The 288,358-nt window shown below is 38.0% G+C and overlaps 3 protein-coding genes and 1 pseudogene across 5 annotated transcripts; 2 read left to right on the top strand and 2 right to left on the bottom strand.

Moving 5' to 3' along the window:
• Window positions 1-25,636: 25,636 nt before the first annotated feature.
• LOC119053071 (calcitonin gene-related peptide 1-like) lies at window positions 25,637-27,151 on the bottom strand. Its single transcript, XM_037150513.2, has 4 exons — window positions 27,066-27,151; window positions 26,538-26,666; window positions 26,142-26,326; window positions 25,637-25,726 (listed from the first exon to the last, which is right to left on the bottom strand). The coding sequence occupies exons 1-3, from the start codon at window positions 27,149-27,151 to the stop codon at window positions 26,167-26,169; spliced, it is 375 nt and encodes a 124-aa protein (XP_037006408.2). The 3' UTR covers window positions 25,637-25,726; window positions 26,142-26,166.
• Window positions 27,152-77,426: 50,275 nt separating this feature from the next.
• LOC119053117 (vitamin D 25-hydroxylase) lies at window positions 77,427-99,688 on the top strand. 2 transcript variants are annotated; one of them, XM_037150599.2, is made up of 5 exons: window positions 77,427-77,682; window positions 86,332-86,473; window positions 91,290-91,922; window positions 92,747-93,076; window positions 93,924-99,688. In XM_037150599.2, exons 1-5 carry the CDS (start codon window positions 77,458-77,460, stop codon window positions 94,097-94,099), a joined length of 1,506 nt encoding a protein of 501 aa, XP_037006494.2. In that variant the 5' UTR covers window positions 77,427-77,457; the 3' UTR covers window positions 94,100-99,688. The 2 variants fall into 2 exon arrangements, with proteins under 2 accessions (XP_037006494.2, XP_037006493.2); XM_037150598.2 differs by having other exon boundaries at window positions 91,239-91,922.
• Window positions 99,689-110,797: 11,109 nt separating this feature from the next.
• PDE3B (phosphodiesterase 3B) lies at window positions 110,798-261,189 on the bottom strand. Of its 2 annotated transcripts, none has more exons than XM_037150515.2 (16): window positions 260,108-261,189; window positions 168,436-168,486; window positions 162,537-162,785; window positions 160,026-160,171; window positions 150,641-150,747; window positions 142,228-142,438; window positions 141,354-141,430; window positions 134,918-135,069; window positions 134,011-134,148; window positions 132,986-133,097; window positions 130,800-130,913; window positions 127,718-127,917; window positions 119,883-120,086; window positions 117,297-117,458; window positions 114,077-114,329; window positions 110,798-112,967 (listed from the first exon to the last, which is right to left on the bottom strand). In XM_037150515.2, exons 1-16 carry the CDS (start codon window positions 261,092-261,094, stop codon window positions 112,753-112,755), a joined length of 3,378 nt encoding a protein of 1,125 aa, XP_037006410.2. In that variant the 5' UTR covers window positions 261,095-261,189; the 3' UTR covers window positions 110,798-112,752. The 2 variants fall into 2 exon arrangements, with proteins under 2 accessions (XP_037006410.2, XP_037006411.2); XM_037150516.2 differs by having other exon boundaries at window positions 160,026-160,168.
• LOC119053126 (uncharacterized) lies at window positions 187,061-187,153 on the top strand (annotated as a pseudogene).
• Window positions 261,190-288,358: the final 27,169 nt, after the last annotated feature.

Raw genomic sequence — 288,358 nt, 5'->3', positions numbered from 1 at the left:
AGAAAGTCAATAAAACAATATATGACCATAATGGAAATATGAATAAAGAAATAGAGAACCTAAAAAGAAACTACACAGAAATTCTGGAGTTGAAAAGTGGGTAACTAAAATGAAAAATTCACTAAAAAGATTCAAAGGCAGATTGGACCAGACCAAAAAAAAATTAGTTACATAAACCTATGATAATGGAAATTATAGATTTTGAGGAACAAAAATTTAAAAAAACAACTGAACAAACATGCACACAACCCAATGGTCCCGCAGGAAACCATCAAGCGGGCCAATAAATGCATTGCGGGAGTCACTGAAGGGGTCAGAGAGAATATTTGTAGAAATAATTAGTAAAAACTCCCCAAATTTGAAGAAAAACACTCATCTACACAGCCAATAAGCTAAATGGACTTTAAATAAGATGAATTCAAAGAGATCGCACTGATATACATGATAATTAAATTTCAAAAGCCAAAGACAAAGAGAAAACCTTGCAAATGGCAAGAGAGAAAGAAACAACTAGTCACAAAAGATCTTCAAAAACATTATGATCAGGTATCAGAAACTTCAGGGGCCAGAGGGCAGTGGAACAGTATATAAAAAGCACCAAAAGGAAAAGAACATGTGTCAACATTCTATATTCGGCAAAACTGTTGTTCAATTATGAGGAATAATTAAAACCTTTCCAGATAAACAAAAGCTAAGGGAGTTTGCCCTCCAAGGAGTGTTCAAGAGTGTCCTGTAGGGTGAAATAAAAGGACACTAGACAGTAACTAAATGCCATATGGAAAAATAAAGAGCTCAATGAGTATAATTACATGGGCAGTTATAAAAAGCTAGTATTATTGTAATAATGTTTTACAACTATACTTTTTGTTTTCTGCATGTTTTGTAGACTAATTCATATTAAAAACAATTTTAATATGAATTAGTCTAAAAGCTAGCATTATCGTAACTTTGGTGCTTAACTCCACATTTGGTTTTCTATATAATTTCACAGACAAAATACATTTAAAAGGATTATTAAGTTTATGCTTTGGGACTCACAATGTATAAGAATATAATTTTGCAACATTAATGGCCAAAATGGGAGGTGATGAAGCTATGAAGGACCTGAGCTTTTTATGTTACTGAGGTTGAGCTGGTATAAATTCAAACTAGATTATAACCTTGGGATGTTAAATGTAATTTGCATGGTAACCACAAAGAAAAAAGCTATAGCCCTGGCTGGTGTAGCTCAGTGGATTGAGTGTGGTGGACCTGTGAAGCAAAGGATCGCAGTTCGATTCCCAGTCAGGGCACATGCCTGGGTTGCAGGCCAGTTCCCAGTGGGGGACACATGAGAGGCAGCCACACATTGATGTTTCTCTCCCTCTCTCTTTCCCTTCCCCTCTCTCTGAAAATAAATAAATAAAATATTTTTTAAAAAAGAAAAAAAGCTATAGACTATACACAAAAAGAAGTGAAAAAACAAGAAATGAAACACTTCACTAAAAATATCAGCTAATCACAAAAGAAGACAATAATGCAGGGAGTAACAAAAACATATAAGGCATTTAGTAAACAACAGCAAAATAATAAAAATCAGTCCTTTATTGGTAATTGCTAGAAATGTGAATGAACTAAACTCTCCAATCAAAAGATAAAGATTAGCCAAATGGATTAAAAACACATGGCCCAACAATGTATATTTTTTCTAAAAGAGATTCATTTTAGAGGCAAAAAATACAAACAGGTTAAAAGTGAAAGGATGGAAAAATATAATATATAAATATTAATCAAAAGAAAGCAGAGATGGCTATACTAGTATCATATAAAAAGACTTTAAATTTTACAGGCTTAATAGATACAAAGATATTATCTATTAATAAGAAAACCAATACAGCAAAAAGATATAACAATTACAAATGTTTTCATGCCTAATGACAGACCGATCAAAATATATGAAGCAAAAACTGACAGAACTGATGGCAGAAATTCAGTTTATAATAATAGTCAGAGACTTTATCACCCCACTCTCAATATGGATGAGAACAATCATACAGAAGAAAAGTAAGAAATTAGAAAATGGAATCAACAGAATTAACTAGATCTAAAACCACATCTCCAAAACACTCTACCCATGAACAGCATGAACATTCTTCTCAAGAACACATGGAATATGTTTTAGGATAGACCATATGTTAGGCCACCAATTAAGTGTCAATAGACTTAAAAAGATAGATGTGATACAAAAGTATTATCTCTGGTCACATTGCTATGAAGTTAGAACTCAATAACAGAACAAAAACTGGAAACTTCACAACTGTATTGAAATTAAAAAACACACTCTTAACCAATGTATCAAAATACAAATCAAAATGAAAATAAGAAAGTAGTCGGAGATGAATAAAAACAAAAACATAAGAAACCAATATTTATTGGATGCAGTAAAAGCAGTGCTAAATGTATGGCTGTAAATGCTTTCATTTAAAAACTAGAGAGAGGCCCCGGCTGGTGTGGCTCAGTGGATCAAGTGCTAATCTGTGAACCAAAGGGTTCGATTCCCAGTCAGGGCACATGCCTGGGTTGCAGGCCATGTCTCCAGTAGGGGATGCATGAGAGACAACAGCGCATTGATGTTTCTCTCCCTCCCCCTCTCTCTAAAAATAAATAAATAAATAAAATCTTTAAAAAAAAAAAACTAGAAGAGAACGATGTCAGTACCATGAAGGTATAAGCCATTCTCCCCTTGTCTGTTTTTAAACAACAAATTAGACTTTTATCCACAGAAAAAGTACCTCAGTAAAAGGTGTGGGGCAAGGTTCTACTCCCCAGTGGACTCAGGATGACTCTTTCCCACTGGTGCATCCAAAAATAGGCAGACAGTTCTCAGATCTCAGTAAAGGTTTTAGAGTCGGCAAACCTGTCCCTCCTCTCACTGCGGCCAGGGGAAAAAAACCTAGGGATCACTAAGTTGGGCAGATGATACCCATAGGCAAGAGAGAATTTGCAGAAGTCCAGCTTGCTTGAAGGGAGATCCCAGACCACCACTGGACCAGGAAGGATACAAATTTGGCCAAAGTGGAGAGAGAGAAACTCAGCCAGAACCAACCCTCACCCCCAACCCAGGGTGACACTGCACAGGGCTACACTGTTCATCCACAGTGACTTCTTACTTACATGGAAGAAGTAGAAATAGGTGAGTTTCTGGTTATCTCAGTTTTATGGGTCATGACTGGAGAAATCCATTTCTCTCCAGCAGCACCCAGATTACTGAGGTGGGACCTCCATGACTCAGAAAAAAAAAAAAAAAAAGATCAGATGTGTGGTCACCAGAGGAGGAAGGTGTCAAAAATACCAACTCCCAGTTATAACATAAATAAGTACTAGGGACACAATGTACAACATGATTATAACTAACACAGCTGTACAGCATATTAAAAGTTGTTAAGAGAATAAATCCTAAGAGTTCACAAGGAAATAAAACTTTTTTTTCTTCATATCTAAATGAGATGATGGATGTTACCTAGACTTATTGTGGTAATCATTTTGCAACATATACAGATTATGCTCCACATCTAAACTTGTACCATCTATATGTCAATTGTATCTAATAAAACTGGAAGCAACAGAAAAGTATTATCCTTTGGTTATGTGTAACATTATAAAATAATTGAATATTTTTGTTAGCAAAGTACAATTTATGTGTAATATAATGTATACATCTTGAATGTGAGAGAAGTGGGGTAAAGGACTACAATATCAAATCCTGCTGAGAGTTTCCAGCCTATCAGCCTGCCCTACAGATTTGGGATTTACCAGCCTCCACATTCCATGAGCAAATCCTTGTAATAAATACATACATAAATATATTTGAAATGATATCACTTGCTCAGGAAATCTTTTCCATCTAAATTAGGTTAGAATACAGCTTCCTGTGCTTACCCTAATGGTACCATTTACCGCATTGGGCTCTAATTGCCTCCTTCCTTCATGCCTCAAATACTTATTGAGCACCTACTATACTTGGCACTATGTTAAGTGTTAAAATAGGGAGCAAAATGGACTCAGTCCCTGTGTGAATGGCCCTTTCAATAAATATAGGGAGAGTAAACATTAATCAACTAATCACACTAATCAATATAGATAGATAGATAGATAGATAGATAGATATAAATATATAAATTAAAACTGAAATTGTGAGCTGAAAGTTACAACCACTCTTTGAAGTCAGATAAGAAGGAATACAACCTATGCTTGTGGGTAGTGACCTGGGAAAATCTAAAGGTGAGTAAGAAGAGTTAACTGAGGGTAGAGAATAAGGGGAGAACAGACCAATGGAGAGGCACTGTGGCTGGAAGAACACACAGATTCTGATTGACCGAAAGAATACTGGTGTAACTGGAGTTCAGATTTGGAAGGAGAGCATGGTGAGAAATGAGACTAGAACCAGTCAGTTGCCAAAGCATAAATAGCTGACTGACAGAAACCAAAGAGGAGAGGGGAGGGGATAATGGGGGGAAAAGGGTGAAGGGTTTACAGGAACAACTATAAAGGACACATGGACAAAAACAAAGGGGTGAAAACAGGTGAGGAAGGTAGAGAGGGTTGGGGTGATGGGGAGGGGAGGGTAGAAGGCAGAAAACTGTACTTGAACAATAAAATCCAAAAGTATTTAACAATAAAATAATATAAAATAAATAGCTTTGCTGACTCTATTAAAGATTTTGTACAGGACTTAGCCATTGTTGGCCACATTTAAGTACAGGAGAAACCACTCATCTAACCTTCCTAGATCTGCAGATGAGCCAAGCTCTCCAGGAAGTCTCTAGAGTACCCCTCTTTATAGAAACAATTAATTTTATCATTGTCCTGGCAAGCCTGAGTCAGAAAGATGATGCCCAGATTTATGGTGCTTGGCTCATGGCCCTAACAGAGACAAGGGCAAGACAATTGTTAGCTCTAACAATCAGTGTTATGGAACAGCTGCTACAGGAATACCCAGAAAAGTTTTAATAAGTGCAAAAATATGTGAGGATCCATAATTGAAGAGCCTTTTTCCCTAGCCCAAATACATTATTGTGAATGAATAGATAGTTGTCTAGGATGGAGTAAGCTAATGAGATATATCCTAGAAAATCAAATCCAGCTAGGAACTTCATAGTAAAGAAAATACAATTTGTTTTAAAACACCAACAATTAATACCCAGTTCTGGATTTAGAGGTGTGTCTTAGCCACAGCCAGTTCTTTCCGGAGGGTCTCCCAAAGAATGAATATCTTAAGAACCAAGCAAAGAAGGTGAGAAGAGAAAGTGAATTCTGCTCAGTATTGGAGGACTTTTTTTTGACTGTCAGAATGACCCCAAAGATAGCATGTACTTTCCAAGGAGAGAGTAACATCAAAATTTCAAAAATGAGCTAGAAGACTACTTGGAGGATGTTATAGAGAGATTAAAACATGAGGGTTATGCCCTGGCTGGTGTAGCGCAGTGGATTGAGTGCAGGCCAGTGAAGCAAAGGGTTGCCAGTTTGACTCCCAGTCAGGGCACATGCCTGGGTTGCAGGCCAAGTCCCCAGTGGGGAACACATGAGAGGCAACCACACATTGATGTTTCTCTCCCACTCTTTCTCCTTCCTATTTCCTCTTTCCAAAAATAAATAAATAAAATATTTTTAAAAAACATGAGGGTTAATCTATATAGTCTTAACAATTTCCTCCCAAATGAGAATCTTAGAGGCAGAAAGAACGATGTGAAAGAGTAGTTATTGGATGGAGAGCATTGAAAACACAGAGAGAGAAAGAGATTGCTGGTTTAAAAAAAAACAACAATAATGAGGAAGAAGAGAAGGACTTAATTTTGACTGGAATGGAAGCAGTTTATGGCATTGCACCTAATCTGATCTGGGCTTGCAAACCAAGGTAAAGAGATCTGACAATGCATCTTTCCTGGGAACTGTGGCTTCCAATTTGAACCCAGGTTGTACATCTAGGCAACTGCACTTAATGTGATTTCCAGATTTGCAGGTTGAAGTGGAATAATGTTGGTTTGTATGGATATTAGTTATCTATTACTGTGTAGCAAATTATCTCAAAATTTAGAAGCTTAAAAGAACAAATATTCTCTCACAGAGCCTCTGAGTGTAGGCTGTTTGGGAGATGTTCAGCTGAGTGCTTCAGGCTCAGGGTCTCTCCTGAGGTTGCAGTCCAGGTCTCAACTAGGTCTACAGTCCTATCCAGACTCAGCTGGGGCTGGAAAATACAATTTAAGCTCATTCATTTGGTTGTTGCCAGGCCTCCAGTCTTCACTGGCTCTTAGAGACTGCTATTCCTTGACACATGGACACCGACACTCCCCCCACCCACCAGCCCCATAGCCTGCTTGAATGGCTTCCTGACCTAGCATCTGGCTTCCCACAGAGGAAGTGACCCAAGAGGAAGAGAAATGTTAATGAGTGCATGGAACAGTGCTCCAAAATGAAGCAGGACTGTTTCTAGAATATAAAAGATCTCCTACAATTCAATAAGAAGAAGACAAGATGCCCAGTAAAAAATGGGCAAAGTATTTGAGCAGAAATTCCACAAAAGTAGAACTAATGGCCAACAAATGCAAGATGGTACTCAATTATCACTAGTCATTAGGGAAATAAAAACTAAAACCCACATGAAATACTGTTACGGAGTCACAAGAATGGCTAAAATTTAGAAGACTGAAAATACTGAGCATTGGCAAGGATATGTGGAGCAAGCTGAATGATCACAATACACCTCTGCTGTAGTGTAAAATAGCAGATCTACTTAAAAAATAGGGTAGTAATATGCACACTTGCCATACCATTTCTAGCTGTTTATCTAAGAAAAATGACTTCAGCTTTTCACAGAAAGATTTGTACATGAAAGTTCATGAGCGTCTTTCATAATAGCCAACTCTGGACACAGTGCTCATGTGTCCAACAAATTGTGCATGCAGTGGAATACTAGTTAACTCTTCCTCCCCCCAAATGATTATATATGGATAATTACTTAATTATAAATAAATTTCAAAGTCAATATGTTGAATGAAATATCCTAGAGACAAGATAGTAAATACCATCTATCTATCTATGCATTTTCAGGAAAATGAACCCACAGTGTTAGATCAGGTTAATGACTGTGTGGACTAGAGGTTTTGGTGACAGTGACTTCAGAGTGGCACAAAGAACACCCTGGGGTGAAGAAAATATTTCATATATCTTTTGTGGTGATGGTTACATGAGTTATATAATCTACATTTAATACACTCATGGAAATATAACTTAAAGTACATAATTTTTTATTATGTAATTTACATCTCAGGAAAGGTATAAAAGTAAAAAGGTTGATTTTAAAAAATAAGAAAAGAGGTAAAAATATGTAAACTAAAAATTTTTAGAAATAATTTATAGAAATAAAATAATACTTGGAAACTTTATTGCCCTCTATGCAGGCAAAAATACTATATATAAATAACATAATTGCTTATTTTAATTATTTATATACACACAGATGGATATACAGGTGGGTAAATATAGACATATAATTTTATACCTTGGGGAAATTGCTTTTTCTGATATTTTCTAATCATTTTTGGGAAAGAATCTTATAACAAACCTAATAGAAAAATTCCCAAGAAAAAAAAATTGCACAGATCACTTTATCAAACTTCAGTGCAAAAACCTGAAACAGAGTAATTGAAGTATAATTTTAAAAGCTATTTTTAATTTTAAAATATTATTCTATATAACTTTTGAGTCAAAGTGAAAAAGTATATAATATGTATGAATAAATATATATGAATAAAAATAAGGCCAAATAGGCTAGAGACTGATCAGAGAAGAAATGCTCTTTTGTATATAACGGTCAGGTTAGTCTTCTCTGAGAAGGTGACATTTCAGCAGACTTCTGAAGGAAAGGTAGAAGGTAGTTAGATAGACTTTGAGGGAATAGCATTCTAGGCAAAAAAAAAAAAAATTGTGTAAAGACCCTGAGCAATGAGTACTTGGCTGGAAGGTAGATCAGAGGAATGATACAGGGTCAGATCATACAGTACCTTTTAGGCTATCACAAGGACTTTAACTTTTATTCTGAGCCAATACAGAACCCATGGAAGGTTCGAAGGACAGACACAACATGATTTGTGTTTTAAAAGGGTCACTCCAGGACTGTCTCTAGAGCACAAGGGATAGAAACAGAGGGATCAGTTGGAAGGTTGGTGTGATACTCAGGGTAAAACATGATGAAGATTTGGATCAGGATGTTATCAGTGGAGACAGGGGAGATGTGGTTAGACTCAAGTAATCAAGAAAAAAGAGAATATAAGCAATTTGTTTTAATAATTCAACTCAAGAATCTCAAAGACCAGCTAAACAAACTTTTCAAAAATCATATGGGTGAAGGGAATTAAGTGGCCAGAAAAGACATTAAAAACCAGAAAGATAATGGAATTGTAAAATAAATATTAAAGTTTGTTCTTTGAAAGGTCCAATAAAATGGAAAATTCTGGTAAAACAGGTCATGATAAGGAAAAATACAGATATATCATACCCATTATGAAAATATATGATCTCAAATATGAATATTTTATAATGAGAAAGTACAATTTGCCAATACATGCAGAAAAATTAAAGTTAGAAACTTTTATAAAAATATATGTAAGTCAAGAATAGATACTGGAATTGGTAAATAACATCAATAAGTAATTAATATATTAATTCAGTAATTTAAAACTATTAGAATTAATAAATAAATTCAGAAGTTGCCAAACACCAAATTAATATACAGGTATTTGTCATATTTGTGTACAGTAATAATGACAATCAGAAGAACAACAAATTAAGAAAACAATCCTATTTATACTTACATCAAAAAGAATATAATACCTAGAAATAAACTTAACTAAGTAGGTGAAAGACCTGTACTGTGAAAACTATTAGATGTTGAAGAAAGAAGTTAAAGAGGATATAAATAAATCAAAGGATATACCAAGTTCATAGACTGGAAGGATTTATATTATTAAGATGTTTATACTACCCAAAGCAATATACAGATTCAATGCAATTCCTATTAAAGTATCAATGGCATTTTTCTCAGAATTAAAACAAAAAATTCTAAAATTTATATGGAACCACAAAAGACCCTGAATAGACAAAGCAATCTTGAGAGAAAAGAACAAAGTTGAAGGTATTACACTTCCTGATATCAAACTATATTACAAGTCTATAATAATCAAAACAGTATGGTACTGGAATAAACACAGACACATAGATCAATGGAACAAAATAGAGAGCACAGAAATAAATTCTCACTCATATAGTCTATTAATCTATGACAAAGGAGGCAAGAATATACCCTGGAGATGGACAGTCTCTTCAATAAATGGTGTTAGTGAAACTGAACAGATACATGGAAAAGAAAAGGAAAAGGAAGGAGAAAAGAAACTCAATCACTCTTTTATACCATATACAAAAATAAACTCAAAATTGGATTAAAAACTTAAATGTAGGACCTGAAGCCATGACACTCACAGAAGAAAACATAGATAGTAAACTCTTTGATATCAGTCTTAATATAATCTTTTTGGATATGTCTCCTGGAGCAAGGAAAACAAAAGCAACAAATAAACAAATGGGACTACATCAAACTAAAACAGTTCTGCACAGCAAAGGAAACCTCAACAACAACAACAAAACACACTGTACTGAATGGGAAACAATATTCACAAATGATATACTGGTTAAGGGGTTCATATCCAATAAAATATGTTAAAAATTCATAAAACTCAATATCAAAAAATATCCATTTATGATTTTAAAATATCTTACTGCATGATAAGAAGAAAGATACTTTCTTAAGATGATAAGAAGCTTTGTCTAAATTGATAGCCTTCATCATCAAGGATGCCCATTATCACCATATGGTTCAACATTGTCAAGAAGCTCTAAATGATAAAAAAAGATAAAAATATAAAATAATATTTACTAATACTTATAGATGATACAGTGGTCTGCCTGGAAAATCCAATGACTAACAACACTTTTTAATTGACACTTGTTCTAATATTCTTCTTGAAGTATAAATTTGTGAAAATTGCCAACAGCTTTTTGAAAAAGACAAGTATCAGATGTCTTTTTTATATATTTCTAATTAAACTGTATTACTGGTACATACACATATCCATAGAAAAGAAAAGAAAGGCCAGAAGATCAGCATATAATAAGAATGGTGTTTCAAATAAATGTGGGTCTTGTTGATTAATTAATAAGTGGTTTTGGGAAAAGTAGATATGATCTGATTATTAACAAAATTTATCACCCCTTTGTGGGTACAAACACTGTATATTTTCTGAAATACGTCATTTATTAGGGAGTATTTGTAGAGCCAACTTTGAACCATGCATTTTTTAGGTGATTCCAGAAGCCAATGAATGGCTTATTGAGAAGGGTACACTAATTCTATAATGAGAATTTTTGATATACATATTTCTCTCTACAGTCCTGTCCATTCTTTTTTACATAATTTGAGGCCATGATTTGTGATGCATGTGCATATGTGATAAGTATATCTTCTTTCTATTTGGTTCCTTTCCCACTATATTATACCAGTCCTTTTTCAATTTGATTTTTTTTCTTTTTTTTTTGCCTTGAATTCTATTTTGATCATATATTATGAAGTTACCTCAACTTATTTTGTTCATATTTGTCTTCTACAATACATCTTTTACTACCTATTTATTTTAATCAATTCTGAATTTTTTTTTTTGTTCTAAAGCTTCCTCTTGTAGAAAAAAGCATTTCTGGATCCTTTTAAAAAATGCAACCTGATCATCTTACTCTTTTCATTAGTGACTTTAACTAATTTACAATTATTTTAAAGCTACATAAGTATTTACCTGTCATCTTTCCTCAAGTGCACTGTATATTTTGGAGGTGTTTTTTCTACTTTTCATTAGAACAAATTCTCTTTGGTATTTAAAATTTATGCATTCTTTTTTAATTTTATGGGAGATTCCTGAACATAAAATACCCCTACTTATTCAATTTATTTCTACTAAACATAAATATAATGACAGTCTACATATGGATATATGTACTAATTACTAAGCTTAGAAAATGATACCTAAAGATTTCCCAAATAATTCCAGTCAAGATGGCAGCATAGGTAAATGCTCTACTTGCAACCTTCCATAACTGTCACAATTACAACTAAACCACAAAACAACCATCATTAAGAACCACCTGAAATCATACTGAAAAGAAGTCCTGTAACTAAGGATATAAGGAAATCACATCAAGACTAGTAGGAGAAATGGAGACAAGGAACAGGCTGGACTCATGCCCTCAAGTGGAAGTTAAAAATTGGGACGTATATCTCAGCTTCCAAGGTCCTTCCTGAGGAGCAAGGGATTCCAGCCCCATACCAGGCCTTTCAGCCCAGGTTTCCAGTGTGGAAAGAAAAGTCCCCATAACTTCTGGTTGTGATAAACAGTGGAGATTATGGCTGAGTAAGACTGAGGGCTCCTGGAGTCCAAGGCATTCCTCTTAAAGGGCCCGTGCGTGAACTTACTCAGACTGACACACTCTGAGCTCCAGTGCTGGGGCAGCAGCTCAAAAGGTATCAGGGGTATAAGGGGAGGGACTGAATTGTCTAGTTTCAGGGTGAAGGCTGAAGGGGCAGTTTTCTCCCACACAGAAGTGCTGGTGAGAGGTCATTTTTCTCTCATGGAGCCCTTACCCAACAGAGGCAGTAGGCATGTACCATTTCTGAGTCTCCATCAACCTAGCTATCACTGTTCACCCTGCAGTTGGTGATTCCCTGAGATGCTGCTCCACCCAAATTGCCAGCCCACTCAAGCCATCTCCAGTAGCTTTTCCTTATAAATGGCCTGTTCTGGCTCATGTTGTGGCTTTTTCTAAAAAATTTCAAGCAAGTACCATCTGGCTTTGGCATGCTCATACCTCTTGTTAAGTTGTCCCAGGCCCAGTCCTAGCAGCAACCTGCCTTGGTTCATAGCTTTGCCTCTCACAGCCACCTCCAAACCCAGCACAAGTAATAGGCATCTGCAGATAACTGGGTAGCTCATGCTGGTGGTCTGGCAAAGGCAGAGATGGCAGCTGATCTTGGCCTGGACTCAGAGCCAGTACACCTACTAGACAGCTTCAGACCATACTGAAGCACCACCCAGCCATGACTGACACACTTAATGGGTGGACTTAGCATCAGAACCCTGTTTAAGCTCCTGTTTAAGCCATTCCTATTCTGTAGGTCAACCCCTGAATAGCAGATCCTTCATGATGGCTAGTCAGTCCTTGAAGCCTATCAGCCTGGGAGTACATTAAGTTGCCAGCAGCAATCAGACCTCAACTACAACAGGAGGGTGCACATAGCCCACACAGGGAGCACATGTAAAACATCCAACTCCAGTGATAGGGGAGGATGTGCCACTGGGCCCTGCAGAATAGCTACTATATAAGGCCACTCTGCCAAGACTGGGATATATAGTAGCTCTACCTAATATGTAGAAACAAACAAAGGGAGGTTGCCAAAATGAGGAGACAAAGAAACATGGCCCAAATGAAAGAATAGAACAAAACTTCAAAAAAAGAACTAAGCAAGGAGACTTCCAGCCAAGATGGAGGCATAGGTAGACATACTGTACCTCCTTGCACAACAAAAATAAGGACAACAATTTAGAAACAAAATAACAACCAGAACTGACAGAAAATTGACCTGTATGGAAGTCCGACAACCAAGGAGTTAAAATAGACACATTCATCCAGACCAGTAGGCGAGGCAGAGTCCAACGGGAGAAGGAAAGGGGTCGTGGCACCAAAAGTGGTGGCACTGGGCATGCAAGGCACCTTAGAAGTGCAAGAGGGTGGCAGGCAGACCCTGGGCACACAGGCAGCAGCTGGCAGACCCCAGGCACTGGATGACAACGGGCAGACCCAGCGAGGTGATGGTGATTGTGAAGTGAGGCACCATACGCAAGGTGGCTGGCTTACCAGGCAGTCCCACATTCATGCACAGATAAACCAGGCAAAACTGAGGAGCAAGACGAACTGTGCAACCCAGGGCACCAGAACTGGGAAATAAAACCTCCAAACACTTATTGAAAACACCTGTGGGAGGTGAGGTGCTGGGAGAGACAACCAGCCTCACAGAAGAGTTTGTTGGAGAGGCCCACAAGGTCCTAGAATGTACACAAGCTCACCCACACAGGAATCAGCACCAGAAAGGCCCAGTTTGCTTGGGAGAAGTGGCAGAAGGGACTAAAGTGTGACAGAGAGTGGAGAAAGTGCCATTGTTCCCTCTCAGACTCTGCCCCCACATACAACGTCACAACCCAGCGACGTGGGTTGCCCCACCCTGGTGAATACCTAAGGCTCTGCCCCTCACATGTAACAGGCACAAGAAGACCAAAAAAAAAAAAATGGCCCAAAGGGAAAAACAGATCAAAACTCCACAGCAAATACAACTAAGTAACAAAGAGAGAGACAACTTGTCAGATGCACAGTTCAAAACACTGGTAATCAGGATATTCACAGAGTTAGTTGAATTTGGTCACAAATTAAATGAAAAAATGAAGGCTACAATAAGTGAAATGAAGGAAAATGCACAGGGAACCAATAGTGATGGGAAGAAAATTGGGACTCAAATCAATGGAGTAGATCAGAGGAAGAAAGAAACAACCAAACAGAAAAGAATGAAGAAACAACAATTCAAAAAATGAGAGGCTTAGGAACTTCCAGGACACCTTTAAGCATTCCAACATCTGAATTATAGGGGTACCAGCAGGGGAAGAGGAAGAGCAACAAGTGGAAAATTTATTTGAACAAATCATAAAGGAGAACTTCCCCAATCTGGCAAAGGAAATAGACTTCCAGGAAGTCCAAGAAGCTCACAGAGACCCAAAGAAGGTGGACCCAAGGAGGAGCACACCAAGGCACATCATAATTACATTACCTAAGATAAAAATGAAGGAGACTTCCACCAAGATGGAGGCCTAGGTGGAAGCACTGTGCCTTCTCACACAACCAAGTTTAGAAACAACAAAGTTTTAGCAACAAAAACGCGGCCAAACCACAGAAAATTGAACTATACAGAAGTCTGTCAACAACAAACCCTTCAGCCAAACTGATAAGAGGGGCAGAGCCAGCAGCAGAGGGAGGTTGGGCAGGAAAGATCCACCGGATCGACATGGGTGCGAGACCCAGGTGCGCCGGCAGCCCTGGGCAGATCCCACGTGTGGAGTAGCAGGCAAACCCACTGAGGGCACAAGACGATGGACCCACTGAGGGCACAAGATGATGGAGCCACTGAGGGCTGACCTCGGTTACACATTAGCGCGCAGATAAACCAGTGAAGGAGCGAGCAGTGAGACAGACCATGCAGGCCCCAGCAGCAGGAAGCATCAGAGGGGACCACTATTGTTCCTTTCTGACACCACCCCCACATACAGTGTCACAAACCAGCGACCTGGGTGGCCCCACCCTGGTGAACACCTAAGGCTCCACTCCTCTAATGTAACAGGTACAAACAGATCAAAACATGGCTCAAGAACAACTCAGAGCCTCAGAGCCCCAGAGCCGATAAATCTAAGTGATGAAGAAATAGCCAAACTTTCAGACTCACAGTTCAAAAGTCTAGTGATCAGGATGCTCACAGAACTGGTTGATTTTAGTCACAAATTAGAGGAACATATGAAGGCTAAACTAATTGAAATGAAGGGAAATACACAGGAAACCAATAGTAATGAAAAGGAAACTGAGACTCAAATCAAAGGAGTGGACCAGATGGAGGAAAAAAATGACCAAACAGAAAAGGATGAAAAAAACAAGAATTCAAAAGAAAGGAGGAGAGGCTTAGGAACCTTCAAGACATCTTTAAATGTTCCAACATCCGAATTATAGGGGTACCAGAAGGGGAAGAGGAACAGCCACGGGTGGAAAATTTATTTGAACAAATAATAAAGGAGAACTTCCCCAATTTGGCAAAGGCAATAGACTTCCAGGAAATCCAGGAAGCTCAGAGAGTCCCAAAGAACTTGGACCCAAGAAGAAACACACCAAGGCACATCATAATTACATTAGGCAAGGTGAAAATGAAGCACAGAATCCTAGAAGCAGCAAGAGATAAGGGGACAGTCACCTACAAAGGAGTTCCTGTCAGACTGTCAGTGGATTTCTCAAAAGAGACCTTACAGGCAAGAAGGGGCTGGAAAGAGGTATTCCAAGTCATGAAATCCAAAGACCTACAACCAAAATTGCTCTATCCAGCAAAGCTTTCATTTAGAATGGAAGGACAGATAAAGTGCTTCTCAGATAAGGTCAAGTTAGAGGAGTTCATCATCACCAAGCCCTTACTACATGAAATGTTAAAGGGATTTATCTAAGAACAAGAAGATGAAAAACAAATATAGTAAAATGACAGCAAACTCACAATTATTCACAACCACACCTAAAACAAAAACAAAAGCAAACTAAGCAAACAAGAACAGGAACAGAACCGCAGAAATGGAGATCACATGGAGGGTTAGCAACAGGGGAGTGGGAGGAAGAGAGAAGAGAAGGGGAAAAGGTACAGAAAATAAGTAGCATAGATGGTAGGTAGAAAAGACAGGGGAGGGCAAGAATAGTATGGGAAATGTAGAAGCTAAAGCACTTATGACACATGGACATGAACTAAAAGGGGGGAATGTGGGTAGGAGAGAAGAATGAAGGGGGAACATGGGACAACTGTAATAGCATAATCAATAAAATATATTTTAAAAATTAAAAAAAGAACTAAGCAAAATGGAAATAAGCAATCTACCAAATGCAGATTTAAAACACTGGTTATAAAGATGCTCAATAAACTTAGGGGAAGAGTAAAGGAACTTACTGAGAACTTCAACAGAAAGGAAACATAAAAATGGAGATAGAAAACATTTAAAAAGAACAGTCAGAAATAAAAAATACAATAACTGAAATGAATAATACATTACAGAAAATCAACAGTATAGTAGATGAAGCAAAGGGTAGAATCAGCAATTTGGAAGAAAAGGAAGCAGAAAACATCCAATTAGAACAGTAAAAAGGAAAAAAATTAAAAATAGTAGGATAGTTTAAAGAGCCTCTGGGACAGCTTCAAGCATACCAACATTTATATCTTGAAGGTGCTGGAAGGACAAGAAATAGAGAAATGAATTGACAATCTATTCGAAAAAATAGCCACTGAAAACTTCCCTAACCTGGTTAATGAAATAAACATACAAGTCCAGAAAGCATATAGTCCCAAACAAGATAAACCCAAAGAGGCCCACACCAAGACACATAATTAAAATGCAAAAGGTTAAAGACAAAGAGGGAATCTTAAAAGCAGCAAGAGAAAGGCAATTAGTTACCTACAAAGGAACTTCCCTAATAGTCAACTGATTTCTCAACAGAAACTTTGCAGGCCAGAAGAGATTGGCCAAAAATATCGAAAGTGATGAAAAGCAAGGAACTACAACAAACACTACTCTAATCAGCAAAGCTATCATTTAAAAGCAAAGAACAGATAAAGAGCTTCACAGAAATGTTAAAGAGTTTTCTTTAAGAAAGAGGAAGAAAAGATTAAAAAGATGAGTACTAAAATGGCAATAGATACATATCTATCAATGGCTACTTTAAATGCAAATGGATTAAATGCTTCCATCCTAAGACATATGGTGGCTGAATGGACAACACAAATGAGATCTTTACATTTGCTGTTTAGAAGAGAATCACTTCAGAACAAAGACATACACAAATAAAAGTAAAGGGATGGGAAATATATTTTGTGAAAATGAAAACAAAACAAGAAGCTGGGGTACTACCTGCTTCTTGTTTATACCAGACAAAGTTTGGCTTTAAAACAAAGTCTATGTCAAGAGACAAAGAAGGACTCAGCTATTTCACTTCTGGATATTTATCTGAAGAAACCCAAAACACTAAATCAAAAAGATATCCCTTTGTTCATTGCAGCATTATTTTACAATAGCCAACATATGGAAGCAACTGAAGTGTCCATCAATAGATGAATTGATAAGGAAAAAATGGTATATATATACAATGGAATATGACTCAGCCATAAAAAAATAAAATTTTGTCATCTGCAACAACATGAATGGACCTAGAATGTATTGTGCCAAGTGAAATAAGTTAGACAGAAAAGACAAATGCCAGATGACTTCACTTATATGTGGAATCTAAAAAAAAATCAAAATAAACAAACCAACAGAACAGAAACAGACTCAATGACACAGAGAACATTTGACAGTTGCCAGATTGGTGGGAGATGGAGGTGCTGGGTGAAAAAGGTAAAGGGATTAAGAAGTATAAATTGGTAATTACAGATTGATCACAGGGATGTAAAGTGCAGCATGAAGTCAATGTTGAAGTCAATAATGTTGAAGTGACTATGTCTGGTGTCAAATGGGTATTGGATTTTCAGGGGTGATTGCTTTCTGAGCTATGTGGATGTCTGATCACAAGGTTGTACACCTGAAACTACTGTAATATTAGCTATCAACTGTAATTGAAAAAATGTGGGGGACTTCTGCCAAGATGGAGGCATAGTTGGAAATGCCATGCTTTCTCACACAACCAAGTTTAGAGACATCAAAATATTAGCAACAGAAAACACAGCCAGAACACATAAAATTGAACTTTTCAGAAGTCTGATAACTACAAATTCTTCAGCCTGACCTGTAAGAGGGGAGAAACCAGCAGCTGGTGGAGTGGGGTTGCACAGGAAAACTCCGTCAGACGGACTCAGGTGCGCGGATCCCAGGCATGGGGTTGCAAACGGCCGACCCAGTGAGCGACTGGTGGATCCCGCGAGGGTGAAGGGCAGCAGGTTGACTGTGCTGGCACATTCCTGCGCATATAGACCAGCGAGGGAGTGGGTGGTGAGACGGGACCCAGCAGGTCCCAGCAACAAGAGGCAGCAGAGACAACCGCCATTTCCCGGCTCTGACCCCACCCCGCACATACAGCGTCACAACCCAGCGACACTGCCCTGGAGGCCCCGCCCCTCCCCTAAGGCTCTGCTCCTCATACTTAATGGGCACAAACCAAAAATGGCTCAAGATCTCAAAGCCCCAGAGCCCATAACTCTAAGCCAACAAGAAATTGCCACACTTTCAGATGCACAGTTCAAAACACTGGTGATCAGGATCCTCACAGAACTGGTTGATTTTACTCACAAATTAGAGGAACATATGAAGGCTAAACTAATTGAAATGAATGGCAATGCACAGGAAACCAATAGTAATGAAAAGGAAACTGGGACTCAAATCAAAGGAGTGGACCAGAAGGAGAAAAAAATGACCAACCAGAAAAGAATGAAGAAACAAGAATTCAAAAAAATGAGGAGAGACAGGAACCTCCAGGACATCTTTAAATGCTCCAACATCCAAATTATAGGGCTACCAGAAGGGGGAAAGGAACAGCCACCAGTGGAAAACTTATTTGAAAAAATAATAAAGGAGAACTTCCCCAATCTGGCAAAGGCAATAGACTTCCAGGAAATCCAGGAAGCTCAGAGAGTCCCAAAGAACTTGGACCCAAGGCACATCATCATTACATTAGCCAAGATGAAAATGAAGCAGAGAATCCTAGAAGCAGCAAGAGCTAAGGGGACAGTCACCTATAAAGGAGTTCCCATCAGACTGTCAGCTGATTTCTCAAAAGAGACCTTACAGGCAAGAAGAGGCTGGAAAGAGGTATTCCAAGTCATGAAATCCAAAGACCTACAACCAAGATTGCTCTATGCAGCAAAGCTTTCATTTAGAATGGAAGGGCAGATAAAGTGCTTCTCAGATAAGATCAAATTCAAGAAGTTCATCATCACCAAGCCCTTATTATATGAAATGTTAAAGGGACTTACCTAAGAAAAAGAAGATAAAAAAGATGAACAGTGAAAGGACAGCAAACTCACAGTTATTAACAACCACATCTAAAACAAAAGCAAGCTAAAAGGACAGCTAGATCAGGAGCAGAACCATAGAAATGAAGATCACATGGAGGGTTAGCAATAGGGGAGTGGGAGGAGAAGGGGGGAGAAGGTACAGAAAATAAGTAGCATAGACAGTAGGTAGAAAATAGATAGGGGGAGGACAAGAATAGTATGGGAAATAGAACTTGAGACACATGGTCATAAACTAAAGGGCGGGAATGGTCGGGGTGGGGTGTGCAGGGTGGAGGGGAATGAAGGGGGGAATAGAACAACTGTAATGGCATAATCAATAAAATAAAAATAGAAAAAAATTTAAATTATTTTAAAGAAAAGAAAATGATACCAAAGGCAACAAAATCTTCATAGATGCTGCCTATATACCCTTCCTCATGGAATCTTCTTCCTGCTCCCTAAGTTAATTACACTTTGAGTGTGATGTTTATACTCCCAGCATATGACTGTATTTTTTACTATATATGTATGTATCCCTAAGTTGTGTATAGTAATGTTATGCATGTTTTAAATTTAACACAAATGGCGCCATCTGGTATATATATGTACCCTGCAACTTGCTTTTTTTTTTTTTTATGAATACAGGGGGGTTTTTTTGTTTTGTTTTGTTTTTAATCTTTTTTTTAAAGATTTTATTTATTTATCTTTAGAGGGGAAGGGAAGGAGAGAGGGAAAGAAACGTCAATGTATGGTTGCCTTTCATGCATCCCCTGCTGGGAACTGGCCTGCAGGGAACCTGCCTGCAACCCCAGTATGTGCCCTGACTGGGATCAAACCGCGATTGTCTGGTTCGCAGACCCGCGCTCAATCCACTGAGCTAACCAGCCAGGGCGCAACTTGCTTATTTTTAACTGAACATTATAAGTGAGATTTATCCAGGTTGATATATACATATATTTATAGTCACTGTTGTATAATATATTGTACATATTCACTATAAAAATAAAACACCATTAATTTACCTTAGGTATTTTTACCAGGTTGAACAGCAGAAGATTGGAAGTGAAACAAACTGAACATTCCTTAAGATGATTTTAAGAAGAAAAAATGAAAATGACTTTATAATGAGAAAAAAATGAATTTGATAAATTGGCCATTGAGAAAATTGATTTGGAACCCAAAATCTGAATAAGAGGTAAAACAAGCTCGGGTAGCAAAAATAATTTTATCAGCTAATTCCCCCTGTATTGGTCTACTCTGGATACCATAACAGAATACCACAGGTTGGATGGCTTAAGCAACAGAATTCATTTCCTCTCAGTCCTGGATAATGGAAGATTAAAGTCCCATCAGTGTTAGTGTGTGGGAAGATCTCTCTTCCTGTCTTACTGGCCATCTACTCACTGTGTTCTCACCTGGCCTCTCCTCTCTGTGTGCATGGAAAGAGAAAGAGATCTCTGTATCTCTTCCTCTTTTTATTTATTTATATTTTAATATACTTTGTTGATTATGCTATTAAAATTGTTCCATTTTTCCCCACTTTATTTCCCTCCACCCTTGTACACCCCCTCCTACCCACATTCCCCTCCTCCTTAGTTCATGTCCATGGGTCATGTATGTAAGTTCTTTGGCTTCTGTATTTCCTATACTATTCTTAACTTCCCCCTGTCCATTTTGTACCTACCAATATGCTTCTTATTCCTTGTACCTTTTCCCCCATTTTGCCCCTGTCCTCCCCCTGCTGATAAGCCTCCATGTGATCTCCATTTCTGTGATTTTTGCTCCTGTTCTGGCTGTTTGCTTAGTTTGTTTTTGTTTTCGATTTACTTTTTAGGTTCAGTTGTTAATAGTTGTGAGTTTGTTGTCATTTTAGTGTTCATATTTTTTATCTTCTTCTTCTTCTTAGATAAGTCTCTTTAACATTTCATGTAATAAGGACTTGGTGATGATGAACTCCTTTAACTTTATCTTATCTGGAAAGCACTTTATCTACCCTCCCATTCTAGCTTTGCTGTATATAGTAATCTTGGATGTAGGTCCTTGCCTTTCATGATTTTGAATACTTCTTTCCAGCCCCTCCTTGCCTGTATGGTTTCTTTTGAGAAATCAGCTGATAGCCTTATGGGAACTCCTTGGTAGATAACTGTCTCCCTTTCTCTTGCTGCTTTTAAGATTCTCTCCCTATCTTTAATCATGGGTAATGATGTGCCCTGCTGTGTACTTCTCTGAGTCCAACTTCTTTGGGACTCTCTGAGCTTCCTGGACTTCCTGGAAGTCTATTTCTTTCACCAGATTGGGGAAGTTCATTATGCTTTCAAATAAGTTTTTGATTTCTTGTCCTTCCTCTTCTCCTTCTGGCACCTCTGTGATTCAGATGTTGGAACTTTTAAAGTTGTCCCAGAGATTCCTAAGCCTCTCTTCATTTTCTTGATTTTTTTCTTTCTTAATTCTGTTCTGGTTGAATATTCATTTCTTCCATCTGGTCCAAGCCATTGATGTGAGTCCCAGGTTCCTTCCCATCACCTGTGCATTTTCCTTTATTTCACTTTGCATAGCCTTCACTCTTTCCTCTATTTTGTGACACAAAGTGACACAAATGCTTGTGATACTCAAGCATTTCTGTGAGCATCCTGATTACCAGTGTGTTGAACTCTATATCTGTTAGGTTGGCTATGTCTTCATCACTCAGTTGTATTTTTTCTGGAGCTTTGATTTGTTCTCTCATTTGGGTCATTTTTTGTCTCGGTGCACCTGTTATGTAGTAAGGGGCAGAGCCTTAGGCATTCTCCAGGGTGAGGCAACCCACGTCACTGCAATTGTGGTGCTGTGTGTGGAGGAGGGGTCCAAGAGGGAACAATGCTGCTTGCGAGGCTCTGGGCCAGCTTTCAGTCACTTCCTCTGCTACCCATGAGCAAATTGGGCTCTCTAGTGCTGTTTCCTGGATGGGTAGGTTTGTGTACTTTCTAGAACCCTGTGGGTCTCTCCAAAGAACTCTTCTGTAAGGCTGGGAGTTTCTCCTGCTGCCTCAACCCCCACAGGTTTTTTCAGTCAGAAGTTTTGAGGCTTTATTTCCCTGTGCTGGAACGCTGGGTTGCATGGTCTGTCTCGCTCCACAGTTGTTCCTTCCAGTTTATTTACACACAAATGTGGGGCCACTGGTCCACCAACTGCCACCTTGCCTGCCCCAGTCCTCCAGCCACCACCTTGCCACAAGTCCTCTCCACCTCGGCTGCCCATCTCCACCCCTCCAACCAGCCTGGGTAAATGTTTCTTCTTTAATTCCTTGGTTGTCAGACTTCCATACAGTTCTATTTTCTGGCAGTTCTGGTTGTTTTTTGTTTTTAAATCTGTTGTTGTCCTTTTGGTTGTGCAAGGAGGCATAGTGTAGCTACCTATGCCCCATCTTCTCCAGAAGTAACACTCTCTTCTTCCTCTTTTTATTAGGACACCAGTCCTATCAGATTAGGGCCCCTCCCTTATAGCCTCACTTAACCTTACTTACCCCACCTTAAGGGTCCTATTTCCAAACATAATCAGATCAGGAGTTAATGCTTCAATATATAAATTTGGGGAAGTCACATTCACTTTATAATATTCCAAATTCATATGTATCACTTAGCTATTGCCACAACAATGATACGTAGAAACAACCTCAAAATCTCAAACACAAATATTTATTTTTTTTGCTCACATGTGTGTGGTAAGGATGAGGATGACCTCCAGCTGGTGTTGGTTGCAAGTGCATTCAGACTAAGGTCAGGTTTATTCCACAGGTCTCATTTTGGGGCCCAGGCTAACATATCAACAGATACCTAAGGCATGCTCTTTTCAGGGCAATGAAAGAATTACAAGAACACAAAACCCAACCACATAAGCACATTTCAAGCCTCGTCTGGTACCTCATCTACCAATATCTCATGGGCCAAATCCAGTCACCTGGCAAACCCCATAAACAGAGGAGCAGGGATGTCAATTTCACCACCATGCAGCTATGGCAAGGATATGCATGTAAAATATTGCCATGGCATATTGAAGAATTGGGAGCAATTATTCAATCAGTCACAGCATATATTCTCAAGCTCTGAGTCTTTGGCTTTAACTGACCTTAAAAGACATTCTTTTGCTCTAATGACCCGTGTAGGTAGTGAAGAATAAAGACTGGTCTACAACTACACCAAAAGTTTTGCCTCTCCATGTTGTCTTTCAATGCCTTAATATGATCTTCATCTGTTCTTAGGGTTCTGAGGCACTGCACCCTACTTTGGTTTTGAGGGTTCAAATTAATCACACTCTCTTGAGCTTTGAGTCAGGAACTACCCAGACGTCTAGTGGGACATCAATACAATATGAACTCTATTAATTACTGGAGAAGCTTCCTTGGGTGCCAGACTAAAATGGTCTTTCTGCTTCCTCCCTTCCTGATTTGAACTTACCTGCCTAGTCATAGGTATCACTCCTAGAGAGCACCCTACCAGTCTGCTGTGTTTACAGCATGGGAATAAGGAAAGCTGGTCATATCGATCCAGGGGAGGAGAAATGGAGGGTAAGAAGATTGGTCAAAGTGAAGGAATAGTCCTTGAGGAGGCCTTGATCAAGAAACAGACTCATTAATAACTAGCAGCCATGTCAGAAGTTTTCAGGCATTTGAGGGATCACTCTCTAGGTCATGTAAATGCAGACGATGCAGGCCCTCGGACAGTTTAACCTGAAGAAAATCAGACCAAGAGGGATCCCGAAAGTTGACCAAAAACATTAAAAAGGACTGAATTCCACTCATTCAGTAAATATTTCTCGAGTGCTACCTCTTGCCAGGCATCCTGCTCTGTGTGTAGGGGATTCAGCAATGAACAAAATAGCCATATGCATGTCCATGTGGAGCTTATACAGTTTACAGAATGGGGTATGAGCGATAAGGTGAATAATTAGAAATATATATATGATAGAAGGTAGTACGAGGTAAAGAGAAAACAAAGCAAGGAGGGGAGGGTGAGAATGTGTTAGCAGGGTGGGGTTCCATTTCACAGAGGAGGGCCAGCATGTGTGACATTTCAGTAGAGATCTGGAGGAGACAGGGCCAAGGGTAGGAGCATTCTGCACAGAGTCCGGAACCAGTGAGTGCTAACACCTGGAGGGGCAAAGCCGAGGGGTTGGTGCTGGGGGATAGGCGATGAGGGATAGTAAGAAGGCCAATGTGTGAGGGAGACGTAGAGGATGAGGCCAGGCAGGTGGTGAGAGGAGAGGAAGGGCAGGTCAGCTTGGACCTTGTAGCCAAAGGCTGGGCTATAGTGTGGATGACAGACCAAACAGGAGCAAGGGTCACAATTCTATATGCTCCTGAGGAAATAATAGAGTCAATGGATGAAAGTGGCTGATTTCTGTAACTAAATAATCCCAGTTAATTGACCGTCTATGAGTGAAACTGGCTTCCCAGTCTCCCAAGAGTCACAGTCAGCAGCTTGTCACCAGTAGTCCTAGCAGGTGCCAAGGGTGTCAATGCCGGGATGCTGATCTCTGCCTTGGACAAGGCATTCTACCCTGTGACATCCCAGATTCCTTCCAATGCGGAGTGTCTGATTTCACAGCATGCGTCACCTCGGTCTCCCCCACTTTAGAATGGAGCTCCGTGAATGTAAGGGTTTGTCTCTTCTGTTGATTGCTCTATTCCTGGTGGCTCGAATTGCGTCGAGAATGTAGCAGGTCCTTGATTAGTATTTGTTAAATGTATGGATGTATGTTAGACTCACCACAGGAACTGAAGCAGTGCACCTCTCTGCATGTCAGAGAAGGAAAAAGCCGGGTTGGATGGCCTCTGGTGGCCTTTCTAGGTCTGCCAGTCTGTGATTCCTAATCAAACTCCAAGCTAGTGTGGCTAAAGGGCTTTGCTGGCTATGGGGTGTTTGCAGGGGGAGGTGCTCATGGGGAGGAAAGGCAGGGCTGGGTAACCTGAATTAAGGAGTAGGGAACAGATGTCCTTTGAAGCTGTGGACCAGGGCACTGTCTGAAAATAAATGTGAATTGTCTCTTTGAAATGCAAAGGGTTCTAATTCCAACAAGGAATATTTAAATTTTTATTTATTTTAATTTAATTTATTTATTTATTTATAGAGAGATGGGAAGGGACAGAGAAAGAACAAGAGAGAAACATCGATGCAAGAGAGCAATATTGAATAATTGCCTCTCACGCATGCCCCAAAGGGCAATCAAACCAGGGACCTTTCACTGTGTGGGATGATGCCCAACCAACTGAGCCACACCTTTTGGGCCCTACAAGGGATATTTTACTGAAAACAGAGGGTCTAGGATTTTGAGGACCCATCCCAAGCATGTTGCCTTTGCCTCTTTTGAGTCAACCTGGTCAACTAAGTGTTCACAGGTCCCTGAGATCTGGGGAAAACAGCACAAACTGCAGGTGTATCAAATTACTTCTAAATGTATAAAATTACTTTTTTTTTCTTGGTGAGGTTCTCAAAAGACAAGCTTTCTTTAAAGAAAGATTTCTGTTGAGGCCCAGCATTACTATGTGTCCCCAGACACCCAGGAGGTGGCAATTTCATGTCCCCTGAAGGCTGGGCAGAACTGCCACCTTCACCAGGTTGGCTGCCTGGGCCCAGCCCCGGTTTGCTACCAGGTAAGCCAGTGAGATTTGCCGTCATATGTATTGAATATAGAATAAGATACGAAGAGATGCACACCAGGTAATATGCAGTTATATTTATTTTATTTTAGGTAGGACCGGGTGTTTTAATGTCAAGTAGCATGCAGAAGGGTGTGTTTTCCATGCATTCCTCCAAGCCAATTTAAAGAAGTGGGGTTCAGCTTTGGGATGATCTAGGAGAAAGAGAACAACAGCTAGAATTTAATTATTAATTGTGAAGCTATTGACACCCATTATCTTATTTTTCTCTATGATAATAGTAGCAGGTGGCTGCTATCATTGCTCTCAATTTACAGATGGGGAAACTGAGGCTCAGAGAGAGTGTTTGGCCCAACGTCATATCAGAAGTGGCAGGCAGATGCAGTTCTTGACCCCGAGCGTATGCTGTGCATTCAGATGTACATAACGCTGCAGTGTGTAGTCCAAAAGCATAGGGTCACTGCATTTCAAACTCAAATACTAATCACAATTATAACTGCAGGAAACAGTGTTTTAAGTAAACAAGGTCTATTGGGACTCTTGTCCTTCTCCCAACACCCTCCCATGTGGATTTTTTACCCACCCACCCAACAATACAAAGAAAGTCACCTTCTTCCTAGGGTCTGTCAGGTGCTTAAGCATCCAGCTCCCTGCCTTTCCGGCCAGGGTTGTTGGCAACCATGTCAGGGGGCAGCATTTTGGTGTTTGCCACACTTCCGGATCTGCTCAGCAAGCCTGCCAGCTTTTGGGTCAGGCAGGTGCCAGTGTTGCAGGCTCTCTTTTGGGCAGTGATGCTGATTTACACAATGGAGAAAAAGAGAAGACCTGTCAGGAAGAGGTTGTACTGGGCAGAGCCTGCCCTGTGGGACAATCATTGTAAAATTACTGTTCTGAAAGGTGCCAATGAACCTTCAGTGTTGCTCCTATTGAACACAATTAGCACAGCAGATAATCTCTACAAGGACCATCCTCCATATCCTGTGCTGGGCAGGTGTGAAGCCTTACCTGGAGTCCTCTGCCAGGTGCTCCTTCTCATTGGCCATTTTCATGAACTCCCTCATCAGGAGAGCCAGAAGGAGGTCTCCTTCCTCCTCATTGAGTGAAGCAGGGGGTAGACTGTTCTCCACAGAGGACCTAAAGAAGGTAGCAAACTCAATACAAGTTCTGAGTCTTTCCTGTCCCCTCCCCAGGATAAGCATCTGGGCAATTCATTTCTGAGATCATGGTTGAATTAGAAAAATGGGCTAAAAAAATATAGAAAATTTTGATAAAAGCCAACAAAAAAGACTCTATGACACTAAATGAGCTTTGTAAAATTTACAGTGGAGAATACCATATCACTACAGTTTGTCAATTTGTGCTCACACCTATTTATATCAGAAAAAAAGAAACTCCTTTTTCCTTCCCCCGCCCATCCCTCCCAACCCCGGCCACGGTGAATGCTAAACATTCAACACACTACAATTCAGACCACAGAACTGTTTAACCCCAGGGGCAGTGGGAAGGGAGTGTGTTACTTTCAGGGCATCTTACTTGGATGGTGCTGCCTGGAGCTTGCCCACCTGGTACAGGACAAAGATGCCAAGAGCCAGGAAGAGGGAGAACTTGAAGAAAGCCATGATGCCACTCTGCAAGAGAACAATCAGATCAACATCTGCACCAGGTCAAAGTTTCATGAGCCCACAAACCTGGATTGGTCCTGCTTCTGCAGCTAACTAACTCCCTGGTCAGTGGCCCTCGTCTGGGGCTTCAGGCTGGTCATTTCACCATTGTTTCCATATCAGTGAAGTGGACTTGCTGGAAGATCCGGTGAGCCTGCAGCACGCCCGGTTTAGGGAAGCTGGAGGAACCATTCTAGGAGGACAGCCAGGTGACGACGTCTCAGGCCACAGCGCCCTCCCTGCAACACCACCCCACCCATTCTCACCTGCACCTGTTGGCCAAGACCCGAGGGTGGTCTCTGAACACCCTGTGGCCCCAGCTGCTCTTGTAACCCAACCTAGAGCTGTATTCCCTGTGCGGCGCTTTTGCTCACACCTAGGGGTGTACGTGGAGGTAGGTAGAGAAAGAATGTCGGCAGTTGGAACCTCTGAGAAACTCAAGACCACATTCTACTGCTAGCCGCCCCGCACTTGGGCAAAGTGTCCCCTCCAAGAAGCAAGCTTAGCAGAGTGTTAAATTGTGAGGACTTAAACTGGGAAAAACGCGCCCACAACCCGCAACTGGGATTTTAACGGCTGTCTGCCCTCGGTTGTTGAGTCTATTTGCCCCCCACTAGCGCTGACCCGGGTTCCGAACCGAGTTCCCTGGGACGGACAGGCGGGAGACCAGACCCGTGAGCGCGCAATCTGCTGAAAGTTACTCCTGCATCCTGCTTTGCGCACGGTACCTGGGAACTCCAGCATCAGAGATCGGTCTAAGCAGGCGTGCAGCTCAAGGCAGTGAGCCTGAAGTCCGACTCTGCGCGGGAAGAGTGGAGCAGAAAGTCCCCGGACGGAGATTGTCCAGCGTTAGCCCGGGTAGGAGTATGGGATGAATAGAGGACTAACAGACAGAAGTGGAGAGAGACTTCGAGACAGGCAAGGAGATCGACCAAGAGATAGAGCAGTGGAGAGAGAGGGAAGGGAAGAGAAGAGATAAAGAGAATCACACAGCTAAGCCGAAGTCTCGGGGCTCACCTGCAGCAGGTAGAGGCAGCGGCCGTGGTGGCGTTCGTGTCAGGCGACTGCACTGTGGAAGTGGCAGTGACACTCCAAGTGGAAAGTCGCTCTGATGCCTCTCAGCACCAGCGGCTCCTCTTATTCCCGCTGCTCCGGGTCTGGGATGGTCCAGGAGCTCCGCGCAACCAATGAGAAGGATCCTGTGCCTCCGACGTATTTGTATCACCCACTTGCGTCCAGAACCTGTAGCATCCATCAGGATCATCCCACTTGTATTTGCATTGAGGTCATTGATGGAAAAGAGAGGGGGGAGTGGAGGGGACCAAGAAAAACACCCATGAAGTGAGCAGGATTTTGAAGACAGTTTGACGTCATTGCCAATTTCACCTGTTCGGTTTCATCCGGTTTTGACTGTGGATCCCAACTCCATCCCCAGCTGTGCGGTCATCTAGGGCAGAGTCTGGGATTGCAGGGACTCCTGGCTCCCCCAAGTCTAAACTTCAACCCCCATCCAAGTGAGGGTGAGAGGGTTAATGCATAACAGGGTTTTCTGAGGCCCAGCGAGGCATGTTTAATTCAAGCATCAGAAATCGCCCACAGAGGAGGGAAGCTTGTGGGAACAAGAGGTGGAGATGGGAGCAAGAACTTTGCCAGACTGAACTCAATTCTGGCTGAACAAATTCCAGGCTGTAGAATTATGAACAAGTAATTTCTCAGGGCCTCAGTGCACTCATCTTTAAAATGGGGGCTTCATTTCTTGAAGGGGTATTGTAACTAGCAATCTGCCTCACCCTGCCCTCAGCTAGGTAGGAATCTGGAAGAGCTTCAAGGTCCCTATGTGGGATTCCTTAAGATCTTGATCCATACATTCTGGGCAGCCTGAACTTACCCTGGGTGGTTCTTCAAGTAGGGGACCAATGTCCCACTGGGCCACAGCAGGGAGGTGCAAGGCACAGAGGCTTTTCCAGCTTCCAAAGCAGCCCTATCAGTCTCCTATTTCCCCCGCCATCCATCACCTATTATTGTTCATCTGGCCGCTGGCACCATTTGCCCAGCTGCCCTGCTTTCCGGCACCTGTTTGCCCAGATGTCCCACTGGCGTGTGACTCCGGACCTGCACCCGTATCCCCCGCACTTCAGTTCTCCAACAGAGAGCAGAGCAGGCTTGACGGGAGTCCCTGCAGAGACCATTGCTCCCTGTCATTTCCAGTCATCCGCTTCCACACTCGCAAACTCATTACTGTCTCCAAACACACGCCCACCCCCCACCCCACCCCCAAGGCACAGGCACTCGCAAGCAGACACTGGTGCACAGGGGCATGTGCCGAGTTCACTCAATCTTGTCCCAAGGCCGCCTCTCGGTCTCTTGTGCGGTCATTTCTACATCCTAACTTGACGGTTCGCATCACACCTATCCCAACTCTTAAGAGTAAGGGTGCTCTATAACACCAACTTCGACCCTCCCACACCCAGTACAGCCAGTGCAGGATCCCTTCCCCTTGAGCTTCCTGCTCCAAGCCCTCCTGGAAAGCCCCTGCTGTGACTTGCTGCTCTCAGCCTGTAGAGTGCGGAGAAACAAGCTTTTCTCACTGTCCCCAAGATCTTTGGGTTTGAGCGCGCAGCGCGCGCTCTGAAACAGCTTCTACAGAGTCTCCCAGGATGGGGGAGCACAGCAGAAGTATCGGGGCTGTGGGCGGTAGGTGAGGAGTCCAGCAAGGTGGTTCCCAGGCAGAGAGAATCGAGCCCCGCCTGCGCGGTGAGCGACCTGACCCGCAGGTCAGCACCCCTGTCCTCAGTCTCCAGAAGCCTTAGCATTTCCCAGGACACCTGCCTCGCACCACTTCCAGGACGGTTACCTCCTTTCTCCGGAACACCTAACTTCCAAGATGCCCTTATTAAACTTTACTAATTCTTAGCTAATGGGGCGCCACTGCCACGAGGGAATAAAAGCTTGGAGATGGGAGCTGGGTGCGTGAAACTTGCTCTCCAGGCGCACTGGCAGGGGCTGAAAAAACTGTTCTGTAAAAAGCAAGAGCACCGTCAGGTACAGAGAGGCAGGGAAGGTGAATGAAGCAAAGGATAGGCAAGGATCGCAATACTGGGTCCGGGGCTCAGTGCCTCCTGGAGCCTAGAAGCGGATAGCCGGTGCTGAGACCCAGTCCCAGGCTTTGGAGCTCAGCAGTTTGAGTCCCGAGCCCGGGCCAAGATTTCCATGCAGCGTTGCAGAGCCAGATTGGCAAAGGCGGCAGGCATAGTGGATCCTGTGTGATGTGGAAACTGGACTCTGCCACTTGAGGCTGTTATGAGTCTTTGCTCACAGGTGCCAAATACTTTTGTGAAAATATCTTCCATTCCAAGACCTGAGTTTTCTAACATACGAATCTTTTGAACTCATTTGTAAGTATGTGTGTCTGTGCATTTCATCTTCCTGAGGAGCGAACCACAGCTTTCACCAGCGCAACGGGGAGGGCAAAACAATTAAACAACTCTGGAAGCTGATTTCATGGCCACGTCACTTTCTGGTCTCAGAACCCCACCCCTGACAGCCAGGTGTGCCTTCCATCTTCAAGGCCAGCATTTATTGCCCACTCTGAAATCTTTGGTGGTTACAAACCACAACTAGGGATGTGGAGCATGAGAATCGGTCTGCACCCAGAAGTGCTATTTCAAGCTTTACTTTCTAAATAGGGAGACTGTTAACTCCTTCCTCAAGCGCACTTTGAATTTGTAAGAAGTGACTCCTGCTGAGCTTGGATGGGGACCCAGGTTAAAAGAGAGAGAGAGAGACAGAGTCCTTTTCTTTGGCACTTAGAACTCTTATCTCCCAAACAAGTGACCCCTAACCACTGTTGAATGAATGCAAATGAATTCATTGTAGCAAATCCACCAGTCAGTCTCCCTGCTACTTAAAGGCTCGATTCCTCGCAGGCAGAAAGTCTGGACCTAGTTAGGTAGAGAGAGTAGCATTCTGCACGGATTGAGAAATTTTAAGAGCTGGCATTTATTTCAGTGAGACGACCTCCACCCACCCCGTCCCCTATTTTATTTGTCATTGCAGAGTAGATTTCCTGATAAACGTTTTCAGGAATGAAACAGAGAAATATGGGTTGGTTGGGTTTTTTTCTTCTAAAGACTCAGGTCTCCTAGCATGAAATAAAAAACCATTCTTTTATGAGCCCACCCTAATTTACCGAGGGAACTCAAGGAAGTTTAGACCTTGAAATGTGGGGATTCTTTTACACTTCTTCCAGCTGTCCCTGAAACTTCTCCGAACTTCAGCACTAAACATTGCATAGTCGATCAAAAGTCGCCAAGAAAAATACCAATTCACCTGACTATTTGTCACTTTGGGGGACACTTCGTCACATGTCCTAGGACAGAGGACATGACATCAAAATATTTTAAGGCAGACAAGAAATGAAAAGGACATTTATGGCAGAAGGAAGGAATGGGATTTTGGGACATGGGTTTTCCTGGTCTCTCCTTCTTGGAGAAATGAGAGGACCTGGCTGACCTCCCTGCAGAGCGGAATTGACTGGCCCTGAGGCCTGCTCTTCCCACCCCACAGGCACCTGCTCTGCCGTGGGCACCAGGGGGGATTCCCCCCAAGTCACTATTTAGCCCTTGACTTTACAATCTTATTTCATAAGTTTTAAACCTAGAAACCAAGATCAGTTGGAAACAACCTAGTCTGGAGAAAAAAACTTATAACACCGATGAACTCTATCTGTGATGTTTATTTCCATTCTCTCACATTAGATTCTTGTGCTTTTTGATTTAAAAAAATATTTTAAAGATGATTTAGCAGGGTGTGCCAGAGTCCCATATCTGTATGAAAATTCTTATGTGAGTTTCCACACAATTGAAAGAGTTACACTGGTGGAGATTCAGAACCGGTCATCCCGAGATGCGCTTCTTCGGTCTGCAGATTGTTTTGAGCTAAGGGGAACTTTGCCTGTGGGCTCAAGAGAAACATCTGCCCTTCCCTTCACTTCCTGGAAGGACTTGAATTAGGGCCCTTGCACATTACAAGAGAATTTCTATTTACTAAACATCTGCCCCTGTCATCGTTCTGCGGTGACTCTGCCACCCCCAAGGCACCTTACCCCATCCCTGGCTCAGAATGGCTTATGTACCCACGTTCCCTTCTTGTCTATGAACCTCTTGTGCATGTGGGGTCTCTGACTCTCTCATGCATGTGCAGTTCCATACATATGTATTCAGTTTAGTAATCTTGTCTTGCTACCCTGTGTCATGGCTATTTGGCTATTAGACCAGCCAAAAGAAACTTAAAGGCAGAGGAAAGTATGCTCCTCCACTGCATACCTGAAGGCTTACTTTTAATTCTGTGCAATTTATGTACCAAAGAGGCTCAACAGCAACAACAAAACCACAACAGTAACCACCCTACAGCAACAGTAATGATGACAACACATAGCCACTCTCTCTAGCCTGGGGGAAATTTAGAGCTGTCAGATTAACTGCACAGTCTCAGCTGAAAATTCATTGTGCTAGATTCTCTATTCTGGGTCAGGTGCTCAGAAGTCAGCACTCTGTCCTAACAACTTGTAAAAAGCTGAAGAAACTGAAAAACAAAGCAAGAAAATGCTTATAGGATCAGTCATAAGAGAGGTGAACACAGGGCAAACCTTGGGCCTCAAGACTGGAGAGACAGACAGGCATTTACAGGGAGTGGTGATTTCCTGGAGCAGAGACTCACGTGGGAAACCCTCAGTGGGAACCAGCGCCAGGGTAAGACAACCTACACTGAGACTGAGTGCTCCGTGAGGAAGGTTAAAAACTCCAGGGGTACTCAGTCGTAGAGCGCCCCTCACTCAACTGTGTGAGTTTTTACTCTAGGAACTCAGCCAGGATCTCACAGTATTTTCCAGTGGGAGAATCTCATTGGGGGAAAATCCCCTAGTGGGATTTGACGGCAGGACCTATACCTGCTTTTCACAGTGAATAACAGAAAATCTTCCACGGGAGAGGGAAAAGGAACCATTTTTGAAATACAGCAGAGCACTGCATTCTTTTGAGGTCTCATGAGAAACCAGCTAACCAGAGCCTAACCTACAGGGGCACTGTCATGGCCTAACTGACCAGAGAGGAGAAAAACACACAACCGCAGTCAGCTCTAGCTTTCTAACTGCCATTTAAGCCTAGGACCGAGGACATGACATCAGAGGATTTTAAGGCAGACAAGAAATGAAAAGGACATTTATGGCAGAAGGAAGGAATGGGATTTTGGGACATGGGTTTTCCTGGTCTCTCCTTCTTGGAGAAATTAGAGGATCTGGCAGGATCTGGCTGACCTCCCTGCAGAGTGGAATTGACTGGCCCTGAGGCCTGCTCTTCCCACCCCACAGGCACCTGCTCTGCCGTGGGCACCAGGGGGGATTCGCCCCAAGTCTAGAAGCTATTCCTAGGGTGCCTCCAGCTGCCAGGGAATGAACTAGCCTGGTGGAGGTGGGCCATGCTGGTCACTCGGAGAGGTGGATGGACTTAGCTGGTGACGGCAAGGACGTCCTCTGGGTGGGTTCCTCTTAGATGACTGATGTTCTCCATTGGCTCAGAGCCACAGGACCCAGAATGCCTCTCTCTCCCTGGCTGAGAATAGTGTTCTGTGGAGAAGAGGGAAAGAAATAGGGACCTACTCACTGCACTAGAAAGCTTCTAACAGAAGTAACTCTTTTATAGACACTGTCCAGGAAACATAAGGTACATTTAAAGGGATATCCTCTACAACTGAAATCTGCCTGGGATTGGGAGTAGTATGGACTTGGGGTCTCTTTTTTCAGCTGTACAGCATAGTGGTTAGATATTTATATAATTTATGAGTAATTTCCACCTGGTAAGTCTAGTAACCACCTGGCACAATGCATAGTTGCTACAATATTATCAGCTATATTCAGTACGCTCTTCTTTACATCCCCAAGACTATTCTGCAACTACCAATTTGTACTTCTGAATCTTTACCTTTTTCACCCAGCTTCCCCAACCCCCTCCCATCTGGTCACCATCAGTTTGTTTTATGTATCTAGGAAAGTATTTCTTTGTTTGTTTATTTATTTAGTTTGTTCTTTAGATTCCACACATAAGTGAAATCATGTGCTATTTGTCTTTCTCTATATGATTTACTTCACCCACTGTAATACCCTTTAGGTCCATCCACGTTGTTGCAAATGGTAAGATTTCATTCTTTTTTATGGCCAAGTAATATTCCATTGTATATATGTACCACTTCTTTCCACAATTATCTATTGATGGGCACTTAGGATGCTTTCATATCATGGCTGTTGTAAATAATGCTGCAATGAACATAGGATGCATATATCTTGTCAATTCTTTGAATAAATACTCAGAAGTGGAATTCCCGGGTCATAGGCAGTTCTATCTTTAATTATTTGAGGGACCTCTGTACTGTTTTCCACAGTGGTTGTGCCGATTTTCAATCCCAACAACAGTGCACAAGGGTTCCCTTTTCTCCACATCATTATCAGTGCTTGTTTGTTGATTCATCAGTGACAGCCATTCTGACAAATGTCGGGTGGTAGCTCAGGGTGGTTCTAATTTGCATCTCTTTGGTGATTAGTGATGCTGAGCATCTTTTCATATGTGTATGTCTACTGGACATCCATAAATCCTTTTTGGATAAATGTCTTTTCAGGTCCTCTGCCCATTTTTAATTGAATTCTTTAGGCTTGAGGGTTTTTTTTAACTCTGGTGTTAAGTTGTATGAGTTCTTTATAAATTTTGAATATTAAATCATTATCAGATGTATCATTAAAGAATATCTTTTCCCATTCAGTGGGTTGTCTTTTTGTTTCATTGATGGTTTTCTTTGCTATACAAAACTTTAGTTTGATTAGTCCTATTTGGATTTTGTTTGTTTGTTTCCATTACCTAATGAGATTTATCAGAACAAAATTTTACTAAGAGTAATGTCAGAGAGTTTATGGCCTATGTTTTCTTCTAGGAATTTCATGGTTTCAGGTCTTACATTTAAGTTTAATCTATTTTGAATTTATTCTTTTTGTAAGTTATTTATATTTTATTTATTTTAGTTATATTTTATCGATTATGCTATTACAGTTGTCCCTTTTTTTCTCCTTTTGTCCCCCATCCACCAAGCACCCCCACTCCTTCAGGCAGTCCCCACACCATTGTTCATGTCCATGAGTCATGAATGTAAGTTCTTGGCTACTCCATTTCCTATACTGGAGAAAGCTGTCCCCCAGCTCCTGCCTTTATGCCAGACACTTCAGTTCCTCCCCTGTGCCTTTCAAGTTGCTGCCCCAGCGCTGGAGCTCAGAGGAAGTGAGTCTGATTTAGTCCATATGCGGGTTCTTTAAGAGGAACTGACTGGAACTCCAGAAGTTTCTTCCACCAACTCAGTCCCTGCTGGTATTTGAAACCAGAAGTTATGGGAATTTACCTTCTTTGCATTGGAACCCTGGGCTGGGGGGCCTGGTGTGGAGTTGGGACCCTGAGATATCCCTCCTGAGATATCCCTCCCAAACTTTTATCCACCACACGTGGATGTGGGACCAGCCAGTTCCATATCTCTGCCCCTCCTACGAGTCTGGATGGATGTGGTGTCTTTAATTCCATAATTGTCAGGCTTCTATTCAACTCGATTTCTGACAGTTTCGAGTGATGGATTGAGTTTATTCTTGTGTACAGTGTTAGAAGATGGTCTAGTTTCACTTTTTTGCATGTATCTATCCAGTATTCCCAGAACTGTTTATTTTTTTTTAATTTATTTATCTTTAGAGGCAGAACTGTTTATTAAGTAGACTCTCTTTACCCATTGTATATTCTTGCTTCTGTGGTAATAGATTAATTAACCAGATAGGTGTGGGTTTATCTCAGGGCTCTCTATTCTGTCCCATTAATCTATGTCTCTTTTTATACCTGTACCATGCTGTTTTGATTACGACAAGTGTATAGTACAGTTTAATACAAGTACTTCAATCTTTCTAACTTTGTTCTTCTTTTCTCAAGATTGCTTAGCTATTCAGGGTCTTTTGTGGTTCCATATATATTTTTGGAATATTTTTCCTAGTTCTGTGAAAAATGCCATTGGTATTTTGATAGGGATTGCATTAAACCTATAGAAAGCTTTGGGTGATGTGGACATTTTAACAATATTAATTCTTTCTATCCATAAGCATAGAGTATGCTTTCATTTATCTGTACCTTCCTCAATTTCTTTCTTCAGTGTATTATAATTTTCTGAGTACAGGTCTTCTACCTCCTTAATTAAATTTATTCCAAGGGTTTTTTAAATTATGCAATTGTTAAGGGATTGTTTTCTTAATTTCTTTTTCTGGTAGTTTGTTAGTGGCTTATAAAAATGCAACCTATTTCCAAACATTAATTTAGTTTCCTGCTACTTTACTAAATTCATTTATCCACTCGAATAGTTTTTTGGTGGAATCTTTAGGGTTCTCTATCTATAGTATCATGTCATCTTCAAATAATGTCAGTTTTACTTCCAATTTGGATGCCTTTTATTTCTTCTTCTTGTGTGATTGATGTTGCTAGGACTTCAGATATTATGTTGAGTATAAGTGGTGAAAGTGGATGGCCTTATTCCTCCTTCTTGTCTTGTTCCTTATCTTAAAGAAAATGCTTTTACCTTTTTCCCACTGAGTATGGTGTTAGCTCTGAGTCTGTGATACATAGCCCTTATTATGTTGAGGTATGTTCCCTCTATTTCAACTTTCTGAGAGTTTTTATCATAAAATGGTACTGAATTATGTTAAATGCTTTTTCTATATTTATTGATATAATCATATGATTTTTATCCTTCATTTTGTTTATGTAGTATACCACGTTAATTGATTCAAGGATATTGAACAAACTTTACATCCCATGAATAAATCCCACTTAATCATAGAGTATGATATTTTTAGTGTATTGCTGGATTTGTTTGTTAATATTTTATTGAGGATTTTTACATCTGTATTCATGAAAGATATTGACCTATAATTTTTTTTGTAATGTGTTTGTCAGTTCTTGGAATTAGGGTAAATGTGGCCTTTTAAAATTAGCTTGGGAGACTTGCTTCCTTTTAAATTTTTTAGAATAGTTTAAGAAAGATAAGTGTTGCCCTGGCTGGTGTGGCTCAGTGGACTGAGCACCAGCCTGTGAACCAAAGACTCATTGGTTCCATTCCCAATCAGAGCATATGCCTGGGTTGCAGGTCAGGTTCCCTGGTGCAGGACCAAAGAGAGGCAAGCACACATTGATGTTTCTCTCCCTCTCTTTCTTCCACCCTTGAACTCTGTCTAAAAATAAATAAAATTTTTCTTAAAAACCTTTTTAAAAAAGTAAGATAAGTATTAATTCTTTGAATGTTTGGTAAAATTCAACTGTAAAGCCATCTGGTCTAGGACTTTATTCTGTTGGGAGTTTTTGATTACTGATTTGATTTCATTGATAGTAATTGGTCTGTTCAGATTTTCTGTGTTCTTTTTTGTTTCTACACTTAAATCATTATTATTTTTCACTTATATTTGATATACATTATTATATTAGTTTCAAGTGTACACCCCAGTGATTAGACATTACATAACTTACTTAGTGGGTCATTCTGATAAATCTGGCACTCATCTAACACCATGCATAATTACTAGAATATTATGGACTGTATATCCAGTGCTGAACTTTCCATTTTCATGACTATTCTGTAAAAATTACTTTGGACTTCTTAATCCCTTCAACTTTTTCAACCTCCCCTTCACTGTCCTGCCAACCATCTGGCAATCATCACCAGAATGTTTTCTGTGTCTATGAGTCAATTGTTGTTCTGCTTGTTTGTTTTTTGTTGTTGCTTTTTAGATTCAATCAAGTACTTATTGCCATTTTATGATTCATATTTCTTATTTTTTCTTCTTAAAGAAGATTCTATGACATTTCATGTAATACTAGTCTGATGGGAGTGAATTTCTTTTATCTTTTTCTGGTCTGGGAAGCTCTTTATATGTCCTTTGATTCTAAATGACAACTTTACTGGATAATCTTGTTTGTAGGTTCTTGCTTTTCCCCACTTTGAGTATTTCTTGTTACTCCTTTCTGGCCTGCAAAGTTTCTGTTGAGAAATCAACTGACAGTCTTATCGGAGCTCCCTTGTAAATAACTAACTGCTTTTCTCTTGCTGCTTTTAAGAATCTCTCTTTATCTTTAACCTTTTGCATTTTAATTATCTGGCACTCAACAAAAAACAAACAAGCAGAACAACAATTGACTCATAGATACAGAAAACATTTTGATGATGATTGCCAGATGGTTGGCAGGACAGTGAAGGGGAGGTTGAAAAAGTTGAAAGGATTAAGAAGTCCAAAGTAATTTTTACAGAATAGTCATGAAAATGAAAAGTTCAGCACTGGATATACAGTCCATAATATTCTAGTAATTATGCATGGTGTTAGATGAGTGCCAGATTTATTTTAATTATGTTTCTTATTGTGGTTTTCTTTAGGCTCATCTTGTGTGGGACTCTCTGTGCTTCCTGGAATTATGTGTCTATTTTCTTCACTAGGTTAAGAAAGTTTTTCTGCCTTTGTATTTTTGAATAAGTTTTTAATTCCATATTCTCTCTCTTGTCCTTCCAGCACCCCTAAGATGTCAATGTTGGTACATTTATGTTTGTCCCAGAGCTCCTTACACTATCTTCATTTTTTTGGACTCTTTTTTTTCAGTGCTGATTGGGTGTTTTTTGCTTCATTATATTCTAAATCACTGATTCAGTTCTCAGCTTCATCTATCTCACTATTGATTCTCTACAAATTAGTCTTATTTTCATTAGTGTATTCTTTATTTAGATTGGTTCTTTTTTACAGTGTCCATGTCTTTTTTCATGCTACCGTGCTTCTTACAGGGATCATTGAGCATCCTTATAACCATGTTTTGAACTCTGCATCTAGTAGATTTTCCCCATTGTATTTAGTTCTTTTTCTGGAGTTCTGTTCTGTTCTTTCATTTGGGACATGTTTCTTTGTCTCTTATTTTGGCAGCCTCCCTGTGTTTGTTTCTATAAATTAGGTAGAGCTGCTACACCTCCCAGGCTTGATAGAGTGGCCTAATGTAGTAAGTGTTCTGTAGCATCCAGTGGTATAACTTCCCCTATTACCCAAGCTTGGCACTCCAGATGGGCCTCCCCATGTGGTCAGTGTACAGTCACTTGTTGTAGTTGAGCCTCAATTGCTGTTGGCATCTCAGTGGGAAGGATTTACTTACAATTTGATCAGCTGCAAGGACTAGCTATGGCTACCAATGACCACAGAGGATCAGTTGTAGAGGGGCCTATCCCATAGAACAAGACTTACTTCAGCAGGGCTCTGGTGCCTACTGAGTCTTTCCCCTGATTGTGTTGCTTGTGGAGGTGCTTAGGTGGTACCTGCATGTGGCCTGAAGGTGTCTACCAGGTGTGCTGTCTCTGGGGCATCTCAGGAGGTACAGACCAAGTTCAGCCACTGCCTATGTTATTCCTGGGACCACCCAATATGAGCTACAAAGTGATCTGCAGATGGCTGTTAGTTGTGCTGGACTAGAGGGCACCCAGGCTAAGCCAAGCTGTAAAGCCAGGCTGGCTGCCACTAGTGCCAGACCTGGGACCACTTAGCAAGAGGTACACAGAGGCCAGATGTTGCTTGTTTGAGAGATTTTAGTAAAGCCTGAAGTGTGAGCCAAGACAGGCCATTCATGTGGAAAAACCATTGGAAATAGTTTGGGTAGGCCTGCAAGTTGATCTCAGGGAATCACCAGGATGAGGCAAACAGTGTTAGACTGGTTGATGAAGACTTAGATATGGTACCCACCTGTCAGCTTTGTTGGTGGAGGGCTCAGAAAATGAAAACTGGCTTTAGCTGCTGCTTTTGTCTGGGAGAAAACTGCCCTCCCAGCTCTCATCCTGATTCCAGACAATTCACTTTGTCCCCATATGTCCATGATGCCTTTCAAGCTGCTCTGGAACCCAGAGGAAATGAGTCAAAGTAAGTCCATGTGTGGGCCCTTTAAGAGGAACTCCCTGAAACTCCAGCTGCCCTCTGTCTCATGTGGCCACAATCCCTGTTGGTTTTTAAAGCTAGAAGTTTTAGGTACTTCTCTTCCTGGCACTGGAACCCTGGGCTGGGAGGCCTGGTGTGGGGCTGGGAACCCTTGCTTCTCAGGGGAGACCTCTGCAGCTGAGATACCACTTCTTTTAAAAAAAATTATTTGTTTATTTTTAAAGAGATGGGAAGGGAAGAAAAAAGAAAGGGAGAGAAACATTGATCGGTTGCCTCTCAAATGCCACCAACTAGGGACCTGGTTCACAACCCAGGCATGTGTCCTAACCAGGAATTGAACCAGCCAACTTTTGGTTCACAGGCCAGCACTTGATTCACTGAGCCATACCAGCCTGGGTTGAGATAGCAGTTCTGATATATATATATATATCAGTTCTGATATATATATATATATATATTTAATATCTCCTAATTTTTAATCTACCACCTGTGGGTGTGCAATCAGCCCACTCCATGTCTCTGCCCCTCCTACCAGTCTCAATGTGGCTTCTTTTTTAAATCTCTAATTGTAGGACTTTTATTCAGCTAGTTTCAAGCAGCTTCTAAGTGATGGTTGTTCATTAGTTTAATTTTCATTTTGATGTGGTTGTGGGAGAATGTGAGAACCTATGCTGCCATATTGACTGATATTCTTTTCAGTGTGTTCTTGATTCACTTTTGGAGAGTGTATGTTTCTAAGGACTTCTCCATTTCCTCCAGGTTGTCCAATTTTTTTAGAACATAATTCTTCATAGTATTTTCTTATAATCATTTGTATGTCTGCAGTGTCAGTTGTTATTGTTCCTCTTTTATTTCTGATTTTATTTCTTTAGGTCCTTCCTCTATTCTTCTTGATGAGTTTAGTTAAAGGTTTACCAATTTTTTTTATCTTTTCAAAGAACCAGCTCTTGGTTACATTGATCTTTCATGTTGGTTTTTATAGATTCTATTTTATTTATTTCTACACAGATTTTTATTATTTCATTCCTATTTGTTGATTTGTATAGAGAAAGAGGAAGGAGAGAAGAGAGATCAATTTGTTATTTCACTTATTTATGCATTCATTAGTTGACTCTTGTATGTGCCCTGACCAGGGATCAAACCTGAAACCTTGGTGTATTGGGACAACGCTTTAACCAACTGAGATACCCAGCCAGGTCAAGATTTCTCTTTTCCTTGAGGTAAGCTTATATTGCTCTAAATTTCCCTCTTAGAATTATTTTTTCACAATGTACCATAGATTTGGGATCATTGTGTTTTCATTTTCATTTTTCTCAGGGTACCTTTTGATTTCTTTCTTGATCTCATTGTCAACTAATTCATTGTTTAGTATTATGTTATTTAGTCCCTATTTTTGTGTGTTTTTTAGTTTTTTTCTTGTGTTTGATTTCTAGTTTCATTCCACTGCATCAGAGAAAATCTATCAGATCTAATATGTCATTTAAGGCCATTGTATGAACTGCCACTGATGTCAATGACTGACTATATTACTGTTGATCTCTCCTTTTATGTTCATCAATATTTGTTTTATATATTTAGATGCTTCTATCTTGGGTTCAAATATGTTTACAAAGGTTATATCCCCTTATTGTATTGATCCTTTTATAATTATGAGGTATCCTTTTTGTCCCTTATTATAGCTTATGCTTTAAAGTCTATCTTGTCTGGTATAAATTTTACTACCCCAGATTTATTTTTGTTTCCATTTGCATAAATATCTTTTTCTATCTCTTTACTTTCAGTCTGTGTTTGTCTTTTGATCTGAAATGAGACTCTTATAGACAGCATATATAAGGATCTTTTTTCCTTGCCTACTCAGCTATCCTGTGTATTTTGATTGGATCATTTAATCTATTTACATTTAAAGTGATCTTTGCCCTGACTGGTGTGGCTTAGTGGGCCAGGCATTGTCCTGCAAACCAAGAGGTTGCCAGTTCAATTCCTGGCTAGGGCATGCCTGATTGTGGACCAGGTCCTTGGTTGAAGGGGTATGAGAAGCAACTGATAGATGTTTCTCTCCCTCTTTTTCTCCCTCTCTTCTCCTCTCTCTAAAAATAAATAAATAAAATATTTTTTAAAATAAAGTGATTTTAATGGGCACATACTTATTGTCATTTTATTATTCATATTTATGTTCTTTTCCCCTCTTCTTTTTCTTAAAGAAGTTCCTTTAACATTTCTTGTAATACTGGTTTTGATGATACTGGTTTGGTGATGATGAACTCCTTTAGCTTTTTCTTGTCTGCAAAGCTCTTTATATACTGTTAAATTTTTAAATGACATCCTTGCTGGGTAGAATAACTTGGTCGTAAGTCCTTGCTTTGAATATTTCTAGCCAATCCTTTCTGGCCTTCAAAGTTAATGAGAAATCATTTGACAGTCTTATGGGAGTTTCCTTGTTGGTAACTAACTACCTTTCTCTTGCTGCTTTTAAGATTCTCTCTTTGTGTTTAAGCCCTGACATTTTAATAATCACATATCTTGGTTTGGGACTCTTTGGGTTTATGTTCTTTGGGACACTTTGCACATCCTTGACTTGTATATCTATTTCCCTTACCAAATTAGGGAAGTTTTCAGTCATTATTTCTTCAAATGTGTTCTGAAAACCTGTTGCTTTCTCTTCTCCTTCTGGTACTCCAATGATACAAATGTTGTTAAGCTTGATGGTGTCATGAAAGTTCCTTAAACTAACCTCATTTCTTAAAATTCGTTTTTCCTTTTGACTTTCCAATTGAATGTTTTCTGCTACCTTGTCTTCCAAATCACTGATTTGATCCTTTGCCTCATATAATCTGTTGATTCTTTTTAGTATAGTCTTAGTTTTAGTTATTGTGTTCTTCATTTCTGATTGTTTCTTTTTAAAAATGGTTTCTATATCCTTTTTTATACTTAGTGTCTCTTTGTTGAAGTTCTCACTGTGTTCCCTGAGCATCCTTATACCCAGTGCTTTGAACTCTGTAGCTGGCAGATTGCTTGCCTCTGTTTTGTTTAGTTCATTTTATCTGAGGTCTTGTACAACTGAACTAGTACTGCCTGTACCACCCACTTATTCTCCTTGAGCATATAATGATCTCTTTGAGCCAGTTTGTCAATATGTAAAATGGGAAAAATAAAAACTACCTGGTAGGACTAAAAATAGTTTATGTTATAGAACAGACATACATTTCATGTTAAAGACCAGACAGACACTTTTATATATCTTCTCCTGCTTGGCACGGAACGGATGCGTAAGAGTGGTGGCTATTATTATTATAACAAAAGCTTATCTGACTACATCAGCTCAATATAATAAATTAACATCTTTTATGTTAATCAATCAACATCTTTTATGTTGGTTTTTATAGATTCTATTTCATTTATTTCTACACTGATCTTTATCAAGTGATCTTTATCAGAGGAATTCAATGCATATTCCTCTGCCTTCTGAAGAAGTAGGCAAATCTTTAGCTCTCTGTAAGTCTTTAACTCTCACCATAAAACCAATAGCCAAATCCACAGCAGAATGAGTCTGCCTTCCCAAACCTCTGATATCCATGTATGTCCATGTTGCAACATCATTGCTCAGCAGAATTAATGACAATTTATGTTAGACACTTGGCACATTGCCTGGCATTGAGCTGGCACAAGAGTTGTGGCTATTATCATCATTATAACAAAAGTTTACCTTTTCAAGTGCCAAATTATATCAATTTGTATGAAGAACTACATAAAATGCATTGCATACTTCTCTACCTTCTTGAAAAGAATAAACTAAATGTAAGTTAAATCCTTTTTTGAGGATTTGAAGCTATACCTTAGCTAAAGGGTTAAATTTTAAAGTAAAGTATAGAAATGTAAAAACTTATTTATTAGCTGTAGGTAAGCTTTATAGCTCTCTAAAATGTGCTCTCAGTCAAAAATCTGCTTTTGCAAGCAGCAGACAGTTTCCAAGAATGTAAGAATAGATGACAAAGCTATACTAGAGTGATTTAAAGATAGTGATGCGCTAATGTCAGAGTTATGTCACTTCATTTCTGTTGCACTGATCAGAAGACTGAATCTAAAGAGAATATGGAAGAAAAGCCCACAGGCTCCAAGAAGTCTACACAAATAAGAGAAGACCCCTCAGACACCGTGGCAATTCAGAAGAATTGACATAAGGGTCCTGCAAACACTGCTCTCCACACCAAATCATCAACCTCCTCAATCAGATTTTAGATTGTTTGGTACCTCTCCCTTTGTACATAAAGTTTCCTTTCAAACTCTTGAAAAACATGTCTTTTCCAACTTGGGGAAGGGGTGGGGTTTTCTTCCCATGTTTTCGTTTGGCTGCCTCTTGAAATGAACTCTTTCCTTGTGGCATCCTGGATGCTTTAGTGATTGGTTTCATGGCACATCAGGCATACAAACTTAAGTTTGGTCACAAAATTTGGTGTGTCAGCCAGGAGTTTTTGCCTGTGTCTCACAGGCCCTTGGCCATGAATCTAATGAGGTATCCAAGCAGCTGCCTAGGCCCCTCATCCTAGGGAACATTACCAGGACTCTCCCTCAGCTGGGTGCCCTCACCTTTGGTGCTTCTATTTCTTTGCAACAAGAAAACAGTTCTGCTTTCGGTTTGCACGGATGTTCTTATGAATAAGCACATTGTACAAGTGACCAAATTCTTATTTCTTTCTTCCACCCAGTTGCCTCTTAAAGGACAGCACTTGGTGGACCTTTCTGTGCTCCACCTTTTCTACTTTCAGGGATGACAGAGTCAAAGGCCATTAGTTCTGATTGGTGAAGCCCCACATTGGAAGGGAGAAGTTAGGGACTTTTATTCACAGAGGCACTTCTAGGCTTCATTTGTTTGGACTTTGATGCAGCTTTTGGTTACTTGAACTTGGCCAATTGACTAATTGGCAATAACGGACAATTCTAGTTCAATTCTTGTATGTGGTCCTTTAGGTTGGATACTTCAGAATTGGGCAGTACTTAGTTAAAAGCCCATAGAAAGGAATAAAATGATTTTTCTACTGTAATACTACATAGCCACAATATTCTTTGAGCTCAGAAGAACAGAGGTTTAAGAACAAATATTTAAATTATGAAACTGTTTTTGCAGTTGGATTTACTTTATAAAAGGGAAGGAAAATGTTGTGGAATACCTTATGCACAATGTCCTATGTTGTTATACCAAATTGAGTCAATTCAGAAAAGATGTAAAATTTTGCTTCAATAGACGGAGAACTCTCAAAGACCTCTATTCCTGATTCAGGTCAAAGGAAATAAGATAACTTGTTAATTACAGAATTAAATTTCCCAACAGTACCTCTACCACCTTTGGTGGCATACCTGTCACAAATAGTCCACCAGAGCATCCTTCACAACTCTAGGAGCCTGAGATCCCGCTGAACCCACCAGATCCACAAGGTCCCCAAATGCCTGGGGGAAAAGAGGTAAGAATGGTAGCCCCTTGCCACCCCTGGAAGAGTGCTCAATTTGTCCAAGGAGCCTTCCAAATCCAAGCAGGGCAATTTTCATTAAGGCAAATGCCATTGGAGGCTTAGGGCTGGTGGACAACCAGCAGGCATGATTTAGGTTTTTAATATCAAATTTATTAAATTGGACAAATAATATGCCTACCTATTAGGATGATCCCAAATATGGAAAAATTATTTTCTTCTAAATTTGCTCTTTATAACCCCACTTGGGTTGATGTGCAGATTTTTCTTAACACTCTTCTTCCTTCCAAGGAGCATCAGATGGTGTTGGGAAAAACTCAGAACATACAAAGGCCTTCAGGATTCAGATAAGAGTGGACACTACCTCAGCAGTGTCTACAGTGGGCCCTAATTGGAATGTCAACTACAGAGAGAGAGAGATTGGTTTGAACATCACCAAAATTGCATTTTGGTAGGACTAATAAGAGGGATACCAAAACAGAAGAGTATTCTTAAAGTTCAAGAGGTAAAACAAAAATCTACTGTGGGCCCCACATAGCTCTGTGAACATATACTGATATTGATCAGGAAGCACTAGAAAATTTAAACATTTTATTTTTTCTTTTTTAGAGAGAGGGAAAAGGAGGGGGAGAGAAACATCGATGTGTGAGAGAAACATCAATTAGTTGCCTCTCCCACACCCCCAACTGGGAAGCTGGCCCTCAACACAGGCAATGTGTGGGTTTGCAAGCCGGTGCTCAACCCACTGAACCACACCAGCCAGGCTGGAAGCTCCAGAAAATTTTTTAATATGACACTCACTGGGCTGAGCACAACAGACATACAAAAGAAATTACAGAAGGTGCAGTAGGTATGCCTATGTCACAGTTGGTTGAAATTGCTTTTAAAGTCTTCAATGCCAGGTAACAAGTTCAAAAGAAAAATGAACATGGAAAATGAAGCAGCAGGCTGCTCTACTGGTAGCTGCTTTAAACTGTGGAGATTTGAGACCAAATTCACATCCTCCATGAGGAAAAGATTCCCCCCAGGTAAGACACGCTTGTCTCCTAGGACAAAATAGATGTCCTCTTTTGGAACTTTGCAAGTGCACCTAAGAATCTTGACCAAGGAACTAAAATTTCAGTAACAGAAAGTGTTGGGTCTCAACCTGGAGCTAAGGAATATTTTCAAATGAGTGCCAAAGAGTTTCATTCCTCTAATCTGGAACTTTGCTCCTTTCCAACAAGAAGTAGCTAGAACAATCACCACTCCATGCCCCTCAAGAAAGAGGAATGAACAAAAGACAGTGGGGGCTGAAGCCATAGCTTAGCTTAAGTGTTAAAAATAAAGTTAAGAATAAAAATGCAGTTAGTTATTAGCTGTAGATAAAGTTTATGGTTTGTCCTGCCTCCTGCTTTGGCTGCCTCTGCTCAATGCTTTAGTGATTGGTTTCACAGTGCATCAGGCATCAAAAGTTTGGTTTGATTGCAGATTCATTGACTCTATCATAAAAATGTCATTTGCTGTGTTGCCATATATACAGTGCTGCTCTCAGGAGTATAACACATATAAGCCTAATAGCTCCAAAGTAGATGATATCACCCTGTCAGTTCTTATTGATGTCTAATAGATATATAATTTTATGCTTATTCTATTTCATTTCTTCCCATCAAGTTGTCAACTATCACTTTGTTTTTTTCTTACTTCCTTCTATTTCTTTTTCTTTTTTTAATATATTTTATTGATTATTCTATTACAGTTGTCCCATTTCCCCTCTTCATTCCCCTCCACCCTACATACCCTCTCCCACCCACATTTCCCCCCTTTAGTTCATGTCCATGTGTCATAAGTTCTTTAGCTTCTATACATTTCCCATACTACTCTTGCCCTCCCCATGTCTGTTTTCTACCTATCATCTATGCTACTTATTCTCTGTACCTTCCCCCCTCTCTCCTCCTCCCACTCCCCTGTTGCTAACCCTCCATGTGATCTCCATCTCTGTGGTTCTGTTCCTGTTCTTGTTGTTTGCTTAGTTTGTTTTTGTTTTTGTTTTAGGTGTGGTTGTGAATAATTGTAAGTTTGCTGTCATTTTACTGTACATGTTTTTCATCTTCTTGTTCTTAGATAAATCCCTTTAACATTTCATATAGTAAGGGCTTGGTGATGATGAACTCCTCTAACTTGACCTTATCTGAGAAGCACTTTATCTGCTCTTCCATTCTAAATGAAAGCTTTGCTGGATAGAACAATCTTGGTTGTAGGTCTTTGGATTTCATGACTTGGAATACTTCTTTCCAGCCCCTTCTTGCCTGTAAGGTCTCTTTTGAGAAATCAGCTGACAGTCTGATGGGAACTCCTTTGTAGGTGACTGTCCCCTTATCTCTTGCTGCTTCTAGGATTCTCTCCTTCATTTTAATTTTGGCTAATGTAATGATGATGTGTCTTGGTGTGTTTCTCCTTGGATCCAACTTCTTTGGGACTCTCTGAGCTTCCTTGACTTCCTAGAAGTCTATTTCCTTTTCCAGATTGGGGAAGTTCTCCTTTATTATTTGTTCAAATAACTTTTCCACTTGTCCCTCTTCCTCTTACCCTTATGGTACTCCTATAATTTGGATGTTGGAATGTTTAAAGATGTCCTGGAGATTCCTAAGCCTCTTCCTCATTTCTTTGAATTTTTGTTTCTTCATTCTTTTCTGTTTGGTTGTTTCTTTCTTCCTTCTGGTCCACTTCACTGATTTGAGTCCCAGTTTTCTTCCCATCACTATTGGTTTCCTATGCATTTTCCTTCATTTCACTTAGTGTGGCCTTCATTTTTTCGTCTAATTTGCAACCAAAATCAACCAATTCTGTGAGCATCCTGATCACCAGTGCTTTGAAATGTGCATCTGATAAGTTGGCTATCTCTTTGTCACTTAGCTATATTTGCTCTGGAGCTTTGATCTGCCCTTCTATTTGGGTCTTTTTTTGGGGAGGTGGTCTTGTTGTGCCTATTACATATGAGGGGTGGAGCCTTAGGTGTTCACCAGGGTGGGGCAACTTAGGTTGCTGGGTTGTGACACTATATGTGGGAGCAGGGTCCAAGAGGGAACAATGGCACTTGCTCCACTCTCTGTCAGATTTCAGTCCCCCCCCCGTGCTCCCCCCAAACAAATTGGGCCCTTCTGGTGCTGATTCCCATGTGGGTGGGCTTGTATACATTCTAGGACCCTGTGGGTCTCTCCAACAAACTCTCCTGTGAGGCCGAGAGTCTCTCCCAGCACCTCAACCCCCACAGGTGTTTTCAATCGGTGTTTTGAGGCTTTATTTCCCCACAATGGAGCCCTGGGTTGCATGATCTGTCTCACTCCCCAGTTTTGCCTGGTTTATCTGTGTGTGAATGTGGGACTTCCTGGTCAGCCAGCCACCTTGCGCACTGTGCTCGGCTTCACAATCACCACCACCTTGCTGGGTCTGGCTGTTGCCACATTGCACCCAGGGTTTACCAGCCACCACCTGCTTGCCCAGGGTCAGCACACTGCCAACTCGCATGCCTGGGGTTTGTCAACTGCTGCCTTGCATACCCAGTGCCACTGCTTTTTTTTGTCTCGACCCCTCTCCACCCAGTCCCCCAACTTCACCCCTCCTACCGATCTGGATGAATGTGTTTATTTTAACTCCTTGGTTGTTGGACTTCCATACAGTTTAATTTTCTGTCAGTTCTGGTTGTCATCTTGTTTCAAAATTGTTGTTGTCCTTATTTTGATTGTGCAAGGAGGCATAGTGTGTCTACCTATACTTCCATCTTGGCCAGAAGTCTACTATCACTTCTTGATAGTGTCATTTTTAATTCTATTTAGCAACAATCTATTCACTTGCTATTTTTATTGGGTATACAGTGAAACAAACAACATAACAAAAACAACAAACAACAAACTTAGAATAATGGTATGGAAACAAAGAGCCTATAGGTATTAAATGAGAACTTGTAAATACTGATAAGAAACTATAAAAAGTGTCTTTGTGGTCATCTTCACAATTTAGCTGTTCTCAAGAGAACAACAACAAAACTTGTTATAATTGCCCTGGCTGGTGTAGATCAGTGGATTGAGCGCAGGCCTGTGAACCAAAAGATCGAGGTTCAATTCCCAGTCAGGGCACGTGCCTGGGTTGCAGGCCAGTTCCCAACAGGGAATGCATGAGAAGCAACCATACATTGATATTTCTCTTCCTCTCTCCTTCCTTTCCCCTCTAAAGATAAAATAAATAAAATCTTTAAAAAACTTGTTAGAATGATGTGTAAACACATTAACCCCAGTGCTCCCCACCTCCCTCCCATTTCCACCCCCTTAGTTTTGTCTATGTGTCCTTTATACTTGTTCCTGTAAACCCTTCCCCTTTCCCCCTGAAATTCCCTCCCCTCTTCCCACTGTTCACTGTCAGCCTGTTCTCTAGTTCAGTTTCTTTGGTTATATTTTGCTTGCTTATTTGTTTTGTTGTTTAGGTTCCTGTTAAAAGTAAATGAGAATTCTCATAAATGAGAATTTTTAAGATCTACTCTCTTAAGTGACTTTTAAATATGTAATACAGTATTATTAATTATAGTCACCATGCTTTACAGTCCATCCCCATGATTATTTATTTCATAAAAAAGTTTGTACCTTTCAACCCCCTTTGCCCACTTTGCCTATCTCCACCCCCCCCACACCTCTGTCAACCACCAATCTGTCTTCCACATCTACAACTGCCTGACTTATGCCATTTAGCACAATGCCTTCAAGAATCATCCAGGTTGTCACAAATGAGAAGGTTTCAATTCTTTTTATGGCTGAATAATAATTAATCATATAGATGACATTTTCTTTAGCGATTCATCCATCAGTGGATGCTTAGGTTATTTCCATGTCTTGGTTACTGTAAATAATGGTGCAGTGAACATAAGGGCATAGATATCTTTTTGAGACAGTGCTTTCATTTTTCTTGGATAAACACCCACAAGTTAAATTGATAAGTTTTATAGCAGTTCTATTTTAATTTTTTAAGGAAATTCCATACTCTTTTCCATTGTGGCTGCACCAATTTACATTCCCACCAACAGTAGTAGGGATGTAAATTGTCTTCACATCCTCATCATCCTCATCAACACTTAATATATCTTATCTTTTAGGTAATAGCCATTCTAACAGGCGTGAGGCAATATCTCACTGTGGTTTTAATTTGCATTTCTCTGATGATTAGTGATTTGACTACTTTTTCATGTACCTGTTGGTGCTCTGTACGTATTTTCGAGAAAAAAAATGTTTATTTGGATCTTCTGACCATTTTTAATTGAATTGTTCTTTTTATTTTTGCTGTTGAGCTGTATGAGTTTTATATATATTTGGATATTAACCCCTTATCAAATATATGATGTGCAGATATTTTTTCCCATTCAGTAAGTTCCCTTTACATCTTGGTAATGCTTTCTTTTTCAGTGCAAAATCTTTTCAGTTTGTTGTATTCTCACTTTTTATTTTTCCTCTGGTCACCTATGCGTTGGTGTCAGATCCAAAAAACTATTCCCACAGCTGAAATTAAGAGCTTATGACCTGTGTTATTCTGGGATTTTTATGGTTTGGGGTCTTACATTTAAGTCTTTAATTCATTTTGAGTAAATTATTTGTGTGTGGTATAATATAGTGGTCCAATTTCATTCTTGCTGCTTTTAAAGTTATCTCCTTGCCTTTAACTTTTGACATTTAATCATAATGTGTCTTGTGGGTCTTTTGGGTTTATCATATTTGGAAATCTCTGGGCTTCCTGGAGTGAGTTGTCTGTTTTCTTCTCCAGGTTAGGGAAGTTTTTAGTCATTATTTTTTCAAATAAGTTTTCAGTCAGCATCCAGATTCAAGCTAATTTGAAGCCAAACTCTCAGGTGGTGGCTTTTAAAACAGGCAAACATACAAAGTCCTGTGGGGCCACAAACATAAGCCCTACCGGCCACCAGACTAAGAGATCTGGCAGTGGCCCTGGGCAGCAGGGCCCCACAAAATTGGGGCTGCAAACAAGTGTTTAAGCTCCTTTCCATGCAAGGCAAAGGGGCATCACAAAGATAACGTCCACTGGTTTATATTCTCCAAAAGCACGTAGGTCCCTAGATATATGTCAGACCTGATTCCTGCCCTTCAGGATTTTCTTTATACTGAGGATCAGTCTGAAGTGTGAACTTAGTCTTCTCAGGTCTTTCCTGAGGCTTTCCCTGCACATGTAAGGTACTTCCTAACTGTCCCTGTATATGCAGTTATTTTCTAATGTCCTAGTCGTTAACGTGCTTCGCCCCACCCCCCGCCCCCAGAAAAAAGAGAAAAATGAAAGAGGGAGAAAATGAGCACTGGCCCCAGAAATACCCTGGCAGTCACTTCTTGAAGAGGGAAGGGCTTGCAGCAGTGGGGGATATGTAACAACAGCCATCAGACCCTCCTCCTAGGCTGTGGTAAAAGCAGCCATTAGCAGTCAGGGCACACACATCCCTGATCTTCAGAGGACAGGGTCTTTCGAATCCACCCCAGCTCCCACAAGCTGTTTGCAAGCTGCCCCAGAAGCACATGCACAGCTAATGCACACATGGCTGAGGTGGGGAACTCATAGGGACTGTAGGGCCAGGAGGTAGAATTGGCCAAAACTAGCTGTAATATTCAGTCCAAGTGTTTTCTTGGAAGTTACAGGCCTTCAGTACACTCCAGTTCAAAAATAATTGCATTAGGCAAGCTGATGAGAGCAGTCGTTGGCTAACTGGGGAGAGAGAGATACCTGGTACTCTTTACTCCGCCATCTTCCCAGAATCCTCCTTTGTGCTCTTTTGTAACAACAGCTTGGAAAACAAACAGAAAAGAGCCTGTAGGTTTTGAGTGAGAACTTGGTAATAGTCACAATGGCTGTAATGAATGGTGGTGTAATGAATGGATAATGCCTGTTTCAGTTATCCAAAGGCTATTTTCTTCGTCTTTTCTTCTCAGCCTTGTCTGATTGAAAGGAGGTCTGCAGGCAAGGACACCTGGTGGTTGGGTGTTTCTGTAGCTTCTTTCAAGAGGCACAGTCACGGTGAAGACAAAGTGCATGATGTGGGCAGGGCCCCACCATCCAGGCTCTGTTCTTGTGAAGCATGTGTCCCTGAATAACAGGGCTTTGAGGAGATAAGAAATCACGTGTCTATTTCCAAGCAAATATCCCTGTAGCTTGTGAAAGATTAATCAACTTTCAGATGTCAGATCTTGTATTAATTTCTATATTGCAAAGTCACTGTTTGGTATCAAAGATTCAGATGATCCTAAAGGCCCTTTGGAGACCCCTCAGCCTGGCCCACGGGTCCTCAGCACACCTTTAAGCAGTAGACAAACACATTTAAGTAGCAAACATACTCCAGCGATGAATTCCTAACTTCTCTTCAGCACCAATGAGGACAATCCACAGAAAACCCTCAGTTAAAATGAGAATGTGAACTATTGGGCTCTACAGGGAGCTGGAGAGTTAACTAGACACCACAGTTTAGAGAATGGTTGGTTTCCCCTTTTCCCGCTTTGCCTTGTGGTCAGCCTGGGTTGCCTGGTTCCTTTGGCCTTGGAAGTTTTCACTGGCCAAAATATAAAATCCTTTCTGCTCTCTCTGTAAGAAGTTAGAAATCAGGTCCTGTAGGTGATAAGGCAGGATGGGGAAAGATTGTTTAAAAAATTTATTCCAATTCTGTCATGTATGTTGAGCATTAAATATCTAGTTTAACCCTGCACTATTTATATGTCTTCACTGCAGTTCTGGTAGGGTTGGAATAAATTTAGATTATATGTAGTTGTTAGGTCATGGATGGATGATATTAGGAAAGTAATTCTACTAGTGTGGCCTCTTATATTTCTAGAAAATAGTAACATTTAACTGAAATACCTGTGAGGCCCGTTCCAGTGCCATGCTTTTATTTGATTGAATGGGGAGAGGAGGAGGTGGGTATAGAATAACAAAGATCACATGGAGGAGATTTCCTTGGGGGTTTGATGGAAGACATGATATGATTATTTTATTTTATTTTTGTGGAACAGGCAAGCCTGATTTGATGGTTAGTTCTCTAGAAGAAGCAATTTTCAAGAAGCCGTCTTTCAGACGACTATAAATTGAAACTGGTTTTCTTCTGAGCTTCGTTTTCTCTTCATGTTTTAGATCTCATGCCATGCCCTCATGGGAAAAATTTTTTAAAGATTTTATGTTTTCATTCCTAGAGAGAGAGGAAGGAAAGGAGAAAGAGAGGGAGAAAAACATAAATGTGTAGTTGCCTCTCACACACCCCGCACTGGGGACCCAGCCAGCAACTCAGACATGTGCCCCGACTGGGAACTAAACCGGCAACCCTTTGGTTCACAGGCTGGCATTCAGTCCACTGAGCCACATCAGCCAGGGCAGAAAACTTATTCTTCCACATTGCTTCATACCTTCTCTGCAGTAGGCATGCTGATTTACATCTGTGACAGTCCCTGTTCAGTTTAGAAATAGGAGCTACTCTGGGTTTTTTAAGCAGAATAGAATTTCATACAGTGAACTACATGTTGAAAAATAATATTTGTAGTTCTGGAAGAGACTACATTTATCATCATCACAAAGGTGGGAGACTAAGAATATCCACACACTTGGCAAGTAGGCATCAAGGTAATCCCATGGAGGCTGTGATTCTGCCCCTTGAGCTTCAGCTACTAACCTTCAACACCCACGTGATGCAGGGCCCTGCAATGCTGCAGTAGAATCCCTGGTTTCTTGACTGTGCTCACCAGCAGAAAACAGAAGAGCATAAAGATAGAATTGTCTCACTCTGTCTTCCAATTCTCACATGAGACATCTAATCGGGCAAGATTTATCCCAGACAGTAGGTTTAAGGAAGTATGAGAATGGATAAGCTTTAGTTTCCCAGGTAACTAGGAGGGTTGAAAGGATCCTGAGTGTGCTTCTGCCATTTCCACCACAACAGCCAAGGGCTTTAAACATTTCCAATGTGCCAAGGACAAGGCTTCAACCAAAGGAATGAATGTCTAATAGTGAAACTTCATCCATCACTGAGAGGAACTCTTCTCTTAATGTTGGGAGGTCACTTTAGATCTTAACACATAAATGATTTCTACCAACTTTACCTTTGACCCACTGGTGCCTTAGAGTTATGATTATCCAATAGAAGACAAAGCCTTCACTTAATAGTCTATTTCTTACTGCAATATATTCTCCTGTATAACACTGTCATTGAGATGATGCATAAGGTAGCCTTATCTCAGGTTCTCATTCTGATGAAAACACGCATGAGTGTACCAAATGGCATGTGCAGGAGGAGACAGCTTGGAGCTGGTTGCATTCTTCTGCACTGGGAGAGCTCGGTGGCCGAGCACCCAGGGCCCAGGCCAGGGCTGCAGCTGCCCAAGAACAGAGGAGCCACGAGACGCTCTCACCTACTCAGGATGAATCCTGGATCATGATAGTTTAAAATTTCTAGCTGAAAGAGGCTCTTAAAATTTTTGTATCTGAATATCCATTTCTAATTCTTTTTTTCCCATTATGTTCTAATTATTTTATTAGAATATGCCTTGGTGTCAGGCATTCTGAGTTGATTTTCCAGGGTACACAGTATATTCTTTATATAAGATTTCAAGTTGTATTTTATTTCAGAATAATTTTCTTCAATGGTTATTCAATTTTAGTGTTTGTTATGTTCTGTTGCTTTGGTTTTATTCAGGAATTTACACACACACACACAGAGATGCACTTTGCTGGTATTCTATATCACTTTCTCTTCAATTCTCTTTTCATTTCTTTTACATTAAAATAAAATGTAATTTTATGTCCATTTTTTCCATTTTATGTTTCTGTTTATGCATGACTCATGGTATTTATTAACTAACATATCACTATTAGTTTAATCTCCATTTTTAAAATATTGGTCCTTTTATTTCTAATACTTGTCCTTGGCTTTGTAAGCTAAATTTTCAAATCTTCATGTTATTTTTACCCAAATAATAGTATTTCTGATTTATTTTAGTTCTTTTTTAAGTTTTTTTTTTTAGAATTTCTATGATATCCTTAATTTCTTTCTGCTTGTTTATGGGCATGTCTTTCTGGCTCATTTTCATTGCTTAAAAAAATGATATTCTGCTCCTAATTTTTCTTTTTTTATCTGATTATAACTTTGAATGGGTTTCACTACTTTTTTCCCCACTGTTTATATTTCAGCAAGTTGAATTTGCCTGTATGAGAAAGAACAGCCAAGTAGCTTTCCCAGCTTCAAGGTTCTAGAGCTCCCTCTACTGTCATTTTTTGGAATTGTTAGAAAATTCTGTGCTTTGTAAGATGTGGTCTTCTCTTTCGATTTCTTTCCTTTGCTCCTTTTGTTCCTGCTCAATATGGGAGCTTTGTCCTAGCAGTAGGCTGGAGCCGCCAATCGAGATCACTCCAGCACTCTCTCACTTAACGAGGCTCCTTGCACTCATCAGCAAATCCATAGTCTACAATGTTACTCCCAGTTTGGACTGATCTCTGGAGAATATGTCTGTGATGCACATTAAGACAAAGGATTTCTATTAATATGCAAATCATATATAATCAACAAGAAAGGTAAAACTGCTCAACAGAATAATGTTACAAGCAGGCAGTTATAAAGGAGGAAACCTGAATGTCAAATAAACACATGAAAAAGAGCCATATACGAAAATGTGCATCATCTGACAGGTAATTGAATGCTAATTAAAACTTGAAAATAGAGTTGCATCTGATTCAGCAGAAAGAACATTACAATAAGCAAAATAATAATTACCAAAAACATAAATCAAATCTTGCCTTCTGTAAAAGAACATCCATCACCTTTTTGGTATTCTGAAAAAAGAGAGAGCCCAAAGAAAAATCTGCCATGGCTGGTGTGACTCAGTGGACTGAAACCAAAGGGGTGATTCCCAGTCCAGGGCACATGCCTGGGTTGCAGACCAGGTCAGGTCCAGGGTAGGGGTCACGAGAAGCAACCACACATTGATGTTTCTCTCCCTCTCTATCTTTCTTCCTTCCCCTCTCTCTAAAATAAATAAATAAAATCTTTTTTAAAAAAAGAAAGAAAAATCTGATTAAGAGACAATTACACCTCTAGAGCTTTCTCTGGTCTCTCTGGCTTTGCCTAAACTTGACACATCCCAAAATGTTCTCTATATATCTCTTTATCAAGCTGATTTCTACTCATCTCTCAGCTCTCACCTTATTTGTCACCCTTCAGGAAAACATCTGACTCCCTTTAGTCTAAGATAAATGCCCCTGCTATGTCTGTCGTTGGCATTATATGACTTCTTTCTCTACCATAGCTTTTTACAGTGTGGTGATGGCCGCTTTTATATCACCTTGGCTAGGTTATTCAACCAAACCCCAACTGAGGCATAGCCGTGAAGGTAGTTTATAGATGCCATTAGCATCTACAATCACCTGTCTTTTCTCCATAATCAAGGTGGGCCTGTTCCAAGGGATTTAAAGGGCTTAAGAGCAGAACCAAAGTTTCCCTGAAAATCAGAAATTTCTCTTGTGAAGTGTAGTGTCACCTTCTGCTTGAGAGTTTCCAGCCTTCCTTTCCTGACTGCCTGCCTCAGGAATTTTGGACTTGACTAGCCAGCCCCCACAATTGTGCGAGCCAGTCCCTTGCAATGAATGTCTCATCTCTCTCTCTCTGAATGTTTTATATATCCATACACACTCACACACATTTAGATATATATGTACATTCTAAATGTATATGTGTGTACACATATGTATGTACTTATGTGTATATATGTACGTGTATGTATATATAACCAGTAGTATATATATGTATATGTATATGTATATATAACCTACCAGTTCTGTTCTTTTGTGTAACACTGGCTAATACAATCACTATACCACATTACACAATTATCTCTTTTCTTTGATATCAGACTATAAGCATCATTAAAACAGGAATGGTGTCTGTCTTGTTTGTGCTTGTATTTCTAGTGCCCAGAATGTACTATATGCTCAAAAAAGTATTGACTGAATGAATTTCCTACTGAGACTAAGGAATATAAGAGGCCCAATATAAAAATCATTCATACAATTGTAGGAAACCTCCTGAGTGCACTACAAGCTCAAATAAAGAAGGGACTAAAAGACTTCTAGGTGCTTCTCGGAAGTTTAGACAAATACCAAATAGTAACAGTTCACTCCTTGGAGAAATCATTCTTTTGGTAAGTCACTGGAATTTTCATCCAGTTTTCAAAGTTGTAGCAAACATTGAAATAAAGCTTATCTATGAGTCAGTCATTTCTGTACTGAAAGGAATGTGTAGCCAATAACTACTGGTGTCGTTCAGTGGCGATGTACTACAATATTTAAAGGAAAGTCTGGTGGGAAGGTTTTCATGTTAGTATGGTGTATGTTTCACGGTAGAAAGTTTTTTATTTGAAAATGTGATTAACAACAACTCTGAGAAAACTTTCATAGAAAATAAAACAGCAAGCGCACTGATAAATAATCCCAAATTACACCAACAAAACATACAGGAAAATAAGACACAGTCCTCACTGAGCCTGTATCAAATCCTAAGATCGAATTTTTAGTGCATCCAAACCTCCTGTCCAGTCCTCTGGATTCCCAGAGCACACATCATTTTCTAAGGAGTCTGTGTTGAAGGCACTGTTCCACATATTAAGGACAGGGTGACAAAGGATGCTGTTCTTGCCCTCTGAGAGCCTGGGCTCTTGTCATTAGTATAGTTCATATTACATTATGTTGTGGCTTATTAAAATATATTTTAAGATAGGATCCAGGTCTTACTCATATTTGATTACTGTGCCTTGCACAGTAATCAATTTTGATTGCACCAAAAATGTTTAAAAGGTAATGTTCTACCTAAAGTACGGTCAAGGCAAAAAAGAGAGAAATGAGATTAAATGAAAAATAATTGGTATTGTTGGAGAACAAGACACTAGTATTTCCTCATAGCTTGTCACATGCCAAACACCCCTCCAGGGAATTCACTGTGCTCCCTTGTTTAATCCTTACCCCAGCCCTGTGTGGCATGAAGGACAGTAAGCCTTCCAGAGGTTAAGCCCCTCCTCTTTCTAACCCGCCCTCCCCATTGCACCCAGCCTTCCATGGCTTTCTATTGTCCTTGGACATTAAGGATTTACCAGACCCAGTGCATTCTCATTTCTTTAGCCTCATTTCCTGCCACTCTTTCTCTTGTTCTTTTCTCTCTAGGCATAATCCATTTTATTCACTTACCTGAACACACACTGTTTCATACCTGGTCTTTCCACAGGCTGTTCTCTCCACCTAGAATGTTTTTTCCTTCCTCTTTTCTCAAAAGATGTTGAATGAGTAACTGAGAGGACATGAGGGAGAGTCAGTGCAGGATCCTACACAGGAGAAAGATTAAGAGTGGTAAAGTGATTAGGACATTCATCACAAAACTATGATAATGAATGAGTTCTTTAAGGTTGAAGCTGATCACATCTAGCACCCAGATCTTGGTTTCTTCTCTTCACTACTTCCTTCCAACTTCAACATCAGTGCCACTTCCTCTAGGAAGCTCTTCTGACCCCCAAGGTGGTTAAATGCCCTCACTCTACACCCCATAGCTTTATCCACCTCCCTTCTGCACTGCTCACCACACTCCAGTGCAGGTGTTTGAGGGCAGAGCCATGCCTTTCTGGTTCGTTTCTCCATCCCCATCACATTGTAAATACCACAGAGTGGTTACTTTTTACATGTTTATACACAGCATCCTCCAACAAAACAAAGCAGGAATATTTGAAGAAACAGCCAAGTCTAGGGCTAGGGCAGAGAAAATACAAGATGAATCTGCAGCATGTCATTGTGCTAAAAATTAAGGAAGTCTTGAGTGTCCAAAGTGTGGATGGACTTTGTGACTCTCACCTAACAGACAAAATATGGAAAAAGAAAGATAATAACTTGAGTAACAGGAGGAACCTGGCAGATACCACCTTAACCAAGTGACTGAGGTTAACATCATCAGTAAAACATGCATTATGGACTCCCTGATATGGACTCCCTGCAATAAGAAAGGCAGCCCTCTGCTGGGAAATTCTTCCCCGAGATCCATAACCCCTGTCTAATCATGGGAAAACATCAGATAACCTAAACTGGGGGGAAGTGGAGGACACATCTGACCAGTGTATTAAAAGCATCAGGATCATGAATAAACTTGGAAAGACAGAGAAGCTGTTCAAGAATCAGAAGGAACTACGGAGACCTGACAGCAGCCTGGGAGTGAAGTCAGCAAGACGGTGGCACTAGACATTTCTCCTCTTTATCCCCCTTTTAATCAATGAATGCGTCATCTATATATAAACAAAATTGCCGTGGTTGGTTTTTGGTGCCGCAGGTCCTTAGTCCAAAGAACCCAGGAGGAATCTCACCTGCCAGTGCAGCTGATAAGGGACAGACACACCTCTATACAGGCTGCGGAACAGGCGGAGCCAGGGAAACTGCCCAGAGCCCTGTAGCTGCTGTCAGCTAAATATGCCTACCCGAGAAGGCACTCACACATGAGAGAGAAGTAGGAGTCCAGGCTTCCCAAAGGGAGACACAAGCACACTAGTGGAGGAAAATAAGAAAAATACAATTTGGGGTGCGGCAGAGATAGTAAGATAAGCTTTCCCATTGCTGCCTCTCCCCCAGGAAGCTGAGCAGGACCGATTTCTCCAGCAGTGATTTCCTCCCCATTAAGGCAGAGAAGAATGGTGAGTGATTCCCTGGCTGCCCCAACAAATGGTATGCGACCAGAGAAACTCGTTCGTTTCTGCTAGCATCTGAAGTACTAAGACGAGAGTTCTACAACTAGGGGAAAGGAGGACATTGGGGGAAAGGCAGGTAAGAATTTCAAACAGTATTTAAGGGATTGTGCTGAGCAGGAAGTCCACCCAAAGCCCCTGGGAGTACCACCAAAGGGTTTTTCCTACCAGGTTCTTTGGCACCATCAACACACTGAGTGCTAAACCCTCACTTCTCCCCCACTTGCTGTGGGCTCCCTGTGCATGCATGCACCCTTACGCTGCTTCAGCAAGTTCTGGTAGAAAGAAGGCACCCTCGGAGAACAGACAGTAGTGGGTGGGTGGAGAGGGGGGTGGGGGGGGACGACACACCACAAACTTGAGCTGCAGCACCACCTTCTGAGAAACAAGAGAATTTTCCAGGAGCCAGCCTGGTGAATTGTAAGAAGCAGAGAAAACATAAAAGCTTTAAAATTTGCCCACAAAAGAGTAGGGTACATTCAGTTCCACAACAGAGAAAAAGGGGGATAACAATACCGTAGAAGGTAGCACTGCATCTGCTAAAGACAAATGAACAGAGTTACAAATGTATCTGCTTCTTCAAATGTGAAAGCACCAGCTCATAACTAAAAGGAATATGAAAAATCACAAAAAGAAAATGGCACATCTTCAGCAATCAAACTCAAAGGCACCAGAATATTCCAATCAAATTGATAAAGAGTTCAAAAGAGCAGTTGTGAAGAAATTCGGTGAATTACAAGAAAACTCAGAAAGGCAATTCAGTGAAACCAGGGAAAAAATATATGAACAGAATGAGTTGTTTTTTAAAGAGATTAAAATTACATTAAAAAACAACTGGAAGTAAAAGATCCAATAAATAAGATAAAGATGTATAGAGACCATCTGTAGCAGGGCAAGAGATGGTAAGAAGATAAGGGGGCAGAGGGGATGGTAGGAAGATAAGGGACTTGGGGGTAAGATGTTTGCAAGGACACTTAAGAGATGAAAGAACAGCCATAGTTGGTGTGGCTCAGTGGATTGATTGATGGCCTGTAAACCAAAAGATCACTGGTTTGATTCACAGTCTGGGCATGTGCCTGGGTTTCGGGCCAGGTCTCCAGGTGGGAGCAGGTAAAAGACAACTGATCTCACACATAGATGTTTCTCTCCCTCTCTTTCTCCCTCCCTTCCCCTCTCTCTAAAATTTTTTCTTTAAAGATTTTATTTATTTATTTTTAGAGAGAGGGGATGGGGGAGAAAAAGAGGGAAAGAAATCAATGTGTGGTTGCCTCTCACATGCCCTCCACACTGGGGACCTGGCCCACAACTCAGGCATGTACCCTAACTGGGAATCAAACCAGTGACCCTTCGGTTCGCATGCCCATGCTCAATCTACTAAGCTACACTAACCAGGGCTCTCTCAAAATCTTTTTAGAAAGGAGAGATGAAAGAACAGAAATCTAAAAAGAACAAAGAAAGCTAAATGACCTATTTGGTCAATCAAAAAAGGCAAATATCAAAATAATTAGGGTTTCAGAGGGAAAAGTAAGGGAGAAGGGGGCAGAAAGTTTATTTGAAGAAATAATAGCTGAACTTCCCAAACATGGGGAAAGACTTGGACATACAAGTCCATGAGGCTAATAAATCATTCCGTTATCTCAGTGCTAAAAGGCTCCCCCAAGACATGTTGTAATAAAACAAACATCAATGATGAAGAAAAAATTTTAGAAATTCTTGGAGAATTTCATATACATGATTAAGAAGAGAGAGAGGAAGACTCTACCCAACTAAAGAGAAAATGTGGTGGAGTGGGAACACTTTTGCTGAAACACGCACAACAAAGGCCTGTGGAGGGTTGAGTAGAGAGAGACCTTGAGAAAGATTATAAGAGACCCAGCTTGAATGAGGATGCCTTGCTACAATGTGGTCTCCTTCAGCATTTTAGTCCCCTCACTTTCTTACTTATTATTGATGCTCATCCATCTTGGCCAGCTATAGAAATGACATCACTGGTTTCCAATAATTTGTGGGGGGGGGGTTTGGTTGTTTTGGGGTTTTTTTTTGAGACTCTTCAAGGCAGCCAGGGAAAATAAGAATATGACCTATAAAGGAACCCCATTAGGTTATTGGCGGATTTCTCAACAAAAAGTCTACAGCCTAGAAAGAGAGTGGAATGACATTTTCTAAGTGTTCAAAGATAAAAGTGGCAAGCAAAAATACTTTATCTGGCAGCTATTCATCAGATTTGAAGGCAAAATGAAGACTTTCCCTGAAAAACATAAGCTGAAGGAGTTCATCACTGCTAGACTGGCCTTGCAAGAAATGCTGAAAGGAGTTCTCGAAGCTGAAATGAAAAGGCGATGATCAGTGACTTGAAAACATCTGAAAGTACAGAGTACACTGGTAAAAGTGAAAATATACGGTCAGACTAGGAAGACTGTTTTAACTACTCAACTAGAGCAAAAACGTTTAAAACAAAAGTACTATAAATAACTTATTGCACTATAAATTTTTAACACATAGACAACATAAAAAGAGGTAAATTGTGACATCAATAATTTAAAAAGAAGAAGTAAAAGGACTAAGAAGCTGGAGCTGTTTTAGATAACAAAAGATAAGTTGTTATCAGCCAAAATGAACTGTTTTATTGATAGGACAAATAAACAAAGCTTCGTGTTGTGTAAACCTTGTGGAAACAACAAAACAAAAACCTAGAGCAGAACCACAAAAGGGGAGTGGAACAGGGCATATCATCACTGAAAATATCCAATTTACAAAGGTAAGCAGAAACAGAAAGAAAAAGAAACAATGGAAGTACAAAACAACTGGAAAAAAATTGACAAGATGGCAAGAGTAAGTCCTTAATATCAATAATTACTGTAAATTAAAGACATTGAATTCACCAATCAAAAGGCACAGAGTAGTGAATAGATTTTAAAAGATAAGATCCAGCTGTATGCTGCCTATAAAAGACTCACTTGAACCTTAATGACACACATCAAATCAAAGTGAAGGAATGGAAAAGAATATTTTATGCAATTGGAAACCAAAAGAAAGTGGAGTTAGCTATATTTGTAGCAGCCAAAACAGAATTTAAGCAAAAATGATAACAGGCAACAATTATAATGACTTTCCAGTCATTATATCATGATAAAGGGGTCAGTTCATCAAGAAAATATAACAATCATGAATATGTATGCACCCAACATTGGAGCACAAGATATATTAAGCAAGTACTAATAGATATGAAACGGAAAATAGACTAAAATACAATAATATTAGGGGACTCCAATACCCCAACTTCAACAGTGGATGGATCACCCAGACAGAAAATCAACAAAGAAATGATGGGCTTGAACCAAACGTTAGACCAAAGGGACCTAACAAACGTCAATAGAACATTTTATCCCACAGCATCAGAATACAGAGCCCAGAATTAAACAATAAGGGAGCCAAGAAGATGCAGTAGGGAAATAATAGTCTCTTCAATAAATGGTGATGGAAGCAACTGGATAACCACATATAAAAAATGATATTGGACCTATATTTTACACCATTCACAAAAATTAAATTGGATGAAAGACCTAAATGTAACACCTGAAACAATATAACATAGAAGAAAATAGCACAACATCTCCATGACAATGGATTTGGCAGTTATTTCTTGATGTGACACCAAAGGCACAGATAATAACTATGTCTTCAAAGTTTACGGCCTTTGGGTGAAATTGCCAAAGTGTCTTCAAAAAAACTGCATCAACTAAACACCCATAGGCAGAGTTACAGTTGCATAGAATCAGGGCCATTATTGTGCATTATTTTAAAAAACTTTTGCTCATATTTTTTAAAAATATTTTTAAATTAAATTTTTTGCTTATTTAATAGGCAAAATAGGACTTCTGGGTTTCTTTAGTCAAAAATTTTCTAAGAAAAATGTAAAACCTACAAAAGCATTAAAAGAACTAAACAGTGTATGTTGTATATGTCCATGTACCCAATGGCTTGAGTTTATAAGAAAAATGTTGCTCTATTTGCCTTAAGACATATGTCAGTATCTATCCATCCCTGTTTACCCATCAATACATATTATTTTTAATGCATTTCAAAGTACTGAACTTTGACAAGATGTATTCTTTCCCTCTCAACATTTTAGTCTGCATACCATTAGAGAAAAATATATTTTAACTTGTCTTTTTTTTAGATACAATTTAAATACAGTGAAATGCATAAATCTTAAGTGTACCATTTGATGAGTTTGGGCAAACACATTCATCTGTATGAGACAAAACTCTATCAAGATGCAGGACATCACCATTATGCCAAAAATTGCTTCATGTCTCTTCGTTAAACCCTTCCCCCAACTCCTGCCCTTCTCCAGGAGACAACCACTGTTTCCAGTGTTTTAAATCACAGTTTACTTGAGTCAGTTCCAGAACTTCATGTCAATGAAATTATACACTCTGTATGCTCTGGGATCAGGATTCTTTCACAGGGTACAATGCTTTTGAAATCCATCCCTCTTATTTCACATACCAGCAGGCTTTCTTCTCCCTGGTTATTGCTGAGCTGTATTCCAAGTACCACGGGTATTTATGGAATCTCCTGTGAAGGAATACCTGCACTGTGTCTTGTTTTTGTCTTTTCAGAGTAAAGCCGCTAAGAATTTCAGAAGTGTTTTATTTTGCATTTATTATGATGACTAAGGCCATGTATTTTCATTATTTTTGTTTAACAGTTATAATTAATCTTGAATGAGTTATCTATTCACTTGTGTATTTTAATAATTTCTTATAAGTTCAAACATTTTTAAGAGCTTGTTCTAATAGTAAAGATATTATGTCCATAACTATCTTACCTGCACTTCGGTATTTGACTGTTTTTATAACTTTTTTAAAATTTACCTTTGGAGGGGAAGGGAAGGAGAGAAGGAGAGAAATTTCATTGTATGGTTGCCTCTCGTGGGTCCCCTGCTGAGAACTGGCCTGCAACGCAGGCATGTGCCCTGACTGGGAATTGAACTGCGATCCTTTGGTTCACAGGCCCGCGCTCAATCCACTGAGCTACACCAGCCAGGCGTTTTTATAACTTTTATTTGAACAGTGATGGCCATTTCTCAAAACTTAGTTATAAAGTAGACGTTCAGTTTTATAATATACTCTAAAATAATCTGAGGGGATTAACTATATATATTTTAAATGATTTTTTTTCTCTTTGGAAATTTAATACCACTACCACACAAACATACACACAAACTTTACAGAGACAAAATATGTGGCTTAACTTTGATTTTAAGTTCTTGTGTATGGTCTAAACTATGGGAGCAACTTTCTTGCAAGTCCCCCCAAGTGCCACAGACGAGGATGAACATGGCTGAGACATGCTGTGATCTGCTCGGGGTGGGGAAGTGAGCTGTGGCCAGTTTCTTGGGGGAAAAAGGCCAGCTGCGGCCAGTTTCTCCAAGGAGAAAAAGGCCCCGAGCCCCCTGCTCCATAGCCTTTTATTGGGTTGTAATACACAGGAATACAGGGCAACAAGGATCAAACAGTAGATAACATTTCAAAGAAATCTGAGGGCTTACTATGAGTCTGAGTCTGTCAGGAACAGAGTTTTAGGGTTTCCTGCTTGAACCCTTAACATACGAATGAAAGTGCTCTTGGCAGAGCAGATTTCACAGGTTTATCAGGAAGTCTTTGTGATGCCAGATTTTTCCCCAGGACACGCTCTAGCAAAGCAAGAAGCTGTACCACTCCCCATCAGGTAGTCAGGCTTAAGGGGATTAGAGCCAGGAAGTGCTTCTCCCAGAGAACATGGGGTCTCGGGCTATGTCAAAGCTGGGGGAGGGGGGCAAGAGTCCATTACTCTTTGTTACAGCCCCCCAAGTCCTTCCATGAAGGCCTCCCAAGTGATCGAGTCTGGCTTAGGTTGCACCCCGCTGTGAGGGGTCTTACCTGTCATTGACTTCCAACCAAGCTTTGGGGGCAGGGAGAGGAAACTGAGGCAGTGTTTGCTACCAGAGACACCTGGCTTTGTCTCCTGCAGCTGGCACTCCAAAGGTCATGTCCCAGCCTTAGCCACAAGGGATCGAGATACAATTCCTAAAACCAGGCAGAGTGGTCTACAACACTAAGCGATCACTAGATTCATAGCTATGAGCTTATTATGAAGTTCTAAAATTGAGCAATATATCAAGAAGCCAAAATGCATTTTTTCAAAGTTTCCATTTCCCCTCAGATAATAGTTACTGTAAATTTGTATTTCAGTGCTAAGATTAAAATACTGTTTCTGGATCAATCCAGGTATGAGCAAGACAATATTTTAATAAACCTGGTCCTTCCTCTATCTTGGCAAGATTTGAACATCCCCAATTAACTGGAGTGTTCCAAACTATACAGAGATTATGGTTTTTGAAAGAGAGAGCCAAAAGCTCTCTCAAAGAGAGAGCCAAGGGGCCTTCGAGAGAAAAAGTAGAAAGAAAATAAAATGGTTGCTAGCCTGCTGTATATTCGGCTATTGCCAGAGAAAACTATGACATTTGCTTTTGGGGAGCCAACTAAGCCAGGCAGCAGAACACCCAAATGGAAGTTCTGCTCAGTTATCTGGCAGTTCTTTGTGTCTGCTTTACTCTCACACTACCACCACACCCACAACATTACTAATACCAGATGTGTGGGGTTTCCTCAGCCAAACAGTACTCTGAGACATGGGCTGGGTGTCCTACAATTTAACTCAATTCCAATGCTATTTACCTGGAGACCGCGTCAGATTCCACTGGTTAAGGGCTCAATGCTAGAAGACTGCTCCTACCCTTCTTCAGATGCTGATCACAAAGTACATCCCCAATCCGACTTGGCTACAAATAATTTTCCCATACCCCCCTGCTCAGTTTTAATTAATTGGCTAAAGTGTCTCAAGGAACTGAGGAAAACAAGTTTACCAGTTTATTAAAAGGTATAATAAAAGGCAAACAGCCTGACAAAGAGTTTCATAGGGCAAAGAAATCCTAATGCCCTCCCTGGAGGCAGTTGCAATGCAAGACAAATGCTCATTCTCCTCAGTACCTAACCCCACCCCCCTCCTTTCTTTTAGACCTTTAACTACACTCAAGTCTCAGCATGTCCCTAACGATGAGGTGGAAAGTGTGACCCATGAGGAGGTATGCTACACTCCAAAAGAACTACTTGCATTTTCCAATTTACATAAGCAGAAATCTGAGGACTATGCCTGGAATGGATACTAAAGGTGTGGAATAAAGTTGGAAAAGGCCACATGTATTGATATAAGCTCACTAGGAGAGAGTCTGCATTTAATGTTGCAGTTTAGGTAGTTAGAAAAGGTTCTAATGGTTCATTTAGTTGGCTGAAACATTAACCAAAAGATGGCCCACCATGAGCAAACTGGAAATGCTCCACCTTCCTTTGTTTAATGTAGAGGAAGGGATCCACAGGCTTAAAGCATTTGGAATGTTGAATTTTTCTTTTAACACGTACTCATAGACACTGGGAAAGTCTAGGTAACACACCTCTCACCAACATCATGAGAAAGTTGTGAGAGGAACCCTAGCATTCCTGGAAAACTCTATGATCATCACTCTTTTCTGTAGGCCAGACCTGTTGGTGGGAACTGCAACCACTCACCTGGAAAAGCTAAATGCAATGGAAGTAATTAAATCCCAGGGTGGTGGTAATTACCAAGTGATGGTTATTACTATCAAGAGCAAGGTGGGCATGGTTACTCTAATGGACAGCCACGACAAACCAGCAATCAGAACAGTCTGACTCACACAGACCTGTGGTATTGCTTAGTCAATCATGGGATTCCCAGAAGTGAAATATTAGATAGGAACCCTACTAGATTCTTACTTGACCTGTATAAGCAGAAAAGTTCTATGTCGAGGGAACAAAAATCTGATCTGAACCATAAAAATACTGATCCTCAGTCAATTCCCAGACTTGAGCTCGTTTAGAGACTCAGAACCCTTTGAATAAAGAAGAGGTCCCCTTGATGAAGGGCCATGGTACACTACCCAAAATTTATACTGTTAATCTTTCTCCACACCTTCCCTAAAGGGATCTATGGGCTTTTGCCAGCACAACTGTACACTGGGGAAATGTAAATAATCAGATTTTCCAGGAACCACTGAACCAACACAAATTCCAGGGAACCTAAAACATCACCATGGCCCTCCAATCAGAGTGTGGGCAGATTGAGGTCAGGTGATCTATGGGGTTTTTGCTCAGGTCCATCTCACAGGGGGTCTAGTGGGTCCCTGAACCCATCCTGTGGTTATTTCCCCATTTCCAGAATTTACAACTGAAACAGACATACTTGGCAGCTTATAGAATCCCCACATTGGTTCCTAAACTTTGGAACAAGGGCTGTTATGGTGGGAAAGGCCAAATGAAAGCCATTAGAATGGCCTCTATCTAAAAAAAAAAAAGTAAATCAAAAGCAATACTGTACCCTTGCAGGGACTACAGAGATTAATGCCACCATCAAGAAGAACTTGAACAATGCAGAAATGTGATTCCCACACATCTCTATTCAACCTCCCTATTTGGACAGTGCAGCAGACAAATGGATCTTGGAGAATGACAGTGGATTATGGTAAGCTTTAACCAGTGGTCACTCCAATTGCTGTTGCTGTACCATCTTCTCCAGCACTCCTGGTTCTTGGGACTTTGGACACAGATTTATACTTCTCCTGTTTTTCAGGACTTAGGACTATACTACATCACCAGCTTTCTGGTTACTCCATTTCACAGATAGCAGATCGTAGGTCTTCTCGGTCTCCGTAATTACAAGTCCATTGCTACAATAAACTCCTCTTATGTATCTATATTTATATCCTGTTGGTTATGTTTTTCTGCAGAAACCTGAATAATAAATTTAATAATTTTATATTTGGAAATCAATACCAAGGAAACTACCTCAAACACAGAAAATCCTATACAAAAAAAAAAGATGTTTATTATAACACTTTTTATACAGCTTTAGCCCAAGGAAATTTTGAAAATTTGACTATAAACATATATAAAAGTTTGACTAATTGTAAGATTATATTATATGGATATCAGCATATAAATATGATGTCCCCAAACTAAATCTTGGGACCAAAAATTAGATACAAACTGTTAAACTTAAATTCAGGAATAATATTCCCAATTTTTCTAAATAAAAAAAAAATCAACACTTAGGCAATTCCACCATAGAATTTTTACTAAAATACATTAGTCAACAGACTTCTCTATTGTGTACCATATTTGCCAAGACACCTGGTTCTCTGGGACAATGGTTGTGTTCAAAAGAAAACAGTCATGTCCTTCAGGGCCAAACTGTCTGTGACAAAACATACAATTACATACATTTCCCAAAGATACTAATGTGTGAGAAACTTCCAGTTTTGTAGTGAACATTGTGTATTTACCCACTGATGTCAGAGTAAGTCCTATATTTTTCTAAATAACTAACTAGATCAAAGTAAGAGACAAACATTTCACACCAGCAGAAAATTTTCAACCCAATTTGTTCTGTGTAGATAAATCTGCTTACACAAAACACCCCATTTTGCTCAAACTGGAACTCAAAACATGTGCGAACTGACTTTGCATTGAAGCGCCTCCTCTTATCAAGTCTTAGGTTTAACTCATTCTCACTCAGTTGATGCAAATGAGCCCCAACAACCAGCACATTGTGTTCTTGTTCCTGCCACCAACTCGTGTGTGACCTTGAGAGAGTCATTTGTCCACTCAGAGCTTCAGCTCCCACATCCATAAAATGTAACTTGAATTAGACTGCATTGCTTCCTAATGTTCTTCCCAATTCTGAAATCCTCTAAAGTTACTGTAAACTTTGTGCCACATTAACCCTACCCTACTTTTCTGTAATGCCAGGTCACTTTACACCTTCCCAAAGTGTAGCCAAGAAGTGTAAGAATATGTCATGCAGTGTGAAACTTAATCAAAAATATTCTTGCTCCATCCTCCATGAGTGAGTGATTCCCGGAAGAGACAGGAGGAAGAGGAAGGAGTACTATGCCCTTCACCAGATATCAGCAGGGCTTATCCCTGCTTATTTGAAACAGACCCATATTTGTGTCTGGGCCCATGCTTCTCTCAGTATAAGTTTCCTGCTGCTGGCACAATGCCTTGCTATAGACAAGCTCTCCAACTTATTGCCTGATGAATAAACCTAGAGGCAAAATACATCTTCTTTGGAGCCTGCAGACTGGTATCAAACACTCTCCCCAGAGGGCCCTGAAGGGAGGAGTCCTGACAGAGAAGATTTCCCCAGGTATATCAGGCCAATCAGTCAGGATGGATTTAGGGCCCATGGTGTGACTGACAGTGAATTAAGATGTTAGAATTCAGAAGAAGAATAAAACAGGGAACCTACTCTCCAGAACTCCAGAGTAATTCTTATCAAATCATTAATGAAAAAGAGAAGGTGCTGAAACATAAAAGGTGATCCTAGTGATAAGGAGCGTAAACAGTGGAGCATCTCAAGTATGGAGGCCATTATGGTCCACAGCATTTGCATAAGGCTCCTCAGTGATGGCAGTCAGGAGCAGGTGTGGTGTGAAGTGATCTGGGGGGGTAGGCAGGATGTAGAAAGCCAGGTGTTTCTGTGGGAAGTCTTATTGGCCCTCCATCTCCTGCAGGCCCAGAATATCATCCACTCCCTACCTCACATTCAAAATGCTGGTCTTCAAACCCTCAGAGAAATAAATCTTCTGTGCCACTAGGTACCTACCAATGTCTCTGGAAGGAAAGAAGACATTTTCAAAGTTGGAAGAAAATGAACTGAACGTGACAGCCCAAGATGCAGTGTGATGAACCTCGCTGGTCACTCCAAGAGGTGGACAAGTTCCACAAATGACATCAAAGACTTGCTCAGATTATGAGCAATTTTAACCATGATGGTTAAAATTGTTTTTTGGCTCAGAGGTAAAAGCAGATGACTCTCTTTTTTGTGTCACCTGAGAGTACTACAAAATCAGGAAGAGAGAGGCCGCGCATGCCCATTGCACTAACAAGCTATTGCTATGAGGCTTCCTGTCATTATCATTGTCCTTCATCAACCCCATCAGGGAATTAGAGCTCCTGAAGCACATTTTCTAGATAAATGAAGTTAATCTTTTAAGTTCTGGAAGTCCTCTGTGTGTTATAGAAATTTAGCCATATCTTCCAAAAATATGCTACATACCTTCCCTGCACTCTTAAGTGAAAATGTCCTTAAAATAATTTTAATCTTTGTTGATGGGCATATTCAATTTAATCTATATTTGCTTTGCTTCCACAATGTTATTGCCTTTAAAAGCATAATATAAGAATGTTTATCAAAATCATTTGCAAAGCAGGAGTAAGAATGCTTCTAATTGAGAGTGAAGTGACTCTGTGAGTATTATTCAAAAACTTTAAATGGATTTTTTTACATCTACTTTCCTTTTCCTTCCTCCTTGGCACTCAATGTCCCGTATAAGACCAGTAACTTGAGAAGAATTTCAGTAAAACTCATAATGAACATGACTCTAGGGAGGATAAGTTCCCAGGTATAAACTGGTTCTATGGCCCAGACTGCAAGCTCTTTCTGACCCTCACCCCTGACCAGATACCTGGGTTATACATGCTTATAGAACTGTCCTTTACTTCAGAAAACTAAAATGTTTATGATGATATACCCATTTGTGATTGATTGATGTTTGCCTCCCCCAATAGACTGGAAATCCCAGGAAAATGGGTACCACGACTGGTTTGTTCACCACTATACCCCCAGGACTCAATAATTTTATGATGAATGACTGAAAGAACATATGTGACAAGTCCAGAGCCCAAATATCTGGTTGCACTGATCCTGTCTTGTGTGACCTTGGACAACCTCCTCTGAGTCTCAGATACTATATTTGGAAGAGGGTCTTCAACAAGATGGTCACAAAGTGTTCTTCTGCTTTAGATGTCTAATATTTAAATTCAAAGCAAGGATAAAAGATGTCTTTAGAGGATGGTCCAGAGTGAGTTGGAGGAGAGGCAGTCCCTGGGGTGGTCAGCTGAGCACCCCCAGGAAAGGTCAGGAATGAATCCTAGGAGAAATGTGACCTCTCCAAGGCCATCCAGACTTTGGGAAAATGGAAAGAAAGTAAGTTTCTTATTGAAATTGTCCTTTTCCTTTCTGTATTATTTTCTTGAAACCCCATACCCACCATCATCATCTTCACCACACCACCACTTCCAAAAATTCAAGCATCATGCTTCCCATTCTGTCCTGCTTCCATCTAAGAACATGTTGAAATAAGCTCATTCACATATAAGTGCAGGTTTAGGCACTTCCTATCATTGTACTTTTTGCCATGAGGGTCTGCATTTCTCAACTCAGTCTATTTGGGGGAATGTTTAATTCATATTAGTTAATTGACAAAGATTGAGCATCAGGCAAGTTAAGGACCTCCACAGTGGTCGAAGGAAGACTTTCATAAGGCCAATGAAATTCTACCTAGAGGTCCCCCTGCTCTGCCAGTCCTACCTCACGGTGCCTGGCTCTTAGGAGATGCAAGGAAATCAAAGCATGCCATCCCTGTTCCTGCATACCACTTTGTCATCAAAATCATTATCTTGGTACCCTACCTCCCAGGGATTGGACTAAGGTGAGGCAGGTGAGGCATTCACTTCACCTCAGGAGCAAAATTTAAGGGGGCAATAAAAAGCTCAGTAATGAAGATAATGTGCTAATGTAATACTTTAACATCAAAATTATTGCAAAAATCCATGATATACAAGATATCACATTTTTGATGAGCCAAGATCCATATCATTGATTTTTTTTTCTTTTGCCTCAGAGTTCAGTATGGCTTGGCAGGGCACTTTCTCTGACTCTCACATCCTCTCATTCTGATGAAACACAACCATGAGTGCCCGTAATGGAATGTGCAAAGGAGGCACACTTCTGCTCATTGCATCGTTGTGTGCTGGGGAAGGACTGTCCGGCCAGCATCCAAGGCTCAGGCCAGGCTTTCAGGTCACAGCCATCCATGAACTGGCAGGGAGCCCTGAAGACACTCTCATCTGACACTGGCCCTCAGAATGAACCCTGCAGGGACAGGGTTTTTGATCCCGCCTGCCAACACTATCCTCTGTTGAGACCATTACTACCTGCACGCAGAAATGTCAGAGGCACATACAGGGTTTTCACATTTCTCCAGGGACCCATTCCACCCTGCAGACTGACGACAGGGTCCCTGTCATAAAACAGTGAAATCCTTCCCTTCCTGTTCCATCAAACAAGCCTGTCATGTTAAACTCTATAGACAAACATTAGTTTTCACTCTCACACTAGCAGCAAATGCAGTGAGCTATTTCTCTTTGATGAGCACTGAGAACCATGACAAATGATGACAAGGAAGGATCCATGTTCTGAGAAACTTTTAGTGATTTCTGAGGACCCGCCTCCCATCATCCCCCAAAGGGCATTGGGGAGGGGAGGAGGCCTCTGTCTTCTATGCAGTTAGCCTGCTGCGAGGATTCCTGCTCTCCTCAGCTACTGTTGTGGGGCCAGGGGCGGGGGGAGAATGCCAAAGAAGGAATGGCCCTTAATTTAAATGAATGACGGTATATTTTTGGAAGGGAAATTACTTCTTTGTGAATATAAATGATGTAAGGGGGCCACTCTTGAAGAGAAAACCAGCACTGCATAACAGTCATGACCAGACCAGATACCGCAAGCCTGATGATATTGGGGAAGGCAGGCGGGGCTTCCCATGGTTGATACTCTTCTGCTCCTGGCGCCTCAGGGTCATTGTGTCCCCACCTGCAGTCCAAGTTTCCACCTTTGGTCATCTCCACTGCCCTCTGGTAAGTCACTGAGGACTAAGGTCAGTTCTCACTTTCTCACATTATTTTCCCATTTCACTAGAAGATTCTTGACTAAGAAATGTAAGAGATCATGCAGTACTCACAACCAGTGAGCAGACAAGGGCACCACAGCAGGAGGCCACACCTTTCTCTGATATACAGAAAAGGCTGGGCATTGACTTAGACCCCTGGATGACAATCCGAAGTGCTGAGCAGCCTCACAAGATTCCATCTCGTGCCATGCTTTTGCAAAAGAGTGGATAGAATTTGCACATGGAACTGGTGGTATGTGCAGAGAAAGAGTGCAAGTCAGAATATGCAGATTTTATAGAATGTCTGCTTTGGCAAAAAACAATGGAATGGCTGAGTACCATCATGAGGCAGCAGGATAAGCTAATAAAAGAGGGCAGTGCATGCCTCCACCTCATCACTTGGGCAAGGAGGATCCTCGGCCTGAGCAGAGCAGCTGCCCACAGCTGGAGACTGATGTTCACGTTTGTTCATTTCTATTGGAAAGTTTATGTACTGACAACCTCTTTGTGAAAGTGTCTAAAATAAATTTAAAAAAAGAGAAAGAAATGTAAGGTATCTTTAAAGATAATATGTATCTAGGCAATAGGTGGGTATTTCATGGCTGAAAATCCTGTGAGACATACCCCGTTTCAATCAGTTGATACTCCATACTTGGAGATCCTTTGAAGCATACCTTCAGATTTTGGGGGATGTCCTCATACTAGATAGTGAGCTCAAAGACTATCTCAAACACTAGGAAGCAAAACGCTAAGGTTAACTAAAGGGCTGTCCTCATTTTCAGTGTATTTGTGTCAGAAATATACAAAGAGTGTGGACTAAAACTGGGCCACATACTAAACCTGCCAAGCTTAAGGGAGGCCCTACATGGAGGGTTTACAAACTCAGAGACTGAAAGTAACCACACAGGATGATCAAAATTTCCTAATAAAAAGGGAGTCATGGTAGGTAGTCATCCTAGGCCGGTATCTTTCTTGACACAGCTCGGTGTTCACCTTAACTGAGCCTGTCTATTGTCTTTTTGCATCTTTGATAACATGCCTTTGGAATGTCACAATAATCCCTTTTCCAGACTGATAAACCACAGAACACCTTATTGTTATCTTGCTCCCCAAATACCGTTTCTGTGTGCTGTAAGTATTGTTAACTATCCTATGCCCATCAATGTAAAAGAAGCATGTGTCTTTTACTTTTTATCAAATCCCACAGATTTCTCTACTTCGCTTTCTCCCACCAACCTAATCTACCACCACTGGATTTCATGTAACCCTCTATGTCTTCTCCTTTTATTATAATGAATAAAATAAGGCACAAAACTGCCATTCTCTGGAACATTTTCTCAGTCAGTTAAGATTTTGCTTCCCAGCAAGTGTCATCAGTTTTGCTCAAATAAACTCATAAATCTTCTTACAGGTTGAGACATTTATCAAGTGAGAGGCTGGAAACTCAGAGGAAAGGGCTTGCTTATTTATGGGAGCCTTTGCTCTCTTTGGAATATTACCCTCCAGATCTTCCTCAGGTTTCCCTCCTCCAGCAGGGAGAATAATGCCCTCCTTCAGCCCACATATGCCCAAGTCCTAATACCTAAGACCTGTGAAGATGTTAGGTCTCATGGCATTGGGAAAACAAAGTGTCAGATGGAACTAAGGTGGCTGAACAGCTGACTTTGAGATGGAGAGTGTATCCTGAATTATCCAGGTGGGCCCAATGGAATGATAGGGATGCTTCTAAGTGGAAGAGAGAGGCAGGAGAGTTGGAGCCAATGTGAGAAGACTCTGCCTAACATTGCTGATTCTGAAGGAAGAGGAAAGGAGACCCAAGTCCGGGAACATGGGCAGCCTCGCTGGGAAAGGCACGAAAACTGACGCTCCCCTAGAGCCTCTAGAAGGAACGCAGCCACACCAACACCTCACTTTCGCCCAGGATGATCCACTTTGGGCTTGTGAGCTCAAGAACCATAAGGTAATAGATTTGTGTTGTTTTAAGCCACTATTCATGGTAACTTGTTACAATAGCAATGGAAAACAAACTTCCTAGTTGATCGCTCAAATGTCATCTTCTGTAAGAGATATTTTCTGACATCCCTTACCTGCTAAATTATCTCTCCATGCTCAGGCATTCTGTATAACTCACTTTTATTTTCATTCGCTTGTGATTATTTAAAATTATTTATATACTTATTCCTCTTCCCCTGCACAAGAATGTAAATTTTAGGAGGGTGGGGACTTTGTTCACCTTTGCTCTTTTCACCTATATGCCTCCATTGTTTAGGATGCCACTTGGTAGGAGGCATTCAATAAATACTTGTTACATGAATGAGCTTTAATAAACTCATTATTAAATGAGGACTGTAAGTCTTGCCACTGCTGAATCACATTTGGGGCAGCGGTTAGAAGAGTCACATGCTAATGTCCTCTGTTGCAAGGAACTGCTGAACAGAAAACAGGAATAGCTACAGGAATAGCAAGTAGGCAGTCAGTTGCTTAATTTTAGGTAGTGGAGGTAGAAAGGTTGAATAGTAAGTACTATCCCTGGGCAACTCTGGACGGAGAATCCTCTGTGATTGGCAGGAAGTAACCAGTTTGGGAAGACCAGGAAGGGGTGAAAAAAATGTGTACTTAATTTAGATTATCTAAATATTGCATAATCATAGTGTTCAAGGCATCACACACAAAAATGCCTCGAAATAGGAGGAAAGAACAGATCGGTAGTAAGATTATTTTTTATTGTTTTATCAACTCTCTAATGGAGAGTCTAAAGATTATTAGGTTTCAGCTAAAGATCTCAGTGTTGATAAACTCTCCAGTATTTCTAGTTTGAAATATGCAGACCTGGTTCCTAAAAAGACCCTGTGTAGGCTGTTCCAAAGGAGGCAGGTTCTGCTGAGTAAGGGAGGTTGAACTGACTAGTGGTCAACGCCCTGATGTCAACACCCTGCAAAGGGCCTCCAGACTCAGTGCCACCAGGTCTGGTGCTCGCCCACAGCCACAGCCAGCTGGCCGCACCCACCTCCACGCAGAGGACTCGGAGCCAGGAAAGACAGAGGTAACTGACACGAGAGGCCAAAGGCCCTGAAACTGGGGCGGGACCTCAGAGTCGCGGGCCAATGGGGTGCGGCGGAGTAGGGGGCCATCCCAGCCCCGCCTGGGCGGGGGTTCACAGGCCGTTGGCCGGTACCATGAGGGAATCTCCCGGAGCTGAGTCATACGCGGGGGCTCTGGGCTGCGCGCTCTTCCTGCTGCTCTTCGCGCTGGGGGTCCGCCAGCTGCTGAAACAGAGGCGGCCGTCGGGGTTCCCCCCAGGTCCATCGGGGCTGCCATTCATCGGCAACATCTACTCGCTGGCCACCTCAGCTGAGCTCCCCCATGTCTACATGAAAAAGCAGAGCCAGGTGTACGGCGAGGTACAGCCCGATGGGCCGTGGGCAGGGAGGGCCTGGGCCTTCCTCCCGGGTGGGCCGACAGCCGCTCCCGGCCGGGATCAGTCCGTACCCCTCTGTCCTGGTAACCAGAAAAACCCACTTCCTGCGTCGGGAGGAGAAATCCTCCAAGCCACGCCCCGGCTCGGGGAGCCCCGCCCAGAGCCTGCCACTGGGCGGGCTCTTCCAACCAGTTAAACCGAAGAGCTTGTGCTCCCGGGTTTGCGCAGAGGGCCTACAAGCTCTGCCCTAGTGGAATGAGTTCTGGCCCAGGCTCCATCCCAAGGTTCCCCCTGCAAAGTAGTCACCCAAATTCTAGGACCGAGTGAATAGGTAATAGGAGGCTCTGGGGTGTTTGCTTTTGAGCACAGCTGGTCTAGGCCTTTGCTGTGAGGATTAGCAAGGGTCTGGGAAGGCCCTTGGCAGGGTCTGCCCTTCCTGGGCAGAGAGAGAAGTGGGCTCCGGTAAATAATTGTGAAAGAATGAATAAATGGATAATGACAAATGGTTGCGGAGTCCTACAGCTCAGGGAGAGCGGAGTCGTGCTGACAGGCCAGAGGCATCCTCATAGCAAACCTTAACCCTGCACCTGCTGCGGGCTAGCCTCCATTCCAATGTGGATTCCTTTAAACGCACAGCGCCCGGGAAAACGACCACTGGTCCTCACTGTTACAGAGGAGGAGACTGCTCCCGGAGATGCCCGGTGACCAGCTGACAGCCTCGCCACTGCCGACTAATGGGGGAAAGAGCCGAACACAAGCTTGTTTGGAAGGGCGCAGACCTCAGAAGGAGGCAGCAGTTTCAGAGCGCTGGCCCCGACTGAGCTCACCTGCTGTGTTCTGAGTCCGTTCATTTATGGGAAGCAACACAGCAGAGGCTTGTCGGGTGCTAGGGGTGGAGAGGAGAAGGAGGCCAACACAGCCCGGGTCAGGGAGTTGCAGTCTAGTGCAAGTGAGAAAATCGATCAAATTGTCGGAAAAAAAAAACTGCGGTGGGTGCTTTGAAGGAACAGTAGGGCAGGGTTGTTTGGCAACTGTGTTTCAAGTTGGGGCTTAAATCTTTAAACCAGGTTTTACAAGAATGAGTCTAGTTTTCTGCAGCTCACTAATGTTTTATATCGCTTAAGGGTAACTGACTGTAGGAAAAGCAAACGTAACATTTTTTTCACCCTCAAGTTCTCCGAGATTTGAGTGTGTTTCCATTTGATATAGTTTATCTCTGCTGTGTTAGTAAAAAGCATCATAATATTCTAGAGAAATTATTGGATGTAAGAGTATGAGACTAGAGGTTGATCCTCATTCATCAGAAAAATTTGACCTTTCAATCTTTGCATCTTAATATTTCCTCGTGTATGTAATGAGAATAATAGTAACTGAGAACAGTTAAGTGTTACTCCGATGTTCTTGGTGATTGATTACAGAACAACTTATTAGGTCTACAAATTCAAACATGTTTTTAAACCAATTTTGTGAAATGGTGCCTTGCAGAAGAGGAATGTGTTTTTTATACATAAATATTTGAACTGAAAAGAATTCAGTTTTTACAATGACCATTCTTTTCAGAAGGTGGTAATCTAAGTATCCTATCATAATATTACAAATTAAATTAGAAACATTGCCCTGGCTGGTGTAGCTCAGTGGATTGAACACGGGCGGCAAAACAAAAGGTCGCAGTTTGATTCCCAGTCAGGGCACATGCCTGGGTTGTGGGCCAGGTCCCCAGTAGAGGATGTTCCAGAGGCAGAGACACATGATGTTTCTCTCCCTCTCTTTCTCCTTCCCTTCCCCTCTCCCTAAAAATGAATAAATGAAATCTTTTTTTTAAAGATTTTATTTATTTATCTTTAGAGAGAGGGGAAGGGAAGGGAAGGAGAGAGGGAGAGAAACATCAATGTGTGGTTGCCTTTTGTGCGTCCCCTGCTGGGAACTGGCCTGCAGGGAACCGGCCTGCAACCCAGGCATGTGCCCTGACTGGGAATCGAACCACGATCGTGTGGTTCACAGGCCCGCTCTCAATCCACTGAGCTACACCAGCCAGGAAATAAATAAAATCTTTAAAAAAATAAATAAATACATAAATTAGAAACATGTTGAAAAACTTATCTTGGGATAGATAGGTAGATTTGGTTCAATGGATTTAAGAATTTGGCATCAATGAACCGTGTGTGTGTGTGTTGTTGGTCCAGCTATTTTAGGCTGCCACAGTTCTTTACAAAGAGGGCTGTTTACTGGAAGTGGCAGAATCAAACTTTTTTAATAGACAAGAGTAGTAGAGGAAAAGATGTAGACACTCTAACTCCACCTTAGACTTAAGTTAAATACCACCTAACATTAACTCTGTAAACTATAGCAGCATTTGATCTTTATCTTATTTGTGAAATATCCTTAAAGGTCTCCCATTATCTTAGAGGTGTTTCCCAATTCTGACAAAATCTCAAAGTTAGTGTTAAGTTGTTAATACACTATACTAGTATATTAATACTCCCTTATTTAATTCTCCCTAAACCACAAACATTCACATGCTTTTTTTTCAAAGATTTTATTTATTTTTAGAGAGAAGGGAAGGGTGGGAGAAAGAGGAAACACCTATGCATCAGAGCTACAGCGATCCGTTGCCTCTTGCACACCCCCAAATGGAGACCTGGCCTGCAACCCAGGAAGGTGCCCTGACTAGCGGGCAAGCTAGTATTAATACCTATACTAGGTATAATATTAGTACTATGCCTTTTTTGGAGGTGGGAGAAGTACTACTGGAAGATTGTAGAAAGTTGCTTATAGGGTTTATTTGTAAATGCAATCTTATTTTTTCACTATCTGACTATATAATTTGGGGATGTGGGCTCGTTTAAGAAACCTGGATTTGAAAATAGCTTATGAGAAATGACAGTCACTTCAAGTGACATCTACTTTATGAAGTCTGTGAATTCAGTTCTCCTTTATAATTGAAGACAACCAGTCCTCAGATCTTATGCATTCATTTTAAAGGCAGTCTGAAATAGAAATGTACCCCATCAAGAATTACCATTTCCTTGGAGATTAACTCTGAATGTGTCAGCTTCTACAGTGACTTTAATCTTAATTCAAATTTTGAGAAACATTCCCTAACTAATAAAGTGGTAAACAAATGTTTTTTACAGAGTATTTTCAGGTAGTACACATAGGACCATAAAATAATTACTTTAAGGCAAGTGGAGTTGACAACTTATCATTTACAATATGTAGTAACCATATTGAGACTTTTATGCAAGGCACTGAACAGGATTCTATGGAAGGTTCAAAGATGAAACACTTAGAATCATTTATTCTAGGGCATTTATAACTTAGCAGGCAAACAGAAGACAAGAATATGAATGTTTCTGGCTCTGGCCAATGTGGCACAGTGGATTGAGTGCTTGCCCGCTAGTCAGGGCACCTTCCTGGGTTGCGGGCCAGGTCTCCATTTGGGGGTGTGCAAGAGACAACCAATCGCTGTAGCTCTGATGCATAGGTGCTTCCTCTTTCTCCCATCCTTCCCTTCTCTCTAAAAATAACAAAATCTTTGAAAAAAAAGAATGTGAATGTTTGTGGTTCAGGGAGTATTAAATAAGTGCTCTGGGAGCTTCTAAGCATGTGCTGTGGGGGGTCAGAGGAGAGGGCGAGCGTGCTCCAAGGAAGGCTTCCTGGAGGAGGTCCCTGAGGACTTGGAATGGTTTGGGCAGCACGGCAGTCAGGGAGGCATTCTAAGTGAGGAAACAGCTCAAGTAAAGGTGAAAAGTGTCTGGCAATTACTTATCAGTTTTCATCAACAGCATTTTTCACATTCCTCTGTTATTAGTACTTAACCCATGTACGTAATAATTAGCATGTAATAATCTGGCTTTTTAAAAAAAGATTTTATTTATTTTTAGAGAGAGGGAAAGGGAGGAAGAGAGGGAGAGGAACACCAATGTGTGGTTGCCCTTCGTGCATCCCTGCACTAAGGACCCACTCACAACCCAGGCATGTGCCCTGACTGGGAATCGAACCAACAACTCTTTGGTTGAGTGCAGGCTGGCACTCAGTCTACTGAGCCACACCAGCCAGGGCTAATAATCTGCTTAAATGTATGCCTCCACCACTCTTCACTAATTCAACATATGTTTATCAGTTATCATCTATGTTTTGTACTGTTCTAGGTGTGCAGACATAGAGGTAAACAAAGCAAATCATGTCGCTTATTTTTCTCCCCAGGTGGGGATGGGAGGAAGGAGGTAAGACAGACACTGTAAACATAATAAGTAAATTATACAATATGTTAAAGTTCAGAGTATGAAGTAAGCTAAATTAGGGTAAGAGAGATGGAGAATACTAAGGGGTGAAATTTTAAATGGGCTAGTCCGAGCAGGCCTCGCTGCAAAGAAGGCATCTGAACAGAGACTTAAAGAAAATGAGAGAGCAAGCTATTGGAATATCTAGGGGAAGGGCATTCCTTGCCAAGAGAACAAGTACGAAGGGCATGAAGCCGGAGCATGCCACGCTGAGAACCACCTGGAAAGAGACAAGAAGCTGTGCTAATGGCACAGGGGAGAACGCAGGTGGCTTGGGTTAGAGTGTTGGTGAAAGAAGTGGGAAGAAGTTGTCCTCAGTTTAGGGGTGCCCAACTTTTTGGTATCTCTGGGCCACAGTGGAAGAAACGTTGTCTTGGACCACACATTAAATACATTATGACACATAATCACAAAACATATAATGTTTTTAAGTAAATTTACAGTTTTGTGTTGGGCCGCGTTCACAGCCATCCTGGGCTGCAGGTTGGACACCCCTTGAGTCAAAGTGGTAACAGCACGACTACTGACCGATGATGTGGGTTTGGGAGGAAAAAAATGAGTCAACATGAGCAGCTCATGGGTAGTTTGGGGCCTGAGTAGCTTGAAGGAGAAATGGAGTGGTCATTAACTGAGACAGTGAAGATTGTGGGTAGGGCTGGTTTGAGGGAGGAAAAGAGGCTTGAAGATCATAGACTAACTTTTGGAGAACAAAGAAAGTAATCATGTGCCCCTGTTTTCCATCTCTGCCTGCATCATAACTAGCCCATAATAATACTAAAAATTACTGAATAAATCAGAGAACATACAAACTTCATTTGGATCGTTTTATAGATTAAAGTAGTTTAAGGGTAAGTTTTCAGTTTTATATGCAAACATTTACCAAAACACCTGAAATACAGCAAAATACAGAATAGATGCTAGTTCTAGTAATAGTTTCCCCAGTTTTACCCTCAAGTACAAGGACATTTCAAGTTTTTGAGTAAAAGTGGATTGTAGAACAGTGTTCTCAGGCATGGATCCTCCTTGGTTTTTGTAATTCCTAGTGCCCACAGCCTGACAGTTTATCCTGAAATATGACTCCTATTTGTTCTGCCTTCATATCAACAGTTTTCAATCCCAGGGTCTTTTATCATCCTTGTGAAATCATCAGTCTGTTTCCTACATCAGGACCATTGGCTATTCACTAATGGGACCCTTTTTATTATCTCTGCTGTGATATTGTGATTTATAGTAAGAAATATATATTTTGGTCTTTGTCTATTAATCAGCACATAAAGCCCTTGGAGGCTTTAGTCTTCCTAAGTCTTAAGAGTGATAAAGGATAAAGGTGTCTTTTTTTTTAATTCATAACAATTCCCTTTCAACCACACCAGAGTTTATGTTAATGAGGTAACTTCTAGAAAGCTCAGAGAATGAGAGCTTGTTGTTGGGAGACCCAGTCGGGATTAGAGGGTTGGAACTGTCAGTCTGATCCCTTCCCCTTACCTCTGAAGAGGGTAGAGGGGCTGGAAGTTGAATCAGTCACCAGTAGTCAGTGATTTAATTGATCACTCCTGTGTAATAAACTATCCATAAAAGTCCTCAGGTTACCGGGTTTGCGGAGCTTCCGTGTTGGTGAACACGTGGGGGCGAGCAGAGGGCAGCATGGCTGGAAGGGCATGGACGCTTCCCACACGGCTGTTCCTGAGTTATATCCTTTTATAATAAAGCTAAAATCTAGCAAGTAAAGTATCTTCCTGAGTTCTGTGAGCCACTCTAGCAAATTAATTGAACCTGAGGAGAAGGTCATGCAAACTCGTGATTTATAGCCTGTTAGTCAGAAGCACAGGTAACGACCTGGACTTGTGATTGGCATCTGACGTGGGGGAGAACTCTTGTGGCACTGATCTTTTTTTTTTTTTTGAAGATTTTATTAATTTTTTTCATTAAATTTTTTAGAGAGAGCCGAAGTGGGGGAGAAAAAGAGGGAGAGAAACATCAATGTGAAAGATAAACATTGATAGGTTTCCTCTCACACACCCTCAACCGGGGACCAGGCCCACAACCCAGGCAAGATCCCTGACTGGGAATTGAACCAGCTACTTTTAGTTCGTAGGCTAGTGCTCAATCCACTGAAGCCACACCAACCAGGGTGGCACTGATCTCTTAATATGTGGAACCTGGCACTGTAACTCAGAATTGAGTTACATTGTAGGACACCCAACTATTGTCCCAGAATTGCTTGATGTGTGGAAAACCCACACATATGGTGTCAAAAGTGTAGAAGAGCCCTGGCTTGTGTGGCTCAGTGGATTGTGCACCGGCCTGCAAACCAAAGGGTCATTGGTTCAATTCCCAGTCAGGGCACATGCCTGGGTTGTGGAATATGTCCCCAGTGGGGCAGGTGTGAGAGGCAATCACACACTAATGTTTCTCTTCTTCTCTTTGTCACTCCCTTACCCTCTCTAAAAATAAGTAAAATGCTTAAAAAAAAAAAAAGTGTAGTAGAGCAGCAGTCCCCAGCCCTTTTGGCACCAGGGACCAATTTCATGGAAGACAATTTTCCCATGCACTGGGGTTGGATGGTTTCAGGATGATTCAGGCACTTCACATTCAAACTCACCTCCTGCTGTGCAGCCTTGGTTCCTAGTGAGCTGGGACCCTTACTGGTCTACAGCACAGAGGTTGGGGACCCCTGTAGTAGGGTATTGGGAGTAGAGGAGACACACAGAAGGAGGAGGTTTTCCTTTATATCTGCTAAAATGGCACTTCTGGGTAAATGCTTCCTTTTCAGACCATTTCATTTCTGCTCTGGGAACTGAAAAAGTCCCACCTTTGCTCAGCTGGAACTTTCAACACTGCTTTTGACTGATACCACTGCTCATGGCAGGCAGTCCATGCTCCTTCCCCAAGGTTCTGGGTGTGCCTGCCGCTCAGTTGGCAGGGCCTATTCTTGTGCCAAAGACTCCCTTGCTCAGATGGTTGACTCTGTTCCTACATGGAGTTTTCATCACTATTGCTGCTGCAACTACTGCTGCTGAACTTCTGCTCTCTGCCAAGCCTTTTGTTTTGTTTGAGATGAGGCTTTACTCAGTATTTTGGCTCCAAAAAAGCCCTCAGCCAACTCCTCAGAGGATGGGGATAAGTGTTCTTTGCATCCCACTGATAAGGTAGCACTCTTCTCTCACTGGACTAGTGCCTTAATGGGCCTAGTTAGATTGGGACTATAAGAGGTGTGACATTGTAAGTGAACCTGAGCTAAAGCAGGTGAGAAGCTCCCACAGGCATAGCATGGGTGTTCTGTCTGGACCTTCCCCTTAGATGGGGGGTAGCCACCTGTGCCTATATGGCAAATACTGTTAAAAGGAGACAGCAGGCCCAAAAGGGAGTCACTTCTGCTAAAAAAAAAACATGTCAGCAAACCAGGACATAATACCTAAGTTAACTCAGTTTCAACCTCCGCCAGGAACCTAAACTTTGACTAGTCAATGTGAAATTACCATTTCAGTACTAGTTAGATAAAGTGTTGGGTAGTTCTTTGTTCCACTTAGGAGAGTGACTTTGCCTGAAACAATGATTTCCTTTTCTTACCTCTTCTCTGCCTTTAAAATCCTTTCCTTTTCTACAGGTCTTTGGAGCTCCTTTTGCTTGCTGGATGGGATACTGTTCAATTCATGAATCATCTAATAACGTGAATTAGATCTTCAAATTTACTCAGTTGAATTTTTGTGATTTTTGACAATGCCTTTCTTCCTATGTCATATTCCCTTAGGGCCTGCTTTGTCAACTGCATAGAATTCAGGGACCCAAATACCAATGGGCCTAGTTACAGTATGTTTGTACTTCAAAGTTGTCTCTCATGCCTTTGGCAATCCCCTTCCCTACCTAAGTCTGGAGTAATAAAGACTATGTAGATGGTGCTGTCTCTCCACTCGTCTTGGTAATGCAAACAAATTCCTCAATGTCATTGAATGTTTTGAGTTGGAGTGAATCTTAAAAGCATCTACATCAAGTACCGTATTTTCTGTGACAACCCTGATGCCCCCCAAAATGCTAAGGGTTCTCACAGCATCCTATATCTGTTTAATAGCAAAGCTTAAATTAGAACCCAGGCCTTCTCAGTCTGGTACACCTTCCATTAATACCACTGAAAAGATTGTCTTTGGACATTGAATCCATAATGGAATCATAGTGTTTGATATGCCTTGTTGAGAGAAGGCACTCTAAACATTGTTAGTTGAGTCATAAATGCCTACATTTTCAGGGAAGTAACAAATCTGGGAGAACTGGCTTGGTACATGTTAATTTCTATGGTTATGTTTCTCCATATACTTTGCCATTTAAATGTTGTGTTTCTTTTCTTCTCAAAGATCTTCAGTTTAGATCTTGGAGGTATATCAACTGTGGTTCTAAATGGCTATGATGTAGTAAAGGAGTGCCTTGTTCATCAAAGTGAAATTTTTGCAGACCGACCATGCCTTCCTTTATTTGTGAAGATGACCAAAATGGGAGGTATGTTTATTTTCACCTTTTTAGTGATTGCTAAACTATTTTGAATCACATTTCTTTTTTAAAAAATATATTTTATTGATTATGCCATTACAGTTGTTCTATTTCCCCCTTCATTCCCCTCCACCCTGCACACCCCCTCCCCCACTATTCCCCACCCTTTAGTTTATGGCCACGTGTCTCAAGTTCTTTAGATGCTGTATTTCCCATACTATTCTTGCCCTCCCCCTATCTATTTTCTACCTATCATCTATGCTACTAATTTTCTGTACCTTCTCCCCCCTTCTCCTCCTTCCACTCCCCTGTTGCTAACCCTCCATGTGATCTTCATTTCTATGGTTCGCTCCTGATCTAGCTGTCCTCTTAGTTTGCTTTTGTTTTAGGTGTGGTTCTTAATAACTGTGAGTTTGCTGTCCTTTCCCTGTTCATCTTTTTTATCTTCTTTTTCTTAGATAAGTCCCTTTAACATTTCATATAATAAGGGCTTGGTGATGATGAACTCCTTGAATTTGATCTTATCTGAGAAGCACTTTATCTGCCCTTCCATTCTAAATGAAAGCTTTGCTGGATAGAGCAATCTTGGTTGTAGGTCTTTGGATTTCATGACTTGGAATACCTCTGTCCAGCCCCTTCTTGCCTGTAAGGTCTCTTTTGAGAAATCTGCTGACAGTCTGATGGGGACTCCTTTGTAGGTGACTGTCCCCTTAGCTCTTGCTGCTTCTAGGATTCTCTCCTTCATTTTAATCTTGGCTAATGTAATGATGATGTGCCTTGGTGTGTTCCTTCTCGGGTCCAACTTCTTTGGGACTCTCTGAGCTTCCTGGACTTCCTAGAAGTCTATTTCCTTTGTCAGATAGGGGAAGTTCTTCTTTATTATTTGTTCAAATAAGTTTTCCACTTGTGGCTGTTCCTCTTCCCCTTCTGGTGCCCCTGTAATTCGTATGTTGGAACGTTTAAAGATGTTCTGGAAGTTCCTAAGCCTCTCCTCATTTTTAAAAATTCTTGTTTCTTCATATTTTTCTGTTTGGTCATTTTTTATTTCCTTCTGGTCTACTCCCTTGATTTGAGTCCCAGTTTCCTTTCCATTACTATTGGTTTCCTGTGCATTTCCCTTCATTTCAATTAGTTTAGCCTTCATAGGTTCCTCTAATTTGTGACTAAAATCAACCAGTTCTGTGAGCATCCTGATCACCAGTGTTTTGAACTGTGCATCTGAAAGTGTGGCAATTTCTTGTTCGCTTAGAGTTATGGGCTCTGGGGCTTTGAGTTCTTCTTGAGCCATAATGTTTTGTTTTGTTCGCTCTGTTAGGTACGAGGAGCAGAGCCTTAGATGTTCACCAGGGTGGGGCCACCCAGGTCTCTGGTTTGTGACGCTGTATGTGGGGGCAGGGTTAGAGGGGGACAATAGCAGTCCCCTCTGCCACTTCCCGCTGCTGGGGCCTGTGCAGTCTGTCTCACTGCTTGCTCCTTCGCTTGGTTTATCTGTGTGCGAATGTGTGACCTCAGTCAGCCGGCCACCTTGCGCCCCCAGTGGGTCCGCCTGCTGCTACTCCATACCTGGGATCCACACATGGCTGCCCGTGTGCCTGGGTCGCTCGCCCAGGTCAGTCCGGTGGATCTTTCCTGCCCGACCCTGCTCTGCTGCTGGCTCTGCCCCTCTTACCAGTTTGGCTGAAGGGTTTGTTGTTGTCAGACTTCCATATAGTTCAATTTTCTGTGGTTTGGCTACATTTTTGTTGCTAAAACTTTGTTGTTTTTAAACTTGGTTGTGCAAGGAGGCACAGTGTCTCCACCTACACCTCCATCTTGGCGGAAGTCCCTTGAATTGCATTTCTTATGTAAATTTAGCACATAGAGTTTGGATTATATTGTATGGATTAACAGGAAAGTATTAATCAATTTAAGCTACAGACCCTAGTGTTTGAGGACTTTAAGGCTATATCACAATCATACAGGGGTGGGCAAAAATAGATTTACAGTTGTGAGTATGAAAAACTCTGTTTGTGTATTATTTATTATTTATTAATTACTGTATTGTTTTCCATATGAACAACTGTAAATCTACTTTTGCCCATCCCTATATTTCAGACATGTACCTGCTAATTCTACTGTTGTAATCGAGTTCTAATAAATAGTGTAAATAATGTCTTAAGGAATTAGCACTTACTAATATGTGCAGGTTTTGTGAGACAAGTTAGGAATACACACACTCAAGTGTATGCACACTTGAGTCAAAAGTGCTTTTTGAAGCCAGTCTTGGGTACTTGGTGAGAGTGCTTATACAGTTATAGAACCTGAAGCAGCCCTTCTTTTCTATTTTTTAAATATTTTTATTTAGAGAGAAGGAAAGGGAGGGGGAAAGAGAGGTAGGGAAACATCAATGTGTGGTCGCCTCTCGTGCTCCCCCTACTGGGGACCCTACTGGGGACCTGGCCTGTAACCCAGGCATGTGCCCTGACTAGGAACTGAACTGGCAACCTCTTGTTTTGCAAGCCAGCGTTCAGTCCACTTAGTTGCATTAGCCAGGGCACTTCACGCTTACTTTTAAAGAAGAACTTAATAATACCTTGATTAGATTGACTAAAAAGATATTGATTGAGAAGAAAAACATAAAAATTAACCATATATTACTTCACAAAGCAAATCAACTAATACAAAGAAAACACTAGTTTTTTTAATGCCAAATTCTTAGGACAGAGAATAACGATACTTGAAAGCAATAATATAAATCAAATTCAAATTTCCAGCCTCTGAAATAATTTTCTAAATAATAATTAGGCAAAAGAAGAAATTATACCACAATTGAAACAGAAGACCTTTAAAGAAATTATGAAAATGAAAGGTGATATGATCAGAGTAATATTTGGGGTAAATTATATTTTATCTTTTTCAAAGCTATAAATTTATAGTTTGGTCTATTATAAATAAAGATAAAATAAGCATTGAACTTAAGGTTTTCAAAAACTAGTAAAAGAAAAATAGGTAGAAAACTGTGTGCTATTTTAAGATACATGTGCATTGAACTTGGAACTGAGAAACCAGAGTTACCATTAGCCCACTTCTGGGGGAAGAGTTGGCCAAGAGTACAACTTGGCCAGTGTAGGGTTGTAACAAGGCCCCTCTGTACCTTCTTGTACATGTGTCACTTACACATATATTTCCACAGGGCCTGCTTTCATCTCAGTGCCCTTCCCTTAGGTTAGCTGCCCCCTCTGCCAGCAGTGATCTTTCCCCCCAGAGAGCTGCTGGACTTGCTTTGTCATCCATGTCTTCACTTACGTCACCTTCTCAGTGAGGCTTTCCCTGACTGCCCTGTATCTGCTTCCTTGCCGAATCATTTATTTGTTCACTTGCTTCTCCTCTCTAGTATGCAAGGTCCATGAGAGTAGGGACCTTTTGCTGCTTTTGTTCACTGGGATATCTGTGACATATAAAAAGATGCCTGGAACATAGTAGGTGTGACATAAGTATGTATGGAATGAGTACTTGTTAATCAGCTTAACGATAACCACAACCTTTGGACCAACTTACTATTTGTTGAATGAACAGTTATCTGAGAATGTAGAAAGAGAATGAAATATAGGAATATAAGATTTGTGCACAGCTCCAAATTAAAATATTGTTATACAAACATTATTGGAATATAGATTACAAAGGTACCTCGTATAGAAAAGAGAGCATGATATTTTTCATTATAGGTGCACTTACATACCAGTTATGAATGAAATTTTGAATAAAGTACATGCTACATAAATGTATGTGCTAAAGCTATTTTTTCCCCTTGGTAACTAATTTAAAGGGAAACTATTCCATAGCAGCCACATCAAAACATCACAGTATTTTATGGAGAGTCAGAAATTATAAGGCAAGAAATATGAATGTTAGAAGCTGGAGTTTCATGTTTGCCTTCTGTCTTAGTTCGAGCTACTATAATAAAAATACCGTAGACTGAGTGGCTTAAACAACAGACATTTATTCTCACAGAGCTGGAGGCTGGGAAGTCAAAGTCAAGGTACCTGCAGATCTGATGTCTGAAAAGAGCCTGCTTCCCAGCTTCTCCAGAGCTACCTTCTTCCTGTATCCTCACATGGCCCAGAGCAAGCACCTCTGCTCTGTCCCTGCTGAGAAGGGTGCTTATCCCATTCAGGAGGGCTCTACCCTCATGTCCTAATTACCTCCCAAAGGCCCCCCCTCCTTATTATGTTGGGGGTTAGGCTTCAACATAGGAATTTTGTTGGGATACAAACATTCAGCCATAATATTCTCTTTTTTGCTTGAGTATTTTTACTACATTAACACCTCATTCAGGCCACCCTTGCCTCTGCCAGAGTTATCTTAGGCAACATATGCCTTTAACAAGAGGACATTTGTATGCTCAAATCTAGTCTCTTAAAATTTCTAATTTTAGAAACACAATCACAGGTGTTTATTTAGTCCAAAATATAATTTTGCCCATAGAACATGCAGTCATTTGTTTTTTGTAAATTAGACTTAGAGTAGAAGTTGGATAATAAAGTCACCTGGGCCTAGTTCACCCAGGTTGAATTCCACATGACTGTCCAGCGTCTTGTGGTGGGAGAATTATAGGTCTGTTCTGCCTGCCCCCAGGTGACCGTAGACAAGCTTTTCTACGTGTATAATATTTTATGGCTAACGAGTAGTAGAAAACAGGGCTTATCCACTGGGTCTAGTTTTAGTTGTATGGAAACATAATTTGGAAAGGAATGACTAACCATTTCTTTTTTTTCCCCCTCCATAACCTCTTTAGCTGTTAGATACAGGGATGTAGGAATGATACATTTTTTGAACATTTTTTTAGGCTTACTCAATTCAAAATATGGCCGAGGATGGGTTGATCACAGAAGATTAGCTGTGAACAGCTTCCGCTATTTTGGATATGGTCAAAAGTCTTTTGAATCGAAAATTTTAGAAGAAACCAAATTTTTCATTGATGCTGTTGAAACTTACAAAGGCAGACCTTTTGACTTTAAACAATTAATAACAAATGCTGTTTCAAACATAACCAATCTGATCCTTTTTGGAGACCGATTCACCTATGAAGACACTGATTTTCAGCACATGATCGAGTTATTTAGTGAAAACGTGGAGCTCGCTGCCAGCGCCTCAGTCTTCCTGTATAACGCCTTCCCCTGGATCGGCATCTTACCTTTCGGAAAACACCAGCAGCTGTTCCGAAATGCCGCTGTGGTCTATGATTTTCTCTCCAGGCTTATTGAAAAAGCTACCATCAACAGAAAGCCCCAGTTACCCCAGCATTTTGTTGACGCTTATTTAGATGAGATGGACCAAGGTGAAAATGACCCGTCATCTACTTTCTCCAAAGAGAACCTAATTTTCTCCGTGGGCGAACTCATCATTGCTGGAACCGAAACTACAACCAATGTGTTACGGTGGGCGATTCTTTTCATGGCCCTTTATCCGAACATTCAAGGTGAGGATTCTCTTGATATCAAGGTTTGAACTCACATTTAGGACTCACATGTGCTTTAGAGTCTTTGGGCATCAACAAAGCGTTTTAGATGGGAACTCCTACTGTGTGTGAGCCAAGAAGAAAAATATTTACCGTATTTTTCGGACCATAAGATGCACCTAGGTTTTAGAGGGGGAAAATAGGAAAAAAATTTTTGAAGTAAAAAATGTGGCAAAGTATTGAAGAATAAAAATAACATAATATTTCATCAATGTAAGTGTAAACAGAACTCAACAGCACCATTAACAACCATTATTCCTCCCAAATTGGGTGAGGGGGTGTGTGTCTTACAGTCTGAAAAATATGGGAATACTTCTAAAGAGTTTTCAAATCTACTGTCTCAATTCATGTGAAAACTTCAGAGGTAGGTTCGACTGTGCCCATTTTACAGATGGGGAAAAGCATGAGTGGCTGACGTGTCCAGCCTCATTCACTGGGAGCAGCAGCGCTGGGACCTGAAACCTGGTTGTTTTAATTCAAGTTTCATGCTTCACTGTTTTCCTTGCTGAGACTAAGGTGTTATTCCAATTCTAGACTTAATGATTTTTATTACTTTTAATGTGGTTTTCAGAACAAAGTTACTCAGAGCATTGGTTACTGGTAGTACCAGATACGTGGTATATATATTTAAATAGGACTCCCAGATCATGAAAAATCTGAATCTGGGTGTGCCCACACCCTGCTGACTTATTATAAGTATCCCTTGTCTTATCCCAAAGGGAAATTACTTTAGATATTACTTTTTAAGCATTGCATAATGTGTTGAACACTTTTTTCTCTGACAGGACAAGTTCAGAAAGAGATTGATTTAATTATGGGACCCAGTGGGAAGCCTTCTTGGGACGACAAATGCAAAATGCCTTATACTGAGGCAGTTTTGCACGAAGTTTTAAGATTCTGTAATATAGTGCCACTAGGGATTTTCCATGCAACCTCCGAAGATGCAGTTGTACGTGGTTATTCCATCCCTAAAGGTACAACAGTAATTACAAATCTTTATTCTGTACACTTCGATGAAAAGTACTGGAAAGACCCAGAAATATTCTATCCTGAGCGATTTCTGGACAGCAGTGGATATTTTTCCAAGAAGGAAGCTTTGGTTCCATTTTCTCTAGGTAAGAAAACTTGAACATGGGGCATAACTTTAGTTCAGAGTACAATGATGGTTCATTACTGTAACATCTTAATCTGAAGTATTCTGTTGTAGATTTACGTATTCCAACTCTGAAAACAGCATTGATTCTAAAAGGAGAGAATAGTTTACTTAGAGGTCATTAACAGCTATTTCTACTCAAAATAAACCAGAATTTAGTATTTAGAGAGAAACTGTTGAGAGCTCTGGCTTCTGAAACTTTTTTGCCTGTGGACTTTTGGCTTGTAATCACAACTCCAAGAGCTAGAAAGTCGGTAACGAGTAACTTGAGAAACTGAGACCCTGCGAAGGGAATGACTCATAATTTGAAGTGAAACTGGAATCTAGTACTTTTGGTTCCCGGTTAATTGTACCTCACCTCCAACAGTACTGCTTCTGTGGCCAAGGAGTACGCAGATCACAAGACCTGTGGAAGATGGACTGGAAGCTCTTTAATTTGGGAAGTGCATACCTTTAGTCATTTGAAATGAAATGATCTTCTCTTGAATCTATAGAACAAAACAGCACACTTCTAATTAGAGCTTTCATGGCATATCTTAGGCTCTGTTGCAACATGCAAGGGAAGTGGGGGACAGACCACTAAGTTTCCACAAGTCCACGATTTGACAAAAGAAGGTAAAGAAATGGGTTCCGGGAGATGAAAAGCCAACTTCTATTCTTTGGAGTTTAAGAAAATTCTTTAATAAGAATAACCTCTTCTAACTTTTTTAAATTCCAGATTTCCTGAGTGGCACCCATATATAAGACATAAGTTTGGGTAAATATTGTGGATTTTTAAAGAATTATGATGAGTATTTTTTTCTGTTTAGGAAAAAGACATTGTCTTGGAGAACAGCTGGCTAGGATGGAAATGTTCCTGTTTTTCACAGCCTTGCTTCAGCGGTTTCACTTGCATTTCCCAGACGAACTGGTTCCAGATCTGAAGCCCAGGTTAGGCATGACATTGCAGCCCCAGCCCTACCTCATCTGTGTGGAAAGACGCTGAAAGCGCATGGATGTTGTGTGGAACAAGGCTGGATGTTTGCCTCACCGCTGAACCTCATTTAATCGGCGTGTGTGTTTGGACAAAAGCCATAAAGCCAATTAACGCAGATGCAACTTTAAAAACAATACCAGGCAATAATAAGCATCAGCTCTGATGTTTTTCAAGCTTTTATGACTTCTGAGATAGAATTACCTGTTGAGGAAGACAAAGGTGCACATAACAGGTGTCACATAAGATACCAGGATTTGCGACGGATGCTTTAGGCAGAGCCTGGCTGTTCAGCCTCTTGTTGAGGACCAGGGGCCCTCATCGCTCTTTGACTCCATCTTGCTCCTGTCCTAGGGGATTTGCTGCCAAATGCCAATGACAGCTTCCTTCTGATAGGTATTGTTATTAATAGTTTGTGTAGTGCTACTTCAGTTTAATACAGAACTAAAGAAGAAATTAGAACTCAGGTGAGTTTGGGTTAGAGATATTTTAGACATGGTGGCAGCTGACAGAAGAAATATCTATCTATTTAATGTAGAACCTGCCAATGCTTCCCAATCTTGCTCCCTACTATGTCTTCATAAGAAATGCATCATTCTGCCCTGGCCAGTGAGGCTCGGTTGGTTGGAGCGTTGTCGTAACTGAAAGGTTGTGGCTTCAATTCCCAGTCAGGGCACGTACCTAGGTTGCAGTTTGATCTTGTCCCTGCTTATACGATCCCCCTCTGGATACATACGGGAGGCAACCAATTGATGCTTCTCTCTCACACCAATGTTTCTGTCTCTCCTTCTCTCTCTGAAAGCAGTGAAAAAATGTCCTCTGTTTGAGGCTAAAAAAAACCAAGAATCGCATCCTTCTTCCTACAAATGAGGGGGTCTCTGTAACCCCTGAGTATTCATCCCCAAAGTGGCAGTTCAATAGATAGAGAATTACAATAATGTATTTAAAATGAAAACAACACACAACAATTTTTTAAAAGATTTTATTTATTTATTTATTTATCTTTAGAGTGGAAGGGAAGGAGAGAGGGAGAGAAACATCAATGTATGGTTGCCTTTTGTGGGTCCCCTGCTGGGAACTGGCCTGCAGGGAACCAGCCTGCAAGCCCAGCATGTGCCCTGACTGGGAATCGAACCACAATTGTCTGGTTTGCAGGCCCACACTCAATCCACTGAGCTGCACCAGCCAGGGCTCAACAGTTCTTTGTAGGCACAATTTCCCTAGTTACACTATTTTCCATAACCACTCACAGGGCTTAAAGATTGAATTCTTTTGACTTTTAAAGAGCTTTAGGCATTTCCTCAGATTACTGTCATTTTTCTAAAGATAAAACTATTCAAATCTGAAAAACATGCTTTGGAGCCAGGGTAACTTGAGAGTGAGGGAGTTCTGTTAACAATTATACCAGGTAAATAAGTATAAACTGTGCCTGTGTTGGTCAAACTGGTATGTATATTCCAGTGCTAGCTTTCTTTTTAAAAATATTATTTTTCTGAAGTTGTATAGTAAAAATTTATGCTCTTGTAACTTGGCTCATGAATAGTTGCCGCCTCCAAGCTTGGAAATTAAAATAGTGTAATAATTGCATGAATACATAGAAAAATGGGATAGAAAAGAAAGTCAAATAATAAAATATGTAGAAGAATATCAAGTCAGTGGACTTTTTAACAGATGATATTGGCATTGGGACTACTCTGTAGTTATTTGGAAAACAGTTAAAAATGTGAATGTATCTCTCATAGCATATGCCTTCATCTACTACAAATGGCTCAAAAGTTTATATAAAACAAAGCCATAAAAGTGCCAGAAACATGAGTGAATTACTTTTTTAACTTTGGAATGAGGAAACCTTTCCAACTGTAACTGAAAATCCAGGAGTCATAAAAGAAAATTGGTACACTTTTGGAAGTTGGCTCCACATTCTGTATGTTGGTTTTCCTTTTTTTTTTTTGTTTAATATGATTTATCATGGGATCTCTCCATAACACTACACAGAAAACTTCCTCATTCTTTATATAGCTATATACTACCACAGGATATAACACACAATGAAAAACAACAATATAAACCTTCTGCAAGGCAAACAACACCATAAGTGAAACAAACTGGAAAGAAAGCAGCAAATTTTATCACAAAGGGCTAATCTCCTTAGTATCATAAGAATACAGAAGAAAAAGTCTAACACTGCGTTAGAAAACATTGGCCAATGGACGTGGACAATTCACATACACACATGTCACATTGCAAACATCTAAAAAGATAACTAAACCTTTCTCATAATAAAAGAAATGCAAATGTAAACTTTACCGAGATAAAATATCTCATCTATCATATTGGCAAAAATCTTGGAATTGGCAAGTTTGTGCTAAATAAAACATGAACTTGTATACATGGCTAATGAAAGGGCAGTCAGACATTCCTTTGGAAGGGTAGTTTGGCAATATCTATCAAAAAAATACAATTGATGTATTCATCTTTTGACTGAACAATTTTAATTCTTAGGAATACACCCCACAGATAAACTTGAATACATAATGAAGGAACATAATGAAGTGCCATTATTCACTGATGCACTTATAATAGAACAACAAAACAAAGCTACTGTAAACAACAGAGGAATGGTAAAATAAACTATGGTATATCCTGCAATAGAATATTATACAGCTATGTAAAGAACGAGGAAGTTTTGTAAGTAGAGATATGGAGAGATCTCCAGGATAAATCATGTTAAAACAGAAAAAGAAAAACAAACATCCAGAATGGGGTAGCCAGCCTCCAGAAACACCCACAATGATCTTCACCTGGTATGTAGAACCTTGTGAGTCAGGGCTGGTCTGTGTGACCAGGTGAATGTGATGGAAGTAATGCCGTGAGACTCTAACGGCCTGTCAAAGGCATTGCAGCTTTCACCTTGGTCTCTCTGAGTGAGCATTCTGCGGGAAGCCAGTCACCAGGCCCTGATGACACTCAAGCAGACCTGTGGAGAGGCCCACATGGAGAGAAGCCAAGGCCTCCCACAAATTGCCATGGTCAACTTGCCAACCAGGTAATGAGCCACATTGAAAGTGGCTTTTCCTCAAGCCTTTAGATGACTGCAGACCCAGCTAGCACAGACTGTGATCTCATGAGACATCCTGAGCAAGGACTGCCCAGCCAAACCACTTCTAAATTCTTGAGTGACAAAAACCACAATGAATGATTATTACCAGGATATTTTGGGGTGATTTCTTAACATTAGATAATGAATACAAAGAACAATATATAAAATATCTTTCCTTTTTTGTATGATGGGAGAATAAGAATGTGTGTGTATAAATGCACATTATACACTTGTATTTGAATAAAAAGCACTAACTAGATTAATGGGGAACTAATGAAGATGTGATTTCTAAGAGACAGAAAAGTGTTGAAGAGGATGGGGTGAAAGTGAGATAGCTTACTGTGTTTTTCTTTTATTCATTAAAATTTTGATTACCAGTAATTGTATTTATTATATATAAATAAAAATATATAGTAAATATATAATACATAAACAAATTAAAACCAAAACAATCAACAATATATTCTTTAAAATTAAAAAAAGGCTTTTTTACAAAGTACTAATACCCAGATTAAATTGGAACCTCTGAGGATAGATCCCAAATGATTTTAATGTGCAGCTTCTATAAAATACTGTCTCAAGAGAAGCTCTTCTCCAACTTTCTAAAACTGACACATGCAGTAATAGAAAATCTAAATAGTCCTCTAACTAACAAAGGAATTTAATTTATAATTCTTTTTTAAAATGTCTACAAAGAGCATTCTAGGTCTAAATGAATTCACCAGTGATTTCTACAGAATAGGAAATGAGACCTGCCCAACTGATTGTTTTTATGCTAGGATAATTTTGGTACCTGATGCTTATCTATATAAAGAAAGGAAAATATATGTCAGTCTCATTCATCTACAGAGGCAAAAAGTTATATAACATCCCTACCAAATTGCCTCTTATAAGGACACCAGTCATTCAATTAGGGCCCTTGCAATGGCCCTATTTTAACTTAATTACCACTTTAAAAGGCTCTGTTTTCCAATGTAGTCACAATATGAGGTACTGAGGGTTAGGAATTAAACATACGAATTTGGGGGATAAGTGCATGACAAAGAGGTAAAGAAGAATTACAGGGCCAAGATTTCAACAGAGGAGGAGACCTGCAGAAATGATCTTGGAATGTCGTACTTTCTTCTACAGTGGTAACCTTCTGGGGGAGCTGAAGAGTTGACAAATTTTAGTTTTAGGTAATAGTTAATAAGCTTAGTAGTTAGTGTATGTAAAGAGCTACTGTTTCAGAACTGAAGGTACAGCCCACCCTGACTCCAGGAGACCGCAAGCAAGTCCACCTTTGTGCTCCAGGAGAGACCCTAAGCAATCAAGATGTTATCTGAACTATCGAGTTTCTCAGAGAGACATGTTTCTGGGAGAGACATCCCGTGGCCCCAGGCAGAGATAAAGTCACCCAGGACACAGGACCCAGGTAGAAAATCACCAGTCAAAAGATGAAAGGATGTTAGGGAAATTGCCAGACTGCAGCTTTTATCTGATTAACCTCTTTCCTGAATTCCAAATCCCTTTCCTATACTTCTTTCTCCTTATTAAAAGGTTGGCGTGAAAGGAAATGTAAGATGGTTTCTTAGGCTACACAACCCACTGTCTTCTTGGATCCCAGGCCATCTGAATAAAGCACCCATAAAGATTCAATCCCTGTCTCTGATACAGGGTGCAGCCAAGGGGAGGCCCCCCCAAAAAAATTTGGAATGGTGTCCAGAATTCAAAATGTGTAGGAATATTGGAGAGACATATAAGATGCCCTCCCCCCTCAAGGGACGAATGGAGCAGGGCCATTGAGAGCTGTTTTGCATAGCAACAGTTTTGCAGCTAACCTCTGGAATGGTTACTTAACATATCTATAACCTTTAATTGGTTTCATAGATATGTTAAATAGCAGTGGCCAAGTTTGGAGCCAGGGAGAAGGGAGTGGCTTGGACCCAAGATGTAACTAGGGGCTGTGCCCCTAAGTGAGAAGCACTGGTGTAAGAGCTTGGAAAAGATGGGCTCCAGGACATGAGGGGATAACTGCCCAGGTGAGGAGAGGGCTATGCGGTTTCAGCAGAGTGAGGACTCCCTCTTGGTGAGGTGAAAGAGGGAACCACGTGGTTTTGGCAGAGTGCAGACCCCCCTCTTTCCCAGGTGAAAGGGAAAACCACGCAGCTTTGCCAGAATGGAGATCCCTGCGGCCAGGTGAAGAAGAAAGCCACATGCTTTTGGTGGAGTGCGAACACCTGCAACTTTGGTAGAAGAGGCCCACGCGGCTTTGGGGTGTTCCCTTTGGCCGCGGGGCCTGAAAAAGCAGGAGAGACTTTGGCTGGAACTGGGTACAAAGAACTCTTGCCAGTGGACCATGAGAAGGTGCCACATGACTGGATTAATGAGATATCCTGCACAGGGACACAGCTGATGGTGCTAGCAGCCTGAAAAAGGGGCCTGTGCTCTTTTCCTGATTTACGGTACCCGGAGTTGGGACAGTGGGAGAAGGGAGCGCTGTGTGGGTGTAGGTGTATACCCTAAAGGACTTTGATATTTTAGTGGAGGCATTAGGCCTGAATAGCATTAAATAAACATTTTGTTTCCTTTTCACAAATCTCTGGCATTGAGAGATGTCTTTCCTGCTCCAGCCCGCGGAGCAATCAACTGGGGCTCGACCACCTACCTAGAACAAATGGGTTGGGGGGACAAGAGGCGCGAAGAATGGCAGCAAGACAAAAGATTCTGATCAAGCTGCAAACTTTATTTTTCCAAACTGGGTATATATATGGGGGGGGGGGAGGGAGAGGAAGGAGATTAGGTTGCTTGCTATTGGCTAGCTTGAGACAAAGAAGGGCCCGCTTATTGATTACTTGGGTGCAACTGGTACTCGTGGACACCTCATGTGCCTGTAGCTGATTGGCTTGTGGAGCGCATGCACACCTCAAGTACCTGTAGCCGATTGGCTCGTGGAGCGCACAGGTTCCTGTAATCAATGCAATGTTTTTAGCTAGAAGCCAGGTGTAAGGTTCCCAACACTTTCCAATTGGCAGTGGACAGAAGAGCCCAATAGATATTAGTGTTCTGTCCTCGGAAGGGGCCCCTGTTCTTTAGCAGTTTTTGGCATCCCTAGGTGGGCCGAATATTGTATTGCCCCTCCCTCGGACCTCTTGTTCTGTAACATCTCTGCTTATTGGTTCTGGTAGTGACAGGCAACACGAACACTCACTTTTCTGTTTTCAAACCAATTCACAACGGCCTACCAAGGAACTCTAAAAAGCTATACTCTCAAAGTAAGAGTGAAGGAATGGGCTTCAGTGAAATTGAAGTCCAGCCCTGAATTGCCTCAGTCCCTGACTGGATTAAGGCGATTTAAGAATACTAATACGAATGTTCAGCAGCCTGTTAGAGGCAGTCAGATCCTCTCTGAAGAAATATAAGAATCCTAGGCTTCAAATATTTTGTGATTTTTTTTACATGTAATGTTGGCACTCAACAATAACCAGTATACAAGGAGATGAAATATTGATTGAAACCAAAAGAAACCAGACAACAGAAAGAGACCTTCAGCATATCTGGATATAATCAAGTGCTAACTTTATCATAAACATGCTTAATATGCCGGTAGTGCTCTACCGTAATTCTATTTACTAGGTGAATTCCCTCACTCCAACTCTACCCCAACCCCCATTCGTCAGTGTTAACAGCTCATACCCATTGTTAGGAGAATTGGCTTCAATTGATGGGATCATCTCTCCTGGAATTCCCCAGGAGGTCAGCATGAACCACCCCCACCCCCTCCCTGGAATGCAATAACTGACTAATCCCCGAGTATGTAAGTCACACTGCCCCCCTCTCCCACTGCCTTGCCTCCAGGAGGACAACTGTGTGAGGCTATTGGTGTGCCAGAGCTCCAGCCTGTGGGATCAAGGTAAGGACTTCAGTCACATAAACCTCTTGAGCTTCTTCCCATGCCCCATCCTGCTTTCCTTACAAGTTTCATCTAAGAGCATTTCCTCAATAACACCCATTGGAAAAGAATTCCAAGTCAGGCTCTGCTTTTAGGAAACCTACCATGTTTGAGATTGAGGAAATTGAAAAAAAAAAGAAAAAGAAAATTGTAAAATAAAATGAAAATTCTAAATCTGAACACCAGATTTCAAGAACTCAGTGGATGGATTTTATAGCAGATGAACACAGCTGAAATGTCATGAAGAAACTGCCTAAAATTAAGCTCAGAGACAGAAAAGGATAGGGAAAAAAGTGTAAAAGACATAGGGCATATAATGTTAATATCTAACATTTGTGTACTTGAAAAAGCAGAGCAGGAGAAGAGAAAGAATTGGGTGGAAATAATATTTGAAAATCCAATGGCTGAAAATTTTCCATAACTGATGAAAGGCAGATACATGAAGTCAGATACAAGAAGCCCTATGAATGCCATACAGGGTATATGGGAAGAAAAATCACTTAAAAGCAACAATAATACAAATATCTAACTTACAATAGAGACAGAAGGATGAGCCAGAAGACAGTATATCTTTAAATGCTGAAAAAAATAGTTAATGTAGAATATTACATGCAGGTTTGATAACCTTCACTTCAGGAGGTGAACGACATTTCAGACAAGCAGAAGTCAGGTGAATGGTTGTCTTCAGCAGAGAGGAAAGGGATTGGGATTGGGAAGAGGCATGTGGAGGCTTCTGGGGAGAAAGTAATGTTTTCTCTATAATGGTATTTATAATGTTTTATTTTGCTGTATATATTTTTGTGTATTCTGTATATTTCACAAAGACATTATAATTTTACCTATTGTACTCATTTAGATTTTTTAATTCCTTTTTAGAGAGAGGGAGGGAGGGAGAAAGAGAGGGAAAGAAACATCAATTGGTTGCTTAACGCCTCAAACTGGGGACCTGGCCACAACTGAGGAATGTGCCTTGACGGGGAATTGAAGCAGTGACCTTTCGGGTCGCAGGCTGGTGCTCAATCACTGAGCCACACCAGCCAGGGCAGTACTCATTTTTAATGTAAAAATACCCCACTTACAAATTATCTTCTAAAGCAGATGAATCGCTATACTAAAAAATAGTCATTATTTTTCAAGTATTGCATGTAGTGATGATTAATAAAAGGTTTGCAATATTGTGATTTGTGATAAGTATATATTTGGTCATTGTGATGACCAAATATATGTGACCAACTTATATTTCTCATGTATATTTGGTCTTCACCCACAGTTCCTGACTCACAATACCCATACCCTTGGGATTCTCCTGAATGATTTGAGCAATGGGAACATCTTTTGTTACAATATTTGGTCTCTTGTTCTTAATTCCTGAAAAACAAAACCAAAAACAATCCCCCCCTTCAAAGCCATAAAGTTGAAATGGGTGTCTTGTTATTCAAAACAAGTCCCTTTCCACCACATGGGGTTTATGTTAATGAGATGACTCGGAATGCACCTGAGGATGGGGTTGTCTGAGGAACCAACCAAGAATAGAGGGTTGGAACTTTGAGCCCCATCCCCTTTTCCCAGGACGGGAATGGTCTAGAGGTTGAACCAATCACCCAGAGTCAACAAGTTAATTAGAGATGCCTGAGTAATGAAGTCTCCATAAAAAAACAAAAAGGAGGGAGTTTGGGGAGGTTCCAGGTTGGTGAACTACAGCGCTTCCATGCTCCCTCAAGCCAGGCCTCGAACTCCAGACAGACAGACACACCTTTATTCAGGTCACTGCCCCATGCCTCTTCATCTGGCTATTGGTTCGTACCCTTTAATATCTCTATAATAAACTGGTGACCTAGTAAGTGGATTTTGTGAGTTGCTCTAGCAACTTAATCGAACCCTGGGAAGGGGTTGTGGATATCTCTGGTTTATAGCTAAGTCTTATCTTGGAAGTACTGGTAACAGCTGGGATTTGCAATGGCATCTGAAGTTCAAGGACGGGGTCATGGGAACCTCCAGTCAGTAGCCAGTGGGTCAATGACTGGCCTCTGAAATGCAGGGCAGTCTTGCAGGACTGAACACCTAGCCTGTGGGATCCAATGCTGTCTTTGGTGAATGGTGTCAGATTAGAGCTGCAACGTTGGACACCCAGCTGGTGTCAGAGAAGCTTGCTGCTGGTCTGGGGAAACTGCACACCCTCACAGGGAACTAAAACCTAACATTTTTAAATTGGGAGTTCTTTTAGAAATCTGTATTTTCTTTAATGAAATGTGAAGCTCTATTAATGCTGGGCTGGCGTTTTTGAATGGTAAACAATTGGAACTGAGTTGTGGCTTTTTATGTGGTATACATATATGCACTAGGCCAAGTACACATCATTAATTTACAATTCTATCTGGTCTTGTGGCTATTTAAATATGTACACCCGCCCCACTTTAAACATTAGAAAGAAAAACTTTCACTTGGGTTCCCTTATGAATCTTTGCTTCCACGGGTTAAATTTCCCAGGTCCTTTATGCAATTTGGTTCTTATCACTATTCCCTGGACCTCTGTTAATTTACCAATGTTCCTTTTAAAACAAATCACCTCTTTATTACAAAATGGGGTGGATACAGGCAGGATGTTTTAAGGAATGCAATTTAAGATATGCTTTGCCTTTAAAAAAAACTTGAGAAACCTACTTAATGGTAATGGACAACAGCCCCCAGGGCTTTATCATTAGAAGTCTTATTAAACCAGTCCTTCTCTATTTATCCTTTACTGAAAGCAGTTGTTTGAACTTAAATACAAGGAATCATAATTACTCTTCTTGAATTTCATTTTCTTAATGGTAGATTTATTCATATCTCTGGAGCTTCTGTGTCTTCATTCAGGCTGATAATATTGTAACAGCTGTTAAGAGAAAATACACCAAGACAAAGTTTTAGCTACCAAATCTCCACTTAACCATCTTCCTGATGAAATTAACTGATGATTCTCTTTACAAACTTTCCTTAAACCAGGGAACCCTCAGTGGGGAATTTTGAGTATGTGTGAAGCCTCTTTAAGAGAACTAAAGTGAGCCTAGGACCCTGAACTTGGGGACTATATTCAAAGTAAAACTGATAACAGTAGAATCTGACACTAATAAAAAATGCAGTAGAGATTTGTATACTGATTGTATGTAACAATGCTAAATTTACCATTAATTTAAAAGTATTTAGTGCTTTCAAAATTCTTTGGGATTCTTCTATTAAACAATCATATCATCTACAAATAATGACAGTTTTATTTCCTTTTTACTATTATGGCTTTTTTTTTTTTTTACTGTGGTTGGGACCTCCAATACAGTGTGGATGAAAATCAATGATAGTGAGAATTCTTGTCTCTTTAAAGGAATGACTAACATTTCAACATCAAATATGACATTTACAGTAATTTCCTTTGTTTATACCCCCAAAACTTGAGTTCCTTCTAATCTAGGTTTATCTTTTTTTCCTCACCTCTCTCCTACCTCTTCTCCCTCCCTTTTTTCATTCCTCTTTACTTAACATATCTTAAATGATGAAAGGGTGATTTTAAAATTTTTGTATTTTTAAATTACAGTTGGCATTCTGTATTATTTTATATCAGTTTCAGGTGTGTGCATAGACATTCATGTAGTCCAAAGTGATTCCCCACCTAAGTCTAGTACCCACCTGGTACCAGACATAGTACAATGTTATTCATTGATTAGTCTCTACATTCCCCCTATGCTGTACTCATCGCTGGGACTATTTTGTAACTGCTAATTTGCACTTACTTTTTTCACCTTTTCACCCAGCCCCCAACCCCCCTCCCATCTGGCCGCCATCAGCTTTTCCCATTATCTATGTCTGTTTCTTTGGTTCTTTTTTTGATTCTACATATAAGTGAAATCATATGGTATTTATTTGTTTATCTCTGACTTATTTCACTTGGCATATAATATCTTCCAGGTTCATTCATGCCATCAACAAATGGTGAGATTTCATCTTTAGCCAATTAAGGTTCCATTGTATATATGTACCACATCTTTATCCAATTGTCTATTGATGGGCACTTAGGTGGCTTCCATATCTTGGCTAAATCAAACAACCCTGCAATAAACAAAGGTATGGCATCTCTTTTCAAATTATGTTTTGAATTTCTTTGGATTAATACACAGAAGTGGAATTGCTGGGTCATCAGGTAAGTTCTACTTTTAATTTTTCGAGGAAACTCCATACTCTTTTCCACAGCGGCTGCACTAATTTATAGTCCCAATGACAGTGCACTAGGGTTCTCTTTTCTTCACATCCTTGCCAACGCTTGTTGTTTCTTGGTTTATTGATGAGAGCCCTTCTGACAGGTGTGAAGTGATATCTCAATGTGGTTTTAATTTGCATGTTTCAGATTTGTGATGTTGAGCATCTTCTCATATGTCTATTGGCATCTGGATGTCCTCTTTGGAGACATGTCTAGTCAGGTCCTCTGCCCACTTTTAAACTGGATTGTTTGGGGGGGTTTCGTGTTAAGATGTATGAGTTCTTTATAAATTTTGAATATTAACCCCTTATCAGATGTATTAGTGGCAAATATATTCAACCCATTCAGTCGGTTGTCTTTTCATTTTGTTAATCGTTTCCTTTGCTGTACAAAAGTTCTTAGATAGATATAATCCCATTTGCTTTTTGTTTGTTTGTTTCTTTTGCCCGGAGACATACCAGGAAAAAATATGGCTAAGATAAATACCAGAGTTTACTGCCTATATTTTCTTTTGGGAGTTTTATGCTTTCAAGTCTTATATTTAAGTCTTCAATCCATTTTGAGTTTATTCATGTATGTGGTGTATTAATTCCATCTAAGTTTTTTAAATGTATTTATCCAGTTTTCCAAACATTATTTATTGAATAGATTGTCTTTACCCCATTGTATGTTCTTGCTCCTTTGTCATAGATTAATTGACCACATACACATGGGTTATTTCTTAATTTATTGATTTTAGAGAAAGGGAGAGAAAACATTAATTTGTTGCTCCTCCCATTTATGCATTCATTGGTTGTTTTTTGTATGTGCCCTGACCAGAGACGGAACCTACAACTCGGTATATCAGGACAATGCTCCAGTTAAGTGAGCCACCAGGTCAGGGCATTATTTCTGAGCTTTCTACTCTGTTCTACTGATCTAAGTGTCTGTTTTGATGCCAGTACCATGCTGGATTTTCTTTTAAGATTTTATTTATTTTAGAGAGAGGGCATGGGAGGGAGAAACGGAAGGAGAGAAACATCTGTGTGAGAGAGAAACAGCTTCTCGTTACACCCACAACCCAGGCATGTGCCCTGACCGGAAATCAACTGGTGACCTTTCACTTTGCAGGATGACACCTAGCCAACTGAGCCACACTGGTCAGGGTAATAATAGCCATTCTAACAGTTATGAGGCAATATCTCATGGTTTTGATTTGCATTTCCCTGATTAGTGATGGTGAGCACCATTTAGTGTACCTGTTGGCCACTTGTATATTGTCCTTGGAAGAACATGTTCAGATTCTCTTCCCATTTTAAAATGGATTTTCTTTTTTTGCTATTGAATTGTGTGAGTTTTTTATGCATTTTTGATATTAACCCCTTAGCAGATAGATGACTTGCAGATATTTTATCCCGTTTGGTAGGTTGTTTTTCACTTTGTTAATGTCTTTTGCAGTTCAGAAGCTTTTTATTTGCATGCAATCCCACTATTTTAGTTTTCTTTTGCTGTCTTTGCTTTTGGTGTCAGATCCAAAAAACCATTGCTAAGATATTGATATATCAAGGAGGTTATTGCCTTTTTCTTCTAGGAGGTTTACAGTTTCAGGTCTTACATTCAAGTCTTTAATCTGAGTTAATCTTTGTGTACAGTATAAGATGGGGTCTTTTAGTTTTCTTCTTCATGTGGCTGTTCACTTCTCACTGCACCATTAAGGACGGTCTTTTCCCCATTGTATATTCTTGGTTCCTTTGTCATAGATTAATTGACAATACATGCATAGATTTCTGAGCTTTCTACTCTGTTCCCATTGATCTGTTTTGTCAGTATCATGCTGTTTTGATTACTATAGCTTTGTAATGTAGGTCAAAGTCAGGGGATGTGATGCCTCCAGTTTTGTTCATTGTCAAGATTGCTTTGGCTATTTATATGGTTCCACGAAAAATGTAAGATTGTTTGCTCTAATTTTGTGAGAAATGCCAGTGGAATTTTGATAAGGATTGCATTGAATCTGTAGATTGCTTTAGGTAGTACAAATTTTTTAACAGTATTCTTCCAACCCCTGGGTATGGGATATCTTTGCTTTACTTGTGTCTTCGTCAATTTATTTTATCAATGCCTTACAGTTTACAGGTCTTTGAAATCCTTGGTTAAACACATCAGAAGATAATAAAAATATAAACAAACAGCACGATGAACAGTCTTGATTTATTGGACTGTTTAAAATTTATTTCTATATATTTTATTCTCTTTGATGCAAATGAAAACAGGATTGTTTTCTCAATTTGTCTTTCACTGGTTAATTATTAGTGTGAACAAACAACAGATTTGTGTATACTGATTTATGTCAATGTTAATTAATTTATTATTTGTTTTTGGTGGAGTCTTTTGGGTTTTTATATATGTCATCTGCAAATAGTGACAGTTTTACTGCCTTTTCGATTTGGCTGCCATTTACTTCTTGTCTAGTTGCTCTCACCAGCACTTCTAGTACTATGTTAAATAAAAGTGGTTGCTGTTCGGCTTCGCCCATTGTTTTCCTTCCTTTCCCTCTAAAAAAAATAAATCTTAAAAAAAAAATAAAAGTGGTTCAAGTGGGCATCTGTGTCTTGTTCCTGATATTAGAAAGCTTTCATTTTTTACTATTGAATACAATTTTAGCTATGAACTTGTCATATGGCCCTTGTTCAGGTATGTTCCCTCTATACCCACTTTGTTGATTTTAACCATAAATGGATGTTGAATTTTGCCAAATGCATCTTCTGCATCCGTTGAGATGATCATATAATTTTATCCTTTATTTTGTTAATATGGTATATCTACTTTGTTTTTTTAATTAACAAGCTGGATGCTTAGCTTGTTAATTTGTTAGCCTTCTTTCCCCTAATATAAACATTTAATGCCATAAGTTTCCCTTCAAGTGTCATTTTCACTGCATCTCAAACTTTGGAAGGTAGTACAGATGTTTTCATTATCATTTATTTGTACTTATGTTTAAATTCCTATTATGATTTCTTTTTTAATTCCTATTATGATTTCCTATTTAAGAGCTATTTCTTAAGTCTATGAGGCATACGTTATTTCACTGTTTTCAAGTACGTTTGTTTATTAATTTAAATTGCCTTGTGGTCAGAGAACACGGCCTGCATGACACATATTCTTTGTAATTTGAGACTTGGTTTATAGACAAGTGCTTGGTCAACTTTCATAAACTTGTTCTGTGGATGTTTAAGGAAGAAATATTCTCTAATGGTTGGGCTTCAGTTCTGTATATATTCAATAAATCAGGACTGCTCATTGTACTGTTTACTTATATTTTTATTACCTCTTGGTTTGTTTAACTTACTGTGTTAAATCTCCCACTCAGTTTGTGGAATTTTCAAGTGTTCTCTATAGCTCTACCAACTTTTAATTTATGAATCTTTGAGACCATTAGGTAAGGACATTTACAGACTTCCTCCTCTGTAAACCAGGTAATAAAATATCTACCTTAAAAGGGTTATGATGATAAAATATGAATTAACATATACAAATCACAAATTACTTCTTAAGAACAATGATTAACACGTTTTAAGTATTACATAAGTGTTGGCTTTAAAAAATCTGATAGTTACTTTTTTTGGACTGGCAAATCTACTCTGTACATTTCTTGTGGATGTTGGTATTTTTAAATGTTTTTCCCATTTCTCCTATTGATTTTTTTTCTCATTTATTGCATTTTAATTAGCTTTTTGTTATCCCCTTTATTGGGGAAGAAGTTATATACTTTATTTTTTGTAACTTATAACATTAATTATATATATAAAATGTTATATGTTATAAAATATATATAAAAGTTAACAAATTTTATGTATTGTTTAAGATTTTATTCATTTAGTTTTAGAGAGAGGGCAAAGGAGGGAGAAAAAGAGGGAGCAAAACATCAATGTGTGGTTGCCTCTCACACGCCTCCTACTGGGGACCTGGCCTGCAACTCAGGCTTGTGCCCTGACTGGAAAGCAAACCTGTAACCTTTTGGTCCATAAGATGGCACTCAGTCCACTGAGTCCCACCAGGCAGGGCTAATTCAACAAATTTTAAAGTTAATATCTTAATCTCTTTCCTAAACTAAACTATACAAGACCCTTAAGCAATTTTAATTACTCTTTCTTGATTTATGTACTCTTGTTAATCCAGGATTTTTCTTTTGTCTTTTTTAAGCCCCACAAAGTATTTTCAGTTCATGTAAATAATGATTGTTCAGTTTTACCTATAGTTCATTAACTTCTTTGCTTTTACTTTTCCATCATGCATCTCAGATCTCCCCCCGGGCTCATTTTTCTTCTTCCCAAAGCATTTGTTTTGGAACCTTGCTAAATGTGGTTAACAGACTGGCAATGTCAACATGTATGGAGTCCTACAGTGTATCCTAGTCTAGATCACTGAGATTTCTCCATGTTTAATCTTACTCTTCCATTCAAAACAGTACAAGGGTATGTTATTTAAATGATCCTCACAAAATGTGAGTCTACTGTGATTTTTCCAGATTAAAACTCAATTGTTCCTGATTTCCTTTTAGAGGTTAAAGGACATGCCATGCTTTACAAGGCCCTTCATTAACCACCCTCTCTTTACCACTCCCCCTCTTGTCTTCTGTGTTCCAGCCACCCTCAATCTCTTTTGGCTCCTCCAGTATGGGGATGCTTTCTCTTCTGGCCTCTCCACGTGCTGTTATTCTCTTTCCATAGGCTATCATCTCCAGGATAAATCATAATTCTTCAGTTCTCACATAAAAGTCACTTGCCTCTGGGAAGCTGTTCATCCTTGTTCCACATGCCAATTCCCATTCCGTCACACCTAGCACTGTTCAGGTTAGCCTGGCAACTATAATAAAGACATTCCTCTCTTCTGTAAAGTTTATTTCACTGAGGTGATGCAGTCTAGAGAGAGGGAAATTTCTGACTAAGCAATGACAGAATTTACAGGATTCTTGTAAAAAAAGAAGTAGAAAAACCAAGAGTACCAGCAAAATAAGTAGAATAGCAAGAAACAGCCTTCAAATCATGAAGTAACTTTAAAAAGTAGGTTTTTTGGAAAAAGAAAATGTAAGTATGCACACATATGCTATAGTACTACAAGATTATTCCTAAGAGCAGTGACTTAAAACAACAGCAGATCCATGATGAAAATTATTATAATAAAAATCTGGTTGAGTAGTAACCAAAATAAGATCTACAGTATGGCTTAGAGCAATTTTTCAACATTCCATCTAAGAGCACTGTATATACTTAATAAACTCTTACATCCATTACTTACAATTTGAGTTTAACTTTCACAGCAAGGATACTTTTTAGTGTTTCTTTGGGCTATTTTAATATGTCAATTTATCAAAGGTTAAATAATTTAAAAAGTTAAATTATTTAGAAATGAGTTTCCAGTAATAGCATTTTAGTACAAAAACATGCTTATTTTAAGAAAATACAAATATACACTAAATAACCCCAATACAAAATTTTAATAAAATAATAGGAAGGAACTTTGATTATCTCATTATGCATACATACACATGTGTGAATTTATTCACATATATGTATTTTGCAATAGCAGAAATACGCAAGATGCAAAATGCACTCTAAAGAAATAGAAGCACAAGATATATACATTATAAGTGCAAACTCAATAAATTAGTTAAAATTTTATTACGTAGTAATGGGTGACCAGTTTACAGACGAGGTGGTGATGGTAGCAAGAGTGGCAGGAAGGAACTCGGCACTCACCGTGTCTAATAAATAAAGCTTAGTAATTCATTAAAAATTATACTCTACATCAAAACATTCAACAGTTCCAAAGATGTTTAATTGATAGCTTTTAGATATGCCAACTATTCTATTCTAGGTAGGTAAGAAATTGCCTGCAGACATCAATCCTAAAGGAACTACCTTGGAAAATTAATGTTCCAATGTCTATAAAAGCTGAACGGATCCAAAATATAATATACTTTCCATGAGTAACAATAGTCTACCATCTTGCTATCATTTTGGCTGCTCTATCTTCAAAATTTTTTCACAACCAGGATGTATATCTGTACCCTAACAGAAACTAACAAATTTATAAATTGTAAATATGTTCCACTTTCTTTGCAGTCACCTTAATAATGTGTTTTTGCATGAAACGGTTTACTAACATATTTAGACTTGTTACATAAAATTTAAGTATTCCCGCCATTTACTTTAGCTCAGAAATTATATTGGCATGTGCTCTAGAAGTTTTTGAGTAGTTACAGGTTATTTCTGTCACGTAGTCTTGAGGCAAAAGGACATTCTTACAAAGAGGAACATCAGTTTTGGTCACTAAACACATGACACCTAAGGCAGATCTAAAGGTAAGTACATGTGCCAATTATTTATTGAATGCACGTCTCCTTTAGAGCTCAGACTATGTCTTTTATTCTTTATCTTCAATAGGATTAGTCTCATTTTACTTTTACATTAAGGCAAAAGACACATCTTTTCCTTGGCTTTAATTAGCCTTATATATCTAAGAAAAGAGAAAATAATGCTCCATTTCATAAAAGGTTAATAATAATACTAGGAAAAAGTTTTTTATCTTTTGAAAATCTGTGCTACGATTATATTAATCGAATGTTTAAAAATACTAATCCTGAGCAACAGTAAAAATAAGAACAGTTTTGACTAAAGAATAAAATTCCTTCACTGTTAAACCCAAACAGCTTAAAAATCTGACATGGAATATGAAGTCAAAAAGACTGTCATTCAGACTTCTGACGTCCAGGGCAAATCTGAATAGTCTGAGCAGAAATAAAACACAGTAAATAATAAACAACTGTAAAAAGCATCAGAAATTGATGCACTTGGGTTTTGTTAAATATAACAAAGGTCCTCAGTCCTTTGTGGCTAAATCCAGCTGGGAGAACAGCACTCAGCCGTGTGCTGCACTGAACCGACCCCTTGGAAAGCAGACACTGGGTTCCTTTTTCGATAGGCACAGTTTTGTTTTGTTTTTTCAAAACACTCAAAGATATAAAGGACACATTTGGTACTACAATATGAATCATGTTTTCATGAAAGCAAAAAAATTCTGGCCACTTTAGAAAGTGAAGCAAGTCACTTGAGCTTTTAGTTAAAGCTACCCCTCATGAAAATTAGTGCTTTCTACCCAGCAAAGCAGTATCATGACAAAGTATTTATATACCAGTGAAGGCATTAAGTGAGAGCTTTGTGACGTCAGTCAAGTGAAGCCAAGCTAGGAATAATTTTCTAGTTCTGTGGTGAAAGTGCACAAGAGTGGGAAATGGCCCAGCACAGCGGGATCCTCACAGTATCACGGCCTGTCCACACGAGAATGGTCAGCTGAAAGTCAGCACAGTGAACACTAGGAATTGATTTCTGACACTGGGCACAGCCCTCGGAGCTTCTTCAATGTCTTCTGTTTTATTCAGACTGTCTCTCTTCCTCTTCATCTGCTTCTTCAATGACCTGAATCTCATCAGCTTGAGGTAAGGAAGAATTCTCCACCTGTACTTTATTCCCATCAGTTTTACATTTCTCTTCTTCCTCTATGATTTCCTTCCATATCTTGTGGTTTTCAGTGAGGTGGTGCATTAGCTGACAAAATATTCGTCGTCTGCCTTTCCTTCTCTGTGGTTCTGTGAAATTAAAAAATACGTATATTCTAATCACAGCAATATGATTCATTCATTCAATAAATATCTAAGTGCCTATCATTTCCAGGCACTTGTCTAAGCACTTGTGGTTATAGTGATCAACAATAGGATAAAAATAATCACTGCACTATGGACCCTAGATACACAAGTAAAGAAGCAAAACACAAGCATGTCAGATGGTGTTAGGCATTCAGTATTACCGAGAAAAATAAAGCAGAGAAGGAGATTAGGGAAGTTTGGGGTGGGGGGAGATGGTACTGAAATTTCAAGTGATTAAAGGTAAAACCAACCTTTTTAGAATTTTTATGCATTACGTTAAACATATCAACATTTTGGTGAGTACAAATTTTTAGAAGCCAATCAACTTTCCCAAGATGATACTCAGATAGTAATGGCATAAGATTACTCTTCACTGTGCTAATGGTGACTACAACATGGGGGTCAGGGGGTAGAGGAGTGAGTTCTTTGTAATTATCTGTTCTGATGTGTAGCATGCTTGGAAAACAAAAAAAAACCAAAATATTTAAATTCTATAAAGAGCAAATCATTGATTTCATTTACAGTTATAAAGGTGACAAATGTTTCTTTTTCATTTCCCATTTATACTCATTGCCTTATACAGAAAATTGTGTCCCTAAAGTTACATAATTAAAATCCATAATGCCACAAAATTTGGTTCTCCTTTTACAGTCAGTTTTCCCGACTGTTTTGACCCATTTCCCAAGTCTACAGGAAGGGCAGTTAACCAGTGAGGAAGGGTGGAGCGAGGTGAAGGAGGACCAGCCAGTAGGACCCACCCGCCCCACACATGTTCCGGTGACAGCCCTATCACACATGCACGGTACAGCTGCCGTAGAGCAGCGGCTGGAGGACAACAGCTCCAGAGATGCTCCTTTAACTAAGAATGCAGCACTAGCATCAGTACCAGGCCCACAATATTACTAAAAAAGACTATTCAACCTGAACATTTATGCAATAGTTATTTAAGATAAAATTACTGAATTTGTATCTTAAAAACAAAGATCCGAGTCCAAATTTAATGGACATTTTCAGTTAATAACATTAAATTGAAAGTACTCCTATGTTCTTACTAAGATTTAGATTGTCTTCTATTTCTTCATCGTCTGTATCTAATTCTTCACCATCTTCATCATAACAACTTTCAGTGTCATCATCCTCTTCTGCTTCTATCCACTGACCGGGGAGCAGACCAGCGGCATCATAGGAGTTACACAGGGGACCCACTATGTGGGTGATAAAAGACTCTTGGAGCTTTGCTAGTTGAGGAGAAGAACGATCCATGAAGGGACTGATGGGCAAACCAAGATTTGCTTCTTCATCTCCCTGATCATTTAAAAAAAAAAAAAAGTACATGTTTAACTGCTGACAGAGCAACCACTAAGCTTTCGTGTTAAACTGTCTCAAGGTTTTCTAAAAACAAGCATAATTTGTATTAAAATAATTTTTATAAAAAGCATCAGTGAATCTAATTATAACTCTATTATTCCAACTATCAAATTTCTCTAATATTTGAAAAATCCTAAACAAGACTTTATTCTCACACTCAACCATCCAACTAGTATGGTTGATACTCAGTTAACAAGAAAAAATATACATCTTTAATATTAGCAAATTTACTAACAACCTTTAGAATTCCTTAATGTCAAATATAGATTCTCTTTGTTCTGGGGGGGCGATTGTATAATGGAAATGTTTTTGTTGCAGTGGTACCTCAAATATACAGAGTGAGTTTTGCCAATGATTTTCAACTTCTCCCCTCTTTTGTAACAGCAGAACCATTTCATGAATCTAATTTTTTTTTTAAACTAGTATGTAAGACAGAAATAGAGCTACTGTGCTTGAGGCGCAGATTTGGGCCCAGAGCTCCAAATGCCTGCCCTGAGGTACCCTTGGTCTCTAGGGTTCTGGGGAGAGCAATCTGAGATCAGACAGGTGTGGCTGTAGAACCTGTTTTTGCCACCTTCCACCTATAGGGTGTTGGGTAAGTTATATGCCCAATTCAATGTAAGATTTTAATGAAAATCTACTTTACAGGGTTGCTCTGAGGATAAAAAACAGTATCATATGAAATGTTTAGCAATGCATTGAGCATTCTCCAAATGGTACTATTAATATTTTGGTTCCTGGTGTCTGAACTGGTAGGGAATGAATACTCTCCACAACACACCGATTTTGCAGGGAAGATGAGCCACATACCCCTGAGGAAACCAGCAGACACTGTCCTAGTGATTAATTGTCCCATGATGTAAAATCTTATATGACTTTATCTTCTATGAGGAAGACAAGTATTAAGGGCTTTTGTTGGTTGTTTTTTTCTGTTAAACCAGTTGGGTTTGCACACAGCATTCTTAGCTTCACAGTTTAGTTTCATAGCTTTGGCACTTTTTTTTTTTGGTAGAAGTTTGACTTTTTTAAGCCCATGGCACTTAGCAAGATATAGGAATATAAAGCTGGTATAATTACAAAGATAAAAAGTTGGGCAGGGTGAGGATTTTGTCTCCATATCTGAAAGATGTTTAATAGCATAGCCAGATGGAGAAGAAATGTAATAGTTTTGATGAGGGTTAACTGGACTTTCATATAGATCAGTACATTTAACCTTTATGACAACTCTGTGGTAAGGTATCATTTTTCTCCTTTGACATGTGAATAATGAAACCTAGAAAGATTAAGTGAAACTGTCTGAAAAATTATGACTTTTAGTGATAGATTGGCAATTATAATAGCTAACATTTATGAAGCACTTATGAGCCAGGAACTTTTCTAAGACTTTATGTATTAAGGCTGCTGTGAGGATTAAATAGATTATGTGGTAGGTCCATCAACATTCCTGTTTTATCGATGGGAAACTGAGGCACAGAGAGGTTAAATAACCTACCCAAGGCCTCACTACTGGTAAAGAGGAGGAGCCAGGATTCAACCTCAGGCATGGCTTTGATTTGCTCAGTGAGAATTAATTCTACTTTAAAAATAATTATATGATTATTTTTCATATGATTTTCATACTGGGTCTAAATGAACTTTTCAAATGTTTTTTCACTTAGTTTTCTAAACCTGGCATATTTTAATACTTTTTAATTACTGCTGTACAAATAATATAAAGACAGCATTTTCCTTAGCATAAAATTCTTTTGTGAATACAAATTAAAGCCAGAGGCAGGCTTCGTATCTTTGAGAATGAGGATGGAACTTTACAAACTGATTATTTTGCAATCTACAAATTACATAAATATTTATAACCATATATTACCCCAAACTACAAATAATTTCATTCAAATGCATCAGAGTAGTAAAATATGAATCTTATTTCCATGGAATACCCATTTCCATGATTACACAGTACGGAATTCTGTAACGTACTAACAGCAGAGTATGCATCATTGGGCCAGAACCTTTAGCTGGGGTAACTGGTGGCACTGCATATTCACTGGTCATTTAATACAGTTTGGGTGTGAAAGGTATGATAAGTCAGTGTGCATGATTTATACACCCCACATCATCACTCCTACTGGAGTTGCGAACTCATGGTAAGAAAGCCCTGTCACAGTGGCCTCACATGTACACATCTTGATCTTTTCCGATTATTAGGGTCAATAAAGATTCCCAAGGAATGCAATTCCAAAGTCAAGAAGATATGTTTCATATTCTGGAGATGATGAAATGTTAGGTTTGTAGGGAAATCAGTGTACTTCTACACTGTAGATCCTCAAAAAATGGTAAAGATTCTGAAAAATTGGTAGGATTATTTTCAAAGCATGAGAAAACATATGTTCATATCTTTGAATCCTTGAAAACCAGTAAGTAGCTACTTTGTCCATTTCTAGCCCTCTCAGTTCTTATCCTCTGCAGGACTTTTACTCAGCTGATGTTTCTAAGGCATTCTTTTTATAGCAGAGTTGAAAATGGGTTGATATTCTTTAAATAGAATCTATGTATAACCTGAATTAATTGAAAACACCTTTGTTCAGAAATAAATTATCAGAGGCTATAGGCCATCAGGGTTGAAAGGAACCTTGGAATAATAATGTACTCTAGCCTTACCTCTAGACTCAAGAGTACATTCAACCCACTCCACATTGGCTACAAGCTAAATTTTCTTTTAAATTTTAGCAGCAAAGGCAAAAAGAACAGAGAATATACTAAGACCAGAGCAAATAAAACAATTTCTAAACATTTTTGGTCAAAGCAACTAGTATTTCAAACATTTAATGGGGCTGTCCAAATCCCAAAAGAGTAGTGTTTTCAGATGGCAGCGCTCAAAAATCCCATCAATCTCATGTTTCAACGTACCTGCTCATAAAATTCATTGACAATGCCTTCTGTCCATTTCAAATGCAAGTTCCGAACTTTTGCTGGGCCATTTATATCTGCCAGTTTGATGCACACCTGGCATACCAAGAGGCGATCATTTTCATTACTCCATTCTATACCATTACTATTTACATCATTGGCCTGTTTTGGAAAAACAATTATTTTAGGTTCTGAGGACACAAGAGTTCTGTTTCTATCAAATATCTTAAACTTTCCCATCCAAATGACAAGAAGCAATTTCAATAAATGCCCCCTTTAATCGGTTTAGGGCATAACACGGACCTCTCTAGTTAACTTACCCTTAAATTTGAAATGTTACTATAATTTTGTTTCAACGAAAACAGAGCCTATAAAAACATAACAAACTATGGGTTTCAACATTTTTTATTACCACAGGGAACTGTTTTTTGTGTATGAGGCAGGAGACAGAATAGGGATGAGGAAGCACTGAAACACCACCCTACTGCCAGCCGGCGTCCAGCACCCTGGTTACCAAGAAATGCCTTGTGGCACCCTAGCAGTAGCTGACCGCTGTTTCACCTCACTTCATTATCATGTTATTATAATAAATTAGCATTGCAGTTTGACCCCCCCCTCAATAATCAAGGAGAATTGTGGGAAATCAGGAGCAGAAGCTTAAAGGTAATATTCTGTATTTTGCCATGTAGAATGTGATTCTGTATACAATGCACACCTATGTTTTAGTACCAATCCCCATATATAATCTGCATCCTTCTTTTTCCCTCAAAAATTTTTGGGAAAATACATATTATACATGGCAGAAAAACCACTTGCTCATGTGCTGTAAAGGCCTGCCAAAGAAAACAAAAGAATTAAAAAAAAAACCCAGCTCCCTATCAAGCCTGCACCCTCTCATTCCTGCTAGCAGGGATGGCCATCTCCTGTACATGGGAAATGTACTTTTCTTAGTAAATCTTCCTTGCTTCTCTTAATCCTGTTTGTGTAGTCCATTCAGTTCATTGTTTGTGATCACCAAGAACCTGGGCCCCACCTCCATCTGCAGCACATATATATCATATGCTATTAATATACAATATAATGTATATGTATATATAAAACATCAATAAATCATGTAAGACTACTAACTTTCTATCTCCGAAAGGTAAATACAATAGAGTTGGAAGAACACTAGTTTTGGAAGCTGACCCCTATGGTTTTAAATCCTGACTCAGAATGACTTACTAATTTGTGTAACACTGGAAAAATTGCTTAATCTCCATGAGTCTAAATTTCTTCATCTATTAAGACAGAAAAAGTGATACCAACCTAGCTGTAATGCCCTGAAGATTCACAATGAAAATCCCTAGTTCACAGTAAATGCTAAATAAATGCTAAAATTGTTGTCTACATAAATGGTAATTATTAGGGAAATCACTACACCTTTGTAAAGAACTCAAATTTCTTTTTGTAAAAAATGAAGTGGATGGGCCAGATCAGTCGGTCTTGAACCTTTAGTGTGGTGGTAGTTTTTATGGCACCAAACGTTTTTGTAAAAGGAATGCTTATACAGACCACCACCATAGAAAACACTTAGAAGAGCTCTTTTAATTAAAACTGTGTAGCAGGTCAAGAGCTCCTGAGAGACTGCAGAATAGATGTCTCTGAGAAACACAGATTTAAAAGTACTATTGGGTTAGATAATCTTTTGCCTGTAAAAACCTCTATTATTCTTAATTACGCATTTAAGTTAGAGCTACACATGTACAAAGTAATTTTAAAGGCACAGTGATAACTCACCAAAATTTATAAGTATTTCATTAATATCATATTCATATGTGCATATGGTATTGGGATTTTATATATATATATCTCCTTCCAGGAGGTTAAACCTAGCATACCTTTGTTACCAGCTCCTCCACGCTGAAGGTACACTTTCCTTTATGTTACAAACTCATCAAGAAAACAATAGATTCCTGCCAGCAAAAAAGGGGGGTATCCTTCCTTCAGAAATCTGAAGAATTTTTTTCATGCAAATGTCTGAGGCATAGAGCATACTCTGGTTAGTACCACTCTCACATGAGGACAAGGACTCCTACCTGTTCATCTCTTATTCTTTGTTAGCACACAGTGGGCAAACCCCAAAACAGTTGTTGAAAGAGTGCATATTCTCAAGTGGAAGAGACAGTACATCTCTCCCACACCAGCCAAACACTAATATAAAGAAGAAGCAACAGGGGTGGCAAAGTAAGCATAACTGGTTTCTTCGAAGAATATCTTTATAACTTCATGCCTTCACTGGCACTGACATCTGCCCTTAAAAGCTTTTGACATAATTGACTTGTCACTATGTGCAGGGTACAACAATACAAGTCTATGGCAGAGAGGAAATGTAGCAAGCAATAGTATTTAGGATATGTTATTATAATAAAAATATTATAACAAATATTTAAAAATATTTTTTAAAATATTGGCATATGCATTCCTTACATTAGGCATTTATTATGACTTCATGAGTAGGATTAATTCTAAATATTAAACATTATATTAGTAACACCAGCAATAATTTACTCTTTTTGATACCAGTCATTAATTTGTGTAACAAACCTTGGCATTGAATTCAGCAAGGAAATCAAAATGCTTTTTGAGATCTGTGGCAAGGATTGCTTCAATGACTAAAAAACGGAAACGCTTGAATTCCACATGATCGAGATTAAGAAGGAAGTTGTAATCTGGGTTGGAAAGGTACAGATTCCAAGCCGATGCAGCATGATGGTTTTCCAGAACAGACCTGTCGTTGTATAAAACTGCCTAGAAAGGAAGAAGAAAAATTACATACATGTCTCAACAATATTAAACTTAAAATTTAGGATCGGGTTGTAAGAATACAAACAGTGAGTAACTCCTATATGCCAGGTTTTGTATTTTAATTTTGTGAAGGGTTGTGATAATTTTCAAGCAGACCAAGGTGTAAGCCAAGGTATACCTTTCCAGCCTGACAACTAGTCAATGCAAGGGCATCTTTGCAGACATTTGCTGCCTCCCAGGAGATGAGAAGTTGTTATCTGAGGACTACTTCATTAAATAAACATTCTCAGATTATGTTAATAAAGTCCTCAGGGATACACTTCTTATCTTTAGCTAGCATGGGATAAAGGTGGTGGTGCCTGAAAAGGGGCAGGGGTACAGTCTGGGCTGAGTCAGACCCACGTGTCTGAGGACACATCCTACACTTCCATTTTGCCACAGTGCCCAGGAGTCAGAGGCATGAAACAGGTAAAAGCATAAATCCTCTGGTTCAAGTACCCAATTCCAGTGGGAGATGCCTAGGATTCTAGGACTTGGAGATACAGATTTTGTAAATCACTGGATTACAGAATTTTTAAAGCCTCTCCCACCTCTAAATATTAAGCAATTTTAAAACTAATTAAATATAGCCCTGGCTAGTGTGGCTCAGTGGATTGAGCACCAGACTGTGAACCAAAGGGTCACTGGTTCACGTCCCAGTCAGGGCACATGGCTGGGTTGAGGGCCAGATTCCCCAGTGCAGGGCACATAGGAAGCAACCACACATTGATGTTTCTCTTCCTCTCTTTCTCCCTCCCTTCCCCTCTAAAAATAAATTAATAAAATCTTTTTTTAAGTAATTAAGTACAGTAATTAAAAAAAGATTTTAAAACATTTTATGGTAGCATATAACATGTATGCAAAAAATGATAAAACGAATAGTACATACAGTTTAATAATTACAGAGCAAATACCCATGTAACCAATGGTACTGTCAAAAATACTACATCACTGATTCATTAGAAGCTTTCTTTGTACACCTTTCTGATTACAACCTCCTTCTCAAGAAAGTATGCATCACTAAAGAATATATTCAGCAGTTTAGTTTTGCCTTTTTTTGGACATTACACACAAGGAATTAACTTTTGGGATTGCTTTTTTGGTGAAACATTGTTTCTTCCCATTTTGTTTATTTTTTGATGTGTAATTGGCATATAACATTATGTTAGTTTCAGATGTACAACATTCAACATTTATATATATTGAGAAATGATCACCAGAATAAGTCTAGTTAAACATCTATTTCCTTATATAGTTACAGATGTTTTTTTTCTTGTGATGCAAACTTTTAAGATACACTCTTAAAACTTTCAAATATGCCATATGGTATTATTAACTATAGTCACAATGCTGTACTTCACGCTCCAGGACTTATTTTAGAAGTGGAAGTTGGTACCCTTTGACCCTCCTTCACCCATTCCACCTCGTCATTGCTGTGTATTATTCCGTTTGGTTATGTGGCACAATACTACCCATGATGCTGCCCGTTGATCTAGGTTGTTTTAAATTTACACCTATTATGGATATTTAATCTATTATACTACTATGAATAATCTTGTCTATGTATTTTGGCACACGCATTTGTATAAAAATATAGGATACATGTGTACACAGGAGTAGATTTAGGGAGTTATGGAGCATGCAGATCTTCAACTTGACTAAATAATGTCTAACTCTCCTAAGTAGTGGGAGAGTCTCTTTGCTCCTCATCAACACTTGATATCCTCTGACTTTGAATTTTTACCAAATTGTTGGGTGCATAATGGTATCTCATGTTGGTTTTAATTAGCATTTTCCTCATTACTAATGAAGACAGAATGGTTACTGGTTGTTTGGATTTCCTATGTTGTTTGTACCTGTTCAAGCCTTGTCCATTTTAAAATTGAGTTGTCTTTTTCTAACTGATTTTTATGAATTCGATATACATTCTGGTTTTGAGTATTTTGTTGGTTATGTGTAGTGCATATACTTTTCTCCCTCACTCTATGGCTAGCCTTCTTAACATTTTTTGTTTTTGGTGCGTGTGTGTGTGTATGTTTAATCTACACCTGAGGATATACTTACTGATTTTAGAGAGAGCAGAAGGGAGGTAGAGAAACATCAATTGGCCACTTCTCACACATACCCCAAATGTGGATGGAACCCACAACCCAGGCATATATCCTGACCAGAAATTGAACCCATGACATTTCAGTTTATGGGATGACACTCCAACTGAGCCACACCAGCCAGGGTACCTTCTTAACATTCTTAATAATGAACGTATTTATGGAAGTTCTTAAATTTATTATTATTTTTTATTTCAAAAAACTTTTCCAGATAACTGAAGCCCTAAAATAAAAAAAAATACTAGTTTAGTGAAAGATCTTCCTATAATACATTACTTAATACTGTCTTTTAAATCAGCAGTCCCCAACCTTTTTGCCACCAGGGACCAGTTTTGTGGATGGCTATTGTCCCATGGACCAGAGGTGGGTGGGCTGACATGGTTTCAGAATGATTCAAGAGCATTACATACAAGCTCACCTCCTCCTGTGTGAGCTGGTTCCTAATAGGCTGGACAGGTACCAGTCTGCAGCACAGAGGTTGGGGACACCGGTTTTAAATAATGCACATTAACTGACCCAGGGTTCTAATTATAAAAATGTGCTATTGTGCTATCCTGAAATACAGTGGTATCCTCAGTGGCTGAAGTATTTTTAATATACTTTATTGATTATATATTACAGTTGTCCCAATTTTTTCTCCCTTTTATCCCACCTCTGCCCTGTACCCCTCCACCCTCCAGCATTCAACCCCCCTTAGTTCATGTCCATGGGTTGTACATATAAGTTCTTTGGCTTCTCCATTTCCTGTACTATTCTTAACCTTCCCCTGTCTATTTTCTACCTACCATTTATGCTTCTTATTCCCTGTACTTTTTTCCCCATTCTGACCCTGCCCCTCTGCACTGATAACCCTCCATGTGATCTCCATTTCTGTTCCTGTCCTAGTTGTTTGCTTAGCTTATTTTTGTTTTTGATGTATTTTTTTAGGTTCAGTTGTTGATAGTTGTGTTTGTTGTCATTTTACTGTTGATTTTTTAATAATCTTTTTCTTAGAAAAGTCCTTTTAACATTTCATATAATAAGGGCTTAGTGATGATGAACTCCTTTAAACTTTACTTTATCTGAGAAGCACTTTATCTGCCCATCCATTCTAAATGATAGCTTTGCTGGATAGAATAGTCTTGGATATAGGTCCTAGCCTTTCATCATTCTGAATACTTCTTTCCAGCTCTTCTTGCCTGTAAGATTTCTTTTGAGAAATTAGCTGAGTCTCATGGGAACTCCATTGTAGGTAATTGTCTCTTTTTCTCTTGCTGCTTTTAAGATTCTCTCTTGGCTGATGTAACTATGATGTGCCTTGGTGTGTTCCTCATTGGGTCCAACTTCTTTGGGACTCTCTGAGCCTCTACTCTTTTTTTTTTTTTTGCCAGATTGGGGAAGTTCTCCCTCATTTTGTTTTCAAATAAGTTTTCGATTTCTTGCTCTTCCTCTTCTCCTTCTGGCACACCTATGTTTGCGGTACCAGATGTTGGAATGTTTAAAGTTGTCCTGGAGGTTTCTAAGCCTCTCCTCATATTTCTGAATTCTTATTTCTTCATTCTGTTCTGGTTGAATGTTTATTTCTTCCTTCTGCTCCAAACCATTGATTTGAGTCCTGATTTCCTTCCTTTCACTGTTGGTTCCCTGTACATTTTCTTTTATTTCACTTTGTATAGCTTTCACTTCTTCCTCTACTTTGTGACCATACTTGACCAATTCTGCAAGCATCCTAATTACCAGTGTTTTGAACTGTGCATCTGATAGTTTTGCTAACTCTTCATCATTTAGTTCTGTTTTTGGTATTTTGATCTGTTCTTTCATTTGGGCCATATTTTTTTGTTTCAGCGTGCCTATTATGTAGTAAGGGGTAGAGCCATCAGTATTCAGTTGTAGCCCTATATGTGGGGGAGGGGTCTGAGAGGGAACAATGCCACTTGCTAGGCTCTCAGCTGGCTTTCAGTCACTTCCCTCACTACCTACAACCAAATTGGGTCCTTCTGGTGCTGATTCCAGGGTGGGTGGGTTTGGGTACATTCTAGAACCTTGTGGGTCTCTCAACAAACTCTCCTGTGAGGCTGGAAATTTTTCCTGCCATGGCAACCACACAGGTTTTACTTCCCCAAGCTGGAACCCTGGGTTGCATAGTCTGTCTCTCTTCCCCATTGCTCCTCCCAAATTATCTGCATGCAAATGTGGGACCACCCAGTCCACCAGCCACCGCCTTGCCAGGAGCCCTCTCTGCACCAGCTGCCTATTTCTGTCCTTCCTACCGGTCTGCATAAATGTTTCTTTTTTTAACTCCTTGGTTGTCAGACTTCCACACAGTTCAATTTTCTGACAGTTCTGGTTATTTTTTGTTTTTAAATTTGTTGTTGTCCTACTTTTGGTTGTGCAAGGAGGCAAAGTACATCTATCTACACCTCATCTTGGCCAGGAAGTTCTTAAATTTAATGTAGTGCATTCATCAATAACTTCTTTTATGGTTACTATTTTTCTTTCTTGTTTAAGAAATCCTTGCCTTTGAGATTTTGATTGTTGGTTGCACTGAATTTATAAATCAATTTAAGAGGAATTGACTATCTTAAAATATTGATGCAATCTGCAACTATGGAGTATCTTTTTCATTTATTTATTTTTAGAGAGAGGGGAAGGAAGAGAAATAGACAGGGAAAGAAATATCAGTCAGTTGCCTCTCATATGTGCTCCAACTGGGACAGAACCCACTACCCAAGCATGAGCCCTGACTGGGAATCAAATCAGTGACCCTTCACTTTGTAGGACAATGCCCAACCAACTGAGCCATACCAGTTAGGGCTCTTCATTTATTTTTTTATTTCATTTATTTTTTCATTTATTTTATAATTTCCCTCTAAAATCTTGTACATCTTTATTAGATTTATATCTAGGTATTTTGCTATCTTTTTAAAAAATTTAATTTTCTAATCAGCAGCAGCTGGTATTATAATCACTTTTACATATTGATCCTTATATCTAGCAACCTTGCTAAAATTTCTCATTTTAGCAGTTTACTTGAAGATTTAAAATTTTTTCAACATGTTCAGTCATTATCTGAGAGTAATGATAGTTATCAGTCATTGTTCTTTTTAATTCTTTTCCTTGCCTTACTACAGTGACTATAATCTCTAGCATTGTCTTGAATAGTAGACATACTTGTTTTGTTTTTGATATGCAAGAGAACGTATTCAGTAATTCACTACTAAGCGTATGATGATTTGCTGAAGGATGTTTTTTTAATGTTACCCTTTATCAGATCAAGAAAGTTCTTTAGCCCTGGTCAGGTAGCTCCGTGGGTTAGAGCATCATTCCAATACACCAAGGTTGTGAGTTTGATATTCCACTGAGGAGAGATGTATAATAAATGAACAAAATGCAGAGTATACTAAATGATCACTGCTGTGGAAAAAATAAAGCATGGAAGGAACCCAGTGAGTGCCAGGAAGGGGCTTCTGAAATTTTAGATGGAAGGAGGTGATAAAGTGAGCTACACTGACATCTGGGGATTCTGGGCAGGGAAGACTGAAAACGAAAAGGCTCTCGGGAGTGTGCCTAGGATATAGAGGAAAAGACCAAGGAGGCCGGGGAGGCTAACGCTGAGTAAGAAAAGGAGAATTACTGGGGTCTAATTCATGTAGGATTTTTCTGAGCTACTTGAATGGCTAGAATGTGGTAAATACCATTTGAGGGTTCAGAACAGAAAATGATGTAACTCAGATTTAAACAGTGATACTTGGCTGCTGTGTACTGAAAACAGACTGAAGGGGAGCAGGAAGTAAGCAAGGAGACAAGGTAAAGGCTATACTTTTTCAATAGCTGAACTCTCTAATCAACTTCCTGTCCATTCCAGAGCTTCCCACTCCTTCATCTATTGACAGTTCTTAACCAGGAGAAGTTAAAAATAACATATGATTACTGATATTGTGTCCAGACTTCAATGTTGTATTTTGATTAGAGCAACAGTTTTGAGTATATAACTTGATAAATTCTATTCATGTATCAGTGTTTTTAAATTCTCTGCACATGAGAGTTAACACTAGAATTCACTCACTTTTAATATCCTTGAAGGAAAGGTAATAAACAAGTCTGATTCACCTCTACCCAAAGTTAATAAAAGAATAAAAGCAGAGAGTGGGAAAGAACAGTGAGTAATATCTGTCTATGTGATTATCAATTTCAAGAGGTTCTCAAATACATAAAACGGTAAAAAACTTTCCCTGTGTTACCTCCTTCACCCTTAATCGTATCAGGTACATATTCTGAGGTTCAGAAAGATAAGGGTGATTTGCTTAAGGTCACAGAACTACAAGTAGGTAACCAGAAACCATCAACCCCAAGGCCAGTGCTTTTCCCACTGTGCCACTACTGCCCAGTCCTAGGACTCACAAGAGGATCTGCAAAGGTGATGAAGTATTAGGCTAGAGAGAATGGGCATGATTCTTGCAGAATGGTACTGCAAATGAGGAAATATGTGCTTTTTGGTGGGTAATTTCTCCCAAAGCAATTATTTGAAAGAGAACAAATATTAGTATCTAGGGTGAAATTTATTTTTTATTAGTTACCTGTGGAAATCATGAGTCATTAATAAAGTCTCATGGAGGAAAATGAATCACACAGCACTTTTAACAATCTCCCCACACCTCCACCAACCCTGCTCTTGTTCACGATAAAGAATCTATCCCACAGATTTTAAAGTGAGGATGTGTGAAAGGGATAAAAGTGAGAAAAAGAACATAGAATGGCTACAGATGATGAAAGGATCAGAACATAGGTTTACATATAGAATTATAAAGTGAAAAAGATTAATTCAGTAGTCATTTACTACTCACCCTGTAAGGCACACAGTTAAAAATATAAAAAATATAAAGGAAACACCAGCCTAAACAAACACCCACACTGAATTCTACTTAAAGTAAGTACTTGGTTCCAAGTCCTAATGCTGAAAACTGTTAAAACTGTTGGGAATTCCTACCTCTTATGCAGATTGTGACCATAAAGGAATCTTGCACCTTATTGGTGGTACTAGATTCAAATATAAGGTGATATTAGGAGAATTTTTACACATACTAATCTATTCAGAGTTAAGAGATTTAGAGCCTGGTTACTAACACATGTCTTAGAGAAAAAGGAAGACAACAAAAATAACAGCTGTCCATCACTGCAGTTCTTAGTCAGATAAAGGACCTTGCCATTAGGAGAGTAAGTCTTACATCTAAGTCAGTCTTATCAGTTTGATCAAAGACAAAAATACTGAAAGCAAGAACTCCAGAAATTCACAAAAACAATCACTTTCATGAACATTTTGTTTTCTAACTGGAGATGTTTTCCCTGATTCTTTAGCACAAATTGTATCAATGCCATATGTTAATATCCAATTCAGTGTTGATGGGATGGCCATATGATTCGACTGAAGAATGAGTTACAAAAAGGAATACAGCATGGTTGTAAAATTTCAGAATCACTCTTTAAACTTTCTGAAAAAGTATTTCCTACCTGAGGGGCATTTGTAGCCACCAGAAATGCATTTGTCCGCCCTGGGTGATCATAATCATGCATAGCAGCTGCCACATATAAAGCCATCAATTCCAAAGCAGGAATGTTTGAAGACAGGCATCCATAGCTCTCATCTGGGATTGAGCAGCTCCTCGAAGAAATGTAAGCAATTTGCCCAGGGTTAATTCTACCATCAGACTCTGAGGAACAAACAAAGTAAAACCAGCATTACACATATAACCTCCTCACAATGAGGCTAAGGAGGGGAATCCCCATTGGTAATTCCATTATTTATTTACTTACTAAGAAAATACTTTATATACATGGACTTAAAACAATATATTAACCATCCTAACACATGTTAGGTGATATCTCATTGCAGTTTCCTTTTTTAAAGATTTTATTTCATTTAGTTTTAGAGAGAGGGGAAGGGAGGGAGAAAAAGGGGGAGAGAAACATCAATGTGTGGTTGCCTCTTGTGTGTCCCCTACCTGGGACCTGGTCCACAACCCAGGCACGTGCCCTGACTGGGAATCAAACCAGCGACCCTTTGGTTCACAGGCCGGCACTCAATCCACTGAGCCACACCAGCCAGGTCACTGCAGTTTTGATTTGCATTTCTCTGATGATTAGCAATGTCAGTATCTTTTTGTGTACCTGATGGCAATTTAGATGTCTTCTTCAGAAAAATGTCTATTTAGTTCCTCTGCCCATTTTTAACAGTTTTTTTTGTTATGAATTGTGTGAGTTCTTTATGTATTTTGGATATTATCCAATACATAGTTTGCAAATTCTTTCCCCCATTCCGTATGTTGCCTTTATTTTTCATTGTTTCTTATGATGTACAGAAGCTTTTTAGTTTGATGTAGTCCCACTTAATTGATTTGTTCCTGTTGCTTGGGCTTTTGGTGTCACAATCACTTCTATTGGTCCTCCAGTGCAATGAGAATAAGGCAGCACACCTCCAGTCTTAGTGTAGTCTGTTTTCACTGTAATTTTCCGTTTCATCAGCTACTTGGTTTCCCAAGGCCTTGTCTTCTTCAGACACTAGATTGTATAACATTGCATATAAGGACTTAAAACACTGCCAGTAAGAACTTGGAAGGAAGTAAGGTGCATGGGAGCGAAAACAGATGTTGCACTAGGGAATACTTAAATATTGTGCACAGCTGGTGGGAGAAAACTGCTCTTATGGACACTTCCATGAGGGCTCAGACAGAAATGAGAAACATATTACTAGAAATTGGGAGAAAGGAGATCATTGTTATACTGTAGCAGAAAGCTTATCCAAATTGTATGCTGCAGTTATATGGAACACAAAACTTGAGAACTCATTTAGCTGAGATGTCCAAGCAAAGTGTTGAATGAAAGAATGAATGAATGAATGAATGAATGAATGAATGAATGAATATATATATATATATTATACATCCTGGTTTCTTACTATTTGTAGTGAAATGTAAGAGGACAAAGAGATTGAGGGAGAACTGTTCAGCCAAAAAGAACCAGGACTTGATAATTTGGGAAATTCTCAACCTGTCTAAATTACAAAAGATCCTAGGAGATTAACTGTCACCAAGGTGTACTCTGGATAGAAAGCCAAGGTTGTGGCTGGCCCATGTGTTGCTAATGTCTTGGAAGGATAAAAAGGTAGGGTCAGAGAGAGTCTTGAGAATATTAAGCTGCTGCTGGTTTCTTTCTCAGAAACCACGTGGTTTCTGGCAGATGGAGGAGGCAAAGAAATGAATTCTCCATCAGAGACTCCAGGAGGAAAACAATCTTGTTGCCACTTCGATCTTAGCCCAGCTGGACTTATTTTGGACTTTCACTTCTAAAACTGTAAGACAATAAATTTGTACTGTTTTAAGCTACTAAATAACTCTATAGTGATTTGTTACAGAGTCAATAGGGAAGCTAACACAGATTTTGGTACTGGAAGTGGGGTATTACTGTAACAAATCCCTAAAAATTGGAATTGAGCAATGAATGGGCAGAGACTGCAATTTTAAAGAGCATAATAAACACCAAACCTATTTGGTAAGTTCACTGAACACCAAGCAGGATGAATACAAAGAAAATCACCTGAGTCCATAATGTCAAAATGATAAACATCAATAGCAAAGAGAAAAGGAGCACATTAGTTTTAAGGAGCGGTAAGACTTATGGCTAATATGTCAACAGAACTACAGAAGTCGGAATGGAATGGTATCATCACAGGTACTGAATTATGAAAATATTCATCCAAGATAAAATAAAGACATCTACAAACAAAAAAGTGCTAAAGAAAATGGTCTCTAATGGAAGCACAGAACTACTGGAAGGAATGAAGAGCACTAGGAAAGAGTAAAATATAAATGGCAGGCAAAAATAAACATAAGGCAATTCCATCAAACAAGTAATGGCAGTACTTAGAGTCAAGTGCAAAGAATGTAAAGCAGTGACTGAGTCTGTAACATTTATACTGATTAGTATGGTAATATTTCTTGGGCATTAGTAACTGAGCAAATTCTGTCAGTGTGTGTGTGTCTGTCTCCATATTACTTAAGTATTTCTCCTTTCTTTTATAAATTAGGATGAGAGTCATAAATGTTATAATTCATTACATTTGTACAAATAATTATACTTATTAGGAGGAACAGAACAACTTCTTTGAGAGCAAACTTTGAAAGTTAAAAGTTTTAAAATTCATTTATTTATGTGAGGCTTTTAAACGTGTCCCATTTCAATGGGAATATTACATATTTTAAATTTACATGATCCACCTAAAACAAAAAAACAAAAATTGAAAGAAGGAAGCGAAGAAATAATTATCATAACATTCAGGATAATGATGACCTCAATGGGGGTATCAGCAGGATGGGACACAGAAAAGAGACTTGGTAGATCTAGCGGTGTTCTTAACCCAGCTCTTAAGATGCTAGTAGGTTCCCTAATTTGCATGTCATTTCTATGCATCAAAACTTACATAGCCCTTTGTAGGTACCAAAGGTTACTTAATGAAAAATTTTAAAGGAGAGGTAACAAAATGAGATAACTTGATTTATTATTCCTATTAATTAAAAAGATTTGTAGAAGGAAGTACCTGCTTCATTTCCCGCTCCGTGATTACCGTGGGTGTGCGGTAAGCCGGGAATCGGCCGTGTTGTCAGATACCAAACCGCATGCAGGACATCTGTGGCGTGTATACGATTGTGATCTACAGTCACCAGAAATGGTTACAAAAATGATCATTGTTTTATATTTACCAAAGACATTTTAAGAAGTATAATAATATATAGTCATCCTTATATATGTTATATGGCTTAGAATAATTTCCCACAACTATATTTTTATCTTATTTTTTCTGACAGTAGTATTTATTATTATAAAGTTTTTTGGTTTTTTCTTATGTTCCTTGTATCCAGTTTTTTAATTGTATTTTTTCCATGACCGTTTATCCTCCTTATACTCCTCTCTCCTCCACAATCACCACACTGTTGTCCATGTCCATGTCCCCTTTTTCCTTTTTGCTTGATCCCAATTTCACTCATGTGGAATCTAATGAACAAACTGAACTAAAAAGCAAAATAGAGAAAACTCAGAGAGAGAAGCATGGCTAAGGGGTGGAGGTATCATTTTTTAAAGCCTCTTGATGTGTTAAAAAGTTCTTTTAAAAGCTGATACTATGAAAACTTAATAAAGGGGTCAAAAAGAAGGCAGGATAACCAAGGCTAATTGAGAGGCATTGGAAAATATATTTAAGGTTGTAGCTTTTAAAAATATTTTGTAAATAGTGTCTGGGTTATTAAGACCTATGTTTGAACACAAAATTTTTTGCATGTGGCCACACAGAACAGTTAAACTTCTGGATATTTGACCATCCTCTGACCACCACACACACATGAACAGACAGACAAACAAACAAAATGCTTATTCCTCACATCTACTATAAGGATTAAATGTTCAATGGTATATGAACAGAATCATAACAGTGTCTGATACATAGTACATGATCAATAAAACACTGGTTTACTGAAATGTCACTATGTGAAAAGGCAAGACCTATAAGTAAAATCCAGCTTTGCTATTTATAACTTTATGACTTTGGAAAAGATCCTTCTGAATTTTAACTTCTCAGCTGTGAACAGAAGATAATACAACCCTTTCCACAAAGATTATATGAGATAACCTTTGTTAATCTTATGATTGTAGCCATAGCTGACATTCAATAAAAATTCAATGCTTCAGCCATTACTTTAATAAGTAGCTGCTGTGTAGAATGGGCAGCCGATACAATACTAAGTGTTAAGGCTAGAGAACATGATTCAATGTACTAGGGGCCCAATTATCATAAATAAGTATCATCTTTTATTGACCATGTAAAAGGATTCCAATATATGCTTTACAAAGTTATCTCATCATTACCAACGGGGTAAGTAATATTGTTATTCCCATTTACAAACTTGGAAACTAAAAAAGTTAGACCCAAACACTCTTTTCCAAACCAGTGTGTCCTAATTGGAGCTGGCAATGCGTATTCCCTACCATCTCCTTCTTTCCACTCCCCTTTCCTTAAAGTAGTTCTTGATCCCATTTATAAAATTTATACACTTTTTTTAAATGCAAACTTTGTAAGTAGAAATTACGGTATATATAACTCACATTAAATTACTAAGTATCATCATTATTGGGTTATGCCAATTTAATATTAAATTTCCTCTTTATATAATTGATTTCTCCAAAATATGTCAAATGAAGGGAAAGTGTAGAATGTATCGACACATAAAGAAAACTATCTTTGTACTATGAAATTCAAATGACATATTACCATAAAATCAAAAAGCCATTAAAAATTATTCCTATATTAGAATACCATTAAATACAGAAATTCTATGGGTAAATTTTAAACATTTTAAAGTCCAGTATTTTTGAAACACTTGATTTAATATTATTAAACATTTAAAAAGATTAGCTGTTCAGTTAATATTAACATAGAAAGATGTATATCATGTAATAAATAAAAGATTATAAATAGGTATCTGTATTATGATTTACTTCATTAAAATGTATATGGAAGAAAAAAGGCTTCAAGAATATATATAGAAATGCTAACAGCAGTCAGTTAACTTCAGGTAGTAGGATATAGATTTTCTTCTTAAATCTCCACTTAAAACTGTTCCAAACATGTAAATTAAAAGGGTTTAGGAACTATATAAAGGGAAAAATAATAGAGTTTCAAAACCAGTATTATTTACTTGCACTTAGAGAATAAGGTATGTTAATACTTACAAGGAATATCTCGATAGCCATTTTCTAATGCACGAAAATAGTTCATGAATTGTAGAGTGGGAATTTTAAATACTTCCAATAAACCAGTGTCTTGAAATAAGGTATACATAACCTAAATGTCAATTAAAATAAAGTTCACTTTAAAAATCAGATTTTCTATTTGTAGTTGACTATAATATATTTATGTGATTTGCATTTAGGAATATTTAACCATGTATATTTCTTCAACTTAATAATTTATTAAAAACTTCTCTACAATAAATTCAAAACATGAAAAAGAAAGACATCACCCTAAAGCCCATGAAAATCAAAGAAACATTACCATACCATGTTCTAGTTTAAATTTTTTCCATTCTTCCCTTTAGCTCTTTATTCATAAATTATTGAAGGGCATATGAATTCTAATGTGTTATAGTCCTAGGTGTTAAAAGAAGTCAGAAAAGTATATTTAACACATTTTTGTGCCTAAAGGCTTCAATGAGAATTAGAAGGTATAAATTAGATACCTTCCACATAATTTATCTATACGTTCTTATATTTCATAAATAAGATACTTTGGAGTTAATGAAAGTGATACTTTGGGAAGGTTAATCTGATGCTGTTGTGTAAACCCACTGGGGACAACTGTGAGTCTGGGTTGAAAAATGAAAGTATTTTTCCATGGTTGTAGCAAGAAATGAACTATTTGGTTTTGAGTAAAAGAGAGGGCAGATGAAAAAAGAAGAACCATAAGTTTCAGTGGTTAGAACTAGATCATCTTTTTTCCTTTTCAACCTTAAGATTCAGTATAAAGTAAAACTTTATTACCTTGGTAAAATTAAATCCTATTACTACAGACAATTAAACTTCTTTTCACTTATTATACTTTCAAATTTTCTACTGAAAACTTCATTTGTGAAAACAATAATTCAATTAAAAATGTTGAATTTTTGCCCAAACCAGTATTAGACATTTTTAGATTTTGCTTTTCATAAAGATTTTTTAAAAACCATTTATAGTTTAAAAAGTAGAAATTTGAAACAAACCTGACTAAGGATCTTTCCTGATTTCTCTCCCATCTCTTCTACAAGTTCAAAAATTTGAAAATTCCAGTTGCTCATCTTTTCTATTAATGAATCATAGTCTTCTATTAAAATCAGGTCCTGTGATGCTTCCTGTTCAATCTGTAGATACAAGGGGGGAAATCCACACCAGCTTAACCTTTTCCTGCATAAATATTGTTAAATCCACATCTAAATGAGAACACTTAAAATTGAACATTAAAAGGTGGACAGTGCTATTTTCTACAATGGTTTTCTCAGATATAATCAGTATTTACTATTTCTTTGTAGAATGCTATCTTTTTATAAATATATGTCTTCTAAGCATCAGAAGATTTCTTAATCTTTACATTGCTTTTACATATAAAAATACTTCTAAAATACTATACAAATAGAAAATCCATTTTCATATTAGAAGCTACAGGTATCAAGAATAATAGAAACTCCAATCCTTATATGGCATTTAGTATTAGCTTAACTTCCCAAGAGAAATGGGAGTTTTTCCCTAAAAAACCTCTGAACTTTAAGAATAAGAAATTTTCTAGTTTAAGTAGGTTATTTTCATTGTTTTTAATGACTGTACACATGTTCCTCAGACCTTAACATACAAAGAAACTATCAGCATGAAAAGTAATATATCTACTATAAAAGTAAACAAAATGTGTTCATTGTAAAATGAATGCACTTGTTTTAGGATAATGAATTTAGAAGAATTTAATTATTTTTTACCTAAGGTTTTCTACAGTGTGTTATAGAGACTTCTCAGTAAAAAAAATTTTAAATATCATTATATTAAAAACCCCGTTCTGGCCAAAAATAATGAGACTTAACTAAGCACTAACTAATATTATATTTCACTTTAACATAATCATATTATAAGTTTATCCTTTACATTTGGTTGCTGCTCATTCTGTGCCTCTTCCATGAGGTGATTATCACCTTCCAAAAATAATTTTCTGGAGTCTCTGTTCTCTGTTTCCACTTCTTGTTGCGCTTCTGTAAGGTTGAGTGATTCTTTTAAGAAATTGGTATTGTCTTCATCACCTTTCAAAAAATAGTAATAAACAAATAAGAATAAGACTTGCCCTGTATGGACAGTTTTATAAGAAAAATTATTTGTAAAAATATTCAGATAAAGTAAACCATATTGGCATTCAATCTAAATTACTGACACCCAAAAAATTAATGACACCATTATTTTTATCTTGCTGGACTACATGGCCCATGTACCTTGTGCATGGGCAGTACAGACATTTCACCTGATATCAACTCATGGATGAAAAGAGTAGATATTCTTTATAAAAGTAAGAATAGAAAAAGTCCCTACTTTTCTGTGATAGAAACTTTTTTTTTACCAGTTTAATGTAAACAATTTCCACCATCTGAAATTGTTTGAATATTGGATATGAAAGTGAGATTAAGGCACATCTAAAACTCAAAACACATACCCAGCCCTGGTGAGTGGCTCAGCTGGTTGGAGCCACCAAAAGGCTGTGGATTCAAATCTGGGTCCAGGCACATAGGGGAAGCAACCCATTGATGCTTCTCTCACATTGATGTCTGTCTGTCTGTCTCTTCCTCCCTCCCCGCTCAGTACATATATCCCTAGGTGAGGATTAAAAAAACACTGATTTTAAACTGTAATTGAAAAAATTTTTAAATATGCCATTTGAAGCAAGTTACAAAAGGCTGTAACACCTAGGTAAATAAATAAAAATTAAAATACAGCCTCATGAATATAAATTACTTTTCTACCAATGTGATTAATTAATAATATCCTTTTCCAAAAATTACATGGAAAAGGAAAGCAGCATTGGTGGCTAAATAGTATTCACTCAAATGTAAAAAAAAAAAAAAATTCCTACTCATTCTATTTATAATATCCTGAACAAGAAACTCATCCAAAACTTAACAGCAGAATAAAGAAACTGTTATACTCATACAATTGAACAATACAGAGCAAAGAGAAAGAACTATAATCACATTCAACAATATAACATGTATGATTCTTAAAAATACAATGTTGAGTAAGGAAATCAGCCACAACATATAAACTATGATTCTCTTTATGAAAAGTTCAAAAAATATCAAAGCTGATACAGATGAATGAATACTGAAAGATAGAAACAATACTATCTTTGTGGGATAAACCTGGAAAGGTGCTTGCGGGGAATTCTGAGGTGCCGGTGGTATGTATTGATCTGTGTGCTGATTGCCCAGGTATGTTAAGTGTGTACTCATTGGAGTTGAGTTTCAAAAGAACTAGGTTCAAATCCTGATTTTTGTACTTAACAATGGCAAGTTTTTTCCTTTTTTTTTTCTTTGCTTATTCATTCACTTCTGAGAATTTATTTCAGAGACCAAGTATTGAGTAGGTGCAAAGGTCATAAGACACACCTATGGAAGCTCAGGCTAGGAAGAGGAGAAATATAAACATATTTTTACATGGTGGTAGTAAATACTGTAATAGACACAAACAATGGCCTGTGGGTTCCCAGAGGGAAATAACCAACTCGGTGGAAAGAGAGAGAAGGATGAGAGGGCATACAATTCTCTCTCTTTTTAAAAATTTTTATTTAGTTATTTTTCAAGTACAGTTTTCTGTTTATTTCTCCCATCCCAGCCCACCCCTCCCCCATGAACCCCACTTCCTCCCATTTCTACCCCCCCTTAGTTGTTGTCCATGTGTCCTTTATACTTGTTCCTCTAAATCCCTCCCATTTTTTCCCCTTAAATTCCCTCCCCTCTCCTCTCTGGTTGCTGTCCCCCGTTCTCTATTTAAGTTTTTTCCTTTGTTAAATGTAGATAATAACACCCCTCTTACTAGTTGATCAATAAAGTCAAATCTGAACCTAACACACTAAATATACCAAAATGTCATAAACCGATGATAATTAGAAAATACTATCCTCTGGAAAACATTGTTTCCAAATGAAAGACATTTATTTTAAGAAATGAAATACAGAATATTCAACTCTTCTTAGTTAAGGTAGTAACTATAATAATATTCTAACATAGCCATCAATTTAAAAATTGATATTCAAGGTACTTTTTAATGACCTAAATTTCTAATAACTGTATCTTACAGATAATAAAATCAGTTGAAATAAAGATAGTAATTTCTTTTCCAAAGAAGTCCACAATGCTATCTCTTGTCCCATATGCACTGTTTTAAAATATTTTCTTGTCACTCTTCCATGGAGAGAGCACTTATTTCCCAACACCCTCAAAATGGACAGGCTACATGACTGCTCTGATTAACAGAAATACGGCACAAGGGACACTGCGTGTGTAATGGGTGGAACCACTGAATAAACTGGCGGTTTCCCTTCCTCCTCTCTTGGGATCCAGCCAACAGACACATGACTAATTCACCTCGGAAATTCGGCCCAATCAATCCTTCAGATGACTGTAAATAATAATAGTAAATGCTGATTATATCTTGCCAATATTTGACTAATCACGAGACAGCCCTCAAGCAAGAATCTCCCAGCTGAGAAGAGTCAAGAGTCCATCCAAAATATGAGAATTAATACATTATTTTTAAAAACTTAATTGAGTGTAATTACATGCCACAAATCCCCCCACTATAAATCTATACTTAAATAATTTCAGTATACTTAGTTGTGTGACCATTATGACAATTCAGTTTTCAAATATTCTCATCCCCCTAGAAAGTACCTTCATGTCTATTTACAATTAGTTGCTATTTACCTTTGTTTCTATAAATATGTCTTTCTGACAGTTGTCCCTATAGTAGCATGTATCGGAAGTTCACTTAATTGCTAAATAAAATTCCATTGTAAGGATACACTTCATGATATTTTGCCATTCACATGCTTATGGACTTCTGGAAAATTTCTAGTTTTGCATTATTATGAATAATGATGTCATAAGCATTCACAATCCTGTCTTTGAGGGCTCATGTTTTTCTCTCGGGTAAATTCTTAGCTGTGGTATTGATAATGATAAATTCATGTATACCATTTAAAAATTCAAAGTGGCTATATTTTACATTCCCATCACCAATATACAGGGGTTCCAATCTTTGCCAATACTCGGCATTGTCTGTCTTTTGGATTATAGCTATTCTAGTTTGAGTGTACTAGTATCTCATGGTAGTATTAATTTGCATTCACCTAATGACTAATCATCTTATTATGTGTTTCATATCCATTTGTTTATATCCTTCACCAGATGATTTTCACCAAATTATCTAAAATCTTTTGCCCAATTTTTTTCCCATTTTAAAATTGATTTTATTAGGGTGTCACTGATTAATAAAACCATAGTTTTCAGGTGTACAATTCTGTATCATCTGAATTTGTATTGAGTGTTCACCACCCCAAGTCAAGTCTCCTTCCACCACCATTTCTCCTTCCTTTTTCCCCCAATATTTTGTAATCCTTACCACAGGATATGTTTATTGATGTGTGTGCGTGTGTGTGTGAGAGAGAGAAAGAAAGAGAGAGAGGCAGACATCAATGTGAGAAACATCAATGGTTGCCTCCTGCACGTGTTCCAGCTGGGAATCAAATCTGTAACCTCTTGGTTCATGGGATGATGCTCCAAACAAGCCCCATTTTTAGAGTTGTTTGACTTCTTAATATTGAGTTGTACGAGTTCTTTATGTCTCATGGATATAAGAGATTTGTCTGATATATAATTTGCAAATATTTTCTCCCACCTCAGATTTGTCATCTCATCTTCTTAATGATGTCTTTCAAAGTGCAAAAGATTTTAATTTTGCTAAAATCCAATTTGTCATTTTTTTCTTTCATGGATTGTGCTTTTTGGTATTGTATCTAGGAATGCTTTACTCAACCCAAGGTCACAAAGACTCTGTCCTATATTTTCTTCCAGAGTTACATGATTTTAACTCTTATATTTAGGTCTATAATCTATTTTGCATTAATCTTTGTGTATATGGTAAAGTAAGCATTCAAATTTTTTTTGACAAATGGTTATCCAATTGTCCTGGCCCCATTTGTTGAAATGAAGAGAAATACTCTCCTTTTTCTTTTGAATTGTATTGGGGTCCATGACCAAAATCAATTCACCATAAATGCTAGAATTTATTTTTGAACTCATACTTCTTTGCTCCATTGATCTACATACAGTTTCATTTTTGTGCCAGTACCACACTGTCTTAATTACTGTGACTTTATAATAAATTTTGAATTCAGGTAATGTCAGTCCTGCAAATTTGTTCTTTTTCCAAAGTGACTTGGCACACAGGTCATTTATATTTTCATGTAAATTTATAAATCTCTCACTTTTGTTCAATTCTACTGTATTCTTTTTGATACTACTTGAATAAAAATATTTTAATTTCGATGTATGACTGTTCATTGCTAATATACAGAAATAACAATTATTTTCTACATTGATCTTATGACTTTGCTGAACTTGTTTATTGGTTCTAGTAGTGTATGTATATTTGCAATTTTCTACTTAAGGATTGTGTGATCTGTGGATAGAGAGTCTTTCTCCATTAAGGATGACGTTAGCAGTGTGTTTTTCAAAGAAGCCCTTCATCTTACCGTTATTACTATTTTGAGTGTGTTTTATCATGAAATAGTGCTGATTTCTGTCATGCTTTTTATGCATCTATTGAGATCATATAGTTTTCCCCCTTTATTCTATTAATGTGGTATATTACACTGACTTATTTTCTAATATTCAGCTACCTTGTGTTTTGGGGATAAATACATCACGGTGTGACTGTTTTATATGTTGATGGACTCAGTTTGGTAGTATTCTGTTAAAGATTTTCATGTCTACACATCAGAGATAATGTCTGTAGTTTTCTCAAATGCCTCTGGTTATGGTATCCAGGTATTACTGGTCTTACAGAATGAATTAGCAAATTCTTCTCTTCTATTTTTTTGGAAGACTTTAAAAAATTTTTTTAAAGAATTAGGTTTATTTCCAGTCTAAGTCACCTTTATTTTGTTTTTTCCATTACTCTTTATTTCCCCTATACCCTCTTCCACCTCCACTCACCTCTGTCCCTGCTGCAATCCACCATCCTTAAAGTGTAAAAATCAAAAAATATTAAATTACACATTTTAAAAAAGATTTTATTTATTTAGAGAGAGGGGAAGGGAGGGAGAGACACATCAAAGTGTGGTTGCCTCTCACATGGCCCACACTGAGGACTCAGCCTGCAACTCAGGCATGTGCCCTCCCTGACTGGGAATCAAACTGGCAACCCTTTGGTTCACAGCCCAAGCTCTATCCACTGAGCTACACCAGCCAGGGCAAATTGCATGCTTTAAAAGGATGAACTTTGTAGTATGTAAAGGGATTCCTATGATCTTATAATCCCTGAAAAGCCTACCTATTTCTGCCTTACTTTTATTTTCCTGGGGTGCAGTACTGCAGAATTTGCCAAGTTTTCCCTACCACGGCAAGCCTTCAACTCCAATCTCTGTCTCCCTAGTCCCATGAAGTTACTAAAAGGACTGCTCATGTTGTCAGTCACTGGCCCCTCTGGCAAACACCCTTTTGGTGGCCCCTAATTCCTAACTTTCTTAGATATCTATCTTTTCCAGATCTTCTAGTGGTGTTTCTGAGAAGCCTGTTAGTTTTTTTCATGGCTTCAAGCAGATCTTTTGGTTAATAATTTGTACAGTTTTTCTACCTACCTTCAGGAGGAATGCTGGTGCTAGTTAACCATTTACTAATGGAAGCTTGGTCATCAATTGTTTAAAGTTATAAAACTACTATAATTTTATCACCAACAATATTCTTGTCTGATCATATACAATGTTTCAGAATGATATAATTAAATTTTAAAACAAATTTCTCTGTGCCATAAAAAAATTATGCAAACCTTTTAGCCTTAGATTATATAGTATAAATTTCAACATTAATACATTTAATTTCACTATTTGTGAGCCAAAGCAATAACCTCATATTGTATTCATTTGTATAGCACATTTTTACTTTTCAAAAAAATTTCATGCCCTGGCAGGGTAGCTCAGTTGGTTAGAGCATTGTCCCCATATGCCAAGGTTGCGGGTTGGAACCCCAGTCAGGGCACATACAAGAATCAATGAATGAATGCATATAAGCGGGAAAACAAATTGATGTCTCTGTTTTCTTCCCTCCCTCCCCCTCTCTAAAATAAATCAATAAATACAATTTTAAAAAAGCTTTTACCATCTATTATTTTTTCCTAATAACATTTCCCTGATGTAGATAAAAACACTATAATCTTCCATTTTCAGACAGATAAACTGAAGTTAAACTTATTTATTCATCCTAAAAAATAATTTTAAAAAAATTGCTCTTAAACACAAACAACTACTCCTATAGCTCACCTGATTTTCCATTGTGGCAGTCTGTACCAGGCACTGATTCAGCTGTTGAAACATATTTCAGTATTTGATGTCCACAGCTTATAAAATAAAACAAATATGTATACACACATAAACATGTACATATAATAAATAGGGCAAATTTAAAAAATCTAAATACAATCAGAAAATCTTATTTTTTCCTCACCCAAGGACAGTTTTTTCATTGCTTGTAGAGAGACATGAGAGAGAAACATCAACTGTTTGGCTGCCTCCCATACATGTCTGTACCAGGGATCGAACCCCTGACCTAGTTATGTGCCCTGACTGGGAATGAAACCTGCAACCCATTGGTTACAGGACAACACTCTAACCAACTGAGGCACATCATCTCAGGCAAATCTTAATTTTTAACCAAGGTCCCAAATGCATCACATTCTAATAGTCCAATCTCTCTATGGCTTCTACTGAAGCTTTATTGGCTTTATCCTAGAAAGCATCTGTGTGACCCTGAAGAAAATAACATATTTTGAAAGTGAACACTGATGTCAAAGATAAACACTTAATATCTAAGCAGAAATGAGAGTGAACACCATATGAACTGAGTGTTCTAAAGAGACACTAGAGTAGTATACACTGAAATAATTCTCATACGTTTACTGATAGGATGTGATATGATGAATAGAATACCACTACATTTTATTTCAGATGGATATCATTTAATTGGAAAATGAGTGATAGCACTGAAATGAAAAACAGTTGGGATAAATACTTCTAGATAAATAAGGAAGAAGAGATAGTTTTATTTCATCATCTAGTTACTAAATAGAACTAGAATATTAGTAATACTTTAAGTAATCTATATTGTAAAACAGAAATAAACATTTGGGAAACTTACCTGTTACATAAATTACTATCAGAATTTCTAAGCTGCTGATAAAAATCTGGTGAAGTGGATGCATTGCCCAGAGATCTGTGTAAAATAGCATTTGGTTTAGCAAGAAAATCAGCGGTACCAGGAAATTCTATAGGTGATCGATTGGCTAAAGGGCCAGCAGACACTGATCCATGACCAGGAGAATTCACAGGACTCAGGCTGGGTAAAACACCTTGAAAAGTTAAAAGACAGGAAAGAAATATATAAATAAATTATGTATATTTATTATTTATGTTTATGTATTATAAAGAGCATTTTCATTTAAAGAAAGCAAAGTGTTTACAATTAAGTGACAGAACAGATTTCTAGATGGAGCTATCTTGAAGACATTCTAGGAGTTGAAGCAGAATATAAATCTAAACCATATTTGTCATTGTCTGTGACTGTGAAATAAATACCTTGTAGCAGGATAGCACATTATAGATGAATACTGAATATAACTAAAATGTACATATTATGTGGCACAAATCTTCTCAATTATTTTTTTTAATTTTTAGTATCTTTTATTGATTATACTATTACAGGGTTGTCCCATTTTACCCCCTTTATTCCCCTTCGCCCGGAACATACCCCTTCCACTTGCATTCCCCGCCTTAGTTCATGTCCATGGGTCATACATATAAGTTCTTTGGATTCCGCATTTCCTATGCTATTCTTAACCTCCCCCTGTCTATTTTCTACCTACCATCTATGCTATTTATTCTCTGTACCTTCCCCTCTTTCCCCCTCCCCCACTGATAACCCTCCATGTGATCTCCATTTCTGTGATTCTGTTCCTGTTCTAGTTGTTTGCTTAGTTTGTTTTTGTTTTAGGTTAAGTTGTTAATAACTAAGTTTGTTGTTATTTTACTATTCATATTTTTTACTTTCTTTTTCTTAAATAAGTCCCTTTAACATTTCGTATAATAAGGGCTTGGTGATGATGAACTCCTTTATCTTTTACCTTATCTGGGAAGCACTTTATCTGCCCTTCCATTCTAAATTAAAGCTTTGCTGGATATATCAATCTTGGACGTAGCTCTTTGCCTTTCATGACTTGGAATACTTCTTTCCAGCCCCTTCTTGCCTGTAAGGTTTCTTTTGAGAAATCAGCTGATAGCCTAATGGGAACTCCTTTGTAGGTAACTGTCTACTTATCTCTTGCTGCTTTTAAGATTCTCTCCTTATCTTTAATGTTGGCTAATGTAATTATGATGTGCCTGGTGTGTTCCTCCTCGGGTCCAACTTCTTTGGGACTCTCTGAGCTTCCTGGACTTCCTGAAAGTCTATTTCACTTGCCAGATTGGGGAAATTCTCCTTCATTATGTTTACAAATAAGTTTTCAATTCCTTGCTCTTCCTCTTCTCCTTCTGCCATCCCTATGATTCAGTTATTGAAACATTTTAAAAATGTCCTGGAGGTTTCTAAGCCTCTCACTTTTTTGAATTCTTGTTTCTTCATTCTATTCTGGTTGAATGTTTATTTCTTCCTTTTGGTCCACACTGCTGATTCGAGCCCCAGTTTCCTTCCCTTCACTGTTGGTTCCCTGTATATTTTCCTTTATTTCACTTAGTGTAGCCTTCATTTTTTTATCGAATTTGAGACCATAGTCAAGCAATTCTGTGAGCTTCCTGATTACCAGTGTTTTGAACTGCATCTGATAGGTTGGCTATCTCTTTATCACTGAGTTGTATTTATTCTGGAGCTTTGATCTGTTCTTTCATTTGGGACATTTTTTTTTTTGTACCGACATACCTGTTACATAGTAAGTGGTGGAGCCTTAGGTTTCACCAGGGCAGGGCAACCCACATTGCTGTGGTGTGACGCTGTATGTGGGGGAGGGGTCCGAGAGGGAACAATGCTGCTTGCTCCGCTCTCTGCCAGATTTCAGTCACTTGCCCAGGTACCCACAGTCAAGTTGGGCCTTTCTAGTGCTGATTCCCAGGTGGGTGAGCTTGTGTACATTCTAGGATGCTGTGGGTTTCTCCAGTGAACTCTCCTGTGAGGCTGGGAGTTTCTCCTGCTGCCATCTCAACCCCCATAGGAGTTTCAGTCAGAGGCTTTGAGGCTTTATTTCCCTGTACTAGAACCCTGGGTGGCTCAGTCTACCTCACTTCCCAGTTGTTCCTCCTGGTTTATCTGCATTCAAATGTGGAACCACCCAGTCCAAAATCCGCCACCTCTCTGGGTCTGCCAGCCGCCACCTTGCCACGAGTCCTCTCCACACAGGTGCCCATCTCCACCCCTGCTACTGGTCTGGATGAATGTTTCCTCTTTAACTCCTTAGTTGTCTGACTTCCATACAGTTCGATTTTCTGGCATTTCTAGCTGTTTTTGTTTTTAAATTTGTTGTTGTCCCCACTTTGGTTGTGTGAGGAGGCACAGTGTGTTCACCTATGCCTCCACCTTGGCCAGAAGTCACACATCTTCCTTATTCTTTACTTTCACAGTTTGTGTCCCCACCAGCTTGATTATCTAATCTACGTGAACAGAGTATCTTTACCAAATTTTACTGAATATATTTCAATACAATTAAATTCATTATGTTTGAACAATCCAATTTCTTAATAGCAATCAGCAAGTTGAGCATATAATAAAATTACGTTAATACAACAACATACCCTTTAAAATATGCACATATTTCCATCTTATTTGTTTATTCAGTAAATATTTGAGAGCCTATTATATGTTAGAAAATGTGCTGGGTTTCACAATAGGGAAAAAAGATACCATCTCTGTAATTCAACAAACTAGAATCTAGTGGAAAATATAAATGAGTGCTAAGTGCTAAATAAGGAAAAAACAGTGCTTCAGAAATACATCTCTAATCCTATTAACTTAAGAAACATTTAATGAGGCAAAGTGCCTTGCTAAGGCAGTATAGCTATATCTGAAAAGAAGGAGGCAGACTTAAAACTTTATTTGAAAATAAATATGCAGGTAAAGTATGAATCAGAGAGAAAGCAAATAACAGTTATTAAGGGCCCACAATAATTTCAGGCACAGTGGTAACCACTCAGGAGACTGTGTGACATGGTTAATTTTATGTGTCAACTTGACTAAGCTATGGTGCCCAGCTGTTTTGGTCAAACAGCAGTCTACATGTTGCTGTGAAGTTATTTTTCAGATGCAGTTAACATTTCAAGCAGTAGGCTGAGTACAGCAGATTACCCTTCATAATGTGGGTTGGCCTCAGCCAGTCAGTTGAAGGCCTTCAGAGAAGAGACTGAGGTCTTCCCAAGAGGAAGGAATTTTGCCTCCAGACTGCCTTTGGACCGAAGACTGCAGCATCAACTCTTGTTAGAACTTCCCACTGGCAGCCTACCCTAAAAATTTCAGATCTTCCAGCCCCCATAATCTCATAAAGCAATGTCTTAAAATAAATTCATTGCCCTGCTCCTTTTTCTCTACCTATATGCATGCATGTACATATATATGTTATATTTCCCTACAAAACCTTGATACAGTATGTTATTTAATCTTCACAATAACAATGTGAGTTAAGTAGCATTTTCACTTTACATGTGAAGAAAACACTAATACCACCCCACCCTGTACCCCACCCCAGAAACTTGATTTAGTTAACAGTTATCACTATGAGACCACTCTTTCCAAGGCTGCAAATGCTCTTATATCAGATTAATTTGTTTACAGACTCCTACAAATTTTATACAATATTTTGGCTGAATGGAATTTTACAAACTGGTCAAAAAGTTTAATGTTTCAGAAGAAGAAATCGAGGACTAGAGAGGGAAAGTGTCTTGCTTGTCAAAGTCAGAATCAAAATGGTAAGTTACTAACTGAAGAAAACATTGCAATTTTCGGCATTCTTTTCTCTTATTATTCTAGCAAGTGTCTAAAAATCCAGACAAATAGACTGAGACTAAAGGGTAAATAATATTAGGGCAGAAATTTAATAAAATATAGAAAAGTTTCAAGGAGAGGACAAAACGGTAGTGAAAAACCTAGTAACTCTTCAGAAAGACTTTGTAGCCCTAACTGGTGTGGCTCAGTTAGTTTGACATCCCACATAGTGGAAAGGTCGCTGTCTCGATTACAGGTCAGGGCACATGCCTGGGTTGTGGGACCTCCCTGGTTGGGGTGCATGAGCGAGGCAACTGATAGATGTTTCTCTTACACCTCAATGTTTCTCTCCCTTTCTTGATCCTTCACTTTCCCTCTCTCTAAAAATAAATAAAATCTTTTTTTAAAACTTTCTACAATATAGATCCGTCACTTTTTATTTTAACTTTATTATGAAATAGAATATACATGCAGACATTATAGCAGTAATGCTTATCACTCAAACTAAGACAGAAAGCATGAAAACTCTGTCCTAACTGCCTTCCCTCTCATTAAAGGAAATCATTATTTTGACTTTCACAGTACTGTTTTTCTTGCCTTTCTTTGTATTTAGCTTAACAATGTAGATTATTTGTCTTTTTTGATCTTTGTAAATTGAATCAGACAGTATATAAAAAAATACTTCTATGCCTTGCTTATCTTATTCAACATTTTCAAAAGATATTTCCACATAGTAGCATGTAACTGTAGTTCACTCATTTTCCATAAATATAGCACAACTTTATTTCTTTATTCAAGTATCAAACTGTCAAAATATCTTCCAGAGTGGATACAGCAATGTAGGAATATTCCCACTTCTGAACATTTTTACCAACACTTGATGTTGTTTGTCTTTATAATTAAAGACTTCATAGTGGGCATGAAGTCACAGTTCACTGTGGTTGTGATTTTCATTTCCCTAAATGATTAATGATGCTGAGTATCTTTTTATGTGGTTATGGGCCATTTGTATATTCTTTGGAGAAACATCTATTCAGATCTTTTGCCCATTTTGGTATACCACTATGTATACCTACATAAAATATATACATAAGCACTCAAATTCAAATACATTGTTGCTCTCATTCTAAACAAATCAAACAAGGGTAGGCTTTTGTCATGTTAGATCAAGTAAAAAGTTTTTATTTTGCCTTTTTCTCCAATGCTCTTCTTTTCTCTATAGATCTGAGTTTCTGATCTATATTATTTTCCTTCACTTTAAATAACTTCTTTTACAATAACATTTCTTGTAAATTAGGTCTACTTGGCAATAAGTTCCTTCAATTTTTGTTTGTCTTTAAAAGTTTTTTTCTCCTTCACTTTTTTACTTTTTTTTAAAATCCTCACCTGAGGACATTTTTTTTTCCCCATTGCTTTCAGATTGAGAGGAAAGGAGAGAAACATTGATGCAAGAAAGAAACATTGATGCAAGAAGCATCATTGGTTGCCCTCATTCGCACCCAGACTGGGGATCCTATGTGTGCAGACCAGAGGTTGCACACACTCATGCCTCCACCCAGAACACAGATTGAACCCACGACCTAGGTATGTGCCCTGACCAGGAATCAAATCCACAACCCTTTGGATACAGGACGATGATGCTTCAACCAACTCAGCCATATTGGCCAAGACTCTCCTTCACATTTATAGGATAATTTTGCAGGGGATAGAATTTTAGGTTGGTGCTTGTTTCTCTGGCAATGCTTTAAATATTTCACTCCACTCTGTTCTTGCTTGCCTTGTTTCTGAGGAGAAGTCTTAGTAATTTTCATCTTTGTTCCTTCTAGAGGTCAGAACCTCCCCTTTACATCATGAGTTCTTTAAGGATTTTATTGTGTATCTTTGATTCTTCTATAATTTGCAAATGATATGCCTAGGTATTGTTTATTGGTATTTATCCTGTTTGATACCTGTTTGACTTTTTTGGATCTGTGCTTTAGTGTCTGGCATTAATTTGAGAAAATTCTCAGTCATTATTTTTCCAGTATTTCTTCTGTTCCTTTCTTCTTCTGGCATTCCTTTTGTAGTTGCCTCACAGTCTTCAGATATACCATTCTGTTTTTTTATTCAGTCCTAAGTATTCTTTGTTTTTTAGTTTTGAAGGTTTCTATTGACATTTCCTCTAGTTCAGAAATTCTTTCCTCAGCTCTGTCTTACCGACTCATAAGCCCATCAAAAGCATTCTTCATTTTTTACAGCATTTTGGATCTCTACCATTTATTTATTTTTAGAATTTCCATCTCCTTAAATTGCTAATCTTTTCTTGCATGTTGTCAAATTTGTCCATTAAAACCCTTGGCCTATTAATCATAGTTGTTTTAAATTAATAGCATGATAATTACAAAATCCCTGCTATCTCTGGTTCTGATGGGTTTTTTTCTGTCTCTAAAAATTGTTTTTTGCCTTTTGTAATGCCTTGGAAGTTTTTCTTGATAGCTGAAAATGATGTACTTGGTAAAAGGAACTGCTACAAATAGGCCTTTTGTAATATGGTGGTGAAGTGTGGAGGAAGGGTAAGTGTTCTACAGTCCAATGATTTGTTCTTTTAGTGAGCCTGTGCCTCTAGACCATGAACTCCACAAGAGACTGACTAGGGCTGACTGTAGCCAGTCATGTAGACTGGCTATATGACTGTAGTTGAGTATTTTCCTTCCCCCAGATCAGTTAAGCTCTAATAATACCCCAGCAGATTGGGCCCTGGTTAACTGACTTCTCTAAGGATAGAATGCTCTACTCTGACCAATGTGGCTCAGTTGATTGGGCACAGTCCTGCAAAGCAAAAGGTTGCCGGTTTGATTCCCAGTCAGGATACAAGCCTGGGTTGGGGGTTCATCCCCAGTCTGGCCCGCATGAGAGGTATCCCATCCATGTTTCTCTCCTTCATTTTCTTTCTCCCTTCTCCTCTAAAAAAATGTAAGTGAATAAAATTAAAATAAAGAACAGTGTTCTGGTATATTACAAAAATAACTCCTTTCCCCCTCCCCTGACAGAAGCATTTTCTCTGGTATTTACTGTAGGAAGCTTATAAAAAAGTACAAAATTATGGGGGCCTCCCTATGGCTGAATTCTCCTGAAGTGTTTGGCTCAGAGTTGTCCCCACTCACCCTCCAGCAATTTGGCAGCTACAGATCAGGTTATCCTTTCCCAGCACTGGCTCTCATCATTCCCTGATTTGCCTTCTGTGTCTTCCAGCCTGAGAGTAGCCGTTTGCCCTGTGTCCTAACCTTTACCTCTCTTACAGGTCCTAGTGCAGTTGATGACTTTGCAGTCCGTTCAGCTTTGTACTCATTAGGATGAAGTGATGACTTCCAGCTCCCTACATGTGAAACTGGAAACTGGAAGTCTTATTATTTATATATTTTCCCTTCTCTGTGTTTCAGTTTAAATATTTTCTATTTCTCTGTCTTCAAGTTTACTACTCCTGTTTTCTGCAGTGTCCAAGCTATTATTAAACCATCCTGTAGACTTTAATTTAATCAAATGCATTTCTGAACATCCATTGTTTCTTTTCCAAGTGTTCCAGTTCTCTGTTAAAATTATCCATCCATTTTGTTCACCTTGCCTTCTGTTTTTTTTTAAAACATCACTGTTATTTTCAAGACTTTGTTATATCCAGTATCGATATATGTAGATCACCTACCTAAGTATCTGTTTTTCTTGCTTATGAATGACATTTTTCTGATTCTTCACATTTCAGTTTTTATTGTGTGCCAAACATTCTTATAAAAGAATTTTGTGGTTTTATATATACTACTGCCCCAAACCACACATAATGTGGTTTGATAGCAGAACATCAGTATTGCTCTTTCATTACTCTGTTGTATCTATAAAATACATTTCACCCAAAAAGTTTTAAAGCAAGTGGGAAAGGGGGTCAAAAAGTACAAACTCCCAGTTACAAAACAAGTAAGTCATGGGGTATAATGTACAGCATGGTGACAATGGTAATATTACACTGCATATTTGAAAGTTGCTAAGAGTTCTCATCACCAAGAAAAAACTGTATGAATGGTGATAAGTGTTAATTAGACTTACTGTGGTGATAGTTTTACAGTATACATGAAACATTATGTTGTATACCTAAAACTAATAAAACATTATAGGTCAATTATACCTCAAATAACTAAATAAATAGAAAATCCCTATTAGGATGACTTAAGGTACAGGCAGGGTTTTTTTCCTCTCATACTAAGACTTTTTTTCCTTAATAATTTCCATGCTACTGAATACTAATATCTGGGGATTTTCCCTTGTTCTGGATATGTGGGTATTGGATCTGCAAAAATTCAGGTGAGTTAAATAGTTCCATATTTTTCCCTGAATCCCTAGTGCCTAACAAAGTTCCTTGTACACTAATGTTCAAGAAGTGTTTAGTGAATGAAGAGCAAATTGAATGAAGAGCAAACTAATAGCTGACCCAAATTGCTTAGTCATGTTAACTTACAACACATAAAATAGTATTCAGAATTAGCTGTTAATGTGTAAGGAAAAAACTTTGCACTACCATGTACTTTGAGACCTCCCACATTTAAATCATAAAAAATGATCTTACCAGCTCTTCTCAGACCTATATGATGAGTTAGCGATACAGAAGACGACCTTTGCTTCGGGGTTGTCAGTAGGTTTGTACTAAAAGGCCCATTTAGATAGCATCCTTGACTAAAAGGGAAAGATAAAACAGGTTCAGAATTTTAAAACTGTGAGAAATTTCATCATGTTTCTTCGTCGTCTTCAATTCAATTAGCAAATAACCTGCCTATATACTCAAAGTCCAGACATCTGTCTTAGTGCCTACAACCTAAATCAGGAGTCAGCAAACTTTCCTATAAAGGACCAAATGGTAAATACTTCTTCTGGCTTTGCAGGCCATAAGGTCGCTGTTGCAACTACTCAGCTCTGCCATTACAGCATGAAAGCAGGCATAAACAGTAATAAACAAATAAGCATGAATGTGTTTCAGTGTAATTTTATTTACAAAATAGGTTGTGGTGGACCACAGGTTGAGGTGCATGGGCCACACTGTTTGTTGAACCCTGGCGTAAAGTGCCTGCTTTATCAGTATCACCTGGACAGCTTCTTACAACACTGTAGTCCCACCCCCAGGGTTTCTGCTTCTGTAAACCAGGGTTAGAGCCAGATAATCCGCACTTCTAACGAGTTCTTAGAGGAAATGCTGTTGTTCCTGGGTCCAGGGGCTGAGAATCTTGGGCCTAAAATATGTAGTTTTTCACTGTTTTCTGTACCTTCTCATCAAAAATATTGGTTATCTATTAAATCAGTCATTCTTATCAGTTAAATATTATATATTTGAAACCTCTGGTCCAGTGCCATACATAAAGCCAGTACAACATAAGTGTTACCTTCCTCTCTTAGCTATTCATCAACCTGTTTTATTCTGTTAGTTACCTCCTGATGTGGGTACTTTGCCACAGGCTCAAGCACACACCTAGATTCTCTATTTTTTTCACTCAGCATTTTTTAGTGTAGGCTAGGTTCTTAAGCTCTTCCCCAATTCTTTCATCTTTTCTCCACTTCTACACCCCATTACTTCACCCCAGTGAAGTTATATATTTTTTGTAACCAAAAAGATTTTTTTTGTTTCTATGATAACATTTACCCATAGGGTATTATAATTCCATTGCTTACAGATTATTTTCCCTTGCTAATTTTTAAATTCTTGTAGGGGCCATAAAACACATCTCTATATTCACAGTGGATATTGCACAGTGCCTGATAAAAGGTGTTCAACAGATGTTTGTGGAATAAACAAATGATCTCTTTAGGGTTCTATTTTCACTTTTCTAAAGAACATATCTTTTTTCTGCCCAATTTTGAGTGAACAGACTCTTTGCTAACTCCTGCTTTAAGGATCTCCTTGGGCCTTTTTCTAGAAATCTAGTTTGTTCTATAGCCTAATGATAAAAAAAATTCTGTATTACAAAGAGAAGGTATATAAAATCAGTTGGCAACCAATTCATTAAAACTTTATTAATATTAACAAAATTATAATAAGGTGCTATCTTGAGTACTGCTCATGTATTGTCCATTGCTTCTGGTACTTCACGTACTTTATCTCTGTTATTCTCCTACTTTACATATAAGGAAACCAAGGTTTCAAGAGGATAAGTAATGTCCCTAAATTCAAGCAGCTAAAATACAACTACCAATTGCTTTGACTCCAAAGTATATGCTCTTTCCCCAAAACAATTCTATCTCTGTGTGTGTTTCTCAACATGTAAAATCAGAGATTTAGAATTAAGGACTTCTAAGGTAACATCTAGCCTTTAGATTCTATATTTTTTTCTGAAGCTAATAGTAATAACAATGTGTTGATAGTTTTATAAGAAAAGACAACATGCAAATAATACCATCCAAGAAACTCCTCTCCCTACAAACTGCTCAATCATTCTTTGTATTTGAGTATTCCTTGCCTACAGATGGATTGGGAGAGACTGGGAAAGAAGGGCAATATTCAAACAGAAAAATCTGTATTCTCCTAAAGTCTACTCTCTGGTTAATATCTAAAACAAAGGCAGGGATCTCTCCTTTTCAGAAATAATCCATAGCACTGCTTCATAGTCTCCTTCTTTGATCCAAGGTCTTCTAATAATTGAAATACATCTTAACATTCAGTTAACTATTTAGAATTGAGAGACACAGGTCAAACTACCAGTGTTCATCTGAGTTCCAGAACTGTCTCATTAATTCCTAGCCTAGAACCAGACAAATATACACCCCAGTGAAGTTATATAAAACAAAACTGAACAAAGCAGAGGAAAAGAGAGGCTAGGAGTGCCAATGATTATTCATAGTGGGTAGGAGGGCAATTAAAATCAGACTTGGACATCAGTCTTCAAACCCTAGTGCCATATACATTATAAAAGATATCAAAAGTTATGGTCACAGAGTTAAGCCCTATGCGAAGAGTTGATTTCTAGATAATAAATGCAAATTACCTTGACACAGTTTGTATCACCTTTTTTGGGGAAGCAGTTGTATAAACTTGGCTATATGATTACATTTATAAAACTATTCTCATTAAAAACTGAGTGGAATAACACCATTAGCCCATCTGATCACTATAGTTCAAACAGGGTCCAGGCCTTGGAATGAATCTCTAATAAATTATGCATTACAAAATTGAGAAGCTGATTCCCAATTACATTATTTAGGGGTCATACTCTTGCTAGGCAGCAAGTTATTAGATTTAATTACAGAGCAGTTATAGAGATAATGGAGAATCAGAGTAGGTTGAAACTAACTTAATTATCTTTAGTATAGAAGTGACTATAGTTGATAGCCCACATATTTTTGGGACACAAGTTGCCTATTTTTTCCCACAGATTAAGTTTTAAAAAGAAGTGAGCTGTGAGCTCTGAATATGTGCTCTGAATATTTGTCCACATGCTGGGTTTCAGTCTTCATGGCCAGTCTAAGAACAGCAGTTTAGCCATTCTTTATCCCTAAGTATTAACAATGGAACTCAGAGGTGGGGGGTTCAATTGTCAGGTCACTCAGAAAAGCATTACTCAACCTTTCCTGGAACTTCCTGGCCAAAGAAACATCATCTGAGGTCTAAAACTTAAGTAGAAGGCAATGTCAACTGTCATAACCCGATATGGATACCATACCCCTGCAGGACACTTGGTAAGCAGCTGTCTATCTTCAAAGATCCATTTTAATGCAATCCCAAACTCTTCACAATAACCAAGCAGTCCTCTGAAGAATAGTGATACCTTTTCACATGAGGTAGAATGTGCCATAAAAGAAGCAAGAAAAGGTATTAAGGAGATTCAGAGGTGAAACATTACTTGCTAGAGATCAAGGAGAAAGGATGTTGGGATGTTGCTCTTAACAGGTGACATCTGAACTCATTTTTTAAAAATGACACACAGAAATGAAGGAAGAGAAAACAAAGAGGGTTACAGAAGTGGACAAGTTAAGCTCAATTGGAGTTTCAGACAGAGAAAGCTTTCCAAATCATTTTTGTATTTTCATTCTTTACAAGACTGCTCATGTCTTTTAGTCCCTTTACCTTTTCCAAATAAGGGTTCAGCTTTGTCATAATGGAATAACAGAGTTTTTTATTATCAGGCATTGATAAAGGGTCCAAAAATTTAATGACTACAATACCCATGATGAAAATCTTGTGAGACTTGTGGCCAAGATGGAAGCATAGGTAGACACACTGTGCCTCTTCGAACAACCAAAAGGACAACAAATTTAAAAACAAAGAATACCAGAACTGCCAGAAAACTGAACTGTATGGAAGTCCAACAACCAAGGAGTTAAAGAAGCAACATTCATCCAGATTGGTAGGAGAGGCGGAGACAGGCAGCTGGGGCAGAGAGGACATGCAGCAAGGTGGTAGCTAGAGGACTGGAGTAAGCGAGGTGGTGGCTGGTGGACTGGTCCGGGTAGCTGGCAGAGCACACAGTCCCACGTATGCATGCAGATAAACTGGGAGGAACAACTGGGAAGTGAGAGAGACCATGCAACCCAGGGTTCTAGCACAGGGAAATAAAGCCTCAAAACCTCTGACTGAATAAACCTGTGGGGATTGAGGCACTGGAGGAAAAACTCGCAGCCTCATAGGAGAGAGTTCATTGGAGAAACCCACAGGGTCCTAGAATGTACATAAGCTCACAGCTGGGAATCAGCACCGGAAGGGCCCAATTTGCTTGTGGGAAGCTGGGGAAGTGACTGAAAGCCGCCCAGGAGCTAAGCAAGTTGCATTGTTCCCTCTCTGACGCCTCCCCCACATACAGCACCACAATGAAGTAACAGGGGTTGACCAACCCTGGTGAACACCTAAGGCTCTGCCCCTTAATATGTAGCAGGGGTGACAAGACAGGCCCAAATGAAAGAACAGATGAAAGCTCCAGAAAAAATACAACTAAGCAATAAAGAGATAGCCAACCTACCAGATGCACAGTTCAAAATATTGGTTATCAGGATGCTCACAGAAATGGTTGAGTATGGTTGCAAAATAGAGGAAAAAGTGAAGGCTACAAAAAGCAAAATAAAGGAAAAAGATGTAGGGAACCAAGAGTGAAGGGAAGGAAAACCAGGACTCAAAGGTTTAACTTTTGGGTTTTTTTTTTTTATTGATTATGCCATTACATTTGCTCTATTCCCCCCCTCCATTCCCCTCCACCCTGCATACCCCTTCCCCACCATTTCCCCCTTTAGTTCATGAACATGTGTCTCAAATTCTTTAGATTCTGTATTTCCCCTACTATTCTTACCCTCTCCCTATCTATTTTCTATCTACTGTCTATACTACTTATTTTCTGTAACTCCTCCCCCCTTCCCCTCCTCCCACTCCCCTGTTGCTAACCCTCCATGTGATCTTCATTTCTATGGTTCTGCTCCTGATCTAGCTATCCTCTTAGTTTGCTTTTGTTTTAGGTGTGGTTCTTAATAACTGTGAGTTTGCTGTCCTTTCACTGTTCATCTTTTTTATCTTCTTTTTCTTAGGTAAGTCCCTTTAACATTTCATATAGTAAGGGCTTGGTGATGATGAAATCCTTGAATTTGGTCTTATCTGAGAAGCACTTTATCTGTCCTTCCATTCTAAATGAAAGTTTTGCTGGGTAGAGCAATCTTGGTTGTAGATCTTTGGTTTTCATGACTTGGAATACCTCTGTCCAGCCCCTTCTTGCCTGTAAGGTCTCTTTTGAGAAATCAGCTGACAGTCTGATGGGAACTCCTTTGTAGGTGACTGTCCCCTTAGCTCTTGCTGCTTCTAGGATTCTCTCCTTCATTTTAATCTTGGCTAATGTAATTATGATGTGCCTTGGTGTGTTCCTTCTTGGGTCCAACTTCTTTGGGACTCTCTGAGCTTCCTGGATTTCTCGGAAGTCTATTTCCTTTGCCATCTTGGGGAAATTCTCCTTTATTATTTGTTCAAATAATTTTTCAACTGGTGGTTGTGCCTTTCCCCCTTCTGGTACCCCTATAATTCGGATGTTGGAACGTTTAAAGATGTCCTGGAGGTTCCTAAGCTTCTCCTCATTTTTCTGAATTCTTATTTCTTCATTCCTTTCTGTTTGATCATTTTTTTCTTCCGTCTGGTCCTCTCCCTTGATTTGAGTCCCAATTTTCTTTCCATTACTATTGGTATCTTTTGTATCAGCATTCATTTCAATTAATTTAGCTTCCATATGTTTCTCTAATTTGTGACTAAAATCCACCAGTTCTGTAAGGATCTTTATAACCAGTGTTTTGAACTGTGCATCTGAAAGACTGGCTATTTCTTCATCACTTAGGTCTATCGGTTCTGGGGCTCTGAGTTGTTCTAGAGCCATTTTTGGTTTATTCGTGCTGTTAAGTGAGCGGAGCGAAGCCTTAGTTGTTTACCAGGACGGGGCGACCCAGGTCGCTGGTTTGTGACGCTGTGTGTGGGGGCGGGGTCAGAGAGGGAGCAATGGCGTTCCTCTCCGCTAGCCCAGCGCATCCAGACACTCAAACGCCTCGGGCTTGCTTATCCGATCCTAATTTTGCGAGCCTGCTGCACCGCGCGGGTTTCCCTTCTCACTGGTTTCTCCGCACGTAAATGCGCGCGACCGACCGACCCACCGCGCCACTTCCGTGTGCGCTCCGGCAGCCAGCTCGCTGGCGATCAGCGCCCTCGGTTGCCTGCGCGCTCCCTGCACCGCCCCGGGAATTTTTTCTTGCTAACCTGCTCCGCTGCTGGCCTCGCTCCTCGCACCGGTCCAGCCGAGTATCTAGTTGTCCTTTGGACTCTGTATTGTCGATTTTCCGTGTGGCTTGGTTGTGACTGCTGTTAAAAATAGTTGTTCTTAGATTTGGTTGTGCACAGAGGCGAGGTGGACCCTCCACCTACTTCTCCATCTTGGCGGAAGTCCGGACTCAAAGGTTTAGGGCAAAAGGAAGAAATGAACATTCAACCAGAACAGAATGAAGAAACAAGAATTAAAAAAAGTAAGGGGAGGCTTAGAGACCTCCAGGACATCTTTAAATGTTCCAATAACTGAATCATAGGGGTGCCAGAAGGAGAAGAGGAAGAGCAAGAAATTGAAAACTTATTTGTAAACATAATGAAGGAGAACTTCCCCAATCTGGCAAAGGAAACAGACTTTCAGGAAGTCCAGGAGGCTCAGAGAGTCCCAGAGAAGCTGGACCCAAGAAAGCGCACAAAAAGGCACATCATAATTACATTACCCAAGATTAAAAATAGGGAGAGAATCTTAAAAGCAGCAAGTGAAAAGGAAACAGTTACCTACCAAGAAGTTCCACTAATGAATCAGCTGATGAGACTATCAGCTGATTCTCAAAAGAAACCTTGCAGGTAAGAAAGGGCTGGAAAGAAGTATTCCAGGTCATGAAAGGCAGGGAGCTACATCCAAGATTACTCTATCCAGCAAAGCTATCATTTAAAATGGAAGGGCAGATAAAGTGCTTCCCAGATAAGGTAAAGATAAAGGAGTTCATCATCACCAAGCCATTATTACATGAAATGACAAAGAGATTTATCTAAGAAAAATAAGATAATAAAAAATATGAACCATAAAGTGACAAATTCACAACTAGCAACAACTGAACCTAAACAAACAAACAAACAAAAAACGTAAGCAAACAAGTAGAACTAGAACAGAATCATAGAAATAGAGATTACAGGGAGGGTTAGTAGCAGGGTGTGGGGGAAGGGACAGAATGGGGGAAAAGGTACATGGAATAAAAAGCATAAATGGTAGGTAGAAAATAGGGGAAGGTTAAGAATAGTATAGGAAATGGAGAATCCAAAGAACTTTTATGTATGACCCATGGACATGAACTAAAGAAGGGCAGGGGAGGAATGCGGGTGGGAGGAGAGTGCAGGGAGAAGGGGAATAAAGGGGAGAAAAAAGTGGTAATAACATAGTCAATAAAATGTATTAAAAAATAAACAGGATGCAAACACGAAGTTTTCTAGATAAATCAATTTCATAAGAAACCACTAGAGGGTAGCATTGTACCAGGAAATGAGGCCACAATAAAAGTAACCAAAAAGCTGCTGGAGGGATGATATGCTTGGTTTGAGACAGTTTTAGGAAATGACAAGTCAGTATTGCAACAATGTTTAAAGCATACTCAAGGTTATTTAAGATCATTCAGAGATGCTAAGATCAGAATCTAAAGCTGCATTCAAATCAAAACTGAAAAATGTAGGCTATACCATCCAGTTCCAGGGCATTGTACTGAAGTCAAATGAATGTCTCATGATGCCAGTCACAAATCTGTTACTTTTGTGTCAAACCAAACATCCTCATACATTAAAGATATATAGCTATGCTGTCAAATATGGTTGGTACACATGTCTACATGGTAGTTACATACAGGTCTTTAACTAAATTTAAATAGAATTGTTTAGTCATACTATAACACATTTCGAGTAATCAAATAGCTAGAAACTACCATACTGGACAGTAAAGATATAAAATATTTCAAAAATTTCTGTCGAACAGCACTGGTTGGTGTAGAGACTTGAATTTCAAAAGATGTAACAATTATAAATGCTTCACTTATTCCTATGTTACCTATGTTCAAAGTGCACTTAGAAATTTGTTACTGGTATGGTCATGAGGTTCAGCACACTAGAAAAATTACTTTTAGCCTAATCTCTTTAAAGTAGATTGAGTAGATTGGTGGTTACATAACACTACCAATTTTTCCTCCAAATTTCTAAACCTTTATGAGAGTTAAGGAAGTATATAGAATCTGCCTATATATACTTTTATTTGAACATTTCTCAGAGTTAAAGATTAGTTTTCTTTGGACCATATATTTAACTTTAATATCAATAATTCTTTAATTGCAAATGTACTGCTGTTACATCAGTGTGATAGAAGGAATAAAAAAAATTGAATCATTTTCATCATTCTTTTTTAAACCCAATATTCTCAAGATGATGTTTCCCATAGTTAAAAAATACATCATGTTTTTAGTTTCTAACATCATTTGCTCCCCATATCTTGTTCCCAATTTTAAAAAACCTATCATGTTTAGGTTCTGGGAAAGCTTTGGACCAAAGCTCATTTTCCTAACTGTACTGTTCATACTTCACTCCTGTATTTTATATCATTTTGCACAATTTTTAGTAAGCAAGGAGTCCATCTATTTGAATGTACTGTAGTAGATCAAATTAATAAATCAAAAAAGAGCATGGAAAATTAGTTATCTGGTCATATTTTACACACAATCATTAACATATATTTTAACTAAGAGCTATGATCCAATCCTGCCACCTAGTGTTTGAAGTCTATAAACTAAACAGCTCAAGCTAAAAGTAAAATATGCTCAGTAATAACATTGGTTTAACAGGAAATTTACACTAATTCCAATTTCATTAATATTCTTAAATAATTGACTAAACAGAGGCTTATAACTCATACAAGAGATAATTATCTTTCTGGGTTTTAAGACAAAGCACTGAATATTTTGTTATCAGGGTAAATGGACATAGGTTCTTCTATATTTCAGCTCCTGCATTTTACCAGCTCTTGCTTGTTGTTACTGGTGCCTTTCAAAGATATTTAACATCTGAGATGAACCCTAAGAAAGTGCTCCTCCTCTCACAGTGCAGTAACTGTTGACCTCCCTTGAGTGTTATGCATGTGACTTGGCCACTGCTCCTGTAGTGGCCACCTCTACCAGTTTACAGGTTTTCTCAGTACCCTGTCCTAAATGGATCCTAGCTCCCTTTAAGGCTCCAGCCTGCTTTGTATCCAGCTCACCTAAGTTTTTGGATAAGACGTGTGAGCTTCTTTTTAAGAATCACTTTCACTATTATGTCATATTACTACTTATGCTGTCCTATACCTGAAATACTTCAATTGTTTGTTTCTGCTTTCAGAGCCATATCAAATTTTTTTCACAGAAACAAAGTCAGTGTATCAAATTCAAGTTTCTTTAACAGGCTCTCGGGATTTTACCTTGAAGTGCCAAATTCTTGGTGAGGCCTTTTGCCATTACTGCGTTCCAACCTTGAAGCTGACGTTTCAGCAGGCAGCAGACCTGGAGTTCCTGAGCTCCTCCTCAGCTGTGCAGTTGGTAAACTGGTCCTGCTGTTGAGGCCCTGCTGAAATGTAACAGTGGTTAAAATTGTCACCCTACAATGTGCTGTATGTGTATTCAAATTAGAGATGGCGTGTTAAAATCCAAAGCATTTTTAACATGCCCAGGGGAAACAGAATGTTTTATTCTGAAAGTACATGTCGATTTTACTCCAAATTTCACACACTATGCTGTTGTCTTTCTCCTACTAAAAAATGATTTTTGAACTCCCTACAATTTATTTAACTTTATTTTTTACTTTTGCATATTTTATTCCTAGTATCACGAGAAATAAACAATCGATAATTTAAAAAGTAGATATGGAAAGATTTACCCTAAAAAACAACTTCAGAGGGCAGGGTCAGGATCAGGGGCTGTCAGCTCTGTCTCCTGAACCTTTCTATTTTCAGTGCTATGCTAATAATGTCTACCAAGGTTAATCTGGAGAAACTGCAGGATTCTGAGCTGCTTTTTGAGTTAATCATTAAATTAAATCCAGAACACCTTTAGCATTAACATAATCTTACCCCGATTTTTGAAAATACTGTTTTTTTGCCACTGTGAACAGGTGTCTTGCTGACATGTACAGAAAACAGTTTCTGCTTCTTATGAATTTCCCCTATCAGCAGATACTGAAACTATCTCTGAGAGATAAATATCTTTTATATTTAAATTTTCCCAAGGATGTTGATTTAGTAAAGGCTCACGGTTAGTTAGACAGAGTACAAAGTTCTTTATGTAACATAATCCTTTGTAGCTGTAATTTAGCTCCATATAATAATCTCTCTTGTCTCTTAACATAGTATTTGACATTCACATTAAATTATCTATTCCAACTCCCCTTTCCTTACTAATTGTTTTTTGTTGGTTTTTTTTTCATAAATGCTGCTCTTTTCTGAAGTGACATTAGGCTTCTTACATTCTTTTCCAAAAACAGAGACAAATTAGATATAAAATTCAAGTAAGTTTAAAGAACACTATGAAAAGAAATAAGAATTACTTCTTGGTTCTTCTATGACTTTTACCAGTAAATCCCAGTACCCAAAATAAGCCTGATTACCTAGAATGTTCAAGAAATTATGCACTTAACACATCCTGTTTAATATTATTGTTTAAATGTTTCCAAAATGTACCAGTACACTTTACAGAGTAAACATAGTAAAAATAATAATACCCATATGATTTTTACAAATAAGATTTTTAAGAAGTACTGTTTTTAAAAATTACTATTCTAAACATCAAATGTCAATGGAAAATATGAAGGAAGAGCAATAGGTCAGGTGAAAACTAACTCAAGAATATATTAGCTATTTTATTGATGAATTCCTTGCTATCCCTTTTTGATGCTTATGATTAACCTTTAAGTATCATTGTTAATTGGATTTTGACTAATGTAGGTGATACCATATATACTTTTTTAAAATAGAGGCACCACATAACTACCTATGATCCACATCTGTGATCAATAATTATCAAATTTCTGCCCTAATCAAGGCTTGCTTAGTTTTCCAACATTTCTACCCCCTCATACTAAGAACAAAATGAAATTAACTGATAATCAAAATCCCTCCAAAAACTATATTTGATTTTTCTAAGCTCTATACACACTATTATACATGAACAAAATAAACTGATTTGAATTTTATCTTCTCTTTGGTTAGTTTCTCTACCTGTAAAACAAAGTAGTTGAAATAGATCTCCAAAATGCTCATATTTTTAGTTTAATCATTTTGGTAATTGGTAAAGATATTGATAGTCAAATAAAATAATTAAAAGCACTCTGGACATGCATAATGTATGCCTCTTTAGAACAGTATTATTTTCTAAAGGAAATCATATTTTGAAGCATTGACAGTTAAATTAATCCCACTTCGGATGATGGAAAAATCAATGCCTATTGGGCAGTAACAATCTCCAGTGGGTAAAGAGGAGGGGGCCAGGAAGAGTTTTAAAAATGTGAAAATCAATTTAAAATACGAAATGCTATGTAATGCATAAAATGAACATTATAATCACTACTTGGCTCAACAAGAACCATTCCTCCATTACAAAAAATAAATAGATTACTGACATGATTTGACCACTAGTTTGTTATACAAGCCTGGAATTAAATTTGCTTGTTGCTCTACTACTTAAAATGCAAAAACAAAAACAATACATAGTTGTTACTGATGACTGATGCAGTTACAACTGCAATGTTATTTAGAATAAAAACTGAATACTTGTTTCAAATTATTTGAGATAACTACCTCTAAAGCCCCAAGAACTCAATATACTGGAAAAGAAGCTGATGCTTGACAAAGAAATTGTAGTTCATCTAAGATTTTAAAGAACGATTTGAAAACACAACCACACGTGATAAATAGGACTGCTAATTACTGTATTTTGACCTTGTGAAGTTTTCGATCTCCTCTCTGAGCTGGGTCCTCTATTTCGGAACAGGGGTAAAATCCAGGAAACGGTGTGAGGGGGTTAATCTTTGGCCTGCAGGAACCTGAGAAAGCACCCATCAGACTGCTGATACTCCGCAGGGAAGAAACGACTTGTGGGGGGAGGGCTGGGTCAGTCAGAAGATCTGACACCATATTGCGAGCCTCATTTAGCACTGAAAGATCAACTCCACTTCCACCTCCAGCATTCTAGAAGGAAAAAAAGTAAAATGATGTATTTATTACACAGAAAAGTCAACATTTAAGATAATTCTATTAAATATTAATAATATTAATTAATTTGTACATGACACAAATGACATGACAAATGGTATAATACTAATACTCAGTTTAAAAATTTGGATGTTGATCGCTTCAGGGCCTTTGGGGTAAGCTCAAGGGCCAAATTGGAATGTTGAAGTAATACAGGAGATAATGTGAATTTTAATTTTTTCTGTATTTTTCATGCATATCTCATTTAACAGTATTCATAGCTTCATAAGTAGCATAAAACTGAATTTGTATTAATTTCAAAGTCTACAATTTAAACATTCTATTAATTTATTGATGATTTCCTTCCTTTTTTGTCAAAATTTATTTTACACATGTATAGCATTTCTTTCATTTACCTTACTTAAAAGAGGCAGTGTTGCATGGTGTCAAAGCTTTGTTGCAAAGACAAGTTTGAAATCTAGACTTCAACCTAACTGTGTGACTTTGAGCAAGTCATTTAACATCTGAACTTTTTAGTTTTTTAACTGTAAAATGTGGATAATAGCATCTACCTCATTATGGGCTGATGTGAGAATTAAATCTGTCAACATACATGCAAAGCATGAAGCAATGTGTGGTGCACATATTTAAATCAATGTTATGTAAAATAAAGAAATATACAGAAAAATGGTATCTCAGTTCAGAGTAGATAGTGATAACTTTGAAGTAAATGAATGGTTTACAAAAAATTTGTAAAAAGAACGACATCAGTCTGGGCCCTAAAAATAGGTAGAAAATATATTTTTAAAAATTAAAACAACTATTTCATTAACGTATACATATATGATTTTTACTTTTTGTTCAATTCAATTACCCATAGAAATAAGTACACTGATAATTAGAACAGTAATTAAATGTTACTTCTGTTTGTTTTATTGTACCTTGAACTTGGATCTGAGTGTATTTGGAATTCATAAGTATTTAAGGTATTTAATGATTTCACCATGAAACTTTTTTGTTGGGGGTTTTTTTGGATAATTTTTTTACCAATTTTTAAAAATTTTAATTGTTCAAACCATGAAACTGTTTAAGTAGCCTCAACATATTTTAGAACAGAGAAATTGTTATGAAGTTTGAGCAATAATTAGCTAAGTAACATCTTTGCTCTTTGTGGAATTATTTTTCTTTTACTTATGAAGCATTGTTTTGTATTAATTTTTATATTAAAACATCCCCATTACTGAGGTGTAGCCCAGCTATTTCTAGTCTTATAAAGAAACACCTCTCTATATATCACTATAGATAATTAAGCATACTTCTGACAAATGGCTTTCCCTAATTTGAATTGCTAAGCCAAAATTAATTAACATGAAAAAATTTGATCATTACTATAAACCTGCCCTCACATGTTTTTCAAATCTGTACTTCCACAAATTACATATAACAGCATCTGTTTTCCTTACACCCAAATGAGAAATGTGCTTTTATCTGAGCTGCTGTTCCCCTACAGATAATGTGCCATATCTCTCTGGTGGCTTTCAGAATATTTTTGTGTTTAGTTTTCAAAAGTTTAATTATGATATGTCTTAAAGTTTTGTTTGTTTGTTTGTTTTTGCGACTGACCCTATTTAGTATTTACCTTGCCTCTTGAGTTTGTAGAATAATGCATTTGGCAAAATTTGGGAAGTTTTTAGTCATTATTTCTTCAAATACTCCTTTAAATCCACTCTTTTTCCTCCTCCTTCTCAGATGCTGATGATGAAAATGCTAGATCTTTGGTTTTGTCACTCAGGTCCCTAACACTCTGTTCATTCTGTTTCCATCTATTTTCTCTACATTGTTTAAATTGGGAAAATTCTACTTTTTAAAGATTTTATTTATTTATCTTTAGAGGGGAAGGGAAGGAGAGAGGGAGAGAAATATCAATGTATGGTTGCCTCTCGTGCATCCCCTGCTGGGAACTGGCCTGCAACCCAGGCATGTGCCCTGACTGGGAATCAAACTGCGATTCTTTGGTTTGCAGGCCCTAGCTCAATCCACTGAGTTACACCAGCCGTGGTGGGAAAATTCTATTCTGTCCTTGAGCTTATGGATTCTGTTCTCTGTTGAGCCTATTAAGAGAGTTTTTAATTTCCATTTGTACCTAGTTTAAAACTTGTATCCAGTTTATAACTTCTATTTCTTTGCTGAGATTTTTCTGTTTTATTTGTTTCAAGAGAGTTTGTAATTGCTTGTTAGAACATTTTTATGATGGCTGCCTTAAATTTCCTTAACGGGTAATTCCGAATCTGAATCATCTTGGTGGTAAGCATTGATTGTCTTTTCTCACTCAAGTTGTGATTTTCCTGGTTCTTGGTATGACAAGTGATTTTTTATTTTATCATCAACATTTTGGCTAATAATGCTTAACATACTGTTTGAAGACTGGGTCCTATTTAATTCTTTTATATTAAGTAGTCTTGTTTAAACTTTGTACACAGATCCTGGTCTACTTTTTCAGGCAGTGGTTCTGACAACAACTTAATTTTCAGGCCATTCACAGTAGTGTTTCAGTCTGATCTTTTTTTTTCCTGGTGTCGCTAGGGTTCCCACTGGTCCCTGATGGTGCCTCTGTCTGGGGTGGTTACGGGAAGAGAGAAAAGGGAACCTTTTCACGTTTGGCTGCCTAATATCTCCAGATGGGAGAAGGGAGACTCCAGGCCACAGGGACAAAGAACACTTCCTGGGTTAGGCACTTGTTGTGGCAATATCCCATGTGCCAGGCCCCCTGGCCACCCATGTCTCTCCCTGGGGGAGGGGACCTCATGCCCAGTGGGGAATGAGAGTAACAGTCATATGCCTCATCATGGCATTTTGATCAATAATGCACCGCACATACAATGATGGTACATACCATATAGCCTAGTGTATAGCAGACTGTGCCATATATAGGTTTGTGTAAGTATACTCAATAATGTTTGCACAATGACAAACTTGCCTCATGTGTCAAGTGGTGCATGACTATATTTTCCTTGGCCACTTACTGTCAGGGGGGTTCCTGATCAAGTCCCTCTTGCCAGAGCCACCAGACTCACTTGGTATTGTTGGCAAGACTCTCATTCAGTCTCAGGGAAGAAATGAGCCTCCCTATGTCACATTCTGTTGCTAGGTTGAGAGTCAGGACTGGAGTCACCTTTTGCTTTTGGGTAGGGGTCGTAGGAAACCCTGTCACTATGTGGTTCCTCCATTATGGAGGTCCTTGACCAGTCTGCCCTCCTCTTTCCATTTTTCAGAGTTCTCCTTTGGTTGCCTCACATTATTTCCACACATACAATTATTTTCAGAGTTTATAGTTATAGTAACAGAGAGAAATTGAACCCAGTGACACATGCACAGCACATAATACACTGTATAGAACACATAGAAAAGTACAATATTACTATTATTGTTATGAAAAATGATATAAACAGATATAATAGCATTGTAGTTCAAAGGGTATACAGATAACTTTAATCTGAAGGGTTAACAGATATTTTATGGAAGAGGTAGCATTTGGTAGGATTTCATTTATAAATTGGGGAAATAAAGTTTTACAATAAAACTAAACAAATATGTATTTGGGGAGCTCATTTTTCAAGAAGCATAGATAAATTAAAAAGTGATAAAATAGCAAGGTGCAGAGAACATAAAATTTAAAAAATACAGGCTATATTAAAAATAAAAACAGTAAAAAAAAATAAGGTTGGAAGGCATGCTGGAACCAAATTTTTGAAAACACTAGATTCCCAGCTAAGAAATATGGACAATAGAGAACCATGGGTTTTGGAGCAGAGGATTAAGCCGCAATTTGTTCATTGCAGTGCGACAGTGGTGTGAGAAAAGGGCATTCCAGGCAGAGGCTAGCAAGTGTGAAAATCTAGATGCACAACTGCCTGGCTTATGCTGGAGCAGAGTAAATGAAGGAGAAAGTACTAGAAGATGAAGTCAGAGAAGTAAAAGAGAGAAAAGTAAGGGACTATATTGTATAAGGTCATAGTATTATGTGCAGTAATATGAATTAATCTCAGATAAAATTCTCAAAGGAGCAAAACAGAAGTTACATGATTCCATTTATGTAAACTTCAAAGACAGGAAAAACTAAGTTGTGATGACAAACCAGGAACCCTGGAACACTTGGGAGAAATAGATGACTGAGAAGAAAGCAGAAGAGGGCTTTCAGGTGCTGAATTCTTCATCTATAAGATGGTCACATGTATGAATTCACTTGGAGAAAGTTCATCAAGTTGTACACTTATGACTTGTGTACTTTTATCTATGAATGTTACACTTAAGATTTATTAAAAAGAATTATTAGGGAGATGAAGAATGGGAAAAGAAGAAAAAAGGGACAGAGGGGCATGATATCACAAAATCAGTCTGTCTGACTACAAGTCCATGCTCTGAACTATTAGTTCTTATTTATCTTTAGATTTTACCCATAATTTAGATATTCTAACAAACTGAGAATCTCGATATGACATATGACTGATGAGAAAAATCCACTGTGTAGGTTAAGAAATCAGCATCTTTTAGGGCAGATGTGGTCTTGATTTCATCTGACTATAATAGTTATTTTCTCCCCAAAACCGAGGGAATATTTTATTCCTATGGGTTGTTGTGACTATTCCATTCACACTTTTTAAAAATAAAAACCATTCAAAAGGATATTAATTTTCCAACAATTGATGTTGGGACAAGTAACTAAATAATAACACTCATAAACAGGGGTTAATGTTTTTTATAAACACAAATGACATTTAACATTTATTGATATTCATCTATGTGTGTAAATCATGAGGTTTCAAAAAAGCATGTTAAACTTCATATCATTTTTGTAGAAAAGAATATACAAACACATTTCAATATAATGAAAAAAGACTTGTAAATATAAGCATCAAAGGTTAACATAACAGTTATTGCTTGAGGTTTACAATGGACTTTATCTTATAGTTCTATCTTAAGTTCTTCTGTCGCAAACATGTATTACTTAAGTGATCGACAAAATCTTTACATAGTACATATTAAATGATTATATATATGTATATATATTTCACAAATAAGCAAAACTAACTGTTTGAAGTCAGAATAGGGATTATCTTTGGGGAAATAACTAGAATGGTACATAAGTGAGGCTTCTGGGATGGACGCTGCTAATGTGTTATCTCTTGACATGGATACTGGTCACATGGAATATTTAGTTAAAAATTCATCGAGCTGTGCACTTTTCTGTATGTATAATTCAATAAAAAGTTTACCAAAAAGCAAAAAGATTTTGCTTCCCCAATAAAATATTTTGCCAATTGCCTTGCCTTTTCCCACATATGGCCTTTAATCTATTTTTTCCTGTGTGGATTAATTGCCGGCAATCAGGAAAAAAAATCTCATCCTTAATATATAATTATTAGTTTATTCTGAGTCCAGATTATATTAGCAACATTTAAAAATAGCTATAATGCTTGATTTACCATTTTTCTTTTTCCCTTACAATTAAAATGTAACCTACCTAAATGAAGGTCCCGGTTATTTTAGTTCAGGTAAAGAAAATCTTGTATCATAGCAATCTTGTGAGTGTAACTTTAAATGTCAAAAGTTTCCTTATAGATATTATTGGCAATAATCACATATTTACCTGATAATGAGGTTTATACCACTGCTTTAAGTCCCAATCCCAAAGAATCATCTGGAAAAAAAAATTCACTTAGTTACAAAACAGAATAAACAAATATAAGTAAGACAAAATGGAGCATCTGAATTACACTTCAAATAGGTTATATTTGAAAGGGAAGTGGGGAAGGTGAGAATAAAAACTATCTGTATATAGAATATTTTATTAATTATGCAATCTGTGATTCAGAAATCAAAAGTCAGAATAGTCACAAAAATAAGCTATATTAACCTTCAAAATATCCACTGTCACACAAAGGAACATATGAATCGAAAATCACATCCAGTCACTAAAATGCAAGAAAAATTATAAATCACATAGCCCGCCCTCCCCCTTCCTGCAGATGATCATCACTTATTATTTTAAAACCAGGGTCAATGGCAGTAGTATCTCCTTACCAATAAGGCACTTCTGTGGGAAGCTTGTCGTTGTGGTTAGATTAAATACAAAGGAATGGAGCATAAAAAGCAACACACAACCTTTTTAACATGCACATAATTAGTGGTTTTCCTGTTTGTCTTTTTATACAATGGTAACTTCTTAGTCCCAGACTAGTTTTCTTCTACCCCTCTTTTCCCAGCAGGCTTTCCAGCTGCTTCTTCATTCAAGAGGCACTATGTTCAAGGAGATAAAATTGGCTTTAATTCAGCAAGCTGTAACTGTTAACCTACCATTAATCTTAAATGTGTTTTTAAGTTTACTTAGTTAAAAAAAATAGGTCTCCTTTTGCCTAAATAATTTATCATAAGCCTAATTAACGTGTGATATAATCACACAATTTCCATACACTGATTTGTGTTGTTTCCTGTACTTGGTCTTGAGTCTTCTTGGTTGCAAAAGATCTTAAAGTGTTATCTATTCTATCATCGGTCCAGTATTTTATCAGGAGTTGGCAGACTTCTTTTTTTGTGAAGGACAGATCATAAATATTTAAGGCTTTGCAAGCCACATAAGGTATCTGGCATATTTGGGTTTTTGTTTTTGTTTTACAACCCTTGAAAATGCAAAACTGTCCTTAGCTTTAGGACTATACAAAACAGATTGCCAGAAGGATTTGGTCTGTGGGGGCTGTAGCTTGCCTGAGCTCTATTTTACTATACTGACCCTTAATCATCCCCAAATTTGTCAGTTGTCATTACCACTGTCTCTTTGTCAACACTCTTGCAGAAAGTCATCTCTCGCCAGTGAAGAGAACCTTTTGGGTTCCCCCAAAGAAACCCAGACATGGTATAACCACTTACACAACTCATGGACAAGTACCCCAAAATGGCTATGGTTTAGTAGACTGTAAATTTATGCAGTATTTGATATGGCCCTAAGTGTTATTCTGATAAAATGATCTCAGGTTGTGATTTAACCAACATACATTCTAGATTCTAGAGACATTAATGCAGTTTCAGGTATTGGTAACTTCCTAAAAACACTCACATTAAAATTACAATAACCCAAGACCCCTAAATTTCATCCCTACTTGGCAGTCACTTTCTCTAGGATCAAAAATACATTTGCCAAAAAGCAGCAGTTCTTTGTCTGAAATCCCCTGTGTTATGAGGAACTGAAAACAGATACAGTGAATGCTGCAAATTGCTGGTATACTGCCGTCTGTATAAAAGAAGGTATAAGATAATGGAAATACGTTTTTGAAGGAATTAGAGGAAAGCATTTGTACTAAAGTAAGGATGGTTAGTTCTGAATGAGTAAGAAGGTACAAACCAAGAGGGATTAGAAAAGTTGTAGAAGGTTTGTGAAAACCTGAGAGGAAATTTTGTGTGGTTAAACTGAGTAAGACTGAAAGAAATCTAATCAAGTAAGTGCATTTAAAACATCAAAAGTTAAACTAGTGCAAAAGTAAAGGTTGATTTTTCTCTTTAAAATGACTTGGTTTGTTACTGATGATCCTGGAAAACTGTATGGCTAACTACGTTCCTCGGTGCAGCCCCCTGTATACATCTTACAAAATGGACCATGTTTGGCTATGAACCACACAAGAAAAGAAAATGCTTATTCTCTGTAACCTGACATGGCCACAATATGCTCTAAAGTCTGTAGAACACTGGCCAGCAATTGGGTACTTCCATGTTGCAACGTGAGATATTCTGTAAAAGAGAGGAAAAATGGGATGGAATGCCCTATGTACTAGCATTTATGCTTTTGTATTAGAATAAGCCTATTCAAACAAAAAGCAAAATTATGATATTGCAGGCTGGGAAACCAGACAAGGCTTACAAGAATCCCAGAAGAATGAAGGTGACTTATTATTATTATCCTAACTTAATGTTTCAGCAGCTGTGGCCATTCCCCTGCCATGTGGCAATGACACAGCTGCAGCCCCTGCCCCAGTGCATCTGGCTGCAGAAAGTGCTCTGCCCGGCTCAGGAATGGTTCCCCCGCCACACACACACACCCAGCAGGGTACCCGATTTGGTTAGGAGTCTACTCCAGGCAGGAGTGCTGCCAGTAATTCCCTCTGAGGCAGGGGCCAGTTGGAGGAATTGATGCTAACAGACAAGCAGCAGACATGGTCAGGATGTATACTCCCTTCACAACTTCTGTCCGCTTTCACTGGGAAAACAGTATGTCTACCTATAGGGACAATCCTAGAAAGAAACTCTCTTTTCTTCCATTTTTGAGACTCATAGCCTGACTTTAGCAGATATTCAACATCTACTGAACACACTGCTTACTGCGAAAGAACACTCTTAGAAAGATGAGGAAGCTAGTCCCTGGCATGATGAGACACCCCAAACACCTGTGTGAGCTGAAGCCACAGCTGCTGTCCCTATAACTGAACCACACTGGAATATAAACGATGGAGATCAGCCCATACTTGAACATTACAGGAATTGTATTCTGGCTGGGTTAAGGAAGGGAGTGCCCAAACAAAGAAGGTCCAGCAACCAAAGCAGTGTCCAGATGAAAACCCATCTGAATTCTTAAAATTTATTTTTTAAAAGATTTTATTTATTTTTAAAAAGGGGAAGGAAGAAAGAGAGGGAGAGAAATTTCGATGTGTGAGAAAGAAACACAAACATCATTTGCTTGCCTCTTGTGTGCCCCCCACAACTGGGGACCTGGCTCCCAACCCAGGCATGTGCCCTGACCAGGAATCAAACTGGCAACCTTTTGGTTCACAGACTGGCACTCAACCCATTGAACCACAGCCGCCAGGTACTTAGTAAAATGTATTTTTGAAGCCTGTCACCAAAACACTGGGACCCAGAAGCCCCTGATAAAGGTCAAGAACATGACTATTTTGGGGCAGAATGCCTCTGATATCTGAAGAAAGGTTAGAAAGGTTCAAAAGGTTGAGATCCTTTGGAACGCCTCTGTCAAAGGTGGTGGTAGAGACTGCATTTAAGGTGTTCAATAGCAGAGACAAGGCCTGGGAAAAAGAACAAAGATGAAGGAAGAGGCCGACTTGCTGACTGCTGCTGTGAAATCCAGAGGGTATTAAGAAGATGAAGGTCAAGGTAAGGGCACTGGGAACAGAGAGGGCTGTTCTTCCCTGCCCTAAAGCTAGGCCCTAAACAATGTACTTACTGCAAGCAAGAGGGTCATTGAAGGGAAAATGCCCAAGTTTAAACGAAGAACAGGATGAAGAGGAAGGAGGGGCATAACAGATGATGCAGTTATCCCTGGGTGTCAGGGCCTAGGACCTCCTATAAACACAATTGGCTCCTTCAGCACCACCCACATGGAAGCCCAAGTCACTCTAAAGGTGGGAAAGAAATTAGCTGACTTTTTGATTGACACTGAATCCATATATTTTGTATTAAATACGAGGTTGAATAAACTCTCCTCTAAAACAAGGCACATGACTGAAATGGAAGGAGTGATTATGGAAGCCATTAGATTGCCAAATGGCAAAAACAAAACTGAAGCATAATAGCTTCTTGTATTGATAAATGCCCAGTGCCAACTTTTAGGATGGGATTTATTGACAAAACTAAATGCCAAGATCACCTCTTCCCCCAGCTGGATTGATACTAGGTGCCTCTGGAAGGAGCTTGTGCTTTAAAGGCAGCATGCTGGCTTCAGCCAAGAAAGAAATTCTGGCTGAGTGACCCAAAGAAATCCCACAAGAAATAAGTCTGGAAATATGGGCAAAGGGCAAGACTGTAAAGGTTAAAACAGCCACCCCAATCCAAATACGATTGCAGGAGCAAACGTCTCTTCATCTAAAACAGGATCCTCTAAACTAACACGCAAGGAGGGGTATCCAACCATTCGCAAGGGCCTTCCGAGAACATGAGGTTACTCATTCCCCATATAGTACTACCATTTTATTGATACCAGTATGGAAATCAGGTACTGAGGAATACCACTTTTTCCAGGACTTGAGGGCCATCAACCAAATAGTGGAAGACACTTGGTGGTCCATAATGTTTACACTTTGCTGACTACTTTGGGAAATTTTGATGGTTTAAAGTACTGGACTTAAAAGACACCTTCTTTTATATACCCTTGAGCTCTAAATCTCAGGATATTACATTTGATACATTATTGAACTGTTCTTCCTAGGAGTTCTAAAACTCCCCACTGTTTGAAGATGCTTTTAGCCAGAGATCTAAGGGAACTTCAAATGGACAGTGTAGCACTAGGTAGATGCTATCTTTATTGCAAGCATCAGCAAGGTGGCCTCTGACAAAAATACTCCTTTAAATACTAAACACGCTTCTAACTACTACTCTAAACTTCCTGGCTGAACAGAGATACAAAGTCTCCCAGAACAAATTTCAAATACCCAGGCTTTCTATAAAGTACTTGGGATCTGAATTATTTCAGGGGCAAAGGAACTTGCTCTCCCATAGGAGAGAAGTCTTGGCTAGGGTGGCAGTGCCTACTACCTGCAGACAGTTAACAGGATTTTTAGGAATGGTTATTTTTTTGTAGGATCTGGATTCCAAATTTTGGCTTAATTGCAAAACCACTATATGAGGCATTTAAAGGAAAAGACCATGCCCCTAATTTGGACTGGGGGATGTCAGAAGGCCTTCCAAAATATTAAAGTTATTAATGGTCCCTGCCTTCACCTCTCAGACTTAAGAAAGTCATTTGAGTTGCTTGTGCATGAATAAGGAACAGGACTAAGGACATTACCCTTGAAATATGGAAAATGTTTAGAATTCAGTAGCCTAGTTCTCAAAGCTATTGGACATGGTATCTTAGTGATGGACAGTTCATCTAAGGACCAAGACTGCCACCTGTGACTTTGTACAATAAGCTAAGAAGTTCACTCTGGGACAGCCCAACACAGTACACACTCCACATTATGTGTTGCCCTGACAAGAACAAAAGGGAGGATACAGGCTGACCTCTTGCTGGCTATTTCCACCATGAATCCAGCCATCTTGTTTCCCTCTAAATCAGAGGGATCAAAGTAATTCCAGCTGACCAGACCTAAGTGACCTGCCACTAAAAAAATCCTGATCTCGAGATGTTCACTGATGGAAGCAATATGATAGACATGGGAAACTAAAAGACAGGATATGCTGTGTTAACTCTTCAAGAAACACTGGAAGCTGAGGCATGCCCACAGGTACTTCAACCTGGAAGGCTAAATTACAGACCACGACCTGAGTCTTGCAACTTGGAAAAGGTAAGAGTCAACATCTACACTGACTCCAAATACGTATTTACCTATGGTACATATCTACCGGGCTGCTTGTGGGGAAAAAAAGAGGGTTCTTAATATCAGGAAGCAAAGAAATGTAATGTTAAATCTCCTGAAAGCAGTAATGGAACCTTAGAATATTGCTGTTATTCACGGCCAAGGCCATCAGAAGACAGACAGCTTTTGAAAAAATACAGCACCTATGATAAAAACTCCCAGCAAAGTGGGAATAAGAGGGAACATATGTCAACATGCTACAGCTAACACATAAACAAGAAAAAACTAAAAGAATTTCCCTTACGATCAGGAACAAGACAGGAATGTCCACTTTTACCACTCTTTTTCAATGCAGTACTGGAAGTCCTAGCCACAATGATCAGACAAGAAGAAATAAAAGGCATCCAAATTGGAAAAGAAGAAAACTGTCACATTTGCAGATGACCTGATACTGTACATAAAGAATCCTAAAGATTCCACCAAAAAATACTAAACTGATCAATGAATTTGGTAAAATAGCAGTATACAAAATTACTATTCACAAATTGGTTACACTTTTATATGCCAATAATGAACTATCAGAGATGGAAACTAAGAAAACAATCGCATTTACAACTATATCAAGAAATGAAGTAAAATACATAAATATAGTCAGACTTCTGGCCAAGACAGAGGTGTAGGTAGACACATGCAGCCAGGTGGAGAGGACTCACAGCAATGTGGTGGCTAGAGGACCTGGTGAGGCAGTGGCTTGCGGACCGAGTGGTCCCACATTCGCTCACAGATAAATCAGAGGAACAACTGGGGATTGAGACAGATCATGCAACCCAGGGTTCCAATGCAGGGAAATAAAGCCTCAACCTTCTGACTGAAAACACCTGTGGGGGTTGAGGTGGCAGTGGGAGAGCCTCTCAACCTCGCAGGAGAGTTCGTTGGAGAGACCCAAGAGTCCTAGAACATACATAAGCCCATCCACTGGGAATCAGCACCAGAAGGGCCCAATTTGCTTGTGGGTAGCAGGGGAAGTGACTGAAATCTGGCAGAGTGAGGAGCAAGCACCATTGTTCCCTCTCGGACCCCTCCCCTACAAACACCATCACAATGAAGCAGCGTGGGTTGCCCTGCCCTGGGGAAAACCTAAGGCTCCACCCCTTACTACGTAACAGGCACACCAAGACCAAAAAATGGCCCAAATGAAAGAACGGTTCAAAGCCTCAGAAAAAAATACAACTAAGCAATGAAGAGGTAGCCAACCTATCAGAAGCATAGTTCAAAATACTGATTATCAAGATGCTCCAGGAGCTCACTGGGTACTTCAACGGCATAAAAAAGACCCAGGCAGCAATGAAGGTTGCATTAAGTGAAATAAAAATCTACAGGGAACCAACAGTGCAGCAAAGGAAACCAGGACTCAAATGAACGGTTTAGAACAGAAGGAAGAAAGAAGTATTCAACCAGAACAGAATAAAGAAACATGAATTCAAAAAAAAAAATGAGGAGAGGCTTAGGACATCTAGGACATCTTTAAACATTCCAACATCTGAATCATAGGGGTGCCAGGAGGAGAAGAGGAAGACCAAGAAAGTGAAAACTTATTTGAAAACATAGTGACGGAGAACTTCCCCAATCTGGCAAAAAAAAAAAAATAGATTTCCGGAAAGCCCAGGAAGCTCAGAGAGTCCCAAAGAAGTTGGACCCAAGGAAGCACACATCAAGGCACATCATAATTACATTGCCCAAGAGGGAATCTTAAAAGCAGCAAGAGAAAAGGAGACAGTTACCTACAAAGGAGTTCCCATTAGACTATCAGCTGATTTCTCAAAAGAAACCTTGCAGGCAAGAAGGGGCTGGAAAGAAGTATTCCAGGTCATGAAAGGCAAGGACCTTCATTCAAGATCACTATATCCAACAAAGCTATCATTTATAATAGAAGGGCAGATAAAGTGCTTCTCAGATAAGGTCAAGTTAGAGGAGTTGATCATCACCAAGCCCTTATTATATGAAATGTTATCGGGACTTATCTAAGAAAAAGAAGATAGAAAATATGAACAGTAAAATGACAACAAACTCACAGCTATTAACAACTGAATCTAAAAAAAAACAAAAAGAAACAAACTAAGCAAACAACTAGAACAGGAATAGAATCACAGAAATGGAAGGCTATCAGTGGGGTAGTGGAAGGAGGAAAATGGGAGAAAAGGTACAGAGAATAAGTAGCATAAATGGTAGGTATAAAATAGACAGGTGGAAGTTAAGGGTAGTATAGGAAATGTAGAAGCCAAAGAACTTATATGTATGACCCTTGGACATGAATTAAGGGGGGGAATGCAGGTGAGAGGGAGCATTCAGGGCAGAGGGGAATAAAGGAGGGAAATGGGACAACTGTAATAGCATAATCAATAAAATATATTTTAAAAAAGAAATTCAACAAAGAAGGTAAAAGATCTCTACTCAGAAAACTGTAAGACACTGAAGAAAATACAAATACATGGAAGCCTACACTATGCCTATGTATAGGAAAAATTAGTATCATTAAAATGTTCACAATACTTAAAGCAATCTACAGGTTCAGTGCAATTCCTATAAAAATACCATGATTTTTTTCATAGAACTGGAATAATCCAAAAATGTATATGGAACCACAAAAGACTGCTAGTAGCCACAGCAATCTTTAGAAAAAAGAACAAAGTTGAAGACCTCATACAGGTATTGTGATCCCTAGTACTTTGTTCTTTCTCAAAATTGCTGAGGCTATTAGGGGTTGTTTATGGTTCTATATAAATTTTTGAAATGTTTGTTCTATATCTGTGAAATATGTCATTGGTATTTTAAATAGGGATTACACTGAATCTATAAATTGCTTTTGGTAGTATGGACATTTTGTTCACATTAATTCTTCCACTCCATGAACATGGTATATGCTTCCACTTATTTGTGTCTTAATTTCTTTCTTCACTGTTGTGGAGTTTTCTGAATACAAGTCCTTTATCTCCTTGACTAGGTTTATACCTAGGTACTTTATTTTTCTTGTTACTATAGCAAGAGGGATTTTTTCCCGATTTCTGTTCCTGATATTTTGCTGTTAGTGTACAAAAATGCCTTCAATTTCTGAATATTGACTTTGTATCCCACTGCTTTACCAAATTCACTTATTAGATCAAGTAGTTTTTTGGTGGAGTCTATAGGGTTTTCTATGTAGACTATCATGTCATTTGAAAACAATGACAGTTTTAAGAGTAAGAAGTGAAAACCAGGCTGAAACAGGGAAAAATTAAAACTTGAGAAAAATAGAAAAAGAAAATAGAAGAAAAAGAGACTAATGGGGAAAAAAAGGCAGGACAAAAGAGAAAAAGAAGGAAAAAAGAAAAAAACTGGCTATAAAATGCCAAAATTAAAAATTTGAGACAAAAAAGAGAAGAAGGGACCGGTAAAATTTAAGATTTTAAATACAAAATTAGTGAAGATCTAGAGATAAAATTGAACAAAAATGGAGGAATGAGTACCCAGTCCACAACCAACGAGGAAAGATTGCTAAAGGTGGAGAGAGAACACAGGTATTTTAAGAGCAGGGAAAAAGGATATAACATGACCACTGACAGGAAAATGGGTTTTGAGAGGCTGGGTGAGGGAGAAATATTAAGAGTGCGGAATGGAAACAAGTTGTAGCAAGAGAGAAAACAAAATTTAAAATAAAGGAAAGAAGAAGGTAAAATGTGGTAAAAGGGGAGGGGAAAAATATGTGAATTAAAATAAGCTATAGTATAAAATCTAGTGACTTAATATGGACAAACTTGATGGATAAAAAATGAATGTTAAAAAGCTATTCAGGAAAGAAGATATAACAAACTATCATGGAGAAGATCACAGAGAATTTTATCTTGGTAGCTTCTACTGTTTACCACTGTTTTTTCTTTCTGGATCTGCCTCTGGTGATGTCACATGTTGACCTGGTCTGATCTTGGACAGCCTGTTAGAAACTTTCAGGGATCTGCTGTCTGTGGCTGACTCCTTCAGTGGTTAACCTAGTCATTCTTGCAATAAGCAATCAGGCTGAGGCACCATAGGGCAGGGCAGAATGCCTCCTGGAGTTGGGGCTATTGTTCTCTTCAGGCTGCTGCTACTCAGAGCGGAGTGGTCTGCCTGAGCAAGATTGGCTGCTGCTGTATGGGGGATAACTCAGCACCAGGATCTGGGTGGCTACTCTCTCTCAGTTCTGTCCCCAAAGCCTTATCCCCAGTCTCTCCTTAAGAGTCTCTATTCCTCTCTGCCCCTACTTTGCCAGGAATCTATTATCTGCAGTTGACTCCTTCAGTTGTTAATCTAGTCACTCTGTGTCTCTGATCTTTCAATCTGCTGCCTGGATGCTGGAGCTCAGGGAGTGAGTCAGAACAACTCTGTGCATGGATTGTTTAAGACAAACTAACTGGGCCTCTACCATTTTGTCTATGACAGCCTCAATCCCTGCTGGTTTTTACAGCCAGAAGTTATGGAGACTTATCTTCCTGGCACTGGAACCTTGGGCTGGGAGATCTGTATGGGGCTGGGACCCTTTGCTCCTAAGATATCACTCCCAATTTTTATCTGCCACACATAGGTATAAGACACTGACACTGTTCTGTGTCTCCACTACTATAACCAGTCTTGATGTGGTTTCTTCTTTAATTCTGTAGTTGCAGGACTTCCATTCAGCTGAATTTCTGACAGCTGTTCTACAATTTAGTTGTAATTTTGATGTGGTTGTGCAGGTTTTGCATGTTTACCTGCATTACCATTGTGATTGGATGTCCTTCTATGACTTAACTGCTATTCTTAAGATTGCCTCTAACAAGATGAGGTACTCTACATACATCCCCTTATACCTTTTTATTCCAGGAAATTGAGCATTTTTTAAATCCTGAAAAAATAAATGTCCTGATGACCAGCTTAAACCTACATAGGTGAGAACTGATCAGATTTTACTAACAACTCATTCCTCTGTTAAATTCAAAGGAATCAAGCCATGGGTCCATTACTCCTGAGTTAAGCCAGGTCCAGATTCCTACCCTTTCTCCAGAGTAAGGACACCATTAGAAAGTACCACTCCACCTGAGCATCCTTGAGTACTATAGAATATCTACTAAGAGAAAACCATCTGAAAACACAAGCTGAACCTCACCAAAATAAAGGCCACCCACTAGAGAAATTCAAAGATGACTGTTTCTAATCTCTAACTTTCTCGTTTCAATTTCTTTCTGTTACGAGCAATGCCTTCTTTTGGTGGGCTGTCACTTCCACAGAAGTGTATAACCATCTCACTGCTGGGTCTGTGGGTTGCTGCCCATGTCAAGTATAGAAGTAATGCCTTCAATCATATATCCAGTCAACATCATGGACTGGGAAAGATGGAACAAAGTATCGAAAATCAGGTAGGACCTCTCTTAGTCCACATCCAGGGGAATCCCCATTTGATTGTGATAAAACTAGAACATACATCTATGACTTAGTCCAAAAAAACACTATTGTCCTGTTGTCTCCCTCACATATCATCTCTGGGATGGCCTTGGATGGCTATGGGCAGAATATGACTTCCACACACCATCATGGCCCCTTCCTACATAGGACAAACCAACCAGTCTAATCTGACCCTTCGTCAGGTAGGCTGGGTATCCCTGAATGTCTGTCAGCATGTACATAAAGTTCTGGATGCTGCTGAAAGAGGAAGAGATAAGTCCTTCTTATCTGGGATCTTTTCTGTACCCAAAGAAGGAATTTGGATTTGTAGCACTAATTTTGGCCTTACCTCCCCAATGGCTGGATTTGGCAATGCACTCTGGGGTTCCCATTTTTGCCAGGATGGATCTGTAAGACCCTTCCTGAAAAAGAACAGAATTTGCAAGGACTGAGGTCCACATGCTCAAGGATCATGGCCTGGTAGAAATGGCCAGTCTCCATTTCCTTGCCCTGATATGCAGGCATCTCAACAAAGCTAGACATATAGGCCTTAGCAAAGTTCACAGCCTCAGCTCTTAATAACCCCAAAGCATCCTTTTGAATCAAACAGCCCCAATGGGAAAGGTGGCTACAGAACCTAATAGCAGTAGACATACTAACTACAGCTCAAGAAGGAACATGCACCTTTATTAGACAGGTATGTTGCACTTACATTCCAGCTTATGACTCTAATATTTCTGATTTATTAACTCACATGAACAAAGCCATAGATCAGGTCAACAACCTTTTCTATACAGATGCATTCACCTACTGGCGCACTTTTCTGATTGGCCCTTGGAGAATGTCTGCAATAGTGGTATTGGGACTCTAATCTGTTGCTATTGTCTTTGTAATTGCTGCCTAAGGATAGCCAAGGCTAGTAATCTAATGGTGATTCTAACTAGGGATCTCAGACCTGGACTCTGCAACATTGCCTATTTTACCTCAAAAATGAGGACTGCACAAAAGAAGGGGAACAACCAAGGGCCCTATTTAAAGTATAATTTTGATTTAATATGTGACCCCAGCACTCTATTCAGTTTCTTAACAGCTTGCCCTTTAAGTTTCAGCCCTTCTACTCACTAATCTTTAACCTCCTGAGGCAGCAAGAACTAATGATCAGACTTTGACTAAGTATCACAAGGTATGGGCTCTGTTAAGCTAAAGATAATATGGCCTAAATTGTGTCTTAGCTTGAGGCCCTAGAGCAGAATGACCCCATCATGTCCTCAGGAAACCAGACTAAAGGACACAAAGGTGGCCTCAGGACCTAAAATAATTCATTTATTGCCCTTACCTCACTCAACCAATCCCCAAGACCCACGACCCAAACCCCTTACTTATGATGATTCTTGATTTTTCTATATAAAGCCTGTCTGTAAGCCATGGGGAAGCTGAGTTTTTGGTACATAGCCTCACCCATCAGAATAATTCTTTTCTCCGCTGCAAACTCCTGCTCATACATTTCTTTCCATTTGTGCTTGCTGGTGGTGGATTAACCCCAGTTGAGCTCAGCACCAATTCTTCCCATCATTGTGGTATCTGTAAATCTGATGTTTTCTTAACTAATAAAAGTAAAAAATAGAGCCCTGGCCGGCATAGCTCAGTGGATTGAGCGCGGGCCTGCAAACTACAGGATTGCAGTTCAATTCCCAATCAGGGCACATGCCTGGGTTGCAGGCCAGTTCCCAGCAGGGGACACACGAGAGGCAACCACACATTGATGTTTCTCTCCTTCTCTTCTTCTCTCCTTCTCTCCTTCCCTTCCTCTCTAAAAGATAAATAAATAAATTTTTTTAAAAAATTCCCACTGTTAAAAAAAATAGACAGTAGTAAAGACAGAGCCACATGATAGGTCACTGAAAATTATGAGACAAGCATCAACTCACTAATTTATATTCTGAATCTACAAACTTGCCTGACTGTACTATCATCCAATCCATGTAACTTCACAGGGTACCATCAAAGTGACAAATGCCTATACCTCATTTCCCCAATTAGTGTAAATAGAAGCTAATTTTTCTAATTCAAGTATATTCTCATTTGGATAGATTCTTAACATTGAGTCTTCCTTACCCCTTAAGTTATTATGTTTTCAAATATTTGTACTCTCATGCCAAAAGCTGTATTTGTATTCATAGCATGCATTCTTTTATTTTTGTGATTTATTTTTGGACAGAAGGGAAGGGAGGGAGAAAAAGAAGGAGAGAAATATCAATGTGTGGTTGCTTCTCATGTGCCCCCACTAGGGACCTGGCCTGCAACCCTAACAGGGAATTGTACTGGCAACCCTTTGGTTCATAGGCCAGTACTCAATCCACTGAGCCACACCAGCCAGGGAATAGTATGCATCCTTAACAGAAGTTCTATCACTCCCAAGAAGGTGAAAATTGGTTCTTGGGGGACAAAAAACAATCTTAAAAATATTAAAGTGCTTGTGGCCCTCCAAAATCCATTTACAGTGTATCAACAGATACACTATAAATCTATGGTATTAAAATCTCAGAGAGGTAGGGATGATTAGGAAAAAATGTCTAAAAGGGGCTCCTTTAGTGGGATGATAATAAAAATAAGGTTGAAAACACTGATATAAAGTAGCCCTGCTTCTTGCTTATAAGAACGTTAGTCTGCATTCTGAGAATGTTTCCGTGACGCACTGAGACCATTCTGAGGATGTCTACTCAAGAGCTGCTGCTAACGTGAAGTATTGTACGCTCAATTTTAATTGTGCTCTTAGAGGTTTCTAAAAACCTTACTATGTACAATTCTTTTCTCAATGCTTACTTTTTAGACTTCTCTGTTGTAGAATTTTGTGTTGCAGACCATCTCCCTTCATAAATTCACTCCTCCTTGGCTCTTCAGCCCATTGTCATGATTCTCTCTCACTTGTACTTGCTAGGCTGGCTGTAAGAGAACTGTTAAGCAGTAGCTCATTCCTAATTGCCCTCACTTTCTCTAGGATAAAAAATAATACATTTACCAAAACCCAGCAGGCCTCTGTCTGAAATCTCCTGCATCTTAGGAACTGAAAACAGATATAGAGTAACAGCCACAAATTGTTGCAGAGTGCCTTCTGAGAAATTTCAACTAAAATATTAGTGACTTTGAGGAAACAAAATTTTCTGCATAAGCAGAAGATGTATGATCAGGAATTTTGCAACTAAATACATCTTAACACAGTGTTATTCAAAGTGTTGTCCATAATAAAATAAATACAGAAATTAACAGTAAATATTTAGAAATCTGACGTTGCTGAGACAGTTTTAGTATATTTTACAAAAGCATCAATTCACAACAGATAAAGGGAAAAACCCTAAAACCCGATCCTTTGCTATGTAGTTTGACTAGGAGACAAGAACACAAGTACACATAGCTGTACTCTTTGGAATAGCAAGAAAACTAGATACAACCCAATTGTCCAAAAAACAAAATGGAGAAATTCTGGTATATTCATGCAAAGGAATAGCTCTAGTAAAAATGAATGCAAAGTACAGCTATATACCACGTAAATGAAGAATCCTAGAAACAAAAAACTACATTTAAATGTAATTTTTAGGAATACAGATACATGAGAAACTAAAGAAAGTCATCATGGTGAACATTTTAGGAGAGAAAAGAAGGAAATTGGATCTGAGAATGGCATACAGGGATCTTCAAAGTTATTAGTAATGTTCAAAGTGAATGGTTGTTGTGGGTAGATGGTGTTTGCTATCCTTAGTCTCTGTATTTTATAAGTACTCAGCTTTAATAAAAGATTAAGAATTTATGAAGGTAGAAAAGTAGAGAAAGTGACTAGAGAAAACTTTTGAGAAATTGTGCTGCAAATGGCAACAATGAAATGGAGCAATAATTGGAAAAGAATATGAGGTAATACTTTTTTGTTATTAACAGGATAGGTCCTAGAGCTTGTCTGTACTTAAGAGGAATGATCCAGGACAGTAAGAGATCTAATAATACAGGATAAAGAGAGATATCCCAAGGAGCAAAACCCTTTATGAAAATATAGCCTAATGTCCATAATAATATTAACACAGATAAAAGTTTAAAGTAGGAAACAATAATGGAGTATTAGCCATTATTTATCAAATTATAACCTGTTCCTCAGGAGTCTGGACTATTTAGAGAGGAAAGAAGAAATTGAGTTTGTTTACACATATTTCAAAATTGTGAAAATCTAATTTTTACAGAAATATAATCATCTTAATAAGCTTCATATACTTAAAAGCTGGTGTCCTTAGGATTGCATTTTTTGTAAGAGCACAAATCATCTTAGCTAAAGTATTTGTGTGTAATTTGAATATTATTGTTTATATCTGTTAAGATTGTATTCTTTTCATTCCATTGCATTATATCCCTGATCAAAAAAAATTAAAGCTTAAAGAATTTATTAAAATAGTAACATAAGTAACTCAGAATAAATGCTGAGCCTAAATCAAGAACAAGACTCTAGTGCACACAGAATACAAACAAATCTGTGGATGTGTTAATACTGTACAAATTCATGAAAACAAAAATATGACCAGGACATACAACAGTGACTATCTAAAAGTTGGACTTTTTTAAACTTACAATTCATTCATCTTTATTTTTCTGAATGTTGTCTAGATTGAAAGTTCATCAAATAATATGGGAACCCATGAAAACTTTTATGACATATTCAAACAAAACAGAACCTTTTTGGTAAACCAATAGCATTTCTCTAGACTAAGCACGAAATGCATTCCTGTATGAAACTGAAAATTTTTGTTCCTAAAACAAAACAAAAAAAACCTACCGAGGTACCCCTTAAGATTCTGTACTCCTCACAGCAAAAGCATATAAAAAAGATAAATTTCGCCAAGAGACCAGCAAGAGTAGCCAGACAGGTGATAAACATTATGCTTAGAGAACAGATCAAAATATATTTACCATGCGGCACCTTGAGACAGCACAGAACAAAGGCATGTAATGTAGAAGAGCGCTGTCCCAGAAGATATTTTACTTTACTGCTGGATACATGTGCTGGTATGAGTCCACTCTTGGTGTATGTGCATACATAACTACTGCTGTCCTTCCTGAGAACAGTAGTCAAGTTTTTATGTATCTATCCCTGAGAAACCTTCTACCACAAAAGATGATTTTTCCCTACTTATATGATTATTTTGTAAACTATGAGAGAGACCGGAAAACACATGTTGGAATCAGTTCTGAGAGAATCACTTACCTGTATAGCAAAGAAGACAACTTTCTAACAGAAAAATGAACTGGTGGTTATAACACACACACTCTGCATGACACCATGTTAGAGAAACTCCATAAATGTAAATACACTTAATTTCTGGCACAGAGTATACATCTTTTTAGTGTGCCAAGGAAAAATAGAGCAAATATAGATATAAAAAAGAAAGCATAAAGTATAAACATAAATAGCAAATATAATAGATGTATTTTCTTCCATAAAATGCTTAGAACCTCTCTTTCTCTTTCTCAAGCTTTTAAGTATGACAAGGTCCATTAACCTAGCTATTGACACGGCCCTAAAAATAATCTTCAGTGAGAAATCTCTTTAACATTCCAGGTCCATGTTGAATGTCAGTATTCATTACCAACAGCCAAAAAACATTTGCTGCCTTTTGTCATAAATTCATAATTTTTATTAAGAGAAATAGAAAAAAATTTGGATATACAATGAACCTAGCGTACACAACCTATTTGCACAGTTTAAGAAATACTAGTAGAAGATATTCATTCCCCCATGTAATAGTATCTGACAGCTCTTTTAAAATACTACTTCCAAGTATAATGTGTATACATGGTTCCAAAGTCAACAAAGTTTTAGGCATCTAAACTTTAATCCCAATACTAAAATGCAATCTGTAAATAATTTAAACACAGCTGAATTTTGTAAAAATTCAGTAAATTTTGTAAAACACAGTAAAAATAAAAGTTATAGTGATTGTTATATTCTCAAAACATGGTTCTGTTATACTATAAGATATTAACAAAAATATGAAATTTTAATTTGCTGTTTTTAGGAGCTTCCATTATTTGTTTCCTTGTAATTTCAAATATAATTTTTATAAGATTTTCACATACTGGTTATCTGTTCAAAACTAACTTTAAAAACAGCATTTCCTTTAAGAAACATGAGGTATATACACTATTAAAATATTTTTTAGTTGATTTCATAAAGTGAACCCAAGACTGAGCCTTTATACATAAATTCAGCTTTTCTTTGTGGTTAGAAGTTGAATCCTGATCAAAGTTTCTGTTTGAATGTTTATAAGTCCGACATGCTTTACGGAGCTCTACAAAACCACTGAGACCACAGTGAAACATCAGCAGTACAACCAGGCGATGTTATCAGGTTCAATTACGTCAATGAGGTTTTATTTCATTGTTCCCTATGCAGTCAAAAAGAAAAACATATATGTGTCTTCAAATCGGACTTACAGAGCTGTTCTCATTTCTTGATGACATTTTATTTGAGCTTTGTATACAAATCTTTGCTAATGAAATACTGAATTTCAGTATGTCCAACTTTTTCTATTCCTTTGCTTTCCAACTCAGGCCCAATGAAAAAACCCATTTAACTTTGATTGTGTGTGTGTGTTTTTTTAATATAAACCAAAAGCATAAATCAACAGCCACAAAGTTAAACTAAAAAAGTACTTCCTACTACTGTGAAGTGCAAAAATAGTAATTTTGACCTCTATGGCAAAGGAGAGCTCCAGCCAAAAACTGAGAAACAAACAAACAAACAAAAAACAAAAGTGGTGGGGTGGGGTGGGGTTTGGGGGAGATTGGGAGAGTAGTATTACTCCAAAAGCTGCAGTAGTCCCCCTTTGTCCATGGTTTCAATCATCTGAGAATATTAAATAGAAAATCCCAGAAACAAATAATTCATTAAGTTTTAAACTGCACACTTTTCTAAACAACATGACGAAATCTCATGCTGACCCACTAGGGACATAAAATCATCCCTTTGTCCTGCTTATCCACACTTAACTGTTTCCCACCATTTAGTCACTTAGTAGCCATCCTGTCTGTCACGTCGACTGTCCCAGTATTGCAGTGCTTGTGTTCAAGCAACCCTTATTTCACTTAATGCCACATTCAAATGATTAAAATATATTGTTTAACTTTTCTATTATGTTATTGCTAACTTCAATATGCCTAATTTATAAATTAAACCTTATCACAGGTATGTCTGTATAGAAGAAAACACAGTAAATACAAGGGTTGGCAATATCCACGGCATCCACTGGGATCTTGGAATGTATCCCACATGGATAAGTGAGGATTATTGTAATCATTTACTATTTTTATTAATCAAATAATATGAAGATGCTTGTGACTAGACTGCATGCTATGTATCGACACTGTGGTAGACACTACATATTGTCTCGTTTAATCTTAGGACTCACTGTGACAAGACTTATTTCTGCATTTTACAATGACAAAACTGCAAGTGAGAAAGTTGAAATGATCTGCCCAAAGTCATACGACTAGTAAGAGACAGAGACAAAAATGAAATTTGAAGTGTGATGATTGGATGTTCACAATTTTGTGTGACATATGCCTCCCACAAACTTTGGACATCGGCACATTACCCATCTGACATGAATTCTGAAAAAAAAAAAATCAGATGTGCCTACTTCCAAAGCTTTAAAGATTCCTAACCGTTATGCTACCCCCTCTTAGTCACAATGTACTAGCAATGTGTCAGTTGCTTGACAGCCATGTAAAATCACAGCAACTTTGCAAGTACCCCCTTTTTATATACAGGGAAGTTGAAGCTTAGTGATTAAGTAATTATTCTGCATTTGCCTCCAAGCTCTATTATTTGACCTTCACTCAATCCTAGGGAGGCTGACCCCTATAATCTGCATCCCTAGGCTCTCATCCAGTTGGTTTCTCCTTAGGTTGGAAGCCAACAGCAAGAAATTGGACTTTAAGAAGAGAGAGATGCCCTGGCTGGTGTAGCTCAGTGGACTGAGAGCGGGCCTAGGAACCACAAGATCGCGGTTGGATTCCCAGTCAGTGCACATGCCTGGGTTGCAGGCCAGTTCACAGCAGGGGACTCATGAGAGGCAACCATACATTGTTATTTCTCTCCTTCTCTCCTTCCCTTCCCCTCTAAAAATAAATAAATAAAATCTTAAAAAAAAGAAGAAGAAGAAGAAGGGAGAGATCAAGTTCTCTGCTGCTTCCCTGCCTCTACATCATTGTCTCTGGCAATAGCTGTGCCCCTCCATGACAACAGCTCTTAACAGATGGTCTCCCCTTCACAGCTTCAGCTATGAGTCTGGAAACAGCATTGTGTACTCAGAAAACACCAGTTCCACCCTGTTCCTTCAGCCCCAGGCGCAGTAATAGCTTCCCATAGTTGCCTAATCATTTCATACCTTATTCATCCTCAATTCTGCTTCTCTTCTCAAAGCAGACTTTTCTAGAAAATCTTTTTATTTAATCAACCTGGGGGTGAATTCTGCTTCTTCCTGAGGCCCTAAGTATCACTAGGATGTTATAACAATTTTATTACATGTCAGCTAGTCTATTGCAGAACTAGACTTTAAATCCAGGTTTATCTCCCTCCCATTTTATTCCCTTCTACCTATAATAAAAGGATAATTAGGTATGCAGTTTATAAGACCTTTTCAAAAATGAAAAGTATGTTTTTATTTATCAAATCATCAAATCATACTTTAATACATGATTCCATATTTTCTGCATTTCATTCTGATACTACAGATGAATTTTCTGAGCTCTGAGTCAATGGCCAAATTTCTATAAATGTACTAGATCCAATCTCCCGCTGCCTACCTTAGGATATTTCACTGGCTATTCTCTCCCTCCCTCCTATATCATTTCCTCTCTCTACTAAGTCACTCCCTCTACATTATAATCATGCTGCAATATCCCAAATCTCACAGGTACACCTTTTTGAGATCCAGCCAATTTCATTTCTTTGCTCCCTTTTACAGCAAAATTCCTCAAAAGAGTGGTATTTACTAATTTTCCAACTCCTCTCCTATAATTGTTTTTTAAGGTGACACTAATCTAGCAATGCTCGTTTATTTGGTGGTCCTCGAACATGCCAGGCAAGTCCAATAAACTTCATTTCTCCTTCCTGTCTCTTAATAAATTCAAAAGGAAATAAGCTGCATCAGGTGTGATTTTGTAAGGCTATACGGGTAATTCAGATCTTATAAAGTAACACTTGAAATATACATATAAGTTTAGGTTTCTACTATCAAGAGTTCAAAACCAGAAACAAGATACAGTCAAATCTCAGTTCTCAAACATCTTCTGACTCAAATTTGATTCTCAATCAAGTTGTTCACAGGCAAAAATGTCTCAGTTGTCTTACAAAACTTCAGTTCTCCACACGATAATCTTTCCTATTAATACCTGTATGATCAGTAACGTATGATCACTCAGCCAGCAAAAAAAGGAAATTTGGTTTTCAAACAAATTGCTTCTCAAACAGCCTTCTGGGCAAATTAAGTTCAAGAGCTGAGGTTCCAATGTATTTAAAGGGACAATGTAAAAATGCCCCTTTTTGCTTTTGAAATACTGAATATGAAATATGAAATACTGAAGTCATATACTGTATGAAATAGAGCTTTAACCTGTACAAGTAGCAATTAAATCTTTATATCCTATCAAGGGACTAATATGCATTTAAAATTTTTATGCATTAGAGGACTTCTAGTCAAGATGGTGGCATAGGTAAATGTGGTACTTCAATTCTCCCACAACCACATCAAAAACACAACTGAACTACAGAACAACCATCATTCCAAACCTGAAAGCTAACCGAATGGAAGCCCTACAACTAGGGATTTAAAGAAGCCACACTGAGACTGGTAGGGGGTGCAAGTGCTAAAGAAGCTGGTCCCACACACAAGTGTGGTGGTTTAAAATGACGAGGGCTATCTTGGCTGTAGAGGTGTGCCTTGAAGAGCAAGGAGTCCCAGTCCCACACCAGACAGCCCAGCCTGGCATTTCAGTGCCAAGAAGACAAGACCCCATAACTTCTGACTGTAAAACCCAGTAGGAATTGAGGCTAAGGGAGACAGAGGCTCCTGGAGCCCCAGGCAATTTCTCTTAAAGGGTCTGCACACAGACTTACTCACTCTGAGCTCTGGTGCTGAGACAGCAGCTTGAGAGAAACCAGGGACATATGAGGAGAAACTGGATTACCTGGCAACAGGATAAGAGCTGCGGGGGAAGGCCCTCCCCACATACACACCCAGCGGGCCCATCCATGTCATTTCTAATAGTTTTTCTATATGAATGGTCTGTCTTGCCTCATGCTTTGGAATTTCCAAAATTTCTCAAACTAGCAGCATCTGGACTATGTCTACCGTCTACCTCTTGCTAAGTGGCCCCAGGCTGGGCACAAGCAGTGGCTGACTTTGCACCTCCCAGGAGTCCCCAGAGCCAGTGCATCCGGTAGATAGCTTTAAACCGTGCTGTATTACAATCTTCCTTTCCTACCTCCACAAGTGAAACACTCAAGGGGCACCAAACACTTTGGTGAGCACCAAAGCCTCACTGAATCAAGTCCTGCTTCACAGCATCAACTCCTGCACAGCAGCTCCTCTGCTGTAGTCACAGCTGGTCCTCTGCCAAATGGCCTGGGAGTTCAATCCTTCCCAGTGAAACCAAGAGCAATCAAGGCTCAACTACAATAGGACAGTTCACACAGCCCAGACAGAGGCGCGCCTGGAGTGTCTAGCCATGGTGACTAGGTAGGCTGTGTCACAGGCCTTACACCCTACTACACAAGGCCACTCTACCAAGTCTGGGAAGCATGGCAGCTCTACCTAATACATAAAAACTCACAGGGAAGCAGCCAAAATGTAGACACAAAGAAACATGTCCCACATGAAAGAACAGGAGAAATCCCCAGAAAAAGAACTACCAAAATGGAGGCAAGCAAACTACGAGATATATAGTTCAAAACAATGCTTTAAGGATGCCCAGGGAACTTAGTGAGAACCTCAACAGTATAAAAAAGGAATAGTCAAAAATGAAGGACATACTAACCAAAATAAATTATTTACAGAGAATCAACAACAGAGTAATGATGCCAAGAATCAAATTAGCAATATGGTATATGAGGAAGCAAAAACAAAACAAAACAAAACAAGAAAAAAAAAGGAAAAAAACCCATCAGAACAGAAAAAAATAAAAAACAAAACAAAACTATGAAGACAGAGGAAGGACCCTCTGGGAACACTCACGTGAACCAACATTCACATTATGTGGATGCCAGAAGAGAGAGAGCGAGAAGTTATTACCTACAAGGGAGCTCCCGTAAGACTGTCAGGTGATTTGTCAACAGAAACTTTTCTGGCCAGAAGGGAATGTCAAGAAATATTCAAGATGATGAAAAGCAAAGACTTACGACTACAATTATTCCTCTCAGCAAAGCTATCATTTAGAATCAAAGGAAATATAAAGAGCTTCCCAGACAAGAAAAAGCTACAGGAGTTCATCATCACCAAACCAGGATTACATGAAAACGCTAAAGGGTCTTCTTTAAAAGTATTTTTTAAAAAAACAATCAGAACAGAAACACACTTATAGAACATTTTAATGGTTTCCCAAGGGGAGTTGGGGGAATGGGTGAAAAAAGTGAAGAGATTTAAAGTATAAATTGGTAGTTGCAGAATAGTCATGGGGATGTAAAGTACAGCACAGGGAATATAATCAATAATAACCTAATAACTTTTTATGATGCCAGATGGGTGGGAGATTTATAGGGATTTTCAATTAGCTTTATAATGTTTAATCACTGGAGTCTATAGCTGAAACCAATATAATACTGTATGTCAATTATAATTTTTAAAAAGTATTGAAAAAAATAAAACTTTCATCCATTAGCTCTTACAAGATTTTTATCATTTTATGTTGTGAAATTTCACAAACACCTACCTTTTTTTTTAAGCCTTAATAGGTAAAGAACCATTTAATAGTTGAAGAACCATTTTAAATGGTCTAATTAGTGTGATAAGGGAATTCAAGCACAGAGAACCATTTTCTAAGTATATGAAATTGCCTTCATTTTATCAGTATACTTAATTTCTTGTTATTTTGAGATGTTTTCAAGTTTCTCTTCTAGACCTCCTTTATTTTTCTGCATATCTGTCTTGGCCCAGGCCTCAAACAGTTTCTCTGGCCTATGGATGTGCAGAATTTTACCTCCATCTGTGGCAGACTCTACATTCTCACCAAGAGATATATATTCTCAGATGAGAGTGCCAAAAATAACAAGAAATTGGGATTGTAAACCTTTAAAAATATTTTTCTATTTTCTTCTTACCTCAAATAAATAAAATGCTTTCCTCTTAAATTACAATATAATTTTAGGTATAATTTAAGTAAGTAATAGATTAAATTTATAATAGCTAATATTTAAAACACCTCACTGAAACACTTCAATAATTCAGAATTGCATGAGGAATATCCTGATAAATATTGTACAATTCTAAGCATGACTTATGAATAAGACCAAAAGAGAAAAAAAGCCTTCTCATTTCACTAACAGGAATATGATCCAAACTTGACTCCATGTCTAGAAAGAAAACCAGAAAATCACAAGACAGGGTCCTTTGTGGAGAGATTTGAGATGAACCAAAAATGATAGCCTTACAAACAAAACCTGAGACACCCCATCCATACCTACAATAACTCAGGTAGACGGATGCCAGAGCCCAGGTTTCCAAATGCTAAAGCTCACACAAGTAAAAGATCCACAAATCAGACTGACATTCAAGTAAAACAAAGGAACTGGCTGGTCCTAGGGGCATACCTTCTACCTAACAAAGCCAATACAACATATATTTCTTCTCTGATTGCCCTTTTTAATTTTTTAAAAAAATTTTATTTATCTTTAGAGGGGAAGGAGAGAGGGAGAGAAACATCAATGTATGGTTGCCTCTAGTGTGTTCCCTGCTGGGAACTAGCCTGCAACCCAGGCATGTGCCCTGACTGGGAATCAAACTGCGATCCTCTGGTTCGCAGGCCACACCCTCAATCCACTGAGCTACACCAGCCAGGGGTTAAGTAGAAGGAAACAGAACATAAGAACCAAGGAAAATAAAATAGTGTTGAAACCAGATATGTAAAGTGGTAACCAGCATTATTTTTTTGATAGATGTTCCCTTCTCAAACCACCGCCCACCATTTTTGAGGGGGGATTGATTGAGGAGACAATCAGATGTGAGTTTGGAAAGATGAGTTGTTAGAATTATAAAAGGTATAAACCTTTTATAAGCATCTCAGAGAGAGATGTTTATATTTTCTTTGAAGAGGCTTGTCTCACTTAAAACAGGTAATTCCTTTGTTTCATGTGAATGTCTGCCTACAGGTAGCTTTTTAATTGAGTGGTTAGGTGCAGAGAGAAGAAAGAGCAGGAAAATCATTTAATTACTCAGGTCCTTGTTTTTTTAATCAAATGAGAATATTGGAATTGTGGAGTTCTAAATTCCCTTCAGCTCAAATATAGTCTATTTGTCACAGAATAAGATGATACAAATGGCTCTGAAGATTGACTTTGTTGTATAAGGTGGATATAATTATAAGAGGGGAGAATTTATTGGAGGCTGTTGTTGAAAGTGATTCAGGATTGTTCAGGCTTGGTATGACAAAAATATGAAAATATGATAAGAGAAAGTCAGAATTATCTAGATCGAATTAGACTGATGTAGTGAATAGATAGAAATTTTAAAAAGGAGTCATTTATTCATTTAACAGGTAACCTAAAATTCATTATATATAAAAAGTAATCCTGATTTTACAGGATGACTATGAAGGTTGAGTGTAATAATATTGAGTAAATAATTTTGCCAGAATTAAGGGTGCCTCCCCCTTTTAAAGTAGGTTTTACTTTATTTTTTTACTTATTTTTAAAAATATTTTATTTATTTATCTTTAGAGAAGAAGGGAAGGAGAGAAATATCAATGTATGGTTGCCTCTCCTGTGTCCCCTGCTGGGAACTGGCCTGCAACCCAGGCATGTGCCCTGACTGGGATTCGAACCGCGATCGTGTGGTTCACAGGCCCTCGCTCAAGCCACTGAGCTACACCAGCCAGGGTGTTTTTACTTTATTTTATTTATAGTTGCAATTGAGTCAGCTATTTGAGGACACCAAAAGACAGAGACTTAAAGTTAAGGGATTGCACTCACCATTCCTTGTCTTTGAAATTCATGACCCAAACAATATTTAGATATTATCTACGGGGCTTTCCAGCCTTGTTCATAGATGGATTGGAGATGTTTGAAGACGGGTAACTTCAGCCATTCAGAATAGTCCTGGGCACATCGCTGGCCCTGGTAGTGCTAATAATGATCAAAGGTCAGGTGTGGATCAAAGGTCTCTGCAGGGGTATAGACTGCAGAGAGTTATCAAAGCTAAACCCTCGACCTGAACCCTTCTAGGTGATTTCTAGCTTTTCCTAGAAGAGTATTCTTAACTCTCTTCAAGTACTCCTCTTGGGGCAGAGATTAAAAATTAATAATGAAATATACTTAAAATCTCTGCCCATGGTGAAATACCATTGGCACTCTCCATTATATTATTTAGGAATACAAAGGTCATGTGTTTTTGTAAACACATAAGACAGACATAGAGATAACAAAACACCAGAATTTGTAAACAAAGGGATTTACAACAGAGAATTTTCATGTTTTTTTCACCCTCAATGTACACACCTCTAAAGTTATTACATCAGTAAGTCTGGCTTTGGTTGTGTTATTATTCTTAAATCTAAAGTATAACTTATCTCCCCCCCAATAAATTAAAAAGGGCAATTAGAGAAGAAATATATGTTGTATTTGCTTTGTTAGGTAGAAGGTATGCCCCTAGGACCAGCCAGTTCCTTTGTTTTACTTAATCTCAGTCAATGTATCTGACCTCTTAAAACAGAAGAGAGCCCTGGCTGGTATGGCTCAGGAACCAGTGATTGCTTCTCTCTCACATGTTTCCTTCTCTCTCTCCTTCCCCTCTGCCAAAACAAAACAAAACAACAAAAACAGTAGAAAAAATACTTAAAGGCCACAAAGAAAGTATTATTTAAATAATAAAGTTTTGAAAGTAGGAACTGCAACTTTCTTTGCAGTAGCTGTTACTTTTATAAAAAAGCAGAAATTAGGTTATTCAATAGGAAAAAGCATATTGCTAACATGGTAAAGATTCTTGACCAAAAACAACTCTGATTCTACCAATGACTACATTTCCAAATAATAAAAGACATTTCATACAAAAAGGACTATACAGGAAAGTAGCACTGGCATATTTAAGAATATTTTATCACTTTATGTGAAGTTAAACAACTTTCCATAGATAAAATTTTAAGTATTTAAAAGAGATACAATGGTGCCCTCTTAGCACAGTAGGCAGCGCATCAGCCCCATAATCTGCAGAGAGATACACTTACTAGTCTCTTACCTGCCTTCGTTTTAGAACTGAATATTAAATTTGAGATATTGATATTTAAAAAATTACAAAAGCATCAAGGTACATTTTAATTAACCAAGAAAAAATTATAAAATCAATATACATTTACAAAGTTTTTTTTCTCTATTCCAAATAAAAATTTACCATTTTTTATTCGGGATATTTATTAGACAGGCAAATTCAAGTTGCCAGCAGTATGTGTTTGACACTGCTAGGCAGTAGTGGAGTAAATGAGTTTTGTCATGGTAACCAAGCTTAAAATTAAGCAAACATAGATACTAGCCCCAAAGTGACCTGATTTGAAAATGAAAAAAGGGAACCTCAATTTAAAAAATTCAGATTCCCAGGGATCACCATAGTATTCTAAACTTATGGAGAGGGGGTAAGAGTACTAAAATTTTTACACTTTGCATAAGAAAAATGACTTTTTTCAATAAAATTTAAATATAGAGATGAATTTAACAGTACATTATAAGAAAACCTTTACAATGTCGGTGTTTCCATATATAAAATAGTAAAAATGTAGAAATTTTTTTCAAATAAATTAACTGTTATAATGTGACATGGATTAAGCAAGCCTCAAGTAACCTGTAGAGAGCCTATCTGTAAAAATAAACAGAAATCCCGTTTAAAATGAGATCAGTGAGCCAGCAGGGGGAGCTCTCATGCCCTATATCCACCACAGAGCCCAACAGGAAGAATGTTTAGTTCTCCCAACTTCCTCTTACGAGTTTTCTCTCCTTTGTTTCTAGGAACTTGTGCATTAGGCCACACAACCTGAACTGTGATTCCCTGTTGTTACAAAATAAACCCATTTTTCTGGAGAAATATTTGGTTGTCTGTTTAGAGTCAATATGTCTAAACTAAAAAAAGTTACCTACTGTTCAGTGTGGAATAAGTTATATTCCCAAACAGTACACTTTCTGACATTGCTGCACAGAAAAGTTACCATTAGTAGCTCCAAACGGTATAGAAAAGGAAACCAGATAGTTATACAGAAGTCTGTCAGTGGTCGATATATTGGTAGAATTTAAAAAATACTTCTATTTTTAACTTCAGTCCCGCCCCCCCCCCCCCCGCAATGAATGGCTGCTCATTCATTATGGGACAAATGCACACAATCTAGTGTCTTCCTGAGATCAGTGAGTCTAGCATAGTGATAAGTTGTGCTAATTATCGACTGCACAGCTATTAAAAAATAAACTGACCTAGCCTTTTTTGGTATGGTGATGGTGAATGAGGATAGATAAACAGGCCATTAGGTTGGCAACATGTATGTCGATACAGGCACTATTTACTAATTCAAAAATCATTGATATAAATCAAATGCAAATTATGCACCTTCAGCGTCCAGGAGAACAGGGTCTGATTTGTTCCTTATCATCCCAGCATGAAGCAAAGTGAGTGCCTAGCATACAATGATTGGTCAATAAACACCTGTAGAATGAATTAACTATAACTAGTACTTGTCTTATTTTGTAAATTTGCAATTTTATTCATTGAGTTTACTAATACTATTAAAAATAGCTAATATTTATTGACAGCATACTCTATGCCTTTATCCTACTTAAGACCTGTGGTGGTCCTTACTTTTATAGTTAACTATGGCTAAGATAGACTAAGTATGAATAACTAGCCCAAGTTTACATGGCAAATGAGTGGCAGTCCCAGAATTCAAACTGTGGTCTTTCTAACTACAAAGTCCATTAATTTTAAGGACAATATTGTGAATATTGAAATATTCACATTAATTATTATGCTAAGAATCTACCATATAAGTCTCTTTTATCCTATAGAAAAAGCCAATGTACAAAAATATAAAAATAATGAATTTTCAAATGATAAATAATTGCAATACACAATTTGCCTTCCTAGCTCTAAGTACATGGCCTCCTGCTGACTTTGCGTTCTTAGCCACTTACAACAGGATCTGCTCCTATTAAAGAGTAGAACAACTTGATGCAGTGGAAGAAGTAAGTGGTCTACCAATTTAGAATACCATGGCTGAGCTACGTTTGTTCCAGATGTCAGTTGTAGGAGAGAATGCACCACCATTAAGTTTATCGTAAAGATAAATTAATAATGTACTCGATACAATGTCAAGCACTGTATACAAAAATGCTCTTAAAATTATCTGTGTTGATATGCTATTGTCTAAAATACATTTTCTAGATTGCTCACACTTTGAATGTGTTACCATATATTGCTGGCTTTTGGTGATGGTGTGGGAGATGGGGGCTGGCAATAGGAGGCATCAGCAGGAGATGAGACAGCAGAAGAGAATAAGGTATTTACAGGCGGGGGTATCGACTCCTTCCCAAACAGCACAGGTTGACAGCAGCTGGATTCCTCTACTGAAAAGCTATAGCTTTCCTCTCCTACAGCTTCTTCATATACCCTTTGTCTCTTCAGGCCTCAAGTGGCAATAAGGGTTATTTTTCTTAACTCTCTTCATACTTTTATAAACAGCCCTTTATCAAATGTTTTTCAGTTACTCCATTTTACTGCGCCATTTATTTTATGCTAGAACCCTGACACACTACTCAACTATATTATCATTTCCCTTGACGATATGGACAATTTCTTACATTTCTTTTATCATCTTTAGCATTCAGCCTAACACATGCATATAAATAAAGTTCTATTTTCATTTTTACCAATGACTGGCTTCCACTAAACTGAATTCTTCATTGTAAAATAAGGAATTGGAGTAAGTTGGATTAAATGATCACCTAAAGTCTATCCAAGGAATCATGTAGAATTATTTTTTCTCTGCTAATAATTGAAACTCCACCAAAAAATTTTTACTTCTTTGTGTCTGATAAGGATGGGATCTACAAAAACAAATGAATAATTGTTTAGCTCAGGATTGGCAGACTTTAATAAAGTAAAGGGCCAGGCAGTAAATATTTCAGGTCTTGTAGACCAAGAAGCAAAATCAAGGCTTCTATATATAGGCATTTCTGTAACAATAGACAAATATATTTCTACAGTTCTGTTGACAAAATAAATAGTATAACTATAATAATAGTAAGTATAAATTTTTATAATACAGATCTGCCAGTAAGAAAAACTGAATTATTTCAATTTTCATTGAAAATGAAAGGAGAATAGCATTTCATTTAATTGGGATTCAAAGCTGGTGTTCTCTACCATCAAAATCAACATTCATCTATAATACTCCTCTGTAATGAGATTCCCAAATACTGATACTAGCTCACAAGCATTGATTTTAATGGAGCATATTCACCATTTGAAAGGAATTTATAAAATTATATTAGATTCTTCCCTTGTTATTTGCATATTAGCATGTCATTATATTGCAGATAATCCATTCCAACTGAAGGTTACTTGGAAGTATATTGACAGCACAGTTAAATGAATGTAAAATATGGAAAATTCTTTCCTTGCACTGAGTTCTGAAAAACACTACTAAAACTATTCCTTCATCTAGGTTACATACCTACCACAAATTTGTGTGAGAAAAGATCTGACTTTTTAAAAAAGATGTGATTTATTTACTTTTAGAGAGAGGGGAAAGAAGGGAGAAAGAACGGGAGATAAACATCAATGTGTGAGAGATACAGTGATCGGTTGCCTCTCACATGCCCCCAGCTGGGGACCTGGCTCACAACCCAGGCATGTGCCCTGACTGGGACTCAAACCAGAAACCTTTTAGGTCCACTGGCCAGTGTTCAATCCACTGAGCCACACCAGTCAGGGAAGAGATGCCGCTTCTTGTTTTAACTTTTGACAACATGTGAAGTAAAGCAGCTTGATGTTATTTGTGATTCAAATAACATTCATTGCCATCAAAATGACTTTAGCCACAGTATAAAGTTTGCATTTAAGCATATTATTCCTTGTAATTTTAGGCTGAATTAAGAAATATTATCATTATGAGCTAATTTCCAAAGTCATTCAGTATATAGTAACAATTAAAGGTGGTTCTTCTTATTCAGAAAATTTTTAATCTCAGCCCTGAGCTCAAAGTAATAACAGATAATAGTAGAAATATTACAGAAATTGTCTTTTCTAGACTGCAGTGTCCTGGTTTGTGAGGGTGTAAGGGAGGACAGAAGTACACTGTCAACGATGCCTAGCGAGTTAGAGTCTAAGCAGACACAAAAGATGTTATTAATAAAAATAGTGATTAAGGATGAGGAGATCTAAAATTAGAAAATTGATCACAAATACTGTCATATACAAAAGCCCATATGTACAAAGTATATAAGTTGGGGCTGGTTTCTCCCATTCCAAACACTGTCCATTTTTCCAAAGGACCAACTGCAGAGTTCTTAAAGTAATGTCCTCTATGAAATGGTATTGATAATTGTACTTTGTATTCAGGCTTTTCAGATCAAATGAGATAATATACATGTAAGCATTATTTTTTATTATTGATGTTAATCATGAGTTCCCTTGACTTGTGTTTGTTTTTAAAAAGTTAAGGAACAGTTAACATTAAAACTAAAGTGTCAAAGAAACTAGCCAATAGAATTAGATGATAAAATTATCAAGGAAAAAATAAAATAAAATTTTCATAAATACCCATGCGACTCAGATAAAAACAAATAATTCATGAAAAGTGAACCATCCCTCTATGCCATAAAATGCTTTTTCAAATCTTTGCCTGAGTCACATCCCATCCCACAACCCATATTACTTTGTCTGTCTTTGTTTATAAAAACTGTTGTAAAAAAAAGAAGTTGTATGCTATTTACCACAACATAAATAGGAAGTTACTAAAACACAAGCTTTCACAATCTATCTAGTTCAAAAATAAATAAATCAATAAGATTTTGTGTTGAATAAACTTTTTATAATTTTTATTTTCTAACTTCCAAAAGCAAAACATCATCTACCCAACTAACATCAAATGGAATTTTAAAAATCTCCAGTGCCTGCTTCAGTTTTCCCAGAAAAGTAATGATTTGAGGCTTTATGTACATTTTACCTATTAAATATTTTAACAATTGATTGAACACTGCAGCAAAGAAAAACAATAAAGACCATGAGGAAACTTTAAAATTTATTTCATAGACCATTTCCATATTTATAAACTTCTTTTTTGACTGTATTACAAAAAGTTCAAAAACAGCCCTGGCTGTTGTGGCTCAGTGGGTTGAGCACCCATCTGTGAACCAAAGGCTCACTGGTTGGACTCCCAGTCAGGGCACGTGCCTGGGTTGAGGGCCAGGTCTCCAGTGGGCAACACACCAGAGGCAACCACACATTGATATTTCTCTCCTGTTCTTTCTCCCTCCCTTCCCTCTCTCTAAAAGTAAATAAATAAAATCTTTGAAAAGAAAAGAAACACAAAGGAAAAGAACCATTAGAGGCACAAAGGTACCAGAACAGAAAAGATAAAATGGCTATTACAGGAAACCCTCATACATCAATAATTACCTCAAGTATAAATGGATTGAATTTACCAATAAAAAGGCACATAGTAGTAGACTGCATCAAAAAACAAAACCCAACCATATGCTTCCTTCAGGAAACACATGTAAGCTGCAAAGGTAAAGACAGACTCAAAGTGAAAGGGTGGAAAATGATTCTCCAAACCAATAACATCCACAGGAAAGCAAGTGTAGCCATGCTTATTATCTAACGAAATTGATTTCAAGATAACAAAACTAACAAGAGACAAAGATGAGAACATTTCATAACAATGATAAAAGGGACACTACATCAAGAAGACATAACATTTCTCAATATAAGTTATTACTTTGAGCTCAGGGCTGAGATTAAAAATTTTCTGAATAAGAAGAACCACCTTTAATTGTTACTATATACTGAATGACTTTGGAAATTAGCTCATAATGATAATATTTCTTAATTCAGCCTAAAATTACAAGGAATAATAATACTTAAATGCAAACTGTATACTGTGGCTAAAGTCATTTTGATGGCAATGAATGTTATTTGAATCACAAATAACATCAAGCTGCTTTACTTCACATGTTGTCAAAGTTAAAACAAGAAGTGGCATCTCCTCCCTGACTGGTGTGGCTCAGTGGATTGAACACTGGCCAGTGGACCTAAAAGGATGCTGGTTTGATTCCCAGTCAGGGCACCCAATAAGGGAGCATCAAAATATATAAAGCAACTAATAACCAAAGGGAGAAACTGACAGAAACACAATCATAGTAGGGGACTAAATACTTCTTTGACATCTCAAGAAAAATCATCCAAACAGAAAATCAATAAAGAAATATCAGTCTTAAATAACACATTAGACCAAATGAACATAATTGATATTTTACAGAGCCTTTCATACTAGAACATCAGATTATACATTCTTCTCCAGTGCACACAGAATATTCTCAAGGACAGACCATATGCTGGGTCAAAAAACTAGCCTCAACAAATTAAAGAAGACTGAAATCATACCAAGCATGTTTTCTGACCACATGCTTTGAAATTAGAAATCAACTGCAAAAATGAAGTAAAAAAAACCTCACAAACATGTGGAGACTAAACAACCTCCTACTAAAAAATGACTGGGTCAAAGTATACATAAAAGGTGAGATCAAAAGATATAGGGTGACAAATGAGCATGACAATATGACATATCAAAACTTCTGGGATGCAGTGAAAGTAGTAATACAAGGGAAGTTTATATCATTATAGGCCTATCTCAAGAAACAAGAAACATCTGAAGTAAATAACCTAACATTGCATCTTTTAAAAATGTAATCTTTCTTGTACTTTTTCCATTACCATTTAGCCCCCTTGTACCCTCCACCTGCAGCAATCACCACATTGTTGTCCATGTCTATGTCCCTTTCCCTTTTTCCTCAATCCCTCCACTTTCTAACCTGCTTTGCAGCTGTTACCATCTTAAAAAACTAGAAAACAGCAACAGCAGCCCAAAGTTAGCTGAAGAAAGGAAATAATAAAAATTAGAGCATACATATGCCTTTTTCACTTTTGCAATCATAGGTTAAATAATTCATAAAAGAATGAAAAGAAATTAGATGTAGTAATAGGGAACATAGTATCTGTCCATGTTTGGCCATCCAACATCTGAATCCCTTTCCTACATTGGAGAAATTCACTACCCAACCACTCTTGCAGTTACAACATTAGCATATGGTCTTAGATTAACTACTCAGAAACACCCACCCAGGGCTTTACATAAGGGGATAATGGTGCAACAGAGGGGAACAGAGGAAAACAATCAGAGAATCCTTTCTGGGGACAGGTAAAACTAATGGCAGCACCATCAAGGTTCTGAGGGAACAGTGGCAGCCGTGACACAGGTGGCCTTCATGGCCTACAACAAGAGGCGAGTATTGAGTGTTGGTGGCAGCTATGCATATACTCAACAGACTCATGTTGTGCTGTTATTTTAGCTGTGGTTTTGCCTGCTGCCTAGTTTCTCTTATTTCTGCCTTGTTTGAGACTCACTTTCCAGCCTTCCCAGTGATTTTGTGAGCTTCTTAATATTCTGTCAACTTTTTTTTCCAATTCTGAACACAGCCAGAGTTGATTTCTCTATTATTTGCAACTACGAACTCTAATTTATATATCAGTTTAAAATTTTATTTAAACATTTTAATCATGTATTATGCTTGTGTTATAAAGCATCTGAATACTCCATTAGTGCACAACAAAATGTAAGATTATGATTTTATACTCAAAATTCTGCACTTACATATGGAGATATATTTTATACAATGGTATAATTCTAAAAGAGCCATCAGTTTTTTAATATGAATCATTTATCTCATAGTATGTGATCTTACAAATGTTTCAGCAAAACTTTTTGCTTGTAAGTTAAAATATAAAAAATTACCAAATCTTAGTATTTTATTATGTAACATTTCTACAACCAAGATGGGATCAAATGAAGTAAGAGAAGGTAGCAGTGGAAAATGTGAGACTTATTTTCACTAAAGTGAAATCCCTCATTATAAAAATTTAAGAAACAGCCCTGGCTGGTGTAGCTCAGTGGATTGAGCACGGGCCTGCGAACCAGACAATCGTGGTTCGATTCCCAGTCAGGGCACATACCTGGGTTGCAGGCCGGTTCCCTGCAGGCCAGCTCCCAGCAGGGGACGCATGAAAGGCAACCATACATTGATGTTTCTCTCCCTCTCTCCTTCCCTTCCCCTCTAAAGATAAATAAATAAAAATCTTTAAAAAAAAAAATTTAAGAAACTACAACTAGCCACATTCTACCAAGGACATAACCCTATTGTTTTTGGTCGGAGGTCACTGAGAAAATAAGCACAATATGAGCTTTTGCAATGTTGTAAAATGCAAAAAAGAATAAACATAAAAGTCAGTATATTCAAATTAATTTCAAAAGACTCATCAGATTAATACATTACTATCGTTTTATTTAACATTTCTAAAACAAATGAGCTATGAATCTGATCAATAAAAGGACTGAGATGCTTTCATACTTATCCATATCAGTCAATACTGAATTTACTGCTGGTCATTCTAAGGTAAATACGAGGGAAAATATCTCCAAGAAATGTCTGATCTTGCCTTTATCTGAAAATATCTCTGAGGTATAAGGGACAGTTCTCTAACGCAAAGACTTCCACAAAAGATAAATGAGCTGGGTGAGGGTGAAGATGGGGTTGTTCATGAATATCTTCAATGCGGCAGTGAGCACGATGTAGCACAAAGCTGTAGAAGCTGTCTGAGCTTTGAAAAAACATCAATGATTGTGAGAGTTCTACTTTAATTATTTTATATCATTCTGACAAATGAGTCAGCATATTCGTATTTGAAATGACCAGCAACCTTACACAGAAGTATAGTATATTGATGTATATGATAGCTACGTGAATAAAAATTTAAATATGGAAATTCTGGTATGACAGAATAATTTTCTGCATAAAAAGGCCCAAGAACAACTCCATGAAGCAAATATATAGATTGGGCTTGAGTATCAACTACCTTTAGATTTGAATTCTGGCTCTGAGATCAAGACAACCTCTGCAACATCAGTATCCTCATCTGTAAAAGGAAAATGATAATACCTACCTGGCAAGACTTCCATGAGAATTAAATGAGATAATATAAGTAAAAGCCCTATCGCTGAGTTTTCTAGAATACAATAGGCACTTAAAGAATTATCTTCCTCTTCCTTTTCTCTCATCCTCTCAGCTCCTCCCCATTGCTTCTGGCATTCTTTACAGTTTTGCATAAGACATATCAACTAAATCTAGGCTCTTGCAATTTCTTTATAGTTGTACCAGTAAAAATATTTTCATTAAGGTTTAAGTTTTTTGTTTTTTTTTTTATATTTATTTATTTATCTTTAGATGGGAAGGAGAGAGGGAGAGAAACATCAATGTATGGTTGCCTCTAGTGCATCCCCTGCTGGGGACTGGCCTGCAGGGAACTGGCTTGCAACCCAGGCATGTGCCCTGACTGGGAATTGAACTGCGATCCTCTGGTTCGCAGACCTGCGCTCAATCCACTGAGCTATACCAGCCAGGGCCCAAGGTTTAAGTGTTAATAACTTTCACAGAAGCATAAAAATTTATTTACACAAACTAAAATAGCTCTGAAACTTAAATTCCTAGTACTCTTTTATTTGCTACAAGCATATTACTAATAACTAACCTAAGAAAGACATACTTATATATCATAAACTTCATAGCAAGCAGGTTGATAGACCTTTGTATGTTATATAAATGAAAAATTTGTAGAAACAGTCCTGACATTCCTTTTCAATGAGGCCTATGAGCATGCTTTGTATCACTGTCAAAATGGAATGTCATGAATCCAAGAGTGTATTTAAGTGTAAATTGATCATGCCTTCTCTGTCATTCTGGAAATGGTAACTCTTGAAGATTAATAAAATTACTCACAGAATAAACAGTGCTTATTGTTATAAGCACAAATAAATATGAAACCAAACTTCACAGCCAACAGCAGTAAGCCAAAAAAAGTATGTAAGAAAAAAAATGCAATTTAGGAAACACGTCTATCTGATTCTCAAATTTTACCCCAGTCATTGTTTAATTAAATGTCCAATCTAGCTCTAAAATGTGATTATTATAAAAACTATGGAAATAACCAGCAACCCAGTCCAAAACATACATTCATATAATAGATATAAAACTGCAGAATTCTTAACAACCAAAATGATTCACCAATGGTATATTTATTTAACTCATAACTAAAAGGTGAGACATTTGCTTTGTTCACGCAAAGACAGAATAGCATTTTGGCTAAGACAACCACACTGATGCCCTATTACTATCTGTATAATCTTGAGGAAATTAATTAAAACTCTACCTATTGCCCTGTGTCCTCTGTTAAGAATAATAGTAGTACCTGTCTCCCAGGATTGTTCTGAATATTAACTCAATAAATACATGTAAACCCCAATGTTCACAGCAGCACAATTTACAATAGCCAAGTACTAAAAGCAACCTAAGTGCCCTTCGGTAAATGAATGGATCAAAAAACTATGGTACATTTTACACAATGGAATTCTATGCAGCATAAAGAAAGAAGGAGCTTCTACCCTTCACAATAGCATGGATGGAACCAGAAAGCATTATGCTAAGTGAAATAAGCCAGGTGGTAAAAGACAAATACCCTACGATCTCACCCATAAGTGGAACCTAATCAACAAAATGAACAAGCAAGCAAAACAGAACCAGAGACATTGAAATAAAGAACAAACTGACAGTAACCAGAGGGGCAGGGGAAGGGAGATAACAGGGGAAAGAAGGAGAAGGATCATCAAGGAACATGTATAAAGGACCCATGGACAAAGCCAAAGAGGGGTAGGACTGAGGGTAGGAGGTACAGGGGGGGCTGGGGGAAAGTGGTGGCAGGAAAATGGAGACAACTGTACACAAACAACAATAAAAAAATACATATAAACCTCTTCAAATGGTCCCCTGTACACAGTAAATGTCAACATACTTTAACATCTTATTACAATTATTATCACTATTACTGACACCTGAAACTATCCATGATGGTTATACAACACAATAAAATCATCAAGAGAAGCGAACAGTTGAAAAAGTTCAATTTACCAAAGTTATTATCATTTAAAGAAAAAGGAAGCATTTATGAAGGACTCTAATGAAATAAAGAAAGAGTATCTTGGTAGGTAGAAGGTTTGGGGAGGGAGCCAGGTTTTGCCACTTGCAAAAAGGCCTTATGAACCCGTCCTCTAGTTAAGTGATGACAGCTAGGACCCAATATAAGAGAAGATAACCAAGATGAACAGATCCCAAATTCAGAAAATTCTGGAAAATACTTAAGCCTTCCCTTTACTCTCCAGTTCCTCCTTCAGTAATCACCCAATTCTGTTCCCCTTTACAGCAAAACTTCTCAAAGGATTTTTCTACTTTGCTCTTTCTATTTCTTGACCTGTCATTCACTCCTCTACTAAAATCTGCTTTCCGTCCCAATCACTCCACTGAAATAACTCCTGAAGGCCACAAAACCACCTCCATCTTGCCAAATTTGAATGTTAGTTCACAAACCTCATTTTAGTCATTCTCTCAGCATCACTCAATACAGTTGCATGCTTAGAACATTTCCTCTCTTTTTTCAATGATGTATCTCTTCTGGTATTCTGCCTAATTTGCTGGCTCCTCCTAGTCTAATTTGTAATTGATAAAGAAGAGGAAGGGCTTAAATCTGGGTGTCTTTCTCTGTTATGGCTACACAATGTCCCTTAATAATCTCATCCAATTTTATGGTTTTAAAAATCATCTATCTACCGATGTCTAAATTTACATTTCAACACTGAACTTTCTCCTGAGCTCTAGAGTAATATATTCATTAATAAATATTTATTGAAGACACATATTATGCACCAGTCATTATTCCAGGCTACTTGGATACAAAGATAAATAAAACAAAGTTCTGCATTCTAGAAAGGGAGAAAGATAAACAAGATGATAAGTGAAATGAAGAAAAATTAAGTGGATTAAGAGAATGTAAAATAATAAGTAGGCATAAGAGGGGCTTATTTATATAGAAAAGTCAAGAAAAACCTGTCTTAAACACTCACACCTGAATAGAAATTGGTATACAGTGAGGGAGAAGGCTATGTGGAAAAACCATTTCATTTAAAATGGTTATTTTGAAAGGAACATGAAAATGTATTCATCTTAATGTTTTTCAAATTTGAGGAAATATTTTATATCATATAATGAAACAAGTACATACAGAAAAATATAGGAAATAGCAGCATACTCAAGTCTGTATACATGCTTATGCCTTTCTAAACCTACCAGTATATTTGATTTTGGAACAGTGCTATTCTAGCAGCCAGTCATTACTTTCCCACAACCCACAACTATCCTTTAAGAAGCTTATGGTTATAGTGAAAGGAATGTTGACTTTGAAGTTATATATTTATATTAATGACACTATAAACCAATGGGAATATAACTTATACACAAACTTGCTAAATATTGAGAGACTAAACTGGTAAGTTTATAAATTATATATAGCAGTGTAGCTGTTCTCTCTAGATCTCTAGATGGTGATTCAATGGATTTCTGTTGCAGTGGCTGGGATTGGCAATCTGGCTAAGTATTCTGAAACACATTTTGAATAATATGGTTTAGTGTTAATGGGGAAATAAAATGTTTTCTTCCCTTACTCATTCAAAAAAATGTCTCTGTCATTTATATAACTGCTATGAAACAATGCCCTCCATCATGCTATTCAATACCCCTTACAAAATGCAATAAATTTCTCTTAATGTTTCACTTTGGGGAATGTTTCTCCCTTGACAAAATGGCATTTGTCTTTTTAGTATATTACAAAGGTTTTGCTTTTTAATTGGATTTCTCTTTTTACTCTGATAGTTGGTGCAGATAATCTGCCAAATTAATCTCCACCTACACTCTCCTAGATTCTTCTCCCACCCTTGCCCTTATTTTCACCTCTTGTATTATATGGCTCTTTCCCTTTTATCACTATTTTACATTATTAATACATCATTTCCTAACATTCACATACAATATTTGGTATTATGCAGAGTATAATAATCATTCAATTAATACCTGATTTTACTAGAGAATTGACTATCAAAATTCATTTACTGTGTAACCACCAATAACATATAAATAAATTTAAAATAATATTGATTTAAATATGTGTTTACCATCAGTGAGTGAAAACACTGCTTGGTCAGACCTTCTCAACACCACAGATCTAAAAAGAAATAAAAACTTCTTAAGGTCCAAACTGAGCTGTCCCATACACTAGCCCATACACTATGTAACAATTTAAATTTTAATTTAAATTAATTCAAGTTAAATAAAATGTTAATTCCATTTCTCAGCCACACTAGCCATATTTGAAGGGCTCAATAATAAACATGAATTTCAAAGCTACTTATAAGCCTTTGCCTCTGTAATTTGTATCCACAAATAGAAAAGCAAGCTTTTAAAAAGGCCGAAGGAAGAATGGCATCGTGTTCGCTCTGCAACCCGCTAAGACCAAAACAAATAACAATACACACATGCACACATGCACAGACATTCATATAGTCTCTCTTCCTGAATCTAACAATTCCTTCCCCTGGTCTAGCACACGGCAAAGCAATCAAAAATTACCACAGGTTAGACTAACTAGGATGCTGAGAAAGTAGGCTTCCTCTTTAACCAACTATCAGCCAACCTCCTACAGTCATTTAAAAAGGCACACACACCACTGCCATGTCTTCACCACCCTCACCAGCCAGTACGAGCCAGGTTGTGTTAAAACTGGTGTTCTCCCGCAACTATTTTGAAAGCAAAAGAGCCGTAGAAAACACCCTGAACCCCAGCCAAATTACACTGCTTGTGATTGCAGTCACCATATATGCTATTTCCTCTGCCTGCAGTGGAAGTTTTCTTTTTTTTACCATCTTTACCTAGTAAAATCCTTCTTATACAATAGTTTAGCATGTGGTTTAAATTCCACTTCCTCTATGATACCTTTCTGAGTCACCCTGTATTAGTCTAGGTTCTCTAGAGAAAGAGAATTAATAGAAAATATACAGATATAAAGAGATTTATTACAAGGTATTGGCTCATACTATCATGGCAAGTCCCAAGATCTTCAGGGTGAGTCAGCAAGCTAAAAACCTAAAGAACCAATCGTTTAGTTCTGGCCCGAATACTAGCAAGCTCAAGGCAAAGGAAGAGTCGATTTTTCAGTTTGAGTCCACAGGAAAAAAGCCAACATCCCAGGCTGAAGACACTCAGACAACAAAGAATTCTCTCTTCCTCAGAGAAGGGTAATAATCCTTTTTGTTCTATCCAGGCCTTCAACTGATTGGATGAGACTCACTTTAGGGAGGTAATCTGCTTTATTCAAAGTCACTCTCATCCCAAAACACTTCCATAGAAACACCAAGAATAATATTTGATCAGATATCTAGGCACTCTATGGCCCAAAGGAACACATCAAATTAACCATTACACACCCCTAATGGACTTTGATAATACAAATGGTCTTCTATAACACTCTCAAACCTTAAAACACTTAGCTTACACTCAGCACAAGGTACTTAATAATATACAATCCTTTGAATAACATAGTGGTATAAATATATTGACTCTAAGAATGTAATTGGCCTAAGGCAAAGACTATTTGTTGCATAATTTGCATGTATCAGTGTCTTATGTGTAACTGGAATTATACATAATTGAAATTAGGAAAAACACTAAAGGAAATAACTCTATGTGCCTAACTGTAAAGGATCTCAATTTTGTGCAGCTTTACAAGACATTGAGAAAATCATAAAATAATCTATCATATAACCAAAGTTTGTTATTCAACACATTACATTATATTAAGGCATTAAGTCTGACATTAGTAGAAGGACTTTTGTTTAATTCTTCTTGCAATAAAGCACTTACAAAGAAAATTAGTTCAGTCAATCCACAATATTATTATCTATTTTTAAAACACATCTCTTGTACACCCACATAAATCACTTTTCCAATCTTGGATAAAATTTAAATACTAATGCACATTTAAAAAAAAGGAAAACAGAAGTACAAATGGTAGGAGTTCATGTACCATTCTCTAGATATAGATATCCTCGAATGTGGAAGAATTACTAAATTTTTCTTGGCTCCTCGGCTTATGAAATTCATTTCTACCACAATGAGTATTCAGTGTGCAAGATGATTTTAAAGGAAATATTTTCCTTCCTTAACATGTTCTCAAATCCTAATCAAATTGCAAACTTTCATGTGAATGAGACCATGCTGTGATCCTTGGCCCCTATCCAGACTAACTTTCCCAATTGAGAACACAAATAGCATTTTTACCAGCTGTGAATGCTGACATTGATTCATGATCCTTCCAGTACTCTCAACTTGAATTCTGGGTCACCCCTTAAACGTCAGACCACTTAGGCCCTGTTCACTCTATCTGAAATCCTCAGAAGCTGAGAGAGTAGAGATTCAGTCCACAGATAACTGCAAATGTAATTTTATCATCTTTGCCCATTATATCTTTAATTAGATCTCCTAAATATGGCTAATGATTTCTAATTAAAATTATACTCTGCACATCTCTGTGCGCAATTTATCCTTGCACATCTAAATAATTTACTCTCAATATTCTCCGTATCAATACTAGAAAGAATGGTCACATTAATTGTATTTTAAACTCAGGTATCTTCCTTCCCAAAATAATCACAATTTTTATTTCTTTTCCCTGACATTTATCAACCATTTAAGGCCCTATTTATTACACTCCAGCTTTTGAATGTTTAGTATGGAAGCACTAAAGGCAGTTCTTTGGGCAAGACAAATTCTTTGGGTAAATTATACCACTATCATATCTGTCAGAACTCTGCACTGCAAGTGGTATAAAGCCAATTCTAATTACATTAAGCCAGGGAAAAAAAGCATTTATTTGCTCAGAAAACTGGGCAGGAAACTGGCATAGTTCTGAAAGAAGAGCTATAGGAAAGAGCCTCAAAAAAATGGAAGCGGGTCTCTTTCCGTTGGCATGAGCTTCCTCCACCGGTTACCTCTTATCCCAGATGTTTCTTCTTAGCTGTATTATTTAAGCAGATCTTCTCCACATAAAATTGAAAGGTGGCTGCCAAAAACTTCAGAGTCAAAAATCTCAACTGCATAATATCAATGTAAAGAGAGGTTTTCTTCCTTCAAAGCCTATATCAGTCTCAGGCTGAAAAAAGACTGATGGACTTAGGTCACATGACCACTCAGACTGAAACCTACCATTGTATCTAGAGGATTAGCCTGCATTGGCCAGGGATAAGCAATGCGTCCAAGCCTTTGGTGGTTGGGTAGGAAAAATATATTATTAAAAGAAGAGGGATTAAGTGGAAGGGGACATCCTGGGAAACCATAAACAACAGCTATCATAGTCAACCGAAAAAATTCATCTATTCATCACCACATCTGTGCCAGATGCCACACTAGACCTTTACATATTCTATCTCATTGAAGCCACAATAACATTATCCGAGTTGTGTTATCATATCCATTCTCCTGATGAGGAAACTAAGGTTAGAAAGGTTACAATATCTGCAAAGACAAGTTGCAGGACTGACTTAAAATAGATGAAGGAATACCTAATGTCACCTCATATATCCTCCAAACCATAAACTATGATTTTACATTGCAGCCTCTCACCAAGACAAAGGGTTTAAGGGGGACTGAACTATTTACGTAGGTTGCTATTTAACCTTTAGAAGGACTCCTCTGGGTCAGGCAAGATTAAAGATACTGTGAAACCATGAATAGGAACACTACAGGGGTTGACAAAATGAGGTTTGCAGCTGTGAGTATGGGAAACAGTTTATTCTTGTATTATTGTTTATATAATTATTATAAAGTTAATACAACTGTAATCCCACTTTTGCCTACCCCTGTATAATTAAGAACACATTCCAAATAGCAAGAATGTGAGTTATCCAAGAAAAGGGAAAAAAGGCATTTCATCACCATTATTTTTATGTACAATTAAGAATGAAAAAATTCCCAGTATGTGGAGTCTAACAGGAAACTCCATAACAAAGCTATGCATAAGAAAAATAAATCTATTGTATGCAAAGCAACAGCACAGAGACTTCTCAACCTTGGCACTAGGAGAAGGCAGGTATTGCCTTTCCAAATCTGAGCCACTGCCAGAACTAACTGAGATTTGTAATCTGATTTCATATTAACTAATATGGTCCAAACACTCAAACTAAAAATTTAATTTAAAATTGTCTCAGGTAGCTAGGGCCCCCACATCACTGGCAGAAGCAAAGACCAATCTTTTATGGAAGAACTGACTTCAATTCAAATTGACAATGATTGTCAGATGCCACTAATTCTAAGGCACATCCAGATTTCAGAGGTTTTAAAACATGTGGGGGAAGTGCATGGTAAAATCAGTGAGATTGCATAAGTGTCCTTAGGAAGAAAAAGATTGAAAACCACTGCTCTACAGTGGAACCACCTATATGAGTGACTTCCAAATCCACTTTCTCCAACTATGAATTCCCCTATGGCCAATTCATTCTCCAACCTGCCTCATGGCTGGTACTACCACACTAATTTCTGTTATTTCTTCACAGTCCTAACATCTAGCCCACACTAACCTTTCACAACTCAAGACTCTAAATATATTTAGTTTGTAACCCAATATGTAAAACCTGCTAATTATAGTAGCCTTTATTGTTCTGCATGAGAAACTCCTCTACACAAAATTAGTAGCGTTTCTGACTTTATGAGAGGAGCTAAATTTTGGAATTATTTCTCTCTAGTTAATACACAATCAAATGCCACTGATCAGAAGCTTTGCTTTTATAAACAGCCCTTAAAAGTCATTTTTATGAAAAAATCTTTAATCAATTTTTAAATATTTTATTGGAAAGTAAATTCAAACGTAGAGTTGTAAAAATAAAATTAGTGCATAAAAGCCCTGCAGATCCTATTGTTAATGTTTTGTCCTGTTTGTCATTTACACACTCTTGAGTTCACACTCTCTCTCTTTCTCTCTCTCCCCTCCTCTCTCTCTCTTCCCAGGACTTTTTGGGAGTTGATTATATATACTCATTTTCCCTAAATTCCTAAGAATAGAGATATTCTCTTATAGAAAGAAAAATTAATTGCTAAATACTTTTACAAATCCACTGTCCTATTCCAATTTTGTCAATTGATCCAATAATGTCCTACAGTTTTTAAAAATAGGATCCAGTCTACAATTGGGTATTAATTTAACTATGTCTCCTTTTTATTTTAAGAATTTATTTTATTTTTAGACAGAGGGGAAGGGAAGGAGAAAGAGAGGGAGAGAAACATCAATGTGCTGTTGCCTCCCACACACCCCCAGCTGAGAATCTGGCCCACAACCCAGGCATGTGCCCTGACTGGGAATCAAATCAGGGCAGGGCAGCTATGTCTCCTTTAATTTGAAACATTCCTAAAGCCTTTCTTTGCCTTTTATGACACTGACTTTTTAAAGAATATACTCCCTTATTTTTAATAGTACATGTGTTCCTCATTTGGGGTTTGTCTGATGCTTTCTCATAATTATATTCAGGTTATTCATTCCTGGTTGAAATAATAATGCTGCTTAAAGAATCAAATCTGGAGACATACAATGTCCCCTTACTGCTGATATGAATTCTGATAATCTGATCAAGGTGTGTCTGATTTCTCTTCTGTAGAATTACTATTTTTTTCCTTGCAACTAATAAGCAATCTGCAAGAAGATACTTTAAATATCATGCAAATATCTTGTTCCTCATTAGAAATTCCCCATGGACTTAGCATCCATCTACAGTTCTTGCCTTATCCAATCTGTGCTATGACTGCTGCAAAATTTAAATCCATTTCAATCATTTCTTTTCAATTTATATTAACTATTATTTAATGACAGATAAAATTTATATTATTTGAATATTACAAACTTTAGCTTGGATATAACTAAATAGTAAAATAAATATTATTAATTTTAATTGCTTTAGCTCATTCACGGCCAGCATGAGTTTAAGTTTTCTAACAACCATGATGAGTGCTGTACTGCCATCTGGGATAAAATGGAAATTCAACTTTTGTTAGTTTAGCATTCATATAGATGTAACAAGCTCCTAAAAGAAAATAATAAAAATGATTGGCACTCTTATTATAACCAAAAATACTTTCTATTCATCACTAAAATTTGCCTATTTATTGTCGACTGTTTTATTTTTTGTGCACTAGTCAGAATATAAAGGGAAAGGTATTGAAACACAGTTGTTGGGCATATAAACCATTGCTGTTTTGAAAGACAATTTGGCAATTGTTTTCAAACTCTTAAAGACATATACTGATGGATAAACTTGTATGAAATGCAAGTAAACAATTACAAAAAAACTGAAACAAAGTACATGATTATCAACAGAAATCAGGACAATAACTTACATTTTATTCTAACAATAGACTACTATGCAGCTGCTATAAAGAACAAGAGGGGATCTATAAAAGATATATGTATATGTTTATGTATTAAGTGATAAGAATGTTATAGAACAGCATTTTAGAGTCCACAAGTGTACAATGAGAAAGAAGGGGAGGATATATGATACAGGTAAATTCATATACCATACACACTGACAAACACACCCTACATACGCTTACATACACAGAAAATTTCTAGAGAGAAACACTAGAAACAGTTTATAATTTAAATAAAACTACAGAGGTCAGGAAATTTTATTTTCCATTTCCCATTCAAATATTCTACTGCTAGAATTGCCAAAAACAATAATTATTAACTGTTTGTAATTTTAATAATTGGTGACAATTTTGCCAACTGGTTTGGCTCAGTGGGTTGGCGACCCCTGGGGACTGAGGGGTCACCAGCTGCATTCTGGTAGGGAGACATGCCTGTTGCAGGCCAGACTAGGTCCCCAGATGGGGGTGTGTGGGAGGCAGCTGATGAATGTTTCTCTCCTTCTCTTCCCCTCTCTCTATAAATAAATAAATAAATAAACAAACAAACAAACAAATAAATAAATAAATAAAATCTTTAAAAGAATAACTTGTAAAAAAATTTTAAATACCAGAGTTGGACTAATTACCACAACAAAATTAAAAGAATTCTCGCCTGCTACAAGTAGCATAAACTATATTTTTTCATATTCTAATTATATTCTCCAACCTAAAAAGAGAACCTAACAATTGTTGTACACACATACATAGTAGGCACTTAGCTAATGTTTTTCCATATACTGTCTGTCTACTAATTATCAGTGGCACAAAATTTCCCAGATGGTTGGCTAGGATAAAATGTAGTAGTAGTTGCCTGTGGCCCTGAAATAGAAAGAGAAAAATCACCTACCAACATGACAGAAGTTATTAAACTCATGATGAAGGACTTAGATAAGTCCATCTCACCTTAAAATCCACGATATTTAAGTAATTTATTAAACTGAGTGAAGCAAAAAGTATATACTAGAAGGTATTCAGCCACATAATATGAAAAACAGAGGCATTTACTGAAGATACAAGACCCAAGAAATACTGTACATAGGGCAACGATGCCTTGGTCCCCTTCAAAGTAGGCACTTAGGACCTCACACAGTTCTCCCAATCCCCATCAGATGCCCCATCATATTTTCCGAATCTCATCGATGGTCTGAAATCTCTTCCCTCTCAAAGGTGATTTTAGTTTTGGGAAAAGCAAGAAGTCACAGGGCACCAAATCTGGGCTGTAGGGAGGATGAATCACCTGGGTGATGCATGTTTTGCAAAAAACTCTGCACTAGATGCGATGCATGATCGGGCATATTGTCATGATGAAGCTGCCAATCACCAGCTGCCCATAGCTGTGACCTTCTGAATCATCCAAACAGTTTCCACAAGGAATATTCAAGCTTAATGCAAAATACAATGCAGACTCATTGCTCCACTCACTCAGTCATTTTGAATTGTCCCTATCTAAATTACTACCGTATTTTTCAGACTATAAGACACATTCCCCCCAAATTGGGGTGGGGATGGGTGTGTCTTATAGTCCTAATGTAGTTTATCTGGCTCACTGTTGAGGGGGTGGTGGTGGAGCAGAGTCACAGGTTATTAAATATTGTACCACATTTTTTGCTTCAAATTCTTTTTCCTATTTTCCTCCTCTAAAACCTAGGTGCACCTTATGGTCCATTGCATCTTATAGTCCCAAAAATATAGTAGATGACCCTAATTATTGGCAATAAATACAATTTTTAAAAATTCAATCACATATATGGTCTAAAATTTACAATATACAGCTTTGTTTCTTTGGAATTGGCATATCACTAGTGTTTTGTTTAAAATACATTACATTGTATAGAACACATATTAAAATAGTCATAGTCAGATATGAAAGAAATTTTACTTTGAATATTGTCATGATGATGGTATGCAAACATTTACTGAGTAGCTACTATGTACCAGCACTGGAAATAAATTAGCTAATTTAATTCTTATACCACCACTAAGAGTTGTGGTACTATTTAGCATTGCCATTTTACAAATGAGAAAAATGAGGAAGAGAGAGGTGAAGTAATTTACCCAATGTCACCCACTAAATTGCAAATTTCAATCTACCTAGTCAACTAAATTATAAATGCTAAGAAAAATATAATACCTTAAAAATTAATGTTTATCCTTTTAATTTCATGTATTGTGTGATATTGTTTAACTAAAACTATAGTTTTAATTTTCCTTTATTCAATTCAATTTTTTTAAAAATTATTTTTGTGAGCCTAGCTCCATATAGAAATTCAACTTGCACTGCCTATCAAAAAGAAGGAAGGGAGGGAGGGGCAAGAAGGGAAAAGAGGGAGGAAGGGAGGGAGACAGGTTGGTTATTACTAGCAAGTTTGATGCAGACTGTTTCTAGGGCAGCAGCTAAAGTCCTAGAGCGCCTGATCCAGCAGTTCCTCGTATGTTTGAAATCACTCCAACAGTCTAACATGGTCATTGTATCCTATTTTGTTCAGCGGTTAATTCAACACATACAAAACAGTGTCTAGCCTTTTGGCGGGGGGGGGGGGGCACTTTAATTGGTTCACATTAAAAATTTGGGAATAGCTATTACCTACATTTTAAAAAACTGTGAATATTTTTCCCATGCTAGAAGTTGCATTTTCATTTACTTACAGGTAGCTTTCAAAAAAAGTTTAAAATTTTTATAAAATAAGTTTATTAATTTTTTCTTTTATGGTTTATATTTTTACATTCAGTGTTTCCTTCTAGATGTTTTATATGTTTTTATTTTAAAATTTTGGTTTGTAACCTATTTTTTGAACATGGTATGAGGTAAGAGTTATTCCAGTACATTTACTAAAAAGACTATAACTTCCTCCTTTGAATTACTTTGGCACCTGTGCCAAAAACCAACTGACCTTATATGTGCAAATCTATTTAATATTTCTGGATACTCAACTCTATTCCACCGATCCATAATGTCTATCTGATCATAGCAAATTTAAGTAAAGTTTGAAATCAGGTAGTCTAAATCTAACTATACTCTTAATTTTATTGCTTTGACTATTTGTCTTTCCATATAAATTTTCGAATTAGGTAATCAATTTTTTAAAAAAAGGAACATAAATAGTTGATGGCAGTTGTATTAGAATTTTACTGAACATAAAGATCAATTTGTAATTCAGTGTTTCTTAATTCCTGTCTAGACGTCCAAATTATCTGGGGGCACAAAAGATAATTCAGGCATAGATCCCCATCCCAAACCAATTCAACTGATAGATTTTAATACAAAGTCAAGATTCAGAAATGCTGGTTAAAACTATTGAAAAAATTCTTGTCATTAAAATTAAAGACATGAGATTATAAAGTACTTTTTGTCAAAAACAATGCTGAATGAAAATATCTAATTGAAAACTGAGATGTCCATTTTTTAAATGTTTCCACTTGTTAGCTTTTTAAAAAATATATTTTACTGATTATGCTATTACAGTTGTCCCATTTTCCCCCTTCACTTCCCTCCACCCTGCACACCCCCTCCCAACCACATTCCCCCCCTTTAGTTTATGTCCATGTGTCACAAGTTCTTTAGATTCTATATTTCCCATACTATTCTTACCCTCTCCCTGTCTAATTTCTACCTACCATCTATGCCACTTATTCTCTAATTTTTCCCCTTCTCTCCCCTTTTGATAACACTCCATGTGATCTCCATTTCTATGGTTCTGTTCCTGTTCTAGTTGTTTGCTTAGTTTGTCTTTTTTGTTTGTTTATTTTAGATGTGGTTGTTAATAACTGTGAGTTTGCTGTCCTTTCACTGTTCATCTTTTTTATCTGCTTTTTCTTAAATAAGTCCCTTTAATATTTTATATAATAAGGGCTTGGTGATGATGAACTCCTCTAACTTGATCTTATCTGAGAAGCACTTTATCTGCCCTTTCATTCTAAATGAAAGCTTTACTGGATAGAGCAATCTTAGTTGTAGGTCTTTGGATTTCATGACTTGGAATACTTCTTTCCAGCCCCTTCTTGCCTATAAGGTCTCTTTTGAGAAATCAGCTGACATTCTGATGGGAACTCCTTTGTAGGTAACTGTCTGCTTATCTCTTGCTGCTTCTAGGATACTCTCCTTCATTTCAATCTTGGGTAATATAATTATAATTTGCCTTGGTTGTGTTCCTCCTTGGGTCCACCTTCTTTGGGACTCTCTGAGCTTCCTAGACTTCCTGGAAGTCTATTTCCTTTTCCAGAATGGGGAAGTTCTCCTTATTATTTGTTCAAATAAGTTTTCCACTTGTTGCTCTTCCTCTTCTCCTTCTGGTACCCCGATAATTTAGATGTTGGAACATTTAAAGATGTCCTGGAGGTTCCTAAGCCTCACCTCATTTTTTTGAATTCTTGTCTCTTCATTCTTTTCTGATTGGATGTTTCTTTCTTCCTTCTGGTCCACTCCATTGATTTGAGTCCCAGTTTCCTTCCCATCACAATTGGTTCCCTATACATTTTCCTTTATTTCACTTAGCATAGCCTTCATTTTTTCATCTAATTTGTGACCAAATGCAACCAATTCTGTGAGCATCCTGATTACCAGTGTTTTGAACTGTGCATGTGATAGGTTGGCTATCTCTTCATCACTTAGTTGTATTTTTTCTGAAGCTTTAATCTGTTTCTTTTGTTTAGTCCATTTTATTTGCCTTGACACACCTGCTACATATAAGGGGCAGAGCCTTAGGTGTTCACCAGGGCAGGGCAACCCAGCCACTGGGTTGTGATGCTGTATGTGGAGCAGGAGTCTGGGCAGGAACAATGGCACTTGCTCCACTCTCTGCCAGATTTTAGTCACAACCCCCTCTTCCCACAAGCAAACTAGGCCCTTCTGGTCCTCATTCCCGTGTGGGTGGGTTTGTGTATGTTCTACAACCTTGTCGGTCCCTCCAACAAACTTTCCTGTGAGGCTGGGAGTTTCTCCAGGCACCTCAACCCCCACAAGTGTTTTCAATCAGTGATTTGAGGCTTTATTTCCCTCCGCCGGGACCTGGGTCTGCCAGCCATCTTGTGTGCCACGCCAACTCCACAATCCGCTGCCTTGCTGGGTCCGCCAGCCACCACCTTGCACAACTGGGGTCCACCAGCCACCACTTTGCCACAAGCTCTCTCCACCCTGGTTACCTGACTCTGCCCCTCCTACCAGTCTGGATGAATGTTTCTTTAACTCCTTGGTTGTCAGACTTCTACACAGTTCAATTTTCTGTCATACTGGTTGTTTTTTGTTTTTAAATTGTTGTTGTCCTTCTTTTGGTTGTGCTAGGAGGCACAACGTGTCTACCTACGCCTCCATCTTGGCCGGAAGTCTCCACTTGTTAGCTTTATACACCTAATATTTAAGTACGAGTCAGGCTAAATATCAAGCCATCTAGTTCTTCATGCCAAACTTTAAAAAGGAGAAGTTTGGAAAATTTTCAGATGTGTGCAGGAGAAAAAAAACTCACCCGGAGTCCATGGCTGGGTGGCTCAGTCAGTTGGAGCATCATCCTGTACTCCAAAAGGTTGTGGGTTCAATCCCCAGTCAGGGCACATACACAGGTTGTGGGTTTGATCTCAGGTAGGGGGGTGGAAAGGAGGCAACTGATTGATGCTTCTCTCTCACACTGATGTCTCTGCCTTACTTTCTCTCTCCCTTTCTCCCTCTAAAGTCAATAAACACATCCTGAGGAGAAGATTAAAAAAAAAAAACCCAAGATAAAAAAATTGTCAATCTAGAATTAAACACTTAGCTAAACTATTATTTAAGAGAGTTTAAAAAAAAAACTTTTCGACACACAAGAATAGCTTACCACTAAAAAATCATAGGTGAAAGAACAATTTTTTAAAGTGCACTTTAGGAAGGAAAATATTGTAACATAAAAAAGGAGTGTTTCACATACATTCACACAAAGGTAACTAGGCCCAAACTGGGTAATTCAGCCAAGGATTCGTGGAACAACTAATCCCAATTTTGTACAAATTATTTAAAGTAACAGTAAAAGAAGTAACACTTACTTTTTTTGATAAGTCTAGTATTACTTTGACATCAAAACCAGGTGAGAATGTATGTTACAAAAACATTATAGTCAAGATCTCTTATGCAAATAGATACAAAATTTTCAATAAAATATTACCAAAATGGAAAATAAAAAACCATACAATCTCAATACAGCCTTGATAACTATGAGTGATGGCATGTCTCCCAAAATGCAATCAAATAAGAATCTTGAAATTTTTTCTTAAAAAGACATTAATATCAAGAGCCTAATGGGGTTTATCCCAGCATTACAAGAACAGCCAAGTAGAGTTTTCTTTAGGCTTCTCCATATATCTGAAAACACTATATATTACAATTTTTGTTAAGTTCTATAGGGTGGTAATTGGCAGATCAAAGAAGGTTGAAATCTCCAGACAATCACTGCTAGAGTAGGGGATAAGGAGAAGTCAATTAATTCCACAGAACCCTCCAAAGACTTAGAATGTAAAGATACCAATTGCCAGGGAATGCTGAGGAAAGATTTCCCACTAAAATCTAGGGAGTTTGGTTGGAAAATCCCCATATTTATACTGATAAGGAAACTACCTCCATCACAATCAGGTGACTACTCCCATCAGACTGACACACCACAATTTTGGTCTCTGGAGAACATGAGCTAGAGAAACTCTGCATTTGGTGCCAGCAGGTACCCAGTAGAAAAGTGGTGACACAGCAGACTGACAGAGCCCCTGTAGGAGGCAGGCCAGAAGTGAAGGGAAGTTAACAACTCTGGGAAAAATCTTCAACCGTGTTGGTAGATAAAGAGCTTACCTTTCCCTCACACCTCAGTGGGACAGAAAATCCTGAGGTATGGTCTAACCCAATATGGAAAAGTTCCATATTTGTACTGTCCAGTACAGTGGCCACTTGCCACAAGTGGGTACTGAACACTTAAAATATGGCTAATATGACTGAAAATGGGACTTTAAACTTAATTTAATTTAAACTTAAATTTGAATAACTATATGTTGCTATATAGTTAGTGGTTAGTACTGGAGAGCACAGTTCTATAGTCTCTCAGAGGGTCTCCAGTATATTGAACCTCAACTGCCCACAGTGATAAACCACTCAATCAATACACTATTAGTTTTCTTCTCTTCCTGTCTCTCTTCCCTATTCTCTCATTATAATTCCTAGAATCATCTCCCAAATTAATCAAAGATAGAATATTTAGACTCTGCTTTTGAGAGAACTAAGAAATAGAAAGGAAAATACCAAAGTGAGCCACAAGAAATTAAAATTTGGAGAAAAAGAGATGGTAGAAAACATCAATATACTGTTATTAATAATTTCAAAAAGACAAGAGTAGGTATTACAGCCACAAAACAAAACCATAATATTAAAATAAAAACAGAGCACAAGAAAGCCCTCTGAGAAATTAAAACTATAGTTAACAAAAATGTTACGATTCAGTAGAAGGATAGAAAGATGATGTGAACAACAACTAGAAAAATAAAACAAAAAGCCTAGGATATGGACTTTGGGAGAAAAAAAATTCATTAGGCAATAATCTAGGAGATATTGTACAATGTCCAACTAGAAAAAAATGTATAAAGAAAGAATTGAAAGTAAAAGAGGAAATTACCAAAACCACAGGAAAATTTCCCTAAATTAAAAGATGAATTTCCTAAATAAAATATCAACACATGAGTAAAAGACAGACATATACCAAAGGCAGAACATCACAAAATTTGTGAACACCAGAATAAAGAAAATCCTGAAAGCTTCCAGAGAAAATGGCTTTGGACTTTTTAATAGTAACACTGATGCTTTTTAACAAAGGGGTGGTAGGGTGGTGGGACTACTTAGTTCAACAATAAACAGTGTTTCCATAATCAAAGAATGCAAATACCGAAAATACATTTTAGAACTGTGACATAGCTATACAGCAAGAGAACGGAAGAAGAGTGTGAGGGAACGATTCTAGGAGACCTTAATTCAATTACCATACAAGAATTGCTTAAACCAAGAAACTGGAAGAAGTGTCATAGTATTTTATTTTTTTATTTAATGTTTATTACTTTTTTCCATCACCATTCAGTCCCCTTACACCTCCCTTCCCCCAGCAATCACCTCACTGTTGTCCATGCCCATGAGTCCTTTTTTCCCTGTTTGCTTAATCTGTCCCCCCTTTACCTCCCCGTCACACTGTCATCTGTTCTCTATCTATGAGTCTGTCTCTATTTTGCTTGTTAGTTCAGTTTGTTCATTAGATTCTACATATCAGTGAGATCATATGTTATTTTTCTTTCTCTGACTGGCTTATTTCACTTGGCATAATGTTCTCCAGGTCCAACAATACTGTTGCAAAGGATAAAATGTTTTTTCTTATTTTAAATTGTATAGATAAATACCATAGGAAACAATCAAAAATAATTAAGAGTGATTCTATCTACAGAGCAGGACTGGAAGATGGAGAAGAATTAAAAAGGGAATTACGATTTTTCATTTTAAGTCTTTTGTACTATTTGATCTTTTTTTATTCTTGTTTATTCTATTACAGTTATCCCAATTTTTACCCATTGCCCTGTTCTACCCCGCTTGCCCCCCCTCTCCCACAGTCTATCCCCACACCACTGTCCATGTCCATGGGTCATTCATACATATTCTTTTAGTATTATTTGATTTTTTTACTATGTGCATATATTACCTTCAAAGAAATAAAAACATATTATAAAAATTAAACTCATGCTAAATTTTCTCAAGCTTTTTAACTATTTTTGATTATCAGTTGTAAGGAAATGGTCTAAGTAATTGGAATCCAAAGATAACCAAAATACAGACCATATCTACTATTCATTTTAGCCATCTCAGTCAATAAAACTTAAGAAAAGACTAACGGGAAAAATAGTGAAACCTACTCATTCATGAAGATGGAAGACAGGTAGAATATGGCTAAATCCATTTATTTTTGCCATTAAAACACACAAAATAAAATTTGTGGGGAAGACTAAGTTCTTTATGTGGAAAAGATTAAGCTCTATATGTTTTATCAAATTTATATTAATATTGATTTCTGTCACTTTAGCACAATGAGTTGGATGCTAACAGAAATGTTATATACATAATAGACACTCAGAGCTGTTAACTAAATGACCAGAGTAGACTAAGCAGGGCTTCTAAAAAACAAGAAAAAGCCAGCACGAATTTAAAGTTTACTATGGATAAAAACAGGCAAGTAGTAACTGATAACTAACCAGTGTATATTAACCACTTTTAGTTTCAGTTTCATCTCTTTCCTCTTCCAGCTAACGTTCTGCCCTTTCCCTGTGGCGGGTTCCCATAAAATAACTGAATTCTTGGTAAAATGCAGAAGAGGAAATAATGACGTTAGAACATCTACAATAGGAGTATAAATTCACTCTTACTAGATTTTACCAACAACAGTATCGTTTAAACATCAGAAGTGGGAACTTAGGAAAAAAGGGAAAACTTCATTCGGAATTTTAGTATTTGCTTTTATTTGCAAATATTTTAACAAATAATACCCTAAAAATGGAAAAAACTGGAAAGCCATTTCTAGGACAATTTTTAAAGCACTATACTCGTAAGTAATTCAACATTAAAATATTCTTATGTTTGACAGTTTACCTTTGTATCATTACTTTTCCTCTTTCACAGAAATATGATAAACTCAATCAACTTCCTTGTTTTCTATCTCAGAATTTTAATACAACTTATATAACAAGTGTTACCAATTACCTTAATATAATGAAATTTCAAAACTTAAACTTTATTATTCAGCATAAGTAACTTTCAAGTCCATTCATATTTAGCTTTTTATAAAACCCAAAATAAATTCCTTAATTCTCATACTAATAATTAACCTTGCTAAATATCAGAGACCACATATTAATCAATGAGACTTAAAGATTAGGAAGAGAATAAAGATCTACTATTATTAGCAGAACTACAAAGAAGAAAAAAGGCAAGCAGGCCAGTACTTTAACTCCAACTTTAGGGTGACCAAGGCTAAAAATAATATCTATTCCTTGGAGGCAGCAATAATTAATAAAGAATTTTATAAAGCAATAAATACAATAATTGTCAAGAAAATGACCCAATGGCACAGCAATGTCACAAGCACTTGAAAGATTAAATGATCTCTTAAAAAAGTTTCCACTCTAAAATCCTGATATTTTATGAACACAGAACCTTTTTCCATAAAAAGAACTTACTTTCTTTAATATTCTTTTGTAGGTTTTACTAAATAATGTTTTATGCTTTAAAAATGAGAAGCTGTTTCAAAAAGAGCCAGAACTTCTAATTAAGTTAACTGGAAATGAGACAAACTTATTGGGGCTTTAATATGAAGGAAATAAAATAATATTATTGGCACAATATAAGTTTTAGTAATGAAACAACATTATAACTTGCTCAAAACTCATAAAAGAGTCAGACATTGTGAATACAAACCCAAAACTAAAATGTAAATAGCTACGGAATGAGATGTCATTAGTAAATAATTGTTTGAAAATCTGTACTCTTTAGTAAACAAATAGAGTATACCTTTTCATATATTTTTTTATCACTTAACAGAAGGAAAAGACCCACCCACATGAAATAAAAGTTAAATTTTCTTTTTATAAGAAAGGCTTTCTGATGAGAATTGAACTTGGGGAAAAATAAAGTACTAGACAAGTCTTGAAAATCACCTTCTATTTCCCTAGTATGAAGCTTTTTCCCATATCCTTGGACATTTCAAGATAGGATGAGCTGACTCTTAACCTATCATATGCTTGAAGAAGTCAAAATGTGAAATAGTTTGACTTCTACAAAGCCAAAAAATTTTTGCCAGAACTGTGGATTTGGGGGAAAAAAAAGGAATTCTAATAAATTCCACATGACTGTTTGTTCCCACAGAAAAATGCAACTGAATGATGGACTTTTCATTTGACAGAGCCAACAGAGAATTATAAAGCTTAGCCACTTAAAACTATAATACTCACAAGCAGCTAAGGGGCAGCCATCAAGGCAGACCACTGTCCTACACAGTGAAAGGTCTGGTCAGGGCTCGTGTCTAGACTGCATGTTCGGTCCCCAGTCAGGGCATGTACAATGTTTCTCTCCCTTTCTTTCTTCCTCCCTCCCCTCTCTCTAAAATATAAACAAAATCTTTATTTTAAAGTGTGATTCTTAGACTAGCAGAAAGAAAATTTTCTAAGTTTTTTAAAAAACAACTTCTAGTATTTCCTAAGCCCTACAGAAACCACTTGGTCTTTTCCTTTTGAGTGCATTATGCAGCACGGCAGACTGGTTTTTAATACTAGATCAGTAACTATCCGCTGCCTAATCCTTCTTCACTTCTCTAAACTTCAGTTTTATCAACTGTTAAAAAAAAGACAACTATATCCTATTTTTATGACTACTTCCTAAACTTTGAGGGAAAAAGAGATGATCATACAGATTAAAAGTAACAGAAGTCAATCTTACACAATTTTCTCAACAAATAGTAAAGAAAAAAAACACTAAGTCATCATCTGAGGCCAGCATAACCCTAAAACCAACATCTGACATGGGCATTATGAGAAAATAATTTTACAAACCAACACCTCTCATGAACATAGATGAAAATCCTAAAAATAATTTATCAAGGTAAATCCAACAACATATAATAAAGATAGTATATATAACCAGGTGGGCTTTATTCCAAGAATATAGTGTTGGTTTAACATTTGGAAAATAAATCAAAGTAAGTCACCACACTGACAAAATAGAGAAATCCTAGGATCATCTCAAAAGATGCAGAAAAGTATTTGATAAAATTTAACACTCATTCTAGCCATTATAATGCAATAAAAGGGAAGGAAAGTACAAAGATTATAAGGAAGTAAAATTGTCTTTATCCACAGACAACATAATTATATACACAGAAAATGCAAAGAAATCTACAAACAAGCAATTGTCATCAACTCCTATTGGGTCTGTAAATTAGTACAAGTTTGGAAAATTGCTTGATAGTTTCTACTGAAGTTAAACATATACCTACCCTATGACTCTGTTAACTCACTCTTAGGTATATGGTCAATAATAATTAATATATCAAAAGAAATGTAAGAATGTTCACAATAGCTTTATTCATAACTGCCTGCCAAAGGAAATAAACTCAAATATCCATAAACTGGAGAATGCATAAGTTTTGGTCCACTTAAACTATGGAATACTACACAAAACTATAAAAGAACAAACCAGTGGTACATGTAACAACATGAATGAATTTTGTAGGCATTATTTTTGGCAAATGAAAACAAATACAAAAGTTAACATACCATGTAATTCAATTTGTATGAAACTTAAAACAAGCCAAAAAACTGACGGAGACGAGTTAGAATAGTGGTTAGATATGGAGGAAGTAATGACTCCAAGGATAAACAAGGATTTCTTCTGTATTATGGGAAAATTGTATATTTGAATCTGGGTAGTGCTTGCACAGGCATATACCTACTAAAATATTCATTGAGTAGTATATTTAAGGCTAGTATACTTTACAGTGTGTACATTATACCTCAATTAAAAATTTTGGATCTCTAAATTTAAAAAAACAAGTTTCAGTCTGGAATTTGAAGGTATGAGCAGAAAAAGAAGATACTTATTAATTTATTAAGGTACTTACATAATTTAATTTATGTAAGAAAAGGTTTTCTTACACTTTATCTTGGTTCACATAAATCCATATATAATAAAAAAGAAAAAAGTAATGTAAAAATAAGAGTCAATATTTATTAAGAGTTGATAATATCTCGAGTACTATGCCAAGGCTATACCTACACATATACACACACACAATCTTAATTAAACCCTACTGGGTCAGTACTATTTTTAATTAATAGTTTTAGAAATGAGAAAATTATGGCAAGTAGATATTATTTCTATTACATTTTAAATTATTTGATCTTAAACACATTTGGTTTGCATAAAATAGCTTTTTAAATATACTAATAAAAAAGGATATGTAAATATCCCACCCAGCCTACCTACCATCCTATTTAGATATCTTACTCTGTCATGTTACTCTCCATTATTTTTCTTCATGACACACATTACTATCTGATAATATGTTTCATTATTTGTGTGCTTATTTTCTTATTTTCTACCTTCCTCACTAGAATATATAAGACCTATGGATGCATAGACTGTCCATGTTATTCATTGCTCTATCCCCAGAATCTAGACTCATGCCTGGCATGTAATGAACACCTAATAAATACTGGTGAATGAAATGGAAAAAATAATAATAAATATCTAACCTGATACTCAGTTCTGTATGCTTTTCCATAACATCTATAAAACTAAGAGAACATAACTTTACTTCATATTTTAAAATAATCTATATAACCTTACCTGCAAAAGAACTTGATAGATATTGTAATATTTTTAAACTGATGTTGAACAACCACTTCATACAGTTAAAAAGGAATTTGGAAGAGTGAGTCTAACATGTTAAACCAATGCAGATACTTATCTTCCATTTGTACCATAAAAGACATACCATATTTTTCAGAGTATAAGACATACTCCTCCAAATTTGGGAGGAAAATGGGGGTGCGTCTTGTAGTCAGAATGTAGCTTACTTGGCTCACTGTTGGGGGGGGGAGCAGTAGTGGAGTGAGGTCACAGGTTATTAAATATTTTACCACATTTTTTGCTTTAAAATTTTTTCCCCTCTTTTCCTCCTCTAAAAGCTAGGTGCGTCAGGTCCAGTGTGTCTTATAGTCCTAAAAATATGGTAACCATCCAAATGTAAATCTTTCAAAATTTTATTATTTTTGAGCCAATTAAGCATACAGTATATCACAGTTTTAGGAAGAATGGCTTGGGACCAGCATTATGAAAATCAATTACTATACTCAGGTATTAATACAAGGCTCATACAATGATGGCCAAAGAACTACCGAAACATTTAAAGATGGATGTTTGCCCCTTCAATGAATTCTACTGTTTAGGGTACTCCTATGTCTTGATCCCATCTACTTTTATCTCCCTGTTCTATCTCTGCTCTGCTTTAACCTCTCTTGAGATTATATTTAGTTTCATGTGTGTTATCTTTTAGCAATATGTATCTTTTCCCCACTCTTTAACATCTTTATATGTACACCTGTCTTTGAAATATGCACACACACATAAACACAAACACACACCCCTTTCCTGGTCCTTGCTCTACCCTCAAAATACTGCTCTTTGACTCCAGTACTGCTTCTTCAAAAAGTATACAACTTCCATTTCCCACTCCCAAATTCATATTCATTCCTGAAGATCACTAATAATGACCTCCATCACCAAATCAAATCACTTTCTTAGCTATACCAATGTATCATTTAACACAGAACACATCCTTCCCATCTTTAAATTGTCTCTGTTTGACTCCCACGGTTCCATCTCTCCCAGGTTTTATAGGGCCTGAACTTTATAGAATTAAGGGATCCTTCTTTAAGGAAAAGAAAGTATAATTACTAACATAAAATTAGGTGCAAATAGCCCTGGCTGGTGTAGCTCAGTGGACTGAGTGCGGGCCTGCCAACCAGACATTTGCGGTTCAATTCCCAGTCAGGGCACATGCCTGGGTTGCAGGCCGGTTCCCTGCAGGCCAGCTCCCAGCAGGGGATGCACAAAAGGCAACCATACATTGATATTTCTCTCCCTCTCTCCTTCCCTTCCCCTCTAAAGATAAATAAATAAAATATTTTAAAAAATCATTGTTAAAAAAATTTGGTGCAAATATGCATACTTATTTATAATGAGGGAACAAAATCACAGCATCACAAGCATCATAAAAATCCAGAAAAAAATAAAATAACAATTCTCTCAATGAACTCAATGGCACACTTCTAGAATACTTTTTCTACATTTTGATTGCATATCTTTTGTAATTACCTCTTTATATGATAATTTCATGTAAGACTTTCTATTAAGAGATGAATTTTAAAAACTTTCTTACTACTAAATTATTATTTATATTTTAGAAAAATATTCTTTTAAGTTCACAAACTTTTACTAGTCATGTCGTATAAAACTTTTCTACTGTAAAATTTTAGGATTCTATTTATCTCTTTCCTTTACAAGGTATCAAACTCAGAAGAATTTTCCCCAAATGAGGTTCTAGCTCTGCATATTTTAAATTACCCTGCCCACCCCATACTTTTAGTGTCAAGCAGTGTAGGACATGTTCATATAACCTATGATACCTGGCCTTGCATCTTTGTACCATAACATTCAGTCAGCACCATGGCTAATGTGTATTCTTAGACATCATTCCTATACCAGAACATCTGGGAAAAACTTAAATGTAATCCAAAGTGACCAAAAAAAAAAACCCAACATACATATATGCCACCCAAACTAATGTAATCTCAAATCGACTTTCCCTTAGCTGGATCGTAAAAATGCCTGCAGCTACTCCAATGCTGAATGCCACAAGGTTAAGTCAAGAATGGAAGAAGAGAGCAATCCTAACTTAAAATATCTGACTTTTGGAAATCCCACAGAAACATGGTGCCATGTAAACACCTTCCTTCAAAAGTCTTGGGAGAAATTTGCACCCTAGAGCTTAAATTCAATTAGCTTCAGTGGTAAATCCCCCTCATCCTACCACTCTGACTCAGCTTCCTTCACTGCTCCTGACTCCTCTTCCTTCACTGACTCCTCTGTATCATGCTAACCACTGAAGTTAGGAACTTCCAATAATACTTGCTGGTTTTCCAAAAACCTGAACAATATAGGTACTTCCCAAAGTCACTTTGTCCTTAATTTAATTCTGTTTACACTCCTTTTTTCTCTAATCTCATCCACTCCCAAGCTTCAACTAAGACCTTCGAAGCAAAATGATCCTCCCTCTGGAATTTACTCTCTAGACATTATCAAATCTGAAGCAAGGGGGAGTTGCCAGTTTTATAGTCTATGTGAACTCCAGGGTCTCAATTCCCAGGTATATATAATAGGCCTTCAATGAAATACATTAGGAGACTTCTCGAGTGTGTATCTGGCCTCCTCCTGTCTTTCCAAGGTCCAAACCTGCAATCTTCAATTGCAGGCCTACTGACCTTTTCCACTTAATTTCTGCCTCTCCCCTCTATCCCAGAAAACACACATAAAATCCCATAGCATTTGGAGAATCCTGAACTTAATTTTAACACTCAATGATACATTTTAAACTCTTAGAAAATAATTATCATGGTGCCCTTAAAGAAATTTAAAGCACAATAAAATTATAGACCTTGGCCAAGAAAAATCCAGATTATTCCAATTCTAATAGCTTAAACATCTCTCTTAAAAACAAAACAAGTGGCTCATCAACCATACAGATAGAATTTTAATAACTTATCTGGAAACATACTCAGTGTCTTATACAAAGGCACCATAATCAGAAATGCAAAATCTATTGCTGGTTACAAAACAAGAATAAAACCCTTCTGAAGAAAGTAAGTACAATAAATAAAATTAAATATTAATAACTAAATAAAAATAAATATGCCTATATACATATGTCTTAAAGTTTATATACAGAATGTACTCAGACAATACAGAGTACGTATTCAGTCATTATAGTCTTGCTCCACTGAAAGACCTCATTGTAAACACACTAATAAAACAAAAGAGTTCCCAAGCAAACAGAACAAACTGCTGACATAAGTGTGCTACTGACGTATCTGTCTATTTGCGTTCAGTTGCTAGGATACAGTGTGTCCATTTTTCTCTAAGCTTTAAAACATGTAACTCTTTTATATTATTAAAATTCTATAGTTAAACAAGACTGACAAACTGCTGGATATATATAAAGTATATTTTAAACTCAATTCTCTAAATTCTTGAAAAGATTTGTTTTCCCCTATGGTAAAAAACAGATATAAGTGAAAATTTTCATTTCTTTACCAAAAACAACAAAACTCAATTTCAATAAACCAAAATGAAAAAGCAAACTGCATGCTTGCAATTACTACCAGAGAAATAAAAATTTTGAGTGCAGCTTAATAAGAAAAGTCTCCTATTTCAGAAACTTTTTGAGTCTGTATAATGAAAAAATACATATTTTGCATTATTAAAAAAAAATAAATTAGTTGATGACCTGAGTACATTCCTACAATTGTTCTAATTACTGCCCACTTTGCCCTTAAAATTATAACCTTAAAAATTATTTTAATAAGACACTAAGAAATAAACTGAATTGATCTGTGAGAGAAAAGGCAACAAGAAATCTGTTAGGCAAATAAAACAAAAACAGTGGCAGCCCTAGGATTATTCCTCATTGCTCCACAAACTATCATCCTATCTCAAATTATGAGTCAGTAAGAATGTTTCCCCAGGAACTGGCAACTGCTTTTGGTACAACCCAGGTATGATGATGTCAATGGACTTGAAATACCCCTGGTTAGCAGCTAAACCAAATTTTCAGGGAAACCTTAATTAGTCTGATAGTTACCATAAAATGAACACACCATTTAAAAATGTCACTTTGTAACGGAATAGGTTGGACCACAAATTGCTGGAAAACAGGGGAGACCCCAATCCAGAAATAAGAGGCTGCTCCCTCTCCCACCAGGAGAAACCAGAGGCAAGGAGAGCTAGCCCTATTGCAGAATGAAGCAGCCTGCCTTCTCCAAAGGGAGGAGCCAGAGCAGAAAGACCAGAGGCAAACTGCAACTATCAACTGTAAATAAGCCAGCATCCACTGCCTGAGGCAGCTGAGCAACTTGTGACTCAGCAGAACAGAGCTTGTACAGAGCATGTGTAACTGGAGACTTTGCACCCCTGCTAAACACAGCAAGCCCGAGGAGGAGCAAAGGCAAATGTGAACAATACTGACCCTCATTGGTTGAAAAGTTGGATGTTCCCACTGGGTTACAGAGCCCATGGGATTCTGGGACAGGACTTTCAAACAGAAGGCAGGCAGAAGCTCACTTTGTTGACTCTTGGATTTTTTGCTCTGGACTTCTTGGGCTCTTGCTCTGGACCACATGAAGGGGTGTTGGTGGTACTGGCAGATACTGGGCCCACCTGGGGCTTAGGCACCACACGGTTAGAAGCCAGCTCCCCAGAGGCAGGGTGCCACACTGGAGTGCTGCCACACTGGGCTCCAGCCTTTGGGATGCTACAGCCCAATGCGGCACAGCACATGGGTCCTGGACCGCTTCCTTTCCTTCACCCTGAGAGCAGCTCACAGAGACTAAGAGCAGCACATGGAGGGATGAGCTGGGAAGTTCCTCTTGGTTGGAGCTTCCTAGCCTGACCTTCTGTAGTGATACAGCAGTGTACCCCAGACTCTGAGTGAGAAAGAGGGGGAAAGAGACAGCGCGAGCGCTGCTGCAGCAGCAAAACAATGGCAACTCTGAATCCTACTAGTACATACCTTAGAGATGATGAAAACCTGTTTGCATGGCTGGTTTACGCTCCAAAAGGGCAGATAAGCAATAATGGGGAACTTCTGAGCATGGCTTTGGTCTCAGATCTTTTGGGGAGCAAGGGAAGTTCTATGTCTTGCTGAGGAGAAGGGTTCAGAGCAGAAATGCTCCCAGCCACCCAACATTGAAAACCCTGTTAATAAAACCTATTCCTTCCACAGACGTCCTTGTATTATGTGCATACATAGTGCCAAGCAGCCAGACCCCATGCTGCTCAGTGACGATTTCACATTCCCCACTGACTTTCAAACCAATTAAATATTTTTTGACTTTTATAAACTTTAGGATACAACTTTCACACTATATTTCAAGATTTAAATATTTCAAATCAATTCAACATAACAAATTTACTATAACTTTGTTATTTAAATAAACATTTAGGAAGTCACAAATTAATTTTTCTAGCCATACAAAATTTTACTTTCTTCAGTACCTGACAATTAATATTCTTCACAAATCAGTTTCATTTTAGTAAAAAGCACTCTAAATGGCCATCATCTTAATTTTTTCCCTAGTGTCTGACTTCTTTTTTCTTATATTTATAAATATACAGGGATATGTGGGAGATATTTTCAAGTTTAACAGGATCATTACCAAAAGGAACAAATATAAGCAAATTTACTTCAAATAATAAGCTTACATTCTGGGTAATTTTATTTGTAAAACTATTTTAATTAAAAAATGACACTTTCATAAAACTGACTTATTTTTTAAGAAAAATAAATATTAAGGTATTTTTAAAACAGGAATAAAAGCAATTGAGTCTTTATCTTGTTAAGTTTTAATCCATAATTGTTGAAAAACGTCTAGATAGTTTCCTGTCATTTAAAAGTGAGAACAAGCCCTGGCTGGTATAGCTCAGTGGACTGAGTGCTGGCCTGCGAACCAAAAGGTCACCAGTTCAGGATTCCCAGTCAGAGCACATGCCTGGGTTGCAGGCCAGGATCCCAGCTGGGGGCGTGCAAGAGGCAACCACACATGGATGTTCTTCTCCCTCTCTTCCCTCTCTCTAAAAATAAATAAATAAAATCCTTAAAAAGAAGGATAAAAGTGAGAACAGGTGAGAACAGGCCAGGAAGCTCGGTTGGTTGGAGTGTTGTTCCCACGTACCAACTGCAGGTTGGCTTCCCAGTCACAGCGCATACCTAGGTTGCAGGTAAGACTGCAGGTCCAGGCATGTATGAGAGACAACTAACTGATCAATACTTCTCTCTCTCTAATTCTCCCTTCCTTTCTCTCTAAGATCAATAAGCACATCCTCAGATGAGGATAAAAAATTTTTTTTAAATCAATAAACATGAAAAAAAATCAATAAACATGTCCTTGGGAGAAAATTTTTTTAAAAAGTGAGAATAACGTCTCAATTTAAAAGAAACTATTTCCAAGAAAGATAACCCTCCTTCTATATCTTAAAAAGTGACCACTGTTTCAATAACCTTACATTAATTCCAGGCCTAAACAACTTCTACTGATCACTGACATTATTTTCTTTATAGCTTCAGCACTAAGTCTTATACCATATAGTAGGGAGGTTATAAAATACAGTAGGTACCCATAATCAGCCTTTCTTTAAGTTAAAATGGAATTAAATATGTCATTACCACTTAAGTGTTGGAAATATAGAATCAGACCAAGGTATGAGAGGTCTGTACAATTCAAATGGAAGATTTATAGCCCTGTCAGAAAAAATGTTTAAAAAGGAACAATTTGATATGGCAATGAAAAGATTTGCAGAAGTTAGGTATGAACTTAGTATGGGTACAGAATTTCTCCTACTTTTATCAAGTCAAAGTATTTTATCATTTCAATCACGTAGGCCAGAAGAAAATCCAGGTGAAAATCTAATCTCATACCTAGGGTACAAACTTATTTCAGCAACTATAAAAGGGCTTAGCATGTCCACCTGTAGCACAGAATCCCTCTGGCTACACGCAGGCCTAAGCCCTACTTCACAGTCAAAAACCCATGACCAATGAGAAACTTCAAGTCATTTAGGATGGTAACCAAAACCCATTTGAGATTTCAGCCTCAGTTTGCTTAATGTGATAACACTAAATTATTGGGCATTACATATACAACCTCAGTTCTTGAAAGATGAGAAAAATGTTCCCTTGGTGGTTAGCTATCTTCCAAGACAAGAAAAGTGTAAAGTCAATACAGTTAAATAAAAAGATAACAAGTAAATCGAACATACAGTAGGTGTGGGTAGGTTTTAGTACATCCATATCCAGTTCCAGGTGGAGTGGGGTAGTAATGGGTTAATATAATTATTTTCAAACTTTGAAAGACAATTTGGTATTATCTAACAAAACTGAAGACACACATACCCTTCAACCTACCAAGTTCCTCCAGGATAAATACAGCAGAGAAAATATCACACATGTGCACCAAAGATATGTAGAGAATTGAAATCCTATAAAGTATGTTTTCTGACCAGAATGAAATTAGATAAAAATCAATAACACAAAGATAACAAAAAAAACTCCAAACACTTAGAAACACTTATACAATTTCTAACTAAACTTATGGTTCAAAGAGGAAGTTTAAGGGAAATTAGAAAATTGTTTGAACCAAATAAAAATTAAAATACAACATATCAAAATTTCCAGCATGCAGACAGGGTATGCTCAGTGGGAAAGGTAAAACACTAAACACTTATTTTAGAAAAGAAGAAAAATCTAAAGTCAATAATCTAAGCTTCCACCTTAAGAAACTAGAAAAAGAACAAAATAAATTTAAATCAAGCAGCAAAAGTAATAATGATAACATCAGACATCAATGAACATGACAACAGAAAAACAGTAGAGACCCTGGCCGGTAGAGCTCAGTGGATTGAGCACAGGCCTGCAAACCAAAAGGTCGCTGGTTCGATTCCCAGTCAGGGCACATGTCTGTCTCTCCCTCTCTTTCTTCTTTCCTTCTCCTGTGTCTATAAATAAATAAATAAAATCTTAAAAAAAAAAAAAAAGAAAGAAAGAAAAACAGTAGAGAAAATTAATGAAACCAAAGCTGATTCTTTGATAATATTTTTTAAAAACTGATAAACCTCTAATAAAACTGACAGGGGAAAAAAGAAGAAAAATTTATCAATAACAGTAATGAAAGACAGATATCACTACAGACCCCAGATACTGAAAAATATAACAAAAGAATATTACAAACAACACTTTACATATACATTTACACAACTTAGATAAAATAGACCAATTCTTTGAAAATTACAATCTACCAAAGCTCACCAGTGACTAAACAGATACCCTGAATAATCCTATAATTACTGAATAAATTGCCCTGACTGGCCTGGCTCAGTGAATTGGGTGTTTCCTGCAAACTGAAGGGTTGCAGATTGGATTCCCAGTCAGGGCACGTGCCAGGTCCCCAGTTCAGGGTGTATAAGAGGTGGCTGATCACTGTTTCTCACATCAATGTTTCTCTCTCTCTCTTTCTCTCTCCCTTCATCTCTCTGTAAAAATAAATAAAATGTTTTAAAACATAAACAAAAATAAATTGAATACATAAAGTTTCCACAGAGAAACAACTTTTTCTATTCCCAGATGGTATCATTAGCAAATTTAATCAAACATTTAAAGAATAAATAAAACCAATTTTGCATATTCTCTTCTGAAAGTACAAGAAACACTTCCCAACTCATTTGGAGGCCAGCATTATCCTGATACTAAAATCAGACAAAAGAGTACCTCATGAACACACACGCAAAAATCCTCAACAGAATACTAAGAAATCAAATCTGACAATAAATAAGAATACTTTCTATGACCAATTTAAACTTATCCCAGCACTGCAAAGCTCATTCAATATTCAAAAATCAATGTAATCCACCACATTAATAATCTAAAGAAAAGACACATGTGATCATATCACTTGATACAGACAAAGCATTTGACAACAATGAACTCTCAGCAAACTTAGAGAGGAACTTTCCTAACCTCATAAAGAACATCTACATGAAAGCTACAACCAACATCATACTTAATGGTGAAAAAACTTAATGCTTTCCTGCTAGATTGGAAATGAGGAAAAAATGTTGACTCTCACCACTCCTACTCAGCATGGTACCAAAGTACTAGCAAAGGAAGAAATAAAATTGTCCCTCTTCATAGATAACAGTACTGTTTACAAAGGAAAATCTCAAGGAATCTATATTCATGTAGTTTGATATCTGGTATTGTGATACCTCCAACTTTGTTCTTTTTCAAGATTACAAAGGCTATTTGGGGTCTTTTGGGTTCCACATAAATTTTTGGAATATTTGTTCCAGATATATGAAATCTGCCATTGATATTTTAATAGGAATTGCACTGAATCTATAGATTGTTTTGGGTAGTATGGATGTTTTAGTGATGTTAATTCTTCCAATCCATGAACATGGTATATGTGTATACTCCCGCTTGTTTGGGTCTTCTATCTCTTTCTTCAACGACTTATAGTTTTCCAAGTACAGGTCTTTTACTTGCTTGGTTAACTTTACTCCTAGGTACCTTATTTTTTGTTGTTTTTATTGCAATGGTGAATAAAATGGCAAGCAAATAAAAATAGGCGACAATTTAAGTAATAATAGCTCTAAAATAAGTCATTTTCTTAAAAACAGGATTACGCAGTGCCGATGAGGTAGAATAAAAGGAAACTCATTCATTTCTGGTGGACTTGTAAGTGGTATAATCTTTTTGAAAAGTATTGTGGAAATGCATGTGAAATGCTAAAAAAATATTCATGTCAGTCAAGCCGTCCAGCCTAAAAACAGTGAAAAAAGAACCATGCACAGAGATGCTAAATGCAGTACTATTTACAATAACAAAGAAGTTGGCAACAACTGAAATGCTTCAGAATGGGAGACTGCATAAGCAAATTATGGTGCATTCCAAAGAAAATATATTCACTTATTTTAAATGTTTATAAAGAGTTATTGGTAATATGGGGAAGTGCTTATGTCAGCTATTAAGCCAAAAAGCAAAAATGTACTCATCTGTTCAATTCCACATGACCTCAATTGTGTAAATAATTTAACAAATATAAGCCCTCAGTTGCAAAATGAAGGCTACACAAAATGAAATAAAGCAAAATACACAGGGAACCAACAGTGAAGGGAAGGAAACTGGGGCTCAAATTGACGATTTGGAACAAAAGGAAGAAATAAACATCCAACCAGAACACAATGAAGAAACAAAAATTTTTAAAAATGAGGAAAGGCTTATGTTCTTTCAGGATAACTTTAAGCATTCCAACAAATAAATCATAGGTGCCCCAGAAGGAGAAGAGGTAAAGCAAGAAATTGAAAACTTATTTGAACAAATAATAAAGAAAAACTTCCCCAATCTGGTAAAGAAAATAGACTTCCAGGAAGTCTAGGAAGCTCCGAGAGTCCCAAAGGAATTGGACCCAAGGAGGAATACACCAAAGCAAATTATAATTACATTACCCAAGATTAAACATAGGAAAGAATCTTAAAAGTAGCGACAGAAAAGGAAACAGTTACCTACCAAGGGGTTCCCATGAGACTCTCAGCTGATTTCTCAAAAGAAAGCTTCCAGGCAAAAAGGGCCCAGAAAGAAGTATTCAAATTCATTAATGGCAAGGACCTACATACAAGATTACCCTGTCCAGGAAAGCTATCATTTAGAATGGAAGGGCAGATAAAGTGCTTCCCAGATAAGGTCAAATTAAAGAAGTTCATCATCACCAATCCCTTATCATATGAAATGTAATTTCATATATAAGGAATTTATCTAAGAAATAGATCACAAACTATGAGCAATAAAATAACAAACTCATAACTATCAACAACTGAACCTAAAAAACAAAAACTAAGCAAACAATTAAAACAGAAACAGAATTACAGAAATGGAGATCACATGGAGGGTTATCAATGGGGAGGGGGAGAGGGAAGAGGATAATCAGGGTGGGAAGGTACAGGGAAGAAGCATAATTGGCAGGCATAAAATAGACAGGGGTAGGTTAAGAATAGTATAGGAAATACAGAAGCCAAAGAACTTATATGTATAACCCACAGACATGAACTAAGCGGGGGTGAATGCTGGAGGGTAAGGGGTGCAGGGCAAAGGTGGGATAAAAGGGAGAAAAAAATTGGGACAAGTGTAATATATGATCAATAAAACATACTTAAAAACAAATATATATATTACATATACACATACACATACATATATATATGTGTGTGTGTGTGTGTGTGTGTGTGTGCCAAATGTAGCTTGATTGTCTCAGATGGTAGAATTATGAGTTTTTATTCTTTCTACTTTTCATAACTTTTTTCAATTTTCTATAATGAGGGTAAGGAATTTTTTAAAATACAGATTATCCAAGCTTCTCATACAAAAAAATAATAAGTAAATTTAACAAGGTCACACACATAAAACAATCATATTTCTATGCACTAGCAATGATAAATTAGAAACCAGAATTTTAAAAAATATACCATTTGTAATAGTTATAAAAAATTAAATATTTATATGTAAGTCTAACAAAAGGTATACAGGATTTGTATGCTGAAAATTACAAAAACACTGATGAAGAAAATCAGAGAAGACTTAAGTAAATAAAGAAGTATTGCATGCTCATGGACTAGAAGACTAACATAATAAACAATGTCAATTCTACCAAAATGGATTCTATAGGGTGTTTTGTTTATTCTGTTCATTAAAGTCCACATATAAGTGAAATCATATGGTATTTTCTTTCTCTATCTGACTTATTTTACTTAGCATAATACTCGCCAGGTCTATCCATACTGTCACAAAAGGTAAATTTCCTTCTTTTTTTACATCCAAGTAGTATTCCATTGTGTAAATGTACCAAAGCTTTTTTATCCACTCATCTACTGATGGGCACTTGGGCTGCTTCCGAATCTTAACTATTGTAAATAAGGCTGCAATGAACACAGGGGTGCATATGTTCTTTAGAATTAGTGTTTTTGGCTTCTTTGGATAAATTCCCAAAGTGAAACAACTGGGTCATAAGGCAGTTTCCTTTTTAATTTTTTGAGATAACTCCATACTGCATTCCACAGCAGCTGCACCAATCTGCATTCCTGATTCTACATATTTAATACAATTATGATCAAAATACCAGTCAAATATTTTTGTAAATTTATTTTTTAAATACTCTATTTATCTATTTTAGAGAGGGGAAGGGAGGGACAAAGACAGGGAGAGAAACATCATTGTGTGGTTGCCTCTCATGCACCTCCTCCTACTGGGGACCTGGCCTACAACCCAGGCATATGCCCTAGACTGGGAATTGAACTGGGGACCCTTTGGTTCGCAGGCTGGCACTCAACCACTGAGCCACACCAGTGAGGGCTATTTTTGTAAATTTTAACAAGCTTATTCTAAAATCTATATGGAAAGATAAAGGAACAAAACTATTTTGAAAAAAAAGAAAAAGTTGGAACACTCCTATTATACAATTTTACAGTAATCAAGGCACTGTTGTATTGGCAAAGGGAAAGGTATACTGATTAATGAGACAGAAGAACCAGAAAAAGATCCACATACATAAAGCAAATTGATTTTTGACAAAGGTTCCCATGCCATTCAATGAAGGAGAGTTTTTACAACAAATGATGGAATAAAAAATCTATACATAGAAAAAAAAGGAAGAAAATGCCTCATGGCTTCCCATGAAAATGCGTAAGAATGAAATATGTTAAGACGGTCCCCTGGGCCCTGTGTGATCCATGCTCTTCTTACTTCTCCTACCACTCCTACCACTCTCCAGCCACTCAGCTTGCTTTCTGACTGCCAGGCATGCCTAGTTCTTTCCCACCACAGCACTTCACCCTTGCTAGTACTCCTGCCTAGAATGTTCTTCCCCCAGGTCTTACATGACAAGCTCCTTCACAACATTCATGCGTTAGTTAAAAAGTCCCCTCTTCCAAGCTTTCCTTGGCCACCCCCTAAAAGCACTACTTCGATCACCCAGGCCCTAATATCCCTTCATCCCATATTGTTTTACTTTCTTCATGCATCACAGTACTTAGAACTAACTACCTGAGGTTATTTCACTGTGTTTTTATTTTCTGCTTACATGTGCTAGAATTTTTTTAAAGTTCCATTAGATCAAGAATCTTATATGTCTTATTCACAGTACTAATCATAATACCTAGAACAAAACCTGGAACATTTTATTGTGATATAAATATAAATACAAATACAAATACAAATATAAATATAAATATAAATATATTGATGACATTTAAACTGGATTATTGGGGGAAGGCAAAAAATCAACCTTATCATGAGGAACAAACAGAGAAGAAATCAAACAAGTTCTATCCAGAGCTTCCATTTTCACAGATTTAGAGAATAAAGTTATAGTTGGAAGGTATCCTGAAGATTTTATCTAGTTTTTATTAATCTGATACATGAATATACTTTTAAACATCCCTAGTCTTTTCCTGAATACTTTCCTTGGCATGCAAATCATTCTAACAAACTAACCAGTTCTTTTTTTAAAAATATATTTTATTGATTATGGTATTACAGTTGTCCCATTTTCCCTCCCTCACTCCCCTCCACCCTGCACACCCCCTTCCACCCACAAACTAACCAGTTCTGATTCAAGCAACTTTAAATGATCAAAAGACTTTTTCATTTTAATCCAAAACCTATTATTTATGAATATTAGTCTTAGTTCTGACCCCAAAAGTTCTCACAAAAATAGGAAGTTTAATTCCTGTTTCACGTGGCAGGCTGTCAGATGAGTATTGGAAGACAGCTATGTCCTCCTAACTGCAGTTTTTATAAAAATAGGTAACATTACTGACATGCCTACTGGGCTCTGGGCTAAATACTTTATATGCATCATTCACTTACTCCTCACAACTATGATAAAGTTAGTTTGACTGCCCGTTTTATAAATAAGAAAACTGAGGCCCACGTTAGATAATTAGCCAAGGTCACCAAGCTAGGAAGTGAGTTCAAACAGGAAACAGTCCAATTCTAGAGCCTATCTTCTTAACTATAAGCCTCTCTCTCTCAATTACTCCTTCTCTTTCTATATGTGCAAATCATTCAGACAGCCATGATAATACAAAGAACTTGACCCAGTATCTTCTACCTAATAATGAAGGCAGTATTGATGTTCATGCCTTTATAAAGCCATGATATAATGCAAGACAATAAATAAGAGGATAAGCAGTGTAAAGATGAGCATGCCTCTGCAAATGCCAATTTAGCTTTCCATTTTTATGGCCTATTACTCATCTTTGTTTAGCACACACTCTAAACAGAAACAACTTTCATTTCTGAGCACATTATTTCAATACTTCTCTTTCTCTGTTACTTGATTTTTCCCTTCCTAAACAGCCATTCCTCCGCTTCTGCAGAGACTGCTATCTATGTCCTTTAAAAGCCAGTTGTGTTGGGTATATTTTACTTGCCCCTCCAGATCCATTTTCCACTCTTCTCTACTCTGTACTATGCCCCACCAGATCCATTTTCCACTCTTCTCTACTCTGTACTATGCCCCACCAGGGGACTGTCTTGAATAGACTGTATCATCTACACTCTCTTTTGCCCTCTCTTCTAGGTGGATTCAGCCAATGGAAGACCTGACAGGAGACTTTTAAAGACAAAGTGAGTGAGCCTGGGGTATTTAATCCCCCAGCTCACACCTAAAGTTACCTCTTTTTAGCATTGTCCGTCTACCAGAGGCCAATGCTTCTGTCAAATGGACCTCTATACATACAGCTACCCTCTGAGTCTTTTTTTTAATTGTTCAAGTACGGTTTTCTGCCTTTTACCCGAGCCTTCCCCACCTCTCTCCCATTTCCATCCCCCCCTTGTTACTGTCCATTATACTTGTTTCCGCAAACCCTTCCCCTTTTCCCCTGAAATCCCCTCCCCTCTCCCCTCTGGTCACTGTCAGCCTGTTCTCAATTTCAGTATCTTTGGTTATATTTTGCTTGTTTGTTAGTTTTGTAGATTAGATTCCTGTTAAAGCTGAGATCATACAGTATTTGTCTTTCACCACCTGGCTTATTTCACTTAGCATAATGCTTTCCAGTTCCATCCATGCTGTCACAAAGGGCAGGAGCTCCCTCTTTCTTTCTGCTGCATAGAATTCCATTTTGTAAATGCACCGTAGTTTTTTGATCCATTCATTTACTGATGGGCATCTAGGTTGCTTCCAACACTTGGCTACTGTAAATTGTGCTGCTGTGAACATTGGGGTGCATAGGTTCTTGACAATAACTTCCCCTCTCTGCCCTTATATGTCTACTACCTCTTGTTGCTCACCAGATACTTTATCATCCCATGTTGGTTTCCCTAAATTCCTCCCACTCTCTTAGAAGTTCTCCCTTCACTAAACTCTCCAAGTTTACCCATTTGAATGCATCATCTATTTTCTGCAGGGCCCTTACTGTTACAGCACCAGTCTTTCCTTAACCCTTCTCTGTATTTTGTTTATACCTCCTTTATGGCACTCTTTTTTTGGGGTACTAGATTCCAAGTTTCTTGATGGCAAGGTATGTTTTAACCTCCCAAATCATTAATTTCTTGCCCTTAGTAGGCACTAAATGAATGATTACTATGTTGTAAGTGTGTGTCTATAGCCAGGTCTGCTACAAACTGTGTTATTCTTGCAAATAAAATAAGTTTTTACACAGTATACTTTATATAAATCCTATGAGTGGTGTTCCAAGAAATAAGCTTTGGAAGCCAATAAATTCTTAATCTGGCAAAAAATTAAAAGAAAATTACAGTTGCAAAACTGTAGGACATGCAAACCTTAAAATACTTGTTGTGTAAAAGGTGTTGGGATTAAAAATGGCTTTTTCTATCTTCATGTTGAAAGGCAGTATCTTCCATGATTCTTCTTCATAACCCTCATAGCTCCAAGAACACCTTAGAAATGTTTGCTGAGCAATTAAATTTTCAGATATTAAAGTTCATTCTATATGGTGCTTACTTTTGTAACAAAAGCAAATACTACAAAGACTCATATAATGATAAATACTGGTATTTACTAATGTGTATGTAGGTGTTGTTTCCCTAAAAAAAAACTATTTCCCCACACATTTGTAAAAATTCATAGCCATTATTATTTTTGACTGCTTTAAACCATTACCATTTAAGTAGTAAAAGTTCTTCAGAAAAACTTTAAAAAGTGGAACGAAGCCTTAACTGAAGAAGCAGTCAGTGTGGTGCTTAATTCTGACTGAAGTGAGAAAGAAAGATGGAGTCACTTTTTTACATACAGTTCCTCTGCCTTCTGTTCCCTTATCTCGTCTCCCTCTTACCATTCCTGGGGTGGGGCCACATAACTGTCGACATGCTCAGCAGACAGTGAACTATGATGCAAGAATTATGGTTAAGGGCATTTGTTTGAAGCTCCAGTTTATACTCCACTCTACTCCAAAGTGACAAAATGGAACAAAAAGTTTTAAGGAACAGTAAGCTATGGTTATAGTAGCTGACAAATTCTTGTCTGGCGGACCAAAGGTTTTTAACCTTCAACTCTGAAACGTTAACACATAAAAATCCCAATAACGCCTTTTAATCACTTTTAAAATCATTACTTGTAGCTTTTTTTTGTTGTCCTAATATTGACAACTGCTGAATTTCCTTCATATAATCCCATATGAGAAGTTTTTTAATCTAATACAAGTTGCAAGAGAAGTACTGAAACAATAAAAAAGGCTTGTTTAAAAAATCTAAATTTCCTTTAACCTTATTATTGATTTTTAGAAAATTTGGTATAGGTACTACCAAGTAATCTGAAAATGAAAATTTTAACTATTAACAATAACACCAACCACAATCTATTAAGAGCTTGAGAACAATGCCAGACTCTGTTACGAGAATTTTACAGGTTATTAACTCAGATAATCCTCACAACAGGGAGAAAGATACTCTTATTACTCCCAGTTTACACCTGGGAAACAGGTGCAGAGAAGTTACAGAACTTGCCCAAATATCCTACAAGTGGCAGAAGTGACACTTAAACTCGAGTAGCCTGGCTTCATCATTGTGCAACACGGCTTATTGTTAATGAGAATACCAAAGATAGAAAATTAAGACTCATCTCCAACTACTGTTCTTTCAAGGTTAACATGGAACTGTTATGAATAACAACCCAAAAGTAAATACAATAATAGATACACATTGTGAATTCCAACATATGTGCTATGATAAGTACAAAACAGAAATGTTTGATCCTTGGTCTGAGGGAACTTACATCCAATTTAGAGAGCAAACACACATGAGAAAATAACATGCATTAATCAAGGAAACCAAACTTTTTATCATTTCTCCCAAACTTGATCCCTACCCCATAGTCCTTGTTAGCCAATGACATTAAACTTTCAAACACCCACAGGTGAAATATCTTCATACAAAAATCTCCATACCTCTCTTTCCACTTTTCCTTCCACTGTGAATGCCATTTTCTAGTATTTTAGTTCTAGCTTGTTCTCCCCACACAAATTAAACACCATGAGTAATATTTTATAACATCATGGTTGTTTAATTTTACCTACATATTTACTATTAGTGTTCCTTCTTAATTTCAGTTCTTCCTTCTACCTCAAGTATATATACTTTTAGTAGTAAAAAACTCAATTTTTGCTGGTCTGAAATACTTTTAATTTGTTCTCCTTTTAGAAAGTTTTGCAGAGCACTGATTTCTAGTTTATTTTCCCTCAGCACACGAAGGATGACATTCTACTGCTTTCTGGCATCCACTATCGCTATTAATAAGTCACCTTCCAGTATAATTGTCATTCATTTTTTGTAGGTAATTTCTCTTTTTTCTATGATTTCTCTTGGCACTTTTGTGCAAATTCTGCATTTTGCAATTATGTGTCTACGAGATTTCTTTTTATTTATTCTGCTTGGGATTCAATGGGCTTTCTGAAGATTAGATTGTTTTTTATCAACTCTATGAAATTCTGTTTTTCAGCCATTATCTATTCATATATTACCTGTTCTCCATTTTATTCTCTCCTTTTGGAACTTCAGTTAAATCTGTGTTTAATTTATGTTCCATCTTCTTATTTTCTAAGTTTTTAGTCTTTCTTGATTTCCATTTTTTTTCCTATGCAAAACATGGTGGACAATTTCTTTGAACCTATCTTCTGGTTCGCAAATTCTCTCAACTGCTATTTAATATGTGCATCATTTTTAAACGATTTTATTTATTTATATTTAGAGAGTAGGGACAACAGGGAAAAAGAGAGGGAAAAGAACATTGATGCAAGAGAGACACATCAATCAGTTGCTTCTCACAGGTTCCTCAAATAGGGACAAACCCAACAAACTGAGTTATGTGGGCAGGGCTGTGCATCAATTTTTAATTTGTGGTTGTATTTTTCATCTTTAGAAGTTCTATTTTTCAAATCTGCATGCTTGGTTTTTTATTCTTCTGTTCCTCAATCATTTCCCAAGCTTCTATTTTATTTCTTTAATCATAGTAAACATTTTTTATATCTGGTATATGATACTCCAACTTCTAAACCCTTTGTGTGTTTTAACACTTTTTTAAAACTAGGTAAAAATATTTTTACTCATTTTTACTTTTTAATATATTTTATTGATTATGCTATTACTGTTGTTCTATTTTTTCTCCCCTTTATTCCCCTTTGCCTTCTACCCCACCTTCCACCATTATTCCCCAATCTTAGTTCATGTATATGGGTCATACATATAATTTCATTCTTTAGCTTTTCCATTTCCTATACTATTCTTAACCCCCCCCCCATCTATTTTGTACCTACCATTTATGCTTCTTATTCTATGTACCTTTTCCCCCATTGTCTCCCTATCCCCTCTCCTCCCCTCCCTTCCTAAGCCTCTCTCCTTTTTTTTGAATTCTTGTTTCTTCATTCTGTTCTGGTTGAATGATTATTTCTTCATTTTGCTCCGAACCATTGATTCAAGTTCCCATTTCCTTTCCTACACTGTTGGTTCCCTGTACATTTTCCTTTACTTCATTTTTCATATCTTTCACTTTTTTCTCTATTTTTCTACCATACTTAACCATTTCTGTGAGAATCTTGATTACCAGTGTTCTTTAACCCTGCATCTGATAGGTTGGCTATCTCTTTATTGCTTAGTACTATTTTTTCTGGAGCTTTGATCTGTTCTTTCATTTGGGCCACATTTTTGTCTTGGCATACCTGTTATGTAATAAGGGGCAGAGCCCTAGGTATTCGCCAGGGCAGTGCTACCCACATCGCTGTGTTGTGGCACTGTATGTGGGAGAAGGGTCTGAGAGGGAACAATGCCACTTGCTCAGCTCTGGGCTGGTTTTCAGTCACTTCCTCTGCTACCCACAAGCAAATTGGGCCCTTTCGGTGCTGATTTCTGGGTGAGTGGTTTTGTATACATTCTAACACCCTATGCATCTCTGCAATGAATTCTCCTGTGAGGCTGGAAGTTTCTCCTGCCACCTCAAACTCCACAAGTTTTTTTCCATTACAGGTTTTGAGGCTTTACTTCCCTGGATTGCAGTCTGTCTTACTCCCTAGTTGTTCCTCCTGGTTTAGCCACACACAAATGTGGGACTGCCCAGTCTGCCAGCCACCTCACCCATCCCAGTCCTCCAGTTGCCATCTTGCAATGAATCCTCTCCACCCTGGGAGCCTATCTCTACCCCTCCTACCAGTCTGGATGAATGTTTCTTTAACTCCTTGGTTGTCAGACTGCCGTACAATTTGATTTTCTTGCTGTCCTGGTTATTTTTTGTTTTTAAATTTGTTGTCCTCCTCTTGATTATGGGAGGAGACAAAGTGTATCTACCATCTTGGCTGGAAGTCTCCATATACTTTTTCTGCAGGTTCTTACTTTTAAATGCCTTGTTTACCTGCACATTTTATGCATTTCTGACAATGCACTGCTCAATTTCCTTGGGAATTTATCTGTGAAAATTATATGAAGCCTTAGAATATTTGAATTTACTTCTCACAGTCACCTGGGAATAATCTACATTTTCAAGATTTCATAGTCCACATGTGTAGAATATTACATTAATTTAGAGTTAAACAAAACTAAATGAGTGCACTTATGATTCGCAATCTATGACACTATGGAAAAGTCAAAACTATGAAGACAGTGAAATGATTAGTGGTTGCCAGTGGTGGGGATGGAGGAAGAGATGAAAACCAGGAGGATTTTTAGAGAAGTAAAAAATATTTTACATTTTCCATAACAATGGATACACATCATCATATTTTTGTCTAAACCCAGACAATGTACAATGCCAATAGTAAAAATATATATAAACTGAATTTGGGGTGATTATGAGATATCAGTGTAGTTTAAACAATTTTAACAAATGTAACACTCTGGCGGGAGATACTGACAATGGATGAAGCTATGCCAGTGTAGGGCTAAAGTATATATAGGAGACCTCTGTACCTTCCTCTCAATTTTGTTGTAAACTCCTTAAAAAAAGTCTTAATAAAACCTTTAAAAATTTTTTTTACAATAGTCAAGATTTAGAAGCAGCCCAATTAAATGTCCCAACTATGGGACATTTACACAATGGAACAGTACTCAGCCATAAAAAAGAACAAATCTTTACCCTTTATGACAGCATGGATGGAACTGGAGAATATTATGCTTTATGCTAAGTGAAATAGGCCAGTCATAGAAAGACAAGTACCATAAGATTTCACTCATATGTGGAATCTAATGAATAAACTAAACTAACAAGCAAAATAAAGACAGACTCACAGAGAACAAGCTGACAGTTCTGGACACGGGGGTGGGAGGCTAGGGGGTGGACGGACCAAGCAAAAAGGGACTCGTGGACATGGACAACAGTGTGGTGATTGCAGAGAGGAAGGAGGTGGGTGGAGGTAGAAGAAAGTATAGGCGGATAAATGGTAATGGAAAAAATACAATAAAAAAAGAAAAAGAAAACTCCTTTAACTAAATGAGTACTCTGAAGATTCCACACAAAAAGTTAGAATAAACAAATTCAGAAAATTTTCAGAGTACAAAATCGATACATAAACCAGCAACATTTCTATACACTAACAATGAACAATAAAAATGAAATTAAGAAACAACTCCATTTACAATTTCATTAAAAGAATACTTAGGGCCCTGGCTGGTATAGCTCAGTGGATTAAGCACAGGCCTGCAAACCTGAAAGTTACTGGTTCAACTCCAGGTCACATCGATGTTTCTCTCCCTCTCTTTCCCTCTCCTTTCCTCTCTATAAATAAATAAATAAATAAATAAATAAATAAATAAATAAAAACAAATAGATAAAAATCTTTAAAACTTTTTTTCTAAAAAAAGAATATTTAGGAATAAATTTAACAAAAGAGGTGAAAGACTTATACACTTGTAGTAAAAACTACAAAATGTTTCTGAAAAAATTAAAACACAAATAGAAACACATCCCATGTTAATAGACTGTAAGACTTACTATTGTTAAGACGTCAATACTACCCAAAGCAATCTACGGATTCAGTGCCATTCCCATCAAAATTCCAACAATGATTATACTAAGTGAAATAATTCAGTTGTAAAAAGATATTAATAAATACTGTATAATTCCACTTATATGAGGCATTTATAGTCAAATTCATAAAAACAGTAGAATGATTGTTACCAGAGGCTTGAGGAAGAGAAATAAGAGAGTTATTATTTAATGGATGTGGAGTTTCAGTTTAAGAAGATAAATTTCTAAAATGGATGGTGGTGATGGTTGCACAATAATATCAATATACTTAACACCACCAAACCGTATACTTAAAAATGGCGGAAATGTTAAGTTTTCTGTTATGTATATTTTACTACAATAAAAAAGAAAACAATATGAAGGCCCTCTTGTGGTTATACATTCCCAGGGGGGATTTATTTTATCCCTCCCCCCGTACCCTTGTGCCAAGGTCAAGATAGGCATCCCATCTCCATGGCCATCTTTATTTCTCATTTACCCTTACACTGAGAGAGTAGCATTTTGTAGCTTCAGCTTTATGCAGAGGTTTCCTATTAGATTCCTGACTTTGGACAGACCCTAGGTTTTTATCTCTTGAGTCAAGCCATACCTCACAGAAGCAAATGTTCAAGGTCACTAAGGATGGTTAGAAACTATTCAAGCGAAAGCTGTTTTTATTTTACTTGATTACCTCTTAAGATTCCTACTGAAAGGGAGCAGAATATGCCACCCCATAATATGCCACTTTGGCATAGTATTTTGAATTAAAGGTATTTGAGAAATAGCCGATGCAAGGACACTCTGACCTGCTTCATCCCCTGCTGAAAACAAGAGATAAATCTCCTATGTGAAAAGTACCTTTCCCTGTACCAGAAGGGCAAAAGGCATCCTTATCACCAGAGATAGGGAATTTAGAGCCAAGAATGCTGTATAAACAAACCTTTTTACTTCTTCACTAATTTATTAACCCAAGCCCAAACCCCCTTATCTTGTCAATTATTCTTTATCGTTTCTTTGTCTCATAGGTATAAAAGATTCCTGATTTGGTCACTTCTCTGAGTCTCATATTTCCATGGGGCTTCTATATCTACAAATTAAATTTGGTTTTCTCCTCTTAATCTGTTTTACGTCAGTTTAATTACTAGATCAACCAAAAACCCTAAAAAGGACGAAAAATGTTCCCTCTCTATATTATTCTTTTTTTTTTTTTTTTTTTTAGTATCAGAGGGTTTCTTTACTCAATGATTCCTTTCAACTATTTCAGTTAGAAGCATTCTTAGGGGCTCGCTATATAATGAAAGTGGCACTTAATGTATTATGGTATTTTCTGTGTACTAGCTAAGTGATTTGGAGCTAGTTGATTCACCCCTCTCTGCCTTAGTTCCCAGCTGCAAAACAGGATTCTGTTACTTACTCCACCGGGTTGTTCAGACTAGCACATAGTGAGAACTTGGTAATTATTACATCTTACAATAATCATCCCTTCTTTCTGATCCTGGGTTACATTTCTTCACTTGATCTTAGCCAAAAGGCTGAGAAGTGATGGGTTACATTTCTTTATTGCCTTTTTTATCACTGATATTGAGATTTCTTATTAAATAATTTATTGAATTTATTGGAATGACACTGGTTAATAAAATTATATAGGTTTCAAGGGTACAGTTCTGTAATATATCATCCCTATAATGCATTGTGTGTTCATCGCTCCATGTCTCCTTCTATTACCATTACCATTGGTAATATTACCATTATGCCCCTTTACGTTCTCCTACCTTCTGATAGAGAATTTAAGCATCTTTTTTGTTAGTATTGATTGTGACTGAAGGTGAACTGTTTGCTTGATTTGGCTCCGTGTTTTTCAAGACTTTTCAATATGCTGGTTGATAAGAAGTATTTACCTATATACATATTTAAGGTAAGGTGAAGATTATGCCAGGATAACTTAGAAAATTTCTTTTTAAGGTCACAAAAAGTGAAATTTTTAAATTCATTTTTTGTTTTATATCAGTAAAAACTTTCATTGAAGATTAAAGCTCAAATGTTACTTTTTGAAGGCTTTCTGACTCTCATTCTGGAAAGGGTTAGTTGTTCCTTCCAAAATGCTCCAATGGTACCTTATTTATACCTCTGCTGTATATCACCTACCACACTGAATTGTAATTCTTTATTTACATTTTCTCTCTCCATTAGTGTGTGATCTCCTTGCAATACATACCCTGAACTTGTTGTGTTAGTAACTCCAGCGCCTGGAATATATAAAAGGGAATTTGTGAATACCTGTTAACTCTGACAAACTAATTTTTTATCACTTGCCTACAATGACTCTTTAGACATTTGGAATGTGCTACCTCTCACATATTCTTTTTGTTGTTCCTTTGATAGTATTTCCAGCCAACTTGAAAATTTCTATTCTCCATACCTTACCTTCTAACAAGAGAGTCAAACTGCAAACTACGGGGGGGGGGGGGGGGGGGGGGGGCAGGGAGACTGACAAATTCACCAGGGAAGTGAGATTTTTAATACTCTCTCCAGTCACTGATGGCTCAAGAAGATAAATAAGTCAGTGACAACACAGAAGCTCTGAAAAGGACAACCTTTACCTCCCAGACAGCTAACAAACATTCTACCTAACAATTAGAAATACATATTACTTTCAAGAATAAAAACATTTATGAAAACTGATCACATGTCAGGCCATCCTCCCTGCTCACAAGGCAATTACATTAGAAATCAATAATAATAACAGAACTAGAAAACCTGCAAATAATTATAAATTTAAAAAATTTTTTCGAAACAACTCGTTAGTCAAAAGAGAAATCAAAACAAAAATTAGAAAATGCTAAACACTGAAAAATAACAATACTACACATAAAAATTTGATATTCAACTCAAGCCATATTTAGAAATAAGTATATAATCTTAAATGCTACAGCGAAAAGAGCTGAAAATAAATTAACATCCCAATTACTAAGTTAGAAAAAGAACAAGAAAGTGAACTAAAAGAAAAAAAAGTAACAGCCAATATAGAATGGAAAACAAGTATCAATTTAATGAGCCCATTTTCTGAAAAGATTAAAAACGAACTTTTAGCAAGGTTGATTAAAAAACAAAGAAAAAAGGTATAAATTATATTAGGAATGAAAAAGTAAACATAAATGCAGATGCCAAACAGATTAAACAGATAATAAAAAGATATGTATTAAGGAAGTAAACTTGAAAAGTTACATTAAATTTCTAGAAAAATACAACTTAAAGTTTTCAATCAAAAACAAATTCATCTCTAAATTATTCAAAAGATTTAATGCAATGCCAATCAAAATCTCAACAAGATTTCTTGTGGAAATTGACAAACTTATTCTCCAATACATATTGAAAAGCAAAGGTCCAAAAATAACCAACACATTATTGAAGAACAATAACAAGATGAAGAAGACTTACTTAAGTCTTATTATAAAGCTATTATAATTAAGATAGTGTTGTATTAACATAGGATACATAAACTAACCAATGAAACATGAGGGCCCAGATACAGACTCATCCATATATTGAAACTTGATATATGACAGATGCAGGCTGATAAATGGAGAATAAATGTTCAATAAATTATGTTGACATTAGTAGATATCCATATAGATAAAAAAAGATTAGATCTCTACATCACATCATACCTATAAATGAATTCTAAGTCAATAAAAAATATTTGAAAGACAAAATTTTTAAAATTTAAAAAAGACATTATAGGAGTATATTTTATGACTTCTAACAGGGAGTTGTGTAAACAAGACACAAAGAGTCTTAAAGGAAAATAATAGTAAATTTGACATTAAAATGAAGAACCTCAGTTATCAAAAGATACCATAAAAACTGGAAGGTATTTGCAACCCAAATAACCAATTAAAGATTAAAACCCAGAATATATAAAGAACACATGCATTATATGAAAAAAAACACTCAATTTTTAAAAGGGCAACAGGTAATCCCCGAATAATAAACGTAGTCCATAACATAAAAAGTAGACTTACTAGTAATTAAGAAATTCCAATTAAATTCACAAAGAAATATCAAGCTAACTAACAAAAATTAAAGTCAGTAAAAGAGAATCAAAGAGGGCGTTCTTATTCACTGCTAGCAAAAGTATACATGGTACAATGATCTTAAAAACAACTCAACTTTCTATGGTGTCCTAGTTTTTATTGTTACATGTATGGGTTGAACTATGTCCTCCAAAAACATATGTACCTGGAAATGTGACTTTACTTGGAAACAGGGTCTTTACAGAGGTCATTAAGGACACAAAGACCAGCAGCAGAGAGAGGAAAGAACTGTGAAGAGAAGAGACATACTGAGAGTGCCATGTGAAGATGAAGGCAAAGATAGGGGTGACACATCTACAAGCCAAAAAAATGCCAGAAATTGCCAGCAAACCACAGAAGCTAGGAGACAGGCATAAAACACATTCTCCATCACAACCCTCAGAAAGAACCAATCTCAGGGACACCTTGATCTTGGACTTTTAGGCTCCAGAAATTTGAGACAACACATTTCTGTTTTTTTAACCACCCACTTTACGGTACAGTAGTCCATGCAAACTATTACAGCAGTTAATGCAAATTAATACTTTCCAGTTACAAATTACCACAAACTCAGAGGCATAAAACAACACAAATTTATTATCTGACAATTCTTTGAATCAGAAATTACCTCATAGGTCTCACTGGACTAAAATCAAGGTGCTAGCAGGGCTTTGTTATTCTAGGACCTCTAGAGCAAAATCAGTTTCCTTGCCTTTTCTAGAGTCTAGAGGCTGCCTGCTTTACCTGGTTCCTGGCCTTCTTCTTCCATTGTCACAGCCAAAGGTAAACTGAGTCTTTCTCACATTGTGTTACTCCAACCCTACTTCCATTGTCACATCTCCATCTCTGACCTCTTCTGTCTCCCTCTTCCACTTTTTAAGGACCTTTATCATTACTTTGGGTCCACTCAGACAATTGTGGATAATCTTTCCATCTCAAGGTCCTTAAAAACTCCACATGCAAAGTCCCCTTTGCCGAGTTAGGTAACATTCACAAATTCTTGGGATTAGAACGAAGACATCTTTGGAGAGACATTGTTCTTACTATAATACACAGTATAAAGTTAAATATGAACATACCTTGCAACACAGCAATTCTACTTTTGGATGCATGCATGCACCAGAAGACATTTACAAGAATTTTCATAGCACCATTTCAGAAAATAGCAAATCACCCAAGGGTCCACAAACAGTGGAATAGATAAATTTTACTATGGTCATACAATCAAACACTATACAGCACTGAAAAGTGAACTACAGTTATCCATATGAACATGGATAAATCTCAGAAAAGTCAAGAAAAATTACAGAAGAATTCATATACTATGATTCTATGGAAGTTCAAAGCAGCATCAATACTAACAACAAATTATTTAGGAATACATTGTGGGAGGTTATATTTACAAAAAGCCAAGCACAAAATTGAATAGCAAAAAAAAAAAAAAAATCAGAATAGATGTATTCCCTCTGAGGCAGAGACAAAGGGATGTAAAATAGGGTTACACAGAACTTCAAAGGAAATGGGTGGTGAGTACATGACTCTTTTTTCCTTTATTTTCTTCCTTAAACCATATAAAATAAACATCTGTACAGTCTTTTATGTTTGAAATTTCTCATTTAAAATTTAAGTGCTAACTGAATAAATTTAAAATATGCTGAATGCATGTTATATGAAATGTAAGGAAGAAGTAGCCAAGCAATGTATACTAGCAGATGGAGGGGGAAAATCTACAAAGATGAAAAACTTAGGGTAATAAATCAATATAGGAATAAAAGTTCTAGGTCATAAAAGAAAATACAGTGGAGAATATACTCCTCTGCCCTAAGTTCTAACACTTTCAATAATCAAATAAATATGGACCAGCTTTTAAATAATAAGGTGTACACCAACCCAATACTATAAACTGTCAGAAACTACCCACAGACAGAACACAAGTCTCCTAAAGTTTTACTTGGCTAACACGGTTGTTCAGTTTGTTTTGTTTAAATTGAATGTTTTTAGGCAAAGCAGGCAATAGTCAGCTGACTTTCATTCTTCTTACTCTCCCCTCCTTCCTTAGCATATGACATAAATATGTTATGTGGCTTGCCTCTGAAGGCACTTGAGCTTGACACCAGCTGCATCCTGACAAGTCACCTTGAAATAACATCAGAAAGCAATTTTATTTTCAAGGTCATTTATGAACTTGTGATTTCATGAGTCCCTCCTACCTCTCTCACTTTCCCCTCTCTGTTACACTTTTACCCACCAATTCCTTTAACCAGAGATGTCATTTATCAGATGATTGGCAAAATTAATTTCTAGCATTGGAAAACCATGATTGTTAAGTACTTATGCTCTTATGGAAAGTACAGGTGGACTAGGAGTCAGGACCTAACTTGGTTTTAGTCCTCGTATACCGAATATCTCACAGAATAACTTAGAGACAATATTTTTTATCTCTCTGTAGTTAATTTCTTTCCTATCTATAAAATGAACAAATTTCAATGAGATGAACTCCAAATCTATCTCTTCAGTATCTATACAAACATATTTAGGTTAAAATAAATGTGTTCAACAAGTACAGATTCTTCTTGTTTTGGTTGGGGTATAGGAAGGAGAATGTGCTAGGGAAACAGGCTGACCTGGTAATTGCAAGGGAAAAGAAAAAAGAGACTCAGATAAAGGCCTGCCACTGAGGAGGATAAAAAGTCTGAGGACAATGAAAGTAAACTGTATAGTTTTATTCATGGCTGGCCCTATTTACTTTCCACTCAGTGTGAGAAAACATAAACTACGGAGATGTTACTATTTAACGAGATATAATGAAAATCTTCTATCACACATCACATGATCTGTCAACTTATTTTTAAATATGGCCACCCCTGCTATATTGGAGTTTTGCTCTGTTTATATATTAATTTGAGTATCATCATACTATCTAAAGACTTCTTAATTTAGTTTGTTCCTTAAAGGAGATTTCAAACACTGTGAACGGTAAAAGCAAAAGAAAAAAATCAAGTCAGTAACAATAAGCAGTCCACAAATAGCTAGAGCCATGGATGGATGCAGGGAGGCAGTGTTCCAAAAGTCCAAAATGGCTTATTAAAAAACCAAAACAAACAAAAACACTAAGAGCAGGTTATAAAGGACTTTGCAAGCAAGTTTCAAGATCATTGTCCACTTTATCCTATGGACAATGAAAAACCATAAGAGGTTTTTAAAACAGAGCAAGTCATTAGATCAAATCTATATTTTTGAACAATAATTCTAATGGCAGATTACATACAATATTTACAAAAACATCATTAAAAATATTACAAAAGCTGATATTTTACCATTATATTAACATGAAATTAGAATGAAACACTCACTGAACCCACAAAATAAATTTCACAAATAACACAGTGTTCTTAAATTCATAATGAGGTATGTCTTACAAATTCCTTAAGGGGCTAAATAATCACTTAAACTTTAAAATCATTTTTAGACACATTCATACTACACGTGTACACCTTTTTCAAATAAAATTAACACTTTACATAATATTTATGGGCTCTAAGGCCACAGAATTTTAAAATATTTACCTAACCATTTAAAAGCACTTAGCATTTTAGGTATAGAAAAGTATCTCACATACTAACTTAAGACTTTCAAAACCTCTTATTTAGCTAGTCTATCACAAACAAAATGATCTGGCTGAATACTTCATTATAGAATATACAAATAAAATGGCTTAGAAATGTAATTTGTTAAATTGTGGTCAAAGCCATCTATGTAGACAATTGATTTTTTTTTAACTTCCTATTAGTTTCACTTGACTCTTGGCAAATATACTACAAACTTAAGTGCTTCTTTCCATTAACCCCCCAAGGCAGACCACAGTCAGCAATAACTAGATTTAAACTTTAAATCTCTAAATGCTTACCAACAATATTAAAAAAACTTTGTTAAGAACTGACATATATATAGCATTTATATCAACTACTATAAATCTAATTATGAAAATCAAATGTTGTATAGACATATGCCATTACTTTTCAACACAGTACCTAATGTAAGATCCCAAAAGTTAAAAAAGTATTTTAAATCTACTCTCAATTTAAAATATTTATATTGACATGAGTTTTAATTGTTTCTCAGATGTTTCTAAAATTTTTAAGGAAATAAAAGTATAATAATTTTGTTACCAATCCAAAAATGAACCCACATATAACTTCTAAAATTCTCTATTCAAAAAATACAGAATATTTGCTCATCTTTTCCAACCATTACACCTCAGAAAACATCGGTTAGCAGTATCAACATTCAACAGTTAAGTAAAACTTCAAAAGCTACTAATTTGTGATATTTTGTTTATAATTTTATTTATACCTTACAAAAAGTATAAACTAACCAAAAGAAATTAATTTAGAATTGGAAGGTATTAGAGAATTCATCTATTGGGACCCCTGATTTCACAGGATACTGAGACTCAGAAATTCACTAATTTTCCCAAGATTACACAGCAGAACCAAGACCTTACTCTCTATCCTCTGCCTATGAACCCAAGGCATTCCCCCTCTATCAGGTTCTACTCAATATCTTTGCCTCCCCTTATTTTCTGAAACAGTGAAGTGACTTTACATTTGTCATATACAAAACTTAGCACTTTGAAAATTAGAAAGTGTCTTGATCTACTTCCATAAAAGCACTGGTTTCATCTTCATTTCTTTAATATAATATACATACAAATAAAACCAGAGACCCACTGTTAAACCTCAGAAACAAGCACAAGTAAAAAAATCTTAGTACAATCTTTGTTAAGTTAAAAATATGTACTCATTTTTGGTAATGCCAAAATAGTATTACTTTATAACACTGAAGATTAAGTAACAATGTATGAATGCTTACACTATTAGTGCATATTTAAGACCCTCAAAATGGTCCTATTTCATAGTGGAATGTGTGTAAGTTTTCTGCAAGAAGATGATATTCATTTTTGAAAGCATAAATTGTATTTTCTTCTAATACAAATAAATAAATGGAATAACAGTGCACTAAGGTAAAGATTGAAAAAGGTTGCTGTGATGGAAAAAACACCAGACTAGGATTAAGAAAACCAGGAATCTTCAATTTACAACAGAACAGCCACAGTTGACTACACCAACAGATTACATTTAAAATACGTTAAACTATAATGTTTTTTGTGTGAATTTAGGAAAATTACCTAAAAATGTGATGAGTCTACGCTAAAACATTTTTCCAGTGTTAAAAAAAATGCAGTCTCTTCACTTATAGTCAATGGTTAAAAGCTATGCCATCCTAAGAAAACAGCTGATAATTACTTTGCTCTACACTTAACCTCATAACAAATTTTCTTCTGATACGCACCTTCCTAAGCACTGTCTATTATCACTGGCAGTAAAAAGAGAAAACAGAAGACACAGCATTTTTGAACAATTTTTTCAAGTATTTAGCCAAATAACTAAGACCACAAAAGTGGCTTCTGAAAACACTGTTCAAGAAGAAAAGTGTAGTCTCACTGGAACACTACAGAGTTAGTGTTAAACATGTCATAAAATCAATGTAGTGGTTTGTCAATTGTTTTGAAGAGAAGAGAGCATCAAATGTAGTAAGAATAAGGCAGTTTTTAAATATACAGGACCCCAGTGTAAAACCTATCACTAAAGTCTGAAAAACAATGGTATAAATTCCTCCTCTCTTACATAAAACCTCTACACTCATCCTTTTAGTTGCTTAAAAGATAATATTGAGAACTGAAAAAATCTACGTTCAGATCCCAGCACTGCCACTTACTAGATGTGTGAAGTTGGGTAATTGCTAAAAAACTCATATTGCTCATCTCTAAATTGAGGTAATGTCAACCATCATACAGGGTTCTTGTGAGGATTTTAGGAAACATATGTAAAGCATTTTGCACTTAATAAATGCTCAGTTAACAGTAGCTACACTTGATGAGTTTCCTGGTGATGTAGAACAGATAAGATTTCCCAAGACTATGTAAAGACAGAGGTTCCTTCCCTGATGATGGTTTCCATTCCTTTTAAAAACAAAACCATGTAAAACTACAGGGAAAAAAAAAACTGGAAATGCTTTTGGCATCTTTCCAGACATAAGTTTAAAGGTTAAATTGTTACAACATTTTCCTCATTATGCAACAAATGTACACTACCATGCGTTAGTCTGTAAAAGATATAGCCTATACTGCAGGAATTTGGGGTAGGGATTTCTTAAAAATTACTTCCAACAGTCCTTTCATCTAAACAAACAAGTCTCAGTTCCAAAGCTCATCCATATTTACAAGATCTCAAATTCTTCCTCTCAAATACCGAGAATAGTAAGACCACAGTGCTTAAAATTCATTCATTCTAATGGCTGTATGTTATCTTTGAGAAGATACCACCACTGCAACAGATGAACGGCACAAAAAAGATGTACATCCGAGAATGGCAAAGTGGGAGTAGTCACTCTATGAAACCGCGCATAATTCATTCTTCTAAGAACTCATCTATTACATAAAGTCTTTAAAATGTGCAATATAATTAGTCTGCTATTTCACAAAAGGTACTTACTTCTGTCTTTCTAAAAAGCCTCCTGCATCTTAGGAATTCTTTCCAGAATAAAACTTTTTTTCCCCACCCTGGAACTTAGCACGCTTTCCAACAGGCAAGTTCAACTAAGGGACCGAAGCGGTAAAACCGCACTCACTTCCTTGGCAAACCTTGCTTCCTGCTAACGTACCTGTTCTCTGGAAATGCAAGGCAACGAAGGTCTCCTGAACATTTTGCAACTTCCATAGTAACTGGCCGAAGTTTCCCCGAACGACACGCAGCTGGACCTCCTGCGCGGTCTAATCACAGGCACTTTTTCTTCCGCGCTACTGGACAGCCGAGGATGATGAGGGGCTTCCCTGATTTGAAAGAAGTGATCCAACCCCAGGGCCGAGAGGCAGCCAGCGCCCCCGACCAGGCAGGCCAGCAGGGGCCGCAGGGCCGAGGGCAGCGACCCGAGGCTGGTGGCGGACACCCACCAGACCGAGCCGGAGAAGAGCAGCACCAGGATGCTGTGCTGGAGCCTCACCCTGTGCGCGAGCGTCAGCAAGCCCACGCAGCTCAGCACCGAGAACAACCTGCCCGCCGCCGCCGGGGGCGTGTGCGGGGCCGGAGCCCCGTCGCCTCCGTCCCCGCAAGTCCAAAGCCACCACTGCCACACCAAGAAGTCCCCCAGGTAACAGCACGCGGGCAGCGCCAGCAGCCACCAGGAGCCGCCGCCGCCGCCGCCGCTGCTCCGGCCCGCGCTGGGGCCCCGCTTGGCCCGGGTCAGGAAGCAGGTGAGGAAGAAGAAGGCACAGGCGATGCTGAAGAGGGGGCTGAGGCTGAGCGAGCAGACGCGCAGCAGGGTCCACAGCCGGGCAGCCCCGGCAGCCCAGCTCTCGGTCCCCGAGCCGAGCAGCAGGGCGAGGACAAAGGCGGCTAGGGCGCCCAGCGCGAGGCGCGCCCCGGAGAAGGGGGAGCGGCGCCGCGGCTGCTGCGGGGAGGCCGGCGGCAGCAGCAGCTCCACGTTGCAGAAGCGGCAGAGGTGGAAGAAGAAGCCGCGCGGAGGGTCCTGCCGCAAGGGGCTCACGCAGCTCTTCACGTAGCCGTTCCTCAGACTCTCGGCGGGTAAGCCGGCCCCGTCCGGCGGCTGCGGGTACCGCATGGCTTTGGCGTCTCGCTCGTCCCTCCTCATGGCCGGGACCCGGGCTGGCCGCGGGGCTAGCACGCCCCGCTCGGACTTCAGCGGCCACTAGCACTCCCTCACCTCCTGCCCCTGCGCTGCAGGCGCCCCCCCGGCTCCGTGGCGCGTCAGGGCTGCGCCCGCCGCAGCGGCCCGGGGTCCCCTCCGCGCGGGCGGAGGAGCAGCGGGGTCCGCGACATACTGGCTGTGGAAAGGGGCGGAAGGAGCTTCTCCTTTTCCCTCAGGCACCTCTGGGACCGGGACCGGAGACCCGTAGCTGCCTCCCAACTCCTGCGGGCTGCAACAGTTACTTCACGGCCCCAGCCTGGTCCGTTGGGCGCGCGAGCGGCTGGCGGGCGCTCCTCCCCCGCGGCTGCCCTGGCCGGGCGCGCGCCCCGCCCGCTGCCGGCGCGCGCTCGCGCCCCGTACCGCTGCCGACTACCAGCCCCGCCGCGGGCAGGGGCCGCGGACCCGGGACCCCGACACCTCAGTGTGCCGGAACGGGGAGGCGGCCGGGGCTGGGAGAGACCGGTGGGGTCCTCTGCGGATAGAAGGGGGCAGGCCCACCATGCTGGGACCCCCGGCACTCAAATTCCCTTTGAGGGTAAGTCATAGACACCCTGCCCAGCTCCCTCGGGTCACCACTGGAGTCTTGGGTAAAGAGGGCGTTTGCGGTCCCCCAAGGGAGTGCGCAGAAGGTAAACCAAGTTGAGGGAGAGGATGCCGCCGCCGGTTTTGGACGGGCCCTTGGACTTCCCCCGCCGAGCTGTGACCTGATAAGGGCCAGCAGCCACCACGAGGTGCACGGGGAAGGAACCCTTATCTCTGTGGCTAGGTCTGCCCTTAACAGCCACCTGGGCCGCACAGCAGGCCCAGGACCCTCCCTGTCAGGGAGGACCGTGCACGTAGAGTGAGTGTTCTCTGGGAGCATCCAAATAGATATTATGGAGCTGGTCTTCCTCAAGAACCACCTTCACAGGCGAGGAACCGACACCCCGTCCTGCGCTCCGTACCCTCGCTGTCCGCACGCTGTAGTTTACAGCCGCACCCCACTCAGTGACCATGGGGAAGCTGGGCTGTCGCGAAATCATGTCCCCATCGAGGACTTTTTCGCTGTAACAGCATGTTCTAGAGATGGGACATGGGAGGATTAGGAGACACGTCCAAGACCATTGCCCAATTTGGATTGGCGCCAAGAAAGAAGCCCAGTAAGGTGCTATCTGTGAATTGCTCGCGAAATTAGCAATGTGCAGAAAACATTGACCTGAAAGAGGGGAGAACTTTGCTGAACCATGGGGACTGCTCTGGAATCTAACCAATCATAACTGCCTTAGAGAGCAAACTGTGTTTCCCTCCACCAGAACTCTCCTTCAACTTCGGGACAGGGCCGCATTGCTCAAAGAGCTAATTCCACATTTTTCCAGGGACATGAGAAACCTTACTGTGTGGTAAATCCCACGAACAGGCCCATTTTTCACCAATTAATCTCTGCCCACAGCCATGACCTAAAACAGACCGTTTTCGTATATGGTCATAGTTCACGTACATGAAATCACTGAGAAATTAGCACAAGAATTTGACCAAGATGGAAAGAGACCAGAATACCCTTACCTTTTCTGTCTCATAGGTAAAGGAAAACATTTAATAGCATTCAAATTGATTACTCAAATGCTTGTTCTAAAAGATAAAAATTCTAAGGGCCTTTTTCCACCATGACAATTGAAAAAAAATGTTTAAATCTCATTTTAAGAGAACTCAGCAAATACATTTTTAAAACATGTGCAGAACTCATCATTACTAATAAAAGATTAAAGTAGGAAACTTAATGGATACATTCTGAGCTTATACAAAAGGGCATGACAAGTGTAGCATGAACATTGCTGAATTCATAAATTCTCATAGGAAATAATAAATTGACTTGAAAATTAGAACAAGTCCAGATTAAAGTTGTTTTTTTAAAACACTGGATTGCCATCTGGGGTAAATTAGGCATAGTAATGGAAATACTAGTGGGCTGGAAATCCATTTCACAAGTTCTAGTCCTGGCCCTGCTAGTCATTCATGCCTTGGCATTAAGCAAGTCACATAACGTTTACAGGCCTCACTCTTCTCAAATGTAAAATGAAACAATTTAGTTTTGATGACCTTTAAAGTCAATTCTAGTCTTAAAAAGCTATGGTTTCTGAAAATAGTGATGCATATATCCTTTTAAATTAGTTTTTTGGTTTTCTTCATATATACATACATATATATATATATATATATATATATATATATATATATATATATGAATTCTTCTTCTACTCAGAAGCAGAATTGCTGGTTCATAAGACTGTTCCATTTTAATTTTCTGAGGAATAGCCATACAGTTTTCCATAATGACTGCACCAATCTGCATTCCTATCATAATGCAGGAGAATTCCCTTTTATCCACATCCTCACCAACACTTGTTTTTTGTTGCTTTATTGAAAGGTGAGATTCTCATTGTGGTTTTAATTTGCATTTCTCTAATGATTAGTGATACCAAGCATCTTTTCATGTATCTGTTGGCCATTTATATGTCCTCTTCGGAGAAGTGTCTGCCCATTTTAATTGGATTGTATGGTTTTTTTATGTTGTCTGAGTTCTTATAAACTTTGGATATTCAACCCTTATAGAATGTATCATTGGCAAATATCTTCTACTCAGTAGGTTGTTGTTTTATTTTATTAATGGTTTCATTTGCTGTGCAAAACTTTTGAGTTTGGTGTAGTCTTATGTTCATTGCAGCATTATTTACAATAGCTAAGATATAAATGCAACTGAAGTACCCATCAATGGATGAATGGATACAACAGTTGTGGTACAGCCCTGGCCAAATGGCTGAGTTTGTTGGAGCATCGTCTTGTATACCAAAAGGTTTCAGGTTCTATCTCCAATCAGGGCACATAACCTAGGTTGCGGGTTTGATCCTCAGTTGGGGCACATACAGAGGCAATTAATCCATGTTTCTCACATTGATATTTCTCTCTCTTTTCCTTCCTCTCTAAACATACCTTCCAATGAGGATTTGGAAAAAAATAGTTGTAGTACATAATATACACAGTGGAATATTACTCAGTCATTAAAAAAAAATGAGATCTTGCCCTGACTGGTGTGGTTCAGTTGGTTGGGCATCATTCTGCAAAGTAAGAGGTCATAGTTTCGATACCTGGTCAGGGCACTTTCCTGGGTTGCAGATTTGATCCATAGTTGGGCCACATAAAAGAAGCAACTGATCAGTGTTTTTCTCTCACATTGATGTTTGTCTCTTTTTCTCCCTTCCTTCCCCTCTCTCTAAAAATAAATAAAATCTTTTAAAAATGAAATCTTGCCATGGCTGGCATAGCTCAGTGGATTGAGTGCGGGCCTACAAACCAAAAAATCGTGGTTCGATTCCCAGTCAGGGTACATTCCTGGGTTGTAGGCCAGTTCCCAGCAGGGGACACACAAGAGGCAACCATACATTGCTATTTCTCTCCCTCTCCTTCCCTTCCCCTCTAAAAATAAATAAGTAAAAAATTTTTTAAATGTCAAAAAATAAAAACGCGATACTTTATTTTTAAAAAAATGAAATCTTACCATTTGCTACGATATGGGTAAACCTGGAAGGTATTGTGATAAGTATAATAAGTCAGATGAAGAGAAAGAAATACCTTTTGATTTCACTTATATGTGGAATCTAAAGAACAAAATAAATGAACAAAGAAAACAAACAGACTCATAGATGCAGAGAACAAAATGATGATTGCCAGAGGGGAGAAGAGTTGCAGGGTTGAGGAAAAAAGGTGAAAGCATTAAGAAGTAAAAATTGGTAGCTGCAAAATAGTCATGGGGATGTAAAGTGCAGCATTTAGTCAATAATATTGTAATAGCTCTGTATGGTGTCAGGTAGATACTTATATTATTGGGGGGACCATTTTGTAAATTATATAATTGTCTAAGCACTGTGCTGTACACCTGAAACGAATATGAAATAATATTGAATGTCAAAAAATCTACAGTTTTTGTATGTCTAAAATACCGGGTGGGCAAAGTATATTAATAGTAAATATACAATAATTAATAAATAATACAAGAATAAACTCTCATGTACTCACAACTGTACACCCACTTTTGCCCACTGCTGTATATAGGCATCCTTTGGATCCATGTTTCACGTTGCCAAAAGCAACCTTTGTGTTGTTTCCACCACCAAACTAAAGCAAACTTTCAATATTGACAAATAAAAATAAAAGGATTTATATCAAAGGACTGTTGTCTGGAAAATAAAATGCAAAGCTTTCTTTATTCTTCCTAGTTCTCCCTTAGCCTTCTTTCAGCTGTCTTCCCAAATCCCTATAAGGTGAAACGCCAGGTTTTTAAATTACCTATATTTGGAGTACATCCTGCTAAACACCAACTTCAGCACCTGAGAGGATTCTAAAATAAAATGTAAGGACGTGACCAAAGGCCATCAGTTTACTTAACTAAAAATATGCACAAAAAGAATGAGCTAGCTATGTTTATAGCAACTCCCTTCTCTGTTTACAGTCTTTGTCAAAGATTATTAGTAGACTGCATTTCTTAGTGTTCAGATTATTTAATTATTCTTTTGCCAGAGTTAAACAACCAATAGAATTACTTAGCTCTTGCCTTTAGGTTTGAGAATATATTATCAATGTCTGTCATGAAAAAAAAGACCTAACGTCATAGCATACATTTGAATTTCCTCAGTACTTTCTACCCAGCCTTTTACCTGATTTTTCCTTCCCCCACATTTTGACCCATGATCTCTGCACTGGAATCATTCTCTCAGTGTGATGATCCATGACATGGAACCCTAGAACTTACCACCCAGATCCTTAGGATTCTGGTACAGTATAACCCCTGTATAGTTCTGTGTTCCAATAATGGAGTCCTTGCCCTCAAGCTCCAAAGACCTATTTTTCCCATATGCCCCAGTTAATAGCATGAAAAATTTTGTTCTCCGTTTTAGGTACCAGTACGAATAAACTGGCAATGCCCCTCATTAATTGTAGAAGAACTAAAACCCTGCCTAAGTCTTTCCAGTCTTAGAGCCAAAAGCTCTGCCACTAAATACTAGTCTTGTAGCTAAGGACCCCATTGACAAACATTCTAGATGTTACTCCCTTCCTATGTGTCAGATCTTACAAGTGCCAGTTGAGATGTCCTGTTACTGGGCTCAACCCAACTGTTAGAACACTCACTTCCTCATCTGAGACCTCTGGTGCTCAACATTTCTGAATTGGAAATTTCCCTTTCTGTGAATGCCCGTGTTCTCTTCTTGAACCTTCATCCACAGGGAAGCTGAAATAACAAATGTACCTCATAATAGGACTCAGATCTTCCTCCCTACCAGCCCTATCTTCTGGTAAGTGTAACTCCTCCTCCTTATATTTGTGTTTCCAAACTTTTTTTAAAAAGAACATAGAATTATTTCACCCTGGCTGGTGTGGCTTAGTGGATTGAGCACCAGCCTGTGAACCAAAGGGTAGCTGGTTCAATTCCCAGTCAGGGCACATGCCTGGGTTGCAGACCAGATCCCGGATAGGAGGCACATGAGAGGCAACCACATCGATGTTTCTCTCCTTCCCTTTCTCTCTGTCTAAAAGTATATAAATAAAATCTTTTTTAAAAAGAAGAGGAAGATAGTATTATCTCTTACATGTAAAATCCAAACATAAAGAAAATCCGTTTCTAGAGCAGTATTCCCAGAAATTCCCTTCCAAAATTAAATATTTTTAAATGGACCAGAAGCTGCATGTTTGGTGACTCTATTATAGTTCTTGCAGAATACAAGTAGGAATGGGTGGTACTAAGGGTAGGATGAGGGACAGGACTCTGCCCAGCCACTATCACTGTCCCATAATTGGGCCCATGACTCAGGATGGTTTATACAGCAGCATCTAAAGATTTGCTCAGAGCAGTTGAAAAGCTGAGAATAATAGTTACCAGTTCTTCAAGAGCTTTTTTAAAATTACTGTTTCCATCGAAGTGGAGGTGTCTGGGCCCAGGCCTGAAAGTAGGCAGGTCTCTGACATCTCCTCCCCTGACCCAAAGTCTTTTTGGACTTTTGGGCAAGAAGACAAGGAGAGGGAGTTAAAAAAAGAAGGAAGGGAGGGAGGGAGGGAGGGAGGGAGGGAGGGAGGGAGGGAGGGAGGGAGGGAGGGAGGGAGGGAGGGAGGGAAGAAAAGAAAGAAAAAAAAAGATTTCGCTGTGGCTGATGTAGCTCAGTTGATTGAGCATTGCTGTGAAGCAAAGGGTTACTAGTTCGATTCCCAGTCTGGGTACATGCCTGGGTTGTGGGCCAGGTCCCCAGTGGGGGCCACGTGAGAGGCAACCACACATTGATGTTCCGCTTCCTCTCTTGAAAGAAAGAGAGAGAGAGAAATAGATTTTAAACTTCTGAAATAGAGCATAAAAAGTGGATTTGAATTAGATTTGAGAAAATGCTTAGAACAAGTTCAGCCTTAATTTCTCAGGGATAATGATTTAGAGCAGTCTGACAAATTTTAAATATCAAAGTTTTAGGAATAGCCAGTAAATTAACCAGTTTTGTTGAGATTCCAAATTTTTAAAACTAGAGACTTTTCTTAAGATAAGTAAAAACCTGAAAAGCTTTTGAAAGAATAGAAGAATTAACATTTACAATCTCCCATCTGAAAATAAAAACAGACTGGCAGATATAGAAAGGATCCTTCTGTTTTCATTGTGCAGTGGCAACTCCGTTGCCTAAGTGCATTAACAATAGCTATTTCCCTTCCAACTAACACTCATCTCAGAATCTGAACCTCACTTTGACTCATTGTTTAGTTCATCTCAATAATATTTATTGAGTACTCACTATTTGCAGAGCACTATGCTAGATGCTACTTAGAACACTAAAAAACTGTAAAGTTCTTTAGAACTATCTTCCTCAAGGGCTGCTTTATGTGGAAGATAGGGCAATGCACATAGGCTATTAAAGAGCACAAGAGACTATTTGATAAAAACTGTGGGGAACAGTGCTTCAGAACTAGTAAAGAAGCGAATCATTCTTTTCCCATCTCCTCACTGTGCAGCTGTCTCAGCTTCTTTTCACAGTTTGTTTCTCCTTCTCTACCAATTCCAGTTCTCTCTCCTGTGTCCATCTGGACAGCTGTCTTCCTGTCTCTTTCTCTCCCTGCCTTCTCTCTTTCATCTCTATGTTTAATTCCCTCCCTTCTTTTCCTCAGTTGTCCTATGTACCACTCCTCTCCACCAACATTTAGTCTCTCTCCCTTAATGAATGTGTTCATTCATTCAATATTTATTAAGTGCCTGGTATTGTGCTGGGCAGTGTACTAGCTGACAAGGAAACAATGATGAAAGGTGTGGCTCCTGCCCTTCAGGGTTCATAGTGAAAGCTAGAAAAGTAAAAAGAATACCAAAACCCAGTGTGATAGAAGCTGTAATGTAGAGGCAAGTAAACTCAGTGTACTCTGGAAGCTCAGATGAGGGACCCCTAACCCAGACCAGGGTGGGAGTATCTGGTAAAGAATTGTGCTCTTGAGAAAGATTTTTGGGCTTGGAATTAAAAGTTGAGTAATAAAGTAGGGAGAAAAGATGACCTGGGCACAGGAAGTAAGCAAGCACAAAAATCTGGAGGAATGCAATTATGGTGCATTTGGATAATTTCAAGTGTCCTGTGGCTGGAGTATAAAGTATGAGGGAGAAAGAAAAAAAGGTGTAAGGTAGGAGGAGGTCGGAGACGTGGTATGGTCCTAATATGGAACTGGAGTTTATTGTTATTATTTGTTAGATAAAGATGTATGTTGTTAGGGTATTTCTTTATTTACATGACTGCCTCTTCAATATATACTTTGGACACAAGAATTCTGTCTTATTCGATCTTAACTCAATCACCATGCCATGCTTAGCAGATTATCTTCAGTTAATACTCAAAAAAAATTTAAGTGTTTGTATTTCTCAAAAAATTTTTAATAATCAGAATTTTTAGTTGTATACCCTTTGATTTATTTGCTTTAGGCAATGAATTTTAATAAAAACACTTAGTATATAATATAATACAAAAATTTTCCAGATTATTGAAAAATATTTTTCTTAACAACCATTTGCACAAAATCAGTAAAAGAACCCTTTCTGTTAGGTCTACAGAAAACATTATACATAAAATAAATGTTTAAGAGATGTGTGGGTGAACTTATTTTTAATTCAAGTGATGGTACCTGGATTTCTTTTGCTATGAAAGAGTATATTCTACTACTTTAAGAATTTTTCCTTTAATACCTCTAGTTTTCAGAACAGTTGTATCTATTGCCATAAATCTACTATATTTAAAAAAACAGGTAAAAGTATTACATCTGTAACTGCTAATCTGAAAAATTCTGGATTTTTTGTATAAAATCTAAAACCTGAACCTTGAACAATAAACAGCAATGCAAACTCTTTCCAAGTTTTCCTGCTCCCTCCTTAGACAAGCAGTAGTTTCTTCAGCTCTGGTTATCCCAGCAGATCTGAAGGATCACAGCCACGACGGTGGCAGCCTACCGTTGACACTGAACTTGTGGTTAATTGTGGAGTTCTGCCACAAAACCACCTCACTACCACAAGCTGGATTCTTGCCCAGGAGAACGACAAACTGCCAGACCAAGCAATATACAGGAGGTAAACTGCCTTTTACCCCAGACAGCAGTCATTTCTAGATTCCAAATGGAGCCAGAAGCAAGGAACACCAAAGAAAAATTTAGAAATATGTTTTCTCCACTAAACATAGTTAGGATGTTTCATATTGTTCCGCTAGAGAAGCTCAAAAATATTCATCCAATTCATTATTTAGCATCATCAATAAATTCACTGGGAAAGTATTCACTGGGAAATTTTTAAAAATAAGCATTGGGATTAGAAATAAAATTATAGTTATATTACTCTTAACTTCTAAGTGAGCCATCTGCATATGATCATTGCAAAGAGGAGCAAATAATGTGTCTTTGTGTGTGATACTAAGCTGTACACAGCAGCACAGCAGCTCTGAGAACTTTATTTGAAAGGCAGGCAGCACACTGTGAAGGAAGGAAACTTTAGCAGCTTTCAGATCTAGTTACCCTTTGTAGCTGCATGACCTTGGAGGTTACTAATGTCTCATGTTACCTACCTCACCTACAAAATGGGGATAACAATGTTCAACTCGTAGGGTTATTATTATGAAATTAATATGTAAAATGACTAACAATGATTGGTGAATATAAATTTAGTTTGTTCTTACACCCTAATCCTCTTTCTTATCCCTCCCCATCCTTTCGGGACTTTCCAGGATCCTATCAATTATGAGTTTTTCCAAGGAGACCCCCAGGTTATATCATCTGTTCACCTTGGTTTCAAGGCTTGCTTTCAAAGCTATTTTGTTCAACTAAGTTTTTATCTTCTTATGTATGTAATCAAATAGGTAAATTAGCAGCTCTCTTTCATCACAAGGCAAATGCTACAGAGATTTTAATGTGTACTATAAATGCAAAAAAATTAATACATTAATTTTTTTTAAAAATGGGTGCATATCAGTATCATAATTTTGTGAGCCTACATATTTTATGTCTCATTCTGATGAAAAGGTGTTTTTTTTGTGCCTATATGTGGTAACATAGAGTAATGGGGAAAAATCAAACCCTAACAACCAATTTTGTGCATCGTGGCATTAAACATAGTGAAGACAAGAAAATATCTATGCTTAAAAATTTATTCATTCATTCAGCATATGCCAACCATTGCCCTAGATACTAAAAGTACAAATATGAATAAGATATAGTCCCTGCCCTCAGTTTAGTAGAGGAGAAAATATGAAAACAACTTCAGCATGGTATGAAATGCTCAAATATAGCTCTGACCAAGTACAGTGGTAAGACAAAGAGAAGTTCACAGAAGAAAGATATTAGCCTGGGTATTAAAAAATAAATAGGGGTTTTCTGGGGAAGACAAGTGGAGCATTCAACACAGAGGATACTATTTGCAAAGAAACAAAGCCATGAAACAGAATGGACATTTCCGGAACTGTAATCAGGTTGGTATGACTTGGGATGGAAGGCAGAAGGGTATGGAGAAATGAGGCTGGATGGATGGGTGGAAGTTAAATCATGAGGAGCCCTATAGGCCTTCCTGAGGAGCCAGGAATTTATTCTGTAAATGATAAGAAATGGTTAAAGGCTATTTTTATAGACTATTTTTTACCTTTAGAGGGGAAGGGAAGGAGAGAAGGAGAGAAATATCAACATATGGTTGCGTCTTCTGCGTCCCTTGCTGGGAATTGGCCTGCAACCCAGGCATGTGCCCTGACTGGGAATCGAACTGCGATTCTTTGGTTCGCAGGCCCTCGCTCAATCCACTGAGCTACACCAGCCAGGGCAGTTAAAGGTTTTTAATCGGGGAAGAGTCATGACCAATTTCTTTTTGGCATGCCTAATTTTAATTGTGTATTTCAAATTTCAGTGATGGTACTGCATGAAGAGTAGTTTGGAAGAACGTGAAACCAAAGCCAGGAAAATCATTTAAGAAAATCATAATAATAGGCCAAATGAAGATAGAGTTCTCTAAGGCAAGGATAGTATGTATGGAAAGGAAGGATTAGTTAATATATAGTAACTATAGAGCTCTGATCAATTCCATAGAGGGAAAAAGGAGAGGAATGCAAAAGGAGTTTCCTAGGTCTAGCTTAGTTGACTAGAATATCTCGTAGTCATTAATCAAGATAAGACATACTAGAGAAGTCATTGAGAATAAAGACTATGAAGTTTCATTTTGAACAGGTTGAATCCAAGTTGAGATGTTTCTTGGCATTTGGATATATGAATCTGAAGTTCCAGAGAGCAGTCTCGACTAGAGATAGAGTTTGGAAGCCTAGGGTGGAACCCTGCGAGGAAAATGAGACATGCCCCAGAAGAGTATGTAGTATAAGAAGAGGATCCATGTCTGAACTCTGAGGAATACCAACATATAAAGAACAAGGAACAAAGAGTTGCTCAAAAGGATGACTGAAAAGAAAATGGCAAAGTTAGAAAGAGAATCGGGCAAGAGTGGTGTCATGTACCAAAATTTGGAAGTTTTAAGAAGGGGGACAAAAACCATAAAATGCTACATTCTAAAAGATATGACAGGAAAGTATACACATCACTGTCAACCTTAGGTGGAACAGTTGCCATGGTGGCAGCAGAAGCCAGATTGAAGTGGATTGAGGAATGAATATTTATGTTAGCATTAAGAAAATTTCATTCTACAAAGTCTAGCCAGGAAAAAGCTTAACGTTTAGTCTCATCATTATCTTTGTTAGTTTTAGGTTAAAAAAATAATAATAATAATTTAAATAGCTTACTGTAACAATATAAAGACCATCCCCCACACACGCACTTTCTCCTGTATAAAAAAATAATAATAACTTAGATCTAGGCATGCCTAGGAGGAATGAAAATCACTAGGCGAGAAAATGGCACCATGGGAAGCTGCCTGCAGACCCTACCCAGGAAGATTAGGGTCTGGGGTCAGCTTATCTAGCATAACAAGATGTAGCTTTCACCCAGCAACCAGCTCTAGCCAATCAAACTCTAATACCCCAACCACAGGTTTCTGTGTTTAAAAACCCTGATCTAAGAACAACTGAACAAGTCCCAACCTCCCTAGGTTGACTCCACTTTTCCTCTCATTCCCCCCGCTAATAAACCCTGCTTTCCTTAGCTCACTGCATATCTCCGGTTACTTGAGGAACTTCAACCTAATTATAACTGATTTCCTTTTATAGAAGACCTATCATTTCCCCTACATTTTAATAAGTAGAAAGTATAAACTAGCACTTATTTTGTATTCATAGTAGTGTCCTACAAATAAAGGAATAAAAAATATGACAGTGAGGTTACAGATTCTGTATAATGAAGAAACAAATATCTGATATAGTGCTGAGAGATTTTTTTAACTAAGCAGTTATTATCCAGCTTCAATAAGTAGTACAATCTTAATATGATTTTTTTTCTTGTATCTTTTTGAAGTTGGTAAGAAATCATTTTGGAAAAAAACTTGGATGATAATGTCATGTAAATGATCTTGTTAAACATTCTTTGTTTAATATCACAATATTTTCACCAGCTCTGGAAATAGTAAACAAGTCATTAGCTTTAATGAAAAGTAAGGTGTAGATTTGTATATTTAGAGAATTTTTTTAATATCTGGTCAGATTTCAGACAAAAGCAAGTGTTTTTAACATCCTTTTCCTGCTAAATAACCAGGATTCATTGCAATGCAGCAGTTAACCTAACATCAGTCTTCACTAGAATTATGCTTGGACTGTTCCCAGTGACAACTCTGTAGCCTGGTTTGGTGCTTTGGTAACTATATTAAATGTAAGTGCAAACTGTGAAAAATAACAAGAACCCTTATATAAATTCAAGGTTTTAATACTGTCTTTGGGGGCTGTGTAATCATGTTTAAAAGGATGACTAACATCTACTCTAATATGGACAAGACTTTAAACAAATCAAAACTATGTTTTTTAAAACAGTAAACCTGGCGGGTATGGCTGATTTTATTCCTTCCTTAGCGACCCTTCATTTCCACAGGTGAAAAGGTTTACATCAGATTTCCTCTCATTATAGCCTCTCAAATGTTGTCTGGACCAGCAACCCACTCTCTCTAAACAAATACCAGCCAACCAGGAAACCATGAAGTTTTATTGTGCTATAAAATAGACCAGACATTTCCAAACCTTCATAGGAATGAACCTGACTAAATCTTTACTAAAAATAATTTCAAAATAAACTGTAGGCTCCAAGTTTCTCCAACAATCAAAATTCCTTCATCCTTCATCAACCTCCTCCTCAAGATTTTTACTCTTCCAGAGCTATATCACAAGCAGTTTCTCTAGCCACATATTCATATTAAGAACTAAACAATCCACTTCTGTTTGATTACTGGGATATGAGAATCAAGAAAATGTTAGCTTCATTTCCTGCAAACATTTACATTTATCAGAATTGTTTCCAGTTTTCCTGGACACCACTAACTCCTAGATCATGAGCTATACTTCTTGCAGTATATTCAATATTATGAGCATGGAGAGAGTGAATTTTGTAAAGAATTAAGACAGATCTTCAGCATGAAAATCTAGATCCTCTTTGATTTAACTTGACAAATATTTACTTAAGCTCTGTTCTAGGTACCCCCAAGGAATGTGCATTGCACACATGGGCGTGTGTTGCATATATGCATGTTGCATATGTGTGTTTGTTTGGAGATGGATCAGCTGTCAATGCCCAGTGGGGAACAAGACATTCACAAATAACTATAATGCAAATATAACGAGATCACCAGATTGCAATGGGGATCAGAAAAGAAGACATGAAGTAGGTAAAATTTAAAGTAGATCTTAAAGAATGGGTAGGATTTAAAGATGATAGAGAAGGGCATTGAAAGGAAGGAAAAGCATAAAAATGAAGAAAGTGTTTATGGAACCACTATTTTATCAGAACATGAAGAATGATAAAAAAATTTAATTATGAAGAACCTACAGCATATAGGTCCTCTAATCCTTATGTCTAATCCTGACAATAATCTAAAAGTAGTAAATAATACTCACTTTACATATGGGGAAATTGGAGCACAAAGATATTAAATATTTTGGTGAAGATTACACATCTAGTAATTGGTGGAACCAGGATCCACCCAGGTAGACTCCAAAGCTTCTATATGCTTTATATCGTATCAGCAATTACCAAACTCCAGTGCACAAAAATCACCTAGGTAACTTTTACCCAATGATAAAAATGCAAATTGCTGAACCACAATCCCAATCTGATTTAGTAAACCCCTGATGGGACTGAGGAATCTGCACTTCTACCAAGCACCTCAAGTGACCCTTATGTGGGAGATCCAGGAACCACATTATCCAGAGGTAGACCAGGGTAGTATTGAGTAGTATCTAGACCTTGATCATACTTAAAGATTAGTGTTATAGACTAAATTATTTCCTCCCAAAATTCATATGTCAAAGTCCTAACTCCCAATATGCCTGTGTTTGGAGATAGAGTCTTGAAAGAGGTAATTAGGGTTAAATGAGGCCATAAGGGTGAGATCCTAATCTGAAAAGACTGGAGTCCTTATAGAAGAAGAAGAGACACTTGGGATGTGCCTGTACAGAGAAAAGACCATGAGAGGATATGGCAAGAAGATAGCTATGTGCAAACCATAGATAGTGGCCTCAGGAGAAAACAACCCTGCTCCACCTTGATCTTGGACTTCCAGCCCCTAGAACTCAACTGGGTTTAGGGTACCCAATCTGCAGTGTTTTGGTATGTTATGGTATGGTATCCCTAGTAGACTAATACAATAAGTTAAATTAACTTCCTGATTCTCTTAAACTACATATATCTGTCATATGTCAAAAGCTGTACCAAAGAAATTCCCTAATTGTCATCATTATTATGAAAGCTCACATCTATATGACACAATTTACAAAGCCTTTTCACATGTTCTGTTGCATGTGGACTTTGCAATAACCTTTGAGGTAAGCAAGACTCAATAGGTAACACAACCCGCCCAGGTTTCTGACAAGTTGGAGGGTTGAATTCATCTCTTTTGACCCCAAGTCATAAGCTTATTTTTCCTACAACACACACACCATGAAGTATAGTTATTATATAAAAGTCCCATTTGAGCAAGTGTATTTATTTCTTTAGCTCTAGAGAACTAAATACCTTTACCCCTATTTTCTATTTAAGTGAGATATGGTTCAGGAAATCAAAAGATGTACCCAAACGTTAATAGCAAAGATAAGATCAGAATACTATACAAGATTACTAATGTTTGGGAGCAGCTGACTGGAGACTGAATAACGAAATTCTCCCATTTACATAGATTAGGATTATGCTTTGGGTTAGAGCACACACTGGAGTGGTTTTCTTGTAATAGGTATAGTTTTGCTCAGATGTCAAGTGATATATGTTTGCAGAATGCCGCAATGTACAATGGACTACAGCTTAAGTAATAATAAACACTGTAAAGAGAAAGTGAAAGAGCCGTTAAAGATGGAGGAAGTAATTCCCTTACCTTCATTTTCTTTTACTAGTACTTCCTCCTTTTTAGGGTAGCAAAAATAATAAAGAAATTGTGGATTGGTATTTCCAGACAATAATGTGACCATTGTCTAAGCAATTGCTAGATATTGAGAACAGGAAGGTAGATTCTAAGACTTACTTTTTCATATCCTACTATTTTCTTGTTAGTTAAAGTTCCATTTCCCCAGTGACATTATGTTAGTTTGTGTCCTCCGAGAAACATGTGCCAGGATGGAATTAGACATGCATTATATTTACTGGGGAAGTTCCTGTGAAGGATAAAGGTGAGAAAGCAAGAGAACACAGGAAGAGCCTTCAGACTGTGATGCAAGCTTGACATCAGTGAAAGAGATGGGGAAGGAAAGAAAATTAGGTAGAAAGTGTTTTATACTACAGCACAATTCTAAGGCAGTTTCAACCAGGCCAATGGGGAATCCTTGAGACAAAGTCAAATGTTAAATAAATCTCTGTCTCCTAGGAATGAACTGATATTAATACCCCCGCCATGCGACCGTTGGCTATGAGAAGAAAAAGGGAACTGTTGGCTCAGTGTAAAAACTGGTGAATCCAGAGGGTAGGGGTTGGATACAACAGTCAATTATGCTCCCCAGAGCAGATCTAAGTGGAACATTTTCATGATTGTCCAGTCCACCCCATGCTATGGGCAAATCTGCTTCTCTGTGCAGATTTAGGGAACAGATCCTCCATGGTCCATGTGGGCCTTTCCTCCTGAAAGAAAACTTAGAAGCAGAAAGTTAGTGAGATGAACCAGAGCCTCCATTGTCGATGTTGGTCTTGGGCCTGCACCTGGTACTCATCCCTCCTCTATTGGTCATTCTAAATCCTATCACTCTCAGCGATCACCTTGGCAAGTCTTGGTAGCTTCCCTCATGGTGTATCCCAAACCCTCATTCCTGAGGAGTCTTAGTCCTTGGAAATCAGGCCCTTTTCAAGTCAGGGTTACTGCCCTTGTCCATTCACAGTGACAGTTGGCCAAGGGAGTAACAGGAGGCTTCCAAGTAAATCACCTAAGTTCCATACCTAATTCTATTCCTGTATGTAAAAGTAGCACTACCTCTTCCTAATGATCAGGATTGAATACCTGCCAAATGGTGACGACTCTTCTTGCTTGCTGGTCTCTGAACACAGGGAGCCCAAAGTGTCCTGGAAGTAGCCATAGCTTATAGTTCAATGAGACACTTGCTCTGTCCCCTGATAAGAGTACACTTCTTCTGGGGACCACAGCCACCAGCCCTAAGTGCCCAGAATGGCAGGTATAAGAAGCACACACACACAAAACTCAGTGGGTTATTGAAAGTGATGGTAAGTGGGGCCATTCCTGATCCCACCCCCCAGTGTCCATTGTGTTCTTCCTACTGAAGACATGGCACCATTTGTCTCTGATTTAGCCTGGATCCCCATCTTGTTCACCACGGTTGCAACATACCTATGGCTATAGGGGGGTGGGAAGTTCCCATATGACTAGCTGAAGGAGGAGGAAAAGGATGGCATTGCATCCTTTCCAAGGTGTGTTGCTTCTGATCGGTGCCTTTAGAAGGCTATTCCGGTGTTCTGTGGAGTTGGATCCTTCTAAATGGTGCAGTACATGATATGGTTAGTGCATCTCCACGGCCATGATTCTAATCCCACTTCACTCCTTTGCAGTGGAGTGGATCATCTGCTCACATGTTTTTGTGTGTGTGGAATTCCATACCCATGAATTAGGCATATTTGAAGGCCCCAGACTGTGGTGTTGGCTGTGGCACTGCGATCATAAAATACAAGACTGCATTCATAAGGGGCATTCATTCCTGTGAAGACAAGCCACTGGCTCTTGTAGTTGACTTACCACCAAGTGCCCAGTTGGTCTCATCAAGAAATAATGACATATCAGCGTTGGTCTCTGTTGCTGATAGATCGAATATTCAGAAGAAGCAGAAGCTAGATCAGCTTTGGTAATGTAAAATCATGCTATTGGACCCATGCTATAGCCTGTCTATGCCATCATGGCAAATTTGTCCATGTGCCCATCATTGGCAGTTCCAGGGTGGCCAGTGACAAAGGCTGGTTTATGTCCACTGGCCTAGTTATTGTATCTACTTATTAATTCAGTACCTCTTCCAAGGAGATGCTTTCTGTTGGGTTGTAATATATGATACAAAACTCTTCACATTCATCTTGTCTCTGATTCATTCATTCTTGTCTCTGATTTTTCAACCATTTTCTTTCCAGGCCACTTCCCATATCTGTACATACTGGGCCACTTCTCATTCCACAAAAGGTAAATGACTAGGTTAGGTACACTGTTCAAGCTCTACCCATCATGAAGATTTTCCCTCTCCACTGTCTTTCAAGGCTATCCTTGAATGTAGCTATAATGCAACCATGGTACACTTTCAGCTTTTACCCACATATAGAACAGACCCATCCATAAATTAAGCTTAGGCTTTTCATTCTCCTTCATTTGATCATACAGGACCCTCAGTGTGGCCACAGGAGCAAGCTGAGGACCAGTGCTATTAAGAGTGACAAGCAGCTCTGGGCTATCTGCTCATACCGTTTTCTGTATCCTCTGTAATGCTTGGGCAGATGTATCATTTCTATATTACCATGGACTGCTGGTGGGCCTATCCAACCTATGATGTGATACAGCTGACAGAACCCAGCTCATAGGCAGCTCTGGAACCCTGGACAGTGTCCCATGAAGCATTTTGCTTCCACCAGGCTCAATAACTCACCAAGAGCTATTTCTCAAAAGGCAGATGATTCAAGGCTGCAAATGGCATGGTCTTGCCCCAGAATCCCAGGGCCTTACATCATTATTCTCCCAGTGGTTTTGCCATAAGACACTGCATATCTCCCCACCACTGACATCTCCAGCACCATAAGATCTGCTGGATTATATTGCCCAAGTAGTGAGGCTATTTGCACTGTAGTGTGGGCCTCACCACTCAAAGCTGGCCGCTTTCTATGTCAGTATATGGAATAGTATCTGTAGGTTTAGTATGTGTTGCATCCAGAATACAAAGCTTGACAGGTACTGTTTCCTCCTTTGTGGCAGAAAATGCGGAATACAGTAATTTTTTTTTTACTTTGAAGGGGATATTTTGTCATTCTTCTGACCACTGGACCCCTAAAAAACTTCACTGAAGTGTTAAATCCATGAATCTTTATAGGATATATCTCCAACCTTCTGAAACACTATCTTATCAAGACCTTGAGCATACTAACCTCTTCTTACTCATCCTCAACAATCAGCATGATATCCCCAACACCCAGGGCATCCAGATCCCTGAATGTCCAAATGCCATTCAATGGATGTCCAAGCAGTCCAAATCCCTTCAGAGTTCATTATGACAGAGAGCAGAAGACTTAATATAGCACAGAGGCAAAAGCTTAGGTGATTATTTTCTGTCCCACTGGAGTGGGAACTATTTCTGTCTCTCTCTCTTCTAATTGGAATAGAAAGAAATGCATTTGCCATATAGATTGCTACATACTACATGCCTGAAGCCTTGTTAGTATGCTCTATCAATTATATAATGTCCAGCAAATAAGCTGCAATTAGGGATACTAACCACTTGACCCTGAACTCCTAAAAGGTGAGTCCCCAGCCTCATATATATATTTTATAATGTATTTTATTGATTATGCCATTACAGTTGTCCCCTTACCCCCTTCATTCCCTTCCACCCTGCACACCCCCTTCCACCCACATTCCCCCTGCTTTAGTTCATGTCCATGAGTTCTTTAGCTTCTACATTTCCCACACTACTCTTGCTCTCCCCCTGTCTGTTTTCTCCCCATCATTTGTGCTACTTATTCTCTGTACCTTCTCCCCTTCTCTCTTCTCCCACTCCCCTGTTGCTAACCTTCGATGTGATCTCCATTTCTGTGGCTCCGCTCCTGTTTTGGCTGTCTGCTTAGTTTGCTTTTGTTTTAGGTGTGGTTGTTAATAACTGTGAGTTTGCTGTCCTTTCACTGTTCATATTTTTTATCTTCTCTTTCTTAGATAAATCCCTTTAACATTTTATATAATAAGGTGATGATGAACTCCTTAAACTTGATCTTATCTGAAAAGCAATTTATCTGCCCTTCCATTCTAAATGAGAGCTTTGCTGGATAGAGCAATCTTGGATGCAGGTCTTTGGATTTCATGACTTGGAATACTTCTTTCCAGCCCCTTCTTGCCTGTAAGGTCTCTTTTGAGAAATCAGCTGACAGTCTGATATGGGAACTCATTTGTAGGTGACAGTCCCCTTATCTCTTGCTGCTTCTAGAATTCTCTCCTTCATTTTAATCTTGGCTAATGTAATGATGATGTGCCTTGGTGTGCTCCTTCTTGGGTCCACCTTCTTTGGGACTCTCTGAGATCCCTGGACTTCCTAGAAGTCTATTTTCTTTGCCAGATTGAGGAAGTTCTCCTTTATTATTTGTTCAAATAAATTTTCCATTTGTCGCTCTTCCTCTTCCCCTTCTGGTACCCCTATAATTTGGATGTTGGAACGTTTAAAGATGTCCTGGAGGTTTCTAAGCCTGTCCTCATTTTTTGAATTCTTGTTTCTTCATTCTTTTCTGTTTGTTTGTTTCTTTCTTTCTTTCTTCCTTATGGTCCACTCCTTTGATTTGAGTCCCAGTTTTCTTCCCATCACTATTGGTTCTCTGTGCATTTTCCTTCATTTCATTTAGTGTAGCCTTCATTTTTTCATCTAATTTGTGACCAAAAGCAACCAGTTCTGTGAGCATGCTGATCACCAGTGTTTTGAACTGCGCATCTGATAGGTTGGCTATTTCTTGGCTGCTTAGAAGAATGGGCTCTGGGGCTTTGATTTGTTCTTCTGTTTGAGCCATAATTTTTGGTCAGGTCTCACCTGTTACATATGAGTCGTGGAGGCTTAGGTGTTCACCAGGGCTGGGCAACCCAGTTGCTGGGGATGGGGTCAGAGAGGGAACAATGGTGCTTGTTCTGCTCTCTCTTGGATTTCAGTCTTCTCTGCTGCTTCCCATAAGTAAATTGGGCCCTTCTGATGCTGGTTCCCAGGTGTATGGGCTTGTGTATGTTCTAGGACCCTGTGGGTCTCTCCAACAAATTCTCCTGTGAGCACCTTTTCAATCAGCGCTTTTAGGCTTTCTTTCCCAGCACTGGGGCCCTGAGTTGTGTGGTCCTTCTTGCTGCCCATTTTTGCCTAGGTTATCTGCACAAATGTGTGACTTGGGTCAGCCTGCACCGCCTGTGCTCCTGGATCTGGCAGCTACCGCCTTTTCCTGCAACCTCTCTCTGCCTGCCAACTCCACCTCTCTTACTGGTCTGGTTGAATGGTTGTCAGACTTCCGTACAGTTCAATTTTCTGTCTGTTCTGGTTTTGTTTTTGTTTCTAAATCTTTGTTGTTCTTAATTTTGGTTGTGCAAAGAGACACAGTATTTCCACCTATACCTCCATCTTAGCCAAAAGTCCCCAGCCTTATATACTTTTATACCTAGAACACCTTGGACAGAACCCAGCAGTTAACAAACATTTTAATATATTATAATATATTATAAATATTAATATATATAATATATGAATTAATAAATTAGGTATATTCAAGAAGATTGCCTATTTACATTGATTCAGATGAACTTCCCTAACTCGTAGGGTTATTGTGAGGACTAAATGAGGTACTAAATGTAAAGTGTTTACATCATTTTTGGCCCCCTAAAAATCACCCATTATCTCATTAATTTTATTTTTCCAGGTCATAAAAAACATCAGATATGATAGACAGATGTAATATTAGGCTAACTCCTTGACCAGAGTTTTAAATAAAATGTCAGAGATGGAAGTTGCCCTTTACAGTGAAAGTGCTTGAAATATTTTTTCTGAGGGTGTCAGGTTTCCAAGGGAGACACAAAAGAAAAATGACTGTAAAGTTTGGAAAAAATAATTGCTTATAGAAACAGACATTTAACCTAATAGGAAAAAAATGGTGGTTTCTATATGCCAATTCATTACTAATGTTTCTATATTTAAGATAATTTCATAAAATCTTGAAGTTGAAATCTTGCCAAATGCTTCTCACTAATAATAAAATGAAAGATGATCTTGAAATAAAATGAATAAATGTGTTTGTGCTCAGTAGACATCGCACAAAAATGACCTTTTCCACTACCTAAATGTCTGTTTCTATATTTTAAAAAAGTAACACATACATTCACAGTTTTCATCTATGTCTGAAATAGGTCATTGTAAGAGCCAGTACAGGAAAATGAAAAACTATACCAGGACACACACACACACATACTTCTAGTCTTCATTAGGACAAATATTATGTTCTTGCATAATCCTGTGATTGAGAGGCCTCAAAGTCATTATCATCGATCATTAGCTTTTAAAAGATCTTTCTGTTCTCTTTACTTTTTATCCTCACCCGAGAACATATTTTTACTGCTTTTCTAGAGAGAGAGGAAGGAAGAGAGAAATGCCAATGTGAGAGAGAAACATTGACTGGTTGCCTCCCATGCACACCCAGACCAGAGATCATAGGCCTGGGCTGGGAATTGAACCCACAACCCTTTGGTTACAGAACAATCCTCCAACCAATTGAGCCATACAAGCCAGGTCTTAAATGATCTTGATGACTCTCAGGGAGCTCAAGTCTTATTAAACTTGCCCAACAATTGTCACAGTGAGAGTTGTAAAATAATTGCAGGGTCTCTGAAAAGGCATCCACGCTTGCTACTTTTAAGAGATCTGGGAAAAGGGTGTTGGGCAAGGTTTAGACAGGGCTTCTTTCATCTGCAAAAAACATTTCTTTCATTTCCAGTACCCACTCTCAATTATCAATATGCTATCTCACAACTAGGCTTAGATGACCTCAAACTTAAGAAACTGCCTTGTTTTATTGCAACTGTATCATTACAAAACCTTCCACCTGGAGCACAGAATCACCAGACTGAATTTATTCCGCCAGTGAGTCAGTTGCTTATTAGCACTTTTGACATATACAGATGGTTTGAGACAAAGGCTAAACCAGGGGTAACTCCCAAGTGTAACCAGTGGAAACTGTCTTTTGCTGAGGGACTCTTGTCTACTGGGCTCAGGGCCAGCTAAAGAGCTTCTTTCGCAACCTCCCAGCACTGCTGTGGCCGTTTCTATAACCCTCGCAAGTTGTGTCACCTGAGAGGCCAAGAGTTAAACTGGCTGTACAGTCTGAACTGCGAAGGTTGGAAGTAAATCCAAATGGACCAATAAGCCTGGATCTGTTTCATGAATAAACAGAGGAGTGCATGCCTGGGACCCTATAAAGTTAAGTCAATATTAGTGAAAGAGGAAATCCTGTTTGTTCTTTCTTCTGTTATAATTGCTTTTAAAAAAGAACTCGAGTAGAGCTTGGTGGTATGTTATAATGCTAAAAACACCATTTAAAACATTTGCACGCACACCCATGCACAAGCATGTTTGTAACCAAGTAGAAAGAAAACCGTGTTGTCTTTACTATTAGGTATATGAGAATTAAAGGGGTTTTACCAGTATTCTTCAAGTATAAAGCTTAAACAGCCTTATTTATGAAATGGGAAATGCCCAGGTTCTAATGCCATATAGTCACCTTATCCTTATTAAGATAAAGATGATTGTTATTAAAACCCTTTAGTTCTGATCATTTGGCACAAATTTCTCCCAGTACTCATTGCCTAGAAATTATATGTAACAAAGCCTGAATAATACAGTGTTTAAACTTCTAGGGTACTAGGACAATGATTTCTAACCTCTTTGAAGTTGTAAAACTCTATCTTGTTTGTTAGATTTCACAACCCTCCCTCCTGTCATACCATCCCCCACACTCCAAGCAAAAAATATTATATAGCATTTTTCAAAAACCACTTAACTATAAATTAATCTTACTTTACCCTGTAGTTTTGTTTTGATGTTGATTTTTTTTAAGTGTCCTCTTCTCTGAAGCCTAAGCCACCTTAAAGCCTGAGCTAGAATTAACCTCTCCTTCTGCTATATTATTTTAGCTCTTTAAAAAATTTTTTTAAGATTTTTATTTATTTATTTTTAGAGAGGGTAAGGGAGGGCGAAAGAGAGAGAGACATCAATGTGTGGTTGCCTCTCATGTGGCCCCCACTGGGGACCTGGCCCACAACCCAGGCATGTGCCCTGATTGGGAATCAAACGTGCAACCCTTTGGTTCACAACCTGCGCTCAATCTACTGAGCTATGTCAGCCAGGGCATATTTTAGCTCTTTACATAAATAACCTATATTCTATATTATACCACTGTATTTTTGCTGATTAATTTGAAATATTTCTCCCTTGCTTAAATGCAAGGATTGTGTTATACTTAACTTTTCCCCAGAATTTCTAGCATAGTACTTAATACAGAGGGAGATTCAATAAGTGTAATAAATGTTGGTTGAATGCAAGAATGAATGAATGAATGAGCAGTGGCCTTGAGGCAGAAACACACTAAGGATGTCAAAAATACAAAACAGATAATTATTATTTTGTAGTTCAAAGATGGAGCCATGTAAGATCCTCTGTTCTACATGAAAATCCTGTGAAAGAATGAATGCAGAACATTTTATAAACTGTGAAATCCTACCTAAATGTGAGCAAAAGTCACTGTTACTTATTATTTAGCAGTCCTTAGGGAATAGTTTCTGAATCCGTGAATCGACAATCTGTGAACAGGAGAATGAATCTGGGACTTACGGGAACAGGAGGATCATGGAGGGATAAGTAAATGGAAGTGAGTTAACAAGCAGTTGTCCTGTAGTACAGTGGGAGTCCAGTTTTGGAAACTGGGTTTGGCTCAAGTCTTTCTTAATTATTCATTTCTGTGTCTTGGTAATAAATAACTGTTTGTCTAGATACTTAGGACTTGAATAATTCTGTATAGCATTCCCAGAAATATGTGTTACCAGGTACAAAATACACAAGTTTGACTGGTCAGGGAAAAGTGTGTTACATTTGGATGATTGTATTGAGAGACTAAAATAACTGATGCATTTTGAGGTGACCAGTGGTAGTAAGTTTCAGCAGTTCTGCAAGATGCAGTAAAAATAACAGGGCAATTGGACAAGCTACGGTGGTTCAAATAGATGTTAGTGGTAGCCAAAGTTCACAGTTATGTCAGTGAAGCTGGATTCCATCAAGTTAATCAGTAACTAAGGAAATAGTTAATTGAGATACAATCACAAACCAGAAAAACAGGATAAATTAAAGAAAAGGACTATCAACATTTCTTGATAGTCACATGTTATCAGACAGCAGAATCTGACATATGGAAGATAAAGCAGATAAATTTTCAAAATGGAAAAAGAGGCCATGGGCTAGGGCAGGAGTAATTCCGTGAAAGCAGTCAAATGATAATCTCTCTGAAAAGCAGATGACGTCCTCATAAAAGGGAATTGCCTAAAAACGGAGAACATAGCTATCGAGAACACGTTACAAGAATCATCTGCCCAAGGTCACTCTGCTAGAAAATTGCAAAGTGGGTCTTCAAAATCAGGTTGAATGACACCAAAGCCCAAGTCCTCTTTCTGTTAGACAAGGCATAACCAAGAAAATTCCAAGCTGTTAGGCTGTGTTATTCCTCACTGCCTTTTCTGATTCCACTTTCAGAAAAGCCATGAAAAGCAGCAGTAAGTAGGTAGCTTTTAGCTTGCTCAGCTCACCTGCTAAGCCCTTACATTAAAAACAAAAGCTAGGAATTGGAGAGGTTGAGGATGAATTCAAATCAAGGAGCTAAAGTTCTGAAGCAGCTGATCTATTTCTGAGTTAACAACTAATCCTAGTCCATATCTTCTTGAAATTAGAGACAAATATGTATGTGTTCATTCTTTCATTTAACAAGCAATTATTCAGTGTGCCATGCACCAGTCGCTGTAGATCCAGACATCAATAGAAAGAGGTTTCCACTGTTAAGAAGTGCATAGATGAGGAAGAGAGAGAAACAGACAAATAATTACAGTACAATGTGGATTGGTATTGAGAACTAAAAATAATAATAAAAAGTAGTAAATATAGGAACATGACATTGCGGGGAAATCTCTCATCTCAGTATCTGATGTTTTCTTCTGATGTACACTAGTAAAGACGGCTCCACTAGTGTAATACCCCTAAACTTCCTCTAGCCTTCAACTCTTTTCCTCCCAGGAGAGGAAATTTTACTTAATCAGATTGATGAATATGAAAAAATGTGGCATGCATAAGAAACTCTCTCTCTCTCTCTCCTCCCTTCCTCCCTCTCCCTCTTTCCTCCTCCTTCCCCTCTTCCTCCTCCTCCTTCATGTCCTAAGTTTTCCAGAGGTGGGCCATGTAAGGAAGCCAGCATAAGTTCGTCACTGTCTGTGACTAGGAATTCACCATAAGAATTCTTGTTCCCAGATACAAATCACATTCTGCAGCATCACTTTTATCTCTACTAAATGTAGTATAATATATCTGAAGAGGTAATGTAGTGTAGCTGTTTGGTGCATAAACTCTGGAACCAAACTGGTGAAGACTCCAGATTTTCCATTTTATAACAGCCATGTGACTTTAGGTAAATTATTTCATCTTCCTGTGATTCAATTCCTCCACCTACAAAATGGGGCTAAGAGTTGTCATGAGGATTGAGTTAACATATTTAAAACACTTAGTAGCCCTGGCTAGTGTAGCTCAGTGGATTGAGCGCGGGCCTGCGAACCAGAGTATCGTGGTTCGATTCCCAGTCAGGGCACATGCCTGGGTTGCAGGCCAGGTCCCCAGTAGGGGACACTTGAGAGGCAACCACACATTGATATTTCTCTCCCACTCTTTCTCCTTCCAGTCCCCTCTCTCTAAAAATAAATAAATAAAATATTAAAAGAATAAAAAAATAAAACACTTAGAACACTGCCTGTTACAAAGTAAGTGCTCTAGAAGTTTGAGTTGTCATTTCTATTGTCATTATTATTTTGACTTTGTCTGTCTTAATCTTTTATTTCTCAATTTGTTTTAAAAAAAAAAACGTAGGCAGAAATGAGAAGTGCTATTTATTGGGATCCTCTAGCCCTAACCACCAACAGTTGTAGAAGTGTGAGAAATCTTACACAGTTCTTAGAGTCTCTGTCTTTTAGTTCATAGTTCTTGGTCCCCTTACTAGCTAAAATTTGGAAGCCTCTATCAGTGGAATTCAAATGCCAGGCCAAGAATCTCAGACTTTAGTTCAAGTTGAATTGAGATCGCAAAGCTAATTAGTTAGTTGGGCCAGATTCTTCAGTCCTGCTTTTTGGTTTTCCTTTAAAGTGTAGACTCTCTTTTCAATCAGATTGGCTCCACTGATCAAGGCAAGCAGTCAGTTCCTTACTTGATTCTCAAAGATTACTCCCTTGTCCCTCACGTTTTCTGCACATTCCAGAGATCCCTCCTTGCTCTGGCCTCTGCATGTCTAGCCTAGTCTTTGCAAAGCCTAGAGCAGGAAGGCTCTTTTCACCTAGTCACAAGGATTTTTACCCTGGATGCAGACCTGCTCTAAGGACTTTAATGGGGGAAATGGATAGATAAAAATAGTTGTAATACGATATGTTAAATACAGTTAAAGAAATGTCTAAATGGTACCATAGGAGTGTGCCAGTCAGGACAGAAAACAGATGGCATACTCAAAAGGACTGATTAAAGAGAGTTTAATAAAAGATTTATTTACAAAGGTGTAGGCAGAGTTAGCAATAATTAAGCATCAACACTGAACAATTACTCCCACCCCTAGGCCTGAAGAGGAAAAGAAAAGGAGCTATAACCAGAATTCAGAAAGACAGTCTGGCTATAAAGAAGATCTACCCAACAGGAACTCTTTTAGTAGATGCAACCCCTGACAACCCAAGTACTTGCAGGAAGGAAGTTAGGGAAATATTACTACAGTCTTACCCTCTTCTCCATTCTGAGTTTCTTCCAGGGCCTCCCATTGTTCAAATCCACCACAAAGTCAGAGTGTAGGAAAACCTAGTTAATGTTATTATGAGTTTATATGAGTTTTGGGGTCCTCAAGGGCCCAGGGCAGGTAGAGAATGGTAGTGATGGGATCTACAGGGCAAAAAAGAACAGTGCAGCACCAAGCATAGAGGTACAAATTCTTTCAGAGACCTTCAAAGATGAACTTTTAGAGAAGATAATACTTGAGCTGGATCCTGAAAGATAAGTAGGGGTTTACCAAGTAGAAAAGTGAATTATAGACAAAAAGCAT

The sequence above is a fragment of the Artibeus jamaicensis genome, unplaced genomic scaffold (assembly GCF_021234435.1).
Source record: "Artibeus jamaicensis isolate MK-2021 breed Jamaican fruit bat unplaced genomic scaffold, CSHL_Jam_final contig_797, whole genome shotgun sequence".
NCBI lineage: Eukaryota > Metazoa > Chordata > Mammalia > Chiroptera > Phyllostomidae > Artibeus > Artibeus jamaicensis.
This window is presented reverse-complemented; position numbering and strand designations above follow the sequence as displayed.

Excerpts from the sequence above, each read along its gene's own strand:
- LOC119053071 (XM_037150513.2), bottom strand. The coding sequence starts at position 27,151 with ATGGCTTTCTTCAAGTTCTCCCTCTTCCTGGCTCTTGGCATCTTTGTC. Across the intron at positions 26,667-27,065 it reads CTCCAGGCAGCACCATCCAA|GTCCTCTGTGGAGAACAGTC; the intron begins GTAAGATGCCCT and ends TACCTTCTTTAG. Across the intron at positions 26,327-26,537 it reads CACCTGGCAGAGGACTCCAG|CATCACTGCCCAAAAGAGAG; the intron begins GTAAGGCTTCAC and ends TGTGTAAATCAG.
- LOC119053117 (XM_037150598.2), top strand. The coding sequence starts at position 77,458 with ATGAGGGAATCTCCCGGAGCTGAGTCATACGCGGGGGCTCTGGGCTGC. Across the intron at positions 77,683-86,331 it reads AGAGCCAGGTGTACGGCGAG|ATCTTCAGTTTAGATCTTGG; the intron begins GTACAGCCCGAT and ends TTCTTCTCAAAG. Across the intron at positions 86,474-91,238 it reads GAAGATGACCAAAATGGGAG|CTGTTAGATACAGGGATGTA; the intron begins GTATGTTTATTT and ends TAACCTCTTTAG.
- PDE3B (XM_037150515.2), bottom strand. The coding sequence starts at position 261,094 with ATGAGGAGGGACGAGCGAGACGCCAAAGCCATGCGGTACCCGCAGCCG. Across the intron at positions 135,070-141,353 it reads CTGCCACAATGGAAAATCAG|GTGATGAAGACAATACCAAT; the intron begins GTGAGCTATAGG and ends ATTTTTTGAAAG. Across the intron at positions 134,149-134,917 it reads AGAATGAGCAGCAACCAAAT|ATTGAACAGGAAGCATCACA; the intron begins GTAAAGGATAAA and ends TTGTATCTACAG.